General features: G+C 40.0%; 1 protein-coding gene and 1 long non-coding RNA gene across 17 annotated transcripts; both read right to left on the minus strand.

The window, feature by feature from the left end:
- Positions 1–6,912: 6,912 nt before the first annotated feature.
- LOC147913948 (uncharacterized) lies at positions 6,913–11,847 on the minus strand. Its single transcript, XR_015556187.1, has 2 exons — positions 9,094–11,847; positions 6,913–8,706 (listed from the first exon to the last, which is right to left on the minus strand). It is a non-coding gene; the product is annotated as an uncharacterized LOC147913948 (long non-coding RNA).
- Positions 11,848–72,557: 60,710 nt separating this feature from the next.
- Positions 72,558–174,742, minus strand: KTN1 (kinectin 1). Of its 16 annotated transcripts, XM_087448464.1 has the most exons (47): positions 174,611–174,679; positions 173,932–174,014; positions 159,628–159,729; positions 144,576–144,792; positions 141,798–142,349; positions 138,589–138,726; positions 137,006–137,176; positions 135,865–135,995; positions 130,334–130,450; positions 127,963–128,103; positions 125,305–125,411; positions 124,349–124,481; positions 122,871–122,958; positions 119,704–119,870; positions 119,210–119,278; positions 117,766–117,803; positions 116,688–116,778; positions 116,241–116,309; positions 115,692–115,729; positions 115,455–115,536; positions 114,580–114,648; positions 109,490–109,524; positions 108,980–109,070; positions 108,204–108,272; positions 107,536–107,573; positions 106,390–106,480; positions 106,171–106,239; positions 105,023–105,060; positions 104,300–104,390; positions 104,152–104,220; positions 103,645–103,682; positions 101,413–101,503; positions 98,562–98,630; positions 97,198–97,235; positions 95,590–95,680; positions 93,428–93,514; positions 89,927–90,016; positions 86,323–86,403; positions 85,218–85,307; positions 84,996–85,088; positions 84,152–84,223; positions 83,818–83,901; positions 83,567–83,650; positions 81,079–81,162; positions 79,336–79,428; positions 78,133–78,253; positions 72,558–73,031 (listed from the first exon to the last, which is right to left on the minus strand). In XM_087448464.1, exons 5-47 carry the CDS (start codon positions 142,318–142,320, stop codon positions 73,027–73,029), a joined length of 4,074 nt encoding a protein of 1,357 aa, XP_087304590.1. In that variant the 5' UTR covers positions 142,321–142,349; positions 144,576–144,792; positions 159,628–159,729; positions 173,932–174,014; positions 174,611–174,679; the 3' UTR covers positions 72,558–73,026. The 16 variants fall into 16 exon arrangements, with proteins under 16 accessions (XP_087304590.1, XP_087304589.1, XP_087304587.1 ...); XM_087448463.1 differs by lacking the exon at positions 173,932–174,014 and having other exon boundaries at positions 174,611–174,730; XM_087448461.1 differs by lacking the exon at positions 144,576–144,792.
- Positions 174,743–254,184: the final 79,442 nt, after the last annotated feature.

Genomic DNA, 254,184 nt, shown 5'->3' on the forward strand with positions numbered 1-254,184 from the left:
ATTGGGGAGATGTTTTTTAAGGGTGCAAACTTGCAACTAGAAGATAAGTAAGTTCTGGGGATCTTACGCACAGCATAGTGATCATAGTCGACAGTACTGTATTATATAATTCCAAGTTGCTAAGAGACTAGATCTTAACTGCTCTCACCACAAAAAAGAAGTGATAATTACATGACGTGATAAAGGTGTTAGCTAACACTACAGTAATCATATTGCAATACATAAATGCATCAAATCAACATGTTAAACTTATACAATGTTATATGTCAATTATGTCTCAATTAAAAAAAGGAAAGAAATACTAACCCCCCCAAAAAAAACAACCACCTCACAAAGTCAGAAAGACAAGATCAGCCAAAGCCAAAAAGGCACTGAAACTAGCATGTACAGGGAGAGCAGAGAGCTTTTCCCTCCACTCCCCACCCCACACCTGTGTCAAGTGCCCAGTCCTAGATTCCCATTGTCTTCACTTCTGTCAGTATTTACCCAGTGTTTCGCACACGCAGAACTTTTCCTCCATTCCCTCAGTTCCTAAGGACTTTAGACTCATCATTGACTCCTCTCTTTCCCTCATCGCACACAAATAATCCATCAATAAATCCTGTTGGCTTTATTTTAAATATATGTTCCAAATAAAACCATTTCTCACTAACTCACCACTACATCCTAGTCCAAGCCACTATCTCACCTGAACTAATGTAATACCCTCTTAAATAGTGTCCCTGAATCCACTCGTAGCCCTCTTTATTCTTTATTTAAAATAATTCAAAGTAATTATTTTAAAACTCAGGTCAGATTCCTATTACTTCTCTGCTCAAAGTCCTCGAAGGTGCTCAACCCTGAAAGTAAAGTTGAAAGTCTTCACCACAGCTTCATAAGACTTTTCGTCCCGACCTCACTCTCCCCTTTTGCCCTTTCTGCTCCAATCATGCTGGTCTTGTCGCTTGAAGCCTAGAATGCTCTTCTCCCAAATATATTTAAAAAGTGGCTTGCTCCCTCACTTCATTTGGATCTCTGCTTAAACACCACCTCCTCTGAGAGGAGGCCCCTGACCAGTTTATCTAAAAAGGTAATTTCTTGCCTTTCTCTCCTCTTACCTGCTTCATTTTCCTTCAAAATACTTATCACTTGTTTGTTGTCTGTCTCCCACCATTAGCATGTAATTCCAGTGAAGACTGGAATCAATGTCAAACTCCCCCTTTTCGCAGTAACAGTAGAAGTGTCAAAGGGATGAATGGTCCAAGACCACAGGGCCAGGAAACTATGAGTTTTATTACTACCTCGACCTTCTTAAATTTGGGCAAGTGATTGAACCTCTGCCTGTGTTTCCTCCCTGTAGGGCCAATGTGATCAAATGTACTTCACAAAATGAAAAGATAAAGCCCTGTCTTCCTGGCTTCATAATTCAAGGTCTGGCACGGCATCTATTATTATGTCATCCATCCCCAAGATCTAATGAATTATGAAAATATGCTTTGAAGCTTAGAATAGTTTTATTTTTGACCCTTTATTTTCTTTTCCTTTTAATATGTTAACTCACCATTTGCATTTCTTCTCCCGTGAAATACCTATTTGTGTCTTTTGTCCATTCTTCTAAATTTCGTTAGGTGTCTTTCTGATGTTGAAATATAGTTCTTTACTTGTCTATAATATCTTTTTTTGGCCTAAACTTATGAAAAAAACAATTTAATGTAAAACTCTATCTCGGCAATTATTTTCTTTCGGCACTTTGTGTATCTCATGCCCTTGTTTTCTGGATCCCACTGTTTCCGCTGAGAATTCCATTTACTGTCTTATAGTTGTTCCTTTAGAGGTAATGTATCTTTTTCCTCTGGCTACTTTAAAATTTTTTCTTTGTTTCTGATTTTCATCGGTTTTATCATAATGCCTAGGCACGGTTTTCGTTGTATTTATCCTGTTTGGATTTACAGCAAATTTTTGAATTTAGGGCTTAATGTCTTTCATCAGTTTTGGAAAATTCTTGACCATTATCTCTTCAAATATTCTTCTACCCTATTCTGTCCCTGCTTATGGAATTCAGATGTTAGATCTGTTCACCATGTTCCACACATCTCTTATACTTGTTTATGTATTTTCCATCTGTTTTCCTCCACACTCCAGATGGATATTTCTACTCAAGTACTGTACAGCTCACTAATCCTCTCTTTACCTATGTCTTATTTGCTGTTAAACTCATCTACTCAGTTCTTAATTTCAAGTGTAGGGTTTTTTTATTCCTAAAATTTCCATTTGATGCTTTTCTATGTAGATTCTTATTCTCAGTGAAATTCTTCATTTTGTTATCTATTTTCTTGAATAATTAACCAGTTATTTAAAAGTCAATGTGTGATAATTCCTATGTCTGGGTCACTTTTTGGTCTGTTTTTCTAGAGTCTATTTTTTTCTCTTGGTATGATTTATCATTTTTTATTGAATGCTGACTATTGTGCATGAAAACCTGTAAAGTCTCTACATTACATCCCTCCAGAGAAGATACTTCCTATTCTCTGCCAGATGCTATGAAAGCACATAACCTCAACCCAGTGAGGATCCAATCTTGCTCAAGATTTGTTTTCAGTCTTCATTAGGCTTGCTGTATTTCTGGTTCTCCCCCACTCCTAGGGATTAGCCCTCCCAGGGGTCCCAATTGAGAATCTAGGATGTTTCCTAAGCTTCCTCCTTCCTAATGGGCCCTGAACTCAAACTTTTGTCTCCGCAGCACTGCCTAAGATTCCATTCTGTTTCGGCAGCTTTCCGGTTGTTTACCCTACAGATATTAATCAGCAAATGTCTTCAAGAGAAAGCCAGTACAGTATCTGATCCACTTCTCTCCAGGTTCTTGGACCCTTAACTCCTGGTTGTCTTGCAAATCTAGAGTCTAATTTTTGTCTCTCCAGCTTTATGGGATTACTAAAAGCTCAGAAGTCTTCTCTGACACTTAGGAGCCAAACCTTTGCCCAGATTCTCAGCATCTTGCCTATATCTAAATTCATAAAATATCCCAAGGAGAAAGTAGCATGTGAAAAATGGGCTTATTTCAATGAGCCTTTCTTCTTTCCAGAATCTGGCCCTTCATATCATAGCAGGCTTGGCATCTCTCTGATGCTTTCAAACAAATATTCTTTTGTACTTTATCCAGATTTTGTAGGTGTTCCTGACAGGAGCAATGGTCTGGTACAAGTGAAGGGCTTATCATAGCCAGAAACCTAATACATGTGTATGAAAAGTCAATTTTTAAAAACCAAAACAGTTTTCAGTAAAAACATCGTGTTTTCTCTCCAATAAAATAATTTCTTAACGAACATAGGCTGACTGGATATAAATAATCGCATTTTTCATGTAGAACACAGGGAAACTCCTCACTGGCAGATGTATGTGGTGGGGCAGGTTGGAGGGCTGCTATGTAAGAAATGAGCTATATCAGAAAATTGCATCAGAACGACTCATATCTATTGAAACCAAACTACTGCTCCAAAGCTTCCATTGAAGATAGCATCTTCTTTTCTGACGAATTTATGTGGGCTGATTGTCCTGTTCTTGCGTTTAGTTAACAGCCTCATGTTTTGTTTTTCTTCAAAGACATTCCATCTCCAGCTTCGAGAGTAACACCTTTGCTTCCACTCAAGCCCTCTGCCACTTGGATTCGCTGCTTTTCAAATTGCTTGGGTCCTTTTAAAACACATTAAGGTGCAGTGCCTTTCAAAGCCAGGAACAATGTGGCCACCCAACCTCATGGATATGCTTTCTAGGCATCCTGAACCTGAACATGTTTGGTAAGACTAGGGGGTGATGGCTAGCATCAGTACAGGACAGAAGATCAGGCTCTGCCCCCATGGGGCGAGGAGCACAGGGACATTTTTGCTTATATCTCACAGCTCAGTTTCTCCCTGTAGCTTTGCCTGAGATCCCTTCACAAGCTCCGTGATAGGAACTGGAGATGGGGCATCTAGCAGAAACTAGTCTGTGGTGAGTGTTCATTCTTTCATTTACGAATAATCTAATTTTACTGCCTGTTAAATATTCATTGGGCCACAGGTCACCAAAGAGAGAAAACCAGTGTCCCAGATGAGAATCTTGACTGGATATCTGTTAAATAGTGTGGGAGCTATTGAATGATTTGCATACTGGTTCCCTAACAGGTACACCCTTACCATCTCATTCTAGGATAAACTTCTATGGCCTACTCCATCCACTTCAAGGTTAAAACTCTAATGATTAAAACAGAAAATACCCATTACCCACTTGCTCCCCTCTCAACCAAAAACCAGCATTTGGAAATATTGTCTTAGAGCTAAGGAGTCCCGACATGGTCACTTAGCCGAAAAAGGCTGAGTGACTTGCCCAAAGCCACCCCGTAGGTTAGGGGCAGGGCCTAGCCTAGAAGCATTCAAGCCCTCTGGTGAAGTGTCTTTTCCTCTGAACCCAAGTCCACTGACTTATCCAGAAACGGTTACAGGAGACAGAGACTCTCCTTCACTCGGCAATGCTTGTTCAGCACCTGCTGTGTGCCAGCCTCTGTGCCGGAGGTAGGGACACAGGGGGGACTCAGTGGAGCCACACTACAGACAAATAACCTGCCAGCAAGCATTTGCGATGGCAGTAAGTGCTATGAAGGAAATAAAACAGGAAGTATTGAATGGAGTGAAGGAATGGGGCCTCACGTGGCGATCAGGGAAGGTCTCCCTGTGGAGGCAGCATTGAAGCTGAGATGTGAACACAAGAAAGAGCCAGTCAGGCAAATATCTGGGGGGCAAAACATTCCAGACAGAGGATATCAAGTGCAAAATCCTAAGGCAGGAAAGAAGGCACAGCAGGGAGATGTAGCACATACAGGGAGAGGGTTAGGGGATCCTCAGACAGCTAGAAGTCAACAGTGTCGAGTCTTGTAGGCCGTCAACAAGACTCCGTGTGTTCCTCAGTGTCTCTCCACCTGCTCCCTCTCTAAATCCCATATACATGCAGTTGTGGTCAGAATTTATTCCTCAGTGCTCATTAATTAAAAGACAATACCAATGTCCTAGAACGTTGTCACCAGGTAATAGCTTCCAACAATGCTAGAAACACATTTGTTTTCCCAAGCCAAAGCAATTGATCCTCCCGGCAATATTCAAGGGCACTGACAGCAGTTGCATGAGGCCCTGTGATTAATGCAGATTTAGTCGGTTTATCTGATGGATATCAGTGCAGAGCTGTGACAGTGCCCCTGTGGACCCCAACATATTCATTGGTGTACACAACAGAACAATTGTGTGGCTGAGGCCAATCAAGGACTGGACCAGTTCATCCCAGAGGCATTAAACTGTTAGGAATAAGCTGCCTTCTGACCAGCTCAAGTCACAGTGACTATTTATTAATTTTGCCAATGAATAAAGCTTATCCAAATTCATTGGCTCCAATTAGTTGACCCAGATCCCACACTGCATAACTAACACCACATTGCGTTGGAATATTTCTGAACTGACATGTGGCAGGCAGAGAGATTCTAAATGAGTTCATCACCACCAGGGATCTGACAAAAAAAAAATCCAATTAATGCATAACAATGGATTGGCCAAACAGCCACCTGCTGTCTTCCTGCCCAGTACGTTGTCATTCATCTCTGGAAACTGTGTCCAGTTGGTTATGACAAAGAGGTTCTGCAAATACCCTACTGTGTGTAAGAACAGGAAATCTTAACTCCAACACCTTAGCCACCTTCCATTTTGGGTAATTATATTCTGCATGTCAAGAATTTCCTCTACGTTATGCCTTCAGAAACACGACTATATGGGGTCTCAGTGCCCCCAATCTCAAGGCCTCATCCCAGAAGGAACTTTACTCATTGTAGCGTTAATTAGAAAAGTTTTGACACACAAATACACACGTATACACACAATCAGAGCCCAGTATGTTTTTCCCATACACATGACAATTTTATGCCTACCTTTAGAAAAGTATGAGCATATTAAATAAAACAATGCTCAATTGGAAGAAAGAAATGTTTAATTCTGTTCACTATTGGGTATTAATGGAAGAGGTTTATTGGCTCTCTATCACAAGAGAACTTTTTATGACACAAGCTTTGCCTGGAGTGCAGCACAAATAGGGGAATGGCCCCATTTCCTGGGCTTTTTGTGGGGAGGGTGGAGAAAGGGAAGCTGTAACGCTGTGGGGACCAGGCACCTGGAGCCAAGAGCAAATTGAGGAGGTAGAGGTGGCCTAACCAGCTGCTGTTTTAAAGACCTGAGTGGCTCATTTTAAAAAACTATATATATTGTGTGTGTGTATATATATAATGTATTTATGTATAGTATATGTATAGTATATGTATATAGTATATATACACACACACGTATATACATTACACATACATATACATAATATATATATGTACTCAGCGTGGAACAGCCCCTCCCCAGGCACCCCCAAACCCCCTCATCCAGCGGGCTAACACTTTGCATCCTCTCCTGGGCCTTTTTCCCTTTTGGAATAGAGCTTTGACGACTTCCTTCAGTCGCATGACTTTGGAGACGTTGACTCTACCACCCACATCTTATGATGGCTTTGCCATGGGTCCTGATTTCGAGTTCTGAAAATATAGCACTCATGTAGCTCTGGAAGCTCATTGTAGTCAATTTTATCGGCAAAGAAAGATTAGCAGGGCAGGAAGTAGACATGTTGTGTGATTCACATTCTTCATGCCCCCACCTTTCCCCCAAGAGATGTCCAGGTTAATAAAGTTATTGCTTCATCTTTAGAATCCAGGTGCTCCAGCAAGGTAACATTTAAAACACCTGAGCACACTGTATCATCTTAATGATTCCACATCCTATTTGTCTAACAACATGGTAACGCGAATAGTGCAACGCTTTAGTCAAAGCCTCGGAGAGGTTAGTGTGGGGGAAGAGGGAGAATAATAATCAACAAGACAGGTTAGCAGGAGAAAATAATACTGAGTTTAATAACATGTATACATGGGAGAAACCAGGGACACTGCATTTCTCAACACAATAGCAGAAATTCTCGTCTTAAATACCATGTTCAGCCAATGACAAAGGAGGATGTTGGGGGTGGGAGGAGTCAGTTACAGGAGATGACCGCTAAAGCACAGTAAACAAGAGTAAGGATATTATGCAGATTTAAGGCCTCACCTTCCACATTGATAAGTTTCTAGAAATGAGGCCATCCCCCCTCTTCCCAATACAGAGAGGGAGATATCTTTACAAATGGAAATTTCCCTTATAAATGTAAATGTCTGTCTGGCAACTCCTCGCAGGGGCATCCAGAGAATGTGGCCAGAGAGACAGAACTTCTGATAAGATGGGCTTGTTGGTGCCTTTTCTATTGTAACATCTATTTTACATTATATTACAGCCATCAGATAGAAGATCTGTTCCAGGAAGGAATTACTATGTCAAATTATTTAGGCAGTTAGTGGGGGAGGTCAAATGTCCATCAGAGAAAATAATCAAGATAAAGAGATATATTTCCGGGCGGCCAAATCTTGATCTCCCACAGTCCTGCCTTTTTTCAGGGTGGCCAAATCTTGATCTCCCACAGTCCTGCCTTTGAAACTAAAAGTTTCACAGTCTTTTTGAAACTCAAAGATGTTTCATAGTCCAGAAGCTGAGTTAGTAGATATTCATCTCACTGAACACATTTTTTAGTCCTGATAATAGATCAGTTTAATTAAGTTTATTTTAGAAGGTGGTGATGCAGGTGGGCTCCCAAAGTTAGGCTTTATATATTATGGAAGCAAGCAAGCAAGTATTTAATAAGAAGCATTTCTGTGGAAACAAAAGAAAAACAAGGGTAACGGATGGAGCAAATTGTAAACCAGTTTTTGAGTTCAGAGGACAGCCAGTTAAGAAGAATTTTAGATGTCAGCGTTAAAGTATCTTTTGCAGTTTAAAATGTCTGAGGATGTCATCGGGTAATATCTCAAGTTTACGTCAAGTCCATCGGCTTCAGTTTGTGAGGCTTCAGGAAAAAGGGCAGGTTCAGTTTTTAGTGATTCCAAATGAAAATGATGGAAAAAAATCAAAAACGTTAGTTAGGAGATCTGTAGCCGGATATTTTAGGAGACTAGAAGAAATCAGGATCCGGTCCAGTCAAGATATAAAACAGATATAAAACAAAAACCTCAAAAGACAATTAATAAAACTAGGATCTAATATCTGCAAATGTATACTATAGTTTTTAATGAAATATAATTTTTTTCTCTAAAATCATCCTCATTTTTATCAAAGATAGCCAAATTAAAACTAACTAGTTTGTAAAATAAGTCTAGTTCCAATAAAGTTGGCCCAATTATTTACATAAGTACAGCAAGAATAGCAGTTGATCACATAGGCTCTTTTAAATCTGCTTTGCTGGAACTTTTTATAAGGAATCTCAGAGTGAACTTTAAAGGCCTCTCGAGGCCAGGAAAGCCAAGCCAAGGATTTTGTTATCAGACTTTGCCTGCAATACCTACAGATTTGGGTGAATTCTTCTCTTCCGAGGTTTCCCAAAAATATTTCGAGGTTCCTTGTACGTGCCCGATAAGTGACATTTTTTACTTATCTTGGTAAGTGTTGCTTGGAACAAAAGGTACCAGGCCAATATTCCTACGTGGCTTTATTCCATAAAGTCTAATCTTCATTCTTTAAAAGCTGTATGGCTATATCGTGAATATGATGTTCTAGTCACAGCCTTGGTAATATAACCAGTGTTTTCAATTGTGTCCTGTTATAAGGAGAACAGTCTTATTGAACTTATGCAAATAACTATATTGCCATGAAAACAACAATACTCACTTACTAAGAGTTTCTAAATCCTAGAGGGATCAGTTAGAGAGAAAAAGATAGATATTTTAATTTTGCTTACAAAGGTATCATATACTAAATTGCTATAAGTCATAGCTAGCTCAGGAGAAAAGAAAAAAAGGTTTTTCTTAAATCTGAAAAAACAAAACATTAAATATTCAACAACACTTCAAATGAAAAATCATAAAAATTATAATCATCCTTATCAGTTTATTTAGTCTTGTGTAATCTATTCTCGATCCCAATCTTTTTGTTAGCAGCTTCATGAAGTTATCAGTTTCTCTATCAGATTTCTGTAATTTCTTACCCAGTTCAGTTTTATGATCAGGAAGTTTATCAGAAACCTGTACTCCAGTGTAAATGTCAGAGTCTTTTCGATGAATTTTTCTGAAGTTGAAACATATTTTGCAAAAGCATTAGAGCAAAGAAATAAGTCTGTCAACAACAAAATGGCAATTGACAAAGAAATTTGGTTAATTTTAAATTATGACTGATAACCAGGACAGATCAGAATTTCAGTAATGTTACACAATTTTAAAACGCCTATATCAATAACATTTACCCACAAAATACCACCTAAGCAGGTTTATCATTACTTGTCTGACAATGCTTCCCATGTAGTTTCACATACTGAATAAGCCTAATAAGTTTAGTATCTTCCTCCTTATAGGAAGAGAGCAAATTTTTTTGAGAAGTTCCAGGGCCCTTGGAAAATTCCCAAAGGAAAAAAAGTAAAAAAAGAGACTTTAAGATATGAATTTTGGGGAGCTTGTCAAAAATATAAAAAGTCAAAGCAAACAGAGCATTAACAGTCCAAAAAGCCTTAATAGAGAGACCTCGGTCTTTTGAACATAGGAAATTATTTTAACAGGTTTTTTTTTCTGTCTTCTAGGTAGACTTACTCAAAAGTAAAGAAAAATCTTTTATAACCTCTTTATCAAGTTCAAGAAAGTTATCCATATACTAATTAGGAATTTTAACCCTTAGAAACCTTAATTTGTAAGTAAAAACTAAGTAAACAATTATAAACTTTCTTTTATATTAGTATCTTGTGGCTTGGAAAATTTATAAACACTTCATAATTTCTGGATATATGTTACTTTATAGTACAATCTTTTAATAAAACACAAGACATGTTTACCAATAGACCCAAAACACCTTTTAGTTTTCCTGTAATAAAAAAAAGCCAAAGTAGACAAACCTACATTTGCAATCAATGTCTAATATCTTATCTTATTTGGAAATGATCTAGATACTCAATGAATTTTTATCATAAAATTTAGCAAAACTCTAAAGTTTTAAGTCACGAAAAAGAGTTTGGAAGCTGTAACCACCATAACACATAATTATTGTTTAAAGTTTACCCAACATTCATCTTTTTCACAACTATTTAGTTACTTGTTCCCAATAATTATTTAGATTGCCTACAAGACTTCATAAGACTTCAGATAAAATTAGCCATCAAGTTACTATTTTTTAACCAGTTCTGTAATAGAAATAACATCAATTTTTCTACAAAATTTCATGTGAATTTTACCATCTCTTATACTTCTAAACATAGTTTTCATTAAGACTTTTATCAATAGGTCTTGGTCTTCTAATTTTGGACAAGGGAAGCATTCCCAGTCAGACATTTTAAAACATACTCAGGCAAAGTTGATGTAACCTCTTTATATAAAATTAGCTCAAACATTCCAACCTTTATAATCTTATCAACACTTACACTTTTACGTGTTCTCAATTCAATTGTAACCTGAGTCAAGGTCTTAAGGCTAGTCAAATTTTTTCCTTCCTTTTTCTGGCCTTTTCTTAGGTACCAATTAAATAATTATGTGAGAGCTCTCAAAACATTTTTTGTTTTCCCAATTTAGAAGTTTTCCCAATACAAAGGATCCGTCGTCTGGCCATTGACGAGTAGGATCTTCATTTGTATATTTATTCCAATAATGACTCGATCCAATAAGCCTTTTTAAGGAAAGACCCGGAGGTAACTTTTCACGCTTAGAATAAATCTTTACCATGGACGCAAGAGGCGTCCCTGGTGAGGGCGCAGAGGATGTAGCCCCCATGATCCACAGAATTCACTCCCAAAGATATTCAGAGAAAGTAAGATAACAAAAGCCCTTATGGACTGGGCCCTTTATGACAAACTCCCCTGAGAGCTTGGCACAGCCGGACAAAGAGACAGTTCTGAACCCCAGTCTACTCGACTGGCCACCAAGGTGCACTCTGGTAAATGCACCTTCCGTATGGTGGAGACCAAGGAGAATATTCTCACTGGTCACAAAGCCAAGTTCTCAGGACACAGAACAAGACAGAGACTACTCTGGGAGGAAAAGGGATCAAGATCAAAACCAAGAGTACTCTACCAAATTTACTAGAGTCACTAAAAGCACAAGAAACTAGTTTCCCAAATATTTTCTCCTGCCAATCTAAATTTAGAAAGAGAAAAAAATTCTCACCACTTGCTTCCCACTGGACCCCGCAGATAGAGACCCCGGGAGCCTGACGTGCTAAGAAATCTTACCTTTTGCCGGCTTTCGTCAGGCGTTCCCGTATCTCATCATCTGCAGTAGCCCAAGGAGAAGGCAGTTCTTCCAGCCAGAGAAGGCAACTTGCCAGCCAGTGGGGATCCTGGCGACTACGCCAAAACTGTGGGGAGAGAGGGAGAATCCCCCTCTGCCCTTTCCCTTAAGGTTCTTATGGCTGGCCAAATAATTAACAAGACAGGTTAGCAGGAGAAAATAATACCAAGTTTAATAACATGTATACATGGGAGAAACCAGGGACACTGCGTTTCTCAACACAATAGCAGAAATTCTCATCTTAAATACCATGTTCAGCCAATGACAAAGGAGGATGTTGGGGGTGGGGGGCGTCAGTTACAGGAGATGACCGCTAAAGCACAGTAAACCAGAGTAAGGATATTATGCAGATTTAAGGCCTCACCTTCCACATTGATAAGTTTCTAGAAATGAGGTCATCCCCCCTCTTCCCAATACAGAGAGGGAGATATCTTTACAAATGGAAATTTCCCTTATAAATGTAAATGTCTGTCTGGCAACTCCTTGCACGGGCATCCAGAGAATGTGGCCAGAGAGACAGAACTTCTGATAAGATGGGCTTGTTGGTGCCTTTTCTATTGTAACATCTTTTTACATTATATTACAACCATCAGATAGAAGATCTGTTCCAGGAAGGAGTTACTATGTCAAATTCTTTAGGCAGTTAGTGGGGGAGGTCAAATGTCCATCAGAGAAAATAATCAAGATAAAGAGATATATTTCAGGGTGGCCAAATCTTGATCTCCCACATTAGTAAAGATCAATCTCTATCGTGGCTTGGCATTTGGAGTTTTCTTTTTTGTTCCTTTTTCTCTCACACGCTCTCTTTTTAACATCCGTTTCATCTAGCTTCCCTGAAGTTTTGAGTGTACCCTGAAAGATAAAATGGAGTCAGGGAACCCGCAAGAGGAGGCTTTCTCCAGTGCAAAGAGGCTCTCCTGGGCCAATGGGGGCCCGGAGAGAAGCACAGCTTCCCTGGGTCATGATGCAGCCTTGGGAGTCTTAAGGAATGACGTTAGGTGATAAAGAGAAATCTACAGGGAAAACTTCTGTAAACAGAAAAACAAAAAATCCCCATATACCCTGGCAAGTGAGTGCGATAAATCTGAAGCACAAATTGGCACTAGAAGTTCAATAAACAAGCAGACATCATGGGGAAAGAGACACAGACAGGAGATGGGAGCCTGCAGCAGTGCAGAAGCCGCCTGGGGAGGTGGTCCAAGACAGGGGCAAAGGACAGCCTGGAACATGTGGCAGAGATACATGATTGACCCTGGGGCCAGTACAATGTTTTTGTGTGAAATGCAACTTCCCAGGTTTCAAGAGGCCAAACTGCTTTCTTTACTTGGTTATGTAAAGTAACACTAGACTAGGTCTTGCAGTCGGAATTGCACAGAGGGCTCAGGGATAGAAAATGCTAGCTGCGTAAGTAATTATCTGTTACAGAACCTGATTAATGATTATGTTCAGAAGATGTTAGCAATCACGCTCAGGGAAAAGATTACAGGGGCTTCAAAGGGATCCCTCTGGGCCACGTGACCGTGCTGTGGCCTGAGGAGCCTGCTGTAATGCAAGTGCTTGTTGTCATGGTGACAGGATCGCACCGTACAAAAGCCCCCTATTTTGGCACAATGTGCTTTTACTTCAAGACAGGCTTTATAAGTAATCAAATATGAGAAGTAATATCCCATATGATCTTATCTATCCATCGCTCTGTGAGGACCTAAAGTTGCAAAAGTGAATCTATTCCTAGGAAAGGTTTGGAACAGAATGGAAGAAACTGACAGGCCCCTAGAACCCTCATGCCCCCCACCCCCACACACCCCAAGTCTCCCATTTTCCGACATTCAAGTTCTTGCTTGTGTCATTTTCCTTGCACTAAGACATGTCATCATTGGGTTTTTGCTTATGTCTTCTGTTCCATTCATAGTAAAGGAGAGGACATTTTAAATATTTTGTGATGCCTTTGAGATAAGTGTGCACCCAGAATGAGTGATGATTTATGGGGGTCAAGTAATAAAGAACAGGAATTTCATTTATTTTATTGCCTGTTTACCTCCCAGGGGAAGAGACAGCTGGTAAATCATTTTGGTGAGTTAGTAAATTGGGGGGGCCTTCGTTTGCTAGGTCCCCAAAAAATCACATGATGGAAAAGGATCCAGAGGGTCCCTCCTTCGCCCACCCCTCTTCTGAGTGGGATTGCTTGCAGTGGGTATCAGGAAGAAAGTTGTTGATTCTTCCTTTTAGAAACTCTAGTTTAAAAAACAAAAAAATTTGAGCTTGTCTCCATTGTTCCAGTGCCTTTGTGTCCTCTTATTCTCTAAGCACTTCCTTACATCTAAACTAAATCCCTCCTACTTTTCCAAATTTACCTATTCATATAATTATTTCTCTTTTGTTCATGTATAGATTTACCTGGATGCAAGCACAGACGTTCTTAGTACTCCTCAGTTCAAGAACTGGATTTCTTTAGGAGTTCTGGTCAGTTCCTAAAGGAACCTCAGTGAATCTCTATTTTCTCCTCTTTAAAATAGGAAGAACACCCCTCGCCTTCAAACAGCCAGCTGACATGACATGGACATTTCTTTGCTTTTTATATGAAGCTAATCAAAACTAGTTCACTCATGTCCTGAGAGGTCAGCGCTCATGCAAGGCGACATCGTTATTTTTGTGATTAAATAAGGAAGGATAAAAGTTTGTATTATTTTTTCAGAACTATATGGTCCCATAACATTCCATAAATACCCATTGTCTCCCTGTCCTTGTTCTATTTCTTCTGTGATATGACCCTCAAGCTAAGACAATAAGGAGAAATGTTGCTCAGGAAAAGTGGCAACTTCCTGCCTATATCTCTTGCAGGTCATCTGCCAGATGTGTGTGTGTGTGTTTAATGGGCCAACAGAGGGCTTTTAAATTTTTTAAATTAGTTGCCAACACTTTATAAATGGGAAATTTGAATTACGAATCTGGATTTCAGGCTATTCTTTAAAAATGTGAAGATTTAGCAACAATTGCGTGTGTGGCCATAAGTGAAGATATGTAGTGGTTACCCCTTAATGGGGCCTTCACTCTCTGTTTTTCTCTAGTCCTTACCAGTCCCTATTGCATACATGCTGCCACTTAATTCATGTTACCCACCTGGCCCCTTTTTTGCAACTAGTACTTCATTCTAACTTCGGATAAGACTATATACCCAGTTGAAATCAACTTTGAAATCTCAGTTGAAATCAACAGTTGAAATCTCTTTTTCTTTGGCTGTGAAATTTGGGGGCTGCTTATTCTCAAAGGAACGTATCCGGACGGGACTTGAATAATCAGCACTGCCACATGCCCCCTCCCCCCCTGGCTCCTAGCAGAAGGACGAATCTCACAGCATCTCCAATATGGAGGATTAGTATGGGGGGGGCAGGTACTTCCTCTCTTTGAAGTCCTCTCTGACCCCTCTGTCTACCCCAGGCTGAGAATCTATTTCTTAGCAGCTGAGAGAGGACAAGACCCTTGAGTCAATCAAATCTCCTCAGAGCATCCTCCGAGGTCCTCCCCCATCTTTTCTCTCTGTCTTTTGAAAAGCACGTGGCTTGTGGAGGAAGAGCACTAGGCCTGCAGAGGTCTTGGGAAACTAGAGTTGTGAGAACTGATGTAGGAAATTGACCAAATCATTAAAGAGTTTAGGAAGGAGAGGAATCCTACTTCTGACCTTCCAGAAACATCCAGCAGGCCCTCAAGAAACACTGGTTGACTAACAAAAGGCAAGCAACAAGCAGTAAACGCTTGTGCAGGACACAGCCGGGCAAGAGAGTTTCTGCTTCCCAATACAAGTACTTAATATTTGTTGTCTGCCATAGACCAGGCTCCACAATGAGCGTTTCTTGTGATTACTTTCATTTCCTCCTACAATGGCTTAAAGATGCCAGTGATTTTTTTTGCCCTCCTGCTCTACAAACAGAGCTGGTCTTATGATTTGCTGCAGAAGTGACGCTGGGTAGCTTCTGAGACTTCAACACTGGAATGCTCCCTCTTGGAACCTAGCCACTATGCCATGTTGTGAGAACACCAAGCCACATGGAGAGGCCACGTGGAAGACAACCGGGGTGCTCCAGTGACAGCCCCAGATGAGCTTCCATCCGATAGCCAGCACCAACTGGCAGCCAATGAGTGACAGAGGAAATCATCTTGGATGTAGCCCAGTCCAGCCTATAGATGACTGCAGCCCCAGACAACACCACTGGAACAAAAGACCTGCCCAGCTGTTGTTGTTTGAAGCTACTAAATTTGGAGGTAGTTTATAGTAGGTAATCAGAACTCCTTATGATAACAGTATAGGGTGCATGCTGTTATTATCCTATTTCACAGATGGGGAAACTGAGACACAGAGAGGCAAAGTAACTTACCATGTTCCCAATGCTGGTAGAGTCAGGTTTCAAATTCACATCTGTCTGATTCCAAAGCCCATGTTCCTAACCTCCATCTTATACTATCTCAAAGAGCTTGTGATTTACTGGAGAGCCACAAAAAATAAGATTAGAAGACTCAAGCACATGCACAACCCTTCATGGTGAGTCTTGCTAATCACTCAGGAGCTGGGGGGTCAGTATTGTCTCCAACAATGCTGGAAGGAAAGAGAGAAAAAAGGTTTGCCTGCTTAAAAAAAAGAAACAGGGAGTTAACTCCCTCCAGTTCTGATCACACCAAACTTCCCTGCTACTCCAAGACATGGGTCGGCAAACTACGGCTGGGGAGCCAAATCCCAGCCACTGCCTGTGCTGTGTCTGAATGTTTATGTCCCTCCAAATTCATATGCTGAAACCCTAATCCCTGTTGTGATAGTATCTGGAGGTGGGGCCTTCGGGAGGTGATCAGAGTTAGATTAGGTCAGGACAGTGGGGTCTTATAAACAGAGGAAGAGATGCAAGATCTCTCTCCCTCCCTCCCTCACGTAAGGATACAATGAGAAGCCTGCTATCTGCAGACCAGGAAGAGGACCCTCACTGAGAACTGAATCAGCTGGCATCTTGATCTTGGACTTCCCAGCCAGCAGAACTGTGAGAAATAAGCATTTGTTGTTTAAGCCACCCAGTCAATGGTATTTTGTTATAGCAGCCCAAACTGACTAAGACAACCTGTTTTCATAAATAAAGTTTTACGGGAACACGGCCCCATCCTATTTCCTAAGACTACTTTCCCATTATATGGCAGAACTGAGTAGTTGGGACAGAGAGAGTAGCACACACAGAGACTGAAATGAAGTTTGCCAATCCCTACTCTAAAACAATGGTTATCAAACTCTAGCATGTATCAGAATCACTTGGAAGGCTTGTTAAGACGTATTCTGGGGCCCAATGCTCCGAGTTCCTGATTCAGCAGGTCTGGGATGGGGCCTGACAATTTGCCTTTCTGACAAGTTTCCAGGTGTAGTAGGCAACCTTTTCGATGGTGTGCAATCATCCCCACCTCCTGGTGGTCAGGCCTTTGTGTAATTCCCTCCCCTGAATGTAGGCTGGATTTACTGAGATTTGCTTCTAACATATAGATTATGGCAGAAGTGACGGGATGCCAATTCCAACTTTAGGTTATATAAAGACTGCGGCTTCCCTCTTGGCTGATCCGTCACTCTCTCTTAGATTGTCTGCCCTGGGAGAAGCCAGTTGTCAGGTTATGAAACAGCCCTGTGAAGAGACTCATGGGGTGAGAGACTGAGGCCCAATAGAAACAACACGAGTGAGCTAGATTTCTCCCCCGAATGGAGTCAAGCCTTCAGATGGGACCACAGCCTCTGCTGACAGCTTGACTGCAACCTCAGGGGAGATCTGGAGCCTGGGGCTCCCAGCTAAGCCACACCCGTATTCCTGACCCACAGAAACTGTGAGACAATACGTTTTTGTTGTTTTAAGCCACTAAGTTTTTGGGTAATTTGTTAAGAAACAATATGTAACTAACACATCAGTTGATGCTGAGGCTGCTGGTTTAAAGATCATACTTTGAAAACCTTGGCTGTAATGGAACAACTTCTTCTTGAGTCTTCTGACTTGATTACTCAGGGAAATGCTGGTCCTTAACATTTCTGAATTCTAGAATTTTATAGGAGCATCCTTCCATACTCTTTTCAAAAGACAGATGGCAGAAACAAGTTTGACACATCCGGCCCAGTCACCAAAGAGACCCCCCTCATGGAATGATGAACGTAAGGTGCTGTGGGTGGGCTGGTCCTCCCTCCTGCTTCCCATAGCTATCGGAGATTGTCAGGAGATTGGAGTTCTCAATTTCAAGGAAAGACATGGACAATTCCTGCTAATGTTAAAAGGACAGCAAAAATCAGGGTCCCAGAAAAACTGGGAAAGTGAATAAAGTGTTCCTTTGGAAACCCTCATTACCTCTCCCTTACTCCATCCTGGTGAGCAGCCTCAGGGACCCGACCTGTGCCTCATTCTTCCTCTGGACTAAGTTACCGGTGAATCCACTGGAAGCTGCCATATGTACATTTCACATTCAAATGTACATTCCACACTCATACATACATTCCATGTTCATACGTATATTCCACATTCATGGGCACATTCCACGTTCAAATGTACATTCCATATTCAAGTGTTCATTCCACTTTCATGTGTATGTTCCTTGGTCATACGTACATTCCACATTCATATGTACGTTCCACATTCATATGTATGTTCTACATTCATATGTACATTCCACATCTATGTGAATGTTCCACAAGGGCAGAGATCTTCTCCTATTTTGCTCACTGCTATGTACTAGCACCTGAACTTGTGACTAGCTTGTAGAAGGCACTCAGTAAACATTTGTTGAATTTAAGTTTTAATACCTCTGAGTGGGACCCAAGGGTATTGGCCCCCTATGGGCCAGAGCATGCCTCTTCCATTCCCCTCCACTCCTCCTAGCATCAGTCTGCACATCCCTGGGAGTCTGGAAGGATTGGGGGCACCCCCAATCAGCCTAGCCAGGTCCCTCACACTGTGGAGATGCAGGGCTGGCACACGTGCACTGCTCTCGGACCATCCCATACTCCACCACGTTCAAGGAAGAGGAGCACTCTAGTCCACTGCAAGGTAACAGGTATGCAAGACTCTGCAGGCCACCTCAGTAGAGCTCCAAGCCCGAAGTCTCAGACACGGACCATCTCGGTTCAAGAGACACCCAATGGCTGGAAACACAGGGGAGTTCTTTGTGACTGGGGCCAAAGTGTGTGGTGTCCAGAACCAGAAAATATAAAATGGCATTTTTTGTGCATACAGCAACTGGCCTAGGGCCTCATTCTACCAGCTTCAAAGGGAAATAAATCCTGTTTGTTTAACAGGCACGGTGAAAGAATGTCCTGGCACAACGCCTGACACCCAGCGAGCACTTAATAAGTATTTATTGAATGAATGAGAAAGATCTTGAGCCCAGCAATATATTTCTTGGCTGCAAGTGGGGAACGGTAAAAATCAGATTTGTGGAGCCATGTGCCACCTCACCACCCTATGACCACCACACAGAAAAGAGCAGAAAGGGGAGCCAAGAGAGGTGTCAGTAGAGCAGTAGGAAGAAGCCACTTTTACTTTGTGACTTGAGTCAAAACCCTTAACCTCTCTGGGCCATAACTGCTTCCCTTGTAAAACAGAAAGTCTGGGCTTGCTGATCCTGTGCCAAGGTCCTGTGGCTCTGCTCTACTCCAAGGCCCTGTCCCTCCAACTTAATGACATGGTCTGCCTGCAGAAGGAGTGCGGCCTGCTTTCGTCAGGGCAGAAACAAGGAGGAGGAGCCATTGTCATTCAAATCACGGAACTGACCTGTCTCTCAACCTCTGCTCTGGGTGAGGATCCCAGGTACTCACTGTCTGAACAGAGCAGATCTTCTCAGAGCCAGTTTCTAAGAGCTGGGAAGAGGCTGAAGGAGAAGTTTCTGTGAAAATGTGCCTCCTCTTCAGGTCTTTACTGTTCATGCTCACCGCCATGGCAGACCCCTCTCCAAGTTCAGGGGAGGAAAAAGGGCAGCAAGGTTTCTCCCTGTGCATCTCCTCCTTGATCTGCCGCTGCCAGGGAGAGCAGCTAGGACTAGAGGAGTCGCTTTCCTGCGGGGGGAGGAGGTAGAGGAGACGAAGAGGGGGAGCAGGTCCAGGGGAGCGGGTGCTTTTGCCTCTCGCTCTGTGCCTTTCTTTCCAGTTTTGCAGACAGTGAAACAGGTCCTTCTGAAAAGAGCAAAAGGAAGAGGTGGAAAAAGAAGTTTTTAAGTGAAAAAAATTATTAAATTATTTTTTGTGAAAATAAAGCACTTATTTCCAGTATCTGTAGTATTTGTGGTCAACACCAAAAACCTTGTTGAAAAGAAGGCAAACAAATCAAAATCTCTGACAGGAAATTGCAGAGATATTAATAAATGTCATTTGACAAAAGAATTCCATGCTCAAATTAGTTTGAGGGATGATTCATTGCAGGACTTCTCAGAGCCTTTAATGTACACATGAGTGTTGTGACTTGAAAGAGAGACTTTTTCCTCTGGAGAGTAGAGTTTCCAGAAGACATTTTGGGAAACACTGGCTTAGGAGTGATAACTCACTTCTCTTATTTAAAGGCAGACCATGAAAATAAAAGAATATATATCCTCTCTGGTTTCAGAAGGCAAAACAATATCAATGCATGTTTATAAGTCACTCCTTTGGGAGAGTGGAATTTATAATTTAGTTTTAATGTTGAACCTGTTGAGGCAAATAATCCATAACCAATCTATAAATCAAAATTGGGTGAGTTTATTATGAGCCAACTTTGAGCACCATATAGCCTGGGAGAGTCCATTCACAAAAAATGCAGCACTCCAAAGAAGTGGGGTGTACAGAGTGGTTATATACCATCAAAGAGTGTGTATCCCATATGATCACAATGTCCCTTTACAATAGTCATGAGATTGACCTGTCCAGCACAACGATTGATGGACATAGCAGGTATTGGGTCTGCTGTCTCCATGGGGGTGGCGGGTAGCAGGTCTGTTGTCTTGAGCTGAGTGGTCACAGGATGAGCGCAGCAATCAAATCCTAGCCTAGGGAGAAATGCTTATCCTTAAGGAAATGCCAGTGTGGGGAAAGTTGCATCCATATCTTAAGGGCGTTTGTTCTTGTCTTTGGGACACAATTGCTTCAAGTACAATGCATGTTCAGAGGCCACAGGCCCTTTTTGGAAAAACAAGGTCAGGCTGAATTAGTTTTACACCAAATGGCTCCCTCATATGCTCCAATATATCCTATTGTTTGTCATTTATTTATCAAACCTTTGCATAGAAGTTAGAGGACAAAAGATCCCAGCCTGATAGAGTGAAGCACTTGCTAACAATAGCAGCTGTTCCCACATGAAGACGTCTATCTTCAGGGAGACTGAATGACCTGACTCTGGAACAATAACAATAGCCACCCCAGATGGAGTGTTTGCTCTTTGCTGACTCTATGCTAACTATCATTATCTATATAGATACTAGGTAGATGTCTATACAGATATGTTATGTGTGTATGAATTTGTATTTACATTTATATCCATTTTTTTAATTTAATCTTTACACCCCTATGTGAGGAGATACTATCATTATCCCTGTTTTGTAGATAAGAAAACTAAGGCTCCAGAATATTACGTAACCTGCCCAAGGCCACACACAGAGGAGAAGGCTCAGCAGGGACTCACAGGCAGGCATCACTGGTCACCAGCCACCACACTGGCTCTGGAAATCCCTGGACAACAGCTGTGACTCCAGTCAGGACAGGACACTGGAGAAGGGGTTTCGGTGTAGAAAGGTTGTGTTGTACATGACTTACAGCGTCCTTCCAAACAGATATGACTCTGGTTTCCATCAGCCTACATAGACTACTAATAGTAGTATTTATAAAAAATTGATTCCATTTTAAACATGTTAGTGGCTGCTATGTGCCTAGCATTGTAAAGAATGCAACTGGTCAGAGATAGGCAAGTAAAAAATACCAAAGACAGGATCTGCCCTTGAGAAGCTATGGTCCCATGAGAGACAAGATGACGCTTAGGAAGCCATGAGATGACAGAGCCTGCACTGGCTGCATTTCTAGCTAGTGGACCAGGCCTCAGTTGCTGGGATGCCCAGAGGACCCAGGTCTGTGTGGGCTGTAGGGGCCCCACACACAGTGTGGCTGCCTACCTGACACGATTTCACAAGGACCCCATAATGGATGTTGATCATGTTGGCTGCCTAGCTTCTGAAGTTTCTGCCTATGTTTGTGTAAATATTGGTGAGAGGCAGCAAATGCCAGGTACTTGTGCATGGTCACACCTCCAATTGCCAGCTCCTGAGGCTCGTTGCCTGAGGGCTTTCTCTGGCTCCCAGAGCCCACTTTGCAAACGCGGGACATAGGATGAGCAGGGAGTACCGGGGAATGTGCGCTTCACCTCCTACCCAGCAGCCCTCAGCCAACTGTCTGGAGTTGATGGGTAAATATCCTAGCTCCCTTGCCTGTCAGTGGCATAACTCTGAGGCTCACAGTCTACACTGTCTCCCAGAACTCGCCAGCAGGGTTAAACTCTAGTTGTTCACGAGGGTAACTTGCTTGATTACACACCTTTTATGGCTTCATTCCCTCCCTGTCTGATTTTCTCACTCCCCTACCAAGATTTCCTTGGATTTTCCTCCCACTTGCACACAAATCCTTGTTTTGGGATTGCTTCTGGGGGATGCCCACCTGGACTTGGACTCCCAGCCCTTGGCAACCAGGGCATACAACTTCAGTCCATATGACCTCAATGCTCCCACCTGAGACTTTTACCCTGGAGCAAGGAAGAATTAGGGGCAGTCTAGAATTCCTTCTGAAGCCACCAGTGAGGGCCTCCTGTGTCCAGCAAGGTGGTAGCACTGGTACTGGCTGCAGAACCAGCAGGAAGCCTCAGGGGCAAGCAGTGATTTCCTCACGGTACTGTTCCCAGGGCATAACTTTGCAATCCACCCAATGTGTCACGATAAATTTATTTTCTGCTTATGTTATCTTGAGTTGGATTATTCTGTCTGCATCCACGGAGGCAACTAAATATAGGCCTTGATTCTTGCACAATGGTGCCTTGACTTGGTCCCCATAAGGAGCCAAGAATTTTAGAGTTGGAATTTTATTCCTGGAATTTTAGCGTTGGGAAGGACATTTGAGCCCACTTGTATTTTTTCTTCACAGATGAGAAAATTGAGGCCCAGCAACAGTAAGGGACTTCCTTAAGGTCCCCAAGGGAGGTAGAGGCAAGGGACAGTTTTTTTACCATAAGGGGTGAGAGCCAGGCTCTTTGAAGGCACCTGTCTGGGTTTGAGGTCCCAGCTGCTGCTTGTGTGATTTTGGGAAAGTTATTTAAGCTCTCTAAGCCACCACTTTCTCATCAATACAAAGTTATGAGCAAGGTGATCTACATAAAGCATTTAGCAAGGCATCCATTAGGATGCTTTCAGCCCTAGATAACAGAAGTCCCCACTAAAAGTATCATTAAAAAAATACAGAGTTATAATAAGTTCAGAATTGAAGCTGTTCCAAGGCTGGTTGGGCAGTTTTTTACGTCATCAAGGACTCATGCTCTCCATCATTCTGCATCTGCAGTGTGTCTCTCTGATGGATGCAAGATGGCAGAAGATGCTCCAAGCAGTACTACCTTATGCAACAACAACCAGCAGGAGAGCAGCAGGGTAGATTCTCCCCTGAAAGACTCTTTACGTTAAAGAAGAAAACCTACCCCAGAAGCCCCCTTATGTCTCATTGGCCAGGTTTGCATTGCATTCCCTGGCAACAGGAATCCAGGTAGCATGATTGGCTTAGACCAAAGCAACATGCACCTCTTGGTACCAGGGTACAGTGACCTTTCTGGAACACAAAGGGGAGGAGCCAACCGGACAACAGGGCTCTGCCAGCAAGAAGGAGAGGATGGTGTGGAATGACTGATGGGTTAGGAAGCTACAATGCTGACCACAGTTGCTGGGTACACAGAAGGTGCTGGATAAATGCTAACAGTTTTATTGTGATTCACAGTTCTATCTGCTATACAACTGCAACTGTCTCTTTGGTTTAAAGCTATCTGTCCTCAAAAGGCAAAATTATCTAGTAATATAAGTAACACTCTGTCTTAGCGGTCATTTTGTTTGTTTATTTGTTTGTTTTGGCTTTTCTTGAAGACTTTGTTTTTTTAGAGCAGTTTTAGGTTCATGGCAAAATTGAGAGGAGGGTACAGAGATTTCCCTTATACCCTTGTCCTCACACATGCACAGCCTTCCCATTATGAACATCACCCACCAGAGCATACATCTGTTACCAAAGATGAACCTACACAGACACATCATCATCACCCAGAGTCCATAGTTTACATTAGGGCTCACTCTTGGTGTTGTACATTCTGTGGGTTTGGATAAATGTTCATGACATGTATCCACCGTTATAGTTTCATACAGAGTATTTTCACTGCCCTAAAAATTCTCTGTGTTCACCTATTTATTCCTCTCCTCCCCGCAAACCCTTGGCAACTAGTGATCTTTTTCTGTCTCCACAGTTGTGCCTTTTCCAGAGTGTCATAAAGTTGGAGCATACAGTCCCTAGCCTTTTCAGATTGGCTTCTTTCACTTAGTAATATGTTAACAGTCACTTTTTACTTTACTATGTAGGAAAATTTTGTAAAGGGGAAAGTGGCTGTGGAGCTGGGGGAATAGACGGCAGAACAGAGGAAGAAGGGCCTGTGGAACTGGAGAGCACACGCTTCACAGACATCCTGATTTTGCCCAGGGCCTGCTCCGAGCTGGGCTTTCAAGAATGGATTCTACACATGCACAGTTCCTCGTGAAATCCAAATTCCCACTTGTACTAAAGAGGCTTTCAAGCAAAGAGCAAGTCAGCAAAAAAATCCTGTCGGACCCTCTTCCAATAGCTGTGCCTTGACGCACATTTCCAGAGCAGGGCCTGTCTACACGGCTCGTCTACCCCAAAGCAGCAGCATGGCAGACGATCAGGGCGGGACGTGGCCCATCCAGACTTTCCCAGGTTCTGTCACGAATGCAAATATCAGCCCTAAGTGAGCACCTTTCATCTTTCAATTCCTTCACCTGGAAAACGGAGTGTTACCTTACTGCTCACCTCAGCCCCTGAGCTGACGGGATCTTTTCGCCTTAGTTGTCTCTGTTCCCCTGTGACTCCCAACTCAGAGTCTCCCCAGAGAGGGAATCTGAGTGGCCTTACTCACCAGCCAGTCTATGAATGAGGGCATCCCCCTCAGGTGAGGTGTGGCCCTCAACCTGTCAGCGGGGTTCAGGCAGTGCAGGGTCATGCCACACTTGCCTGTGTGACAGGGCCTGTGAGTAGGGGCAGATTCCCCTCTCTGTGAAGGGGATATGGGGGAAGGGGGAGAGGAAGCCAGACCAAAGTATATAGAGGTGTGGGGGGCGGGGGGCATTTATTCAGGGGTGTTCAGTCAGGAGAACCAGAGAAAGGTTCCAAGTTTCCTCTGGCCTTCTCCAAGAGACTCCAGGGGCAGCAAGCATGAATTTAGATCTAAGGGACAGTGTTTTTCAGGGTCCCAGAATCAGCCTGCCTCCTCCCTGCCTGTTCACACTCCTTCCTTTCAGGATATTCTGCTAATCAACAAAGAGAAAACACAATAATGAAGGTGGGATGCTGCAGAGGTCGCAGAAGATCACTGAGGTCTCACCATGGGAGCCCTAGTCTGAGGCTCCTGCCTCCCTGCTGATTTGGCAAATGAAGATCTCCCTGGACTTTTCTCTCCACTTTTATTCCTTAGACTGGAACTCAAACTTCTCTCCCTTGAGCCCTAGAATTATGGAGACAGAAAAGTGCACAACTTCAAAGAGCACGTCTCCTCATTTCAGTGCAGAACCAAGACCCAAGGAAGCTGGCGACGTGCCTATTTGCTGGAACTTGTCTCAGAAGTAAGTGTGTGGCCTGGCTACTGTAGGGGAAGAGGGAGAATGCCCCCACCACCACCCTTTCCCTTCAGGTTCTTATTGCTGGCCAAATAATAAAAAGGCAGGAAAACCAAACAAAGTTTAATGACGTGTATACATGGGAGAGACGCAGGAAAACTGAGCAACTCAGCCATCTGGCCGGGGTTGTCATCTTAAATAGCATCTTCAGGTACGGGCAAAGGAAGGTGTTGGGGGTAGTGGTTTGGGACTTCAAAGCAGAGGAATGCAACTCCATGGAGATGGAAAAGCAAATGTTTGTTAGACAACTGTTTACTGGGCCACCTATGGAGGATGTGGCCTGAGAGACAGAATTTTGATAAGATGGGCTTGTTGGTGCCTTTCTTATCACACCTATTTTATATCATACCATAGTCATCTCGTTATATTAGCTCCTTCCTGGAGTAGGCCTTCTATCTTAAATTCTTTTAGGCAATTTGGGGGAAAGCCAAATGTTCTTCTTGAATCTTCTGAGCCTTTATTGTCTTCAGCTTGAAATAATCCACATACCAGAGTGGCACATCTTGGGGAGACCTGCCCTGAACCCCATCACTATCCATGTATCCTGGTACCTGTGGGACCTCTCCATAGCTGCCCAAAGGGGTCTCAGAGTCACACTGGCCATGTGGGTGACAAGAGTCTTCCCAGACACCGGACATGGGCAGCCTGGAGGGTCCCTGAGCTTCCATGTCCTCACAGCTGGTGTAGATAGGAGCAGCATTAACCTGGCTCCATGAGGAACATCTGGGGGTATTCAGAGAAAGCGAGGAGCGAGCGGCGCACTTCGCTTAGCTAGCCTGCAATCTGAGACATTCAAGCAAGTCACTCTGCCCATCATGTGACGTGATATTGATATTACTTATGAAAGGTTACCAGCCAAAATCACTAGTCATGAAAAATGAATCAAGCCAGGTTAAAAAGTTACAAAAGTGAAGACTTAACCCCCCCAAAGACCAATTCTTGGGCAAAATCTATCCCGAAGCTGAATGACAGAACCCAGACCCTTAGCCCTGGCCCTTCCCCTTGGTTTTCTCTGGAACAGGCAGCCCTGGCTCTTGAGGGAAGCGATCTGGGTACAATAGCTGATTCCTTTGCTTACTAGCTGTGTTGTCACTTCTCCGAGGCTCCCCTCCCTCATCTACGTGATCCGGGATGCTGTGAGAAGTTAATGAGATGATGCCTATGAGGGGCCCAGCTCTGGACCAGCACAGAGTGGGTGCTAATGAAACAGTCATGAACATAGTTATCATCATTGTTTGGCCACGATGTGTCCAGATCTAACCACGACCCTCACCGAGCCTGGCGAGCTATCGCAGCAGATGAGAGCCAGGCTACGGTTGGACAGAGCCACCTGGACTTCACATCCCAGGGCCAGCACAGAGCTAGCACTGGACACCGGTTTGTCTAAAGCAGGGTTTCTCCACCTCGATGCTATTGACATTTTGGACTGGATAATTCTTTGTTGGGGAGGCCTGTCCTGTGCCTTGTAGGATGGCTAACAGGATCCCTGGCCTCTACCCACTGGATGCCAGTAGCATCCTCCCCTATTTGTGTCAACTAAAAATCTTTCTAGGCGGTGCTGAATGTGCCCTGAGGGGCAAAATCATCCCTGGTTGATACCCCTGGTCTGGTGAAATGTCTGTAATGGTTTTCTTAGGCAGGGTCAAAGAAGCCACCCAGAGTTTCCAGTTACAAATCACCTGCCAAGAGTTACCTTTTTCTGGTAAACCACCGAAAAACATTCGTCTCGTCTATTTTATAAGCACTGCTTTCCAAGGGAAGAGAATGAACTGGGGAAATACTTTGGTGAGCCCGCAACATTTGTACTTATTTACTAGGCTGCTTCACGCTAATACATCTGTGACTACTCATTTCTGCTTGATAAAATGGGGGGGGGGTTTCTAAACCTTAGGCACAGACCAGATGTTCACAAGAGCCCCCTGCCCCTGGTTAAGCATTTTGGCTGGGCAGTAGCCTCCATGCCAGCAGATATACACAAGAGCATTTTTCCAAGGGTATTTATCCCTTTCCACTTCAGCATAACCAAGGCATTGTTCCAATTCCAGGGGCTGCATCCCCAGGGGGCCCTTTAAAAAGAAAATAGCTTAAAAAGACAAATGAGTAAAAGATTGAATGGAACCTCTCCTTTTCATGTCACCTTCTGTTGGCCCATGTGACTCCGACTTACTAAATATGTAGGCTCTGTGTCCCCACCCCGCCACCAACCTCCCTGTAAAAATATGTGTACACATGTAGCAGGCTGTGATTGAGACACACCCTGGCCAGGAACATGTTTTACTGGTCCCCCTGGTGGCTCGCTGTTGGCCCCTCAGATAGCCTTCTCCAGGAATCCACTGGGAGAACCATCTGAGCCCCTGCTGTGGCCCAGTGCCTCGAAAATGTGCAGAAACTGGTTCTTTCCAGGTGCCGGGAACTAAAGTGACTCCTCAGGGAATGGAGAGAGGCAACCGGACATCAGCCAGGTGGAGATGTGGAAGAGTGCCCTGAGATCTGGCAGGCAGGACCAGGGGGGAGGGGGTGAGAGAGCCAGGGAGAGGGCAAGGCGGCCAGGGAAGGAGGCTGGGAGAGGGCAATTCCTGAGCACTTGTTATGCACCTCTCCATAAGACCATCCTTCAGACATAACCTCCTGACTTGTCACCACAGAAGGGAGCCATCAGCAATAAACTCAGATGAGCCTAAAGCCAGGCTGTCCTGCTGCAAAGCCCATGTGCATTGCCACACCTGGGGCTCCCAGCCCTGACTGAACAGGTAAATCACCTGAAAAGCTTTAGAAAAATATGATGTCTAGGCCCCAGGCTCCACCAGTTAAGCCAAACTCCTGGCAGTAAAGCTGGCATGTTGTTTTGGGAAAAGCCCCCAGGTGATTTTAGTGAACATCCAGGGGCCAGAACCACTGCCCCACACAGGAACAGAGGAGGAAGGTGTGGACAGAAGGATGACGTTGTCTGTGTCTGGTTACCCACCTCAGAGCTGCACTGTGCTGTAAGGGGTCCTCCCCCCAGACCCTCCACCCCAATCAGTGAGCACTAGGAGAGGTCAGGCAGTTTTAACGTGTGCTAAATAAAATGCCTTGGGAAGATAAGTCCAGAAACCCTGCATGTTGCATGATATATTCCAGTAGAAACAGCTTTCGTATAATGGGCTTTTTCGTATAGTCTGGACCATCATCTCTCTTTACTCCTATAGAGCAGTGATTCTCTGGCAAGGGCAGTCTTGCCCCCCAGGTGATGCTGGTGTGGGAGATCAAAATTGGCCACCCTGAAATATGTCTCTTTACCTTGATTATTTTCTCTGACGGACATTTAACCTCCCCCAAACTGCCTAAAGAAATTAACATAGAAGATCTGTTTCAGGAAAGAGCCACTATCATATGATGGCTGTAATAGAATGTAAAATAGATGTTACAATAGGAAAGGCACCAACAAGCCCATCTTATCAAAAATTCTGTCTCTCCCAGGCCACATTCTCTAGGTGGCCCTGCAAAAAGTTGCCAGACAAACATTTACATTATAAGGGAAATCTCCATTTGTAATCCCTCTCTGTGTTGGGAAGAGTGGGGGATGGCCTTATCTGCAGAAACTCTTAACAGCACGGAAGGAGAGGACTTAAATCTGCGTACCCTTGATTACTGTAATTTCTGTCTCCCTCCCCACCCCCAACATCCTCCTTTGTCTTTAGCTGAAGATAGTATTTAAGATGAGAATCTATACCATTTTGTTGAGAAACTCAGTTTTCCTGGTTTCTCCCATGTATACATGTTATTAAACTTGGTATTATTCTCTCCTGGTAACCTGTCTTTTAATTATTTGGCCAGCCATAAGAACCTTAAGGGAAAGGGCAGAGGGGGATTTTCCCTCTTCCCCGACACTAGGCAATGTCTGAAAGCATCATTGCTTCTCACCACTTGGGCAGATGGGGAGGTGCTACTGGCATCTAGTGGTAGGAGGCTGGTGATGCGGCTGAACATCTTACAATGCACAGGATGGCCCCTTGCCATGAAGTATCATCCAGCCCCAAATGACAATAGTGCTGAAGTTGAAACATCCAGCTGTAAAGAAGCAATAGTTTCCACTAAGTAGACACAAAGCCTTGAATACAGCCCTCCTCCAGGTCAGAAGCCTGTTGCTGCCCAGGCATGTTTCAAAGAATCACAGTCTTAGAGCAGAAAGAGACTTCAGAGATAAGGAGCCCAGCTGAGACCCAGTTGGGTTTTTAGGACAATCCTAGAACAAAGCTACACAATGTTTACCAAACCACATTATAGTGCTTTGCCTGCTTGACTGCTCACCCAGGTCATCCATTTGTAGCAAATTAACTAAAAATGGTATTTCTTACTGCAAATTCTTCTTCTTTGATTTAGCAAATACTTGTTGGTTGTGCAGTGTGTTCAGGGCACAGTGCCTAATATCCCTGCAGAAATTGTTACCCACCCTGGGACAGCCCTCTTTGTGTTCAAGCCCAAAACAAGCTCCAGACGAGATGGAAGGCTCAGAACCCAGCAAGATGGCCCCCAGCTGGGTTTTATTGTTTTCTGACTCATTGGTAACCTGGCAAGCTGGGATCAGGTGTGCAAAGAACTGAAGGAGACCCATCCAAGAATCAGGTCCATGGGGGCTGCACAGGGGGGAGGCTCATCGCAGCCTGAACCCCAGGGCAGACGGCCAGCATTCCTCCCAGGCTGCCGGGAGCTGCCCTCTGCCCTCAGCCCAGCCGTGCTCCCAGCTCTCTCCCACTGGGGCAAAGTGACAGGAGCAGACTACCAGCCACCCAGGGCATATCCCTCCCCCACCCACCTCTTCCCTGAGCTGCCACACTGTTATTGACAAGAATAAGTGCTCTTGTAACTTGCCACAGAAATGGAAACTGCTCAGGAGAAGAAACTGGGAACATTTTGTACTCCAGGGTCACAAAAGATTTAAAAGTCGTTCTCCCTACTGGAGGTCTCATTTACACTGGGCAGAATCAACAACAAAATAAAAACCTGTCGAATGGATTGTGCAATGAAGGGAAATGCTGCGGAGGCAAAACGAGTGGGGCGGGGAGGAAAGGGAGAGGCAGCAGCGGGAAGCCACCGTGGAAGAAGCCGAGGTCCGAGCACTGGGGTGCTGGGCGCTGTGTGGTGCTGGAGGCGGCATGCGAAGGGGCCTCCCCTCCTGCCTGGCTCCCCAAGATGCCCCCAGCGTCTGCGGACCTCTCCTGTCCATGCCAAGGAACACAGCTCCTCGCAGCTCTGCCCACACCACAGGACCCCGGGCACGGCTGTGTGACTGAAACCGACCCGAGACAATTGTCCCTCTCACGAGGGGAGAGCCAGCCAAAGCTGCTCGTATGGCGGGGCCTGTGTCCACAGAGGAAGCTCCCAGTATTTCACCTGAAAGTTGAAATATTCTTGTTCCTCATTCTTCAGAACTCTAGCTGAAAGTTATTTCCCCAGGGAAGCCTCCTCTAATCCCCCAGATTCATTCTTTCACTCAACAAATATTTATTGAATGAATAATATTTATTGAGCGACCCCCAAGGGTTTGGTGCCCTTCGTGTAATCTCTCACAATGAAGCCCTTCTCCTATTTAACAATAATGATGGTAATTAATTAACTACATAATTATTTCTAAGGGTCTGTTCCTGCCGCCAACCCACTGCCTTTCAAGAATATTGAGCTACGTGAGAACGGGAGCCAAATCTGTCCTGCGAGCTGCTACACTCCACCCTCGGGGCCTCCAGTGCCAGGACACGCTGAGCGAATGAGACCAGTGAAGGGGCACACTGTGAGGGCCAGCGCTGTCCCATAGAAATGCTGGCCACAAAGACAAGCCACATGTGTAACTTGAAATGTTCTAGAAGCCACATTTTAAAAGTATAAAGAAACGGATGAAATTAATTTTAGCAATATATTTTATGTAACCCAATATATCTAAAATATTATCACTTCAACATTTAATTAACACGAAATAATTACAAAAGTGATATTTGTATTCTTTTCTTCATGCCAAGTCCTCAGAGTCCAGCATGCATTTCACTCTCACAGCGTAGGTCAGTGGGGACCAGCCTCGCATCGGGGTCTCGGCACCTACATGTGGTTACCACACCAGACTGTGCAAGTCGAGGTTCCACTAGGGCCTCACCAGTGTGCTTGTTTTCTGGTCAAGTAGGAGGGAAATTATGCTCTGCTATACCAAGAGACAATACAGCTGTCATGCTGGTGGTCTCTTGCGGTAGACTACCTGGTTCAAAGCCTGACTCTACCACTTACTCTGTGTGCAACCCTGGGCAGGTTATGTAACCTCTCTGTGCCTCAGTTTTCCCTCCTATAAAGCAGAGTAATAACAGTATCTACATTATGGGAGGTATGTCAGGAACAATGAGGTAAGACCCACAAGGCTCTTAGAACAATGCCTGTTGCATAGTAAGTGCTTGATCATGTTAGCCATTTAGTATTTCACTATATGTTATATCATGTGCAGATATTTATGCTCCACTTCTGCCACAGGAGAGGGGAAGCAGCTCTAGTCACAACGCATTCTGCTGGTAAGACAAAAGAAAAGCCAGGACCCACTGTAGAACTGCGCTCTGAGCATATTCTTCCATAGACACTGCAAGATAAATCTTAGCAAAAGAGATTGATTATGCACATGCACATTGTACAGGCTAGAAAAAACTTTTCAACGCCCACAGAGAAGGGAGTTTAGACTCTGCCATGGCTCACATTATCATTGGTGAGGATGGGAAGTACTGGTTTAAACAAAAACCTTCTGCAACTTTGTACAGGTTGTTTTAATGCATTTCTCTCATCTGTTAGGTTCAAGTTGCGTCGTACAGAACACGCGAGTTATCTCTTTTCTAGTCCAGCACAGAAAGCAAATGACATTTACATGGTGATTTCCCGTCTGGAGCATAAGTCCGTTCATGAAAGCTGAGCACTCAGCGGGTTCCAACTCCGCGGAGATGCCTTCCCCGCTCCCGATTGCTGTCATCATGGCCTCAGAGCAAGTGGACGCCATGTTTGAAACGAGGTAATGATACAGTACCTACCATGCAGCAATGTTGTGAAATTTAATTGAAATAATGTAAGTGACAGTGCTTGACCCAAAGTAGGTACTCGATAAATGTCTCCTTGGGGAAACACAGTCTGATGTCTGTGCCATATTAATGATGCCACGATCTCATTAAAAACATCTTCTTTATATTGAACTAAAAATGTGTCCTAATTCTGCCCTTTGAGACTATACAGAATGAGTTCTAATTCCTCCTCCAAAAAGCCCTCAAATACATGCGGGTGACCTCTCCTGCCCTCCTCACCAATCTTTCTCTCTTCTAGCCAAATACTCCCAATTTCCTCCAACAAGAGTTTGTTATCTTCAAAGTAACTAGGCATCTGGGCTCTAGTGTGTCCCAAGACACGTCTCAGCACCAATAACAGGCCTGTGGCCCTGAGGCTCCCAAACTTGGTCTTGTGGGATATGGATAAAGTTAACCTCACCGTTAGCCTACTGCTTTCTTCATTATATAAAATTCTAGGAACTTCCTTCCCCCCAAACACTGACTGTAGATGCTGTTTGGTTTGAATGAGCCTGTTTTAGGACTAATACACTCTTCAAGGTTGAAATCCAGTTCTAAACCTTTGAAGTGACATTTACTGTGGTCTTGGGAAAGTTCCAGTGGAGGTGAGAAGTGACGGCTGAGGGTGATTCATCGGATACAGCTCAGTTTTCATTTAGGGGCAAACTCACATGCAGTCAGCCAGGCTCAGGCAGCCACCAGCTCGGTCAGCTTGTGATTTCTGCTGTAGATGGAAGCCAGCACTGGATGGTGACCATTTCCTCAACTGCTAGGATGAGCTGTCAGCTTCTGTTCTCTGCTTCAACCTGACATCTTAAGTGGCTGGTTAGAGGAGAGTCGTGTTAACAAAAACACTTCAGAACTAATTATACGCATAGAGGGCCTCTTAGAAACGGCGCTGCCTGTTGAGCATGTTCACAGCACACCTTGCCTGTGTCGCCTCCTCCAGCGCTGAGTCGAAGGCTGTGAGAATACAGCAGACTCTTCAGTATGGTGGCCACCGGCCACCTGTGACCACTGAGCATTTGAAGTCTGGCTGGTTTGAATTGAAATGTGCCATAAGTGCAAAATGATGCACACAGGATTTCAAAGATTTAGTACAAAAAATTGTGAAGTATTTTATTAATACTCTTTTATATTGATTTTAGGTTGAAACGATCATATTTTAGATGTATTATATTAAACTAAATAATTATTAGAATTAATTTCACCTCTTTCTTTTCATTTTTTTTAATGTGGCTACTAGAAAATTTAAAATTACATTTGTAATTAGCATTTGTGTCTTCCATTACATTTCTATTGAAGAGCACTAGTCTGGAAGGCAAGGGGGAAGCTGGAAATCCCACATTTCTCTGGCTCTTCCCCTGGGTTCAGACTCAGGAACAAAGGGGCCTTCGTCAGAAGCTATCACTGCTTTAACTGTGTCTTTATTGGTCGGACTAGAGCAGTGGTCCTCAAACTTCAGTGAACATAAGTGCTATGGACTGAACTGTGTCCCTCCAAAATTCATATGTTGAAGCCCTAACCCACCATGTGACTGTGTTGAAGATAAGGTCTTTGAGGAGGTGATGAAGATTAAATGAGGTCAAAGGGGTGGGGACCTTATCCAATAGAACTCATGCCCTTAGAAGATGAGGAAGAAACCCCAGAGCCCTGTCTCTGCCATGTGAGGACATGTGGAGAAGGAGGCCATCTCTAAGCCAGGAAGAGAGCCCTCACCAAACAATGAACCCTGATGATCTGGGACTTTTCAGACTCCAGAACTGTGAGAAAATACATTTCTGTTGTGTAAGCCCCTGTCTGTGGTCTTTTGTTATGCAGCTTAAGCCAACTAAGACAATAAGCATCACCTGGGAAGCTTGTTAGAAACACAGGTTCCTGGGTCCTATTGTTGAAAGGTGCTGATTCTGTTGATCTGGGATAGGCTTGGAAATCTGCCTTTTTTTTAACAAGCACTTTAGGCGTGCTATCTCCATGAACCATGCTTGGAGGTACCCAGGACTCAAAGAAACATAATTATGTAGACTCCTTTTGGTGCTGTTGCAGCCCAAGTTGGGGGCCATGAACTGAATCCCTAGTTCAACTGCTTCAGCAGAGGTAGCCAAATTAGTGTGATTGTGAGCGTCCCCTTTTGGTAAAGTGTTTTTGAGCATGCAACCGGCCAAACGTATACTTATTGATAAATTACATATGCCCATCTGTAAGTCATATACTGAATATTAGTAAAGTTTATTTTTACATAAAAATAAATAAAGGTAAGAGATTATGCTATTTTCTTCCTGGATCCCAATGGATCATCTTGAGCCTTTTGAAGGCCTCTCACTGAACAAGTTATAACACTTCATGTTTCTTTGCCTTTGCACAGGCTGTTCCCATTCCGCCTTCTCTACACTTAGAAAATGCCTGTCCGCTCCTCAGGATTCAGCTCATAAACCTCATCTGTGCAGTCTTCCTTCTCCTCCACCTCCCACAGGCAAAGACAATGGCTCAGCCCCTCTTTGCAGCACCTCTATTGACTTATCACACTGAGTTGCAAATATTTATTTAAGCTGTCCGCTCCCCGAGGGCTTGGACTGTGCTTATTTATCACTGTTCTGCCTGTGCCTTGAACACAGTTCCTGGCACACAGTATGTCTTGTTTTAAATGTTTGTAAAGAGCAAACCACTGAATGAAAGTGCAGTTAATCACAACTTGAAGCAAGTCCTTGCCCTTCTCGATGGAAGCAGTCACTGCAGTCACGAGACATCATCCGCATAGAGGAGAGCAGTGCAAACGCTGTCTAGAGACTTACTGGGTTCTAAGTTTGGGATTACAAAAGCACATATAATTCACACGGAGCTGAGGGGGAAAGCAGAGTGAACAGCCAGCCACTCACAGCAAACGGAGCAGAGGAGGTTTGGGGGTGTTGCTTTTTTACCGCTCTTTTTAATTATGTAATTGTCTTAAGGTCAGGATCCTTCTGGCAAAGTCATAATGAATAGTTGTGAAGATCTCAGTGCACCTTTGTGGGCAGGACAAAGATGGATGGGGAACAAGAGGGCTTTTTAAAGCACTATAATTTGTGACCTACAGCCAGGTCTGCACTGCACAAGAGATGGAGTCACCTGGTCCAAGCTCCAGAAATTTCCTGGCTAAAAGTATCACCTATTGGAAACATAAACCTGGCTTGGGGTATGTGACAGCATGTGCCTCCTGCTAGGAAGTGTAAACAGCCTTATTATTTAGAAGCTGGTCTTCCCCTTTTCTTTACAGGCATCTCGTTGTCTCTGTCCCCAGGCTGCTCCTGGGGTGAGTCATAACCGGGAGGCCCTGGCTGGAAGAATTCTCCGGGTGCCCTCTCATACGTGCTGGGACCCCGGCTGACGAGATAAATGCTTTGTCACTTCCCTGTTCACACAAAAGCTTTCCCTCTCAGCAGGAACTTGAAAGAAATGAAGTTGTACATAATCGGTCTATCTTCTTAGACCCACTTAAAAGGACTGACCTGTGATATATTGAAAAGTAAAATACATATCTGTTTACGAATCACTTTTCAAGGTGATTAGTAAGCAACATCGGGCAAGTAGAAAGCTTTCCATACTGTTCCCCTGAGAGTTGGGTGGCCAGATCTAGCAAATAAAATATAGGACACCCAGTTAAATTTGCATTTCAGATAGACAATGAATACTTGTTGGTATAAGCATGTTCCAAATATTGCCTGCGCTCTGCTTTTTATCTGGCAACCCCTCCTGGAAGGGAAAGGTTCTGCGTGACTCTCATGGGGAGAATTGCTCTCCGTCCTTTTGGAAGTGTTTCCTGTTAGCTGAGAGACATCTATTAGTAAAAACGTAAGTCTGAGAGTTGAGATAGCCAAGTTCTCTTCTAGTTCACTCTCTCACTACTGATTCATCAATGTTTCATCTCAAGTATCTTTGCACATCTGCTCTGTGCCAGGTGCTGCGTTAATTGCTGGGGAAATAAAGATGCTGGAGAATAGCCTGGTCCTTGACTTCTTGGAGCTTATCAGGGAGCTGTGGGACCCGGAACCTCTCTGCACCTCATTTTGCCACCCATAGAATGACGTGGTTGACCCCCTTGGGACTATGTCTCCCAAAGTGTGTTCTTTGCTAACAGATGTTGCATCAAAGAAATTTCTGATGGTCAAAAATTTAGGAAATATTGAGTTTAACAGAATTAATTGTATTCTACTGTGAACCTTCTCTACATTTTAATGTGCTCATAATCCACGTGATCTCTAAATGAGATCACCTCAATGCCTCACCTCAGAACTCTCCCTTCAAGGAAACTCTCTGGGCGCTTGTGTTCTGTGGAACACACTTTGGGAAACGCTGCCCTAAGCTGATGCCTAAAATCCTTAATGTATCTGGATTCTGCGATTTTGTACTTGCTTTCTTTCCCTTCTCTGCCGAAAATCTCCTTCATCCTTAAAGATCCAGCCCAAATTTTCCCTCCTCTGTGAAGCCTTCCCCACTCCCCCCACCCAGCACACACACACACAGCACAGAGCAGGGACGACACCTATCCGGCTCACTTCTACATCCTGGCACCTAGCACTAGGCCCGGCCCATGTAGTGAGTGTGGCAATAAACCTGTTTTTCACACATGAATGAATGAAGTAACACACACTGCCCACAGAGTTCCTGCATCTTCTATCTTCTCATAGCAATTTTTTTGTTATGATACAATTATTTCTTTAATATCTACTTTATATTTATACTGGGAATATTTTGAGGACAGCAAAGAAACATCATTAGTTTTTCCATCCCTAGTAAATGAGTGCAGTCTCTGCACACAATGTTGCTCTTAATAAACAATAATAAATAACAGTACTGACTGCATCACGCTCTACACCTGGCACTCTCCTGAAGTATTTTATTTAATCCTTACGACAATCTCATGAAGGCTGTCGTGGAGGATCCTAGAGACTGGCTTGGGCAATATCCAGGCTGAAGACTGAGTTTCTAGATTCCTGTGGAGCTCGCTCAGGTTTTGTGTGTAAATCAGGTTTCACTGATTATGAGCACTGCATGAGTTGGGGAAGGTAGAAATGAGGCGGAGGCCACTTCCTGTCCCCTGCAGCTGTTTCAGTCTGGCAGGCAGGGTGCGGAGATGAGACTCTTCCACGGCAGGCAGCATTGTGGTCCTTCTCCAGCCCCCTGGGCAACTGTAGTGTCGGCTCCTGAAAACAACAGTTCCCACGGTGGCTTCAGAGGAACTGGCTCACCTGGGGGGTTGGTTTTGTGATGGGGAATCACTCTGGGAGGTCCAGACAATGATGATGGCTCCTCCAGCCCTGCCAACAATCGTTTAAGTAGATAACTCCCTGTATTAAATCCATTTCTGTTTAAAATACTTGGAAGGGTTTCCATTTCTTGTGCTAAATACAGAAATTGCTATCATGATCTCCACTCTCCAGAAGAGAAAACTCAGGTGTAGAAAGATCAGTTCCCTGAGATCCCAGGCTATTACGTGGCAGAGACAAGATCTGAATTCGAAGGCCAGGTCTCTCTGCTAATCCCTCTCAGCAAGACCACACTGCAGGAGGAGGAGAGGGTAGGGCTGCCATCAGAACTCGAGAAGAAAAAACTGGCCGCTCTTATCAAATACGTGAAACTACTAGCAAAATGTGTGCAAAGATTAAGCTACAAGCTTGTTTCTAAGACCGTTATTTAAAATACAAAATATTCAGAAACAGCCTCAGTGTCCAGTAATAGGAACTGGCTCCACGAGTCACTGCATGTCCACGTGACGCGCTATGACACAGACTGCACACACAATGTGGTGTGAAGCAGTAACAAAACAATGTGATATACAGCTCTATGTGAACAAATCTGAAAACCTAGATGAAATGAAAAAATTTCTAGGAAAAAGTTTATCAAAATTCACCAAAGAAGTGATATAGGAAAAAAATGATTGATAACTTTGATAGAAATTGTAAAATTTGCAAATAATTGTCCCTGAAAAAAAAGACCTGCTGTTGATGTCTCCACGGATGAATTCCCTTAAATTTTCAAGGAACTGATAACTCCAGGGCTCCCCAAACCTGTTCCAGAACATAGGGAAAGAAGTCAAGCTTTCCAATTCTTTTCAAAGGACTCATGCTCTTCATCATTCTGCATCTGCAGGGTGTCTCCCTGATGGATGCAAGATGGTGGAAGACGTCCAAGCACCATTACGTTAGGCAACAAAAACCAATTCCTTTCAAAACCTAATAAAACCTTAATAAGGAGAATCCAACAATACATTAAAGGAGTAATAAAGCAAGCAAGTTTTATTCCAAAAATTCAAAAATAATTCATTATTAAGAAATCTATTCATTTGTGTTCCCACATTGATAAGTCAAAGGAGAAAACCCCATCCCCTCAGGACTAAGTTCTCAGTCTGGCCAGGCAGATAAGCATACCCCCACCACGGCCTTAATAAGGACCAAGGGGTTGAGGTCTGACTCTTCCCAGAGGCATGTTTTCTTTGTAATGTAGTGGCTTTCTAAAGACCAAATATCTTACCTGACAGAAGGGTCCCGGATGGAGGGAATTTCAGGTAATAGTGGCAGACACATGGTACTCAAAAAGGAATGTCTGTCCTAGCTGAGCCTTTCAAAATGTTATAGCTACAGCTTCTACCTATCTGTAAACGCTGTCCTGCATTTGTTGTTGTTGTTGTTCATTTATTAATATTACATCTTGTGCCTGCTTCCAAAATGGAAGTAACTTGAAATAAAAAGAATAAAAATCACCAAAAGTAAACGTCATATGAGGACTGAGTTTCCTAGAAGCCAAGGCAGAAAACAACATATAGCACATCACATACCTCCCACTGCTCAGTAAACACTTCTCAGAAGAAAAAATGTTCTCTCTGGTGTTAAATTCCAAAACACACACACACGCACACAAGCATGCACATCCAGATGCTCCTTCAGAACTATCCTTTAAGAACTAACTTTCAGAACAAAATTATTTGATAAGAATTCTGCAGCAGAGATAAAAGACTGCCCACAAATGGAAGTCTTTTATTGGGAGATACCTCTTTGGGGAGGAGGGTGCTGGCATAGTGCAAAGGCAAAAGCAGAAGGAAGATAAAAAAACTAGCTCAGCTTGGCCATAAATGTGAAAGTAGGCTTAATTAGTTCATATGTGAAAAACCCTGTAGGGCCTGAATAAAGGTTCCGCACAAAGTATTCTTCATTATATTATTCATCAGTGTAAATGTGTGGCTTGTTTTCAGTTCTTCTGTATTGAAGCTAGTGACACATGATGATAAAGTTCCAAGACAACGTTAAATTACCAGCGCCTCTTACTGGAAAGCAGCATTTTTCTATTCAGGGTGGTGTACAGCCGTTTTTCTTATTCATTACTGATGCAACATCAGGCTGTGAACTTCTGCAAGGCTGAAAATAATTCATGCAACCAATTTTCTTTAACAAACTAATCATCTCTCCCCTTCAGGAAGTACAAGATATGGCACACTGGTGATGATTATGAAAAATAATAGTATTTATAAGAACCCATTGGGTTCCAGGCTCTCTTCAGTATAGCTAAGGAAACTTAACTGTGTCTAATGATCTTTCCACTACTATTCTCATGAAGACAGGCAGGGAGGGCCTGCCACATCATTTAAGGGGAGAAGTTCTCAAACATTTTGTTCTCAGAATCCCTTTACACTTTTACCAAAATAATTAAGTACCCCAAAGAGCTATTGTTTAGATGTATTATAAGTATTGATATTTTCCATATTAGAAATTAAAACTGAAAAAATTTTAGGGGCCAGCCCCGCGGCATAGCAGTTAAGTGCACATGCTCTGCTGCTGGTGGCACGGCTTCAGATCCCAGGCGCGCACCAATGCACCGCTTGTCGTGCCATGCTGTGGCGGTGTCCCATATAAAGTGGAGGAAGATGGGCACAGATGTTAGCCCAGGGCTGGTCTTCCTCAGCAAAAAGAGGAGGATTGGCATGGATGTTAGCTCAGGGCTGATCTTCCTCACAAAAAAAAAAAAAAAAATTTAAATATGTATTTGTTAATCCTTTTTTAAAAATCTATTACATTTAACATTTTTATAAAACACAACTATATTTTCCAAAACACAAACATTAGTAAGGAGTGGTATTGTTTTACATTTTTGCAAATCTCTTTAATGCCCAGCTTTATGGAAGATAACTGGCTTCTCCTGTTCGCTTCTGTATTTGATCTGCTCCAATATCACATATCACGTAGCCTCTGGAAACCCCACTGTATGCTCATGAGAGAATGAGAGTGAAAAAGACAAATAACAACTTAGTTTCATTATTAAGACAGTTTTGACCTCACAGACCCCTGAGAGCATCTCCAGGACTACTGGGGTCCCTCAACACATTTTGAGAATTGCTGATTTTGGATAAGACTGACTCCCAAAAAAGCAAAATTAAGGGGCCGGCCCGGTGGCGTAGCAGGTAAGTTTGTGCATTCTGCTTCGGTGGCCCGGGGTTCACCACTTTGGATCCTGGGTGTGGACCTACTCATCGCTCATCGAGCCATGCTGAGGCGGTGTTCCACATAGAAGAGCTACAACTCTACAACTATGATATACAACTGTGTACTGGGACTTTGGGGAGAAAAAAGAAAAAGAGGAAGATTGGCAACAGATGTTAGCACAGGGCCAACCTTCCTCCAAAAAAAACAAAACAAAACAAAATTAAGTTTACTATTTAGTGAAGAAATCACTAGAATTCAAAGCATAAGTTCCGTTCTATATATATATATATATATATATATATATATATATATATATATATATGAGCTAAATAGAAGTGGAAAATGGTGTCTACTTTAAGGGACTTAAAATGTATTTTGTAGTAGAGTAGTGGCATATATTCCATTACTGTTCAAAATATCTGCTGCTCCTCTTACCAGCTTCTCCTAAATGGGTCCTCCCAATAGAGACTCCCCCTATGGGAAGATTGTACTCTTCCCACCCGACTGAGTTCAAGTTGGGCCATCTGACTCACTTTGGCCAATGAAATATGAGTGGAACTGACATGTGCTACTTCTGTGCAGAAGCTTTATGGCCCATTGGCACAATCCCTCCATCCTTCGTCTCCTCTCCCATGAGACACACAATGTCCCAGGAAGGAGCTGCTTCTTCAGCCTCGGTCCTGAAATGAAGGCCACATGGAGCAGAGTGACAGTCAATCCACGAAGTACACGTAACAGAGTGGTAGTCCACTGAGATTTTTGGAGTTGTTTGTTACTGTAGCATGACTTAGCCTACAGTGACTGAAACAGGTGGGACCAGATAAATACAGAAAACTTTACACATTAAAGAAACTACCATAATAACTATTCTCACATATTAAAGAATATAAAGCAAAGACTGATTTATGTCAGCGTCCTCAATTTTTTCAGCAAATATTTAATTAAATGTAACAAGCATTATGGAGTCGGGCCCGATGCTAGACATTGACTATTCAGGGATGAGTAAGATACAGTCTCAGCATGGAAGGAGGTGGTGGGAAGCATGGCGTTGACATTAGACCTAGATTGGAAGCCTAGTTCTGCTATTCACAGCTGCATGACCTTGGGTAAGTTCCTCTGAGACTTACTATTCTCATCTGTAAAATGGGGATAATAATACTTACTTGAGATGATTGTGAGAATTAAATGATATTATTATGTAAAGTACATAGCAGATAGCATGGCGTAGTGTGTATCTTCAATGAAGACTACTTTCCTTCCTCCTTTGTCTCCCCGTCTTCTACCCCCCACTCCCAGATGAGGGTCGTGGGATTCTAAGCTTAGCTCTATCTACTGGGTTTCTCAGTTACTTTTCTAAATTTCAGTCTTTCTAAAAATAAAAAATTGTATATATAAAATACATACACACACACAAATATATTCATTTAATCTGTCACTTTAATACTTATTATATACTATTATTATCCCCACTTTACAAACAAGAAACCTCAAGCAGTGAGAGGTTGAATAACTTCCCCAAAGTCATATGTCACAACATACATATTCACCGCATTTTTTTTAATGGCTGACCATATTCAACAGTATTGATATATTACAATTTACTTAACCATTCCCTTTTTGATGAACATTCTCAAGTTGTGTTTACCATCACAACAAAGAAATATTCTTATACAAACACCTTTTTATACATATGTCACTACACTTGTAGGATAAATTCTTAGAATTGGATTACTATGTCAAAGAGTATAGAAATTTAAATTCTGATAGATACTGTGAAATTGCCTTTCAGAAAGTCCTTGCTGATTTCTACTCCTGCCCTCGGGGACTGAACATGCCCTTTCCCCAGAGCCTCATCTACACTATCCCCCTGAACTCCAGCAGCTTGTGCCTCTCAGATCAGTGTTCACAAACATGTTCCCAGGCACACTCTCACTGGGCACCGTCTAGGAAAGGCTGCTGCACAGACAGCACCCTTCTCTTTCATCCCTGGTGGGTTCATGCCTTCTTTCTCTGCTTTCACACACAGTGCATTTGTGGAGTCTGGCTAGAAATAGGCTTTGTTTTGCCCTGAACTACATAAGAATAATTCATCTACCTGAAAGGTAACTTGTATATTGATCCAGAGACATTGCAGGAGTGTAGCTTTTTCATTGATTATTTGATAATGGGTCATTTCATTTCTATCTACTTCTGACTTCTCTGTGTAACTTGCATAAAAAAACCAGGTGACCCAGAGCACATAATTCATCTCAGTAGAAAGCATTTTGCCTGCCAATTCACATTAGCTCAAACAGCGATCCAGCAAAACTCCGAGTCATTCAGAACAATACATTCCCAAGATGGCTCTTCTCACCTGCCTTATTCTTGTTTAATATTTGGACAAGCAACTAAAGGAGCATTTAGTTTGAAGCAAATTGCATCTCATATTTTCTTGGAATGAGGCAAAAGCAAATCTGAAACATCTGTCAATGGAGTTAGCTCACATTGACAAGAGCACTTGTAATCGCTTCCATTTTGTGGACTTAGCCAATTTACAACTACAGTTGTTGAATTAACAATGAGCAGCTGGGACTTGCAGAGCCTTCAATACCCAGAGCTCCACTGGGGGCTGCTGGCATGATATTTAAATATTTATTGATGATAATTGGGTGACAGACAGGGATGCGCTCAGCCAGAAATAAACTCAATCTACTTGCACAAGCATCCTGGCCAAGACACCTCCTCAGGCCACACAGATGCAGTACTAAGAGAAATGGGAGTGAAAAGAACCTGAAAGATATGTGAAAACTAGGAAATTGAGTTCAATGAATACTTTGTAAGTTAAAGATAAACTCCTTAAACAGCATTATTTTTAACCCAATTGTCAAGAAAGAGAAGAGAATTTGGAATTCAACACTTTGCTTTCCTGGTTTCTGAATTTTCCCTTCTTTTTCAAAATATATTTGAGTGCTGGGGCCGCCCAGTGGCGTAGCGGTTAAGTGCGCACACTCCGCTGCTGGGGACCCAGGTTCAATCCCAGGTGCACACTGATGTACTGCTTGTCAGGCCATGCTGTGGTGGCATCCCACATAAAGTGGAGGAAGAGGGGCACAGATGTTAGCCCAGGGCCGGTCTTCCTCAGCAAAAAGAGGAGGATTGGCATGGATGTTAGCTCAGGGCTTATCTTCCTTACCAAAAAAAAAAAAAAAAAAATATCTGAGTGCTACTGGGCACTACGCATTTGACATTTATAGAGATTAAACAGAGGCCCAAGGCAAGGAATGGAAGAGACGGAAGGTAGAGAAAGAAAAGCAAGGGAGGGAAAAGGAATTGATCAGAAAGAAAACACTGAAAACATTATAATAAAAGATCCTTTTCAACCCATGACCTGCGTCGTTAGCACTTAGAAACATTTAATCATTATGCCCCCCAGGGTGATTCAGCCTGCTGCCTCTACCTGACAAATAGGAAAATTACAGACATAATTTAGCTCTCAGTGTAAATCACCTTATTAGAGCACTTATCAGTCAAGATATGCCAGGGTGTGCTGCCATAACAAAGAACCCCAAAGTTTTAATGACTGAAAACCACAATGGTTTATTTCATGCTCACACTACAAGTCCATTTCAGGCTGCCAGGGCATTCTGCTCATCACAGTCACCAAAGGACACAAGACAATCACTTCCAGAAGGAGAATCTTGCAGTGGCAATTAAATGTTCTGGCCTGAAAATAAGTAGCGCTAATGACTACCACAGAGGCCAGGCTTAAGACAGGTCTGGCTTTGAATCCCTTCTCTGCTTCTCACTAACCATCTGAACTTGAACATGTCACTTAAACTCTTAGGGGCTCAGATTCCTTATCTGAAAAATGGGAATAATACAATTTACTCATGAAATTGCTACGAAGAATAAATGAGATAAATATGTATAACCTAGCACAGACTTGGGGCTAAATAAATGATAGGCTTTTCTTTTTTACCATGCTACCACACTTCCAAAGAGCCCAGTGGGTTCCCACAGATGTGTACTTTTGCTTACTTGCGCCACATTACACAAAATTCTTTAAATATGTATTAAACCACAATACATGTCTCAAGGCTCTCACTGCCACCTACTATGGTTTCTAACAGTTCAATTTTGTACATGAGCAAAGGTTATCTGAAGGTGATTGAAGAATTGAGCCAAAGATGTTTCATAGTCAGGAGGGTACAACATCCTACTTTGTGTCTCTGACTTCCACAGTCCTCCATCTCCTTGATGTGCCCTACCTTTTGTGCTTGGAGGCGAGAAGGGAGAACAAGATACTGCACCCCAGGAGAGCATCTTTGGCAGCAAGCTTTCAGACAGGATCACATAAGTCAAAAGGTTTTACCATCACCGTTCATATGCAGTGATCACTCGTCACAACTCTATTTCCCATAATAACTCAGGAAAATTAAAGAGATCAAAAATGATTCCGGTTATAAGAACCATAATAATGGCTAACATTTATGAAGAACCTACCCTGTGCCAGGTCTTCTTCTGCAACCAGTTGGAGGATTCTATCATTTAATCCTCACACCAGCACTAGGAGGTGCCCTAGTCTGCAGGTGGGAGAACTAGGGCACATGAGGTGAAGAATCTTGCCCAAGGGGTCCTAAACAGTGAGTGGCAGAGTCAGGAGTCAAGCCCAGGTGATTTTACATTGAAGCCCGTGTTTTTAGCATCCTCACGACAGCTCTAATTAATATAGAGTCATTATTTTGAAATCTTGCTTACCAGAAAAGGGGAATGGTGGCTGAGGCAATTGCTCCACGGGTTCAAGGGCTTTCTTCAATCAGACGTGTTGTTTTTACTCCTGTCCGTGATTACACTCAGCATCTCCCTAGTACCAATTAACCAACAGACAAGTTCTTGAACATGTAAAGAAGGAGCAAAAGAAAAGGGGCAGATCAGAGCAGAGAGAACGTGATCAACTGATATTTACTGAGTGAGTGAGGGGCAAAGTCATCATCACTAATTGCAGAAAACTCAAATCGATGCTCTTCCTGTGGTAAACAGCATCCCTGTCATAAATGAAGTTTATTATTTCCACTTTGTCAGCCCTGTAGTGCAAGATAGGCATGCCAGACTCTGAATATTGAACCTCATTGCACCACTGCCTTTTTAGAAACCAAGGAAGATAGTTTTGGGAGCAAAGTGTTTTAGCGAAGTGTCATAGGATGGAGAAAGGAGCGGGAACTCATGCCTATCTCCAGGGAGAAGGGGAGATCCCATGGACGGGGCAGGCAAGCTCCAGGCCTGACAGGGACTATTTCAGTGTTATGGGACCAATACATTGGAGAGAAAATTTAGTACCTATTGTTTTAATACTTACCTAAAGGAAATTTTTTAATTCCATATCTATGAATTTTTAGGGAGGACCAAGTGGTTTGCGCTAACCCCAAGATGTTAGTGTTAATGCTCTGTCAAACAAAACAAACTTTTTGCCAGATGAAGACAACAACATTAAATGTAATTCTGTGTGTTTTAAAAGGCATAACCAATTAGCAATCACTCAGTCATGAACTAACAGAACTAATTTCTCAGAAATATTTGGAAATTAATGGGATGTGATTTATCAGACTAAGCCCATAAGCTATTTCCAAGTCCTTGTTCCTTATTTCGTTCACACAACAAAGTGGGCTGCAACTAACACTTTCTGTGATCACAGTGTGTGATCACTATTGCTAAGTGGAGGCCGCTGGGGTAACAGTGGTGGCCAAGGTAGGTTAGTATCACACACAAGGTCTTGTCAGTCAATGACCCTCAGATCACACACTTCCACCTGCTGTCCACATTTCCTTAGCTGTACTTACTGAGAAAGACTCAGCCCCAGCAAGTTGGTGAATGGCCCATGGAATGTTCTAGCAACGGGGATCAGAAACATATGGGCACCGGAAACTTGTGGAGGTGGTAGAGGTCAATCCAAATTCATAAGCCCTAAAACAACTATGTAGCAGTCACCACAGTTATCAACGACCTTCAAGTCAAATGGAACAGACCAGCTTCACTGCACCAATAGAGTCAACGTAACCCAAAAAGAAGCCCTTTGGTGTTTTGACTATCAAGGAGGCTTGATTCAGAAATGATGGAAGAACCTCTTCTGCTTGAGTCCTGAGCAGACTTGTAGCTCACAAGACCACAAGTGGTCTTCCTCACACCTTTGTGTTTTTCTGGGCTAGGTTAAGGTGGCCAGGTTGGAAATGGGCACTCAACACCAACACCATACACATATCTACGTGCCTGTTATAGGACTTATGTTGTTACTTCCCTCTAGGCAGGAACTAACTCTATCAAATGGCTTGTATAGGAGTCATAGCACCCGTACCATCAATACCCAAAAATGCTTTTGTCAAACCTATGACATGTGTAGTCTTTAATGTGATCATGGTCATGCCAATAAGTACCAAAATATATCAGTTCACATTTCCTACACAGTAGTTTTCACTATTCCATAGAGTGCCAGGGTTTTATGGAGGGGCTCATGGACTGCTGCCAAGAAAGGAAGAGGGAAAAGACAGTCAAGAGGCTGGAGCATCTATCCCATCTCCACAAGAAGGCTTTTGCTTTATCTGTTTAATACATCAGGGCTATGGCTTTTCACTCGAGGAGGGGTCTGTTTCTTTAAAAAGTTTGAAAACCACCATTCTAGGAGATGCCCAAATTATCAGAAAAATAAAATCAGTATTTAGTGTGCCTCATCAAAGAGAAGCAGCTATGTATATAGCAGTGTCCTGGGTTTCCAGAGTAAGGTATTTTCCTTTCTCGACAGAGAGCATTAGTTACCCCTCAGCACTCCAGGAAGAACCCTCAACCCTGAGAGCCTCAATAGCCTAATAGGGCCCCTACTCAACTCCCCTGGAAAAAAAGCCATGTAAGGGAAGGAGAAGAGATATGAACAAAACAAGTAGAAAAACAGTAGAACTATGCCACCATGGAAATGCTATCTTGTTGCCTTGCTTCACGAGAATTTACCCAGCAGTCTTTATAGCAAAGGTCAGACCCAGCTATTGCAAGTTCCACGCAGACTGAAGGAAATTGAGAGACAAAAGAAGCTGAGTAGAGGCCGTGTCTGCATTCAGAAGGCCTGTGGTGACCTATCAACACACAGTCCTGCTGAGTCTATAGAGACAGAGAAACTAGACCCCGGGCTGAATCATCTGTAGTCAATTCCAGATGCACCTCCCGACAAAACAGTAGTCAGACACCCTGGCACCAAAGATACGACAAAGAAAATGCTGGGAAAAGATCTCTGCTTACAGGTCTGTGATCCCAAAAGGACCCTATAGCAAAAAGTCTTTGACTCCAAATGAATCAGACTGTTTTCATCCTGGTTGTCCCTATGACACACACAGCCTGAAGTGAGATGGGACTGTGCTGTCCTGATGCTCATCCATCGAGCAACACATGGTATCCAGGGTAAAAGAGCAGGAAGCTCGTCCTGGGAGAACCCAAATCCCAGGATCTAAAGGAGTCATGTTGACCCTAGAAGCCCCTGTGTGGGGACCCTTCTGTCTATGAGGCCTCCTTACCTAGTCTGTCTCCTGGGGACCAGACAAGGGTAGGGAGTCTCACTAGCCAGGGAAGAGAAGGGGAGACAGAGTTGATGGTGGATGGAGGAAGAGACCCAAAGCTTGGGCAGCAGGGTCTCAGAACTCTCAGCCTGCTTCTGGCTCCTGGACCAGAGCAGCTCCTCCAGGCAGAAACTCTGACACTCCTCTTTGGATGTCCTGGGACATCTCCATGACTTACCTTTACTGAAGTTTCCTGACTTCCGCCTCTAACACTTTTCCACTGATGAGCTCCTTTCTGAGCAGACTTGGATAACTACTGCTTCTGAGGCAATAGCCCTAAGAAACCATATGCCCAAATGGAGCTTCTTTGAAGAGCCCAGGGAGGCTGAGTTTAAGTCACTTTTCCTCCCAGCAGTGACTCCAGGAGAAGCTCCAATCTCAGTTTGCGGGCATAGTTCCCACAGTGTACTCACTGCCTCAGGGCTGTCCACTGGAAGATTTGTGAGGTGGCAAATGACAGAACTACATGGATTGTGCACTGCTGGGTTGCTTGCTCTGATCCTCAAAGACCTTCCTCCATCTTATGCCCAATCTGACCTAGCCTAAGGAACTCTGAAGTCATGAAACTAATCCTTTCTCTCCCCAAATAAGGCAGCTTCTTTTATACTGATACTACCAAGGCAGCCTTCGTTATTAGCTTGGAATGGAGGTTCAGCAGCTTTGCTAAGGGGTGGCTTTGCTCAGGTATTTTCATTAGGATATCTACAGAAGCACTGGGGGATATGTTATGAACCCTAAAGACTTAAACTGGATTTTGAGAGATTCACTAGCTCATGAATTCTTAGGTTATACCATTGTTGCGTGAGAGCCAATAGAAAGGGTCTGAAATATGTGTCTCTAGTGACCACGTGGTTCCTCACAGTGAGACTACTCTACAGGCAGGGGCCAACAGATGGCCAAGTGATGAGCTAAAGGAGGGGGTGTTGTCATAGGAAACAGGACTTCTCACTCAGCATTTTCTTAGTCCAATGGGGAAAAAAGCTCCAGTTCTTATTTCTCTGTTTGCCAGTAAGATTCTCAGCTGTCTAGAATTCATCTGTGAAGAGTCCACAGGAATTTGGCAGTCACATCAGAGCAAGGGAATTTGTTCAGAGTGATTCGAATGGAAAGTTATAGCAGTAACTTTCTAATATCACTAATTCACAACAGAGATTTGCAGTCCTTGGGGGCTGAGCCATCATTTAGCTTATTAGGAAGGAAAGACATCTGGCTCAGTCAGAGGAATCTGGATCATCTCAGTACAATAAGGTTTGAAGGCTGAAAGCATACCTACCAGTGCACAGACAAAGGAGAGAAGATGGGGCCAGCAAGGCAGGACCAGGTAAACAGCAAGGAAATGAAAGACGGTGGAAAATGTCATAGTCTTCGGTTTTGTATTCCCCATCGCAATCAAACTTGCCAAGGAGATACTGGAGATCAGGCTCCCTCAGCAGAGCTCACATCTCCCACACAGCCACTGGGCTCTGCTTCTTGGACAGTCTGGTCTATGAACAGAATCGTCTTCCCTTAAAATCAAATGTTGTAGAACAGTGAGCTAGAGGAAAAGTTCAGAAGGAACTTCACTTTGAACTCTAAAACCCATGCTAGATTATTCTTAGCCTAGATTCCTTAGGCAAGGATTAATGGCTAATGCTTTAGTCGGGAAGTGCAACGCCAGGGCAGTGAAAGTGAGAGACAGGAGGGTGACTCAGGGAAGAATGGGAAGTAAATGCAGGTTGATGTCTTACTGTGCTGTCCACTGCTTCCCAACAAGTCTTAAAGAGTGCAGCCATTGCCCAATGGGTGTACCTGCTTGGCCACACAGGACATCTCTAGTCAGGCTATAAAGAGAAAAAATGTACCTCAGGACCATCCACCGAAGGGAAGAATGGAGAGGGAATTTATCTACCCATCTCTAGTCTCACTGGCCAAAATGTGGCCCATTTAACTTCCCTGCATGTCTGAGTTGCCCCTGCCCCACAGGAAGCCAGATCCTCCACCCTGTGGCATGATGCTCACTCACGTCCAGAAGTGCTGGGAGAGGCAGAGACTCTAGGCATCAGAAACCAGAGCCTTGCCCGAGTCGATCTGCTCTGCAACAGCAGAGACGGAGTAAGCAGCTGCGTCTAGGAGGCAGGTGAGGCCAGGGGAAGGAGGGGACACCTGAGATGGGTCAAATAAAATGACACGATATTTCATTAAAGGAAGTTATTACCCCTTGCTCCTAATTTTCAACATGGCTGTCATCAATTCTGAATCCATCACTGGAATTGGCAAAATCTGGAGGTTAGGAAGCCTGATGTGAAGCAAGGGGCTCCCTGCCCTTCTGCCTCTCTAAGTGACCTTCTGGAAGGGAAGACAAAGAATGCTTTCTTTGCACCCACTCCCTGAGACAGGCTTTCCACTCTCCATCCACAAACATATTGACCAGAGGAAATCAGGTTTGGCCCATTGGGCAACTGTGGGACTCCTCTCTAGTTCTTGGTTTGATGATACATATCAAGAAGCCGAGAAGAATTATGCATCCCCTTTTCCGTATATTGAGGCAGCATAGCATTAGGCTGAGGGTTCTAGGTTGGGCTCTGGAGTCAGACAGCCTAGTGTAACTGGGGCCACCACTTCCCCGTTGTGTAAGCTCCCTCTCTCTGTTCTCTCATATGTAAAATTGGGCATAAAATTAGAAGCTCCTCACAAAGCTGATGCGAGGGTGAAATGAGACATTCCCTGGCGAGTACCCAAACAGTGCCTGGTACCTAGAAGTCATGAGATATTACCTATTATTATTAATAAATAGAAATTCTCTTGCCCATTATTATACTTCATTTTTTGTCCTAGCTGCCAAAAAGTTGGGAGGTAAATTGCACAGCGTTTGACCTCATTTACAAGCTTGTCTCTTCCTCCTGATTTCCTGCTCTATTGTGTTTGCATTGTCCTGCAAATGTCGTTTATAATAAGCTGCATCCTTTACCTCCTTCCCCATCACGCTTTCCTCCTTTAACCAGCCCCATCCCATTCCCATTTTTCAGAATAAAGAAACTGGCAGCCGGCTTCTGTCCTGCACGCCACGCCCTTTCTAGGGTAGGTGCCTGGCTGAGCGCTGACCCTTCAATGTTTCATGTCTGGAAAGGGCTGCTCCCTCCACTAAAAGGTGAACGCAGCAAGGCGGGATCCAGTTGTCCCCATCTGGAGTGCTGGGGGCAGCAGAGCGCTGAGGAGGAGGAGCTGGAGCAAGGGTCCTCCAGAATAGGCAATCACTCCTCAGACGCTGCAGCCTCTGAGGACCAGCTCCTGCCACGCCGGCCCAGCCAGTCGGTACCAGCCAACACTCTCCTGGGGACAGAGGGGTACCTCACCCGGTTTTCTCCTGCCCGAACGTGCCTTCTGTTTCCTAGAACAGTGAGTCTCTCAGGTACAGGACAGTTCACTACTCGAGATTTAAAACTCAAAGCCTTGGGATACAAACAGAACTGCGGCTTCCTCGAGGCTTCCTCAAGCTACAGATTTCATAACTTCCTTAGGTCCCCAAAGGTCGCGCTCACCTGCGCGATTCCTTCGCGACTACCGAGAGGCCCCCGGCCTTGCGGGGAGAGGCCGCGCGAGGCGCGGGCGGGGGAGGCCGGGGCTCCCTGCGCGCTGCAGCTCCTCGCCCGCCGCTGTCGAGTCTGAGCACCGGCGGCGGGGGAGCATCCGGGCGGCTGGCGGCGACGGCGGCCGACCGGAGCCTCCACGGGCTTCTCCTGCGAGCACCTTGGGCCCCGTGCCGGGCCTTCGCTGTCAGCTCATCGGCTGGGGCCCCTGAGTGCCGACGGGGAGGGAGCCCTGGAAAGGTGGAGGAAGCGCCCCTGCAGATCGCCCGGAGCCCTCCTTGTCTGTGTCAGGAATCCCAGATGGATCAGGAGGACTGGGCTAAAACACAGGGCCTGTCCTCACAGGCCTGGGAAACCTTTTCATCCAAAACGAAGCAAACAAAGCCAAGTCCGACGCCGTCCGCTCTTGGTAACACCACAACAATGCCTGGCGTTTGTTCAGACCCCAGCTAAACCCCACAGACTAGGTACAGCCATTTAAATTTCAGAGCCTGACTCAGACTGTCAAGCTATCACATTAATTTTATATAAATCAATTTAATTTCTGTATCTGAGCCCCCATTCTGCTGATGGTAGCAAACTTAATCTTGTCAAATTTAAATAAATGTCCTTGCACTGCGTGTCTTCCCAGCCCCACTGTGGGCCTCTCTTTGCCCCTCCTTGCCCTTCCAGGGGGTACAAGACCTTTGTGTATTCTCTTTGCACTAAGATGGGACACCAGGGCTCCATGAGGTTGCCTCAGAGCCCCCTGGCTGTCCCCCAGTCACCTGTCACCTCTCCACCTCTGTGGGACACTGTGGTGCCCTGTGGGACTGCACCCTGGGGAGGGAAGCACAAGTCATCCATGCTCTGGGGTCTCCCAGACTTCTCTGGGGTTTCTGTCCACATCCCCCCCACCTGGGGCTTGGCTCTGACAGTATGATCCTCTCTCTGAAATACTCCTGGCATCAGATTCAATTTATCTCCTAACTCAAAAAACAAAACCAAAGAAACTTCTCCAAAGCCAAGAAAAAGCTTGTATTTGGCAGGAAAGACTGTCCTTACATAATTACTCATTCTTCCCAAATCTATTGTTGGATAGGTTACGCTTCTTCAGGGTTTTTGATCTTTAGAACTTGTGGGAGAAGAGGGAGAATCCCCCTCTGCCCTTTCCCTTAAGGTTCTTATGGCTGGCCAAATAATTAACAAGACAGGTTAGCTGGAGAAAATAATACCAAGTTTAATAACATGTATACATGGGAGAAAGCAGGGACACGAGTTTCTCAACACAATTGCAGAGATTCTCGTCTTAAATACCATCTTCAGCTAAAGACAAAAGAGGATGTTGGGAGTGGGAGGAGTCAGTTACAGGAGATTACCACTAAAGCACAGTAAACCAGACTAAGGATATTATGCAGATTTAAGGCCTCACCTTCCACACTGATAAGTTTCTAGAAATGAGGTAATCCCCCCTCTTCCCAATACAGAGAGGGAGATACCTTTACAAATGGAGATTTCCCTTATAAATGTAAATGTCTGTCTGGCAACTCCTTGCAGGGCCATCTAGAGAATGTGGCCAGAGAGATAGAATTTCTGATAAGATGGGCTTGTTGATGCCTTTCCTATTGTAACACCTATTTTACATTATATTACAGCCATCAGATAGTAACTCCTTCCTGGAACAGATCTTCTATGTCAAATTCTTTAGGCAGTTAGTGGGGGAGGTCAAATGTCCGTCAGAGAAAACAATCAAGGTAAAGAGATATATTTCAGGGTGGCCAAATCTTGATCTCCCACAAACTCAAATAACAATAACACTAATAGTAACAATAGTAATAATGATAATAATTTTTTAAATAGCAACAACTTTTCTCCTCTTGGCAAGGAACTACAGGCTTCACTGCCCATGGTGTAGTCCAAGGAGCCACAGGATCCATGTGACCCATTTATGAGCCTCCCTTGTTCTAGGCATCTGCCCTGGGTATGGAGCTAGAAAGAGCAAAGAAAGGAAATGCTGTGTTTTTCAAATAAGCAAACTTTTAGAACCCAAAGGAAGTAAAAATGTCTTCCCCAAACCAGTGCTATACAAGCACTTGTCCAACAAAAGCAGAAGTGCCCCCTCATCAAAGGCTGTGGCTCTCCTGCAATTGTCCCAAAGGGAAACACCAGCTAATAGCGGTGGCCTTCCAACCACCATGTCTGGATTATTTTCCCTCTCTTTGTGAGATCCCTCTAACTGAAAAATAAAGGGAATAAAATTAAGAGAGAAGATCAGAAAAGGAGCAAGTAAGGATCACAGGAATATTTACCAGCCCATAAAATTTGGAGACTTTTAGAAAAACATAGATTATTTTTCTGAAATACACATGCATAAAAAATTAATGTTTTATTTCATTTTATTCCTAATTTCATTTTAATTTTCCTTTATTACACAAATTATGATTTCTTACATTAATATAATACTATTACAGTCCATATTCAAATTTACTCAGTTGTCCTAATAGGGTCCTTTAGAGTCTGATTTTCCCCCACTATCCAGGATCCCATCCAGGGTCACACATTGCATTTAGTTGAAATGTCTTGTTAATCTCCTTTAATCTGGGATAGTTCCCAGACATTTTATCTTTTATGACATTGAATTTTTTAAGAATCCAGGCCACTTGTTTCACAGAATGTCCCCAAATTTGGATTTGTTTGATTGTTTCTTCTTGATGAGATTCAGGCTCAACATTTTTGGCAAGAATCCCACACAGGCGGTAGTCTCCTCATGTGTCGAAGTCGGCCATGATGTCGACTTGTCCATTATTGGTGATGCTGTTTGCCAGATTTCTCCATCATAAAAGTACCTTTTTCCCTTTGTAATTAGTAAGTAATCTGGAGGTTGACAGTCTGAGACTGTGTGAATATGCTCTTCCCCAACAACCCTTCACCCCATGGTTTTAGCATCCATTAATCATTCTTACCTGAATTAATTATTACTATGGTGGTTGAAAAATGATGGTTTTACAGTTCTATCACTCTTCTGTATTTATTAATTGGCATTCTTCTACAAAGAAGGGCTTTTCCTCCCTCCCCCCCCACCTCCCATTTTATTTAGTATAAATGTAGACTGGTAGATTCTTTTTTAATGCAATGTATTATTATCCATTACTATCATTATTAATTTTGATGCTCAAGTTGTCCCAAATTTGGCTAGGGGAGCCTTGTTAAGCAAGTCCCGTGTCCTTTTGACATGTCCCCTTAGATTTTGAACACATTATAATGATATTGAAAATGAAAGACAGAGACTGAAGGAAATGTGGAAGAAGGAAGGAGAACCATGAAAGACTGGGTGAGACAATAGTTATAGTGACAGTGGTGACGTTTTTCAACTAAAACAGAGATCTCATCTTCAGCCAGAGTTTCCCATTATCCACCACTGGGGTTCAGACATTTTCAGGAGCCATAGGGACAGGTCTGACAACAGGCTATGTGCATGGGAAGTCTCTCAAGAAGAATTCAAGATTTGTCCCCTGGTGAGTTCAAAAATTTTATGTCTGGCAAACAGCCTGTTTTCAGAAGGGTGCAGAAAGGTAGGCCTCACCCTAAGGGGAGGGGGAATCCAGCACAACTGATTGGCCCCTGGTTGTCAAAGGAGAATAGAGGTTCTCAAGATCAAAGTGTGGGGGCTACTATGTGAACCCACCCCCAGCCAGTCCTGAATGTGACAGAGAGGCAACGGAGATGACTGTAAGCTCTATCACGTCGGGAAGCTCAAACACTGCCTAGAGGCCCCTCTAGCAGGTGGTAACACGAAGGAAGAGAGCCCTCTTCCCTTTGGCGACAGAGCCGCGTGTAGCTTTGGTTCCAGGGAAGCCACAGCAGGATCTACTATGGCTGGGGCATCATCTGCACCTGGCAGAACAGAGCAGATGCCACAGGTGGAGACTTCTTCACGAGTGTCTGGGACTGAACCCAGACATACGGCACGTGGAACAGAAGATGAAATATTTGGATAATTCTGCAGGAACAGCAGAGGCAAGAGCCAGACTAATATGGGTTACAAAATAAATAGCGCTGTACTTGGATGGTAAACCCAGAAATTATAATTACCCCTGATACAAAGGCTCAGTGAGATTCTGCTATGGCTCAAGGTCAACCAGCTAGTAAGTGGTATTCACAGGGCTTGAACTTCTAGTCCAACTTTCCACCTAGCAGAAGGATATGAAGAATTCTAGAAGAATGGAAAGAGAAGAGAACAAGTCACTACAGGAAGAAAAATGGGCGTAAGAATGACCTAGAAATAGCCATACAATGGTCTGTATACAATACAAACGGGCCAGCCCGAGAGAGCACCATTAAAGGGATGGGAAGAGGCAGAAACACGCCTTACTAGCTGCCTCAGCGGCCAGCAAACATGGTCTGCAGCTGAACGAAGTGGAGAGAATGGAGGAGAAACCGACCCTCAACGAAACCAGAGCTGACAACAATGGAGACAGGAGGCAAGAAGCCAGAGAACAATGAGCAAGAGTCCATGCTTAGTCTTAAGTGTCTTCCCTTGAGTCGTTGGGCGATACCCACTATTCAAAAGGATTCGTGATAAACTAAGATGCCGTCGTGGAAACAGTTCACCCAAAGTACAAGATCGAACCTTGCCGAGAATGGCAGCCAGTCCCTAATACAAACCTTTGCTTTTCTATTTAAATCCCTGAGCATCATTTACAAGAAAAACACCCTCGCCTTCCAAGACTCAGCTGGCTTCTCCGCATGGTCTGCTGCCTCCCCCTGGCGACCGCACACGTGGCGTGCACGGAGAGCGCCCGGAGCGCCGGCGCGCTAACGGGCCGGCGGGGAGGAATCCTGCTCTCGGGCTTGCGCGGCTGCGCGCCCCTGAGCGCCCCCCGGCGTAGCCGCTGCGATGCGGGCCGCGCCGACCTGCCGCCCGGCGCCTCTCGCTGGCCGTGCTCGGGAGCCTGTTGACCACAGCCGGGCAGGGACGGCGGCGTCGCAGTCGCGCCCGCCCCTGCAGCCCGGCGCCGCCGGGCCTCGCTGCGTCGTTTCTGGCCGGCGGCTGGACGTCGGCCGCCGTCTCCGCGCGTGGCAGCAGCGCGGTGGGGCCCGAGGAGTCCCGCGTGCACTGCCGAGCCTCGAGCCGGGAGGCGGCGCCTGCGCGACGCGGGGTGCTCGCTGCCGCCCCGCGCTGGGAGCGGCGTCTCGGAGGAGGGCCTCCCGCGTCCCGAGACGCCCGTTTATGGTTTCCGAACCTGCTGCGATGCCTTTCTTCCTTGCCTCTAACTGGGAAACATGTTGCTATAACTACTTAAATCTACTTTATTTTCTTCAGTTTTCCTTCTCTCTCAGTTCTCGCTCCCTTTTTGGCCTGGCTCCTGGCCTGTCGCACAGTTCACTTCTGCAGGAGGGGAACCGTGGCGCGGCAAGAGGCCCCTGCCGCCTCCGGCAGCTGCCGTCTCCAGCCTAGGGCCCCGCGCAAACCCACGGAAGGCCTTTCCGGGCGCTCCCGCGGCTGCTGTGACAGTCTGTCTGTCCCGCCGGGCGCCCAGGGGCGACCAGAAGAGCACGCTCAGGCCAGGCCTCGTTCAGAACGGATTCTCTTCCTCCAGGCCTTGATCCCCTGCCGGAGAAGGAGGAGCCAGTGGTCACGAAGAAGGGCAGAAGGATCCGTAGGGAGCCCTTTAAGACTCTAAATCAGACTTATTATCTACTGAGCAAGCTTATGAAGCACGCGCGCGCGCGCACAGACACACACACACACACACACACAGGCTCAGGGCAATGACGGGCTCGTGAGACCTGCTTGGGGATGGTGGGAAGTAATGCCAGTAGTCGGCTACTAAAAATAGCTCGGGCACCTGGACCAAGCAGACTCCAGAATGAAGAGCAAACAGCTTGTTCCTGAGCAAACGCCTTTGACAGACAGGAGCCACCAGCAGCCCTCATGACAGGCGTTGGCCACCGTCTCTGCTTCATGGAGGATTCAAGAATCAAAGGTCCCTTGAGGTCTCATGAGACGACAAATGGGGAGAAAGTAAAAAGGGGAATCAGGGACTGCAGAAACTGAGTGATCCTGACGCCTCCTTCCTACTGCTGAAAGCGAGAGCCCCCTTGCCGCCTCCAGGATGCGCAGTAGGAGGATACTTTCCAAAATTCGTACTCTGGGATGCGAGACATCAGCCACACAACCGAGCCTGGGCATGCTTCTCTGCAGTGAGGGCAGCGATTTTGTACTCGGGTCCCTGAAAAGGCAAGCAGAAGACTCCATGGCAGTCTCAGTTCCTTCAAAACCTCCAGGCAGCCCCACGAGCCCACGCCCGCAGTCTCTCAGACCCGTGAGAAACCAAGGGTCCGTCCTGCAGACCCACCCCCAGGAGCCAGGGACACTTGGGAATCAGAGACCATCATATCTGCACTCAACACATGTCTATGAGACTGAACTAACGGGTTCCATTCATAGGTATTGAGAAACCCTAAGATGCCTCCACACGTTAGCCGATGATGGATTACGGATGGAGGACCAAGAGGTGACACCTTGTGCTCTGGGAGACACTCACTGAGCACCTTCTAAGTGTCAGGCATGGTGTCATATGCTTGACCCCTGTTTATCGTTCAGTCCTCACAATGATCCTATGAAGAAGGTGCTAGAATCCCTGCTTAACAGGTGCGAAGATTGGGGCTCTAAAGTTTAGATCACTTACCCATGGTCTCACAGCTTGAAGGACAGAATAAGGATTTGCAACCAAAGCCTGGTTACTTGGAAGTGATCTGATTACAATGCTGACATCCTAAGAGGCAGCAAACGTTGCTGTTGGTGAGAATTGTCGGCTAAAAAGAGGGCATACCCAGTCAGGACAAGCTGGGCCAGGCAGCAGTTGACAGGCAGGCTGAGGCACCTGGGAGCCCAGGCTGGACAAAAAATCTTGACTGCAGTTGTCAGGTGGGGCACCATCCTATTCCAGAACTTTCTGAAGCCAGCCAAAAGAACCAGACAAAACACATTCACCCAAGAGAACCAAGCTAAGAGTGTAGGCTCTACGTCGCACTCCCCGGGCAAAAGCTGGATTGGGCCTCTCGGTAGCTGTGTGATCTTGGACGAGTCAATGAATCTCTCTGAGTCTCACGTTTCTCATCTGTACAATTAGACAGTAGTAGAGTCGACTTCCTTTAGTGTGAGAGTTGAATGACATGATATACTTCAGCACAGCGGCTGGAACACAGCAATCATTCAATAAATGTTCACGATGATTATTACTATCATTACAGTTGACAATCAGAATTAGACACAACAAAAGATAAATAATCTACAGTGGGGTGGACTCTGATGCATATTAACTTCCAGTCTCTCCTTGCCAGGAATTGATGGAGTTTTCGCCAGGTGTGGCCGAGGACAGGTCTCCTTTCTTTGGTTTTGCATTTGATGCAGACTCTGTTCTGTGTGACACAGGCCCTGCTCCTTTCCCTCCTCACCCTGTGCTGGGGCACTGGGCAGCAGACGCCCACATGAGCAGTAGAGCACTCACAGGGGCTGTGATGGTCGTCTGGGGGTAGCACCCTGGGGTCCGAACAGCAGCACTTCGCCGTGTGCCTCGCTCCTGTGCTGGAACCAGCGTCCTCAATACTAAATGCAAGAATAACTAATATTTGCTCCAAGTCCACGTATAACTGTAGATATAGGCTCTCTCTACTGCAATTTGAAGGGAAAGGTACTTTCTGGCTTGACCACCACTTGTGGCTGCATATGTGCAAGGCAATGCAATGTATGCCTCAGGGTTCTCAGAGAAACAGAACCAGCAGGGCGTGTGTGTGTGTGTGGCGAGAGAGAGAAAGATTTATTGTAAGGAATTGGCTCACATGATTATGGAGGCTGACAAGTCTCAAGATCTGCAGGGTGAGCCAGCAAGCTGGAGACCCAGGAGAACCGATGGTATAGTTCTTGTCTCTAGCAGGCTTGAGACCCAGGAAGAGCTGATATTTCAATGCAATTCTGAAGGCAGGAAAAGCCAGTGTCCCAGCTCAAAGGCAGTCAGGCAGGAGGGGTTCCCTCTTACTCTGGGGAGTGTCAGTCTTTTTGTTATAGTCAGGCCTTCACCTGATTAGATGTGGCCCACCCACATTGGGGACGGCAATCTGCTTTTCTTAGTCTGCTGATTCAAATATTAATCTCATCCAAAAACACCCTCACAGACACACTCAGAATAATGTTTGCTCAAATATCTGTGCACCCCCTGGTCCAATCAAGTTGACAAAAAATTAACCATCCCATGAGGTTTCTCCTCTGTAAGGTATAGCTGTGTCTCTCCCTGGTTCCTCCATCTTCTGCCCATGACTTAGTCACGATAAAGAGCTCAGACTCTGCTCTTTCTGGCGGCAAGTGACCTTTCCGTCTGAGTATAAGCTAAGAAGCGCCTACTGCACACAGAGGCAGACTCGTCACCTCGAACGCCCTGAGCAGCACTGTCAGAGCTGCAGCGGAGAAACGAGGAGTAGCCGTCTTGGGGGCCAGACTGGTTTGAATCCTGGTTCTACCTCTTTCTGGTCGGTGGAGCTTGGAAGTGTTAATCTCTTCAATCCTCAGGTTCCTCATCCTTAAAATGGGCGTAATAGTATCCCACTCTTGCAGGGAACCAAGAAGATTAAGGCAATATGTGTAAAATACTTGACCCTCCCAGGCGGGCCATCAGTGGGGCTTCTGTCATTGTCCCCAAGTAACCTCATAACAGGCCCCGGTTGCAGCAGCTCGAGTGTGGTTTCTGCCCCGCCGTTTCCCCCGCCTAACCACGCCGGAGCCTCCACCGCCTGGAGGCCGACGGCCCGCGCACGTGCCTCCTGTGTGCTTCTCGCTGCCGCGCTTCGCTGTTTCAGAAACCTGTTAGGCACAGCCCTCCTGAGACTCTCCTGTGCCCCAGAACGGCTCACAATTCTTCACATTAAAAATGAGTGTCCTCAACTCTTCCTTTCTGAGCCCAAGCTCCTGCAACATGTTAAAACAATAATCAAAGCAGCATAACCAGTTGACACACATCTTGAATAAAAGCAGGCTCCTTAATCCCATTCCTCGTGAGCGCATTAAATTACTTTCAGTCCCACTTCAAACAGAGTCCTTCTTCCCAGGGGCCGAGATGAGGCAGTGTTTAGCATCCTACAGTCACGCTGGGAGCTCCCTGCTCGTTCCTCCCGGACTCCCCGCCCACCACCCTCCCTCTCCTCTCTCTCAACAACCTCCCGCCCCAGGAGTGATGACAATGACAACTGATAGCACGTGGGGAACACTTACAATGTCCCAGGCACTGTTACAGTAATTCACACGCACTAAGTCATTTACTTGCCGCCGCAAGCCTAGGAGTGCGTATTAGTGTTAGCCCAATGTTTCAGAGGAGGCGCCTAAGGCAGCAACACGTCTGAGGAACCCGACCAGAAAACCAGCAGACGCCCACGCCCACCTCGCACTGAGGAGCTCTCGGCCATCCTTGAGCCCTTCCCCCTCCCTCTTTCCCCAAGCCCGTCGCAGGCGCTGTGCCTTCTGCCTCCTCCATAACTGCTGAGCCACCCCCTTCTCACATCTGCGTGGGCCTGCGTTAGCTCAGGCTCTCATCGCCTCCTGCCCGTGTTCTCCCGACTACAGTCTCTGCCGCTCTCACTGCCACTCATGTCTCCTCCCCTGCACCGTCCCCCACACGACCTCAGTGCTCAGTCGGTCCTTCACTCATTTAACAAGCTCTAAGCCACTCTTATGTACCAGGCCCCCTACCAGCTTTTGGGGTCACCAAAATGGGAAGATACTCCCTCACCCCAAGGAGCTCACAGTATTGGGAAGATCAGACAGACAAATCAAAAATAATCAATACTCAGTGATAATCGAATGGAAGACTGCAACACCAGAGGGAATTCAGAGGAATGACTACTAGATTCTGCCCAGTGTAGTGTAACAGTTAGGAGTGATTTTGGCTGCAAATTACTTTAGTGGTTTAAACAAAATTGGTTTTCATTTTTTTGCGTTTTTTTACAAACTCAGAAGTCTGGAGGTGAGAAGCTGCGGGGGTGGGTCAGGGTTTCAATGATGTCAGGGTCTACTCTCCTGCAGTCCCTTTGGCTTGCCCTTCATGGCCACAAGATGGCTGCTACATCTTCCACAATGTGTCTGCGTTCAAGGCAGCAAAAAGAGGAAAAGCAAAAGGACTAGGCCAGCTCGTGTGTTCCTTTTCCTTTTCTTTCTTTTTTTTTTTTTTTCAATCAAGAGAGCTTTTGCTTCCCCAGAAGCCTCTCCTGTAGACTTCGACTTATAGTTCAGATCCCGGATCTGGGTTACATGCCACCCTTAGCTGCAAGTGAGTATTTGGCTTTTCAGCCCCCAGTGGGAGGCAGCAAAGGAGAAGGAGGTGGGGCATGGCTTTTGGGTCACATAGTCAGGAAGGTTTCATAGCAAACATGATGCTTGCTGTGATCTGAATGTGTCCCCCAATTCATCTGTTTAAACCTACACCCCAAGGTGATGGTATTAGGAGGTGGGGCCTTTGGGAGGTGATTAAGTCCTGAGGGAGGAGCCCTCATGAAGGGGATTGGTGCCTCATAAAAGAGGCCCGAGGGAGCTCCCTGCCCCTTCCTCCATGAGGACACAGCAAGAAGTCTGCAACCCAGGAGTGGGCCTCACGCCACCATGCTGGCACCCCGATCTCAGACTTACAGCCTCCAGAACTGTGAGAAATAAATTCCTGTTGTTTATAAGCCACCCAGCCTCTGGTATTTTGTTATAGCAGCCGGAGCTAAGACATACTGAAGCCAAGTCTTAACTCCTTACTCACAATACATAAATGAATGTCATGACTGATGCGCTGGTTCTCACTCAGAAATGCTTTATGAATGAAATTCTGTGTACAGGACCATCATGCCACCATTTTCAAGTACCTGCTCGGCAACGGGAGGGGGGACCATCCAAACAAAGGTGGGAGCACACCTAACATTTCCATCACCCGCTCCTCCACCTCCTGCCCCGCCCTCCTCACTCTGCCACCCGCACCCTGCACCCCCGTCTTGCCTGGACCTCCCACCTCAGGCCTTCGCTGAGGCGTCGTGTCCTCCTGAGAGCTGTCCCTGACCTGACTCAGTGCCTCTCCCACTGAATTTTCCATGATCTGAAACCCCCGTGGGCTCTTGAGATCTGTGGAGACACCATCACATCTCTGATTCTCTGCTGTGTCTCAGCCTCAGACCTTCTGCCTGGTTCCTAGAAGACGTACGATAAAAACCTATTGAATGAATGAAAGTCACACATCCTCCATAAACACACTGTAGCATACCCATATCTTTAGGGAAGGGCCTTTATTCCTAGCCAAAAAGCAAGCCAGAAAGCAAACAAACAAAAACCACCCTGGAAGGGAAGCCAAGAAGGAATGGGCTTAAACTTGATATGGCCCAATATCAAGATGCTACTTCCTGTTGAGATCTGTAGCTAACCCTAACATTGGAACCCAAATTAGAAAGAATAAGAAAGACAAACCAGTCAATTGGGCTGAGAGATGGTGCTCAAAGAACCTAAATTGGCTTCCTGGCAACAAGGGCCAGTCCCCTGCCACAGACACCCCTTAGCACACGTGCCAGCCCTTCTCAAGTGTCTGAGAGGGCTGATCTAGCTCACCACGGGTGGAAGAGGTCGGCAATACTGAGGACCCACGCGTGCCAGGCACTTCCCACGTCATCTCGTTTTTCTCACCACAGCCCTCTGGCTATGCCGTGTGTGGGAACTTGCTAAAGGACTGTAATACTCAGTGGTAACTAATAAACCTCAGTGGCCGACCTTAAGAAAAGATTGTCTCACCCACACAGCATGCTGTGGGTCAGGCGCCCTCCTGCACAGCTCTCCTCCAAGCACGGACTCTGGGATCTGAGCTCCTGGGTGTGGCTCTGCCAACCTGAGTCCTTCATTCCCAGCCATGGAGATCTCTCGCCTGCACTTCCCTCGAGGGCAAGAACATCTCTAGTCCAACTTGCTGCTGAACCCCCTCAACTCACAGCCGTCTGGTGGTACCTTCCGCTTTCGTCTGCTGAGGACTTTTCACCCTCCAGATGGTCCTTTTGGACAGAGTCCAAGACAATCCCACTGGCTTCCTCCCTCCCATAGCTCATGTCTGTCCATGGCAGACATCCACATAATGGATTTGTTCTGAAAACTGTGGGTACTGCAGGCCGTCCAGCACGGCCCCTCCCCCTAACCTACCATCAAAGCAGCCGTCTCTCAGCCTTTGGATTTTCCAGGAGGGGTCGTTACCAGTCCACGTTGTTTTCCAAATACAGAGGATGCATTACAAGCTCTCGAGATGGTCCCACTGAAGGCTCTCCCTCTTGAGGGAGATGGCGGATCCCCGTGTCACCCCCTTGGTGGGGTTAGGACTCACAGCACGATAATAGCAATCTCTGAAAATTTCCCTTGTCCTCAGCTGATTCTAACTCTGAAACCATTATGCCGTCAGCGTGGATGCAGGAATTCACAGCAGCACTACGGTTTCCCCATCTCCATTTTCAGGGCCCTGCATATTTTGCAGTCCCACCCTGCTTTGCAATTGGTCTCTATGTACATAAGCTTCCACTTTAATATACTATCACACAGATCTGGAGGTCTCTGCCAAACATCTGTGAGGGATATGGGGTAACAGAATTTAATATATTCACAAAAGAGATGTAGATATGACAGACCATAGAGAAAGGAATAAAATCAATAGATATTATAAATGAAAAAAAAGACTGTCAATAGGCTAAAGCCTCTATGAGGGCAAGTGACAGGAGCAGTGTGGTTTAGGGGCTGAGGGATCTGGAATAACAGGAGGTCGTATCAGAGGGCAGAATAGTGGGGAATAACAACAAGGTTCAAGGTGCGGTCACAGGAGTGAAAGAGACGAAGGTCTCTGGAGCTGCGGTGGCCTGAATAATACCCCCCAAAAGACAGTCCTGATCCCTGGAACCCGTGAATATGTTATGTTACGTGGAAAGAGGAACATGCAGATGTGATTCAGTTACGGATCTTGAGATGGGGAGAGCATCCTAGATTACCCAGGTGATCCCGGATAAGAAAGAGGCGAGAAGGCGGCCAAAGGAGGGCTCAGAAGATGTGACAACAGAGGCAAGATGTTAGAGTGACACAAGGAATGCAGGAGGCCTCAGAAGCTAGAAAAGGCAAAGGAATGGATGCTGCTCTAGAGCCTCCAGAAGGAACCAATCCTGCTAACACCTTGACTTTAGTCCAGTGAAATTGATTCTGGACGTCTGGCTCCCAAAACTGTAAGAGAATAAATCTGTGTTGTTTTAAGCCACTTAATTTGTGGTAATTTGTTACAGCAGCCATAAGAAACTCTACAGGAGTCAAGGTCCGAGAATTGAGAGCCTAGAACCCTGGGTGGAGATCACATGGAAGTTCAAATCACCTGTGACGGCCCAGAGAGGAAAGTCACCAACGAGGAGGAGTGCCGAGGAGGGCGTGGCTGACGGCAGAGAGGAGAGGCAGTATTTCTCGATAGCGTGAGATTCAAGGGAGCAGATATTTCTTAAAGAATGGAGGAGGGGTATCAGTCTTCTGAGGGAAAGGGTTTCCAGAGGGAGAAATGGGAAGTTTCAGGTGAGAAGAAAGCAAGGAGATTGAGTCAGTAGTGAGACAGCACAGGGCAGCATGAGGATGAGAACCTGGGATTTGATGGGGAAATTTTAATATAACTTGAACAGGAAAATTTGAACAAAAATTGAGAAAGGGAAGTTTAATATAAAGAGTGATTAACTATACCAGGGATGACCTTTAATGAGGTCAAGTGACTCTAGAGAATACCTTGGGCTGAGAGAGCACCTGGAAGAGGACAGACGTGGAGGGGCGTGGAGGGCAGGCCTCACTGGAGGTGTGGGTGCCGCTCCGTGACGGCAGAGAAGGCCACTGGGCTGGCCCCAGCCAGAGCTGGTCTACGCCACTGAACAGGCAGGAACACCCATCCAGAGCGCAGAAGACACGAAATCGCAGCCAGGAGTGGTTCTATCAGTGTCCTATTGCTGCTGTAACAAATTACTACCAACCTAGTGGTTTAAAACAACACAAATTTATTCTCTTACAGTCCTGGAGGGCAGAAATCCAACATGAATCCCACTGGTATAAAAATCAAGGTGTTGACAGGACTGGGTTCCTTCTGGAGGTTCTAGGAGAGAATCCTTTTCCTTGCCTTGTCAGTTTCTGGAAAGTCTAGTCCTCGTGTGACCAAATACTCCACTTGGGCCTTGGAAAGCTCTATCAAGACTCCAGAGAAGAGACTCTCACAGCAATAACCTTCCAAAGTAAATCAGTAGCAAAATGAACCATGCATCTACCACACAGCATGATACCTGGAAAAGAGCACTCAATAAATGTTTGTAATTATTATGATTTCCATTATTTGTGTATTATTATTATCATTCATAAAATGCCCCCAAGTAAATGACTAATTAGTTGCTGTATAGGGGCATCAGCCATAATCCAGTTAAAAAGTTGAGTGAGATAAGCTAAGTGTGTATTCTAGGGTGCTGGGTGACATATTCTAAGGTGATGAAATGGTTCAGTCACTCCTAAGCCACTCTGAGAGTGACTGGAGAGTGGGGACAGTTGTCTGTTAAGGCTACTCACAATATTAACACCAGTTGCTCAGTACATATGAGAAAGTTTTATATTTTCTATGCAAGTGGGGTGGGAAATGCAGTTAGTTTATTCAAAATAGGTCAAGTTATGGCCAAAAAGTTACCAAGACTGGTTGTCAGAAAAAAGCTCTGTTGCATCTGACTGGACATGTTTGTCTAACAGAAGACCAAGTCTGTAGAGACTGTCCCCTAAGGGAGCATCAAGGCAAAGACTCTGAATCTCCACACCTGAGTCTCTGTACTGTCTTCACACTGCTGAGTGCAGAAATCAGCCTGTTCTTGTCACAAAACGGAGAAAAACTTGTGTTTTTCTCATCTCATTTTATTCCAACTGATTCTTCCTTCAAGGAAATAAAAATCATATCATTGGTCAGTGAGAGAATAGCATTCCTGCATATTCAGGCTTGGGGGGGAGCACGTAAAGAAATTCACCAAAGAGGAAAAAAGCTAAGCTTAAGACAACCTTGTTTTTAAAAAATACTCCTCATGTGGCATAACCAGGAAATATCAAGAAACACGAAGAAAACCACCAATCAGCACTTTACTTTTTTTAGGCTTATTTGGGGAGAATTCAGTTTTCAAGGTGGCGGGCACACGCTGCAATCTCTCTCTTCCTCCCCAAATTTGTAAAAATTATAGAAATGATATAAAATAATTAGTAAATATTTAGCAATGTTTGAAAACAAGAACTCTTATTTGACAAGAACCCGTGAAGAAACTGCAAAAGAAGAAAAGCAAATTGAAAACCATAACGCATGATTTTTGTGGTCCCCAAGCCCGCGACATCAGCATCATTTGGAACTTCTTCAAAATGCAAATTCCTGAGCCCCACCCCAGACCTAATGAACCAGAAGCACAATTTGGGAACCGTGGGAATGTATCAATAAACAAATCTGAATTTAACAAACAGAAAATATCCATTCTTTTCGATTGCTTGGGCTATTTACAAATATTGAGCATACACTTGGCAACAAAGGAATTGTTGAGGAACACGCACTGTTGCATTTGGGTTAGAATTTACTAGAGCCACATTTCTGTTTTACTTGCACAGCTAGCAAGGAGAAAAATGAGATGCACAAGGCTGAAGAGCCTGCACGTTTTACGTGGTGATGGAATTATCAACACAACGCATCAACGTAAGTGAACTTCCATTTCCTATGACTATAATCTATGGGTTAAATCAACAACCCACATTTTAGACATTTTGACATGAATCCTGCATTCAGCAGATACATAGAAACTTTGTACTTGGCATTGAATGAAATCCCAACACCTCTGTATTGAGTAGCTCAGGAAGAACCTGTTCCTAACTCGGGAACTCATACCTGCTTGCTTCTTCATTGCAAAAGCAGGGGATGGTGCTCTGGGTGAAGGAGCGTGAGACCTCCCCACCTGTTCGACTGCTTCCTGGTTCCTGAGATCACCAGAAGAGAAACGTCCCCAACTCTTTCTCATTTTCCAACTGAAGAGGGCAATAATCAGAAGTAGTTTGAATTTTCAAACTACTAGTTTGAATTTTCAAACTACTTCACATAATAAAATCATTTCCTGCCGAAGCTTAGCATTCTTGCTGATAACCTTTTATTCTAAACTGAGACTACATTTTTTTTCTTTTTTGGTTTATAATTTTTCTTTCTTCTGAAGTCTCCACAAATTCAGGAAATTGGTGTCATGCAGGTCATGTTCACTGACCCAAATGCAATATTAGAAAACAGCATATAAAAATCCATGATGTGAAAAACACAAACACGCACTCCAAAAAGTCTCTCAGCTTAAAGGAATTCAAAATGAAAGTTACATAAAATATTTATAAATTGGTGACAACTTAAATGTCCCTTAGCAGAGGAATGTACAAAATACCCACAATTAAAAATGAATAAAAGCTGCATGTATAGATTTTAAAACTAATATTGAACAAATAAAGCAAACGGTAGAACGATTTACATAATGTTTGAAAACATGCAAAACACTACCACATGTTGTTTCTGGATACATGCATGTGTATTAACTGTATAACAACATAAAATTAAATAACACACATCACCTTCAGCACAGTGGCTACCTCTGGAGAGGGAGGGATGGGATCAGGGAGGGATATGTAAGATGCTTCAACTGTGCCTAATGTTTTCTTTCTTTTATTTAAAAAAACTCAATATGACAAAATGTTAATATTTGATATTGAGTGGGGTACATAGGTTTTCTTCTGTTTTTTCCATGATTTTCTTTATGGTTGAAATATTTATGATTCTTTTAAAAATTAAAACCTGAAAGACAAAATCACTATCAAAATCTGTGGGATACAAAGAAGTCCAGAGGAAAACTTACAGCCTCAAATAAATTTATTAGAAAACAAGAAGAATTGAAAGCACATGAATTAGATTTAAAGACAAGAAGTTGGTGGAGCCAGCCCTGATGGCCTGGTGGCCACAGCTCAGCGCGCTCACTGCTGCAGCTACTCAGATTCATTTCCCGTTGTGGACCATACCACTGGGGGCGGCTCACACAGAAGAACTAGAAGGACTTACAACCAGCATATCTAACTATGTTATGGGGCTTTGGGGAGGAAAAAAAGAGGAAGTCTGAAACCCTATCAATGAACTTTTTGCACTCTGATACATTAAAATTCATTAGTTCATCTTGCTCTTTGAATGGATATTTTACCTAGGCATGATTTTGTAATATTGTGCATTGGTCACTTGGAAAATATTGGTTCTCTGAGTTATCCAGATCTTCCAAATGTTGACACATTTCATTATACATACCAAAAAAATCACACTCATTAATATCGCTACCGATCTCATCAGAAAAGATATTCTTAAGTGACTCTGATATTGTTTTTACTGGGAGTGAGCAGTGGTGAAAATACAGTAACTCCTAACACAGTTTGGAGCTACTGCTTTGATTCTTGCTGAAGCACCATCGGCGAGAAAGGCAAATAACATCCTAGTATTGTGAAAGGATAGTTTGGACACTGCAGACTCCTGGAAAGGGCCTCAGAGATGCCCAAGGGCTCCGCAGACCACATTTTTGAGAACCACTGAGGTTGACGACCCTTTGGAAAGTATAATCAGGAGAAAATGAGAAGGCACATTAACATTGGGAACAAAAATCAGGGTAAAAGAAACTACACAGTAATTTTGTAAATTATAGGACTATATATATAATTATGCACACATATATATATGAATATATATATGAATGAATCTGAATAACGGAATCAAGCCAGAAAGCTTAAGTTGGAAGTTGGAATCCTGGTTCCTCTACTTAGTAGCTGAGACCTTGGACAATTTAATTATCCTCTCTGTGCCTGTTTCCTTCTCTATAAAATGGAGATGATGATAAAAGCACTCCCTCAATAAATTCTGATGAGGATTAAATAAGTTAATGTAAGTAAAGTGCTTTAAAAATCTCTGGCATGTGATACGTTGTAAAAGTGGTATGTGTTAGCTGTCTTATAGAATGCCATCAATGAATATGAAATGGCCCAATTTTCGAGGAAAGCATAAATGACAAAACTTGAGTCAAGAAGAAAAAGAAAAATCTATCAACCAGTTGGCAGAACAGCCTGGACTTGGTCTCGTTTTCCCATCTGTGGTCTTCAACCACACTCTGTGGCACTGCCCCCCTCACTTAAGCACATCCTAAGCAGACCTCATAGCTGTCCTGTAACTTCAGTTAATCTGAGTCCAGTCCAGCTCAGTTTAATAACCCATGTCCAACCTCCCCGCTGCTCAGGCTTGACTACTGCCCTTAGTGGCAGCAACAAGGAGTCTGTTCTTGAACTCCTCCTTTGCCCTCCCTTCTCCGGGGACGCCGATGATGGATGGGGTCAAAGGACAAACATCTCTTTACTCCACTGAGGGTGCAACTGCAGCTGTGTTCTGTGGTCACTGCTTCTCCTATACATGTTAGCTGGGGCAGGTCCACGTGTGGCAGGTGCCTGTCAGCAGTTTGCAATGGGATGCAAGACATGGAAAATCTGGCCTTGGCTCAAACTCTCTGTGGGCAATACAGCTACCGCCCACAGGTGCACCCCCTACGACCTCTTGCTGCCGGGGTGAACACTTGCAAGGCGCTCAGGCCTGGATGCTTTACACAGTCACTGACCTCCAGGTACAGCCTGCTTCACAAGCATCCCCCCACTCCTCCCTTCCACGTCTCTCCATTCTCTTTCGGGGGATCAACAAGTCTGCTCCCAACTACACTGGTCCTTCTTCACTCCCTGCAGGCTCTCCCCGGTCTGAGAAACAGTCTTGGGGCTTCCTGCCTCAACTGGCTGCAGTGGTGGCAAGGGAAGCCACTAGAGACTGAGGACACAGGACTCCCTCTCTTTTGATGCTCCCTTCTTCTCCCAGTGACCTGCTTAGATGCACTGGGCAAAGGTGGACAGCTGGGGATGGATGAGCCCAGTAGGCTAGTCTGGCCTTGCATCATCCAGGGCAACTAAGGACCTGGGAACACTGAACCTAGAGGGGAATGGACTCGAGATCACGAAGCAATCATGGCATATCTGAAGAATAACCGAATGGCAGTGAGATAAGCTTCTGTGTGATTCTGGAGTAAGGAAGTAGGACAAATTGATGTAAGGAACAGGAATATAACTTTTAATATAATAATTTAGTAACCATCAACAATTCTAACTGTCCCAAATTGAAACAGGCAATGTTGTGAACTTCCTGCCACTTCAAAGGCAAAAAGATGAATGTGTCTTTATCTGGTTGGGATGTTGAGGGAGGGGCACAAATCAAAAATTATTTTTTTTTTTTAAGATTCAAACATACAAGGAGGTTGAAAAATACTACAATTACACAATTGTTCCGAGAAACTAAGCTCTAAAGGGAGAGGAGAGTAGCAAGAAGAGGTTATAAGGTAGAAGGTGGAGTTCCTGTTTGCTTTCAGGTGGCAGAGACATGAGTATCTTTACAGGCAATAATAGCAAAGGAAAAAGAGAGAGATGACAATGATACAATATCTGGCACTCAGATTAATATCCCAGCGGTTTGCTGAAGCAGCCAGGTAAGGCCTGGGACGGCCCAAGCCCCCAGGCCGGTCATCACCGGCCACGGGCAGCCTCATCAGTTTTTCTCAATATGCTTTAGAAATACTATTTGGTGCATGTGCTGTGAGGTGAAAAGGCTGGGAGGCACCACTTTAGATAATCCTCAAGCTATAAAAATAAATTTCATCCATTCATTCATTTAAATATTTGAGCACAATTAAGTGTCAGGCACTTTCTCAGGGTTGGGGATAAAGCAAAGAAGAAAAGAGAGAATTCCTGTCCTCATGGAACTTACTTTCTGGGGGGCATGGGGAGTAAATAAGTATATACAGTAGAAGACTATAAATGTTACAGAAAAAACGGGGGGGGGGGGTGATAGCGAGGCAGGGGGATACTGGATGGTCAAGGAAGACCTGATGAGAAAGGTGACATTTAAGCAAATTTCAAGATGGTGAGGGAGCAAGCCAAGAGAATAGAACGTGGGAAGGCCCCACGGTAGGAGCACGACTGAAACAGCAAGGAGGCCCCGTATGGCCTACCAGATACTTTAATACTCAATGGCACAAGATGTTTGTCAGTGGTTATGGAGTATCCTAAGGGCTCAGTGTTTTCATCCAATTATTTAGGGAAAAAAAACTTTCTTCAACAACAAAAAAGATAACACGTGTAAACTGTGTAACAGTGCCTGACAAGAAGGAAACTAAAAGTTAATTATTATTACATAAAGTAGAGCTCCTCTACCTGAAATGGGGCTGGTAAGTCCGAAACCCAAAATACTTGCCTCATCCTTTCTGCAACCCACAGCACTTCTGGACACAGGTTACACTGCACAGAACCACAGGGAAGACCCAGGGCTCCAGATAGAGAAGCTATATGAGCAACAATACCTATCTTACCTTGTGCAAAGGTGGCAATTAATAGTTGTGTTCTAAATTATGTTGATTTGTAATGTTAATGAAATCTGTTCAAACTCAATGAAAATTAGAACAAGTTTGAATAAGCATCCCTTTATTTGCTGACACCATTACAAAATCCGATTACATTAGCAACAAAAAAGTGTTTTCTTGAGTTGATATCGGAGGCAGTTACTCCCCAAAATGTTAAGTAAAACAGTGTACAACATCAGTATTAAAATGTTAAATTTTACATTATCTTTACCACTTTTGATCTTCTGAATAATTTTACTGTGCAAAATAAAAGATTACATGTTTATTTTATCTTCAGGAATGTAAAGGTCTAATTATTCAAACAGTTTTATTATAAAACTAAACTCTGAAGGTGTCTACAGAGTTGGCTTTTTTTCTCTTTAAATCAGTAGTCTAACAAGGATTAGAAAAGACAAAACTCTGTTCAGTGTTTCTGACAAAGTAGAAAGGGTGAAAACATAAATAAGGCTTTAATTTGGCAAAATATAATACAATGCCTTCTGTTATCCTTGAATGAACAGTTTCCCAATTACTTCACTCTGTAAAAGATCAGAAAGAAAGATATTCATTTTAAAACAAAGAAACAAGGGCAATCAGAAGACATCTGTCAAACACCAAAAGTACATATTCCATTTGATCTAGCATGGCCCTTTCAACGAGGACCAAAGCAAATAATACTAATGATAATCAAAAACAAGAGAAAAATCTCAGGATTCAGAAGAAGCTTTCAGGTGAATTTTAAAATATGTGAGCCAAAACCTCAGCCCAAACTGAGAATAATGTAGGAATTTTAAAATCCTATTATAAAACACTTAAGAGAACAACACTGGGAATCCATTTTTTATTAGTTCTACTCAAGAGAATGTAAAGCTAATAAGGTGAGTGAGTAGCATTGAAAAGAGATTGAAATTTACAACTTGCCACACATGAATTTAAGTTTTAGACAGAGATTTTCTGAGGTCATATGAAGCTTTCCAAGTCAAATAAAATAACTAAAGAAATTAAACTTCAAAAGCCATTTGAGAGACTAAAAAGACTTAACCAAATGCAACATGTGAATTTTGATTGGATCCTGGTTGGGGAAAATTAGCTAAAAAGATCTTTTGGGTGTAACTGGAAAAACCTGAATCCAGGTTTAATACTGGATAATATTATAGAATTACTGCTTTATTGTTTTGGATGTGATAATGGTACTATGGATTTCTAAGTGAATGTCTTTGCTCTTAGGACATGCACACTGAAGTGCTTAGGGATAAAACGTCATGATAGCTGAAAAGTTACTTTCAAATGGTTTGACATCAACAAAATACGTATATGCATACACAGAGATGAAGCAGGTAAAGGTGGGTGCGTTGTATTATTCTTTCAACTTTTCCTTATGTGTGAAATTCTTCAAAATAAAAACTTGAGTGGAAAAGAAGCAATTAGTTAGAAAGCAAAGTTATCATTGGCTATCACGTTCTCTAATTAAAATAAGATTAACAGCTGATCAGAAAGTTTACATAACCCACTGGTACATTAAACTATGAAGCGCTATGTAAACACATTACAGAAAATGAAAACCTGGGGGCCGGCCTGGTGGTGCAAGCAGTTAAGTGTGCGCGCTCCGCTGCGGCGGCCCGGGGTTCGCCGGTTCGGATCCCGGGCGCGCACCAACGCACCCAGGCACTTGTTAAGCCATGCTGTGGTGGCGTCCCATGTAAAGTAGAGGAAGATGGGCACAGATGTTAGCCCAGGGCCAGTCTTCCTCAGCAAAAAGAGGAGGATAGGCATCGGATGCTAGCTCAGGGCTGGTCTTCCTCACACACACAAAAAAAGAAAATGAAAACCTGATCCACATGACAGTCAAGTGTAAAGTGTAGAAATAAAAGCTAGTTTTTATCTGGAACATTAACTCTTATAACTTCAATAGCACTACAAAAGAATCTTCTTCTTTCAGAAACAAGAGATAACTGCACCATAAGAGACTACTCATCAAAGGGAGGAGGGAGAGTACATACATACAAACACATCCACAACACTGCACCTCTATTTTTTTCTGGATAACAGCAAGAGCCTCTCCAACTCACTACTGACAAACCAAATACCAACTTTAGGAAAAAGGCAGAACTGACTGAAGAAACTATAAGAGGCCAGCAACAAGGGATGAGACAGAATGAGGAGAAAAGAAAGCAGTGACAAAAAGGATCAGAGAGGAGAGTACCTGGATTAGGGAGAAGAAAAGTCCTGACTAAGAGCACAGGTGCTGGACCCAGACCACCTTGATTTAACTCCCAGTTCAACCAGTTACTAGCTAGTGAACTCGGGCAAGTTAAACCTCTTTGGGTCTGTTCTAAAACAGGAATAAAAAAATTATTAAGAATAACAATACCTACCTACCTACCTACCTAGTGCACCGGGTTGCTGTGAAGATTAAATAAACGACCACATATTAGAAGCATGCTCATGCTTAGAGGCATACTCATGAAGTGTCAGCTATTAAAATCATCATCCTCCCTACACAGGATCCTGCAAACTAGCTCCAAGGTAAGGGAACCTGGCTGTTACGATCTGAAGGTTTGTGTCCCCTCAAAATTCCTATGTTAAGATTCTATACCCCAATGTAATGGTATTTGGAAGTGGGGCCTTTGGAAGACTCCACTGTCCTGAATGGGATTAGTGCCCTTATAAAGGGGACCTCAGAGAGCTCCCTCACCCCTTCTGCTGTGTGAGAACAGTGGGAAGACGGCCGTCTTTAAACCAGGAAGCAGGTCTCACCAGACAGAGTCTGCTGGGCCCTGACCTTGGAGCCCAGCCTCCAGAACTCTGAGAAATAAATGTCTGTTGTTTAAGCCCCCCAGTCTATGGGACTTTTGTTATAACGGCCGAAACAGACTGAGACACTGGGGTAATGAAGTTTTCTGACATGGTCACATATATGGAACATAAGGAGAAGCAGATATCTGGGAACAAAGAATTATCCCATAAAATACTAATGTTGCCAGTCCAAAGCCACAAAAAATTACCTTAATTAAAAAAAAAAGGGCGGGGGGAGGAGGGGATGACAGCTTTCGTTTTTTGAGGGGGAAGAGGGTTAGGAGATGGATAGGAAGACTTCCAAAAGAAAAGAAAGGTTAAGGTTTTACAAATTAAAGATGTAAGATAAACACCCCTACCCTTAGAGCTCAGAGCAATGCTAAGTACTATGTACTAGGATTTAGAAAACTAAATTATTGTACACCATCTCTCTCATTTTTGTCTTTTAAAAACAGCTTTTCCCTTACTGAATATCTTACAGAGTTATCTTAAACAATTCATATGTACTTGTAATATATACTAAAAAGAAGTAACTTTCCTGACATCAGATATTAACCTATTACCTACATTCTGATGATTAAGAAATTAAATTTCCAATTTAATCATCCAGTAGTAGTTTTAAAAGAGTTCACAAGAGGGAGAATATATTGAGCAAAAATGATGGCTCAAGTTAAAAACCTGAGGGTAACACAAACACTGAGAGGGCATAAAGAGGAGCTGCAGGAACCCACAGATCCGTGGGAGGGTTATCACTGTCGGCACTGACAGAGTTCTGGAGGGACGAGCGCTCAGGCGTCTGGTGGACTTCTGTCTTCACACCATCCATTCTACCCCTCACGATATACTGCTGACGCTCACCACCGTGTCACTTGCCAAATTTGGACTAATGTTCATCAGCTTACAAAAGAATGCTGAGTGATCACTTAGGGGAGCTGCCTGCCAAACAACAGTCCAGTTTGAGCTGTGTTGCCAGGCTATATGTATTTTAACAAATTACTACAATTTGATAAATCAGAAAGAAAAAAATATGAAAAATAAAAGTGTTGTTACCAATGATCAGTATATGTCTCAAATCTACTATGATTAAGGCAAATGTGGAAACAGCAAACATAAAAATGATTCATAAGACTTAACATGAGCAGACCACATGTTTGAGAAGAAAAAGCATTAAAGGACACCTCTGAGATGCTGGACAAATACTACTGATGAGGTCTAAAGGCAAGCAGTAATAGGCGACCTCATAATCTTTTAAGCTCTCAGAAAGAAAGCCCTTCCCTTATAACACAAAGGCCTATGGACCGACTTCACCATACTTAACATATTTCATAAGTATTTCAGTAGCTTATAATGCAAAAGGAAGGCCTGTATTAGATCTAGCAATTAGAAAATCACTAATCACCTCAGCAAAAAATGGTTTCACTAGAATTGCAGGAAGAGAAGTGCTTCCAGGGTAGTAGAGCCCTTAACAGCAAGTAAAGAAGTAGATACTGTGAGAAGAGTTTCTTATTTCAAGATTCTTTGTCAAACCGTCAAGTAAAAAAATTAGAACGGTAACCTGAAGGAAGTACAAAGTTAAAATAAGACATTTGAGCATGTTTTCAAGACTGAACAGAAGGAGTGTGTGAAAGAAGATAGTAGGGCTGAAAACATGGGAGCAGATCTTCCCCATGAAGCAGGAAGCAAGGCTATTTTCTAAGCTGGGGAAGGGAGATAACGTGGCAGAAGTTTAACTCCAGGCAACTGAGAGGTGAGCTTACCAAAGACAGAAGATTAAAGTATAATTATTTTTGCTGACAGGTTAAAAGAATAAGCTGGGTTTATGTGGAAAGTCTTCTTAGAAGTAACTGGTCTGAAACAGCATTTTAAAGGCGAGTGTATGCTAAGGCAGGCCAGAGGACGATCGCTCTATGAAGGTGAGATAGAATGCCCCATAACCCAAATGGCGACCTGCTCGAATTCTTCCAGGACCCCTAACCATCCTGAGGCCTTCGTACAGCCCAAAGAGGCTGAAATATGAGTTCTGAAAGGACTCTTCAGCAATGAGTTGTCCCTTTGTGCTGCACAGGCCACTCCACTGATCTCTAGGACACCATGATTATTTTAGAACAAACAGCTTCAAAAGAAGAATATCTGAAGTATTCAGTGCATATCAGAATATCCTAATTACCCAAAGCAGTATTCTTAAAACAAGTAAAACCCAGGAATTAATCAATCAATGTGCATTCACCAGCTGAAATACAAGTCATTTTTAAATGCCAACAAATCTGACCTTTCCCAGGTAATACGAGCAATAAAATTTCATAATATGGTTTGGTTAATAATAGATTTATTTATCTTCAATTAAGACTCTCACTTCAAGAGTTAAAAATAGATTTGACTACCTATAAGCAAACTTAAATAAAGCTTCCAATTTAAAGAAATTGTGATGACTTGATTTTCAGTTTAGCATCTTACCTGAGTAAAAACATTACAGTCACTTTATTTTACCAAGTCGTTTAAAAAAAAAAACAGATCCTTCACCAGAACTAAGATCAGGATAAACTAAAGAGGCAGATGCAATGAACAAAACCTAAGTAAACAAGTTACAAGAGAGTCTGCTTCATAAAAAGGTCAATAAAAGGTATTTTTTCCCCCTCCAAGCTACAAGACCAAAATACGTACAAGATGGAACTAAAACTCCAAGAAAGCTAAAGCTATCACCTGGAGGTCGTGAGAGAGACAGAGGGAACATGTCCACCAGGGCAAGGAGAGCTCCTGTATCTACGGCAAACGCACACCACACGTGCATCAGCACACGCTGTGTCAATTCCCACAGGCAGACAGTCATACTTGAGTTCTCCTCACCTGCTACCTGGTGGTGTTCCTTCTCCTTCGTGAGCTGCTGGTTTACTGCCTGAAGCAACTGCTGCAACTGTGTCACGGTCTGATTTAGACTTACAGACACTGTCTCCTTCTCAGAAGACTCCTAAAAAGAAGAAGAAAGTGACGAAGACCTCCAAACACAAGGAAAGGGCATTTGCAGCCAAAAAGAGAAAAAAAATTTTTTTTTTGCGAGGAACATCAGCCCTGAGCTAACATCTGCCAATCCCCTTCTTTTTGCTGAGGAAGACTGGCCCTGGGCTAACATCGTGCCCATCTTCCTCCACTTTATATGGGACGCTGCCACAGCATGGCGCGACAAGTGGTGCATCGGTGCGCGCCTGGGATCCGAACCGGCAAACCCCAGGCAGCTGCAGCAGAGCACGCACACTTAACCACTTGCACCACTGGGCCGGCCCCTGAGAAAATATATTATTGTTATTTTAAACACAAACATGAAAAAGCTGAAAAATTGCATGAAAATCGACGACAAAAACCACGTAGAGAAATAGTGTTTGCTACCTAGTGGTGCGAATTAGTCTGCACCAAAGAAAGCTATGTTATAAATGTTGTCACGAGGCAACAAAGGGAAAAATCTACAATCTATGAATATTAGATATAAATTCATTTCTCCTTTCAGAAAAAAAATGTGCTGGGCACCAAATGAGAGCACATTCATAGCAGTAAAAATAACAGCCTATATTGAGCTCTAAGTGCTAGGCACTGTTGTAAGTGCTACCCACTATTCTAAGTGTTTATATAGTAACTCATTTTTTCCTTTCAACAATCCTACAAGATAGGTACTATTATCATTGCCTTTTACAGATGTGGCAACTAAAGCACAGAGAGGTTAAGGAATTTGTCCAAAGTCACACAGCTACTAAGTAGTAGGGCCAGGATTCGAAGATAGGCTAACAGAGTCTACGCTTAAGCAGTATACCATAATCTCTCTCAAAACAAACCTTTAAATGAACATAATTTCTCACTAAGCTAAAATGAAAACAAACATTAATAAAAACATTGCATTTCAGATAGGATATCTCAAAGAAAAGATGACTTTCAGTCAAATGCAACATAACTGATGGAAGCACATTATAAAGGCATTTTTTAAGTCAGAGATGAATCTTGTTTCTTCACATAATTTACAAGGTAATTAGCCTAGAGATGTGGGGTAAAGAAAATGCCTACCATTTCTGGGGAAACATCACTATTCTCAATAACAGTCGTGTCTCCAGCAGCTTTTACTATCTTTGACTGGATAAGATCCAGTGACTGCTGAGCCTGTAAGGAAAGCACATGGCAGCCTCTAAATACGACAACTCGTCAATACGCACACACAAGACAGAAATGAGTGATGTTTCTTACATATTTTATACAGGATTAAAGCTCTTCTCAAAATACAATGTAAAGCCAATCCATTCAATTTTTTCTCCAAAATGAAAATAGCTTCCTCTTCCACCAGATTATAAAGACACACTGTTTTAAAAAGTTCAAACAATACAGAAAATGTATAAAGAAATTAAAAACAGAAATAACCACAGTTGATGCTTAGGTTAACGTTAGTCTAGATCAGGGGTCAGCCAAATCTGGCCACAGCCTGTTTCTGTACAGCTCACAAGCTAAGAATGGTTTTTTCATTTTTAAAGAGTTATGTTAAACAAACAAACAAAGAGTATGTGAGAGAAGCCATTATGTGGCCCACAATGCAACAGTGCGTGGGTTTTTTGACCCCTGGTCTAGATTCCTTTTCTTAATATATATATGCTAACAGAAAATTGGAAAAAAATTTTATATAAATGGCCTTTTAACATACATGCTGTTTTATACCTGTCTGTTTTACAAAGTATTTTAACTTTTTTCATGTCAATAAATATTTATGTGCATTTCCAATCAAGTGTTGCATGGTACTTCTATTATACAGATATGGGGCAGTCCACTGTCACCTACTGTTCCCATTTTAGCCATCATAAATAACATGGCATTATCCATATCTTCGAGCACCTATTTAATGTCCTTAAAGTACCTCCTGAGAAACTAAATTGCTAGGCTAAAACTGCATGTTTTATATTTTGATCCAGAGGTCAAAAATTAAAATCACATATCAAAATAAACTAAATTGCTCAGCCTTGACAATGTATCACGGATCTAAGTTTGAGCTCTAAAACAAACTTCCCAAGTTCACATTTTATCTACTAGTAATGATAACACCAAAATAATTTGAAGCAATTCTGGATTCCTAGACTTTTGCATAAACAATTTTAAACTATAATCATACAGAACTAACAAAAATCTTTCAACTTTTAAAAAAGCGATGTATTTGTTTTGCTAATGACTGTATCTCCTAAAACACACTCATAACTCTAAAGCAGCTGTGATATAAGCATATGTGAATTACACTATTAAAATATCTCAAAACAGAATTACAAATAACGTGTCAACCTAATGCAAAGAATAAGAAATGTAATCCTAAAAATTGCCCATTTATACATAAGATTAAGAAAAATGTATGTCTACAAAGAAATAAATGAACAAATTTCTGAAACATCAGATGTCTATATATCTTTTAGATCCATAAAGATCAAAAGAAACATGCTTTGTAAATGACTACATAAGCAAATACCAATAAAAAAATATATGGATGTAACCAAATTTTTAAAAAAGAATAACTTCAATTGAATTTAATCTATACTTTATAAAGCAATCAATTATATAAATGTGATGAAATGATAAAGCAAATTAAGAATAACGTGAAAACAACCCAAGAAAGGTTTAATTGCAAAAATGTAACTATATAGGAAACAGATTAAATTTATTAACCAATGACTATAATGATGCAAAAGAACACATCCAGAATTAGCACTATATTTGCTGAAAATTCAAGGCACAACACAGCATGATTATATGGCATCTTCAGGACAAGCAGTGTCTTACCTTATGCAAGTCACCAGCTACCTTCTGTCTTTCACTTTGTTCAGTTCTAAGTTTTGTGAGCGTTTCATTTAACTGTGTCTTTAACTGTAAAAATAAAGGAACACCACAATTAATTTGCACCTTCTTTGATTATGCTGAGACCTCTAGGATTGAAGAATAGATGAGAAACAATGGGATCACTAACAGTTATTATGCACAGTAGATTAGCCAATATGCTGCACCAGATATAAAGAAAAGCTAAGCAGTAGAGGTTCCCATCTGTAAAGCTAAACATAAGAAAAGCTATGGAAACGAACTCGAGTTTAGAGTAGAAAACTGCGAATGTGAAACAAAAACCATCAAATTCCAGTAAAGTGCCTTTTAAAAGTATTACTATACACTATTCATAGAGTAATTCATTCATATTTAAATTATTCCAAATTAAAAGGCAACTAATCAGAAATTTTACTAATTAGTTTTTAAAGGCTTTCTTGACCTATATAGTTCAGTTAAGAAGAGTCAATTGTGTAATATTCTAAAACACACTGAACGGAAAATTACAAATCCAGTAAAATGAAAACTTCAAAAATTTAATCTTTAAGATGTCACTAAAGAGATCAGTGCAAGACAACACTGACTTAATTATACCAACAAGAAATGTCTTAAGATATACTTCTCAATAACCAACTTCTCAAAACAGTTATAAAGCTCTATACAACTCTAGTGCCAATATATAATGCCTCTACTCTTGATAATTGTTCTGATTAAATATGAATAAGGAAAATGAACTACACTGACAAAAAATAACTTTCTTATTAAACTCATCAAGTTGATTTTTGCCTCCCACCCATAGGCATAACATTCCAAACAGTTCTGGAGACCCAAAGGGGAATATAACACACCGACACTTCGAACTGGAGGGAGAATTAGTGGGACACATTCCATTTGGGAATTTTATTTTGGGAACTCAACTTAAATACTCAAATCCTTCAGTTTTTGCTCCTTTACCTAACTCTGATTTAATATGTCAAGAGGTTATTCCTTTAGCCCAAGAACACACAAAGTGTGTACAGGCAAACAAAATTATGTTAATTTATCTTAAAATGTGACCACAGTTATCCTGATCAAACAAACAGAAAGACTAAAATAAAGATTACAAACTCAAGGCAAAAAAACAAAAACAAAAACCACTCAAAACGGCCTCTTGCCAGGAGCCAAGGGGCAAAAAAGAAGCTGAAGGGAGACTCAACCATAATCTTGTGGGTTTGATGTTACTGTTGGAGGCAGCCACCAGGCACTGAAGTTAAAAGTAAAATCTCCAACAACCATAGCTCGAAATGATTTTTTTAAAATACATTCTAGAGTAAGGCTTATAGCTGTAGTGTATCACAGTCCTGATCTGTGCAATGTACAGCAAACATACGTATAAACCTAGTCTTACACTGCAGTGGGAATGAGTCAATGAAGGTAAAATGAAGGTAAATAAAACAAAAATTTTACTTCAAAGACAAAGAGCGGTGTGTGGGTGGGTGTGTAGGGCTCTACGTGTACATTTCCAGTCCTCTGAAAACTGATTCCCATAAACTACCACCCTAACACAGAAAACCAACCACAAATGAATGAGTTATGAGGTTTTCTTTGGCACATACAGCATTACTTAATAAGGAAATTCCAAATCTGGCGGGGTTAACTAGGGGTAAGGAGAAAACTTACTGTAATCTTCCCAGAGTTTATTCAGGTACTTTAAGAAAATCTAATCACATGCTATAACAATTTTTAAGTCATGGAAAGACATAATGATTGTTGTTTGAAACATACGACAAGATAGTCATATCTATCTAACAACTAAGCCTGTCACAATTAGTATAAATTTCTAGAAAATTTAAGAATGGGAATACAGTGTGCTCTATGCCTTTATAAGATATTTAGCTAATTTTACTCATCTTCAAGTCTATAGTTTTAGGATTACTGTGCTCTAAATGTTACGTTAATGATAAAGAATTTCACAAGCTTTTTGTTTTCTACAATCTATAGAAAGACCAGTTCAAAGAAGAAGCTGGATTAGCTTATTGCCCTTGAATAAAGAGTATGTATCTTTAATCTTCAATAATCTCCTTCCAGGTTAGAAACAAGAGGTCTCGTTAATTATGGTAACTCTGAGAAGAGAATCTTCACAACTCAACCAATCTTTACTGTGTGTTTCATTTCTTTATTCACTGAAAATAATACTATTCAAAAAATGCGGTTTTATAAAACACAGAAAATTTTTTTGAAAAAGAGTTGCAAGCCAAACATGCCATTGTTAGGAGCTAAGAAAAGAAGGATCATCATAGGAGTCAAGAAAAGAAAGCCCATCTTAGGAGTCATCAGAATATGAAGATTATCTTAAACTTACAAAACGCCAAGCTAAAGATGTTAGCAAGGAGAACAAGTCTGGATGGTCTCTCCACATGTCAACACAAGTGTTTTCAGAGCCTACTTAATACCCAGTGGAGAACAAGCTTCTTACCAAATTTAGCTCTTCATTCTGTCTTACTGCTTCAGAATATGAATCATCAAGTTTTTTCTGCAATTCAGTCAACAGATCTTTCAGCTGCAATGAAGTTTAGAGTTTAAGATTGATCTCCTTATGATATCCCATGTTTTGTATGCTACTCGGAAGCTCTGCCACAAACAACTTATACTGAAACATTTTATCACTCTGTTAACAAAGTTAATTTAAATTGAGAAGCAAGGTTGAAAAAATTCTATTGTAAGTACCTCTCTGACTTCTGTAACATAGGTAGATCGTTCAATTTCTGCCTTCTCTAGTTCCATTTCCAAATGCTCTCGTTCTCTTCTCAGCTAGCAATGCAACAAAGAAGGAAAAGTTAACAAACCATTTAAGATTTCCTTTCATGATGCTTCCCCACAATGAAAAGTTAGGACACTTACAAATATAAAACTATTTCATCTCCAACACTACCCAAGATATTCTTAAAAGCATAACCCCTGCATCATTAAATAAAAGAAACTTTAAAACACAGATCTTAAGACAACCCTTAATGCTAAAAATGAGTCAATAGGTTACAAGTCAAACGATAAAATAACATACATTTTCAATATCTTTATTTTCTCTTCTTAATCGCTCTAGCTCTTGTTCCAAAGGTGTGAATGACAATTGCATCTGAAATGTGAAACAATTATATGACCAAGTTAGCCACCAAGAACATACAGACTTCTATCTTATAGAATTTTAATCAGACACTTCAGAGGTTTTAAAATGCATCTCATTTAAAGCCATACTGAATTTTAACAGACCTTAAAAATGAGAGTCACATTTAACTGGATTTAAATTGTGGTCAAAACCTATCCTATTTGCATGATATTAGGCCCAGCTAAAAGTGCTTAAATTTTTTAACAATTAATCTTCAAACGTATTAACACAGAGTACCATCAGCATCCCTAAATTCTGCACAAGTTGGCCCAGGAAAACAAGTGAATAACAGATGGCACCCTTTACCATACCCAAGTAAACAGGAGAAAAATTAAGGTTCCACAAGAACATTCAGGTTCCATGAACAGAAGGAAGATTTATTAACTTTTTCTTGACTACTGTATCATGGCTCACTTATCAATGCTGTAGAACTTACTCAGAACCCCAAATGCTCTGCCTTTAATGTTATCACACAGTAAGTAGTTCTATAACTTTCAAAGCACTTTACATCATTACCCTTTAGTCGTACTCTAAACCAGTGATAATCAAACTTGAGTGGGCATCAGAATCACTTGGGGAGCTCTTTAAAACACAGATTGCTGGCCCTACAGTTTCAGATTCAGTAAGTCCGGGGTGGGGCCCAAGAATGTGTACTTCTAACAAGTTCCCAGGTGATGCTGATGCTACTGGTCCAGAGCCCACATTTGAGTATCACTGCTCTAAGTTCATCTTTTTCAAATACCTGTTTAATAGTCTTTTGTGATTCATCGACCTTAACTTTCCATTTATTTTCTTCTTGCTCCACACTTCTCTGTAGCTTCTGTAAAATTCCTTCCTATGGACAAAAGTACAGTTGTTTTGAAAAATTCATGTTCTAATGCCAAGATAAACTATTTAAACCACTAAGGAATAAATTAATGATTTAAAAATAAAACCAAAACGTAGATTAAAAATCATTTCCTACTGTTTCTGCTAGGACGGATTTATATTTTTCACACTCTAGCTGTAACAATGTGTGCATTTCATCAGCTTCTTTCAACTTGTGCTCTAGAACCTGCAAAGAATGAAATAAAGAAAAATTCTCTAGTTTTACCAGCACGTTTTGTGCTTCAGATTTGTTTCAGTACTTAATAGTATGACAAATGGTTTCTAACTGTTTTATAATGAAACACTACATTTCAACCTTCTTAAGTAGCAATGAGGTTCAAGGACCTTTTTGGTCATTTGGTTTTTGCTAATAAAACTCCCTGAGTCTGCTTATTACAAAATATATTACACAACTTTATAATAAAGGGGCTTGTCTCTCTTAAGTAGGATGGTAAAATCAAAGCAGGCCCACATGTGAAGTAAGGTCACAATGCCTATGCTACACACATGGGAAAGGGGGCTTTATTCATGCCACTTGAGATTCAAAAACCTTAATCTCTCAAATTTCAGTAGCCAAGGATAAAAATGCACCTAGGTTCTGAACACTCCTAATGATGTATTTGGAGATGCTTTAGCAAACCAGTCAGTTTCTGCCTACCTACCTCAACTGATCTTTACTTTTTAAACCCAGGCTAAAAAGAGAGTAAGAGGTAGTTAAACATTCAGTTTTAGAAATGATTAAGATACAGAGTTAAAGAAATGGCAAACATTAGCTTTGTACACAGATCAAATTCAAGGAAGACTTACAGCATTTCCACCAAAATTTACACAAAAAGAAATCACCTTACTCTTTCTCAAAAGATCATTATTCTACTCATAACATATCCTTTATCTTTCCCAAGCTCATAAAGACAAATTCTGCTTTACTTCTTTTTAAAATATAGGTTAAAATAGAGTAGAGGGCCGGACCCGTGGCTTAGCGGTAAGTGCGCGCGCTCCGCTGCTGGCGGCCCGGGTTCGGATCCCGGGCGCGCACCGATGCACCGCTTCTCCGGCCATGCTGAGGCCGCGTCCCACATACAGCAACTAGAAGGATGTGCAGCTATGACTTACAACTATCTACTGGGGCTTTGGGGGGAAAATAAATAAATAAAATTTAAAAAAAAAAAAAATAGAGTAGATACTTCACTTCTTGAACTAACCTTAACCTCCTCTGCACTTGAAGTTTCAGCCACACATTCTTTTGCCTTCTTTTCAAATCCACGCAACCATTCACTATAACTCTGTGGAGAAGAAAAGTCAAAATAACCAATTTCCAAAAATATCTAAATGAAATAAGTAAAAAATTTTAAATAACCAAATTAGATGATTATAAAAGAAACTTACACAGACAAAACCACCACCCCTTTGGAAATTTCAAAGAAGAATATAACTGTTGCATAAGTTGTACATAACCCAGCCTTGAAAATAAACACTAAAAATATACCTATGTACAACCATTAAAATCAAAACTTATTTACCCTGACCAAGGATATTTGCAACTGAATTCTGAACTTATAGATAGAAGACCTGGGCTCAAATCCAGCCTCTACCACTTAACTAGTGCCAGGACTAATAGATTCAACCTTTAAAATGCAGAAAACATAGAATGAATACTTTTTCAAAACTTTTTTTCAGGTAAACCAGTTCTCAAAAACTATCTTAAGTATATAACTGAAGTTCAACTGAAGATACTCTATCCAAAGGATTTTAAATTCTATGAAGGTGCTCCAGGGGTTCTGAAAATACTTCGAAATAAATATGTATTATGAAGTGTCTTTAAAATCATAATGAAAAATGATAAGAATATACAAACATTTACTTGTTTAAAACCAACAAAAACTCTATCTGTGCTGACAGGCTAGCTGATGCAAACACAAAGCATATTATTTATAGTTTTAGTCATTACTCTAAATTATTCTAGATTTTTGATGCTTATTGTCTGAATTTTAAACTCTGATAAAGAATATTTTTTAGATTCTTTAAATCAAATTTCTTCTTATTCCTCTTTTAAGTCTTTGGTTTAGTCTAACCCAAGAAAAAAGAACACACATGAAATTTCTATTGACTGCTCTAATTTAAGGCTTTCCTTATGTGGCTGAATCAGGATTCTCTATATTCTATTAAAGAAGAATAAAATATAAAATTGGATGCTGAGATCACCCCCATGGTACAATACCACAGTACAAGACCCCATAGTACAAATCAGTCAAAAAAGCCTCTGCATTAAAAAAAAAATTACATTCTCATATTATAAATTTGAATCAAGACTAAATGTATACTATTAAAATCCTATTTAGTTTCAAATACTGAGCTTCAATATAAATTAAAGTCAGCTGAGAAACTGATTTAGTTGCTTAAAGTTTGTAAACCTCCCTCCAGGTCATATAGTTTAGATCTCTCCTACGCTGATTTGCTTAGCAAAAAAGCAACAGAAAACAGTAAAAAAAATTTACTTCACGTATAAATTCTCTTTTATATCTACTGACTATATTAACTTATTTTAACATTAAATTTAATTTATTATTGCTTTATCTTAAGATAAATAGATTATCCTTCATATTTTTAAAAACCTGAAATGCTAGACCCTAAGTAGTACACAGAAAGTTTAATACATTTCTTAAATATACAGACAACATGCAGAAATATTCAACTTTTAACAAGTGAGTGAACAAAAGCCAAATACCATCATCCATGTCTCATGGTGATTTACAAATATTTATAATGTCAAAAAGATTTGCTTGTTAAGGATGGGTAACATTGCTGTTAAGAATGAATTGGTTACATTAAAAAAAATTTTTAATGCTGGTGATCTTACACAATCTTTAAAGAATAGAAATAATAAATCATTAACTCTCTTGGTTCATAAAATACTGCCAAATAAACAAACCCTGACATTTTATTTCCATTAAGTAATAAAATATAAAGTAGGAATAAATAAAGAAATAAAAACAGGTTATGGCCACAAAGGAAAAAATATGAAATATATGAATAGCAACGCCTTCTCTAGGTTCCTAGAACTGACAATGTATCCATACGTTTGCCCAGCACAAGTTACTTCATCACTTCAACCCACAGTGGTAGATATCTACTAAATTGATCACCCTGAATGTATCCTCAACAATTACTATGGAAACAAAAGAATGTTTGCTTCTTGGGCATGTTAAATGTAGACTACATGTAGATATAATCTAAGAGAGCAAAACTCAGACTACACATAGAACAGGCTGTTAAGTTTATTTACACCCCCCCCCCACCCCGCCCCCAGTGCCCACAGAAAGAAGAGCCTTGTAGAAATAGTTAATTCCAAGTTTGGGTAGGAAATGTACATATTAAATCAGGAAAACCTGGTCACATCACAAAGTAAAGAAACTACCCAAGTTTAGCAGTGTTGTGCCAAAAGGATTTGGTAGCCATCCTAAATAACCTCCAACGGGCCAAAGAAAGACAAGCCGACATTACAGACCTCCTGATGGAAGTACACAACACTGCCCAGGGAGTAGCCTCGCCGCCACCCGATCCTACCCCAACCCCAAGTACTAAGCCTGAATCTAATCAGGCCTCTACTGACTACCAATTTATGGGATACACAAAGCACAGAAGAACATACTAACGCTACAGGGATGCAGTCACCTAAATCCAGACTGGGAAACCACATATGAAACCACCACCTCAAAAAAAAAGAGGGGGGAAGGTTTGCTGACAAAAAGGGAACTCGTGGAATAAAAAAGATCTAAGAGATATCTTAAACCAATTACATGTTGATCTTATTATAGTTTGTTTTAGTCAGGACCCAAATAAGTAGGTTTTATTCCATTAAAATAGACAATTTATATGACAACTGGACAAATACAAGTATTGACTAGATGTATGAAACTAAGGATTTTTTTAAATGTAGTAATAGTTTTTTTAAAGGAATTCTTATCTCTTAAAAATAGGTACTGAAATATTTACAGATGAAATATTCTGATGTTTGACTTCCTTCAAAATAATCTAGGAAGTGCACGGTAGGAGGTAAAAAAAGATGGTATATCAATGCATGCCATATATTGATAATTGCTGAAGTGGGATATTGGGTACACTGGGCTCAATATGCTATTCCATTTTTGAGTATGTATACAATTTTCCATTAAATTAAAAAAAACACCCATGCCACCATTTTAGGAAACTACAAATACACTCACTGGCTTTCTCTGCCCTCAAATATGCACTGTATTAATTCTCTGAATCAAAGCAACTTTTCTCTTCCACTTAAAACACATACAACCTTAAGTAAAGCAAGTTGTTGTGTATCATCTTCAAGACCTCTGCTTGAAGAAGTTAACAGATGACCAAAATCTTAAGTTTTGAAATGAAAGGAGCCTGGTTCATATTATTAAATATATTTAATTAAAAAATAAAGTGTCCTAAAACTAAGAAGCAATCACTTTAAGTTCTACTTTGAATAAAGCCATTAGGAACATTATCGGTTTATTAACCATTGAGAAATATTTCTTTCTCAAACACGATGTTTATGATGTTCTAAATAACATGTCTTCTACGTAAATTTTGTAGAATATAACAAAAGTAACAGTTGAATAAGCATAAATGAGTTTTGAAGCAAGTTATCGATCTTAACCACTCAAAAGCACCCTAGGTTAAAAATGGAAAGGATAAGGAATCGGTGCACTACTGAAACCAAGTGCAGACTGCAAATGCTGCCTATTCACAACTTCCTTGAATAATGATACAGATGTCATGTTTACAAAAATGATAAATTAATCTTACCAAATTTGAAGAAACAGACACCTTGGGAAATAATTTTTTGAGAACTTCTTTAGCTTCCAACTCAACAGCTTCCACATGTTGTTGTCTTTCCTAAAGCAGAAGATGAACTACATCAAACTTACAAGATTACAGAATTAAAGAAAACTACAGTCTTAAGCTCTAAGGGAGGAAAAAGTCATAGTATTTTAAAAATTCATTTTAATACTGACGAATGTTAAAATTTCCCATTTTAAAATATCAAAATGCATTCATAAGAAAAAATCTGCAAAATCTCTAAAGCATCCTAAATAACAAATACTGTCTTATATTAATCAAGCCAAGGCAATATCTGACAATATGAACATTGTCCTTGCCATTAGAAATCAAGTGATTTGCTCCTCCAGAAACAATTCAAAAAAGAAACAAACAAAAACAGAAAACACTTCCTACAGCTAAAGCAAACTACATGCAAAAAATAGGCATCTGGGCAACACAACTGAGGCTTACTGGCTGGCAAATCTCTCTACAAAAAATGCATCACTGATGGACTACAATGCCAAGGAATTAAAATGGCCACTTTCATATTTCCAGCTTCAAGGTCAGGTGAAGCTACTAATGCTAAACAAAGCAAAAAAAAAAAAATATATCATCAAAATTTGATGAGTGGTAAACATGGGAGAAGGAGGAAAGAGAAAGGACAGCCTGATGGCATATTACCTCCCCAACGCCAAGCATCAATAAGACTAATTCTGACACTTGTGTATGGACTCTGTCAGCTGTAAATTTAAAGGTATTACAAATGCATGTCTAAATTTGGTTATTTTAACTCCAAATCTAATGGATATCAATTATTAACTCAAAACCATGGTTTGTCAAAATTAGGGTAATGACTTGATCACACACAAAATAAAAATCTAATATTCAAACTAGCTCTACAAGATAAAAAAAATGACACCTATAAAAATGCACATCTAAACTAGGCCAAGAAAATCATCTCAAAACAACACCTGTAAAGTTCAACAAGTGACAAGAAGGCAAGCAAGCTAGCAAGATCTCAACCCTGTCTCCCCCATCATTTAAATGTGATCTTTGAAATCTATCACAGACTTAAGATGCACATACTTCAATTTAAGAAAATCTAATAACACGAAAATCTAAAGTTATACAATAAAAAGCTAGAGATTAATCATTCTGTTCACACTTCAGGACTAGTGGCAGGATTTAAAAAATAGACTTTTTTTTTTTTTTCCTGAGGAAGACTCGCCCTGAGCTAACACCCACTGACAATCTTCCTCTTTTTGTATGTGGGTCACCACCACAGCATGGCCACTGACAGATGAGTGGTGTAGGTACGTGCCGGGAACCAAACCCAGGCCACCGAAGCAGAGAGTGCTGAACTTAACCACTAGGCCACTGGGGCTGGCCCAAAAATAGATGTTTTAATGCAGTATTTTCAGTAATTCAATAAAGTCCACTATTTTCCAGGAATACACCCACATAACTGCATAAAATAAGGAATACTCATTCAAGGAAAGTGGTTAACTGGTAATTCAGAGACAATTAAGAGGTTAACTTTTATCATCTGACCATAGAAGGGGTAGAGAAATCTTTAAAAAGATTTTTAAAAATCAGTTAGGAAAAGAGACACTGGAACAGCAGCTTTTTTGAAAACTGCCCAAGGGAAAAAGAATCTCACAAAAGGAAGTAAGCTTCTAACTTGTAACCAAGAGGCACAAAGATGAGAAGTTACTTTTATTCTATACTAACAATTTTAGCTAAATTTTTCATTTGACATAGGTAATTTGGTGGTGGATAGTAATTTCCATTCCAATTCAAGACCTGGAAAAGATCTAATAGTGAAAATTGATTATAATATCCTTACTATCTTTATCTAAGTGTAATATATATGAAGTACCTTTCATATGAACCTGTCATTCATAGTAGCTCCTCAAGAATATTTACTCCTTACAGCACAACTTGTGGTCCTGGGTCAACAAACATCACTTTCTACCTACGCTGAGGACTGTCTCAATTCCATTAAAACAGAGAGAGACTGTAAATTCTATTCTCTGTAGATCACTAGCTATGCAAGAAGCCATCACGCACTTGGTGATGAGTTTTGAAATATCAATAAATTCTTATACTCATGTTTTGGAATCATAATATGCAAGAATACTTTTGACAAATGGCATATACCTTCTTGCAGGAATGGCACGATATTAAGAGATTAGCACTTCCTAAATACCCAGACTCATTAACAAAATAAAAGCTAAAAGGTAGCTCTTAACAGTGAAAAACAAAGTTATAGAAACTATACCAGAACCCCTACTGCTAACAGAACTGACTGCAATCACTTACAACGACACAATAATGCCCAACCTGGCCTCAATTTCGCTGGTCCCAGTATCTGCCAGCTGTCTCAAATTCAGGTTTTTGTGACAATTAGGGCCAGGTGAATAGGTATGTAAGTAAATACAAATCCACTACACTCAAGGAAATGTAACTACAAACATATACAAGATCAAAAAATTTATAAAAACTCTATTTTGCACAAAAAAAAAAAAAGTCCTTCAAATGTCACTAAGACTTGCATTTAAAATTCCATAGATTACTATTGGACACAAAATGCTATAGAATGCGGAATACAATGCTGAATTAATGAACTTTATTTACCCATCTGCAAAATTCAGCACTCCAGCTCCACATTTATTCTCAGCAGGAATTGTCAAAATGTTTGGCTGAATTGGCACAGTCACTTCTCTTGATCATTAAAAATAACTTCTCAATTACAATTCGTAAGAAATCTTTAAACCCATGGAACAACTTGAACTCAGGGAGAATATCCTTTATGGTTTGAAGGTACAAGGGGATCTGTTTCAGGAGTACTTTACATACTCGCGTCACGAGAACTATCCCTTATGCTAATATTCCATACTAAACATGACACATGCACCATTACTGTCCAGCTGCCTCAAAACCTGAAGTTTAATTTTAATTCCACCTCTTCTAAGGAACCATCTCCAAGAACACATCCAGAATTGATCCTTTCCCTGGACTTTTTAAAACTTATTTTCCACCTTGTCTGAGTTATCTTGGTGTGCCCCAAAGAACCTAGGAGAGTTCACCGTGCATTCTAGGTACACCCTACGTATTCAAATGTGTTTGTTAATTCAGCTAGATTGTTTGGCTCCAGGTTTTCATCCAAGTTCTCCTAACCACCCCAAGAGGCACGCTCTGGCTGACAAGAGCTTACACAGACAGCACAGGCCTCCTGAGCCTCTTCAGCTTCAAGCAGTCATCACCAAAGCTCAAACGATCAGGTAATCACAATAAACCAGCATGCCCAAAATTAAAGCTTCCAAGAGTAGATGAAAAAAGCAGAGATGATAGAAATGACAAATGTGGATGATAAGGAGATTTTATATTTAAATTGCAGTAAAATTCAATGCTTTAGTCGGATTCTAAGACAAGCTGCAGATTTTCTCTGTTCAGTGGACTATTTCTAGGAGTTAGCTTTACAACCTTGGAAGTCTTGTTCACTTTGTCCTGCAGCATTTTTTCAGTTGATGCCAATGCTTCCATTGCTTCCCAGTTTTTCTCCCGAAGGTCCTAATCATTTTTAGAAAAAATGATTTCAGTTTATCCATATTGAAAGATTTTTGCTTTTTACTTCATCAGTATTTTGCACTGCATTTAAATGCTGGTTACTGCAAAATTATTTCAATGGGAAAATATGTATATTAGCAAAAAAATAAAAAGCAATGTTTAGAAGTTTGAATGAGAAAGTAAAGATGCCCACTTCCCGTGTTTTAGTATATACACCAAATATGTCAGCTTTCAAGTAATTACTGTGCACATGTAACAAAGAGGAAAGCATTCAAAAGTAAATACACAAACCAAGATTACAAATATGATTTCCAGTACACGGATTTTTAGAGGATTGAGGACACAGCAAATACACAAGCACTGCAAACGCTTTACACGTGATTTTTAAACAAGGCCTAGGATCATTTGTGGAACTCTTCCCCTGCAGCATAGCATTTTTTCTCTAAATAGGTTTTATTGAATTAACACATTTCAAGTCTATCTAGGAATGACATGGTAACTCACTGTGCTTCTCTACCTGTCTTGGCATGGTCAAATGTATGCCACAAAGCAACCTGACAGGAATTGTAGGAGCTACTTGATTGAGGCAAACAGGGAGGCTGGAAAGCCATAAAACACATTCTCTTGGAAGAGAAACAGAGGTCACTGGAAACTGAGCTCTGAAAAGATCTATTTTAACAGTATTTCACTAGCAAATACGAATAAGGACAATCGGCTGTATTTCAATCTTTCTTCAGATTTAGAAATCTAAACAGATTAAAAACAAAAAATGAAAAGCCAATAATCACCACTTATTGAATGCTTACTTATGCGCCAAACAGTGTACTTGGCACTTCACATAAATTCTCATTAATCTTCACAACAACCCCAAGAAGTATCTATTCCCATTTTATCGATGGAAAACCCATAGCTCAAGCAGGTTAAGATATTTGGCCAAGTATACACAGCAAATGAAGTGGCAGAATGGATGGACTGACGCCGCAATCTGCTGGTCTCCAGCCTCCCGGCTCCCTTCACACACTTCAGTGCCTCCAGCACTGCTGCTGCCACATTAGACTGGCACTACTACGTCCTCCTTGTCTGAGAATCCTGATAATAAAGCCGGTACCATGTTAGCAGCATACTGGCAAGTTCACCTCAGGTTTTGTGGCCAAGTGCAATGCTGTTAGTAATGTTACACAAACACACAAAGGGCAATTCACATACCTAATTTTGACAAACTCAGGGGTGCAGGAACATGTCAACTTGTTAAATTAACAAATTAACGCAAACTTCAAAAAATTTAACTTTCATTAAAAAACACATATCAATTTACTATCAATATCCCCTTAGATATCAATAATATTTTTAACCCTGCTCAAGTCAGCAATCATACTCGGGTGTCAAAAATTCCTTATCTAGCAAGAATGTCTGGATTCTATTTACAAGTGTCACCTTCTGGTCAGAGAGAATTTAAGAAATTCACCTAAATTCACTATTTGTCTATTCACTAAAAGTACTAGAATTTATATTTCTTAGAGCACTATCCCTACCCATTCTAGCATAAATGTATTCAGGTTCTTAGCCCTCTATCACGCTTAATTAAGAAAATTTGAACCACCTCTCAGTTAAAAAAGGGAGGTTCCAGAAGGCTTTGAAAGACATTTAATTATTGAAAATACTGGGTTTGAATACCGGCAGACTTTTAGTTTACAAAACGGCTAACGCAATCACAATACGAGGAAATACCTTTGATTTTAAAATACTGAGCTGAAAGAATAATTTTTCCAAATAAAAGTTCAACAGAAAGTCAATTGTATTTTAGTAAAGAAATCTGAAGCTGTAATAATTATAGCTTCAATATTTAAAATGATACTTAGAAGTGTACAAATTGGTCCTTTCATTCATTAAAAAAATCTGCTCTCCAATAAAATGATTACCCCAATAAACCTCCCCCAAAAGCTACACACAAAATAGTACTTTCTTACAAAGATTAAGAAGAAATCTAAAGCAAAAGCAGATTAAAAAAAAATTCTGAACCATGATACTTCAGTGAAGTAATAAAAAGAAAAGCTTTATTCTGATAAAGACTTGCTTACATTGTTTTTCTTCCTCTGGTGTTCAACAGCATCCATCAAAGAATCTAACTCTTTCTGGAGACGAGTTATTTCTTTCTCTCTTTCTGAAATTCTAAATCAGAACATGAATACATACAGCAATATTTTAGGTAAACAGTAAATATAATATGTTATAACAAAATAAAAACAGTAAGTAGATGACGCTTTGAAAAATGCATTAACTTAATAGGCAAACTCTTTAAGCTTAGCTACTATTACCATAGAAAGCCTATCTATGAATTCTTATTTTCAGAAATGACTTTTTAAATAAATTTTCACAATATGACATGCTGACATTTGAGCTAAAGATAAATCTTCCTGTAAGAAACAGTTCATGAATACATGAACAGCGGTAGTTGTAGTTATTTCTATTTTTATCTGAGGCAGTAAAGTAGCTATTTTCAGAAGAGTGAAAACTGATGTAAAAGCACTCCCTTAAATGTATTATTTTTTTTCCAGAAGGTAATGAAATCAGTTATGACTCTCTTCAAGTGGCTAACCCAAAACAACAGTATGATATTAATGTGAGGTGGGTGTCCTCTTATGATTTTCATAACAGTCTCAGGATGCATGTTCTTCTGGTTCTGTCTAATGAGCTAGTTATTTCCCAGAAATGCAGAAAGCAATGGCGGCAAAGATTCACAATTCGATTCTGTTATAGTTGAGAGTGGCTTAGGTAGAAAGTTAAATTACAAACAGCTCTCCCCTAAGAATCAGGCTCTAGACAAGGAGTTGGCAAACTAGGGCTCTGGGCCAGACCCACAGTCAGTTTTCATACGGCCCTCGAGCCCAGAGCTGATTTTATGCTTCTAAAGGATTGTTAAAACAAAACATTAAAAAAAAAAAGTATGAAACAGAGACCTATGTGCCCACAAAGCCTAAAATATTCACTATCAGGCCATTTACAGAAAAAGTTTCTTGACCCTTGCTACATAGTCCAACTCAAGACTCAATTTAACAGTAAATAATTCTGAACTAGTAAACCACCAACTCTATAAACAAGATGGAAGAACATTTAGATTACTTGCATCACCTAATATACTTAACGTAGTTGACATTTAACATCTTGAAACATACCCACTTATCTGAAATGACCTTAAAGGCAGCCTCTTAGAGAAAAATAAACAGGCCAACAATATAATAAAAATGTGTCAGTAAAAAAAAAGTCTCCTTAAAAGAGAGCAACCATAAAGATTATGACATTTTTTAAAAATGCAGATGCTAAACCAAAATTTGCATCATTCAATTCCACAACACAAAAAGGATAATTGAGATAATTTAAGGTAAATCAGTAAAGCCTTCAAAGTATAGTTTAATTTGATTAGATGTTTTCTGAAGGCCTGAAAAATCAAAATTTCCCTCCACAAAATATTCAAAGAAATCCAAATACCATGAAATACCACGAAAAGGTACATTAGCTCAATCAAAGGCACAGCTAACCTCTACTGACGGGAAGTTCAAGAAATCTAACAAGAACTGTAAAAATTAGGTTGTCCATTTGCAGTTACATTAAATTGCTTCTCTGAGAGCTGTTTAACACATAAAAACTGTTAACCACTTCCCAAACTGTGAATCCAAATTATTACTTACATTTTTAATAGTTCTTCATGAGGGGGAAAAGAAGATGCCTATTAAAAATGAGTTAAATGTTATTTCAAAATAAAGTTTTCCACGAGACTTCAAAAAATTAAAACTCTTCTCAGATATAAATTAAGACAACACCAAAGGTAAAAAATACCATATATTCTATATGCCTGTCACCAAGTAATTCTAATAAAAACATACAAATTTATAAAATATACTGAGTGCTAAATCAAAATCTTCATTGTCACTACATACTTAAACTCTTCATTTAGCAAGTATTTATCAATTTCCTACTATGTGCAAAGCACTGAATTAATACCTTAAATTTTCATACTGTATAATTCATATCTGACTACATTAAGCTTTCAAAAGTCAAAAAAATATCATAAATGCAGTCAAAAGAAAAACTAGGAAAAGTTAGTTAACTTGCATACGACAAAAAGCGAATTTTACATATGTAAAGGTACACAGCCCTTTACATATGGTCTTTAGTCCTTGATGACTACGATTTCCCAAACTAAACTAGTAAAGCTTCTTGTCGACAAGGACTCATATTCTCTTGCCTCTCAAAATACTTCCTAGTCTATCCATATACATTCATAAAATAAACTAATTTAAAGAATATTTTGGTAACATTTTTTTAAAAAACACATTTTTATTTTATATTTACCAAGCAGAATTATACTTTAAAAAGTATTTTAAATAATGGTAAACTACTCACATTTCTTAGTTTCTCTTCAATTACTGATGTTTTGTTTGGGGAAAGGGCAGGTAGAATATACAGATATGTTTAAACTGACCTCTATAGGATTTTTCTATATGAGGAAGATTCACCCTGAGCTAACATCTGTTGGCAATCTTCCTTTTATTTTTTTTTTTGCTTGAGGAAGATTAGCCCTGAGCTAACACCTGTGCCAGTCTTCCTCTATTTTGTATGTGGGATGCCTCCACAGCATGGCTGATAAGTGGAGTAGGTCTGCGCCCGGGATTCAAATAATCCACAAACCCAGGCTGCCAAAGCAGAGCACGCAGAACTTTTAACCACTTGGCCATGGGGCCAGCCCCTAAAGGATTTTAATTGACTTGCGAAGAAAATCATTCTAGGGGATCTGAAAACATAGAAAAAAGACACATAACAGAGCTGGAATACAGACACTGATGTTATTTGTGTACACTTTATAAATTATAGATTATTTTATCTTGGAAATGGCATAACAAATTGCTTTGTTTTCTGGAAATTTGATAAACATTTATAAATAAAACAACATATACTTTATTCTCAGTGAAAAGGCAAAATGGTAAGAATACTTACAGACAGTCACAGGTTATCTACCACATAAACAAAAGGCAAGCCATCTACTAGTACCCACCTGTTGGTAGTTTTGTTGCTTAAGTTGCTCAATTTGAGATTTAAACAACTTGTTTTCATCTTCTATCTCCTATTTAAACAAAAATTAAACATGAATACCTGGACAGAGTTTATTTTCCATATAAACTTGTGCAACATATCACACAAGCCAGGAAAATTCTAAAATATAATAATTTTAAAAGGGTGGAGGGGCCGGCTCCATGATGTAGTGGTTAAGTTCGGAGCGCTGTGCTTTGGCAGCCAGAGTTCACGGGTTCGGATCCCGGCTGCAGACCATACCACTCATCAGCCACGCTGAGGAGGCAACCCACATACAAAATAGAGGAAGACTGGCACAGATGTTAGCTCAGAGCTAATATTCCTCAAGCAAAGAAAGAGGAAGACTGGCAACAGACGTTAGCTCAGGGCCAGTCCTCCTCACAAAAAAGGGGGGTAGGCAGTGTAATAAACCCTACATTAAAACACATTACAAAATTAAAATCATTAAATTATTCAGTACTAGCCTGGGAGTGGGTACATCTCAATGAAAGAAAATAGGATCCAGAAACAGACCCAGATAGCTATAAGAATTTAGTATAGAGTGACATTTGAAATGAGTAGGGCAAGTTCTAGTGGTATTTTTGGCTGGATATTTCTCTGTTGTGGGTGGCTATCCCACATACTGCAGGATGTTTAACAGTACCCATAGCCTCCATCCACTAGAGGCAGTAGCACCCCTCCACCAGCTGTGACAACCAAAAATGTCTCCAGATACTGCAAGATGTCCCCCGGTGGGCAGAACCACTGCAGTGAAGTGATAATGGATTATTTAATAATATGGCTAGCCTTCCTTTTTTTTTCTTTTTTCTTTTTTTTTGTGAGGAAGATCAGCCCTGAGCTAACAACCATGCCTATCCTCCTCTTTTTGCTGAGGAAGATTGGCCCTAGGCTAACATCTGTGCCCATTTTCCTCCACTTTATATGGGACGCCACCACAGCATGGCCTGACAAGCAGTGCATTGGTGCGTGCCCAGGATCTGAACCTGGGCTACCAGCATCAGAGTGCGCACACTTAACCACTACACCACAGGGCCAGCCCCATAGCCTTCTTTTTTTAAAGGCTGAAATGTTATTCTCATAACTTACTCAAATAAATAACATATGAATTAAACATCTAAACAAAAAAATAAATTATAAACATTAGAAGAAAATGTGAAAATATTTTCATGATCACAAAGTAGGAGGTATCTTTCAAGACTTAAAACTCCAAAATTACTTATATGTGAGTACATAAAAGTTTTAAACTTCCAAAAGAGGGGAAAAAACACAAAGTCAAAAGAAAAACTTAAGAAAAGGAATCACCTCACATATGACAAAAGGCTCATTTCCCTTATTACGTAAAGAGGACCAACCTTATAAATTAGTAAGAAAAACTCAACCCAGAGGAACAAATGTGGGAAAAATTAAAGGCTAATTCATTCACAAATGAAATCCAATTTATATACAATCAAATGCAAATTAAAACAATCCAACCATCTTTCAAGCATAATATCAAATGTTTCATCTGTGTCAGTGTTAGAGGATGAAAAGGAAATGGTCCCCTGTTGGCAAGAATGTAAATTGGTAAAGACAATTTTGGAGGGCAATTTAGCATTACTGAACAAAATTAAAAATGAATGTACATAGGAGGGAGAGGGGATGTGACAGAACCAAGCCCTGGAGCACAAAATGTGACCAAGAGTAGTCTGAAACAGCACAGGCCTCTAAAATTTGCTACCACTTCAAATCAACGTTCTCTAAGTACTTTCAATATTAACTACATGAAAGTTAGGAGATACTGATTTTCTATTTTCTCTCTTTCAAAAGAGGGGAAAAAAGTCTGCATGAACCTTTGACCCAAAATTTCACTTCTAGGAATCTTAAATACAGATATATTAGCAAAACTATTGAAAATATGTGTGCAAGGATATTCACTGTAGAATTGCTGTAACAGGAAATACAACTCTAAATAATCTAGGTATCCATAAACTAGGATTGGTTATGTAAATGATGATACAACCATACAACAGAATACCATGAAGCTATTTTAAAAGTTAAAGACAGAGGCTGGCCCCATGGCCTAGTGGTTAAGTTCAGCACGCTCTGCATCATCAGCCCAGGTTCAGATCCTGGGCGCAGACCTACACTGCTCGTCTGCAGCCATGCTGTGGCAGCGACCCACATACAAAATAGAGGAAGACTGGCAGAGATGTTAGCTCAGGGCAAATCTTCCTCAGAAAAAATTTAAAAAAAGTTAAAGATAGAAACGTGCTTATGTGGAAAGATCTCAAAAACATTATTAATTGGTCCGGGGGGAGAGCAAAATACAAAAGTGTGTATGGTTAAATATAGTATGTTTGAAAAAACAATTAAGGGGCCTGCCCAGTCATGCAGCAGTTAAGTTTGCGCATTCTGCTTCGGCTGCACAGGGTTCACTGGTTCGGATTCTGGGCACGGACCTACTCACAACTCATCAAGCCAGGCTGAGGCGGCGTCCCACACAGAAGAACTAGGAGGACCTACAACTAGGATAATACAACTATGTACTGGGGCTTCAGGGAGAAAAAAGAAAAAGAGAAAGATTGGCAGATGTCAGCTCAGGGCCAATCTCCCTCAAAAAAAAGATTACGTATACACACACACATTTTATGCATGGGCAATTTCTCAAAAGATATATAAACACTTGACAGCAGTTGTCTCTGAAGAATGAGACCCAGTATATGGGTGGGAGAGAGAGTCAATCTGGATTCTATTTTTTTTTTGTAGTAGTTAAAATTGTTTTAAAACATGCAAAAACAATAATTCACACAATAATTTTAAGTAATCATATTCACCTGTAACAACTTTGTTTTGCTAGAAAGATCACTCTCCCTCTCTTTTAGCATAGTTTCTACTCTCTTCATTTCATTTTCCTTTTCTTTCAACCTAGAATTTTTACAAAGACCATATGTTTAGTTATATAACTAAAAAAGGACAACCAGACTGCAATATCCCTAAGGAAACAAAGATAGCAGAAACAATGCCTATCAGCTCTTTCTCCCCAAATTACACCAACTTATAAATTTGTTTTAAAAGACAGTACTTCCAGAATCATTCAACTCAAAATCAATTACATCCCAAGACTGCTACCGTTTATTTCATACTTAACATTTCTTAAGCAAGTATGGCTTTATCTAGGAGGAAAATCTAAAATAAAAGCCATATTAATTGACACTGGAACTTACAATATGCCCAACCCTTTGTGCTGAATAGATGCTACATATAATTTAATATGGTTCTCCCTTACCTAACATAGACGTCTTACTATATCTAGTCCAAGTGAATCCCAATTGCCCTTGTCATCCTAAGCAACAGACCTCTAGCATAACACTTAGCACTATTAAAATGATCTGTTTAACTATCCATTTCCTCAGGGCAGGAACCCATTTTAGCCATTTCAGTATTCCCAGTGCCAGAGGGCATATAAGAGGATCTCAAATATTTGCTGAGTTGAATACTGTTTTTATCCCACCTTAATCTAGAAAGAATTTCAAGATGTTTATAGGTCTACATGAAAAATAACAAAAGAGCATACGTGAAGAGTGGGATTAAAAAATGAAAAAAGAACAGCAAACCTTAAATACATTTTGCTAAGTGAAAGAAGCCAATCTAAAAAGGCTACATACTATATAATTCCAACTATACAACATTCTGGAAAAGGCAAAATTATGGAGACAGTAAAAAGATCAGTGGTTGTCAGGGATTTGGGGGAGGGGGCGGTTGGAGGGAGGGATGAATAGGTGGAACACAGGAGATTTTTAGGACAGTGAAACTAACTTTTATGATACTGTAATAATGGAAATATGTCACTATCCATTCATCAAAACCCATAAAATGTACAACACAAAGAGTGAGCCCTAATGGAAACTATGGACTTTAGTTAATAACAATATATTGATATTGGTTCATCAGTGGTAACAAACGTACCATACTAATGCAAGATGTAATAATGGAAATGGGAGAAGGGGGTACATAGGAACTCTACTATTCTCTCAATTTTTCCTGTAAACCTAAAACTGCTCCCCACCCAAAAAATTCTATTAATTAAAAAAAGAAGAATATGAGGTAGAAATAAATCTAAATCACATACTTTAATGATCTATATAATTACTACAGATAGGCCACAAACGTGTCTTTAAGCTTTCTATTAGCAAATAAGACAAAAGGACCTTGACAGTTACACAATGTCCATAAGATAAACAATTAGTAGTACAAATGAGCAATCTTAGTGCCAAGAACAGAGACATCACTTTTGTCTTCATAAAGACAACGACCTAATAAATATCCTCAATATCTTACTTTTAAAAACACAGTTTCAAAGGGCCACTTCTTAAACATCAATAAAGACTGATGGCATCACATCAAAGCAAAATCTCTTAAAAGTAATTCTACAGGAGCCAAAGAGATGAAGTCCACATACTGTTCTCACCACTGTAGAATGATATAGCTTAAGAGAAAAGACTTTATAGGATAAAAAATTGCTCTAGAATGAACATCTACAAAGACTGATATCTCCTATGGGTAGGATCAGATTATCAGATTCAGTATTTTTACTATTCAGCATAGCATAACTGATATGACAACATTCACTATTTTCCCCAATAAGCAAATTGCTTTTACAGCAAGATTCAATATTCATCATCAAGATTACAGCTAAGATTATCTTCTGGTTAATTCAGAGATGTTTTTCTTTCAAATACTAAAAGGATTTAATTTTGAAATAAATTTAACGTCTCTTTACAATAATTGCATACTTTAAAAAATAAATAAATAAAACCAGTTTATATTAGCAGAAAGAATATTTCAGAAAATGGGTTGGAAGAGTTTAGAAAGCATAAAGTCTCCAAGTAACTGAAAGCACTTAAAGGGCCTCTGTTTTATTACACTAAACAGAGACTTAGCTTATTTGTCTCTGTATAATTCCTACTTAACAAGAAAGTTAATTATTTAGAAGAAACTCATCATAATATTCAAGCACATTCTGGAAAATAATAAGTTCCTCTTTAAAATGCTAGCTAAAAACTTACACAGTCTCCAGTTCTTCAAATCGTGATGCAGAACATGCCTAAAACACAGATTCACAGTTTTAATTTTAACACCAAATGATCAGGAACTACAACGTATATACAGAGAATTATTCACCAATAAAATAAAAACATAATTATATATGGTAAATTTAAGATTGGGCCATTTATAAAAGAAAGACAGAATTTTCTTTAACTTAATTTTTAATATCCATTTCTTAGAGGATTACAGATCAATATACCAATTAAACACAGACACAGGATGAGCTTAAGAGTCCATCTGAAAAAGTAAAGATAGGAAATGCTTTTCAGCTTAGGCTGACAAATCAGACAGTAATAGACCTGACAGGGATAAAAGTTAACTTATTCTATCAACAACAACACCACAATATGGTACAATAATAATTTTTATAGAAAAGAAACTCAAAGAACATATTAACTTCTTTACTTTCTGGTCAAATAAAGATTTCCCCTTTTTTATGTAATATACTGGTACTGTTTATACTATACCTCTTTCAAGTTATATTGTGCTACCTCCTGAACATGAGCTTTTAAAGATTCATTTTCTTCTTGAAGATCCTGAAAAAAATATATAGGTGTGAATTAAACTGATATTCAAGTATAAAACAGGTGTTTACTTTTGTTTTTAACTTCTCACCTGTAACCATTTCCCTCTACTGGTTAAGTCTTTCTCCTTCTCTTCTAAAACAGTCTTCATGGCATTCATCTGTTCCTCCTTTCCTTTTAATCTGACAATAAGTTAATAAGAACTATCAATGACAATGTTACATGACCATTCAAAGCACAAATACTGAAAGCTGGAAAAGTGTATTTTAGGTGGTACTCACAACCCAAACTGATTAAAACAAACTAAAATATAAATATTTTAAGTATAAAGGCATACAAGATTTTGGAGATATAAAAATTAAGAAGTATAGGATGAGTAAAGAAAACAGTTCCATCTATCACTGAAGATCCAGATATTGAATAAATTAAAGGAACTCTCCTCTCATGCCATATCACCCTGTTTAAGGCAATACCAGCAAATTCAGACAGCTTATCACAACTGGTTTGGGTATGAAATACATAGTCAGTTTCACAGTGGCCATTAAAATGGTCAAAGAGCAACAGCTCAGTTTAAGTTCATATTCAGATTATAAATCATGAAAAATAAAACTTCCATTCTATCCCCCTTCCCATAAAAAAACCTATAGTTAAATCCTAATGAAAACCTTAAAAACCCTTGGCCTTTTTGTGACATAATTTGATTTTCTCTAAAATATTACTTGAAACCACATAAAAAGAAACTATGATTTTCATTATATTGTACTTAACTTGTGGAAAAGAGATATTAAAAGTAAATGAGAGAAACGGTACTTACAAGTTCTGAAGCTCTTGAACTTGAGAAGTGACAGATAACTGAAATACAAAGAAAAAAGCAGGAAAAAAAGCAATTCATAATCCTTTCAATTTACCTTATTAAGCTTTATGATAAACTTTCAAATGTGTACACTTCAAATTACAAAGATCCTAGTTGAATTATTCATGCCAAAATGAGATGTGTTTTGATTTCACCTTCTCTTGACTCTAATGACAGTAAGAAATTAAAAAGATAAGAGGAGGGGAGTGGCAAGGAATATAGTTATGAATAGTAAGTCTAAATAACGTGATCCTTTTAAAATTGTGAAAATTCAAATATTAACTGTCCACATACCTCCCTACCACATCAGAGCTCTTTTCCTTTCCAGTCTTCAAGGCCAACTATTCTACATTGTCCTTCTTTAATTGCCTTTTCTTATCATACACAGTTCAATAGTACCTTTTATCCCCCACTGTCTTCTCATAGTCCCTTCAGTTTGTGGCTCAGATGTCAGTTCCTTAAGAGGAGACTCCTGAACTCTCAGTCTATATTAGAAGAGTCTGATCTTCTCATCACACCCTGTCTCCTTCCACACATTATCTCCAACCACTAACGCAACACTGTGACAAGTACGAGGAACTCTATGTATACTGCTGAACGAATCTGCTGGACGAATGAGTCACGTCCTCCATGCAATCTCACCGTTTTTTCAATTACACCTTATCAGATTAAATTCACCAAAACCCATCTATTTCCAGTAACCACATCTACCTCTGAAATCCCCCAATGAAATTCTCACTTTGTTCTACAGGAAAAGGTTGAGCAATATATACTCTATAACAAAACATTTTGGTCCATGCAGTTTAAAAAAAAAAAAAAGGTTAACAAAAGATCTACCAAAGTGTTTTGTTTTTTTTAAGTCGGCAAACTAAAATAAAACATTAATACAGGAAACTTTCTAGAAAAGAATCTTTAACAGTTAAAAGATACATTGATTAAAATATCAAGAACACTTTCTCAAATCAGGCAAAAAAATAAAAAGCACATAACCCAATACACTTACAGCACACTACTAAAAGTTTTTTTCTGAGTAACAAGAAAAAAACCAAACAGCTCATAAATACACATACACTAACAAATCTGTCATGCTATGGCTCTGGGATTTTTACCTGTTGAGCCTTTTCAAGCTGGATATTTCCTATTTCTTCTTTTAGAGCCTCTATTTCCTGTTTCAAATCCTTGACAATGACAAAACAGACAAGATTGGACAATGGAAACACAGAAATTGACATAAAATGCAATGTACAGACAAACACATGAAATTAAATGATATTCACTAAAGCTGGTAAACAAAAAAACAAAACACACAGTTTTCTCTCTCCGAATACCTGAATAGTTTTCTCCTTATTTGCAACTTTGAGAAGTTCAGCTTCCAGAAGCTCTTCCACAGACTTGATCTTTCCATCTTTTTCATGGATCCTTAGATAAAGAAATGCAGTATTAAACTTGAACAGAAATCATCAAGACCCACCAACTAAGATATAAAAATAGCACCAAATCATGAATAGGCTCACCAAATCAACTCTTCTCATTTGGTAAAATGCCAATATATCATATCTTGCAGACAGAAAGGGAAAAAAACTTAAAGCTCTTCCTAAATGAGAATTAATCAGTAACTACCAGATGGCTGAAGCCTATGCACACAAGAAGCAGCTGGTGACATGCTTCAAAAGTACACAGGGAGGCGGCCGGCCCTGTGGCTTAGCGGTTAAGTGCGCACACTCCGCTACTGGTGGCCCAGGTTCGGATCCCGGGCGCGCACCGACGCACCGCTTCTCCAGCCATGCTGAGGCGGTGTCCCACATACAGCAACTAGAAGGATGTGCAACTATGACATACAACTATCTACTGGGGCCTTGGGGAGAAAAAGGGAAAAAAAGGAGGAGGATTGGCATGGATGTTAGCTCAGGGCTGATCTTCCTCACAAAAAAAAAAAAAAAAAAAAAAGAACCTTAAGGTAAAGGGCAGAGGGGGATTCTCCCTCTGCCCTGACAACCCTGAGGTGGGTCCGTAAAAGTACACGGGGAATATAAGATTTGTAACCTGAAGGACACTAGGGAGAATCGAGTTCCTCCCAACAATATTGGCTTCTAGGGCTCTGACAGCTGTGGCAGAACTTATACACAATTACGGCATCAAACTTTCAGACACCTCAAGAAGAGGATACAGGCAAGGAACTGATCTCTCTAGCCAACCTAACCTGTCCTTCAATAGTTCCTACTGCAGAAACAGAAAATTAACAATTTGATGCCATAAGAAAAATAAATGGAATCAATTACAGAAATAGATTATTTAACAATCACATTGCACTGGGAAAGCACAGCAGAGTTCCTTTATTCCATCAATGAAAAATCCTAGAGTGAAGGTTAAACTAACATACATCAGCTGCCTCAATTACACAATAAAACAAGATTTAAGAGCACTAAGAAAATGGACCAAAAGAGAAACACTATTTTAATAATGTCATCACTTACACTGTCTTAAGTTCTTCAACCAGAGATGCAAAAGAAACCTGGAAATAGGAACATATCCTACTTAGTAATTTGCTCAAAACATAAATCAGTCAGAAATAGAAACGTATGTTATCCTTAAATTTTCCACTACACCAAAATCCAAATGGGAAAAGTAAACTCAGAAATTAATTCTTCCTAGTTTTTTTAATGTCATAATTATGAAAATAAAAAAGCACTTTGAAAGTAAGCAGCTTTAAAGCTACTTATGGTAAATGTAAGCCAAAAAAAAAAATCAATAGATAGATGTTAAAATTATTGAATTAATAATTCTAACCAGATAAAGAAAAAATACAACTAGGAAACTGCCTAATTTCAGGCAGCCTTTTACTATTATTTAGAGTCTTACTTTCTATTTGTATACTCAAAACCTTTCATCACTGTAGTAAGAAGCAACGACATCCTATCTACAGTACTCTACCCAGTAGCTGGCATATGGTCAGCATTCAGTCAATTGCAGCCTCTATTACTGATAGTCAAGTCAATAATCATTCACAGATTAAAACTATAATTGACAAATTTCACGTTGCAGAAGGGAGGAACAGACAAACGACAGACTTGCTATGTTTGAATGTAACAGGTTTGTCCATTGTTTAGAAGAGAACAATTGCAGGATCTACTAAATACATTACCTGATCATTCTGCTTAGCCTTTAAGTCTTGAACTTCTTTCGTCAGAGATGAATTTTCTGTTCTTATTGCCTTTTCCAAAGACATATAAGCACAACATACTTTTATTTTCTGAAAAAACAGCTAGCTTCAAAATACACTAGCTTCTCATTTTTCTTTTAGCTGCTTCCTTTCCACTCTGGAAGATTCAGAAATCTCACTTGTTCCCCACGTCTATAATTTTATAACTTTTAGAGCTAGCCAAATGGATTTTTAATTCAATTATTTCCACAAGTATCTCTATTTATGTTTCCACAACATCAAAACCACATAGTATACCACTGGTCATGTCACTTCTCTCCCTAAGCTCAAAGACATCTTTTAACTTATTTCTTCCACCAACTCCTATCCTAATCAAGTTAGTTAAGGCTAAAGATCATCATAAAAGAGAACTGCAGTCTCTCCTTTCTCTGGCCTCCAATACTATTTCACGAATTTACAAAGTCTGCTAGTTACCATTTGGCTATAATCCGGGCAGGGGTGGAAGTGAGGAAGCAGGTATTACAAACCATAACAACAGTATCTAATTCATTAAGGCAGTGAAGGCTACAATCAACTATGTATTTTTGTATTTCTAATAAAATCTTAACTATAATGAAAAAAGTTATATAACTTCATAAAATGTAGGTAACTAACATTAAAGTTTAAAAGCTATGGGAAAAATCTTACACAAATTACAGTGAAACCCCTTCATGTTCACTGAATAACCACAAAGAAAATAAATCTACAAAATGCTTTACATTCAGTTCCTCCTCCTTAGTGGCCACCTGAATAAGTCCAGTTTCAAGTAATTCTTCCACAGTCTTCAACTTCTCATCTTTTTCTTGAATGCTGAAATTGTAAATGTAAAACATATGTATGAACTATACTTCAAGGTACATGATATCACTCCTAAATATTTTACATGGATCAACTCCTGCATCCATCATTCCTTATAAACTTTTCATTCTAGAAAAGTTTCTGAGGATTTTTGATCATGGTCTAAGGGTACCTTCCTTTTTACCAATAAGTAAAATGCGCTAAATTAACACATGCTTACATGCTAGCCTAAACAAATAAATCAGTGCCACACGATACCCACAAACCTACCGTAACCGCAAACCAAATCAATCAATAGTATACCACTCTCTTCCACTATGAAGTGCAAAGAGAATTTTCAGAATCTAGATTAATATAGTCAATAATTCTATTATCTCAAATTTGGTAGAAATGGGTCATTAAAATATAAAAAGAAAATTTTAAACTCTTACCATTTTTCCATTTGTTCCACAACATCTTTATTAGGCTAAAATAAAAATCACCAAAAAATAAAGTTTAATTTTACCAAGTTTGCACGAGATGAAACTAGTTTAGAAATAGAATTCTATGAAAATTGTTCAGTTTTAATTAGATCCAACATTTAGGAAGATGATCCATATCTGAAGACTGCTAATAATTAAAGAATCCCTTAATTCAGAAAACACAAGACAGAAGAGAAGCAGCTACACAAAAGACAGAAAAAGATGAAGTATAAGATGGGCTGGCAAAATGAATTATTACCTTATGAATAATTTTTTAATTGCTATAAAAGACAATCTTAAGGAAAAGAGGAGAATTTGCCTTACTTCCTTTACATTAATTCAATTCTTCAAATATAAAAAATCCAAGGCTCTAAAGCCTTACAGACCAGGAAACATGCTTTGTTCTTTCTTTTTATAAATCGATTTTTTTTTTAACTTTTAAAACTAAGGTATAACATTTATATAGTCAAGTGCATAAACCCTGTGTACAACTTACTGAATTTTTAACATGAAGATATTATGTAACCACCACCCAGACCAATATATATGGGATATTTTGAAACTGATTGTAAATTGCAGAAGCAACACATGAACACATTCTCCTTGTAAGGCATTAAAATATGACATGTAAGCTGACCCATGTCTTTGATCCTTCCCTTCAACCGCCCCCTACATACACAAAAGTCCCCAGTGTTATCATTTACTGTGTGTCCAAAAGCGGGGTTTACCCGTCAGAATTCCCAAACCTTCAGACAGCTAAGCAGCCTGAAAAAACAGCTTTGAGGTCTTTTTCTTTGAACATTCTCTTCCACTCATCTCCAATATCACAATATCCTAATTCTTCTCCCTGCCTCTAGTCCATAAGAATGATTTTGTGAGGAGTACAGGAAAAATTTCCCATTGGGAAAAAATTTTCCTACCATCAGAAAGGAGATAAGAGCTGTCAAAAGTATACTAAATTAGGTTTATAAACTGAAAAATAAATCATGCAATGTTCATAAATCTTTCATCAAGATGGCTTTTATCCATCTCTATTTTTTTTTTTTTTTAATTTTTTTTATTTATTTTTTCCCCCAAAGCCCCAGTAGATAGTTGTATGTCATAGCTGCACTTCCTTCTAGTTGCTGTATGTGGGACACGGCCTCAGCATGGCCGGAGAAGCAGTGCGTCGGTGCATGCCCGGGATCTGAACCCGGGCCGCCAGCAGCGGAGCGCACGCACTTAACCACCAAACCACGGGGCCGGCCCTATCCATCTCTATTTTTGATAAAGACTCAACACAAAATTTGTAACTATGTATGCAATGGACTTATTGTGGTGATCATTTTACAACATAACATGTCGCATCATTATGCTGTACATCTGAAACTACTATAATGTTATATGTCAATAAAAGTAAAACGATAACACTGTTAAGTCCAAGTTATCTGCATCTTAGTCATTTAGTTGTAGTATTCCTTTAGACCTACCTACTTCTCCCCGACAAATTCAAACACCTCATTTGTCACCAGAGTGATCTGTCTAAAATTCTAGACAGAACGCGTGTTCATTCTTGCAGTACTCTTCAGTGGTTTCCCCACAAGCTAGATCAAGTTCATGGTCCTTAATATAGCGTAAAAGCCCTTCACAATTAGGCTCTGGTGAATCTTTCCCTACTCCTTACATTTCATAATTTGCACTTCTGCAATACGCCAACATGCTCTGAATATGTCAATTTTGCCACACACTGCCATGACTTCTAACACTGTATCCCCTCAGCTTGGATTGCCCCTTAGCTGTTGGGCAAATTCATGGCCATTTTTCAAAATCAGGTTTAGCTAAGCCCTCTCAGTGGCACCTCTTCACCTTCACTCTCCTTCTGATAGAATTATCTCTTCCTCTAAATCTGTACACACAATTCAAGAACTTTATTCATCACACTTCTCTGTGCTACACATCTATCTTCACACTAAGCCATATCCTTGAGGGCAGGAACCAAGTCTCATTCATCTCTGTAGCCTCAGCATGTAGCATAGTACCTAGCATATACTCAAATTAGTAAATATTTAATGAACTCTATTTCCTTCAACAAGGTTACAGTTTAACAAGTACTCTTGGTCCATTGCTCACTGAATATTCAATTGCACAAAACTGACCCAGCTTACTATCTATCCAACATCTTTACTATATACATTATTAGTCTAATCCAATCCAATTTTTTTCTCCCAAGATAATTTTCAAAACTACATCTTATACAATAATGAATTCTTCTACAATAAAAGGCAACCAGACAGCAGGGCAAAGAGAAAAAACTTCCTACTTCTGTAGCTTTTACATAATAATCTTGATCATGGAATCTTAAAAATCTACCAGAATAAGAAAAAGAAGTCATACTGCTTCTTTGCTAAAAAGTCAAGATGTTCAAAAAAAAAATAGGATACCTCAGAACTCTTCCCCTAAGGAAGTATTATTTTATTCTGAATAAATGAGATCTTAGTACCTGACTTATTTACATCATCTATCCCCAGGGCTACCTCCAAATGGAGCCTGCCCTCCTTTAAAAGCTACCTTACCTGGTATCTGTGGCCTTTCTGCTTCCTACACCTGAAGAAACAACAACTTGGCACCATGATTGGTTTCTGCTTCAGTAAGCTCAATCTTTTCCTCCAGGATAAAAATCCAGGGGGCAAAAGGACTGGATTTCTTTACATAACTCAACTGTTCATCTCTCAACTGCCATTTGGAATACTGACTGCCAGGCAGGAAGAGGTTAAAGAAAGGCAGAAATGAAAGAAGTTAAAACTATACTAATCTTTCTCTCTTCTTTCACTAGCAATAGCAATAACAATGACCAGAGAAAAAGCCAGAGAGATGGTTCTTTGGTCTGCCAAGATGAGAAAGATAAGTCACAACTACAAGCACAAACATAACATCACAGTCATATGATTTCTACTATTAAAAAAAAAAAAAAGAGCTTTCAGAACAAGAAAAAAAATTCTAAGACCTACCAAAGAGTAAATCTTAAATTAGCACCAAATGAGTTTCTCCTCTTATTAAATAATTCTTTTAAATAAATTTAAAAAATGAGGCTATGAAATTTTGTTCCGTGGACTGTTCTTCAGAAAACCAGTCTTGATAAAAAAAATCCAGCTCATGCTAAAATTTATTATTTTAACAAAATAACTAAAAGTACACAGAAACCTTATAGTTAGAAGGCTGACTCAATAAGGTAGGAATTAGAGGATTTTTTTTTTTCTATTATCTCCACACATGTGATAGGGAATTTTACATAAGATATTAGAATGGCAATTCTTAGGGCATCATGTTATCTTTAAGGAAAATAAAAATTTAAGGCTAGTGGTTTTACTCGTCTAATGATGGAGAATACCATTTTTAGTACAGAACAAAAGTTAAAAGATTTTTAAAGACTCAGGTTTTCTGTTTAAACCTAAGTAAGAGTTACACCTTTAATACTGGAATTTTAGGACAGTTTCACAAGTTTCTACGCATTTGTTTTACCTCCCATGAAGTTAATTTTAGAAAGTTTAAAACTTTATATGTTGAAAATAGGTATTCCAGAATCTCTGATAACCAACTCACAAAAACTACATTCTGTTTTTCTGGGTAAGGATTAATACAACCAAAAAATATTGATCATATTTTATCTAATTCAAGTCATCAATGTTGTATCTCACAATTGGTAAAATTAAAAATGCTGCCCACTAAACCCTAACCAGAGACTGTAAGAGACAGCCAGACTTTAGAGATGACAAACTGAGGGGGAGAAAAGTCTTACAATTGATGAAATGTCATACCTTTTATAAAATATACCACAACAGAGAGAAATAAGAATAAGATTTAAGAACAAGACTTCAATACCATTTTAGGATTATAGTGACATGAAGTCACGTCCCCACACTAAATATCACCCGTTCAGCATTTTCTCCTCTATTACCTTTAGTTTGCTAGGTTAAAGCATATACAAAGTAGTAAAGATTATGCAAAGCACTTAATATCGTTAAGTAGATTATTTCTCAACAAGTAAACATATGTTAACAAAATACTTCCAAAGTATTTGGCATATCTACTTACACCAATTCAATACCTGCAAAAATGTGAATTTTAAAATAAAAAAGAAAGCATGCATCTAGCTAAAGGAAGTGGTATCACTTGCAGTAACTTACATTTCAGCTTCTAATAAAACTACGTTCCAAAAATTTAAGAGTTTTAGAGAAACATGCAAAGCTTCCATTCATTCTAATGTGTCCTCTAATATCAAGAGTTTCTAGAATATTTTTAAAAACTGGAATTCGAAGAGTTGTGCAGGAGAGAAGAGTATGAAGGCAACTCTTAGGATTTAGCTGCGGAATGGACATCGCCTGGGGCTCTCATCTAAGGAGCCATGCTTATTCAGGCTGCTATAGTTTTGACGGCTTGCTATAAACATAGAAAAAAGAATGACGGCAGTAGGGGGTGGAGATGAAATGGAAAAAATACAAATTCTAAGGGAAAGGAATTAAGGTTTAAGAAACCTGCTGCACGTAAAGCATGGAGCTAAGCACTATACATAAACTTCCCCATGTAAACTTAACGAGCTGATGATGTAAAGAAAATCTCAGTGTGAAAGACTTGGAATGAGGTCTCAGAAAGGGTGAGCAATTTGATCAACATCACTCTGCTTTCAAGCGCTGGTAGTAGGTTTCACACCCATTCTCTTTTTAAGAAACCATGCTGCTTACAGAAAAAAAGTAAGGTTCCAAAAGTCTAAGGACTTTTATCCTGAGAGCCAAATATATCAAAATGCCTTAAAGAAATCTTTTTTATATATCCTATTACACTTTTTTTTGGGGGGGGGGGAGTGCTTATAAACAGGTTAGCATTAGCTTCCTCTCAGGGAAGAAAAATTATATTTTCCTTAATTTAGATACTTGATAAGCACAGGATGAATAGAAATGCAATTAAAAGACATATCTACACTAAAGCAAAATTGCTCAAAATCAAAGAGTTGGTTACTATTTAAGAAGAAGCAAATCTTGTTATACATTGGATATTTCTACCTTGTAATTCACAAAAAGCGTTACCTGTTCAGAAATAAGAGTCTGTAGCTTCTGAACTTCTAATTGTAATGCTTTGTTTTGGTCATGTAGAATCTGGAAGAAAGAATATCAATTTACTGTTTTAAGAAAAGGTAACAAAGCAGTCATTTGAAAGGTTTTTGAAAAAATCAAACCCATCTTATTGTTTTAAGTAGTCATGAAGTGACAAGTGAATTATATATTGACATAAGAAGGCAAATCTCATGTGGCTCCACCTTCTAGTCTCAATGAACTTATTTCCAGAGTATAGGAATACAGTAGTAGTATAAAGTACATGTACAATGATCTCTAAAACCATAGTTTCTACTGAGCCCCCTAATTCATTCATGTGGTTTATCCCCAAACAGTGTGAACACTGTGCTTGGAACTGTTTCATGTGTATTTCAAAGAGTTGAGCAGTTTGTGCCAATGGATTCTGGGAAACCCTGCTTTCATAAGTGAGTACTTACAGGGTTCCTATTAAATAAATGCAAAAAAGAAACAAATGCAAATCTTACTGCACACGGAGGTGAACCATGGCAATCAAAATGCTTTATAATACTCAAGCTGGCTGGCTATGACCAGAAACTAGCACTGCATTAATAACAGAGGTAGAGAAAACCATCACAAACTACCAAATGAAAACTGTAGCGAGAAAGTTAGGGCAAAACAAATTTCAAAAGTCTATTATAAGAACAGGTATGTTAAGATAATCTAGGCAAAAAAGTCTATGATAAAATTCATTGTTTATATAAGCCCTCAAACTACAGAAACATTGTTTCAGAGAGATTGCATGTAAAAAGTAGTATTTCTAGATTCACTTCAACTAAAAACTATACAAGGCTATTCAGATAGCGGAGTTGACAAACTTAATCACACACCTTAAATTCTTCCATTTTGTTTGAAATTCCACATTGTAGCTGCTCTTCAAGCAATCTTATTTTATCTTCCTTAATATGAATACTATGAGAAAAAAACATCAATTAAAATACTTCATATATTCAGAAAGTTTACATAAATCATGTGCACAACTATCAGTTACAAGCAGCAATATTTTCTGCAATTATACTTGAACATAAACGTATGAATGGCTCTATGTACAGCAATACTTTAATCACCTTTTTTGCATCTTCTCCAGTTCATGTGCAGCAGCAGCCTGTGTTTGCAATGAGATGAGAATCATCATTTCTCAGGAAGCACTCAAAACTATTCTTTCACTTATTTTTACATATATTAAAAAGTTACATTCTCATATATATGAAGTAAACAAAGTTAAAGCAATAGCATACATTTCTGTAATACTTTTTGCTGTCCAATGTTTTGTACTTCTCACTGATCAACTTTTATCCTAATAAAAGATATATCTTTTTTTGATTAAATGGCAGAAGGCTAAAACAAATCAGCACAACTCATTTCTCTGGCATCTCAAAAGTGATCAATTCAGTGGATCAAACATTAATTTCAACATGAAAATAATACCACCTAGGTGGGTTGTGAGAGTCATGGTCAAATAGAAGAGGCTTTTAACAACACACCACACAGCCGAACACAAGTAACCATTATATTTACTATCTACATGAGTAAAATTAGGGCTTGCAATACCAATGTAAATAAGTATAGACAAACTGAAATCCTGAGATAAATGCTCAAAAGTAATAAAGATCTACCTGTTCATTTGCCAAGGCCTGTAATTTCTGCACTTCAGCTTTTAATAAGAAATTCATATTCTGCATATCCTAGAACAAGAAGGAAAAACAGTGTTAGGAACATTTAATATAATTGACTTTGAAGTTTGTAAAGCAACTCTTCTACCTAAGAAAAGATCTCAAAGACAATGTCTCAAATTATAATTTCTTAAATCAGGACGAGAAACCATCAATTCCTATTATTTAGCATATTTCCCAAATTATTGTGAACTATGTCATGTGACACAACCATTTTGAACTTTTCCTCTTAGAGAGCTAAAGACGATTTTGTAATTTAGAAAAGAGACAGACGCTTTTCAAACGAATTCTAGAGCATTTTCCATTCTTCATAGACACTTGCACTGATTACAAGATCAAGGTAATTCAATGCCTGTAAAATACTGCAGCCATTTATAAAAATTACTGTACCTTAAGTTCCTCCTCTTTACTTGTTAAATGATCATGTTCATTTGCTAAAGAATCTTCAGTCTGTTTTATCTGCTTATCTTTTTCTGCAATCCTTGAACAAAAAATACATTTGTACATTCAATGAACACTTAGAAGCCAAGTCACAAACCAAAGGATTAAAAGCCTTGAATATGATCATCTTTACCTAAGTAGTTTCTCATGTAACTGAATCTTCCATTTCTATAGCCCCTTTCAGTTTAGTAGTAACTGTCATATGCATTACTACAACTCCTTAAAATATATACCCCTATTTTAAAACTTGAGGTCAAATAAGTAATTTGTTTAAGCTCACAAGCCTGGCAATGTCAAAATCAGATTTCAGGTCTTCTGAATTCAAGTGATCCATGTCTATGCAAATTATACAGCACACAAAAAAAACAGAACTTTGTTTGGGGCAAAGCACCATATAGTTACATACAGAGTAGGTACAACTACTTATTAGACACAAAAACTAACTTCCTTCCACTAATTTCATTTTATTTACTTATTTACTTATTTACTTATTTATTTATTTTTGTGAGGAAGATCAACCCTGAGCTAACATCCATGCCAATCCTCCTCCTTTTTTTTTCCCCCCAAAGCCCCAGCAGATAGTTGTATGTCATAGCTGCACAGCCTTCTAGTTGCTGTATGTGGGACGCGGCCTCAGCATGGCCAGAGAAGCTGTGCGTCGGTGTGCGCCCGGGATCCGAACCCAGGCCACCAGTAGCGGAGCGTGAGCACCTAACCGCCAAGCCACGGGGCCGGCCCCTTCCACTAATTTCAAATCACAATGATCTCTTCCAGATAATTACCAAAATCCAAATGAAAAAAGTTTCCCCAACTCTTTCTGTGACGAAGACATAAAAACACAGACTGTATAATGGTTAGGAACTCAACTTACTGAAGGGGGAAAAAAGAGCAAAAGTTGCTCCAAATCTGGTTGAGAATATTCTCTGAACAAGTTAGAATATAAAGTTAATCCCAAGTGTTCAATCTAACAAGTATCAGTTAGTGGTGACTAAGCAATTATAAGAGAAGTGTAGAAAGGCAGGCTTACACTTTATGTAATTCTTCTGCTAGAACTGAAGCAGAGGTCTAAGAAAGAAAAACAGGGTCAACATAAACGCATTTAAGAGAAAGTTTAAAAGTTGTACAAAAATCATTACAACAGAGCTTTAAAAATTAAAAGAAATTAATGTATATGAAGTTGTTAAGGCAGTATCTGGTTCATGATGAGTGTTCAATAAATAGTAACTATTATTCTGAAAGCAAAGTTTGATCACCAACAGCCAACATTAGGGAATTACACATCATAAGACATTTCAAATAAAACAAGGTGACAGGCCTAGAAACCAAGTAACTGACAAGCAACAAATACACAGGAAAAATAGCCACACAGGCCATTTTCATCCCAGTGCTTCTTTTCCTTAGTAACAACTTCCAATAATGAAATGTACACTTCATAATTAAGTTAACAATTAAGTCGTTGGGTAACACCTCCTTTTTAAAAGGTACTTATAGCATTCTCTAAGTATTTAATTATCAATAAATTTCTAGAGCTACTTCTCAGCTAATAACTTAAGATCTCAATTCAACTTGAGTTGACAATTTACATATATATACACATACACACAAACACCCTTTCCTATGTTAAATCATTCTCAATTAATTTTAGACTATAGTTCTACAAAGAAAGCAATTATGAAAAAAACATTTGCAATCTCAAAGTTTTGGAAGTTTGAATTTGCCTGAACCTTAAGAATAAGTTTTTCATGTTAAAACTACTTTTTACACAGAAAAGTGAGTTCTAGGCTAATACTTCTTCTACAAAAAGTAAGAATTTTAAAGTTGAAGAATTGAAATTCACAGTATGTATATTATAGAAATAAGTACTTGGAAGTTTCTTCTTTTTTCTTAATGTTGTATTATTGATATTCTAAAGGTTATCTATTTATATCTATCTATATCTATCTATCATGTTACATAACAATGTTGCCAAGGAATAACAGGTCAACCCCACTTGCAAAACTTTGAAGGTTTCCCCATTCACTAAATGGAAGTATAAATTTTAAAATGATCCTTTTGCATATATATAATCTGAGAGCTATGGTTCACATATTGCCATCACCTGAGAGTATATACTGTTTTCCCTTACGGCTAGTCAATATTTAGTGAATACCTTTAATACATAAACCATTCTTCTTGACACCACTTGGCCAATTCCTCCTGTTTTGTGACAGGATTGTGGATATTTTTTACCCCTATGGTAAAAACTCTCTAACCCACCTCCCCATTAGTTGGATTTGGATTTCTTTCTTAGTGTTTTCCCACAGCACTGTACATACTTTTCAGAATGCTTTGCACTCAGGATCATCACTGTTGATTCACTGACTAGTCTCCCAACTACTAATCCAGTGGTTGGCACTCAATAGGCACTCAGATGATTTTTTGCATGGCTAGGAAGCTATTAATAATGATAAGCAATAAGAAAGTACCATTACCTGGGCTGCTATCTGTGAATGGAATTGTTGAATTTGAGCTTTCAAAGCTTCGTTCTGCTCCAAAATATCCTTTCATAAACAGCGACCAAAAACAAGAGGGGGACAAAAGTGCGCTATTAACAAATATAGCAATGTATATGAACAAAATGAGTTACAGGTACATCTGTTTACCTTTAAAAAGGCATTCTTAGATTCCAAAAGGCACACTTTTATCCCACACTGACTAGGCATTCTATTCCAATAGTTAATCCATAAGCTAGACATTAGGACTATGTTGTGCTGTTCCTCATCTAATACAGAAAGCATGAGACTGTAGGTGAGGACAACTTCAAGCACATATCCAATGCACCATACTGTGACTACTGCTGAAAGATTAAGGTATAATTATTCATCACCACCCCAGAATTAGCATAAGATAGACTATGCTTTCTCTTCTACAGGCATATCCAACCAGTGCCCATCTTGATTTTTTAAAAAGAGGGGAAATTAGGTACCTGAACCTGCATCTGCAGAGACTCCTCTTTGTTCACCCTTTTTTGCTCTGATTCCATTAACTGCAGTAGTCTTTGCTCCAACTGTTGTTTTGATACCAAGGTATCCGTAAGCTTACTGTGCAGACTCTGTACTTCATTTTCTTTGGCCACAAATTTGCTCTGTAAATCTGTAACAAAACACTGCATTTTACACAGGACTCTTCCTTTGCCTGGTTGCTGCTACTCATCTCTAGTGGAGGCATTACCTCCTCCAGAAAACCCCCCTTGAATCTCTCCTCTGCTTCCTCTCCCACATACGGCTCCCCTGAGCAGCCAGCCCATGCTTACCTTTATCACAGCACCTGACACACTGTACTAATCTGTCTCCTTTCCCAGAGAGTGTGCTTTCTGAGATCAGAGATTGCCTTTTCTCTACATCCAGAGCTGTGCCGAAGACTTGGCACACAGTACACACTCAAATGTGTTAACTAAATGGTACATGGATGCTTAAAACTGTTACATCATTTCTTGGAAACATTCTTTATTTCCCCAAAGATACTTTAGTAAGTTATCTAGTGAATTTCTTATAAATTCCCTCTACTCTCCTACCTGGAAAACAGAAAGATGCTGAAGGCTAACAAACATCCTGGTGTAAGAGAAAGTAAAACTTTTCTGTCTGCTTCTCTTCTTAGCAATGACCCCAAAACAACAAAGCAAATGAGAAACATAAACTATCTTTGATGCAATCAGAAAATAAACGTAACTCCAAATCACAAGAAATTAAAATAAAATGGAGAGATGATCACTAACTTGGCAGAGTCGAGGAAGTCCAAAACGGCGCGGGGGGGGGGGGGGGGGTATGGACCACCATCACCAAGGATAGAGAGGCAAATATACAGAAAAAGAGGAAAATGTGCAAGTCTGTGTGTGCACGCACGTGTGTATTATCTATGTTTTAAGAAAAGATGTTCGGGCCGGCCCCATGGCTTAGCGGTTGAGTGCACACACTCCGCTGCTGGCGGCCCGGGTTCGGATCCCGGGTGCGCACCGACGCACCGCTTCTCCGGCCATGCTGAGGCCACATCCCACATACAGCAACTACAAGGTTGTGCAGCTATGACATACAACTATCTACTGGGGCTTTGGGGGGAAAAAATAAATAAATAGAATCTTTTAAAAAAGAAAAGATGTTCCTTCTATAATACGACACTAATAGAATTGAACACAACTCAAAAAAGAACTCCTGAAAATTAAACTATATGTTTATATATGGTAATATCCAGGATTAGAACTCAGAAGAGCGTAATACTTTTTATCAGCAACAATAAAAGTTAAAACACTGAATTAATGCCTTCAAAATTCTGTTGGAAAAATTATTTCCAACCTAGAATTCTCCATCCAGTCAAACTACCAATCAAGCATGAAGGTAGAAAGAATAAAAACATTTTCAGATAAGCAAAGCCTCAACAAATGTACTTCAAGGCACACTCTTGCGAAGCTACTAAAAGATACGCTATAAATGAAGGAGGAAAGCAAAAAAGATGGCAGTGACATAGGATCCGGAAAACAGGGTAGAGAGACTAAAGAAAATCTCAGGAAGACAGCTATGGAGACAACGTAGAAAGCAACAAGTACTGGAGCAGGAAAACTGAGGACTTCAGAAGGATATCCCCAGGAAAAATGAACAGATTCTCTAGCATCTAACAGGTTGAGAGGCTGGGGGAAGGAAGAGAGTTAAGGGGAGTTTAACCATAGGTAAAACTTTAAACAATAAACTAAAGATCAAGCAAGTTAAAAACATAAAGCAATAATTAAAGAACATTGTTCACAAAAAGAATTGCAGTTTTAATATTTATCTTGGCTCAGCATTGAGTTACACAGTCATAATGATGTAAACAATGAATATTGATATAATCAAAGAGTATGCAAAACCACATCAGAAGAATGAGGGGAGCTGGGAGGAACAGTATGGGAGTATTCAGCCCTCATTTCCTGTAATAGAGAGATAACAGATGCCTATCAGGAAACAGCAGTGTAAGTATAAAAATTATGCTTATTTAGAAATATTACAAAAACACTAAAAGCAAAAGTGACTGTTCTGGTCAGAGTGAGCTTTTACTGTTTATAGTTATACAGTTGATGGACAGTTACATATAGTTTATAGTTACAATTCTTTTGGCAAAATTCATGTGTGCTTTGTGGATGAAATATAAAATATTAATTTTAAAAGTAAGCTAATGTATCTTAACTTTATATATAAAGAAAAAGGGCTTCAAATATTTTGGGTCTATTTAGATATTGAACCAAAGGGAAATACCTAGAGGGGGTAAAAGAAATCAGAGGAAACCAATACAGAGCAACACTCTGTATGATCTCTCCTAGGGTGTGGAAATGTATTCTACTAGCTCATCACCTCTTCCGTGGGAGCAAGAGAGTAGTGGAGACAGTAATAATACACACAATACAAGCTCCATTATCTCCCAGATGGATTCATCACATTAAGAATAAGTAGTGAAAGTTAGTACTAAGTAGCAGTTTTAAGTAAATGACTTGGAAGGGTAATACTCGCACTGTTTTTCTCTTCACAATATAGGAAGTGAGTCTTTCCTTAGAAACAAAAAATAGAACGAAGAGGGGCCAGCTCAGTGGCATAGCGGTTAAGTGCGCGCGCTCAGCTTCAGCAGCCCAGGGTTCACAGGTTCAGATCCCAGGCACACACCAACACACCGTTTGTCAAGCCATGCCATGGCGGTGTCCCATATAAAGTAGAGGAAGATGGGCATGAATGTTAGCCCAGGGCAATCTTCCTCAGCAAAAAAGAGAGGGGTTGGCATCGGATGTTAGCTCAGGGCTGGATCTTCCTCACTAACTAAATAACTAACTAAATAAATTAATTAAATAAAATAAATAAATAAAACGAAGAGTTGATAACTATAGAAAGGAAACACACACAACCAGGTTCCCACTACCCTATTATGGACAATAATTTTATCTGCAACTTAACATTTCGAGAGGGCTAGGAGAGAGCTTATTTTTAAAAACCTAAGAGATGTTAAAGAAATAGATACTCTGTAAGTGTAAAAGCTATTTTTATTGAATGCCAAATTATACTTTCTTCACATATGGAGAAGGGGGAAATCCTACCCAGAATTATATACTAAATTTATGTGAATACCTCGTCCTCTTACCTTGCTGTGCTGCCTCATGCTCTGCTGTTCTCTTCCTGATATAGCTCTGAACTTCTTCCCACCTTCTTTCAGCTTCTTGTAGTTGAACCTGGAGAAAGGATAATTCAGCAAAAACACAGGATTTCAAGTAAAAGAAAAAAAAAAGCGGCATCCTCTACCTTTTACTGTTGTGTCATAAAACTGCTTATTCCAACAACCAGTCTCCTATATTTTAATAAGATAGGCAGATATGCCCAGCCTGATAATGCACACAGATATTATCAGCCACAGCCATTCTACCCTCCAATATACAAGATTTACAGATTGGAGATTATTTCAGAAACTCAATATTTGTACTGGTGGATCAATGTAGCCACTACTATGTATATATCTAATCCACTCAGCTATGATCTGTTTTCCATCAATCTTCCTTCAGCTGACAGGCTTTCAAAAGACAGGATGGTATCTTTATTGCTAAATCTCCTAAACACCTACAATTCATATTTTGAGGTACAGCACAACATTTCAATTATGACTATAATCTTTAGTGTCCTTTATCTACTTATCCAAATCCATAGAGAACAAACTTCTATATTTATAAATGCCAGCCATAAACACACCAGCAAGACAAATAGTAAATAAAAGAAAGGACAATTATATCAATCTCCCACAGGGACCCAAGAAAACTTCAAGAAAACAAAAATCACGCTATTTTCCATATTCAATTATTCTCAAAGCCCTTTTAACCCCTACTACTCTGGAACTGGTATCAAGGTATGATTATATCAATGACCTAGACAGGAATCTGTCTAATACATTTAACTTACACAACCTGAACTACACCTTCAACAAATCCTCTCCCCAGTAAAAGGAGGAACACACAATTCTACTCATCATTCTACTCAATGTGCATATGCTATAAAGTACAAGAGAAATGAATCTACTCTCTCAATTAGCCTGAGAAATCCCATGCATCTTTTCTCAGTACGAGCATCTCATGGTACCAAGTGCCATTCCGGTGTCTTCACAAACAATGTGTGATTTTTGCACACTATGGCTCAAGTGAGAGCAACTGGAGCAGTCCTTGGTCTTGTGCTCAAGCAAAGGAAAAGCATCTATTCCAATAATGGAAGAAAGATAGGCTCTACTGAACTTACTGAGAAATCCAAGTCATGGATGATAAGTGATGCTGAAGGTAATTTTAACCACATGATTTTTGCCTTACACATGTAGACTCGAATCTCTATTTATTAGCTGAAATTCTGTTTATACCTGTCAATCAGTTAATTTCATTTTTCGTATCTTCAAACAGTCTTTAACTTCAAACTCAAGCCCATATTCAATTCTTTCATTAGCGCACAGACTTCTATATAGGCCAGGCACTAAGACCACAGGTCCCATTAAGCCTCAAACCTCATTTCTCACACTTATATACAAATTTAGGTCACTAAATATCTACATTATTTATGAAATGATAAATACAGGTGGAAATTCGTCACCTTCAACTGAGTAACTGCTTGCTCAGCATTCTTCTTGTGGACTTCCTCCTGCTGCAGCTTTCCTGTTTTCTCAGTCAGCTCATTCACCAACCTAGCATAATCCTGGCGCAGTTTATTTAGTTCAGCAGACTGCCTAAAAACAGCAACTGGGTTAGGAACTCTCCATTATCACAAACACATAAAGAGTAGATAAACAAAATATATTTTCTATTAGTTTTGCTGAGTTAGTAACTCCACTTACAGCCAACTGAAAAGGAGTGCTATTATAGTGACTATGTACTAATAACGAAGTTTGGTTGAGTATAATCTCTGAATCATTCTGATAATTACACCAATTCTAAAACCACTATAAAACAACCAAGAAAAATGGATGACCACCCACTCATAAGCATGAATCAACAGTATCACCCTCAAATTGGTGTCTGAAATTTTATTAAAATCAACCAGTCAGTGTTTACTCTATGTAAGCATGCTACCAGTCTTCTCTAGGGCACTGTTTCTCAAAGTATGGCCCAAAGCCAACTACGTCACTATCACAAGGAATGTGTCTTAATATGCAGATTCCTGGGCTCCACAACAGAGCCACTGAATCATAATCTTTTAGTGGTAGGACTCAAGAATATGCTTTTTAACTAACACGCCAGATGCTCTTGAGAATAATTAAGTTTGAGAACTACTATTAAAGGGAATAGATGGCTTAAAACTTGTAAATTCAGTCTCATAAATTTGTAGACTATGCCACTGGTGGCACTAGTATTTATCATAAAGTTCAGCTGAAGAGGTTCTTCACACAGCAAGAGAATTGTTTTTCAAAATTAACTCATTTTAGAAAAATGTATAAAACAAAAGTCTAACCAATCACTATCAAACACCACTTTGATGATTCATGAAAATACTCTGCCATTTAATGAAAATTCTCTGCCATTCAATTAAAAATAAAGCATTTGGAAACATACTTGCTTTCCAGTTGGTTTGTAGTGTTGCTGACAGCATCTCTCAGTATGCCATTTTCCTGCTTCAAGTGAGCTATCTCTGACTCCATCTGCTCACGAATTTGCTGAAACTAAAATTATTTTACACACACACGTAAGATTTAGAAAATGATTGCTAAAGCTAAAAGTTTCTTTTAAAAGAAACTTTATGATAAGAATGTAAAAAGCATCAATAGAACGAAGTTTCAACCACCTTTCTCAAATAAATATAAACAAATTAAAGGATAAACTACATTTTGATAGTGATGAATGCAAAGTAAATACAAGCTGCCACAGTATTCAAGAACACAAGTAGATGCTAGGTGCTATCATATTTGAAATGCAAAATAAATACACAGAGATGTTGTTTTAGAACTAAAAGATGATTTAGAACTTCTTTCCTATCCAAAGGACTCATAGAATTAAGACTGTCTTGATCCCAGAATATGTCAATTTTATGTTAGCAATATTTTTAATGAAAGATTTTAGTAATCAAAAGTTTAAAAACTGACAATACATTCAATACATATATAGTAAGTTACAAATTGAGCCATAACCCAATAGATGGCAAATTCATTACACAAAAATGTACTTGCTAAAATATTCTGACCTCTAATTTTTTCTTTCAGAATTACAGAATCAAAAGATAACCCCAAGTCTTATATTCCTATAAGGATATGTCTTACTTTAGTATGTGAAATAATCTTAATAATTTTTAGTAAATCTATGCAATTAAGAGAAATTAAAGTATATGTTTCTATTTTTCAGAGAACTTACCATATGAAATCTATATCCTGGCCTCTATAAGCAATCAAGTAAAAAAAAAAATGATGAATCACTTCAACACCTTTCACCCTCAAAAGATGTTGCTACAAGTACTTAACTAATTTTCAAATTAATAGTAAGTAGGAATTAAGAAGAAAAGATCACTTGAGGCTAGGAAAATCAGGTCTTCAATAACCTTATTAACAGGAAAGAATACTTCAAATAGCTGGGGGTTGGGAATATGGAGGATTGGGCCAAATGAAAACATAGAAGCTTGAGGGTAAGAACCTGACAATAGATTCATTCACTTCTTTTTTGCTACTAGTGGCATTTCCATGGAAAACACTGAGACTTTAACAGTAGTGAAGAACAACTTAAAATTTTTCAGCAGACTAGCAATGTGATTAAAGTAATATTTTATAAACAATCTGGTACTAATTACATGTTAGAATGGAAATGAGAGACCTATTAAGGTGCTATAATTATGATACTATGAAACAATAAACTAAGGTGATGTCTAAGAATTGAATGCACGAGTAACTAGAAATAAAGCATCTTTAAGATTTCAGAACAAACTGTAGACTGGGCAAGGGAGAGAGAAACCAAAGGGTTCAAGCCTAAAGATTATAATGCCTCAAAATATTAGAAGATAAAAACAACCTGACCAAAACGAAAGCAAGAGTTTGATTTTAGACATATGTTAAATGTGAGGTGATGACACGAGCTTCCACATTGAAGCATCAGCCAGCAGTGGAAATAATTTCAAAACATCACCCGTCTAGAAGTTCAATTAGGCGGAATATTATAAGCCCACTTGACAAGCAGACCCAAACCATGCTCTTCAATAGCCTTTTTATCTCCAAAATAAAAAAAAGAAAGAAAACAACAACAAAATCACTGGTCCAGACCTAAGTGGAATCATGAAAATGGATGATACGTGTAAAAGACGGACAGTAAGAACTGAAGTTTCTAAAATGTTGAAAGGAGACAGGTAAAAGTAAAAACGAGAGACAGAAGGTCACTTCAGCCAAAACCTTAGGAGTTATCCTTCATTATCACTTCTCTCTTCCTCTCTCTTCTGCTCTATTACCAAGTGCCCTATCTCTCAAAGTCTTCCCCTCACTGTCAACATCTGATCTCAGGCCCTCCTTCTCTCACGTGGATTCCTGCAAAGCCTTCTAACTATCCTTTGTTCCACTCTCCACAGTGCTACCAGAGTACTAATGAAAAATATTGGTTGCTCAAACTCCTTCACTGGCTCCCCAGGTTTCACGTATACAAGGCCCTTTAAGATAGGGCCTCTATTTACTTCTCTAGATCTTCTCTTCTTCATTCCAGCCCTGATTCCCAAATATGACAACTCTCATTGATTTCTTACAAACTGTTATCACTAGACAACCTGTATCGGAAACACAAGCAAACTCACTAAAAAGCTCAATCCTGGGCCCCAAAACAGACTCACTGAACCATCATTTCTAGAAATGGGACTAAGGAATCACACCACATAATAACTCTTATACCCAGTGCCCATTCCTTCACTCCCTTACCTGACAAAGCCTAATTGTTTCAAAAGATTCAACACAGTCCACATATCATTTCTAACAAGTCTTCCCTATCAGTCCTTCTCTTCCCCACCTCTCATCTCCATTGTTCCAAAGCACCCAACGCTTACCTCTATGTTAATGGAGTTTTTACTTGTCAGCTTCCAGCCTCCCCACCTCTTCCCCACCTAGAAAAGTTGCTTACTTAAGGACAGGGAGCCAGTTTAGCCATTGTACCATGGCCCAGCACACAGTCTTGCACATATTAGGCACTTAAAAGTTTGCTAATTAAATGAATGCAAACATTTCATTTTGTTTTCAAAGAATTAAAATATACCTTCATCTGCATCTGTTGAGTCTCCTGATAACTGACATGTATTTTGTTTTGAAATACGTTATGTTCCTTTTCTAATGTTCCGATCCGATCTTTCATCCTTGCTATGACGACACTGCTCCTTTCTTTCTCTGTCATCATTTCCTAGAAGAGTAGACCAGAACAGGAATTATGAAAAACTTGTTATTAAAAAAAAAAACAGCACTGGGGCCTGCCCAATGGCATAGCAGTTAAGTTCGCATGCTCTGCTTCGGCAGCCCGGGATTCGCAGGTTCAGATCCCGGGCATGGACCGATGCACTGCTTGTCAACCCACGCTGTGGCGGCGTCCCATAAAAAGTAGAGGAAGATGGGCAAGGATGTTAGCCCAGGGCCAATCTTCCTCAGCAAAAAAAGAAAAGGACTGGCAACAGACATTATCTCAGGGCTAATCTTCCTCACCGAAAAAAAAAAAAAAGTACTATAAGACTGTAATAATAAAACATTTTTAACATCAGCAAAAATGTCAGTAAACCAATCATGAATTCTGAAGTAAGTATTTGCTTAAAAAGCAAGATCAAACACAGTGTCTTCTGCATCTTACCTGCTCTTTCCACCTTCATAAACACTTTGCTGTTCTGTTTACTCATATTTCAAATGCACTTCCTGGTCTAAGAGTTACAGAGTTGAACTTGGAATAAATCCTACTTTCTAATTATTCTAAGAAAGAACACTGTCAAAGCAAAATCGTTAGTTGTCTATTACACACAGGCACTAGCTCTCTTTCAGGGTACAGAAAAAGGCCTAAAAAAGAATAGACTGGAAGACAAAAAAAAGAAGTCTCTTTCCTAGGGGAAGAGATAAGGATAAGATATATTTACAGCAGAATGGAAATTTGGAATAAAGGAAAGTAAAAATCAGACCTTTACTTTTTTTAAAAAATCATAGCAGAGTTTTATTATCTTCCCAAATCAAATCTTAAAAGAGTGAGTTCATTTTGTGTCGCAAGCATTATGAACTCCTAGAAAAAATATCAATGATCAAAGTACAAGAAAGCCAAGCAACTGCAAAGTTTTCTACAGGTATGATCAGTCCATGCCCCTTGCTCTAGGAAACTGTTTGGCAAAATTTAAGATTTTTATGTAATTGATGGTTGCCCATATGAGTTGGTTCATTTACATTTGCGAATTGTGATACTGATGTCTACAATACATTTAGGAAAAAAGCATACACATCTGAAGTGTACAGCTCGATGAATAACCACAAAGTAACCTTTTGTAATTTTTAAAACACAGTCAGAAATTTTTAAGGTATGGCCACATAAAACTATACTAAAGTTTCTAAACTTAAGAAAACATACTTATTTTAGCAACAATTTTGACTAATCTTAATCCAACCAAGTTTTTCCATTGACTTTTTTTATTTACATCAAATTCACATAAAGGTTTTGATTTTATATTCACATGAGGCCATTCTCATAATGTCATCAAGTAGCGATGTGAACGATGCAGAAATAAAGCTCATTTAATCTACTGTATTTACTTCCCAAAAGGAGAAACAAGCACTTCAGGGGGAATAAGACCACATTTTCTAGAGGATTTCAATTATGTTCTCAGTCTACATAATTTTTTTTTTTGGAGATATAATTGACACAGAACATTAGTTTCAAGTGTACAACACAGTGATTCAATGTTTGCCTATATTGCAAAATGATCACCGCAATAAGTCTAATTAACATCCATCACCACACAGTTACAAATTTCTTTTTCTTGGGATGAGAACTTTTAAGATCTACTCTCTTAGCAACTTTCAAATATACAACACAGTATTATTAATTATAGTCACCATGCTATACATTACATCCCCAGGACTTATTTATTTTATAACTGGAAGTTTATATGATTTGACATGATTTTTTAAATGTCTTTTTTTTTTTTTTTTTTTACTTCCCAGAGTAAAATTTCTGGGGTTTGAAGCACTCATTGATTAAAAATTATAAAGATTTATCAAAACCTTCATAAATAAATTACTTATGCAAGAGTTTCATATTTATCCTATAAACTGGATTAAAACAAGATCACACCGAGTTTTCTGCTTCTATAAAGAATAATTCTAAGTCAGATCCAATTGAAACATTCTCCCAAAATCCAAACGCTTGTTATTCTAAAATCAGGATATCTATCAGCACTGTTATTTTAAATTCATAATTCAACTGTAGACTATAATAACATGAAAGAGCAAAAGCCCACCACCACCAAAATTCTAAAAGAAAATGACTTTTACTGGCTATAAATTTATTACACAAAAAATTAAATCAGGAATTATGGACAATTTCCAAAGTCCTTCATTGCCTCTGATTCAGAAAGTATATCCCTTCAATACAAGACTTTCTTCACCTGGGTTAACTGCTTACACCGATCCTTCATAGCAGCAGCCTCTTCCTTCACAGCAGCAAGCAACTTGTCTTTTTCTTGAAGCTGATGTACAAGTGCAGTCAATTCTCCTTTACTTGACTACCATTGAGAAATCAACACAGAATTAGTAATAGTTACATGGGCTTATGAAAATGAAGTCTCTAATATCAAGTGTTCTTAGGCCAATGCAGAGTTCACTATTACATATGAAGTAGAACGACTGCCAAAAATACTGGTCAGTGAAATATCACTCAGAAAAGTCATGTATCAGTATATATTCTGATGCATATGATAGGATACATATCAATCAAGAAACAAATTTTTACAAAGAATTATAGTACTTCCAGCTTTAATCCCAGAGTCAAAACAGCAATCTCCCCTTCTCCTCCTAAAAGATCAAGAGGAGTACAAAATCAAAATGCAAACTGAACCAAAAGGAAACACTTACATGCAAAGTGAAAGCATAACATCAGGAAAGACTGCCGAAAGTAGTGGAGATCAAACAGAGGTGCTCAAGAACCCTGCCAGAATGTACCCCAGACCACAGAGGTGCCCATGGGTGCATCGTTCTCTAAAGTTAACAGGCATATCCTGAAAAGTAAAACCAACAATCCTTCTTCTGACATCAGGAACGAGCAAAGACAGAAGGTAAGAATTTTCTTGGAAGTAGGTCTCAAGAAGCAGAAGTAGGAATGAAGAAGAAATCATACTGACAAACTTTACTCAAAGAAAGCAGCTAGCAAGTGAGGCAGAGTCGAGAGAGATTCTCTACAGTGAGACTCTTTATAGTCAAGTCTTTTATCTGGGAAGAAAGGCTGAAAGAACTCATTTGCACACATAGCCCAAGGAGAACACCAGTTAGCCTGGGCCCTTCATTATCAATCTCCAGGCACAGACATGAGCCAAGAGGAACACCCTTCATTCGAAGAAGAGTACTGATCAAAGAGAAACTGTTGTGGGACTATGCAAGATACAAGAAAAAAGGAAGGAAAATAATAAGAAAAAACAAATGGAAAGTGAAGAAAAACGACCAGAGAAAGATCCTCAAAGAGCAGACAAAAATCATGATTAAAAAATATCACCATGTACAACTATGACATACAACTATCTACTGGGGCTTTGGGGAGGGAAAAAAAAAAAGGCAAAAAGGAGGAAGATAGGCAACAGATGTTAGCTCAGGGCCAATCTTCCTAAAAAATAAACCATGATTTTTAAAAATCTAATATAGCAGTCATTTCTGGAAAAATAAAAGCCAAGAACAGAGCTCACAAGAAAGAGCTTCAGAGAAAAGATAAGACCACAGAATGTGATGAAATATGAGCTGGCAAAACCCAGAGTAGAAGTAAAAGTAACACCATCTCAGAAATACAACCCAATCAGAAGCAGCAGCCAGAAAAAGACATGCTGCTGAAAATACAGTGAGAGACATAGAGTCCAGCGTGGAGAGAATTAAATAAAAAGAAGTAGAAATAAACCAAAAGCTTTATTTTTTTTAGAACTAAAATATGAGAGATAAACACAACAGGCAAAGATCCAACATATGCTTAATTGATACCCATTATTTTAAGGGACACTGAATCTCATGATTCAAAAGACATGCTTTATCCAAAAGAATATTGATAGAGGAGTCAATGCCCCAGCTATATTATAGTAAAATTACTGCTGAACTTCAAAGCTGAATCCCCCGGTGTCTGTACAGTGGGGTGGACACTGGAAAAGTCCAATAAATAATAAACACTTGGTTAATGGCCCCAAAAATGTTTTTATTGTGAGAGTGTAGTTTGATAAAAATATATGAAAAGCGTGCAAAATTCAGGCTGGTCTCGGACCTCTATCCAGCGACATGAATGTAGACAACAGCAATACCCCACCAAATTATCATTCAAGTATAAAGACAATTAAGAAGCATTTTAACTTGCCAGAATTTAGGAAATAAGATTTCCAAGAGCCCTGCTTGAAAAAATTCCAAGGAAAACAACTTCAGCCAACCAAGAGATGAATACAGAAGCTATAGCAAAAGAGCTAGTATTAAGCTTTGAACCCACCGTTAAACTGTAGAATTATGACTAAACAAAATGAAAATTATAGTCACAAAATAAACATTAAATATGATAAGAATCTGATAAATGTTATAATAAACAAAAGTTGAGAAAGAAGAGAGAAGGTAGGGAAAAATTTAAGTTATATAACATGGGGCCAAAATAGTTAATAAAGTTGAAAAATCACATAATTGAGGCAAGCATATTTAAAGACCAATACTAAGAAATTAATAATCAACTAAAACAATCAAATAAATCTTAAACATTTTCTCACTAGTAATCAGATAAACAGTCAACATTTTTGAGCAATTACTATATGCTAGGAACTCCAAGCGCTTACTATGTATTATCTAATTCTCAAAAGGTGATTATCATTCCCTTTTTAGGGATGGGGAAATCGAGGCCTTAAGGTTAAGTAACTTATCTAAGGCCACAAAGCTCAAAGTGGCAGAGCCCAGATTTGAATCCAGGAAACCTGACTCTAGAGCCCAGAATCTTAACCTACACTCTAACTATAAAATACCCGTATCTCATAGCTTAAACACAAAGGGATGTGCACACACACACACACACAACATAACATCTCCTCTCTAACTCTGCAACCCCTTTAGCTTTTACTCTATTTTGCCCTTCTCATCTAAGCTTATGCAAAGTGGACACTGTCACCTTTCCTATTCATTTGTCATTTATTTATAGTCTAGTACTCCAATGAAACTACTTTTACTAAGGATGTCAAATCCAGTTTTTCAATCCTGATCCCTTTCTCTCTCTAAAGCATGTCATTGTTGACTCCCCCCCCCCACCCCTGAACTCTCTATCCTCCCTAAGCATCTGTGATTCCACTGTCTCCTGGTGTTTCCCCACCTTCTGCTCCTCCTTCAGTATTCTTTGTGGTGGATTTCCTTGCTCTTTAAATGCTGGTGATTCTCAGGGTTCATTCTTGAACGTCTTAGCACGCCTCACATCCTCTCTGGTCTAATATACGTCCACCATACATATTGGTGATAGTGGATTACTTTCCTAAATCACTCCCATTGCAATCTTCTTTCAACTCCAGAGAAACATACATTCAACTATGAAATGATTATACCCACTTAAATGATTCAAAGGATGCCTAAAACAACTTCCTAAAATTTTTCACAATGCTCGACTCTCTCTTCCCCTGCAAAGTATTCACAAATACCACTGTCACCACAATCTATCCAGTTACTTAAAAGCAAAAACAAGGCTTCATTCTAGACTCCTCTTCGGCCACCATGGCTAACTGGTTAGCAAGTCCTCTAACTCCTCTATCTCTAGTCTATGCCTGTGCTAGTGCTCCTGCATTTATTTTTCCCCTTTCTCTGGAGTGGTCTTTATTAGGTGTGGGATTCATTTACATCTGGAACCTTGAAATTTATTCAAGGTTATTAAAGGTCTGACCAAGACTCAGTTTCGGTAACAAGAAAAGGGAGAAATTGAACTTCCCTAGTCTTTCCCAGAATACAGAGGACCTACAAAGGCACTGAGTCCTTGCAGATGAGAATAGAACCACTCCTTGAGAAATCTAGAAGATTTTAATTCAAAGCCAAAAGGTTCCAAGGAAAAGTTTCAAAACACTCACTCTATTTCAAAACACTACCTTTAACAGTCCCCAACTTCCTCCTTGGTCTGCCTAAAAGAGCTAGCAGGGGGACTGTGATTTACCACCCAGTCACTGGAGTTCAAAGCTCTCTTAGACAATAAAATGACTACTCTTGCCCCCATAAGCCACCACCAACATCCTTAGTCAGAAGAGAAATACTTAAAGCAATTATTTTTAATTTTAACAAGCAATAATTTCCAACAGTTAGGTAATAACACAGTAACTTCAGCTGGAGGCTTTTCCCTGCTAGGAGCTTTTCCCAATTCCCACAAATAGCTAAAACTCTTTTATGATATATACTTACCCAATTAAAACAAAGTAAATCAAAGGACAAATTCTTCAACCAAAAATTTCAGGAAAATTCCTTGCAACAGAATAATCTGACTTTGTATCCAAAGTCACATAGAGTTATCACACACACTCTGATTACCCTCAAACACCCTGTTTACTCTAGGTCATTGCTGGCGCCACATGAAGACTGTCCAACAAGCATACTACGTTGTAAAATGCCATAGATTTGTAAAAGATGTTGTCAATAGGTACCTGGTGGTATGAACAGACTTATAATGCTATGATAAATGCTATGACAAAACAATCCAGACAGTTATGAGAAAGAATAACAGGGAGAACAATTTAGAATGGGAATTCAGACAAGCCTGATGATATTTAAGTGGACATATTAAAGAAGAATTAACCAAGGGGGATTGGCGGGGAGGACGAGGGTTTGGGACAGTCCAGACAGATTAAGAAATGGTTTAGTATGCTCTAGAGAAACCAGAAAGACCTAGTATGGGTGACTGCAGTGAGGGGATGGGGAAAATGCTATGAGATAAGGCTGTAAAGACAGAGGTATTGGCCTACTAAGAAAGCTGGATTATGTTCTAAATGCAAAAAGAAAGGCACCAAAGGGTTTTTAAAGCAGTGAGTAATATAACCTGATTTACCTCTGTAAAGGTCACCTTGCAGATGTGTGGAAAAAATAGATTAGAGGGCTAAGAAGGAAAGCAGAAACATCAACTAGGACACAACCAAAGGTAATGAGGTGAGGGGTGATGGCTTGGACTAGGGTAGTCTTTATTTTAAGAAAAACAGAAGCCACTAAAGGTTTTAAAGCAGATAAGTGGTTAGGTGGGTGGGTGCATGTGTGTTTGGAAAAAGAACAGTTAAGTCCACCATCTAATATTGAATACTAGACACGATGTCATCTTATCTCACACAAGTAACACTTGAAAACTTGTCACCTTTCCCAGTATGACACAGTACACATGATAATATAGTGAACATGACTCATGAGAAATTAAATATTAATTCCATGGATTGTTTTTGTTTTTTTTACAAATTTTAGTCAGTCATAGCAGTGATTCTATCATCCAAATCATTTATTTTAGAGGGGTAATACTGCACACGCTTACACACACACACACACACACTAAACAACAACAGATTCCCAGGTTCTTCAAATGGTGCTATCTTCAGTCACAAAAACATTCCATATATGTTATCCAGAAATCACCTGACCTTGCCTTCACCACTTGCAATCAAAGCAAAGCAAGGCACACCTTAGCCAAGTGCCAAATGACTATAGTATCATATAAATCATCTTACTCAATATAAGCAAGTCACTTTTGTCAAAACCTCAGACGACTCAGACATCTCACTAAATAAGTGTATCGATTGGTACAGATACATGAAATAACTTCTGAAGGCATTCCAGAACTCTTAAATGTGACTATGTGCTTTGAGGTGTGAAGAATGGGAATAGATAATAATTTATGACTCTAGCAGAAGTCTTGCTTGGTGAACTTCTAATCACTGCTCCCAAATATGCCTATAATCAAAAATATGCTTACTTTCTTTAAAGCATCCTGTATCACACCAGACTTCTCCTTTAGCAGGTCTACAACACAAAGGGCCTCATTTTCAGAAAACATCATAGTCTTCAAGGACAGAAGAAAATCTTTAAATTTCACTTCAGCATTTTCTTTAAAAAAAAAAAAGAAGTTGGCATTTAAAAGACAAGTAATAACTTCAGCAAAGGTAAGCATCAAGAATTCTTGATCCAGAAAGTCAATAACCAAGAGAAAAGAGATTTACATTTCAAGTCAAACAACAATAAATGCTCCAGTCAAGAGAGAAAAAAAAGTTTATCATCGTTAATATAATATGGAATAATTACATTAACTAAAAATTTGCTCAAGCTACAGAATACTAAAGTGCCAGTATGCCCTCACTTAAAAAAAAAATCATTCAAATGTCTAGTATATGCTAGTATCTATCCTAGATATATTCACAAACATTCTCATTTAACCTTAATACTCGTGACATATAAACCAAATTTTACAGATGAGAAAATAAGCTCGAAGATAATTGTAGACAGAAAGCTGATTTTACAAAGACCAAATATATACAAGTAATTCTGACATTTAAAAAAATCCATGCACCAAACCTCTCCTGATTCACCCCAATTCAACTGCTCTGGGGCTCTTATATTAGCACCAACTTCCCCTTCTTAAAAGCAACTGCCACCCAGCAGACCCAAAGGGGCCCAGGGCTGTTAATACTTCAGCTACATTATAAATTTAAAAAGGCAACTGTGTGCATGTGTAGGGACAAGGAGTACATGGGAACTCTCTCTACTTTCCACTTAATTTTGCTGTAAACCTAAAAGTGCTCTAAAAAAAATAAAAGTCAATTAAAAATAATAATAAAAGGTGGTTGTGAATTAACACAGAAACATCGCAGGAGGCAATAGTAGAAGGGAAAAGATCACCACATATCAAAATAGCCGCGGGACCTAGGCAAGTCAAATTCCAGTGTCCAACTCTACAAAGCTGAGGAGATCGGACTAGAAAACTACCAATAAATCTTTCACCACGAGGATTCTATTAGTTTTCTGCAATCCATTATTTCTATGAGAAAATGCACCTGACTCCATCAGAACTCAAAAATGTGTTTCTTCAATACAACAGGTTGTTGCATTCTGCATGTTACCTTTGTCTGTTTCAGTCTTCAATTTTTTAGCCCCCGTTTTCTGGATTCCTTCTACTTGGTCAGGTTTAATCAGATCAATAACCTCTCTCTTATCCACCACAGGATTTGAGTCAGCATTATCCATCAAAGGAATATAAGTAGCTGCTTGAATAAGGGGTTCATCCACCAAGACTGCAATTTAAATTCAACAAAATTTTAATTAGGGTTTTTTATAACAGAGTAATTAAACAACATGTAAGCACACTTTAATGATAAATGTAGTTATTTTCAAATCTCTAATACCAGCTCAATTTGGCTTTAAACTCCAATTTTATCATTTAACAAATCAAAACACTCTTCTAATTAAGCAGTACCAGTTCAATGTTATTTTATAGTAAATTAAATCATCTAAAAGTGTGTAGCCTATCTTCAAATAGTATCTGAAAATTTCTTATTATAATCCTTTACATTTCAGTTAGTTCTCATTTTTATCCTGTTTTAACTAAGAATCCATTCACGTTTAATTAGTGCTTAAGGAAAACTATTAATTTTTAGTTATGTTGGCATGTTTCTGAATTCTTATTGCAATCGATAATTTTTAATTCAGTTCCTTTCACTTGCTAGGTACAAAAATCAGTGATTGTTCCTTGCAAATATCATCTCATTTCTAACAGTTATGCCTCTAATTTCCAGGCCACATCTTACAACACTGGTTAAAATTTCCAGAACAACATTAAAAGTGGAGTAAGGAAGCCTCCTTACCTTGTTCCTAATCTTAATGAGAAGAACTCTAAGAGTCTGAACATTAAAGTCTGATGTCTGTTGGTTAGAGATACAAACTTCCACACCCACCTGGGAATCTCTCTATATTCCTTTTATAAAAACCTTTTCAGCATGTATAGTTCTTTTATTTAAAATTTACAATAAATATTTAATCTTATCAAATATTTCTGGGTAATATTTTTCTATACCTGATTGCTTGATATGTCATAATTTTATTACAAAAAATAGAACTTCATCTTTTCCTTTTCCAATTTTACTATTTTCTAGCACTAGTTGATACCACAACCCAATACTACTTGAAAATCACTGTTGAATCTATATAATTTTCATAGCTAAGTCTTCCCCGGACAATTCTGAACATATAAAAATTGCTCCATCACTTTTAATTGGATACTTCCCATACATACATGCAATTAAAAATTGTTTAGGAAATAATTAGGAATGCAGGATAATGACAGATCTAGCTAATGTCCTCAAGCACACAATCTTTAAGTGATATTAAGAAGTACAAATATTTCAGGAATATTTTTCTTCTATAGAGACTGTATGCTATTTACATTATTTTCAAAACTCAGTTAAGAATATTTATAAATGCTTTGTCCTTTTTAAATTTCAGATAAATCTCTTCATCCCAAACTTATAGCCTGCCCATCTGTCAGAGCACCATGGGGCTCAAGAGAACTCTGGACTCGCATCAGTATTATGGTTGTCCAAGTACACATCAGGCTGGGAATTAAAGAGCACATGAGGTCTTCAGGGTCCTTGTCCTAGTGTACTTCTCTAGAATTAGTATTTATAAAATACATAGCTACGCATTTCACCGTTTTCCGTCTTTTGCTTCTTTGACGAAACTTTCTTCTTTCCTGATCCACTTTCTTGTTTAGTCTCTTGATGCAGAGGCAATGATTCTTGCTTTTTTGAAGGTGCCATAAGAGTTTCCACCTTTTTATCCTGATCATCTTTATTAAAAATAAAAAAATCATCATAGCAAACAATGAACACACCAGAAAAGATTCAATTATTAATGAATAATTCCCAGACTGCTTTACCACTCAAATTTTAAACTCTGATATACAACTCTCTCACTAATAACTTATCATTCTAGCTTTCTTACTCTGCTACACCTGCTCTTTAACTTCAAGACTTCTAGTCCTTGCTCCTTCTTTTATATCCTATTTCTCAGCCACTCCTAGCCCTACTCAGCCTACAGGCATGGTCAAATCTCTATCATCTTAAAAAACAAAACCCTTCCCACCACTGTAATTCCTAGCCTCCCACACCCATTTCCTTCTTACATTGACAAAAGAATAGACTGTACTTCCTTTTCTACCAGTCATTTCTCAACTAATTGCAATCTGATTTTTATCTCCTCCACTACATCCATGAAAAGATTTACTGAGGTCCCTAGTGTCCCAAACGCCATACTCTACCAGTAATATCCTTTAACCTTTAACTTCTATTCAGCATTTCATACTATTGGTCTCTATCTCCTTAAAATTCTCTCAACTCCATCATGCTAAGTGAAATAAGCCAGCCACAAAGGGGCAAATACTGTACGATTCCACTTATATGACGTACCCAGAGTAGTCGAATTCATAGCAACAGAAAGTAGAATGCTGGTTGCCAGGGGCAGGGGGGAAGGAGGCAAGGGGAATTAGTGTTTAATGGGTACAGAGTTTCAGGAGGGAAGATGAAAAAGTTCTTGAGATGGCTGGTGGTGATGCCTGCACAAGAATGTGAATGTACATAATACACTTAAAAATGGTTAAGATGGTAAATTTTATGTATATTTTACCACAATAAAATAAAATTTAAAATTCTCTATCAGCTCCCATAATTCTTTTCTTACACTTGGAATGCAGCCTCCTTTGTGAGCTGCTCCTACTGAACACCTCACATGCTGATATTCCTCAGAGTTGTGTCTTCAATTTAAATACTTCCGTTGGACGATCTTATCTACACCCATGACTTCAACTACTATCTTCATGCTTAAGGCTTCTGAATCTATATTCTAGCCTTAGGTCTCCATACTTACATATCCTACTACAGCCTGAACTGCATCCTATGTAAGTAGCCCCCATAGGTACCCAAAACACAGACTGAAAGCATTCTCCTCGACATACACATCCACTCTCTCTCCAGTTTTCCGTATCTTAGTGCTACCAACTACCTACCAATCAGGGGTTGGCACACTTTTTCTACAAAGGGCCAAATAGTAAATACTTTAGGCTTTGACAGACTCATAACTATTCATCTGCTGCTGCAGTGTGAAAGCCAGCCACAGATGTATGTTAACAAATGAGTGTGGCTGCATTCAAAAAAGCTTTATTTATGGACACAGAGGTCTGAATTTCATATAATTTCCACATTTAACAAAATATTATTATTCTTTTGATTTTTTTCAAACCATAAAATGTAAAAGTCATTCTTGGCTCATGGAGAAAACAGGAAGCAGGCCACATTTGGCTCATAGGCTGATGTCTGCCAACCCCGACCTAACTTAGAACTTGGGAAATCAGCCATGATCCTGCCTTCTCTTTTATCTGCCATACCCTATCCAATAAGGTTAGTCATGTCATTTTTTACTTTGTAGACCTCTCTACTTTCTATTTCTTCTGTCACTACCGTAGTTCAGTCCTCCAACTTAACTTGGGAAAAAATAACCTCTTAACTAGTCCGCCTACATCAAATACTACACCATAAAACTTGTCCTCCGAAGTTCTGCCAAAGACATCTTCTAAAATATAAATCTGACCATGTAAATTAACCTGCCTGAAAATCGTCAACAATGGCTAAACTATACCATCCCAGCTCCTCAGCACTGTATACAAAAACCACAATGATCAAGCGACTGCAGATCTTTCCAGCTTTGCTTCCTAACAGTACTCCCTACCTCTCTCTTCATGTTTCAGCAATGCACCGTACCCTTATGCCTTTACACGATATTCTGCTAATGTGAATGAGACCCCACTACTTGCTTAGTGAAGTGATTCATCCCGGAAGACGCAGCTCCGACACTGCCTCCTCTGTAAAGCTTTTCAGCCCTGGGCCTCCTAAGTAGTAGTTGTTTTGGCCACTGTCCTTCTTCCATACTTTGTACATCTCTTACATAAGTTGCATTTTATTATTGGCTTACATGTCCTTCTCCCCCACTATGAAGTGTTTACTCCTATTTCTCTAGTATCATAGCTGGCAAACAAATATTTAAAATCCAAGATAACTAATTTAACACTGCACAAGATACCTGAACAACTTAATGGTACACACAAGTCCTTTCATACAGAGTAAACTGCAGTTTCACACATCACCACGCCATTTCTCATGTCCTTTCCATTTGCACCAATTAACCCCCTCTTTGGAATACCCTAGCCCATCCTTCCCCAGCCACCCAAAAAAACCAGCTAGTACCTATTCATCCTTTAAGATTAATTTCAAGCATTACATGCTCTATGTGGCCCACCTTACAACTCCTACACTAGTTTAGACATACCTAGATCATTATACTAAACTTTTTGTATTATAGTAATCTATTTTACGTTTGTGGCTACACCTAGCACATGACTACCTTGAAAATGCACTATTCATCTCTGCAGTCTTAGTACCTAATATAACAACTAGAATAAAACAGATGGTAGCTGTTCGCAAAATGAATCAATCAAGGGTGAAAAACGATATCTGATATATCTTTTCATCTTTGACTTCTACCACACTGATTAGAAAGTACTGGTTGAAATAAGTGTAAAAGTTTCTAACTGCTTAGTGGTTTTAGTCAAATAGTTGGGTTTTATACATTTCTATTAAAGGTTTTTTCCATACCTGTTACATAAAGCTTAGTTTTAAATGCTGTTTTGTGTTCAATACTAATTACCCCTATCAGCAATTAAAGTTAATGAAAGCAAACACACAGTGAAAATGATAATGATCTCAGACTCAGTATTTAACATTTTGTATGCACACCTATCTGAATTTCAAGCTCTAAAGTTTTTAAAACAAACACAATCATATGATAAAGCTGAACAGATTATAATACCGCTTCCATTCTTAGACTTCTTCTGCCCTGATTTCTTCTTTGAGGCAGCTGCTTCAGAGGGTGGGCTGGGCTGTTTAGTAACTGGGACAGGCTCTACTTTTTTGCCTGGAATCTTCGACACATCACTTTCTTTGGCGACCTGCTCTTCTAGTATAGGCTTGTGTTTCTTTTCCTTTTTCTTTCTTTCTCTAACACTACTTGAAGTTTCTACCACATTCAGTGGAGCAGGTACAACTTGCTCATCTTCTACAGCCAAGGCATCAGATAATTTAAAGTCCCGGGGTACACTCTCAGAATCGGATTCATGGAGATTCCCATTCTGGATTTCCTTCTTTTTATTCTTTTTCTTTTCTGCTTTCTTTTTATCTGTTTTGGTAGGAATAAGCTTTTGTTCTCTTTTCTGTTTTGCAAGAACTTCATCATATAATGTTTCTTTCATGAAAAGCCAGAAGAAGAGGAAAATTACTGTAATAACTACTGAAGGAATAAGGACAATAAAATATGTTGACTCATAAAACTCCATGGTGCTTTTTGTTAATGTGACCTTTAAACCTAAATGTGAAAGAAAAAAAAAAACCTGAGTCAGTCTTATAAAAATTAAACACACAAAACCTCTGCTCTTTCAAGTGGTGTTTCAGATCTAACCTGATCTACAAATCTAAGCAAGTTAGTTGTTTAAATCATATACCTGATTACTTTGCCATTTACAATTCAAATATAGTAGAAAAGAAAAATATGTAGTAACTAGAAAAGTTACTACATGTGTTACACAGAAGAGGTGTAACACATCCTACTATTTTTAAATCATGTGAAAAGATAGGAGGAAAAAAACTTAGACATCCATTACTTTTTTCCTCAAATATCCACTTTTGACACTTTCTTTTTTCCTTCTACTGTACAATGTTGATGAACACTACTATATGTGGAAATAAAGAGGCATTAACTATTACCAACACACTGGATATTCATTAATGGCAAAGAAAATAGAGGTGGTTCATTCCCTCATTTAAAGATTTAAGCCCCTTCACAAATTTCTAGCACCTTTATTCCAGTGACTAACAGCCTCATGATTTGGTGGGATACATCAAGGATATGAAAATAAAGTCGAAACCAAAATGTTAGGATGTATCATTTGGCATTAAAATAAATTACAAATTAGATGCTTTTCTTGATTTTTCTCAAGGCAGCCCTTACTGCAAACAAGTTATATTGCAATAACAAAGCTGGCCATCACCATGCTTTCCAAATGCTAAAAGAGGCTTTGCCTCATCAATAGCATATCAGCCTTACTCTTAGATTAACCCAATAACTACAGAAACTAAGGGTGTGATTTGACTACCCGATTTGCCTTGAATATAGGCATTATATCCCTCATCTGAAGGGTAGTCTCAGCTAAAATTAAACCTCAAAGTAAGAACGATTCTGATGTTTAGATTCGAGATATCAATATTCCTATAAACACGTATAAGCCACATAAAAGTGGCTTGTATTCTTATAACTCATCTCAAATTCGTTGTGGAAAAAAGCAAAGTGTGTAATGCAGATGAAATCAACCCCCAGGACTTGCTTAAGATAAAGCTAAACAAAGTTAAGTCAACTTTTGCACTTTAATATACAAATAAATCTGAGAATTTTAAAAGTTTTTAAATTATCGGTCTGAAGTCTTAAAAACAGGTAATGATTAAAGAAACCAAATTCCCCCTAAACAGAGGAATCATTATTCTAAGAATTATTCTAGAACTTAGAAAACTTCTGCTTTAAAGTTGGATAAATCTGAGTTTATTGAATATAAGACTTCACCAGAACAATTTTAATAGGACTCATGAATTTTCCAAAACAAAATAAAGCTATTCACAGCTGTCTGTGTTAACTGCCAAGATAGACAGACTTAGGAATCTTATATTGATAACATAATAAACTTAAGCTTATTAAACTTAACTTTGTATTTTGACTAATTTATATATCACTTTAAAATGTGGCTCATACTTTATTCAAGTTATACCAGCAATAACCTAAGTCTGAAAATAGCGAGAAATGGGACCTGTGAACAAAGTTGTTTATCATGCACACTATTAACCTTTGTGACTGAAACAGTACTTGATAACATTTCCCACTTCTATAAGCAGTTTTTTAAATGGTATTAACACAACCTTGGACTTACTAAGACAAGATTTTAACAAGTTGAAGGGGAAAAGATGCTAACAAAATACTAAAAGAAACTTTATACTTCCTTGATAATTCATGAACTATCCAGGTTTTTAATTAATTAGACATATTTTACTGTGCCTATGTGTTACTGGTCAACCAGGAATGCTTTTAAACAGCAGAGACCAAGTTTTACTTTTGTTTTTTGCTTGTTTTAACATTAACATCCATAGGCTACACAGCCTGTTCAGCTCGGAAGTTGAGAGAAAAAAAAGGACAAAACAATGAGTTAGAACTCTTCGGATTTTTGCTTTAGGGAAGAAAAGAGGCTAAGGCACTTCGTAGCAGCCACAGACGCTGAAAAAACGTCAAGTCAAAGTTAGAGAGGGCTTGACGAACAGCAAGCTGCAGCCATATGCAGCCTCGGTCCTCCAGGGTCCTGATGATTTTCTAGCTCCCTTTTCCAGGTCCCATATAAGCCTGGAGAAATCATGGTTCCCATCTTTGGATTTTCATGAGATCCCCTTCTCACAATTCAATTCCCCTTCATTTGAGCTCTCTTTCTGCATCTGCAGGAGTCTAACCAGAAGACCAAGACAAATTTAAAGTCAAGAAAACGTTTGGGGGGCACACCTGGTGACACAAGCGGTTAAGTGGGCACGCTCCGCTGCGGCAGCCCAGGGTTCGCCGGTTCAGATCCCAGGCGCGCACTGACGCACTGCCTGGCAAGCCATGCTGTGGCGGCGTCCCATATAAAGTGGAGGAAGATAGGCACAGATGTTAGCCCAGGACCGGTCTTCCTCAGCAAAAAAAGAGGAGGATAGGTGTCGGATGTTGGCTCAGGGCTGGTCTTCCTCACAAAAAAAAAAAAAAAGAAAGAAAATGTTTGCACTCCTTTAACCCAATAATCCTGATTCTTTATCCCAAGAAATTTGCAAGGAAAAACATATATAAAGATTTTCAGAGCAACATTACATAGAATACGAAAAACTGAAAGAGACAGAAAATATCCAACATCAGAATGGGTTAACTTAGCAAATATCAACTCAATAAAATATTGCAGGCCAGCCCGGTGGCTTAGCGGTTAAGCGCGCGTGCTCCACTACTGGCGGCCCGGGTTCGGATCCCAGGCGCGCACCGGCGCACCGCTTCTCCAGCCATGCTGAGGCCGTGTCCCACATACAGCAACTAGAAGGATGTGCAACTACGACATACAGCTATCTACTGGGATTTTGGGGGAGTAAAAAAGGAGGAGGATTGGCAATAGATGTTAGCTCAGAACCGGTCTTCCTCAGTAAAAAGAAGAGGATTAGCACGGATGTTAGCTCAGGGCTGATTTCCCTCACAAAAAAAATAAATAAATAAATAAAATAAAATATTGCTACTACAACTCTAAGTACTAAGACTTTTTGTTAAATTCAATACCGCTAAATAGTCAAAATCATAATTTTACTTGTATGATCAAAGCATTTTATGTTTAACAGGTTATTAAGATGAAGGTACAAATTAAGAAGTTGTACTTGGGCCGGCCCCGTGGCTTAGCGGTTAAGTGCGTGCTCTCCGCTGCCGGCGGCCCGGGTTCGGATCCCGGGTGCGCACCGAGGCACCACTCCTCCAGCCATGCTGAGGCCGTGTCCCACATACAGCAACTAGCGAAGGATGTGCAGCTATGACAGACAACTATGTACTGGGGCTTTGGGGGAAAAATAAATAAATAAAATCTTTAAAAAAAAAAAAAAAAAAAAAAAAAAAGAAGTTGTACCAAAATTATGGGTACAGTCTCACTTGCCTTACTATTTTAGTTTTAAACTTTTGTTAGTTTAAGAGAAATTCATAAAATGTTCAATTCCTTATTTTAAAAAATGGCAAAATGAATAAGTGCTACAATATGAATTAATATACCAGTTTCACATTATACCCATGAGTGTAACAGTAATATAAGGAGGGAAAAAAGGCAGCAAAAGGGGACTAGAAATGAAATCCAGGGAAGAAAACAGGGGGAAGGGCAAAGACAGGCAGAAATATTTAAAAAAGGCGGGGAGGGCAAGGGAAAAATAAAAGGAAGGGGAAGGAGACAAAGTCAATTTAGCTCAAGGTGATAGCAATCAGGTCATGAAAATTTTCTAAGTCCACAGGCTGCAATTCACTGTATGTTCGCTGAGTTGATAAAACATGGAGACAAGTAAAGGCTCAGGTATTGAGATGACAGTTAGCAAAACCAAGGTTAATGATCTCTCCCATATTATCACATTCCCTCTGTAATGACCTTTTAACCTAATCACACCTTGACCTTAATAGATTCCACTATGAATGTAATTAACAGCCAGTGGTGGTACAGATTTCTCTGTCAAAGGAACCAGGAGTAAGATACCCATAGGATCATAAGAAATCAAGCCCAAACTATTCTCAACCTACATTCTATACCAGTGGCTTTTATCTTTTACTCAGACATAAATCCTTCAAGAAACTGATGAAAGATACCAACCCTCAAAACAAACAATAAAGTGTACACACTCACTAAGGCGTACACATAATTTCAGGTTTCTGGACTCCCTGAAGGGTATGGATGGATCCCAGGTTAAAAATCCTGCTCTAGAATAAGAGATGAGTTTTCATCCCTGCCCTACCCCTAAAGAACTCAAAATTAAAGGAAAAAACGTTAACAGAACGGAAAAACAATATTAAGTTCTATGTTTCATCTGAGTATGTATTATGTTAATAGTTTTAAGATTCTATTTACTTGTCTTCCTATAACTTACATTTGTTCTTACAAAAATTGAACTATATCACTGAGTTAAATTTTGTACACTTCTCAGAAGGCTCAACAACCTGTTTATATTAATATAACAAATAATGTGAAACTTAAATTTTAAACGATATAAAAATAAAATCAAGAGCAATTCTTACAATTTCAATCGAATTGCTTAATCAAAAAGGATAAAACTATATACATAACAATAAACCCACTATTTATAACGGTAAAGCAATGAAATTATGTAAGTGTGGAACATTTACAGAAACATCATACATTTAAACATCACATCATTTAAAATAACTAAAAGTGGGCCAGCCTGGTGGCATAGCAGTTAAGTTCGCGCAATCCACTTCAGCAGCCCAGGGTTCCCAGGTTCAGATCCCAGGTGCGGACCTACGCACTGCTCATCAAGCCATGCTGTGGCAGCATCCCATATACAAAGTAGAGGAAGACTGGGCACTGATGTTAGCCCAGGGCCAGTCTTCCTCAGCAAAAAGAGGATTGGCAACGTATGTTAGCTCAGGGCTAATCTTCCTCACCAAAAAAAAAAAAAAAAAAAAGTGTGGGGCCGGCCCCGTGGCTTAGCAGTTAAGTGTGCACGCTCCGCTACTGGCAGCCAGGGTTCGATCCTGGGCACGCACTGACACACCGCTTGTCCGGCCATGCTGAGGCGGCGTCCCACATACAGCAAGTAGAAGGATGTGCAACTATGACATACAACTATCTACTGGGGCTTTGGGGAGAAAAAGGGAAAAAAAGGAGGAGGATTGGCAATAGATGTTAGCTCAGGGCCGGTCTTCCTCAGCAAAAAGAGGAGGATTGGCATGGATGTTAGCTCAGGGCTAATCTTCCTCACAAAAAAAAAAAAAAAAAAAGATTTAAACACATCCACAGTGTGATATTGTGACTTATAAGAAATATACATTTGGTCTTCAACTCTGTTCCTGGCATAGATCTCCTAAGAACCTTGGAATGTCCTGTGATAAGAGCAATAAAGGTATCTTTAAAAAAAAAAAAGTGTAATGTAGCAAAATACATTACATAACAAAAAGCTAAAAATTATTTATGTTCAGCACAATTATATACATACATAGTCTGAGACTACAGGAAAATGAGAATCATTACATTTTTTAGAGAGTGAAATTATAAATACATTTAATGTATAGCTAATTATTCAACTTTATAAAATTCTTCTACATTAAAACAAAAATTTAAGTAACCACCCCAAATGTACAATATTACACTTTTAAAAGTTTCCATAAATATAAAAGAATTGCTTATATATTACAGGGAGGGAAAACTGAAGCAATCTGATCAGTATACTATTGAATTTCAAGTAAAAGTAAGAATTTTGAATTCTATTTTCTAACTACCATGGTGTTTCAGTTACTCTTGCTTCTGCCATTATTTTCTTCAAACTAAAAGATTATTTAAACAAATGACACCAAAAAAACTCATTTTATAAATTCTTCTGTTCTTCACCTGATAAAATTATGTCAATTGGGGTAACTCAAAAGAACCATTAGGAAAAATATAACAAAAATTCAAGACTAAAATCTCCATTGAAAGTCAGCTTTTTTCCACTGACATACACCAAACAAGTAAGCAGGCACATTTGTATAGAACAACCACTTGAGGGAAAGGTATTTTTCAACCCAGGAACACTTAATTTCATAAAAGTTCCTGTATAAATCAATAATGTCTGGACAATTAAACAAACAGACCTTTAAAAGATATACAGGCTCTCAGAGCAGCCTACGAGAGCTTCATTTAATGTACAATACAGTTAAACTATTACTACAAGTAGCTGTAAAGACTCAGCTGAAAGCTCCTATTACAGGTTCTTTGTAAAAATAGTGTTCACAAGTAAAAAAGTCTATCTGTAACCTCATCACACTGAATCTAAATAGTTTGCATTCCAAACATGCCACTATTCTACCATGTTTCCCTTCCTTTAAATTCACATCTATGTTGTTTTTCAAATGTACAAGGTAACCTTTTTAAGAAAAATGGTTTATTTATGGGAAGTATTCTAAAGTGACAAAAAGTCTATTACTGGTGGACAAGTATCATTTAATCAGATTTCCATTCCACAACAGAAGTATCTATAATATTTTCTGAACTCTTTTTGCTAAAATTAAGATTAGGCATTGTGTTGTTGCTAACCATCAAATAAAGTATGCATGTTATATTCCAGATATATCCCAAGCAAAAATAAATTTTTGCAATATAATAAAGCACTAAATTTTTTTTGACCAAAGCAGTAGAGTGGTGGTGATCACAACCTGATCGAAATGAATTCAAAAGTGAGAAGAACTCCAGCACATGTGGACAACTCTTTGGAGAAGATTTCCTGTGAAGGGATGAGAGAAATGAAATGGAAGCTGGAGGGGAATACGAGGTTGACAGTTTGGTTTTTAAAGATAGGAGAAATTACAGCACGGTAATATGCTGACAAAGATGATCCAGTAGAAAGGGAAAGATTGATGATGCAGCAGAGTGAAGGGCAATGTTTTCAAATGGCAAGAGGGAACAGAACTTGGTGTACAAGTAGAGAGACTGGCCTTAGATGGAAGCACAAACATCTACAGAAACATAAGGAAGACAGGCCCAGGCAGAGAGGTAGACATGGTGTAGACATTGTGAAAACTCTCTTCCTAATGCTATTTTCTTAATGAAATGGGAAACAATGTTATTAGTTCAGAGTGAGGGTGAAAAAGGTGGTGTTGGAGGTGCTACAAAACACATTATAATTATCATATTCTTAATTTTTTATTCTTTATAAATTGTGTTCATTTTGATTCTCCAATTAAATTTAAATATTTGAATGGAGAATACAGGATGCTTAGCAGTGCTGTACAAATAGATTTGCTGACTTTAAATGAATTTATGATCTAGCTGAGGTTAGTATCTATAAACTAGAGCATAAAAACCTAACCTGAGCCTCAATGTGGTCCTACTCTTCCAGTTCAAGTACCATGCCTAGAGCTAGTTCTCATTCTCCTAAATCCTAAAGCACTTATTCTCTATGTGCACATTCATAGAACTCTACGAGATAGAAGACAATCTCAAAAATTACAGAGAGGCAGCAATATACTGCAGTGCGATAAAGATAAAAGAATAGACAATAACAGAACTCAAAATCTAAAACAGATCCAAATAGATTAAAAAATTTAGTTTATCGTAAATTATTTCAAATCAGTAGAGGGAAGGCTGGATCATTCAAATCAAATAAAGACATCTAGATTAAAGTTTTAAACATAAGAAAACATATAAAGTACTTGAAAACACAAGAAAATAAATAGACTCACCTTATTTTATACAGTTGTATATGTTTAAAAGTTTACAAGTGTATTACATCTGCAAATAAGAATTTTTAAAAACTTGATTCTCCAAATCAGTAAGAAAAAGACACCAATGAGAAAAACAGACAAAGCACTAATCATTTCCCAAAACGGCTATAAAATATAAAAACTTATTTAAATTTCCATTGTGTAGTCAGTCATTACACCAAAAGTATAACGGCCCCAGAGTCCACAATATAATTATAAAATTATCTTTTAAAACAAAGGAAAGAGGATCCAAAGTAACCAAAAGACAAGATAATCTAGTAAATCAAACTAGATGTGAGTCGCCTGACATGGGAACTCCATTTACAATAGCTTTTCTAAAATTAACTTCACAGACTACACTGAAATCTCAAAGCTGTGGTGCAATATCTCCTTTTAAACTGCAATACATAGTTATTTTTATGACTCACATCTTACTAACACACCCCTTAAGTTCTTTCAGCAATACCCATTCTCAAGTACCGCTACCCCAATCTGAAACAAATCCAACTAATGCCAGAGATGAGTAATAAAATTTAATTTCTCCATTAGGTATCATATCACAACACATGAAACTTCTATTTTTTTACCCAAACTTACTTTTTTTCCTTTAATATAAGAATAGATAAATCAGTTTGAACAGCTTCTCCAAGAAATTAAAAAGGATCTACATAGCTGGTAGCTGCTGAAAGTTACACCAATATCTTTCATACTTTTGCTTACGCATCAAGCCCAAACTAGCTCACTTTCTTAGGAAAAGACATTGCTCATTTAAAAACACCCCCACAGGAGATAATCTGGTTAAAAGTTTATTCTGTAAAGAAATCTAACATGATAATTTAATTAAACAAATTAAAAGCTTTAATACCAAAAACTTAACACATTTTAAATCCTCAGTATTTAAAATCAATACAGAAAATCTTTTCCAAAGAACATAAATTATCAAAACTGTTCAAAGATTAACATTAGAACACAAAATTCATACCAATAACGTAACTGTAAAACAGCTATACCATATACAGAAGACGTTCTCCTCCTAAAATCTACAATCTTGACCTAACTTTCCTTTCTCACAAAATTTCTGAGTTGGAAAGAGCCATCTAAACCAACCAGCCACCCAGAGACTGGACCCAGCTCAATGGTCAGTGAGCCTATGCTTGAAAACCAGGGATGAGCACTTCCCATAAGCCCCTTTCATATCTTTAGAAAAATGTTAGAACATTCTTCCTAGTTTTGATCCAAAAATGTTATCTCCTTGTAACTTCTCCCTGTGGCCCTCTATCTGCCCTAACCTCACCAAATCTGTCCAATCCTACTACCATAAGGTAGTCTTAATAACTGATGTCTAGTATCAACTAAATTTACTAGCAAACAGAAAAGCTACTTAGAATCTGTCCTCCTTTAGGAAAGTTTGACTAGGATGTTAAACATAATATACTAATAAAATAACCTATAGGTGCATCACCTGAGGTCACTCAACAATGAAAGTACTAAAATGATAAAACGTTACATTTATTCTTGCCTATTTCCAGAAAAGACTTAATACTTTAAAACATCATTTCACAAACTCAACATGAAATGTAAATAACAAGAAAAGAAAGTCAAATACTATCCAAAAAGACTCTAGGGAACTATTGAAGAAGCTTAAGCTTCACTTATGAAACAAGAATTTTCAAAACTTGCCCAAGAACAGTCAAATAAACACAATAGAAGTGGCCCCGAATACATACGAAAAATTTAGTATATAATCAACAGGTCATTTCAAATTAATAAGTAAAAAATATAGATTATTTAATAAGTAGCACTGGCACAAACGACAGCCATTTTGGCAGGAAGTTAAGCCCCTACTTGAATTACATATGGATCAGGGTTTTAAAGGTTAAAAAATTAAACCAAGGGGCCTGGCCCGGTAGCCGAGTGGTTGAAGTTCCGCACACTCCACTTCAGCAGCCTGGGTTCACGGGTTCAGATCCCAGGCACAGACCTACTCCACTCATCAGCCATGCTGTGGCGGTGTCCCACATATAAAATGGAGGAAGACTGGCACAGATGTTAACTCAGGGGTAGTCTTCCTCAGGCGAAAAAAAAGAGGAAGGAAGATTGGCAACAGATGTTAGCTCAGGGCAAATCTTCCTCAGCAAAAAAAATAAATAAATAAAAAATTAAACCATGAAAGAACTAGAAGACACAATGTATTGCTTTGCATTTTAAAAATAATCCTCTTTCATAAAAGGCTTTTCTATGTCTCATGTAAAACCCAGAGCCATAAAGGAAAAGACTGGGAAATCTGACTAGAAAACATTATAAAGATTTTATGGCAAAAAATAAGTAACAAACTAAAAAAAATAACAAAGGTCTGCTTGCCTTAACTTGCAAATATCACTTAAAATGTGGGAAAAAGATGAACCCAAGAGAAAAATGGTTAAAGGACATGCTTAAAGGTTCCCAGAAGAAAAAGATATCCAATAAACATATTTTTTTTAAACGCAACCTCAGTCACATTAAAGAAATGCAAATTAAAACAATATGCTACCTCTTTTCCACTTAGGTTCACAGGGCTGAAAGATGTGGGAATGACGGAATACAAATGCGCACGAGGAAATTTTGGAGGTGATACATATGTTCACTATCTTGATTGCAGTGATAGTTTCACGGGTGTACACATGTCAAAATTTATCATACTGTACACTTTAAACATGTGCAGTTTATTCTATGTCATTATATCTCAATAAAACTGTCTAAAAAAAAATTAGGCATTGGCCAAGGAGTATGAAAACCAGTATTCTCACACAGTGTTAGTTTGATTATAACTAGTGAAATCTCCTTAGACAGAAATTTGGAAAAATCTTAAAGTACAAAAATACTGCATACTCTTCAGAGAAAAATAGTTTATTTTACAGATATTGTCACACAAATACAAAGATATACTCAAGCATGTTCACTGTTAGCAATGTAACTTTATGAAACTACAAAGAACATATGTCCAGCATTAGGGAAATAACTAAATAAGCTTGCAGTAGCGCTCCACATGGAATATAGGAAGACATTCAAAAACTATTGCAAATGAACCAAACACACATAAAAAGCAAGTTGCAGAACAGTATAGAGAGAAAATTCTGTTTTATGTGACAGAGTCATGCTTTTACATGCTTTAAAACTCCTGGAAGGACACAGTATAAACCATTAACTCTATGGTGACTTCTGAGGACCTTTCTGATAACTTTTCACTTTATATCCTTCAGAATGTCTACGTTTTCCCACCATGCACAATATTCCTTTTATAATTTAAATTTATTAAATTTTTAAATTATAAATTAAATCATGACTTAAAAACTAATTTGAGGAATTCATTTTTAGCAATATGAGTGAAAACTCTTCCAACTGAATATAACAAAACTTGTTTTGCTTTAAAATGGGCAAGTTTTGGGGCCGGCCCAGTGGCGTAGTGGTTAAGTGCATGCGCTCCACTTCCATGGCCCGGGGTTGGCAGGTTCGGATCCCGGGCACACACTGACACACCACTTGTCAAGCCATGCTATGGTGGCATCCCATATAAAGCAGAGGAAGATGGGCACGGATGTTAGCCCAGGGGCAGCCTTCCTCAGCAAAAAAAAAAAAAAAAAGGAGGATTGGCATCAGATGTTAGCTCAGGGCTGATCTTCCTCACAAAGAAATAAATAAAATGGGCAAGTTTTCTGGAAATTAAGGGAAATCCTGGGGCAGGGGAAATATCAAATAGGAACTGAAAGTGTTAACAGCCATTTAAGGCTAAGACAGAAGGCTCTGGGCTGCAAGTTGGGGAAGTGGAAATGAGACAGGTACATAAAACTGAGATTTTTAAAAAGCAATTAGATACAAACAGGGATTATATGCCCAAGAATTCCAGATAGTGAGAGACTATAAAAAATATTTTTTCAGCTATTAGAAGGATAAAAGAAATCTGACACCTGGAAAAAGAATAAAACACTCACATAAAAGACCAGAGAGATTAGAAAGAAATAAAGAGGGGCAGGCCCAGTGGCGCAGGCGGTTAAGTGCGCGCGCTGTGCTGCGCTGGGCCGGGGTTCCCCGGTTCGGATCCCGGCGCGCACCGACGCACTGCTTGTCAGGTCATGCTGTGGCAGGCATCGCATATAAAGTAGAGGAAGATGGGCATGGATGTTAGCACAGGGCCGGTCTTCCTCAGCAAAAAGAGGAGGATTGGCAGATGTTAGCTCAGGGCCGATCTTCCTCACAACAAAATAAAAAAGTAAAAATAAAAAAAGAAAGAAGTAAAGAAACTGTAAATTGTGTTAGCATTCACACACCTATGTGAATACACAGACATGTCAACATTAAAAACTAAATGGACTGATAATGATGCACAGTTGAAGAATTATCAAAGATAGATCTGATAAAAACTGGCAATGCAGCACAAAAGAATATGTTAGAGAAAATATGAAAAAAAACTAATAGACATGAAGGAGAGATGAGAAGGTCCCATAGTTAAATGGGAATTCAAGGAGAGAAAAGAACCAAGAAAGGTAGTATTTGATGAGATAATGGCCGAAAATTTTCAAAAACTGTTCAAAGATATAAACCTTCCAATTCCAGAAGGGCAACAAAATTTGGACAGAATTTAAAAAAAGGAATTATACATAAACATATGTGTAGTAAAACTGTATATAACAAAAGATGCAAAGCAGGTCTTAAAAGCAACATAGAAAAACTTACCTATAAAGGAATAAAATTAGACATTATTTAAAGTCTAATTTTTTATAAATAATTGTTTTCTCAGCCATAGAAGCCAAAGGTTAATGGAATAAAATCTCCACAGAAACAATGACCATGAACATAGAATTCCAGATCCAGCTAAACACTGGAATACTCAGTTTTCAGAAGCAGTAAGTCTGTCAGCTATGTGTAACAAACACAACTGATTCTTAACTTAACAAACAATCAAAAATGCTTTATCTGAAATTTAATAATCCAGATCGTAGTTTTTGTAAATGAGCAATACCTCTTCCTGCCAGAATATGACTGAGAATATTACAAAACTCTTTCAACAGGGATTACAGCTCACCTTTTTCCCAATAAACTTTTCAGGAAGCCAGTGGAAAAAGTACTAGCAAAGAATTTTCTCTTTCTGGCCCTTCAATTACAGTGTTCAGAGCTTCCACGGACAAAGCCATAAAAAATTAGGACAAAACTTGACAGGACTTTACAATCAAGTACACCAATTAAATCATAGTAAAAGCCTGATTATTTCTTCCAAGACCGTACAATCTATTCCGCAGTCTACATTTCAATTTCTACACTTCTACAGCCTACATGTCAATTTTTATGTTAATATCATTCCACAATCAAATTCCCACCTCTAAGAGAAAGCAAAAAGACATACAAAAGTCTAAATACATAAAAAGTCTACACAAACAACAAAATTGTGAACAAATAGCAAAATCTTACACACAAACTGCAAGTACATACAAATTAAGGAACTAACATAGGGCAAGGAAACTGCTTATATTATTTTCATTTTCATATTTTTCTGGAACATTACTTCTGTTAATAAATTTATTATTAACCCGTGGTAAAGTTAAAGAATCTTTAAAAATTAAGAAATATTGGGGGCTGGCCCAGTGGCATAGTGGTTAGTTCACGGGCTCTGCTTCAGCGGCCCTGGGTTCACAGGTTCGGATCCCAGGTAGGGACCTATGCACTGCTTATCAAGCCATGCTATGGCAGGCATCCCACATGCAAAGCAGAGAAAGATGGGCACGGATGTTAGCCCAGGGCCAATTTTCCTCAGTAAAAAGAGGAGGACTGGCAACGGATGTTAGCTCAGAGCTAATCTTCCTCATCAAAGAAAAAAGAAAAGAAATATTCCCATTCAGTGAAATTAAGCAACATTTGCTTTTATATTCACAATCTTATACCGTTCTGTGAAATTGTACCTTGAGAACTATGGTTTTAAAAAACGTTCACTGAAGATTTTTTTTATTTATTATTCAAGGTTTACTTTATACCATTGAAAGTTTAACATACCAAATGAGTGACTCTCCTACTGATCCGTATGTTCTCTCCCACCTACTATCTGTGAGCCCAACACAGCACTCAACGAATACCACTGTCAAATTTTAATTGACTAAAAGGCAACCAGCACAAATATAGGAAAAAAAAAAAAAAGGTCTACTTCATAATATAACTTCAAAATATAAATAACTTTATACATGTAGCATCCCTTTCTTTGGATTTTCTTTCAAAATAAACCTTCATAAATACAGTATACATCAATCCTATTTGTGTCCATCAGTACTCTGAAACACAAAATCAAGGACTTTTTATCACGACATGGACTTTAATATAATGTTCTTAAAGCTGCAAAAGGAAAATATAACAGAAAATTTTTTAAAAGTTCAGATAAAATTACCATGAATTGGAAACAAGTACAACTTCTGTATTTTAACAAATATTTAAACCTACACAACAGCCAAAAAAAAAAGTTTTGTTTGCTGTTGACTCTATTCTTTTGACATCACTCCCAATAAGCAACCTAAGCAAAAAACAGTGAGAGAAGTTATCTTGCTAAGAACAACCTCCAAGAAAAAAAGTAAGTGTCTGGGATTTCACCAACTGAATTCCCACATTCTTTAAGTTGGTTTATAAATTATCTAGTTAACATACTGAAACACTGTAGACAGGGACCTTCAAAATTTGTGACTGCAAAGACTCCCTTCCAGACAACAGAAATACGACTTAAGAGGTTCAAAGGTGATCAGTTATGAGAAATCTAAAATACAGCCACAAGAAAACAATGCCATTCATAATAGCACCAAAAAACAATAAAATACTTAGGAATAAATGTAACCAAGGAAGTGAAAGATCTGTACAGTGAAAATTATAAGACACTGATGAAAGAAACTGAAGAAGACACAAATAAATGGAAAGATATCACGTGTTCACAGATGGGAAGAATTAATATTGTTAAAATGCCCATATTACCCAAAGCCATACAGCTATAGATTCAACGCAGTCTCTATCAAAATTCCAATGGCATATTTTTTACGGAAATACAAAAAACAATCCTAAAATTCGTATTGAAGCACAAAAGACTCCAAATAGCCAAAGTGATCAGAGCTGGAAGCATCATCACACTTCTGATTTCAAACTAAACTACAAAGCTATAGTACGTATATCAAAGTATAGTATAGTATATCAAAACAGTACAGTAGTGGCATAGAAATAGACACATAAACCAATGGAACACAATCAAGAGTCCAGAAATGAACCCCACATATATGGTCAACTAATAATTGACAAGGGAGTTAAGAATACCCAATGGATAAAGGATAGTCTCTTCAACAAAAGGTGTTGGCAAAACTGGATATTCACATGCAAACGAATGAAACTGGACCCCTATCTTACAACACTCACAAAAATTAACTCGAAATGGATTAAAGACTTAAATGTTAAGACCTGAACCGTACAACTCATAGAAGAAAACATAGGGAAAAAGTTCCTTGACATTGGTCTTGGCAAGGATTTTTTGGATATGGCACCAAAAGCACAGCAACAAAAGCAAAAATAAACAAATGGGTCTACGTGAAACTTAAAAAGCTTCTGCACAGTAAAAGAAACAACAAAATGAAAAGGTAACCCATGGAACGGGAGAAAATATTTGCAAACCATATATCGGATAAGGAGTTAATATCCAAAATATATAAGGAACTCATACAATTCAATAGCAAAAAAACCAATAATCCAATTAAAAAATGGGCTGGACGTCATTCCAAAAGACATACAAATGGCCAACAGGTACATGAAAAGGCGCTCAATATCACTAATCATCAGGAAAATGAAAATCAAAACCACAATGAGATATCACCTCATAACTGTCAGACTGGCTATTATCAAAAAGACAAGAGATAACAAATGCTGGCAAGGATGTGGAGAAAAAGGAACTCCTGCGCACTGTTGGTGGAAACATAAATTGGTACAGCCACTGTGTAAAACAGTATGGAGATTCCTCAAAAAATTAAAAACAGAACTACCATATAATCCAGCAATCCCACTTCTGTGTATATATCCAATGGAAATGAAATCACTATCTCATAGAGATATCTGCACCCCCATGTTCACTGCAGCATTATTTACAACAGCCAAGACATGGAAACAACCTAAGTGTTAGTCAACAGATGAATGGATAAAGAAAATGTAGTATGTATATGTACAGTGGAATATTATTCAGCCACAAAAAAAGAAGGAAATCCTGCCACTTGCGACAACATGGATGGACCTTGAGGCATTATGCTAAGTGAAATAAGTCAGATAAAGAAAGACAAACACCAGATGATCTTTTCCACCATATATGGAAGATTAAAAAACCAAACTCATAGATACAGAGAGTAGATCAACGGCTGCAAAGGGGAGGCAGGGGGAATTCATGAAGGTGGTCAAAGATACAAACTTCCAATTATAAGATGAATAAATTCTGGAGATGTAATGTACAGCATGGTGACTACAGTTAACAATAGTGTATTATATACTTGGAAGTTGCTAATACAATAAATCTTAACAGTTCTCATCACACACAAAAAAAGAGTAACTATGCAAGGTGATGGATGTGTTAACTAACCTTATTGTGGTAACCATTTTGCAATATACCAAATCGTCACATTGTACACCTTAAATTTACACAACGTTACATGTCAATTATATCTCTATAAGGCCGGAAAAAAATAAAATGCAGCCACAAGTAGAGGCCCCTATCCTATGGCCATTTGCTCTGGACACTGCTTAGAAACCACCTTTACACAACAACCTCAAGAACCATGCAACTATAGATACTGCCTTCAAGAGACAGTACACAGCTGCCACAATCCTACATTTCAAGATCCATGAAAGGCTTCTGTTCTCCCCACTATTAGAAGATGCCTGAAGAGTTAAAAAAAAAAAAAAAAAAAAGTAAAAGCTGTCATGTACTTAAAATAGCAGAGAGTAGGCAAACTAAAAGTGGTGAATTTACTGTGGGTAAATCCAGACAACATGGCTAACTGAAAAACTTAGGAGCATCAAAAGTTATTTACTCTAAACAAGTCATTCCAATGCCTCTCTTTTTTCTATATATATAAAAGGCTTACTAAATCAGGAAAACCCCAAACATATTATAGGAATGTCTGACTTGGACAGAACACTTGATAAAGTAGACAAGCTATCCTTTGAGACAAGATAGATAAGTACCAAACATGGCTGAATAGTAGGAGAAATCAGGGAATAATTTAAAAGGTTCAATGATCATATCCCAAAGCTGCCAATTAATGGTTTAGAAAGTATCTTAATCCTGTATCAAAGGCTCTGTTCTTTGCCTGACCTTACTAAGATTTTAATCAATTACTAGGATAATGATAAGACAAGCTTGCCAGCTTGTAATGATGTGTTGAACACAAGGATATCTCGAAAGAGGAGAACAAAGGACAAACCAACTAAATAATGTTTCATAAAATAAGATTTTTATTTTATCCTTTGTTACTAAACTCTTTCAGTTCCCTAGCTGGAACAGCAGGAATTCCAATAGCGAGTCAGATAAGTAGGCATACTATGCTACCTCAGTCTACTGACTTACCTCACATAATGAATTGTCCAGTTAACCGGTTTTCAGCAAAATGGCACTTGAAAAGTACTACTTTTCAAACAATGGCCTTTTTTGGTGTTAGTGATTGTTCACCTAAAACATACACACAATAAATATTCTATAAAGAATGAAATTTCAACATTATAATTTCAGCCAAAGACACACTCAATGATTTATTCAACACAATGGTTTCCAGTTGGAATACATCAGATGTATTGATGCAATGCACACGTTTGGAGGAACCCAGAACATTTTGCTTTGTGTACATATGCCAAGCAAGAGGGATGCAGAGCTAGAACCTCCTACCTCTCTTCAGTCTTTTCTGCCTGTGTTCTATTTCCACACTGCTTAAGGGACTCGTGTTTGGCCTTTACTTCCCGCTAAAGGTACTTACCTGTGCCACAATTTGACTTTTAAGTGCAGACTAAATGCAAGATAACTCTGAGCTTCGAAAGGTTCAAACTAGTGAAGAAGATGGTACAAAAAGAACAGACTGTCCAAATAATGACACTCCACCAACCACCACCAAGTTTTCTCTTCCTTTGACAAGTAGAATATGCCTTCATTTTATACTACATTTTAATGTTCAAAGTGTATTTATTTATTTTCAAATTGTTGTTTATACTTAAATAAACTCTTCATTGCTAGATTATATTTTTTTTAAATGTACCCTTTATTTATTTATTTATTTATTTTTTTTTTTTGTGAGATCAGCCCTGTGCTAACATCTGCCAATTCTCCTCTTTTTTTGCTGAGGAAGACTGGCCCTGTGCTAACATCCATACCCATCTTCCTCCACTTTATATGGGACGCCACCACAGCATGGCTTGCCAGGCAGTGCATCGGTGCACGCCCGGGATCCGAACCGGCGAACCCCGGGCCACCGCAGCAGAGTGCACGCACTTAACCGCTTGTGCTACCGGGCTGGCCCCTAGATTATATTCTCTTATGTGGAAAATTGGTTGGTTGAGATGGAACACAGCATAATTTCCCATGAAAATTAATGGAAATACGTTTTCATGTAACAGCTTTTCACTTAGCAGCAGGCTTTTCAAGAACAAATTGAAATCATAAAAGAAAGGATAGGTACATTTGGTTCCTGAGTTTGAGACAACAAGCAAGAGTTCAGATAGCAAGGGATACCAGTCGCACCTCAAAAAAGAAAACATTATTCAGTCTGAGTTGGACTAGCAAAGGATACCTGTACTCCCAAAAAGACTAAAGAAACATAGGATAAGAGAGATCAGCAAGCAGGAACAAGAATCACACTTCAAGGCTTAAGGAATTTAATTTTATAATCATAACAAATTAGTGTGATACTAAAATCAGATTTGTTCTATAGAGTTGAATAAAACCCAACAAGAGGTCAGATTTGAGCAAAGGAAGGGAACAGATGACTAAACTAGAGCACTCAGAATACAGTGAGCTAAGCTTCAAAAAACAAATAAGATTATAATAGGTAGAAATGAAGATGAAGACTTCCAATAAGGATGCTTGTATTCTAAACATTTAAAATGATAGGTGAAATATAAAAGATTATCAAAAAAAAGATAGCTGAACTGAAAACTAAGATAAACATCTCCCTGAGTCAGAAACAATAAAAATTCAAAATAGTAATCTATACCTAAAATGGAGTGTAGGGAAGAAAGAAAGGGGAAGATGGCTGGATACTGGCTCTATAGTAGGCAAAAGGTCAGAAGTTCAGCTCCTACAGGGAACAGCAAGGGAACAGAAACAGGTTTGCTTCTCGACGCCAAGGGCTGGGGATAGGAATAGTATTTGTACAGCTCAGGCGGATGGGAAGGAGGAGGAAAAGTGAAAAGGAGGGGAGCAGAGGAGAAAGAAGATGTATGAAAAATAATCAGCCTGCAAACCTATTACCTAGAGCTATAACTTCTGCTCTGAGCCTGGAGAGGAAAGTGGACAAAATACCCAGTCTCACAGCAAATTTAAAATTAACAATAAGACCTTAATATCAAATATCAAGCCAGTATTCACATTTCCCCAACTGCTTTGTAAATATTTTTTGTTATTCTGTGTTATTTATTTCTTGTCTCTTTTCATTTATCACCCCTTTTTATTCTTCAGTTTCTTGCAATTCTTAGGATTTGGGGTTGGAAAAACCAGATAGTTGGTCCTGTCGAGATTCCCAGTATGAATTTTGTTGATGGTATCCTCATAGTGTTTAAGAAGTTTTTTTTGTCTTTTCTACTTCCTATAAATTGGTAGTTAAATTTAACAGCTAGATCAGATGCAGAATTAAGAGTTTAGCGCAAGAGTAAGGCACAGACAGCGCGGCATACTTCTAAAAAGATGTACCTAATGTCTGGATGTCTTTCTCTTTGTGACATTAGCAGAGCAAGATTGGTGATCTTTGCCTAAACGTTATTCATTAGGGGAAGCAAGATGATGATACTCTAAGTCTATCACTCTTTATTAGGTAGAATACATCTATAGAAAGAAACTTCTCTCATGACCTATTTGATTACTCTGAGATACAAATCATAAGAAAAATAGGATAAATGCTTACTTCTATTTATTTAGCAGTTGTCAAAATGAGTTGCTCCAACAGCAGCTAATCAGGGTTTTTTTTTTAACGTTTTACTATCATTACAAACTCACAGATTAAACATATTTGATTTATTTCAATTCATTAGTTATTATCTTTATTGATTTCAAATTGTCCCCTTTTTGGCCAATGAGATCTCACTCAAGATAGCTCCTGGGCTGTTCTGACACTACCCTCATAGTTTTTGGTCGCTCTATTGCTTTCTGATAAGATGCTCTAGGCTGTGGCAAACAGACTCTAGGGTGCCCCCCCAGTCCCTGCCTCCTGGTGTTCTCACCCTTGTGCAATCTCCTCCCATTAAGTGTGAGTGGAACCTGTGACTTGCTTCTAATCAATAAAATATGGCAAAGGTGACAGGATATAAGTGATCACATGTACATGATTATGTTACATAAGACTGTAACCCTTGTTACTAGGACACTCTCTTACTGGCTTTGAAGAAGCAAGCTGCCACGCTGTAAGCTGCCTAAGGAAAGGGTCACGCGTCAAGTTGTTAAGAACTTTCTGTTGGGCCACCTTCAAGGAACTGAAGGCTGCCAACAACCATGTGAACTTAGAAGCAGATCTTTCCCCAGCTGAGCCTCAGATGAGACCCCAGCCCTAGTCAACACCATAATAGCAGCTTTGTGAAACCCTGTACAAGAGGACCCAGCTAAGCAGTGCCCAGACTCCTAATGCACGGAAACCGTGGTATAATAAACGTGTGTTGTTTTAAGCCCCTAAGCTTGTGGTAATATTGTTACACAGAAATAGATAATTAATATGCAGGCTCATCCCATACATTTCCTGCCTTAAGGTTGAAAATGCCCATTTTGAGCTCTAGTGACTTTTATTGTGAAAAGGTATTTAAAGACCACAATGTGGGCACCAGGATTGCTTTTCGCTACTGGGTTGGTCATTGTTTCTAGGCCTTTTTAGTCAACAGGGCCAGAAAATGCAAATATTTTTAATAAGCTAAATTTCTGCATGAATGCATACAGATGCTTCTACCCAAATTTAGTACCATGGCGTTTTTACTTAATTTCACTGACCTTAAAACCACATCTGCTTTCAACCATGCCAAAAATCTCAGTTTTCAACAATACCAACATAATCACTCATTTCCTTCAGTTCACAATACATATATTACACAGTATTGGAATAACAACATACATATTACCACCAAGATTATGATTATAGTAGTTCAAGAATTGTTTTCCTTTTTTGTTATCCTTCCTCCACTCTCTGCCCAAGGTATATGCCAACGGGGATAAACAGTCAAGTTATCGTGTTTTAAAGTCACTTGGCATAGTTTCACTCTGGTGTCCACCAAGTGAATACACATAAGATTCATTTGTTTTATTTTATTTATGATTTTTAGGGATTTTTTTAAATTTTTTTTAATAATTATGTAAAATATTTACATGGCTCCAAAGTCAAGTCTAAAGAAAAAGAAAAATTCAAAGCACAGATTGTACCCCTGTGCTCTTCTATACTGTGCTTCTCTCCCCTATAAGTAACCAGCATTTTTTAGATTTCACTCAATACTCTTCTACTTTTAATATGAGCAATATATATACACACATTTTCATCTCCCTTAGTATATGATTGCATATTATAAATACTTCTCTCCACTTTGGTTTTTTTACTGTTCCATAACAGACCTAGTTTGCAACTAGAGGCACAATGGGCCAGGTAGAAAAAGTTGAAAAACAAATAAATAATTCTCGGGGCGGGGAGGGGGGGAATGATCACTGAGGGAGAAAAGGTAAAAACAAACAAAAAAAAAAGCTGAAAATAAGCTTAAAAAATAATCCAAAACACAAGAAGAAATTTGATGAGAAAAAAAAAAATCAACAGACACGTGAATTCACACCTGATGATACTAGTTTTATGAACAGTCTGACAAAGACTTTTAAATTTGAACACGTTGAAGATGTCAGAGCGATAAGGGAGTCTTTTTATAAAGTAGCAAAAAGGTTATAAAACAAAAACAGAAGTGAAACAGACAAGCGTACATGAAAAAGCAATTCCAAATCTAAGAAATGAAAATTGTAGATACTGGCATATAGATTCAATAGACCGAATAAACCCTAGAATGGACAAAGTAAAAGAAAAATTGGTAAATTGCTACACAGTACTGAATTCACCTAGTAGGAGGCATAGAAAAATAAAGAGAAAAAAATTGAAAGAGCGATTAAGATACACAAAGGATAAACTTAAGGGACTTCAACATAGGTTTATCAAGAGAAGAAAAGTGAGAATAGAATAACAGAAGCAATATTTAAAGAGCTGAGAATTTCCAAAACTGAAGAGAGATCTATCCTCGGATTATATGTATACTGAGTACTAACTGGGTATACAGAAGTTCATCCACGCTCATAGTGCACACTGTGGTGAAACTGCAAACTACCAAGCACAAAGAGCTGCTGCTTTAAGGAAATAATTAACCAGACTGTTTCACAACAAATGTCCATAACAACTTAAGAAAACCACATGCAAACAGTGGCATCACTTTGAGAAGTTTACAAATCTCCTAGAATGTCATGCGGGGTGGGGGGGGAGTGGAGACTTCAAAGTTTACTGAATAACTCTATCCATATTTTAACATTCTTACATAATTACATTCTTATGACTCTAAAAGCAAGGTGTGGACAGTGCATAAAAGTAATAACTCAAAGAATCATTTCAAAGCATCTACTAAATTCCCACATTTCAGTCCTTAAAAAAAACAAACTGAAATGCTAAACAGTGGAATTATGGAGAAAAGAAAACAGCAGCATAAAAGGGAAGAAAAAAAAATCAATTCCAGATAAAGAATTGTGAAAAAACTTTTTAAGTTTATAAAATTTTTTAAGACAACATGCAAGAATATCTTTATAACCTTGAGATAGGGAAGAGTTTCTTAAACAAGACACAAAGTATAAATCATAACATGAAAATACTGATAAATTCAACTAAATTAAAATTTTTAACTTTTATTAACAAAGACCATAAGAAAGTGAGAAGACAAGCCACAAAGTGGAAGAAGACATCTGTAATACACAATCAGCAAAGAATGAGTATTCAGAACATATAAAGAACTGCTATCAATCAAAAAGAAAAACCACCCAACAGAAAGGAACAGCTATTCAAGAAAAAGGAAAAAATGGCTAGCAAACATTTGGAAAGATGTTTCCTCTCTGTAAGCAGAAATGCCAAACCTACAAGATATCAATTCATACCAAATAGGCTGTCTGACTTTATTATGTGCCAATATCAAGTATAGGGAAGAACGTGGAGCATCACATGTATACACTAGTGAGGGGAATAACCTGGTACAATTACGTTGGAAAACAATTTGGCACTACCTAGTAAAGCTGAAAACATACGTCTCCTACAACTCAGCAATTTCACACCCAACTAGATATAAGATCTAAAACAATTTATTCAAACTGCAAATCTCAACTCATTTGTGGGTACCAAAAATCAACTTAGTGGGCCTTGGTTAGCATTCTCCTTTTTAATGAAATGGACTAACATCACACAGGTTGTTTTTTTTCAAGAAACTTTTTTGTTATATATGTGTACATCTGACAATGTATTGAGTCTCATAATGTAAAATTTATTTCTTACCATAAGTGGTAATGAAAAAGTTTTAAAAAACACTATCCTAAAGACACATATGTGTGCAAGTGCACCAAGAGACCAGACCTATGCAAGGTGGTCATAGCAGCACTGTTTATAATAGCAAAAGAAAACTGGAAACAACCCAAATGCCCATCAACAGGTAATAACTAATCAGAAAATATTCATACAATGAAATCCCGTGCAAGAGTGAAAGTGAATGAATTAGAGCTATATACAACATGGTGGAAGAATATCAGGACCATAAAATTGAGGGGGAAAAGTTGCAAATAAACTCTTAAAGAAGAATCCCATTTATAGAGTTCAAAAACAAATAGAAAAAAAATAGTTTACGGATACAAACAGGTGTGGCAAAACTAAAACAAAAAAGCAAATGTAACAGATAGTGATTACTTCTAGGGGGAGGAGTACATAAAGAAATTACAAGTTAGGATAATATTCTTGAACCGGGTACTAAGTACACAGCTGTTCACTGTGTCTTTATTCTTTATCTTACACATATTTTATATGTAGCTAATTTCAAAAGGAAAAAGTTGTTAAATAAAGCCGAGTGAAAGGTACACAGGTATTTGATACACAGATATTCATGTTATATTTAATCTTTAAACCGTATAGATACATTCTATATTCTCTTGTACACCTGATCATTTGATATTTGTTTTTAACCTTTGACAAAAGAATAAAAAGACAATTAAGTAGGAAGAGGTAAATGTAAATTAAAAACAGACAAGCAAACAGGTATACATTTCCCTGCTTCTTAAATTTATACAATTATGACAGTGCTGAATATCTCTAGAAAGTTATACTTTGGAACAAATTTTTCCAAAAAGAAAATAAAAGCAAATATTTTAAAATAAGAAACTTCTAAAATTTTTACAGAAAATATCCAGGGTTTCTTGACTTAGCACAAAGCTACCTTAAGAAATCAGAAAGACTAGAGCAAACAAGAGGAGTAACTAAAACTTCTCTTTACACCAAAAGTAGTATGTTATTTTAGATGCTGCTGGGACTTTTTGCTTAAATGAAGGTTACATAAAACTGAAAGGATATGAAATATAATTACTCACCTATTTATGCCAGGTAAACAATGCTAGAAGAGTAGACCAGAATACATCCTTACTCATTTTATAATTAATTTATATTATAAAGGATTTCTTTTCTCCCCTATGCCCAAGAGACAAAGTAATTGCATGGGCTATATTTTATGCATGACTCCAAGGCTAATCTTAAATATATATTTTATTTGAAAAGTGTTCCAAAAACTTCAAGCTCAGAAATACTTCCTTCAAGTTAAAACTCAGTGTGAACCTCCTCCCCCCCAAAAAAAACCAAGAGCAAAAGAAATAAGCTACTTTTACAAAGGATCCAATTTAAACTTAAAATTACAGTTAATATCTAGGTCAAATTGGAAGCCATTTAAGAAATTATTCCCATTCACCCAGCAACTAGTGTACCAACCACAAGGATTACACATCACAGTACCTGACAACTGCACCCAGAAATGAGAGTACCAAATGATATGAGACAAGCTTGAGAAATTCACTTCACAGAAATCATGTTGTTCAGCCAATCTCAGACATGCAGGTTACAAAAATTATGTAAAATAATTATGGAGCATATTTCAAATAAACATGTCTTCCCAATAAACTAAGCAAATACAGGTCAGAAGCACATAAATGAATTCAACCTGTGTGGACATTAAAGATTTAAGGAAACATCCTGAAGGTTAGCAACACAGCATTCAGAACACTGGGGAGCTGTCAATGTACAGCTTAGTTTGTTCAAATTTATTTCAAAGATAATTAGATCTAAACACATGCAATCACTGGGCCAGCCCCGTGGCTTAGCGGTTAAGTGCACGCGCTCCGCTACTGGTGGCCCGGGTTCGGACCCTGGCGCGCACCGACGCACCGCTTCTCCGGCCATGCTGAGGCCGCATCCCACATACAGCAACTAGAAGGATGTGCAACTATGACATACAACTATCTACTGGGGCTTTGGGGGGCGGGGGGAAGGAGGAGGATTGGCAATAGATGTTAGCTCAGAGCTGGTCTTCCTCAGCAAAAAGAGGAGGATTAGCACGGATGTTCGCTCAGGGCTGATCTTCCTCACAAAAAAAAAAAAAAAAAAAACACATGCAATCACTAAATTATTTATTTATGTACATATTTCACTCAGAACACTTATGTTACTGACCAACAAGATTAAGTGGTACCAAGCACAGAAGTATCTTTGCTGAAATTTGTGCATTAAATTTTATTTTCCATTCCAACCCCAAGAGTAAACCTGAAACCCTTATTCTTCAAGTCTCACTTTACATGGCATTCCATGTAAATCAATTAGCTGAGCTACTGGAAAAGGAGGACGGCACAAATGACAAGTAAAGCAAAAGGTTCAATGAGTCCCAATCACTTTCAAACATCAGGCAATTCATTCATTCATCAAATTGAGCACTACCTAAGCGCCAGAAATATACTCCACAGCAGTGAACAAGACAAAATTCCCACCTCATAGTGCTTATGTTCTTATAGGTGAGACAGATACCAAGCATATAAATAAATAAGCATGTATTATAATGTTAAGTGACTGATAGCACAATGAAGAAAATCAAGGCTGAGACGAAGAACAGAGAGGATATGCATTTTAAGTAGGGTGACCAGGGTTGGCCTTTCTGAGATAACCATTGAGCAAAGCCTACACGATCACATGGCAGTAATTCATAATGCACATACATAGGAATCAAGACTGAAAAAATTTATTGGAAACTAAGAGAATCATAGTCTACCTATTGTTTCCTATATATATCATTTTACAGCATTTGGTTTTAAGTAGCTTCTACTATTTTCTCCACTTGGAAGACTTTTAGTCCTCAAATTAAATCACTAACTTTAAGAGTTAATCCTCTAACTCCAGTGGAAAAAAATCTTTATAACCTTAATGTAGCTTTCTAACACCTAACATCAGAATTGCACACAGACAGTGCTTTATTTTTTTCAGAAAGCATTCTTACAAAACAGCTCAATGAGTGAGAATGGACTCTAGAGTTAGAATACCTCAGTTCAAATTCAGGTTCCCACTCCTATTTGCTCTATGTCTTTGGACAAATTATTTATCCCCCCTCCCTAGTTTCCACCAAATAGTACCTATCTCGTACGGTTGCTGACAGGATTAAATATAATACTGTACATAAAGTGTTTATAGAGCCTTACAGCAAATAAGCACTCTGTTAGCTGTCACCAATGCAGCAACTCCGTACTAAGATAATATAAGCAAGGCAATGTGTCTCAGGCAGGTTAAGATAGGTAAGTTCACACATACAGTAAGTGGTACTAACAAAGTCAAATTCAAACCCAAGCTCTTCAGACCCTCTAACATCCACACTCTTTCCACTACACCACACGATATAAAGTTAGCAATAAGAAACTTGCATAAAACCTTAGAGTTAATAAGGTCTAAGACCTGTAGGTCTCCTAACTACTGACCTCCAGCTTATTACACCAGACCAGACTGTTTCCGCGGCAACTTAAATGTCTCATGTGCAAAAATAAATAATAATTGTCCCACATTTTCCAGTGAGAATATAGCATAACATCAGGTCTCTTGATAGACAATGTAATTAATGAAAATCATATAAGTTCTGATAACTAACTGTAGAGGTTACTCAGAGTTAAAATAAAGAAATGTGGAATGACTTTCTCCTCCAGTAACAGTAGGTAGCTAGGATCCTACGGCCCCTATGAAACCTATTCAGTATGGAAGCTATCTTAAAGGACCTCTCACTGGATTAAACGACATTTCTCCCCTTGGTGAAAATACATGGCCAGTGTCTACAGAAAGCTAAATGCTTCTGGCTAGGCGTCTACTCTCCTGTATACTCGCTTATTTCTATAAATCTCTATTAAATATGAGAATAAAGACAAAAGCTGTTATTTCTATGAAAACTAAGTTAAATCCTTTGAAAGGTCTGGATAAAGGATTTGAAAAATCCAGAAAGATTTTGAACTTGGAAAGTTTCCCAGTGCCTACATTTTCATTCCACTTTAAAGAAACCAATACTAGAAATCACAGACAATGCTTTTAGGGTATAATTTATAGGGAAAAAAAAAATCAAGAAACCCCTACTCGAAGAGATTGATCCAAACAAAAGACAGGTAAATAAAAGTAAATGTTTTAAGTTAAAATAAAACACTAAAAGTGCACAGATATTCTGAGTTCTTACTTTAACCAACTCTGAACTACCTAAACAATGGTCCTAAACAATGGTCCTAATCACATGGGGCGGGTAAAAAGATCTCCACCACATTCTAACATCACTCCTCCCACCAAGGAGTTCCCAAAGGCTCCCTGCCACTTTCTTCTGCTCTCTGTTCCTAGGAAAGGAGCAAACTGAAAACTACATGTGTCCAAGAATGAGGTATCCATTACAGTAAGGAACTGCAGAATAAGAATTTAATTAATTTGTAATGAACAAATCTTTAATAAATCTTTATTGAGCACCTATGTGCCAAGCATTGCCCTAAACCCTTAGGATCCATCAATAAACAAAACAGACAAAAAGCCTTGCCCTCATAGAGGTTATAGTGTGTGTTTGGGGACAGAGAGAGGAGATGATAAACACAATCAACAAGGAAATTATAGTTTGTCAGAAGGTGACAAGTGCTATGGAGAAAAGAGAACAGGATACGAGGATCATAAGTAAGGGAGTACAGCTTCAAATAAAATAGTCAGGCAGACCTCTTTGAAAAACATTTGAAGAGTAAAGACTTGAAGGAGACAAGCGAGTCAGCCATGCAGATATCTTAGGGAAAAAGTGGTCCAAGGAGGGGCAACAGCCCGTGTAAAGGCAGCCTGTGGGGCTGGAGGGAAATAAGCAGGAGCAGAGTAGGAGCTACCTTAAGAAAAGTAAGGGGCGAGTATGGGTACCCACATTCTGTAAGGCCTTGTAGCCCCTAAGGACTTCGGCTTTTTCTCTGCACATGGGAAGTCACTGCAGGGTTCTGAAGAGATGAGTGATATGATCTGGCTGCTGTGTTGAAAAAGACTGTAGGGAGACTGTAGGGTAGAAGCAGGGAGACCAGTTAGGAGGCTAATTGCAGAAATGTAGGCAAGAGATAAGAATGGCTTAGACCAGCCTAGTGAGCAGTAGAGGTGGTAAGAAGTGACTTGATTCTGGATATATTTTCAAGACAAGATAAAGCCAAGAATGCCAAGTGTGAAAGAGATAAGTCAGGGATGACTCCAACATTTTTTCTGCCTAAATGTTGCATGGAGCTACCATCAAATGAGATGAATCAGACGGCACTTGAGGCAGCTTTAAAGAAGAACATGGAAGTTTAGTTTGACTTAACTACTTCACAACCAAGTGGAAACGGAGAACAGGCTGTTTAGAATGCAGGAGGGTAGTCTGAGCTGGAGATATAAGCATATGGGTATTCCAAGCCATGACACTGGATGACATCAGCAGGGAAATTAAAGAGAAAAGTGAACCAAAGACTGAGCACTTGAACTTCAAGAGTAAGGACAAATCATAAAAACAGAATGAGCAAAGCAGCTGGTGAAGAGAGAAACCCAAAAAGGAATGTCCTGGAAGGAGGTGAGTATAAATAATTAAGTTCCACTTAGTGTACAAATCACTTTGCTGAAACCAGATTTAAGTTAAGGCTAAAAGTTCTTAATCAGCCTGCAGGAGTTAAGGAAATATGTAAAATACTAAATCGTATTTTTAAAAGGAGTTGAACATTTCTTATGCATCAGAAATACTATATTTCCTATTAGAGTTTCTACTTAAACCATTCTTAGTACTAAAAGTATATTTTGCCTACTTTATCTTTTTAACACAAAACCAATCAAAAGCCTATACCATTAAAAAGAGAAAGAAAGCTTAAAAGGTTTACGCTGCCATCATCTCTCTCAAACACCGAAAAAACTCAAGAGCTCGGCACACAAACGGTTATAAACTGTCCTTACTTTTCTTTTTCTAGAACTCAGACACAGATGGTTAAGTTAATCAAACTCCTTAGTTCATGGCACTTCAAGTTTTTCCCCTTTCTGTTTAATGTTCTGTTTACAGAAAAAATAGCTTATATTCTTATCTAAACCAACGTCTTCCCTGTGATTTGCATATAAACTACATTTTTAAGATCAGAACACCCAAAGTCATGTTCACAAAAACTGAAAGAGGAAGCAATGAAACTCAACTCTATGCTTAAGAGTAATCATTAATGTCACTTCTAAAGAAACAACTACTTGCTTCCAGCCTCTAAATATACTGTGGATCTACCTTCAAAATAAGAAAAACATAAACAGTACACAGCACAAGCAGCTAATAAGACATTATCCTCAAATATTTGAATGTTCTTGTAAAGCACGGTCTTTCTACATTTCCTCATTGCATATTAGGTCAGATTCCTGAGAAACCCAAAACCTTCCTGAAATCATTACGTTAACAATTTTTTTTTTTTTTTTACAAAGTATTGTGAGATCTTTTAGATTAAAACTTCCTTTGCCATAAAAAAAATAATAAGGATGCAATTAAAAATACATCTTCCACACATTTCAGGTAAAATTCAAGTGAAGAACTTACCAAAAGTTAACAATCTTAACAGGGGTCCTTTAGAACTTAAGCCTCAAAAAAGCCTTCACTTCTTAGGCCCTTCAGAAAAGCCATATTGACAGTTATTAAGCATCTAATTATTAAATTGTTCTCCCTACTAAAAGCACATTAAAGCCTATAAACTAGGAGGAGGCTTGGGATGAGAGACCCAACAAAACACTTGCATCAAGCAGAAGAGACTACTGATATTAAGGAAAGATACAGAAAAGACTAAAGTGGAAACAAAATCATAAATTAATGGCTCATCATAATGTTGGCCCTGAGTCATCAAAAAAGGGTTAAACAATACCCAGTATCCTTTATAATTTTAAAGTGATTAATACATTTAAGAAAAATTTTCAGGGCCGGCCCCCTGGCTTAGCAGTTAAGTGCACGCCCTCCGCTACTGGCGGCCCGGGTTCGGCTCCCGGGCGCGCACCAACACACCGCTTATCCAGCCATGCTGAGGCCGCATCCCACATACAGCAACTAGAAGGATGTGCAGCTATGACATACAACTATCTACTGGGGCTTTGGGGGAGAAAAAAAAAGAGGAGGAGGATTGGTGATAGATGTTAGGTCAGAGCCAGTCTTCCTCAGCAAAATGAGAAGGATTAGCATGGATGTTAACTCAGAGCTGATCTTCCTCACAAAAAAATAAATAAAACTGTTTAAAAAAAATTTTTTTTCATTAGGCTTTGTAATATTTTAACTTTCAGTATGAGTATGAAGCTCAGACAGGTAAATAGAACACCTCATTCTCTAAGCACACCTGACAGAGATACACACTGTTATGACTGCTGATGCTGCAAAATTAAGAGAACTTTCTACCTCAGTGTTGGGGTAGGAGGGGTGACTTTTTCTTAGAACCTACAAATAAGCCAACCTTGTTACTTCTTGTTAGATCCATGAACTCAAGAGGGGAGAGGGAGCCTTGTCTATCAGAGAATACATTAAATATGAAAGTCTATAGCACGGTATGTCTACCCAAAATACAGATAAACTCAAGAGTACTTCAGTGTTATTCTTAGGACAATCATCCCAGTCTCATCAGCAATGGTTTTACCCAAACTGGAAACTGCTGCCATGTGCCTGCTAGGTGGTGTAGGGAGAACAAGTGCCACCTAATTTAGCAAGTATTCAAACTTTTAAGGCAATTCTTACACAATTCAGAGTGTTTTGTTTGCCCCAAGGTGTTTATCTTTAGCAGGCTATGGGTATCTACATTTCTCAAGGCTTTCCTCAAAGCACCTGAAAAAAACTTACAACTTTGAACAGTTAACTTCAACTGTAAGTTTTAAGCGGTGCTTATTCAGACCCCTGCTAGGGATCCTTTTCCCCTACACGCCCCACTACGAATGTAGATTCCTCCCTCCTCCCAGAAGAAACGGCTAGGATTAAACAGCCTGCTCTTTAACCTAAGCAAGGCGTAGCTGGCGAGGCTGGGATGTGCTCCGGTCTGGGGCTGCCCACCTCTGGTGCACACGTGCTCCTTCGCCACCAACGTGCGGGGTTGCACACCCCATACCTGGTGTCGGATTGCAGCACGACTGCCCTCGGCTGCCAGCTTGGTTCTCTGCCGAGATCCCAACGCCAGAAGGGGGAGGGGGCCTGGGAAGGAAGACACACCCCTCAGGAGAGGAAAGGGTAACTTCCCCGGGTCGAGGGCGGGCCACAGATCTTCCCAAACTCGCCCTTCGCGCGGCTTTCCCATCCCCAACTGCCCGCCGCCGCGACCAAGGGACACGCACAGGGCGGGGGCGCCCGGAAGGGGGCGAGGCCGGTCCCGGGGGGTCCGGACGGGCGGCGCGGACTGAAATTCCAGCATGGCGCACGCATGGCCCAGCGCGCCAGGGCCGCCGCGGGGCCCGCGCCCTCCGTCCGCCCGCCCGCCCTGCCGGGGGCCCCCCGAGCCGGCTAAAAATAGGCGCCTCAGTCACCGCGGGGCCCTCTCCGGCCACCCTCGCCCTCGGGAGACGGCCCCGGCGCCGCGGCAGAGTGGGGTCGGGCCCTGGGCGGCCGGCGAGGCCGAGCGCCCCTCCGAGCCCGCCCGCCGCGCCGGCCCGGCGCCCGAGGCCTAGCCGGCGGGCGGTGTCCGGGCCCCGGGCCGCGCCCCCGCCGACCGGCCCTCCGCCCCCGGGCCCCCGCGGCCGGCGCCGCCCTCCCCGCGGCCGGCGCCCGGCCCGGCGCGGCCTGCTTGCCCTTACTTGGCGCGGCCGGGGAGGGAGACCGGGAAGACGCGGCGGCGCCGGCACTACCACCCGGGCCGCCGCTCCGAGGCGCCGCCGCCGCCGCCGCCGCCGCTCAGGTGCCGTCGCGCCGCCCGGCAGGAAACGGGCGGCTTCGGGGCGGGGCGGCCCGGCACGTCCCGGCGTCGGGGCGGCGAGCCCGGAGACCGGCCCCTTAAAGGGACAGGCGGCGGCCCGCGCGCTCCGGTCAGCCCCGGCGTCCTGCGGGCTCAGGAGGCGGGGGCTTGCTGCCGAGATCAAGTCCGGCCGCTGGGTGGAGGTGGGAGCTCGGGCGGGAGGCCCAGCGGAATTCCCGTCGTTCATGAGTCCTGCTCTCTCTCCTCCCAAAGCTGGCTTCGTCTTGCAGGGCCTTCCCACTGAAGCACCACCTGCCCACGCACACTGGATGTTTTTATTTTTTTAACCTTAAGTAAATGGTACTAAATTTCACCTTGCCAATTCCCGATTTCGCCCCAGAAATCACTGGAAAACGGAATCTTCCGTTACTCTGTCTCCAGAGTTTCTCTGTGAATTTTCCTTCGGGCAACCCTGGCTTCAAATGGAAAGAGGAATTAAAAACCGACCCAAATAAGTTGTGTGCAAATATTATGAAGCTGTTGTGTCCGCCAGCTGGTGGCCGTTCATTAGGCCAGGGTAAAAATAACTAGAAATTGCAGCAGAAAGGAGACGTTGGCCAGAATTCCTGCTTACTGGTTTGCTCTTTGCTAAAAGGATGGCAGCGATCTTCCTGGTCCACTGGCAAATGAGATGTGTTGATTATCATTACTTATTGCTTATCCATCTCCCACAAAATGCCAGGCACTGCTCAGAACGTACACAAAACACTCCAAGCTCTCCTCAAACGTTATGAGAGCTCAGAATGATTCAAATGCTTTTAGAGTGTGGATAGAGACACATGAAGTAGGTCTCATCACGAACACCTCCCTCTACATCCTGATAAACGGGGAACAGGAGCAATCTTTAAGGAGTGAACATCAGGACAGTTCCTACACCAACAGAGAATTTCTTTTATATGCGCTGCCTAAAAGCATACTCCACACTTGTATTCTAATTACTTTTGTCTCAGCTTTGTAGAGCACTTCCAAAGTACAAGTGAAAACTGAACACTGGTAGCCTCAAAAGTTGAGGATTCTGCCGGTCTTCAGCCACTATGCTCTCAAAGGTGTGTTCTGTCTTATTTTAACAGAAGCATCCTCTTTTCTCCTTTTTCAGTAGGGTTCTCTGCCCCTTTAGCGGCTCCAATGCTCTCAGAGCAATCTATCTCTAAACCAGTGGCTTCTCTTGAGCATGTATGTGCTGGAGGATCCAGCTTTATTGAAGAGCTAAGCTTTTAGTCTCAATACAAAGGGGGAAATGTATCACTTCTATAAGGGAGTTTAAGGATTCTTGATTAGCTTACAAAAAACTGTCTAATTTCCTCTGGTTAGTACTGAAGCAGGTTTTAAGTTAGAATAAAAGTTTCTATCATTTTCCTGACTTCAGTAAAACCACAGTGTCATTTTAGAGAGTAATATTTAGGTACGCTTGTAAGTAAGACAATAAGTGGCGTTTAGGGACATGTTTTCTCTAAATATCCTGTTGCTTATAGTCAGGGCTCTCTTATTTGTGTTCCATAATTTGAAACAAAGAAGCATAAATGTATCAGCTATTTCAGCTTTTCTGGGTGATTGAACTTTGACTTTTTGAAAGGGAAGTGGTTGGATGGCTCATTCTTTATAAGATTTCTCTTTATTCACATCAAAACAAAAAGATTTACTAGAAATGTTATGCATGGCAAGCCCTGTTAGGAATTAAGACCAACCCTCTAAGTTTTGAAGTATAATATTGTTAAGTATAATTAACACATATAATTATCCTAAGATACAATTAACCTTGGTTGCTGTTTACTACCCCCCAATGTCACTGAAACCAGCAATTAACTTGCTAAAAAGGATTAGCACTCCCAGCATCTGAGGTACCTCTAGTTGTAACACCTAAGAAATTACATTTTATTGAAAACTGTAAAGTATAACGCTGTTACCTAAAGAGTACTCATCTCTTTTTTTGTTTTTGTTTTTTTAATTTAAAAAAGTGCAATTTACTGGAGATTGCCTCCTGACTTTTACTGGGTAACAATTCTCCTTTTTGGAGAATTTTGGAAAAGCTTTAAAGACACAGCGTACACATCTCTCCAGCAGACAGAGAAGGCTGGCTATTCCTGTTTTGTCTAGGGAAGACTTCCTGGAGTGGTGAGTTATGCAGAGGTTTGAGTAATACGTGCACAACAGATTACATCTCCTACTCCCCTGGATCAGGCTGGCAGAGATGAAAGCATAATGGAAGCAGTTCACAGAACTGAAAGTAAAGGGAAGTGCCCAGATCCACCTTCTCCACCCAAGGAATGGAATGGGGAAGCAGTTCACTGAAACACCTGCAGCTGCAGATCTAGACGTAATCAACTCTTCTAGCAAAGTATCTGACACGTAACGGTGCTTAATAGAGTTCTGCATGGTGCCCCTCTGACATGTGGTCTCTTCAAGCAAATGGCATTCAAGTGCTTTCATGACACATTAAAAGTGACCACAAATTATTTGCCACTCTGCATAGAGAGGTGGAATCTCTCTGCCCTCCTCTTGAATCTCGGAGAGCCCTGTGACTGCTGTGACCAACAGAACCAACCAAAAGTAACACTCCCAAGTTCTGGGCCCAGGCTGTAAGAGACAGGCAGTTCTACTTCCTGCCTCTTAGAACCACTGCTCTTAGAGCCCTGAGGTGCCAGGTGAGAAATCCCACTACCTCGCTGGAGAGACCATGAGGAGAGGCCCTGAGACTACATGGGGAGGAAGATGGACCCAGCTGGGCGCAGCCTTCCAACTGTCCCCACAAAGCTGCCAGGTATATGAATGAAGCCTTCTAGAACCCCAGACCATCCACATCACAAGCTAAATACCACCAACTGACCCCAGTCAGTGCCACATGGAGCAGAAGAATCACCCAGCCAAGCCCTGCTTGAATTTCTGACCACAGAGAATTGTGAGCCTAACGATATAATTTTTGCGGTTTTGTTGGATGGTTTGTTATGCAGTAATTAACAGAACAGCTTTCTTCCACTTCTAAATAGCTGCAAGAAATCTTTGAGTCTTGTTTATGCAGAAGGGAGTTTCCACTTTGCCCATACAATCCCACCACGTCACTGGGGCTCTTAAGGGAAATTTGGGCAGGAATGGGTAGAGAGGTAAAGCTACTTTGTAGCATAATTTAGTATTATTGAAACTACTTGCCTGTCTCCCATCTTCAAAAGTGGTCCAATGATTGGGAACTGGTGGTTTAACTGAGGAAAGAGGAACCAGTATTTATTGTGCATATGCACTATCCGGGTGTTTAATGTACATTAGCTCACATAACTGTCAAAACAACTCTGTAGTATAGTACTAGGCTTACACTGAATAACTAACTAGCTCAAGGACACAGAACTCAAAAACCAGCACCTGAACCCAGATCTGTTTGATTCCAATTCCCACATCTGTGCTTCTGCGCTAGGTTGACCGCCAAGCTATAAACCTTTAGGTATACAAACAATTAAAACATGAATTTTCATTTATATATAAGTTTCACTTACTCATGATAGCTTTTTGTCATTAGCATAAATAATGAGCAGATATATAACAATAAATTAAATCAGCAATATTAAATTGGCTGCCAGCCAGCATCATGTAAACTCTTCTTTTATTTTTTTTTTTGTGAGGAGGATCAGCCCTGAGCTAACATCTGTGCCAATCCTCCTCTTTTTGCTGAGGAAGGCTGGCACTGAGCTAACATCCATGCCAATCTTCCTCCACTTTATGTGGGACGCCACCACAGCATGGCCTGACAAGCAGTGGGTCAGTGCGCACCCGGGATCTGAACCTGGGCCGCCAGCAGTAGAGCGCATGCACTTAACCACTACGCCACAAGGGCAGCCCTCTTTGATTCTTGGTTCCATGATTTTATACACTTCCTTACAAGGATTTTTGTTAAATATTGAATTTGCAGTCACAGAACCTGGTTTTGCTCCCCACCTCTGCTCCTTTCTAGCAGTGTGACTTTGGACAAGTCACTTCACTTCTCAGAGCTTTAGTTTCCTCTCTGATTAACCGAGGATAAGAGTACTTAGCTCTAAGAATTAGTGTGAGAGTTAAATGAGATCATGTATTTTAAAGTATTTTTAGGGGCCAGCCCAGTGGCGCAAGCGGTTAAGTTGCACCCACTCTGCTGCGGCAGCCCGGGGTTCACCGGTTCCAATCCCCAGCACGCACTGACACACTGCTTGTTGAGCCATGCTGTGGCGGCGTCTCATATAAAGTAGAGGAAGATGGGCACGGATGTTAGCTCAGGGCCAATCTTCCTCAGCAAAAAAAAAAAAAATTTTAAACTGTAAAATCGTGTGTAACTATATTGTTATAACTAACCATCTTATTACAGGTTCTTACTCTATATAAATATTAAATAAGGCATATTTAACCTAAATTATATCTGAATAATAACTACCATCTTAGCTACTTTTCATATACTGTATATAATCCTAACAACATTTGAGTGAGATATAATTATGCCCATTTTACAGTTGAGAAAGCAGGCTCAGAAAATCAAATAACTTGCATGAGGTCAAATGGCTAGTAAGTGGCAGAGCTGAGACTGAAGCTCCAAAATCCAAGCTTTTCCACTCTGCCCGACTGCCCCCCACATGCCAGCAGGCTAGTTTATAACCCGCTTATACAGCATAAAAAAGGGAGAGTTGAGGGGCTGGCTCAGTGGCATAGTGGTTAAGTTCACGCACTCCACTTAGTTGGCCCAGGGTTCATAGGTTCGGATCCTGAGCGTGGACCTACACACTGCTCATCAAGCCATGCTGTGGCAGGTGGCCCACATATAAAGTAGAGGAAGATGGGCACGGATGTTAGCCCAGGGCCAATCTTCCTCACCAAAAAGAGGAGGATTGGCAACAGATGTTAGCTCAGGGCTAATCTCCCTCACCAAAAAGGAAAGGGGGGGGGTGGGGGCCCTTGACATCTTTCCTCTCACTTCAGGCTAAACCACTCTTAGCCCCACCAGATAGATAGAAATCGTTCTTATCTCTAAAAACTTTGCATATAATTCAACATCCTTCCTCAACAACTACTTCAGTGTTTAATATTTACTGTCCATTACTGTTGTGTAATTCTTCTATTGTTCTAACCTCAATCTTGGACACATTTCTAATTGCACGGTCATTGCAAATTAAAAAAAAACTTGGCAAATAGGGCCGGCCCAGTGGCTTAGCGGTTAAGTGCGTGCACTCTGCTGCTGGCGGCTCGGGTTCGGCTCCCGGGCGCGCACCGACGCACTGCTTCTCCGGCCATGCTGAGGCCACGTCCCACATACTAGAAGGATGTGCAGCAGTGACATACAACTATCTACTGGGGCTTTGCGGGGGATAAATAAATAAATAAATAAACTTGGCAAATAAAATAAATAGAAGTACAAAAATATATATCACTTGTAGTCACATCCGGAGATAATCACAGGTAACATTTTAAAATTTCTTCCACTTTTCAAAATCTATGCACATTTTTACTATCATTATGATTGTAAATACCAAATGAAGTAACATATGCAAAAATTTTAGATGATGTCCTGTTTCTTAGCATCTATTCTTTCTGACTTTAAGATTAACTCATGAAGTTGGCAGGACAATTACATATTTAAACAAACAGAACAAAGAAATGTGATTAGTTATCCTTGATTGGATCCTCATGCAAAAAATGTTATGAAAGATATTTTGTGTACAAATTGGGGCTATTCAAATATGGACTGGGTATGGATAATATTAAAGGACAATTGTTACTTTTCTTGGGTGCAATAATATATGGGGTTGCAACATGTAATGTAGAATATCCTTTTTTTCAGAAACACCTATTGAAGTATTTAGGAGTATAAAATCACAATATCTATAACATACTTTCAAATGATTCAGCAAAAATATATATGGACAAAGGTAATATGAAAAAAATGTCAATAACTGTTGAGTCTGAGAGATAGGTGTACAGGGGTACATTGCACTGTTTTTCAACTTTTCTGTATGTTTGAAATTTTTCACAATAGAATGCTGAGGAAAAAATCCAAAAGAAATGTATAGTTATTGTAGAAAAGTTGCAGAAAACAGAAAAATGTAAGGACAAAAATCAGTATGGTTTTAAACCTTTTCTTGTGTCTTTTGTGATGGTCACATTTCTTGTAAATACTTGAAGAGTTTACTAAAATCAACCTTGCAGTCTTCCTTTCTCTCATCCAGTTGTTCCCAGGTCTTCTTTTCCAGCTCTCTCCTCATCTCTGGGGTCCTCTCTGAACAGTCTTCATGGCTCTTTTTAATAGTGGATGCTGCACGTTTACTAATAAGAGACCTAAATAGTGCCCAGGGTAAAAGAAGACTAATTCGTAGTTCTTTAGTCCTCATAGGACAAGTTTTGTTTGTTTGGCAGGTTAGATAAGTTGATTGTTGTTAGCTGTTCAGAGAGGCCCAAATAAAAAATGTGGTCAACATGCGGGCTGCTTAGTGTCACGTGAGGAAAAACAACCCTCTCTTCCACCACTGCTGCCTCCACAAGTTTCCCCTCCTCAGCCACATTGCAGGAATGAGCCGTGGCCTGAGGGATCAGGCACAAGAACGTGGATACTTCAGCGTGAACCACCACCACTGCTGCCTAAATAATTCTCAAGAATATGACTTGGTGAGGGCAGATCAGCAGCAACAACTCAAACCAAGTTAGCAATATTTGCAACATGCACACATCATGTTCGGTGTTTGAATATAAAACATGCATTTAAAAAATTTTTGTCCTCCAGAATGGTGCTGGCTTTTTAAACCACACTTCCATTTGTTGGCTCACATTCAGCTCCTCATGATAACTCTTAGATCCCAGCCAGTCCTTACCCAGTGTTTTCCCTCCCCATAGTATGACAACCCTGTAATTAACCTTTCCCAGGCTTCGTTCCCTTTATTTCTGACCACATCTCCAATTTACCAATTTCCTTTGATCTGGGTCAATAATTTTTAAAAGCCACCTTTTGGTACTTCCATAAATTGTTTTGGAAATTTTATATTTATGAGAAGAGGTAAACAGATTGCAAGCTCCGTTACAAATCATTATTCTGTGAAGGCTGTAGAATAATTCCTCTGGATGCCAACTCTCATGACACAGCACTCTGGACGTCAGCCCTCTTCGCCTCCTCAGGGACCTCACTCCATCAGCAAGGCCCTTTCTGTCTGTATCTTCCACTTGCCCTCTTTATCAGCCATTGGTGCATTCAGAGCTCTCTCCACTTAAATGAAGGCGAAAAACGTTTCTTCAAACTGCAGACCACTCCGTCTACCCCATCCACTGCAAAGCCAGGTTTTTGGTTGGTTGGTTGGTTGGTTGGTTGGTTGATTAGTTAAGAGGCAACTTAATTGACTATATTCTCACTACCCATTCACTCATTCTTTATACTACAGTATCCTGCTTCGGCACCCACAACAAGATTTTGAAACACTTCTCGTCAAAGTCACCCGTGAACTCCCTGCTGCTACCTCCTCTCTGTCACAACACCACTGATGCCTTCTTTTTATTTTTTTTTTAAAGATTTTATTTATTTATTTTTCCCCCCAAAGCCCCAGTAGATAGTTGTGTGTCATAGCTGCACATCCTTCTAGTTGCTGTATGTGGGATGCGGTCTCAGCATGGCTGGAGAAGCAGCGCGTCGGCGCGAGCCCGGGATCCGAACCCGGGTCGCCAGCAGTGGAGCGCGCACACCCAACCACCAAGCCACGGGGCCGGCCCTGATGCCTTCTTGAAATGCTTCTCTTTCTTTAACTTCAGTGACCTCACCCACACAGCTCTTCTGCCCCTCTTTTCCTTATCTCTAGCCTGAAGTGCCTTCTCTGTCTGTCACTTTTGTGTTGATGTTCCCCAGGGTTCCAGCCTTGTCCCTTTGTTTTCTCACTTCCCAGTCGCACCTGGTCTTATATTACAATCTGTGTTCCCAACTGAAGGCCCAGTTGCTGCATTTTGCAAGCCCTGCCACTAAGTAAAAGGCATCTGTATTAGTCAGCACTCTCCAGAGAACTGGAACCAGTAGGATGTATATACATTGAGAGAGAGGGCGAGATTTATTTTAAGGAAGTGGTGATTACCTAATTCACGTGATTGTAGAGGCTGGCAAGTCCAAACTTTTGCAGGTGGGCAGGCAAGCTGGAGACCCAGGGAAAAGTCAGTGTTGCCGTTCAAGTCCCAAGGCCGTCGACTGGCAGAATTCCCTCCTCTTCTGAGGAGGTCAGGTTTTCTCTATTAAAGCCTTCTACTGACTGGATGAGACTCATTATTATGAAGGCTTGTTATTATTACGGAGGATAATCTGCTTTACCCAAAGTCTGCTGATTTAAATGTTAATGTCATCTGAATACTTTCACAGAAACATCTAGAATAATGTTTAGCCAAATATCTGGGTACTGTGGCCTAGTCAAGTTGACACATAAAATTAACCATCACAGTATCTTGGGATTCTGGAGGCAGCTTATACCATATTTGGGTGTGCCACTTTAGCTTATTTACTGAGTAACCTATTAGGCTGCTAATTTTGAATGGGGCCCAGAACAAGCAAGAGCGCTGTAGCAAGCCCGCAGCTGTGCACCCTATCATCAATTAAGACTTGTGACCCAGCAGATACAACAATGCTGGAGGTATCTGTAGAAGATGAGAAAACTGTGTAAAGCCTTTGGCAAGTCTCAATAGGAGAATCACAGTGCAGACTTCCAGGTTTTTTCATATACTGATGCCATCGTGCCTTAATCGAGATCAGGTACCTGACCATGGTACACTAAGTGACCAGGTGCCCTGAGCTGCCCATTATGAATTGGGTGTAATCTGACCCATCAACCCATAAATTTGGGTGTGGGAAAGGATGTTTATCATAAAAAAGATAAGGTTTATGCAAGATCTAGCTTCAGCACGTTCTGAAGGCACGAGTGAATTTACAGGTGGCTCACACTTCCACGCCTTCTACTCCAATGCCACCTCTCCTTCACTCACACCTATGGTCTCGTAAGAAATTCCACTTGATCAAGGAAGGAAAAATTTGAGCCTGGTTTAGAGATGCAACTACACAACCTGTGGGCACCACCTGAAAGTAAACTGCTGCAGAATCACAACCCCATTTGGGGGTTGCCCTGAAGGTATATGAGGAGAATAAACCTTCCCAGTGGGCAGAAAGTCAAGCCATACATCTGGTATACACTTTTCCTGGAAAGAGAGATCCCCATGTATTTAGGTCTACACACATTCATGGGCTGGAGGTCAGGGACTTAGAAGGTATAAGTTTGGAGAACTGATAAGAAAGAGGTTTGGGAAAGAGGCATGTGGATGTGCCCACTTAATAATGGACATAGAATGTAAGAATATTCTTTCCCATGTGAATGCTCATCTAGGGCATAAGATTGCAGTTCTGTATAATCACGTGGGCAAAATGAGCCACGATGGGTATACCAACCTCTTGCCTCGGCCAACCTGCAATCTGTTCAGTGAGATCATGAATAAAGTGGCCATAGTAGCAGAGATGGAGGTTATGCAGGAGTTCAAGCACATGGACTTCTCATCAAGACTGATTTAGCTACCACCAATACTAGGTGCCCAGCCTACCAACAGCAGAAACCTACACTGAACAGCACAATACCCTGGGGGGAACAGCAGCCATCAGATGGAAGGTGATTTTATGAAATACCGTCCATCATGAAGAGAGCAGTGATTGGTCCTCACTGGAATAATGACTCATTCCAGATATTGATTTGCCTTCCCTGCATGCAAAGCTCCTGCCATCACCACCATCTGTGTACTTACTAAATGCCTATTCACTGTCACAGAATCCCACACAATATTGTTTTGACAAAGGAACTCATTTCACAGCAAAAAGAGTGAGGCAATGAGCTAAGACCCAAAGGATTCACTAGAAGTAGTTAACATTATAGAATGGTTAGAACGGCTATCAAAGATGCAGTTTTCGGGCCGGCCAGGTGGTGCAAGCAGTTAAGTGTGCGCGCTTCACTGCGGCAGCCTGGGGTCCGCCGGTTCGGATCCTGGCTGCGCACTGACACACTGCTTGGCAAGCCATGCTGTGGCGGCGTCCCATATAAAGTGGAGATAGATGGGCATAGATGTTAGCCCAGGGCCAGTCTTCCTCAGCATAAAAAAAAAGAGGAGGATTGGCAGATGTTAGCACAGGGCTGATCTCCTCACACACAAAAAAAAAGACCCAGTTTTGATGATAAATGAGAGACAGAGAGAATGCCTTGCGACATTAGGGTGGTCTTCTACATGATGCTTACATACTCCAAATCAGCTACCAATATAGATGGCTCCTTTTTTTGCCCCACTGGCAGAGGATATAGGTGCAGAAACCAAGGGGAAGAAGTGAGAGTGGCTCTTCTCATTATTATACCTAATCATCTGCTTACAAAATTTTGCTTCTGATATCTGCAAGTTTAGAGGTTTGGTTCCCAAAGGAGGAAGGCTTCTACCAGGAGACACAACATGGTTTTATTTGAACTGAAAGTTGAGGTTTCCATCTGGCTGTTTTGTGTTTTCTCAAGTCACTGAACAAGAAGAGGGATACACTCTCCTGATTGGAGTGATGGATCTGTACTACCAAGGGGATCTGACCTCTGCTTAGTTCTCTCATAACTAGGATGACCAACTTGTACCAATTTGTCTGAGATTTTCCCAGTTTTATCACTCAAAGTCTCACATCCCAGGAAATCCAGGGTCAACCAGGCCACCCAACTAACCTCCCTGAGACAATGAAGGCATTCAGTAAATTTGCTTTCGAGTGGATCTTGTTTATGTCAGACTAAAAGGAAAGCCCTGGATGTCGCACAATTAGCTCATTTATACTCTACTCACATTTCCCATATTTTCTAGGGCACAGATGTAATACTTCAATCTTTATCTTTTTTGTGAATTCTCATTCAACTAATTTTTTCAGCACTGTGGAAAATTTATGTTAGATCTGGAAGAGATCATAGAAATCATCTAATCCAAATCCAAATATTTTATGTTTATTTGCAATACTCTGTTATTTAAACTTCATTATTTTTGTTTTAGTTTATGATTTGTCATGTTCACAAGCATTCATTTCCTTAACTGACCAAAAATTACACTTGCACATTTAATCCAGTGAGTAATTTATTTTTTGCTTGTATAATGCTTATGAGCTCTGACTTTCAAAATCTAGAAAAAGTTCAGTGTTCTTTAGCATCTCATCAAAAAACACTACTCAATGAGGGCTTGTTGATGAGGGACCCTGGTCTTCTAAGTATTGAATATCAGTCTGATTTTCTATTGTGTCTAGATAATGACATCAGTGATTGTCAAAAGGTCTCTTTCCAGATGGACTTGGCTTACAGCACCAATCACAGAGTACAACTCAAGATTAAGATTTATTTCATTCCAGGTCAGAAATAAGTGAGATAAAACCCTGCCACAAATGTCCATTGATGCTACTCTCAACCGAATAATGGAATAAATAGATTGCTAGTCTTGTGTTATGGTCTTATGAATCAGATCTTCTAATTTTTCAAAGACAACAATTAAGAAGAGCAGAATTTGGGCCGGCCCCGTGGCTTAGCGGTTAAGTGTACGCGCTCCGCTGCTGGCGGCCCGGGTTCCGATCCCAGGTGCGCACCGACACACCGCTTCTCCCGCCATGCTGGGGCCGCGTCCCACATACAGCAACTAGGGGGCTGTGCAACTATGACATACAACTATCTACTGGGGCTTTGGGGGAAAAAAGAAAGAAAGAAGATCAGAATTTGCAGAAACAATGAACTGTGAATTTAAATACTAACCAAGAAATATTCATCTTGCTTAGAAACTCATGCCAGGGTTTGTCATGACACCTCCTGTGTAATTGCCAGGAGAGAAAGGAGATTTCTACTGTCAGCTAATGGCCAAAGAAAGAAAAAATTTTTTACCACTATTTTCTTCTTTGACTTTAAAATTCATTCTTTTATAACTTTATTTACTTCTCCTGAGCACATTGGGACTGTTATGGGAGATCCGAATTCCCATCGGTTCAGGCGATTGAACAGGAACCCGGATTACAGAAGCACAAGGGCCAAGAGCAACCACTCCTCCTAGCTCCCAGCTGACGATAGAGGGTGTGATGTCAAGACTAGTAAAGGCCAGATCCGAGCATTAAGGCTCCACTGAGAAGTTCTGTCAATACCTTTGTCAAAAGTTATTTAGTACGGAGAAAAGAGAAATAACAGATATCTCTGAAAGAGAAAAGAATGTTTCAGTGAAAAGGAAGAGTTCAAATCAACAGCTGAAGCATTACACAAAGCTTCAGATTTGAACGATCGTAAACCTTTTTCTAGTTTCTTTTCATAAATCTTGGAGTTAATCGTGTCCCAACAGTGGTAGGAGTCTACTGTAGGTGGTAAAAACTTCTCAAATGGCTTCAGAGCAGAAATCAAATCCAGGTTAGAGCTGTAAGATCCTTCATGAAGAAGTCAGGGAGATTTAAGGTGGTGTCTCATAGATCCTTGAAGATAGACAGAAGGCCTTCTAAAGATTTTAAGAGTGTATCTTGGAGACTTTTCTCTGTTTAAACAGCGGGACTTCTAAAAATCTAAGGCCATTGTCCCACAGCAGCTTCACAGGGAGTCCAAGGTAGATAAAAGCTTATTTCAAAGAGATTTGTGGGCTTGGCTTTTATATAATGGAATGGATTATAAATTGACACTCAGGAAGTATACAAAGTTTTTAAAGTAATTATATCAGCATGATCTGAAAAAGACAGAGACATATGGTACCTGTTATACCTTTACCAGCGTTTCTCAAAGTATAGTTCACTAATTACCTGTGATCCACATCAGACCTCCTGGTCTGAATTTTTGATGGGGAGGGAAAGAGGGAGGCATATCCAGGAACCAATATTTTTAATAGATAATACTTATGAATGTTCGAGTTTGATATCCACCTCAAACAGACCTACTTACCCATCCCTACTGTATTACTCCATGCAGCACTGCCTTCCATTCCCTCATGTTGGAATAGCACTGCCTTCGCTTCCTCACGGAATATCCCTGGTTTAAATTGCCTGTGTTCTGTCCTTTCGGTAAATAGCGGTGGCTCAATTGGGCAGGGGAAATGTGATGCCTGTCTTACATTATACACACACAAAGGTTAATTGGAAATAGATTGCAGCCCTAAATATAAAAAGTAAAATAATGCTTTTAGAAGAAAACAGAGGAGAATATCTTCATAATCTTGAGGTAGACAAAAATTCATTAAAGACAAAAAGTATAAGCATAAAAGATTAAAAATTGCACTTCATTAAAATTAAGAACTTCTTTTCATCAAAACACACCATTAAGAGAGTGAAATGTAAGGTAGAGCCCAGGAGAAGGTATTTGCCATATATATATCCAATGAAGTAATTGTATCCAGGATATGTAAAGAACTCCTACAACTGTAAAAGAAAAAAACATACATCTTATTTTCTTAATGGGCCAAAGACTTGAATAGGCACTTACAAATGAGGTTATCCAAATGGCCAATAAACATATAGAAATGAGTCAAATATCACTAATCATCAGAAAATTGCAAATTAAAACCACATTGAATGGCAAATAAGAATAAAAGGAGTTCAACGTAATTAAGTCATTAGGGAATTGCAAATTTAAAACACAATTAGAGGGCTGGCCCCGTGGCTTAGCGGTTAAGTGCGTGCGCTCCGCTACTGGTGGCCCGGGTTCGGATCCCGGGCGCGCACCAACGCACCGCTTCTCCAGCCATGCTGAGGCCGTGTCCCACATACAGCAACTAGAAGGATGTGCAGCTATGACATACAACTATCTACTGGGGCTTTGGGGGAAAAAAAGGAGGAGGACTGGCAATAGATGTTAGCTCAGAGCCGGTCTTCCTCAGCAAAAAGAGGAGGATTAGCATGGATGTTAGCTCAGGGCTGATCTTCCTCACAAAATAAATAAATAAATAAATAAATAAAACCCAATTAGATCCCACTATACACCTACTAAAATTGCTAAAATTAAAAATTCCATCACTACTCAGGGCTGGCCAGGATGCTGAGCAGCTGAAACTCGTGCACAGTGCTGATGAGCATGCAATGTGGTGCAGCTACTTTGGAAAACAGCTTGGCAGTTTCTTGTGAAAGTAAGTGGACACTTACCACGTGTATTAGTTTGCTAGGGCTCCCGTAATAAAATACCACAGACTGATTGGCTTAAACAACAGAAATTAATTTTCTCACAGCTCTGGAGGCTAGAAGTCCAAGGTCAAGGTGTTGGCAGGCTTGGTTTCTTCTGGGCCTCTCTCTTTGGCTTGCAGACGGCTGCCTTCTCCCTGCATCCTCACATGGCCTTTCTTCTGTGCACTTGTGCCCTTAGTGTCTCTCATGTGTCCTGATCTAATAAGGACACCAGTCAGATTGGATTAGGGTTCACTCTAATGACCCCATTTTAACTTAACTACATCATCATGAACTTACACAATAAACATATGTGTGGTCAAAAGAACAAACAAAAATGAAAAAAAAAAAAAGAATAGTGACTACCACTATGCCTCCACCAGAATAACTAAAAGACTGACAACACTAAGTGTTGGCAAGGATGTGGAACAACTGAAAGAACTGCCTTACATTGATGGTGGGAGTGTAAATTGGTACAAACACTTTGAGAAACTTGTAGCAATTTAAAGCTAAAGATATGTGTACTCTACGACCCAGAAATTCTACTCCAGTAGATATACCCAACAGAAATGAGTGTGTGTATCCACCAAAAGACATGCACAAGAAGGTTCATTGGAAAAACTGGAAATAACCTATATGTCCATCAACAGTAGACTGGATTAAAAAATAATGCTGTGTATTTATATAATGAAATACTATGCAGCAATAAAAAACCAAACTACTGCTACATGCAACCACAGAGATGAATCTCATAGACATGACATTGAGTAAAAGAAGCCTGACATAAGAGAGTACATACTATATCATTCCATTTATATGAAGTTCAAGAACAGGTGAAACTAATTTATAGTGATACTGGTCAGAATAGCATATGATTAGAAGACTTAATATTGTTAAAATGTTCATACTACCCAAAGACATCTACAGAGTCAATGCTATCCCCATCAAAATCCCAATGGCGTTTTTCGCTGATATAGAAAGAACAATACTAAAATGCATATGGAACCACAAAAGACCCAAAGTAGTGAAAGTGATCCTTAGAAAGAACAAAGATGGAGGTATTACACTTAGTGATTTCAAATTATATTACAAACCTACAGTAATTAAAATAGTATAGTACTGGCATAAAGACAAATGTATAGACCAACGAAATAGAATTGAAGGCCTGGAAATAAACCCACACATATATGGTCAATTGATCTTTGACAAGAGCGCCAGGAATACACAATGGGGAAAGGATAGTCTCTTCAATAAATGGTGCTGGGAAAATTTGATATCCACATGCAAAAAAAATGAAATTGGACCCCTACCTTACAGCATATTATAGCATAATCAAAATGGATTAAAGACTTAAATGTAAGACCTGATACTGTAAAACTCCTAAAAAAAAAACATAGGGAAAAAGCTCCTTGACACTAGTCTTGGTAATGATTTCTTGGATACGACACCAAAAGTATAGTCAACAAAAGCAAAAATAGACAGGTGGGAATACATCAAACTAAAAGCTTCTGCACAGCAAAGGAAACAATCAACAGACTGAAAAGGCAGCCTACAGAATGGGAGAAAATATTTGCAAACTACACATCTGATAAGTGGTTAATTTTTAAACATCCATTTTTAAGTCTCATTTGAGGCTTACAATGAAAAGTCACAGGCCCATAAAATGTCTTCCCCTCGCAAGTTGTACAAGTGCATCCGGGACAACTTGGAGCCCACAGAGCATGGACTCAAGATTACTCTGACTGCTCAGGATTGTGTTCCTGCTGGATGGAATCTCCTGGCACCCAGGGGGCCCAGAGCTCTGACCCTGGCTGAGATACAAGAACTAAAAGCACAGTGAGAAAGGAGAAAAATAACAGAGGGAGCCCTTGACTTTGAGGTGTGAAATAAAGGGGAGCCAACAGTACTCTGCTTCTGCACACAAGCACCTCAGCGCATCCCAGAATTGCCGTTTCAAACATTAAACAGGAACCTTTGTTCAGAGATGGGTTCGACGTGCCCATTAGATCTCAGCTTGAAGCCTCTTCTGCCTGTTCCTCCCTCGGCAGAAGTCTCATAATGCATGGCCCTGGGCCCACCCACAGCCCTGTATCGTGCTTCTTTATCATATTGAAGAATGATGCTGAACAACAGTGATACTACCCAAGAGCGTGAGTGTGGTTGGAAAGATTAAGGAAAGGTTCGTATCTGGTTTGTGGCTTTAGTCACTGCTTGCCTCTCTGCCTCTCAAGCTGCCCATTTCAATTCAAATTAAGCAGTGTTTCTCAGACTGTGTGTGCCAACACGCTGTATGTGCGACTGCTGCCTTCCATCCATCACAGCCTAACTTACCCTACTCCAAGTTCCAGGTCAGCATTTCCTGATTGCATTCCTTGTCCCCATCATGCTTCGAGCTGCCCTACTTCTAGCTATTCATCACCCAGCAATTGTTGCTGTTAGCTGTCTTTCTCACATGACCAGCCCTACAAAATGTGCCAGACGGGAATGCCAGTGGGCTGGCTGCAAGCCAGGATGTTGCCCAGTATTTGTCAGTGATCTTAAGTATCATAAATAAATGCCACTGGAGAAATCTGTGCTGAAGCTAAATGCAATACCCAAGGACATCGAAGGCCTAGCTCTTTCTCTGCGAAGTTAGAAAGCGTCCTTGATTCCATGCTCGGGCTGCAATATGGACTAGCGCTTAAGCATACAGGTTTTTAATGCAGACTGCAGAGATCTGCCACAAACTTGTGAAGATACTTTAGCTCTGCTCAGTTACATAGCTCTTAGGGTCATTGTGAGAACTGAATGCGTTAATTTATGTAAAGCAATTAGAACAACGCCTGCCCCATTAAGAGTCCTATAAGTGTTTGCTATTGCTATTTTTCTGCTTGCTCTGCTTAGTGTGCTTGGGTTGACCACTTCAGATCATTTGTTTATTCCTTCAATCAGTATTTACTGCGTGTCTATGATTTTCCAGGCACTGTGGACAGTGATCCATTTCTGTTATGGTAAGCCTTAGCATGGTCATCTGGAAACCCCTTTGCACTCACTGCTGTGGTACTATGGAAGCAATAAGACTCCAGAGAAAAAGAACTATGACCAGTGCACCTAGGCAGGCAGATCCCTAGGCATCCTCTCTTGTTCCCATGCTCCGAGAACAGCCAAGGAAGAATAGAGGCAGACAGAGGACTTGGAAGACACAGTGTCAACTTGACCAGATGCTTGCCCCCTCCCTCAACTCCCCAATCACGCTAGAACTTTGACAGTTCCAGCTTTGGAGGGAAGACAGGGGTAGATGAAGAGGGAGGTGTAGAAGAATCCAGCAAATGGCTAAGGTTACCTTTCTAGCCAATGGGGCCAGATGAAGCTTCAAAATAGAATTAAATTGATTTAGAGAAAATTACCAGGGTAAAGCATGTGAAATTGCTGATACTTGATAATTTTTGGCTTACAAACATCAATTTCATATGGTTCAATCTATAAAATGTTTAATATTTCTTGAGCCCTCTGAGTTTGTAAAAAAACAGTCATACCTGCCACACCTGTTCGTTGTTTTAGAAAAGCTCAAGGTATAAGAAATCTTCATCATGCCACTCAGGCCTTAAATTGAAAAATGAAGACAAATTTAAGCTACCTGTGTTGGGAATTTGATAAATGAGATCTCAGAAGCCCAGACAACAACTGACTCGTGGAAGGCTTACTTATGCTACCCTATAAACCAACATCAGCTGGTTGGATTTTCTTTCTTTAGTCCACTTTCTAACTGGGTCCTGTAATACTCCTTCACAAAATAGGTTTATTAAAAAGCTCAGGAAGGTTTGGGGTCTCCAGAACTTCTCAAGAATCAAGGTACATGGTGGGCTGTATTCCTTGCCAATTTTTTATCCTTATGAAATCTTTAGGTACTATATCCTTATCTGGTTGGAGCTAGAGTATAGATTACACATTTTTTAAAGGGTGACTCTCTGCATTACCAGGACTATAGACATTCCATCTAAAATGAATGCCGAAATGTCTCACTCTCCTTAAAAACAGGTGTGTACCCAATGTCCTAGCAAATTCTCCACTAGAAATTTACCTGAAGCATATAGTTAAAGATAGACATAAAGATTTAGGTACAAAGGTTGTATCAGTGCGAGAATAACTGACATACTCAAACTAGGGTAATTCCAACAGGGTTAATTTACAAAGGTGTGGAGGAGTTGTAGGAAAACAATAAGGAATGGGGCAGGTGCCCAGGGCTAGCAGCAGCAGCAGAGCTGTCACAACCCCTAGACGCAGAAGAAAAGGATAAGAGAAGGACTCGTTATGAGAACTGGGAAGGGAGGATTGTCTAGGGTTGGCCACCTTGAGAATAATGACCGTCAGTGAAAGAGCACAACCAGCTCTAGGAGACCTCACGAGGACGGAGCAGGAGACTGATGCCCTGGTCTCACTCCTGTCCTCTCCTCCAGTCTCCTGCTGGGCTCTATGGAGGCTGAACCCGACTGGAAGCCAGAGGGCAAAGGAAGCAGTTCATGAACTCCCTAAAGGAGAGTAGAGCTGAGAGATGGGTGGAGAAGAGTAGGGAGTGGGTCTGGAGGAATAAACAAGAGCTATCTGGTATAAAGACGTTCATTGCAGCACTGTTTATAATAACATAAGTCTGGAAATAACCTAAATGGCCCAAACTGGGAGGAAATTTTAACAATTTAAGGTATATACACCAAGTGAATGCTATGCAACCATTACAAATACGATGGAGAAAAGCTCACAAAATGACCTGTATAATGTGATTTACCTTTTGTTTTAAAAAATTATATGTGGATATAGATATGCATTTTTATGTGTATAAATACACATACAATACACGCACACACATTCATAGAAAAATAAAGGCTTAAAGTATGTACACCAAGATGTAAATGGGAGTTATTACAGGGAGAGTAGGGTTACAGGTAATTTTACCTAGGTTGTTTTTTTTTTTCTTTGAGCAGGGAAAGTTTAATATAAAGAATTATTAACTAGAGTGGGGGTTGGAGAAACGAGGAGTCAGTAGGAAACAAGAACTCTAAAGAATATAGGACGGGCAGACACCGGGAGCAGCCACAACCCGTAGGTCTGAGATAGAAGGCCCAAGGAACCCTCCACTTCAACCCCCTCACCCCCTGAGGCTGAGATCCAGGCCTGTTTGCAGCGAGTGTGGCCACAGGATGGCAGGAAAGTTGCTGTGCTGTTGAAACTTGCTCAAATCCTCCCTTTAGGGTGCTGGGGAAAGCTATTCACAGGGAGGTGTCTCACCGGAAGCATTCTGCTGCAAAGTGCCCAGAGGTCGGGTCGGGGTATTGGGAGAAGCTGCTGGCCACAGGAGCCTGCCAAGGCAGTGCACTGGAACCGGGGAGAGAAATCCCTTCCATCTAAGTGAAACTCCACCTCCCTGTACCGATAAAGTTTAACAGGTGTCACCTGGCAAAGGAAAAAATATATAAAGGGCCCATCTCCATTTATGCAGGGCAGAAAATGAAGTATGAATTTGAAGGTGAAAAGCAATAAATTGATAACTGGCATACACTCCAAAACCTACCAGCTAGGGGTACTGCATATGAACACACAGATATGCATGTGGTTTTGTAACCTTCTATTTTCTTGCAATAGATGCTGTGGGCGTCTTTCCATGTCAATAAATATAGATCTACATCAACATTTTTCATTGTTGAATGGTATATGCACTTTGTTTTATATTACTGATTCCCTTTAGGTGAACATTTAAATTGTATCTTACTTTTATTATTATGAACAATGCTGTGTTGAATTACTTTAAATGATTATTTTCTCATAAAAAATTGCTAGAAGTTGAATTGTTGTGTTAACAGTTCATTCATAAGGGTACCTGTTTGGTGCATTATTTATTTGATTTAGCAAAAAGAAGCATTTTTTATTTTATGCATTTCTCAAGAACGCATAAAAAAAATGCCGCTTAAGACATTTGATATAGAATCCAAGTCAAATAAGGTCAGATACCAATGTGGTTCTGGGAAGAATTTCTCTGAGAGCCATGTAGCCTGGCCAAGGAAGCTAAATGAGCAAGATGGCACCTACTCTGGCTTTTCATTAAAATAGCATATAGGATTTTTTAAAATCAATAAACTTTATATTTTAGAGCAGTTTTAGGTTCACAGCAAAATTGAACAAAAGTACAGGGAGTTCCCATATGCTCCGTGTCCCTACACACAAACAACCTCCTCCACTATCAACATCCCTCACCAGAGTGGTACATTTATTACAATCAATGTACCTACATTGACATGTCATTATCACTCAAAGTTCACAGTTTACATTAGGGTTCACTCTTGGTATTGTACATTCTATGGGTTTTGACAAATGTATAATGACATGTATTCACCAATGTAGTATCATACAGAGTAGTTTCACTGCCCTAAAAATACTCTGTGTTCTATCTATTCATCCCTCTCTCCCCTTAACCCTTGGCAACCACTAATCTTTTTCTTGTCTCTATAATTTTGCCTTTTCGAGGATGTCATATAGTTAGAATCACACAATAGGTAGCCTTTTCAGATCAGTTTCTTTCACTTAGTAATATGCATTCAAGTTTCCTCTGTGTCTTTTCATGGCATGAGAGCTCATTTCTTTTTAGCAGTCAATATTCCATTGTTTGAATGTACCAGTTTATTTATCCACTCACCTGTTAAAGAACATCTTCGTTGCTTCCAAGTTTAGGCAATCACAAATAAGGCTGCTACAAACATCCATGAGCAGGTTTTTGTGTGGATGTAAGTTGTCAATTCATTTTGGTAAATACCAAGGAGTTCTACTGCTAGATCTTATGGTAAGACTATGTTTAGTTTTGTAAGAAACTGCCAAACTGTCTTCCAAAGTGGCTGAGCCATTCTGCATTCCCACCAGCAACGAATGAGAGTTCCTGTTGCTCCACATCCTCATCAGCATTTGGTGCTGTCAGTGTTTTGGATTTTGGCCATTCCATAGGTGTGTAGTGATATCTCATTATTGTTTTAATTTGCAATTCCCTAATGACATATGATGTTAAACATCTTTTCATGTCCTTACTTGCCATCTGTATATCTTCATTGGTGAGATGTCTGTTAGGATCTTTTGCCCACTTATTAATAAGGTTTTTTTTTTTCTTATTGTTGAGTTTTAAGAGTTCTTCATATATTTTGGATAACAGGCCTTTATCAGATGTATCTTTGGCAAATATTTTCTCCTGGTCTATGGCTTGTCTTCTCATGTTCTTGACAGTGTCTTTCATAAAGCAGATGTTAATTTTATTGAAATACAGCTTATCAATTATTTCTTTCATGGATCGTGCCTTTGGTGTTGTATCTAAAGTCATAATCACCCATTATCATCTATGTTTTCTATGTTATCTTCTAGGAGTTTCAGAGTTTTGCATTTTACATTTGGGAATGATCCATTTTGAGTTAATTTTTGTAAAGGATGAAAGGTCTGTGTCTAGATTCATTTTTTCGCATATAGATTTCTAGTTGTTCCAGCACCATTTGTTGAAAAGACTATCTTTGATCCATTGTATTGCCTTTGCTCCTTTGTTAGAGATTAGTTGATTATATTTATGTGGCTCTATTTCTAGGCTTTCTATTCTATTCCATTAATCTATTTTCTATTATTTTTCCAACACACATTGTCTTGATTACTGTAGCTTTATCATAAGTCTTAAAGTTGGATGGTGTTGATCCTCCAACTATGTTCTTCTCCTTCAATGTTTTGTTGCCTATTCTGGGTCTTTGGCTCTCCACACAAACTTTAGAATCAGCTTGTCAATATCCACAAAATAACTTGCTGGGATTTTGATTTGGATTGCATTGAATCTACAGATCATGTTGGAAAGAACTGAGAGCTTGACAATATTGAGTCTTCCTATCCATGAACATGGAATGCCTCTCCATGTATTTAGTTCTTCTTTAATATTTTTCATCAGACTTTTGTAATTTTGCTCATATAGATCCTGTATATATTTTGTTAGATTTATACCTAAGTATTTCATTTTGGGGGGTATGTGATTTCATTTGGGGGCTTGTGTACGTGATAATGTGTTTTCAATTTCAAATTACACTGTTCATTGCTCAGATATAGGAAAGTGATTGATTTTTGTATATTAACCTTGTATCCAGCCACTTTGCTATAATCGCTTATTTTTGTTCCAGGAGTTTTTTGTTAATTAAAATTTCCAGCAGAATAAAACAGGGTTGTTTTACTCCTATTCTCCAGAAAACCCTTCTCCCAACCTTATTAATTATACTTTGGGATCATCTGGATAACCCTAATCAATCTTCAAGTCTCATTAAATATCTCCTCTTTATAGAATCCTTCCCTAGTCCCTAGATCAGTTTTAGAAACCCCTCTTTATGTTCTTATAGATCCTTGTTCTTCCCTTATCATAATACTAATGCTTTACTTTGATTACTCATTAAAATTCTGCCTGCCTGACTGGAATGTAAAGTTTGTTGAGGTCAAGGACCTTGGGTACCCTATTCATCACTGAGATATAGTATAGACTCTCAATAAACGTTTGTTGAATGAATGAATGATTGTACTCCCCTTCTAATCACCACTAAAAATCTGAAGGATATGTATTATCCTATATTTATCACACAGTGTTGAATCAAGAAACTGAAACCACTTGGAGTATTTAAAGCAGAGGGAATTTACCATAGCGAATGGATAACACAGGAGATGGAAGAGGCTAAGAAGACTATCAGGGAATAGAAGTTACCCAGATGTTAGCAACAGCAGGAAGGTCTTAGGACCCTCAGGTTGGAGGGACAATAGAAAGAATTGATATTACCAGAACCCAGGGGCCACAATTCTGTAGGTCAGAAGTCCAAGAACAGTATGACTCAGCTGAATCCTCTGTTTAGAGTCTCACAAGGCTGAAATCAAGGGGTTGGCAGGACTGCATTCGCTTGCAGAGGCTCTGGGGATAAATCTGCTTCCGTGCTCTTTCAGGTGGTTGAAACAATCCAGCTTCATGCAGGTGTAGGACTGAGGTCCCCGTTTCCTTGCTGGGTGTCAAACAGGGGTTATTCTTAACCTCTAGAGGCTGCCGACATTCCTTGTCTCATGGCCCTCTTCCTCCATCTTCAAAGCCAGCAATGGTAGATCAAGTCTTTCTCTTACGCTTCAAATCTTTCAGATCTCCCATTCTGCCTTGTCTCTCCTGTCCCCAGCCAGAGAAAGTTCTCTATTTTTAAGGGCTCATGTGATTAGAGTGAGTCCACTTGGACAATCTAGGATAATCTCTCCATCTCAAGGTCCGTCACCTTAATCACACCTACAAAGTCTCTTTCGCCATGTAACATTTAACATTTTTGCAGGTTCTGGGGATTAGAGCATGGGCATCTTTAGAGGATCATTATTATTCTTACCACAGCCTCCCATTGGCCAAACTCAGCTAGAATCTAATTGATACAGGGCCTGGAAAACAGGCCTGCAGAGCAGAAGAATGAGGAATAGATCTAGGGGCAAGCAGATTTAGGATCACCACATTTTAAGATAACATTTTTTCTTCTCAAACTAAGACTCGTTTAACAGATAATTGGTCTGCTTTGTAAGTGCAGTCAAAAATAATGAATTAATCCCATTTACTGTAGAAAACAAAACAAAAAAACAGTGATAACACATCCTGCAATGAAATTAATTAAAATATAATGCAATTGTCAGTTGGCTTCCATTATCCATCCAGCCCTGCTTCTCAAATGGGGGCCAGTTAAAATAGGAAGGTTAGGGCTAGGTCAGGCAGGGAAACGGCAGACGATTCTAGTCTTAAAGTGCAGAGGTTGAGAATAAATCCCTGAGTCTACAGTATATTCTTGGCCCAATCCCTCTGGATTAGGCCATTAAGATAATTAGCAACTAACCCAGAGATTTCTGGAATCTTTGCTATTATTCCAGGAGACTTAGCCAGCCACAGTACCCAGAATTGTTTCCAGCAATATTTGTGTCAATAAACTGCCACCAGGTGATATCAAAGTTCAGCAGGGGCCAGGATAGATTAAAATGGCACAGTCGTACTCCTACAACTCTCAGCTACCTTGTCGTGCATTGCTTGCCCTCAATCATTATATGATCCACGCAATAACCAGACTGTGCATTTTATATAGCTTAAATTTTTGGACTCTCTCCTGTCCCCAAGGTACAGAGCGGGTATTTACAGTGTTGCAAAACTCAAATGTTCACTTTTGGTAAACATTCTCCAACATTTTCTTGTTTCTTATTAACAACTCTGTATGGCAACAATGCTTAAAAGGATACTTCAACTTTGAACTTTGTGAATGCAACAGAAGAACTGTTGACAACGATGATGCTAACACGTGGAATGAGAGCACTATCCTCAAGCATAATTGCACACTACACATTACCAATGTGACAGGGAGGAGTTCTGCTACAAACACCCGATTCCTCTCCCAGTCAAAATGCTTAGCAAGGTTCATATGACTGAGAATAGTCTCTGCTCTGGTTCGCCTTTTCATTTTGTGCTGTCCAAATTCTACCGTACCTCTTCTGTCTTGTCCCACTCAGGTCTGCAATAGGCTATCACTTTCTTATGTCTTTGGGTTTTTGGAGAAATTCTCAGTCTTTGTTTTATGCGGTGGTTTAAAATTCACCTTAAGGACAGTGCTGGAAGAAACTTGTTCCCTCCAATGCACCCTAAAAATGCAGACCTCTATTACCAAGTCCCCAGGAACGATGCTTCTCTCTATTCTCCTGGCTCAGGAGCTTTCTCTTCTCTCTAGTGTGAATTCTTTGTTTTCTCTCTGCAGCATAAGAATATGCTCGCAGTTCTGTTCTTTCGTGTTCTTGTATAGCCAGCCACCAAAGGTTTAACTTCTCCTTTGGTGGAAAGAGAAATTTTCAGATTGATGTCTAAGCTGAAAACCAATGCCACTTAGGGCAGGGACTTGTGTTATGTGATCTTTAAAGTTTAACACTTTGACATTTTTCCTGGCTGCTAAAGCTTGAGTTATTTTTTTAATTTTATTTTTAAATTTACATACAGTAAAATGTATTCTCTTTGGTGTACAGTTCTATGAGTTTTGACAAATAAATAGTGTGTATAACCACCACCACAATCAAGATTCAGAACAGTCCCACCATCCCAAAAGACTCCTTTAGGCTCCCCCTTTGTAATCAACCCCTTCCAACCCCTAGCAACCACCGATCTGTTCTCTGTCCCTATAGTTTTGCCTTTCCAAGAATGTTATATAAATGAAATCGTACAGTGTATGTATAGCCTTTTGAGTCTGGTTTCTTTCACTAAGCATAATGCATTGGAGATTTGTTCATGTGGTTGTATATATCAATACTTCATTGTTTTTTATCGCTGAGTAATATTCTATTGTATGTGGTATTAGTTTCCTATGGCTGCTATAATGAAATAACAAATTACCACAAACTTGGTGGCTTAAAGCAACAGAAATGTACTCTCTCACAGTTCTGGAGGCCAGAAGTCCAAAATCAGTATCACTGGGCAAAAATCCAAGTGTTGACTGGGCCTCTGGAGGCTTTAGGGGAGAATCCTTTCCCTGCCTCTTCCAGCCTCTGGTGGCTGCCGGCATTCCTTGGCTTATAGCCACATCACTCCAATCTCTGCCTTTGTGATCACAGTTCCTCCTCTTGTGCCTGTCTGGAGTCAGTTCTCTCTTTGCTTTCCTCTTATAAGGATACACGTGAATCTCCTCATCTCAAGATCTTTAATCCATCTGCAGTCCTTTTTTTGCCATGTAAAGGTAACCTTCACAGGTCCCAGGTATTAGGACATGGATATCCTCCAGAGTGGTATGTTCTAAGAAATGCATCGTTAGGTGATTTTGATGTCATGCAAACATCATAGAGTGTACTTACACAAACCTGGATGGTACAGTCTTCTACTATACCATAGTATGCTACTATACTATGTATGGTACTAGTCTTACGGGACCACCATCATAAATGCATTCCGTCATTATGTGGCGCATGACTGTATTCAGCCTTCCACATACAGATACGCCACAGATTATTTATCTATTTACCCATTGAAAGACATTTAGATTGTTTCCAGTTTGGATCAATTGTGAATAAAGCTGCTACAAATATCTGTATGAAGGTTTTTCGGGGAACATGTTTTCATTTCTCGTGGGTAAATACCCAAGAGTGGGATTGCTGAGTCAAATAGTAGTATATGTTCAACTTTATGAGAAAGTATCAAACTGTTTCCAGAGTGATTGTACCATTTTGCATTCCCACCAGCAGTATATGAGAGTTTCAATTCCTCCACATCCTTGTCAACACTTGGTATTGTCATTTGTTCTGATTTTAGCCATTCTAGGAGGTATGTAGTGGTATTTCCTTGTGGTTTTAATTTGCATTTCCCTAATGACAGTGATGTTGAGCATTTTTTCATGTGTTGAAATTTTAATGTTGCATCATTTCATGCCCTCTCTCAGTTGGCTACATTTTCACTTAGCTCTCTAAATATGCTTTAGTAATGATTTAGAAATAATTAACCACTTTCTAGGCAAAAATCTTACAATTATTAACTTCTCATGAAATTAGAGCTATTGAGTAACTTTTTTTTTTTTTTTTTTTTAAAGATTTTATTTATTCATTTTTTTCCCCCCAAAGCCCCAGCAGATAGTTGTATGTCATAGGTTCACATCCTTCTAGTTGCTGTACGTGGGACTCGGCCTCGCACTGGACGGAGAAGGGGTGCCTTGGGGCGCGCCCGGGATCCGAACCCGGGCCGCCAGCATCAGAGCGCGCACACTTAACCGCTAAGCCACGGAGCCGGCCCTTGAGTAACTTTCAATGTAGAAGAATTCTAACTATCAAAATGAGTCAACACAATATTTATAAAATATACCCAGGGTGCATGGTTAGTATGAGATGATTAGTAAATGTGGTAAACAGTATGTCTACAATAGACATGTGTTCTTCATTTTTATGAACCTGTTTGGATTGATAATCTATATGCACTGTAATAATTCAGGGAATGTTCCCTTTGAAAATGTGGTGTAACATGATACATCTACCTCAAGAAGTCCATATAATTAGGTCTTCAGGGCATGCATGGACATGAAATCTAACATATAACTTTGCTTAGGAACAAGACTATTAACCATGAAAATACTTCCTCTGAAACTGCCAGAAACTCCGAATATCATCAGGGTCTGCTGAGGCACCTGGATAATAATAAGAGCCATTTGAATAAAAATTCATCTTCTGTCAAAAGCCAAAACTTTCATAGACTAGTTCATGCATAAAGTATGCCTTCATGCTTTGAATAGCTTCAGGATAAATTTCCTATGCCAAAGAAATAAGAGAGACAACACAACTACTTCAGGAGGCTTGGAAGACAGGGGAAGTGAAGATCTTAGTATAAAAGACTCAAGTGTAGAATTTTATTCTTTTTAAAAAATCAGAATATTTTAGTTAGTAAAAATAGTAGCAGAAGTGGCGTTCCATTACCCTTGTGACATATGTTAATAAAAATAATAATTATGGTAACCATCTGTTATTACATGTTTACACTATTCTCTGCCAGACACTATTCTAAATACTTGAAATAAATTAACTCATTACCCCTAAGAGTAGGTACTCTTACTACCCCCATTTTACAGATGAGGAAACTGAGAGACAAAGAGATTAAGTAACTTGCCCAAAGGCCCAGTGGAGGATCAGTAGTCAAAGGGAGGCAGACAGGCTCCACCACATCAGGTGACAGCTACCACCCAGGAGTTGTTCCAGTGGCTCCTGGGCGTGGATGATGGCCAGCCTGGCCTGGGGAGCTTTTTGAAATTATGATTCCCAGGCCCCAGGGCCCTGGTCAATCGGTCTGGAATCTGCACTGCTTTGGTAGTTTCCCCAGGTGAGTCTCAGCATTAGCTGGGTTACCAACATCAGGCTGGTTTCCCATTGGTGATTTGACAATGCCTATGTGCTGGTTCTCAACCACCCTATAGAGACTCATAGATTTCCCAAGGATCATTATCAAGTTCCTCCTCGTGGTGATGCGAGGTTAAGACACCACATATTCCAGATCTTACACATGTACTTTGTTGGAGGTAGGCTCCGATTTCTTTTCAAAGTTTCAAATACAATGAGTAAAAGTCAGGATTTCTCATTTCTGAGCTCATCTTTCATTAAAATTTATTTTAATTGCTATCCATATTATATATCTATATTTATTCCTATGGTAAGACTTATAATCTCATTATTTATTCTCTTGGTTTCCCCCAAATGCTGGTGATGACCAAATTTATATTTCTACCCCAGACTTTGAACTCCTGGCCTGAATATCAAATGGCATACTGGATGTTTCTTCCCAGAAGAGCCTCTGATTGAGCATGTCTGAAACTGATCTCCACACACCACACCCCACCAAACCTGCTGCTTCTCCTAAATTCCCTTTCTTGGCCATTGGCCCCAACACCCACTCAGGAACGCAAGCCAGATACTGGGAGTCACTTAGACTCTATTCTCTCCCCTACTGCCCATGACCCAACAGTCACCTACTTGCTGTCTCTCATAGCTTCCTCATTCCCGCTGCCCCTGCATCAATCTACGTCCCCAACACCCCTTGCCTGGACATCACAACGGTCTTCCAGCTCCATGTCTCTGGACTACACTACTGCCAGAGGGCTGCTTTCTTTTCTTTCTTTCTTTTTGTTGAAGAAAGTGTACACTTTTAGATCCAAACTTAACGTTTTTAAAAATGTCATATGTCAACTATACAGCTGAGTATAGAGAATAATATAACAAACAACTGTGTTCTGACTACTAGTTTTATCAAAATTTAACATTGTCATATCTGCCATTTTATTTAAAGAAATGAAGATATATGGATAGATACAGATATTTAAGCCCATCTTGACTAGCCTGGCCCTCATCCCCAAGTCTCTCCTTCCCCAGCACACTCTCATGAATTTGCTATTGTCAATCTCATGTATGTTTTATGCTTTCTCTAGATATTTATGAATCGATAAACAATTTAAAGCGTTGCTTTGTAGGTTTTTAAACTTGACTAAAGTGACGTCATATTGTATATACCCTCTGCAACTTGCTTTCTTCATTCAATTTTCTTTTTTCTTCCTGTGGACACGTTCCCCTAATTCATTCATTTTAACTACCATACGGTATTCCGTTATGTGACTATACCATGATTTGTTTATTTATTCCCTGTTGAAGGACGCTTAGGATTTTTTGCTAAGGCAAACAGTACAGCATTGCTCTCTTTGAGCAGATGTTCCAGAGTTTCTCTAGGCTGTATTCTCAAGAGTGGCATGACCTTCCTGGTCTCCCGCCAGGGAGACATAGAGTTTCCTGTCTTCCTTTCTCTAATCTACACAGTAATTTTGATGAAATACAAATCTGATCCTGTCACTCCCTCGCCCAAGTCCCAAACCTGCCATGCCATTCCTCAGTAAGACGTTCTGTGCTCTGGCCCCGCCTCCTTCGCCAGCCTCCCCTCGCACTCCCCACACCAGCCCCACCCACGCTCCGCTCCCTCAGAATCGCCCCCCCGCTTCCCGCGCTGGGCCACAAGCTGTGGTCGATGTGCATCTTGTCTCCTACCACTTTGCACACTCTTCTTTCTCTCCAGGACTGCCCCCAGACCCCTTCATCCTTCTTACCAGGAAACACCTGATTGTTTTTCAAGGGTCACCTACTCACTGAAACCTTTCCTCACCTGCCAGAGGTCACTGGTTTGAATCCCAGCTCCACCACTTACTTTCTTGGACAAATCTTGAAACTTCTCTGAGTTCAGTTTTCTCATCTACAAACTGAAGATAATAATAACGCCTACCTCATTTGCCTATCATGAGGGTTAAATTTGTTTACTGATATTGACTTTGATTATTGAATTTGATCCTTGATATAGAGCATTTCGTTCAGTACTTGACAATAAGTGTTAGCTCTTGTTCATTTATCTATTATTTCATTAGAATTATTTCTTTTTGTTGCTGTTAGTTATTTCTTTGCATATTTACCTCCCTCTACTAGCAGGCTAGGACCATATCTACTTCACCTTTATGTCACCAGCACAGGGACTGGCATAGAGAAGGCACATCATAAATGCTAAGTGAATACATGGATGATTCTTTGGGCTCTCAGAGCTGCTGGTTAAAAAAAAAAATGTTTAATACTTTGTCGTAGATGGTATCATATTTCCATAGAAAAATGCAACCTCTGGTGACACAATTTTTGTTTCCCTTTTACCATCAAAGCTTTCTTACAATAGCTTCCTGCCTCATTTCTTTAGGTTGGTAATGATGTACAGAAGCCGATCGGTAAATAGTACTAAAAAATTTATTTTGCCACTTGGTTGTTGCCTAGGCAAAGAAGTTGCTTTAAAAAAAAAACCAAAAGCATCGTGGTTGATTTGGTTTCCTTGCTTGCTTACAATCTTGTTGAGGCATGAATTAATACAGAGAATTTCAATGAAAAGGCAGGGACACTCTCTGAAATGTGAAGATCTATGATGTGGGTTCACCAGTAGAAGATGCAAATGAAATTGCTTCTGACCTGGAAGGGAGAGTGACTGGAAAAGAGGAATGGGGACAGGGAGATGACATTCTTTTAGCCTTCTTTCCTCTGTCTCAGTCTTCTTCAGCACTTGGAAACCAGGGACCACACCTCAGGACGGGGTCCTGCAGGGCTCCTCAAACATGCTGGGCCACCAGCCACACTGGCTTCTCCCTGTGGTTTCTGCTCGGCCACCCTGCCCTGGCCAGGCTGCTTGTCTTCCTGCAGTATAGCGGCCTTCTCTCAACCCCTGGGCAGTGGAGGCCCAGAGACTGCTGCCGGCTGCCTGCCTCAACCTGGTGTCTGCCCTCTGCATCCGCCCTCAACCCCCAGCAGCAGTCCTGCCTCGGAGGACAGCTGTCCCGAAGCAGAACGCCGCTCTGACTTCCGAAATACAAATCTAACTGGATGTCCTGTATTTTTATTTGGTAACTGTGGTCACCCTAAACAGAGGGAGATCTCTTAATCCCAGAAATGGTAAATCCTACCCCAACCCCAGGGTGGCCCCAGTTCTAAATCTGTTGTGATCTTCTTACTCTCCTTGGTTAATGATTGGTCTGATGATGGTTTATTACCTAGTGACGATTAATGAAATGAAAAGCCTTATGAGAAGAAAAGCCTCATGAGAAAGCCCTATGCTCTTCACTCTTCTTCCTGCTTTGAAAACAAAAATCAGAGGTACAATAGTCATCTTTTCACTAGGAGGCAACAAGCACGAGGAAAAAGAATCGTCCAGTCCAGTGGTCCTCAAAGTGTGGTCCAAGGACCCCAGGGGGTCCCTCATGCCCTTTCAGGGAGTTCTTGAGGTCATCTCTTCTCCAGCTGCATATCTGTGTGAGGCCAGATTTCCTTCATACACTTCAACTGGATGACCATGGCCCAACAGATTGACTGCAGAAGGAGATATGAGAATCTAGTTGTTCTTTATTAAGCCGGAGATTAAAGAGATTTACAAGACAATGCTAATCTTCTTGCCGACTTTCTTTTTGTTTTGAAAGTACAGTTATTTTTCACAAAAATATGTTAATATGCAATGGGCTTATTATTATTTTCAAATGAATTCATAAATAATGTTTTAAGTTTATAAGTTCTCTAACATGGTAAATATCAATAGATATAACCTACACAAACAAAAACTCTTTGGGGAGGCCCTCAATAATTTTTAAGAATGTAAGGAGGTTCTGGGCCCAAAAGTTTGAGGCCCACTGACCTAGACAATGGTCCTGACAACTTAAGATGCTAAACCGATGTCAGTAGCCACAGCTTCTGGACTTCTTGTAATGAGAAAAATTAACGCCTATTTATTTGACTCCTCTGATAAGATTTTCTATTACTGGCAGCAGATCACAACCTCAAATGATTTTTGAGTAGTCATTGATGAGGCATTATTTAAAACTGATCAACTGAAAAGATAGTTTTAATCACACATGGTTGTTAACTAGTAATAAAATGAAGTAATAAAATGATAAGGTCATAACCATGTGAAATATTATTTATAGAAAGAACAGGGTAAATAGAAATCTTTCAAAGGCACACAAGGGTAACTTTAGAAAATTTGCCTCGTGATTTTTGCTGATAGTCTCCCTACCTCTAGAGAGTTATCTCCTGAATAAATATTCAGTACTTGTATTAAATACAGAATAATTACGAACAAGATATGCATTCTGTAGTCCCTACCTAAGGAGTTTACCTTGAAGACTTTTAAGACCTTCTTTAGATTCTTTGATATTGAGTCTTCTTAATTACAAAGTATTATAGTATCTTTGTGCTCATTTTTCCATTGCATTTGACTTCCTGATCTCCTTATTTATGACACATAATAATTACCTTATTCTTGTAAAATACCTGTGACTTCTCTTAAGCTCTTATCCTTTGCACCTGCACTTTTGTTCCCTGAGCATCCATTCACATAATATTAGCAATGAGGCTTGTGTTACCCAAACGGTTATAGGAAATATTCTCAATCCTTCCTCGTTTTAAGAACAAAGGCATAACTTCCTGTCAGCTCAACAACAGGAAAAAAAAGGCAAATATCTTTGGTGCTCTTTCAGTCAGCAATATTAGAGCTAAAATAAGATATAAATTTGGTTCCGATTTTCATGGAAACTACTAATTAGGGTATTTGGGCATGGAGGGAAGAAACAAGTCTTGCATTCAGAGTTGCTATGCTTTTAAAACATATCTAACAGTATGAAATTCTGCTTTAAGCCACTAAACAGATGAAAGTAACACACTGTCGATCTGTTTTTAAAGCTCCATGTTTGTTCGGGAAGAAGCATACAACTACTGCATTCAAATCCTTTAGATGCTTACAGGCAAAATGTGCCAAATCTGGCACTAAATGAAAAATTGTCAATGAGCTTTTTCTATTCAGAGTGCCCTGTAGCTTTCAAGAACTAGTTTAAAAAGAAGAGTCAACTACTGTCTTCACTTTTGCATCCTAAAATAATTTTCATAGACAACTCACACATCGACCCATATACTCATAATAAATCTTGGGAAAGCTGGGTTTTTAAAAAATTCATTCATTTTTTTAAATTGTGGGAAAATACACATAGCATAAAATGTACTATCTTAACCATTTTGGAGGGTACAGTTCAGTAGTGTTAAGTATATTCATATTGTTGTGCAACCCATCTCCAGAATTGTTTCATCTTGCAAAACTGACACTTTATACCTATTGAACAAGAACTCCCCATTTTACCCTTCCCCCAAGCTCCTGGCAACCACCATTCTGCTTGCTGTGAGTCTGACTATTCTAGATACCTCATATAAGTGAAATCATACCTTATTTATCATTTCGTGATTGATTTATTTCACTGAGCATAATGTCCTCAAGGTTCACCCATGTGTCAGAATTTCTTTCCTTTTTAAGAACTTCAATCTTCTATTGTATTATTGTAAAGACCTATGTTAGGCATTTTGATATAAATGAGAAGAGAAAAATTCATTGTTTTGAAATGAAGAGAGTTTTTCTTAATCAACATCATCTAAACTGTGTATCTGTATACAGTCACACATACACAGATGGTGTGTATATCAACATTATAATTGCCACTATAGGATAATGAAGTAAAGAGATATTCAGAGGCAACTTCTAATACTTCAAATAATGGGAGGATTTACTATTTGGAGAGGAGCGACACTAAACACCTGTGGCATCTCGACATAGACAGGTCCCATCGCCTCCCCAAAGGGCAGTAAAAGAGTGTGCTTTTTCTGTCCATATGTGGCCAACAGAGAATGGAGGTCCACTAGGTAGCCCTAGCTCTCCCTAGGAACTTCCTTTTTTATAAAGTTTATATGATGGGTGGGTGGCCCCAGGGTTCCAACACAGCTATCAAGGGACACCTATGTTTTCGGGATGATGCCAAAACTTAACAGAGATTCATAACTTTGTGTATATTAGCCCATTAGCATGTTCAGGATGTGAAAAAGAAAATTCATCAGTTGTTCAGTTATGAATTATTAGATTAGATTCTATAAAATTGACAATATTTTACTGTTTTGATCTATAAAAACAGCCATTTCACATCGTCCAACCTAATAAAATCCTACTTCTTTTTTTCTTCATCTATCAGAGAATTAATGTAAATGCATTCTTCTTTTAAAACAAAAAGCATAACTAAGCAATTAAGAGAGCAAGCAGCAGCTTCAGAAAGCTCTGCCTCTGAACCCTGACTGTCTCTTTGTGGATGTGTGCACTTGGGTGGTTTCTTAACGTTTCTGGGCATCCTTGACTGGAAAATGCAGGTAGGAACACCACTCTCAGAGAGTTGCTGTGAGGTGGAAATGAGCGAAGATGCTGAAAGTGCTTAGCAGAGAGCCTGGCACATCGTGAGCTCTCAATTAAAGTGAGCTCTCACTATTATCACAACTAAAAACTGGAAAGGTTCACAGATGATGGCTTCTGTAAGGGAAAGTAATTTCAAATATGATGGTTGGACTCAATTCCCCTACTCCTAGTCGAGAGACCCTGAAATCATAGCACAGCACGGCAAGGACTACGATCCTCGTGGCTAATTTTCAGGGCGGATCCTAGCACTTGCTGCTCTCCTTTCTGGAGTGCGTGTCCTCCAAAGATGGCGCGCTGGAATGGCCTGTCAGTGCTGATTTTATAGATTCTGTGAGAGAACGCCATGGAACGTGAGGACTAAATGACTCTCAGTTGTGAATTTCCAGCTTTCTGCCTCTCTGGAAATGAGCTGGCTTCCGATTGCTCCATTGACTGTGTACCAGCCAATGCAAAATGTTGTAATTTAAAAAGTAAGCATATCCCAGAGGATCCTCATGCAGGGTGCATGTCAGTGTGTAAGGAAGAATCTGTGAGGCCAGTCACAGGAACAGTATAGAATACGTAACCTATTCCTCATGGCTCAAAGGCCTCAAGCCTTCTCAAAGGTCAGAGCTTGTCAAACAAGGGAATGAAGAGGCACAGCAGCAGTGGATGGTGTGCAGTTAGCTGTTTCATTTGCATTATGGGGCATGGGTATGTTTTCTCCCTGAGGCCCTCTGTGGCACTCACACTGATATATGCCAGGATTAGGAGGCTGTGTGCCACGGTGAGTTGGGGGATGGGTCTCAGCACTTACTAGCTGAGTGACCTTGCGTGAGTTATTTGACCTTTCTCTGCCTCTACTTCCTTAGCTGTAGATTGGAGATGATAATGGAACCTGTCTCATTATTGGTTGTTGGTGAGATGAAATGAATACATACAAAACACTTAGAAAAGTGCCTGACAAACAGTAAGCACATTATAAGTGTGAACTACTATTGTTATTTTTTTTCACTTACACTTTTAATATGGAGATAGTCAGATCCAGCTGTATATAATGTAATTTTCTAATCTTCTTTTGTGGTAAACTATATATAACGTAAAATTGACTATCTTAACCATTTTTAAGTGTATAGTTCTGTGGCATTAACTATATTCACGTTGTTGTGTGGCCGTCACGTCCATCCACCTTCAAAACTTGTTCATCATCCCAAACTGAAACTCTGTCCCCATTAAGCAATAACTCCTCATTCTTCCCTTTCCCCAGCCCCTGGAAACCACTATTCTGCTTTTTGTCTCTATGAATTTGACTACTCTAGGTACCTCCTATAAGCGAATCATACAGTATTTGTCCTTTTGTGACTGGCTTATTTCACTTAGCATAATGTCATCCATGTTGTAGCATGTGTCAGAGTTTCATTCCTTTTTAAGGCTGAATAATATTCTATTGTATGTATTTACTACATTTTCTTTATCCATGCATCCTTCAATAGACATTTGGGATAATTACACCTTTTGGCTATTGGGAATACTGCTGCTATGAACATTGATGTACACATATCTGTTTGAGTCCCTGTTGTCAATTTTTTGGGATATAAGCCCAGAAGTCTAATTCCTGGGTCATATGGTAAATTCTATGTTTAACTTTTGAGAAACCGCCGTACTGTTTTCCATAGTGGCCATGCAATTTTACATTCCCACGAACAACGTATGAGGGTTCCAATTTCTCCACATCCTTGGAACAATTATATTTTCTTCTTCTTTTAAATTTTTGTAACAGCCATCCTAATGGGTGTGAAGTGGTATCTCATTGTAGTTTTGATTTGCATTTCCCTAATGATTAGTGATGTTGAGCATCTTTTCACGTGCTTATTGGCCATTTGAATAATCTTCTTTGGTGTAACGTAATTTTTAGATATACATTTCCTAATTATTAACCCTAAATAATATTAATGAGACTTAATCAATTTATTAGCATGTAATGAGTGTCTTCTACTATGCCTCATACACCGTATGTATGCCTAGCATAGACAAGTAGCAAGCCCAGTAAGGTGCGTGTTTTATTTTTCCCTCAGCCAGTTAGGATAGCTGAGGTGACCATAGGAAGGAAGTCTCCTGAGTGGAGGAAGTAAGATGGGGAATCTTCTTAGGTAGAATCTTCTTTCAGGTAGAGACTGAAAGTTGTTCTCTTCCTCCTGAAACTCCTCCAGCTGCCATAGCACTTGCAGAAGGCAATTGATGGCCAGCATTCAGGGGCATTTCCTGGCAGCTGTAGCAAGGATTTTGCAGAATTAGAATCACATATATTACAACAAGAGCCATAAAAATACAGTTCTTGGATACTCTGTACTTTAAATCTGCACTCTGAGCAATTTCAGACAGGAGAACAAAGGATTCCTTGCAATGAGGGTTTCTGCTCTGACACTAAGAAGTGATGCGATCACCACTTGGTACAGGATAGGTCTGAAGACAGGAACAGGAAGAACTGAAGACAAGAAGACAAGAGAATGGTCCAGAACCCAGGCAGACACATTCCCCTTAGCCACAGCTGCCTTAAGGCCTCACCAACATCTGAAGGATACAGGACCCCAGAGTCATTTACTCACGAATTCATTCATCAAACACAGACACACAGCCTACTACATGCTGAATGCTGCTTTAGGCTCACAGTGGTGAACAAAGCAAAGTCTCTGTGATCTTAGCTCTTATGTTGTTGGAAGAGGTAGAAAATAAATGATCAAAAACACAATGTTTGAGCTGGAGATAAGTACTATGCAGAAAATAAAAACATTAAAGAGGCACATTTGATTGTACCTGTAAATTGTTATAACTCTCTACATAGTATATCGTTATATCTAAGCTTTATCTGTACATAGTTCATTCCATTGTGTGGATTCAATCATCTCAACTAATCTTCCTCTTATCTTTCAAAGCTCTAAGTAAAGAATATTTACAAATATTATTGAAGAGAGTTATCTGAACCCGGAGCACCAGCCTATGCCAAGCGTGTGTGAGCCAAGCAAGGAACTCTCTCAGAATGGAGCCTGATATGAAAAATAATCAAGCAGAAGATGCACTGTTAAGTGAAAAAGGAACAAGTTGAAAATAAAAGAGTCAGGAGAATAAGACAAGCCACAGACTGGGAGGAAATATTGCAAAAGACACATCTGATAAAGAACTGTTATCCAAAATATATAAAGAACTCTTAAAACTCAACAATAAGAAAACAAACAGCCTGATTGAAAAATGGGCGAAAGACCTTAACAGACACCTCACCAAAGAAGATATGCAGATGGCAAGTAAGCACATGAAAAGATGCTCAACGTCATGTCATCAGAGAAATGCAAATTAAAACAACGAGATAGCACTACTGTGTTAATCTCTCCTCTTGTGTGTCTCTTTTACTCCCACACCACTGCCACACTCACAACACTTCTGACATCACATATGTGGGGGTTTTCCCCCACCAAGCATTCTCTGCGACACCAGTTGGGCATTTTACAATTTAACTCAATTCTGACACTATCTACCTGGAGACAGCATCAGATCCTACAGGTTAAGGGCTCAGTCCCACAAGACTGTCCCCACTTCAGATGCCAATCACAAGTCCAGGTTGTTACCTGTGCTTCTGACCAATCAGTTATAAATCAGAGGTTCCCATCAAACCCTTTTCTGGTTCAATTAATTTTCTAGAGTGGCTCACAGAATTTGGGGAAAGAGTTTACTTACTGTTTACCAGTTTATTATAAAAGGATATGATAAAAGATACAGACAAACATCCAGTTGAGAGAGATTCATACAGCAAGGTATGTGGGAGGGGTGCAGAGCTTCCATGCCCTCTCCAGGCACCACTCTCCCAGCACCCAGACTTCACCAACCTGTAAACTCTCTGAACTTCATATTTTTGGAATTTTATGGAGGCTTCATCATGTAGGCATAATCAATCATTAACTCCATTTCCAGCCCTTCTCCTCTCTCTGGAGAATGGGAGGTGGGGCTGAAAATTCCAAGCTTCTAATCATGGCTTGGTCTTTCTGGTGACCAGCTCTCATCCAGGAGCCCACCCAGAGTCACCTCAGAACAAAAGACACTGCTATCACCCAGAAATTCCAAGGGATTTAGGAGCTCTGTGTCAGGAACCAGGGTCAAAGACCAAATATTAGAACAAAAGATTCTTCTAGTGCTCTTATTGCTTAGGAAATTACAAAGGTTTTAGGAGCTCTGTGCCAGGAACTGGGGGCAGAAACCAATATACATATTTGCTATTATCTCACAACTACACACCTATTAGAATGGCCAAAATCCAAAACACTGACAACATCAAATACTGGCGAGGATGTGGAGCAACAGGAACACTCCTTCACTGCTCGTGGGAATGCAAAATGTTTCAACCACTTTGGGAGACAGTTTGAGAGTTTCTTATAAAACTAAACATACTCTTACCCTAAGATCCAGCAATTGCACTCCTTGGTATTTACCCAAATGAATTGAAAACTTATGTCCACACAAAAACTTGCACATGCATATTTATAGCAGCTTTATTCATAATTGCCAAAACTTGGAAGCAACCAAGATGGATAAATAAACCTGTATATCCAGACAATGGAATATTATTGAATGTTAAAAAGAAATGAGGGGCCGGCCCCGTGGCTTGGCGGTTAAGTGTGCGCACTCCGCTGCTGGCGACCCGGGTTCGGATCCCAGCACGTACCGACGCACCGCTTCTCCGGCCATGCTGAGGCCACATCCCACATACAGCAACTAGAAGGATGTGCAGCTATGACAGACAACTATCTACTGGGGCTTTGGGGGAAAAATAAATAAATAAAAATTATAAAAAAAAAAAAAAAAAAAGAAATGAGCTATCAAGCCATGAAAATATATGGAGGAAACTTAAATGCATATTACTAAGTGAAAGAAGCCAATCTGAAAAGACTGCATACTCCATAACTCCAACCATATGACATCCTGAAAAAGGCTAAACTGTGGAGACAGTAAAAAGATCTGTGGGACCAGGGGGAGAGAGGGATGAATAGTCAGAACATAGAGGATTTTTAAGGAAGTAAAACTATTCTGTATGATACTACATTGATGAATACGTATCATTATACATTTGTCAAAACCTGTAGAATGTACAACACCAAGAGTGAACCCTAGTGTAAACTGTGGACTTTGGGTGATTATGTTTTGTCAATGTAGGTTCATTAATTGTAACAAATGTTCCACTCTAGTGGGGGATGTTGGTAGTCCGGGAGGTTGAGCATGTGTGGGGACAGGGGGTATATGGGAACTCTCTGTACTTTCCACTCAATTTTGCTGTGAACCTAAAACTGTTCTAAAAATTAAAGTTTATTAATTAAACAACAACAACAACACAGTGCCTGAATTCCTGGCCAGTATAAGTAGAACATTTGAGATCTTCAGATAAAAGCACTCCTGAATATACTGATGAGGAACTCAGAAAGAGACGCAAATAATAGTGTGTTTGATTGATTAGTAATGATGATCAAACAATAATTAACATCCATTGCCACTCTGTACACCAGGCACTGCTCTAAAAGCTTGACATTAAGTCCTCGCCAACAACCGGATGCAGCAGATAACTCACACGTCAATCGTCTAAAGTAAAATTCCATTTAAAATTATGTACTGAGATGGAGTAGCACACCGTGTTAGTGACCATGCAGGGAAACAGACACTGCCGGACCCAGTTGGCACCACCTTCTCAGAAGGCTGTTGGACACTATCTGACCAAACTTTCACACCCTTTGTTTCATCAATTCTAGTTCTGAGAATGTTATCTTACAGATATACTCACACTTAGTTACAAAGGATATATGTATAAGGATATTCACTGTAGTACTGTTTATAGTAGACAAAAGTATACACAACTATCAGAATGGCTAAGATAAAAACAACTGACAATACCAAATGCAGGCAAGCATATGTATATTGCTGGTGGGAAAACAAAATGGTATAGTCACTTTAGAAAACAGATTGGCAATTGCTTATTAAGTCAAACATAAACTTACCATACAACCCAGTAATCCCACTCCTAGGTGTTTACCCAAGAGAAATAAAAACTTATGTTCACACAAAAGCCAGTATGCAATAATAGCAGATTTATCTATAATTTCTCCAAACTGGAAACAACCCAGTGTCTTATGACTGGTGCATGGATAGACAAACCATGATATACCCGTACAATGGAATACAACTCAATAATAAAAAGGAACCAACCACCAATACACCCAACACCATGGATGAATCTCCATTGCATTGTGCTCAGTGAAAGAAACCCAACTCAGAAGGCCATATCCTGTATGATTCCATTCCTATGACACTTGGAAAAGGCAAAATATTGGGACAGAAAGCAGATTAGTGGTTGCCAGGGGCTGAGGATGAGTGAAGGGGACTGTCCACAAAGGTGCGCTAGGGAGCTTTTGGAGTGATGGAGCTGTTCTCATCTTGATTATGGTTATATGACTATATATGTCTACCAAAATTCATAGAGTTGTACACATAAAAGAGTGAACTTCACTGCATGTATACCTCTCAACTTGACTTGAAAAAAAATACTGGAAATATCAATATCATCAGTGAGGGGTTATGTAAATTATGGTACAGCCCTAAATAAAATACTGTGGTCATTCTAAAGAAGAGGGAGTTCTGAGGAGGAGTCAAGATGGCGGCGTAAGCAGACTCGGAACTCACCTCCTCCTGTGGACACAGCCAATTTACAACTACTCGTGGAAAAATTACCCCTGAGACAGAACTGAAAACTGGATAAGAGGAACTCCTGCAACAACAGACAATCCTAACTGAGGTGGAAGAGGCAGAGACTCCCTTCTGGAGAGGAAAAACGCCGCCTTCACAAGCTGCCAGCTTCACGGCCGCTGGGAGCAGCTCACAGGTACTCAGCCTCCCTGGAGGCGCGGGGCCCTGAGCCGGGAGCGCCCCCGCTGTGGGCATTTTGTAGACCCAGCACAATCGAGACCAGCGGCATAATATCTGACTGTGCCTGCTACTAAAACACTGGGGAGCACCCCCAGAAAACCCGGTTCACAAAGAAACTAAAACCAGCTCTTAAAGGGCCCGCACGCAAAGTCACCCGTTTCAGGAAGCACCCTAAAATCACCAGAAAGAAAGGTGTACAGTGCTTTGGTGACAAGAGACTCTCCTAATAGGCCCTGAGTGCATCTCGGTGAGGGGTGAGACCTCTCCAGGGACTGGGACATTGGCGGCGGCCATTGTTGTGGCCTGGTGTGGGCGTGCTGACATAGACGCCATTGGAGTTCTCCCTGAGGCCAGCTAGCCCAGGGTCTGCTCCACCCGCTAGAGCACCGATTTAATCCAGCTCAGCCAGGGCAGGCAGCCCACCCTAGAGACTGGACCCACCCAACAACAAGCCCTCAGGCAACTTGTGGGCCTGCATAGATTGGTGACTGGATTCTCTGCAGCCTGGCAACTGAGCCGACTTGAGCAGGGCAGGGTGTGCACAAGGAGCGGGTGGAGAGTGTGGGGCAGTGGCAGAGTGTGTGGGGCTCCCACCGTGGAGAGACTGGGTCTGCTTGGGGAGGTCGGGGCGCTCACACGGGCCAGGACTGTGTTGACTGTGTGTGTGGACCTGTGGGCAGCAGGGCTTCTCAGCCGCAGAAGACTTGTACTTCTCAAAGACCCACATAGGAGGTTTGCTCCACCTTCCAAAACCTGAAACAATTGGGTGCTCCTGCGCCTGAGGCCAGCCCCACCCAGCTGCAATCCTCAGAGAGCTGACAAGAGACCTAATAGGCTAGAGGCTTACAGCAATTGTAAGGCCCTGAGCCTAACAACCTGCCACGGTGGGGGCCTACTCACTTAAAAGAAATACTGCAACACAAATGTGGTATTAGAACTTGCAGCCAACTGTGCTGGGGCTCCCCACAGCTGATAAAGAGACTGAAGGGCCCACAACAACTACAAGCAGCTGAGCATTACAACAGCTGGCCAGGAGCATAACTCAGCCTCCCTGGGCGCCTACAGGGAGAGCAAACAGGCCACAGCAGAAGGATACACGTAGCCCACATAGGGGTCAACCCTGGAACATTGAGAACTGAGGGAAGCACACTGGAAGCCTCCTAAGCCATACTTACATAAGGTCACCGATCCAAGAGCAGGAGACGTAGCTGACCTACCTAATACGTAGACACAAGCACAGGGAAAGAGGCAAAATGAAGAGGCAAAAGAATACATTCCAAGTAAGGGAACAGGACAAAACCCCAGAAAAGGAACTTAGTGAAACAGAAATGAGCAACCTACCCGACAGAGAGTTCAAACTAAGAGTGTTAAGGGTGCTCACTGATCTGGGGAGAAGAATAGATGGACTCAGTGAGAATGTCAACAAAGAAATGAAAGATATAAAAAAGAACCAATCAGAAATGAAGAATACAATACTGGAAATGAAAAATTCATTAGAGGGACTCAAAAGCAGAGTACAGGATACAGAAGAACGGATCTGTGAGCTGGACGAAAGACTAGAAGAAATTACCCGAGGTGAACAGGTAAAAGAGAAAAGAATTAAAAAGACTGAGGACAGTCTAAGGGACCTCTGGGACAACATCAAGCGCACTAATATCCGTGTTATAGGTGTCCCGGAAGGAGAAGAGCGAGACAAGGGGTCAGAGAATCTATTTCAAGAAATAATAGATGAAAACTTCCCTAACCTAAGGAAGGAAACAGATATCCAGGTACAGGAAGCACAGAGAGCCCCAAACAAGATAAACCCAAAGAGGCCCACACCAAGACACATCATAATCAAAATGTCCAGAATTAAAGATAAAGAGAGAATCCTAAAAGCCGCAAGAGAATGTCAAGTTACGTACAAAGGAAACCCCATAAGGCTATCAGCTGACTTCTCTGCAGAAATCTTACAGGCTAGAAGAGAATGGCATGATATATTTAAAGTGCTAAAAGGAAAAAACTTACAGCCAAGAATACTGTACCCAGCAAGGTTATCATTCAAAATGGAAGGAGAGATCAAAATTGTCCCAGATAAGCAAAAATTAAAGGAGTTTGTCACCAAGAAACCAGTGCTACAAGAAATGTTAAAGAGACTGATTTAAGGGGAAAAGAAAAGACCACAAATAGGAAAAATTATCTATTTCCATGATTAGAATGTAATGGATACAAATGCACAACAAAGAGGTTAGATATGATATCAAAAACATGAGGGAGGAGGGGAGTTAAAGAGTACAGCTTTCAGACAGAGGTCAAACTAAAGTGACCATCAATTCTGTATAGAAGAAGAAAGGAACAGAGAAGGACTACTAAAACACTGAGGAAAAAAAAAGTTAAAAAATGGCAGTAAGTACATACTTATCAATAGCTACTTTAAACATCAATGGACTAAATGCTCCAATTAAAAGGCATAGTGTGGCTGACTGGATAAAAAAACAAGACCCATATATATGCTGCATACAAGAGACACACTTCAGACCTAAAGACACTCACAAACTGAAAGTGAAGGGATGGAAAAAGATACTCCACGCAAATGGCAATGAAAAGAAAGCTGGGGTAGCAGTACTCATATCAGACAAAATAGACTTTAAAACAAAAACTGTAAAAAGAGACAAAGAAGGGCATTACATAATGATCAAGGGAACAATCCAACAAGAGGATATAACACTTGTAAATATCTACGCACCCAATGTAGGTGCACCTAAATATATAAAGCAATTATTAACAGACATAAAAACAGAAATAGACAGTAACAATAATAGTAGGGGACTTGAACACTCCACTTACACCAACGGATAGATCATCCAAACAGAAGATCAATAAGGAAACATTGGCCTTAAATGACACACTAGAACAGATGGACCTAGTAGATATATACAGAGCATTCCATCCAAAAACCGAAGAATACACGTTCTTTTCAAAGGCACATGGAACATTCTCCAGGATTGATCACATATTAGGCCACAAAACAAGTCTCCATAAATTTAAGAAGATTGAAATAATACCAAGCATCTTTTCTGATCACAACGGTATGAAACTAGAAATCAACTATAGGAAGAAAATCAGAAAAGCCACAAATACGTGGAGATTAAACAAAATGCTACTGAACAACGACTGGATTAACGAAGAAATCAAAGAAGAAATCAAAAAATACCTGGAGACAAATGAAAATGAAAATACAACATGCCAGAATTTATGGGATACAGCAAAAGCAGTTCTAAGAGGGAAGTTTATAGCGATACAGGCCTATCTCAACAAACAAGAAAAATCTCAAATAAACAATCTAACAATGCACCTGAAGGAACTGGAAAAAGAAGAACAAACAAAGCCCAAAATCAGTAGAAGAAGGGAAATAATAAAAATCAGAGCAGAAATAAATGAAATAGAGACCAAAAAAACAATAGAAAAAATTAATAAAACCAAGAGCTGGTTCTTTGAAAAGATCAACAAAATTGACAAACCTTTAGCTAGAGTCACCAAGAAAAAAGAGAGAAGGCACAAATAAGTAAAATCAGAAATGAAAGAGGAGAGGTTACAACAGACACCTCAGAAATACAAAAGATTATAAGAGAATACTATGAAAAGCTATATGCCAACCAATTCGACAATCTGGAAGAAATGGATAAATTCTTAGAATCATACAACCTTCCAAAACTGGATCAAGAAGAAGTAGAGAATTTGAATAGACCAATCACCAGTAAGGAGATCGAAACAGTAATCAGAAACCTCCCCAAAAATAAAAGTCCAGGACCAGATGGCTTCCCTGGTGAATTCTACCAAACATTCAAAGAAGACTTAATACCTATCCTTCTCAAACTCTTCCAAAAAATTGAGGAGGGGGAAGCTCCTAACTCATTCTACGAAGCTGACATTACCCTGATACCAAAACCAGACAAGGACAACACAAAAAAAGAAAATTACAGGCCAATATCACTGATGAACATCGATGCAAAAATCCTCAACAAAATACTAGCAAATCGCATACAACAATACATTAAAAAGATTATACACCATGATCAAGTGGGATTTATTCCAGGGATGCAGGGATGGTTTAACATTCGCAAATCAATCAACGTAATACACCACATTAATAAAATGAAGAATAAAAATCACATGATCATCTCAATAGATGCAGAGAAAGCATTTGACAAGATACAGCATCCATTTATGATAAAAACTCTGAATAAAATGGGGATAGAAGGAAAGTACCTCAACATAATAAAGACCATATATGAGAAACCCACAGCTAACATCATCCTCAATGGTGAAAAACTGAAAGCTATCCCTCTAAGAACAGGAACCAGACAAGGATGCCCACTGTCACCACTCCTATTTAACATAGTACTGGAAGTCCTAGCCAGAGCAATCAGGCAAGAGAAAGAAATGAAAGGGATCCAAATTGGAAAGGAAGAAGTGAAACTGTCACTATTTGCAGATGACATGATTTTATATATAGAAAACCCCAAAGAATCCACCAGAAAACTTTTAGAAGTAGTAAAGAATATGGTAAAGTTGCAGGATACAAAATCAACATACAAAAATCAGTTGCATTTCTGTACACTAACAACGAAGTAGCAGAAAGAGAAATTAAGAATACCATCCCATTTACAATTGCAACAAAAAGAATAAAATACCTAGGAATAAACTTAACCAAAGAGGTGAAAGATCTGTACACTGAAAACTATAAAACATTTCTGAAAGAAATTGAAGAAGACACAAAGAAATGGAAAGATATTCCGTGCTCTTGGATTGGAAGAATTAACATAGTTAAGATGTCCATACTTCCTAAAGCCATCTATAGATTCAATGCAATCCCTATCAAAGTTCCAACAAGATTTTTCACAGAAATAGAACAAAGAATCCTAAAATTTATATGGAACAACAAAAGACCCGAATAGCTAAAGGAATCCTGAGAAAAAGAACAAAGCTGGAGGTATCACACTCCTGATTTCAAAATATACTACAAAGCTGTAGTAACCAAAACAGCATGGTACTGGCACAAAAACAGACACACAGATCAATGGAATAGAATCGAAAGCCCAGAAATAAACCCACACATCTATGGACAGCTAATCTTTGACAAAGGAGCCAAGAACATACAATGGGGAAAAGAAAGTCTCTTCAACAAATGGTGTTGGGAAAACTGGATAGCCATATGCAAAAAAATGAAAGTAGACCCTTACCTTACACCATACACAAAAATTAACTCCAAATGGATTAAAGACTTGAATGTAAGACCTGAAACTGTGAAACTTCTAGAAGAAAACATAGGCAGTACGCTCTTCGACATCAGTCTTAGCAACATCTTCTCAAACACCATGTCTGACCGGGCAAGAGAAACAATAGAAAAAATAAACAAATGGGACTACATCAAACTAAAAAGCTTCTGCACAGCAAAGGAAACCATCAACAAAACGAAAAGACAACCTAACAATTGGGAGAAGATATTTGCAAACCATACTTCTGATAAGGGCTTAATCTCCAAAATATATAAAGAACTCATGCATCTTACCAACAAAAAAACTACCAACCCAATTAAAAAATGGGCAAAGGACCTGAACAGACATTTCTCCAAAGAAGATATACAGATGGCCAACAGACACATGAGAAGATGTTCAAAATCATTAACTATCAGGGAAATGCAAATCAAAACTACAATGAGATCTCACCTGACGCCCGTCAGAATGGCTATAATTAACAAGACAGGAAACAACAAGTGTTGGAGAGGATGTGGAGAGAAGGGAACTCTCATACACTGCTGGTGGGAGTGCAAACTGGTGCAGCCACTAAGGAAAACAGCATGGAGATTCCTCAAAAAATCAAGGATAGAACTACCATGTGATCCAGCCATCCCACTGCTGGGTATTTATCCAAAGAACTTGAAAACACCAATTTGTAAAGGTACATGCACCCATGTGTTCATTGCAGTGTTATTCACAATAGCCAAGACTTGGAAGCAACCTAAGTGCCCATCAAGGGACGAATGGATAAAGAAGCTGTGGTATATATACACAATGGAATACTACTCAGCCATAAGAAACGATGAAATCCAGCCATTTGTGACATCATGGATGGACATTGAGGGTACAATGCAAAGTGAAATAAGTCAGAGGGAGGTCAAATACCATATGATTTCCTTCATTAAGTAGTAGATAATAACAACAATAAACAAACACATAGGGACAGAGATTGGATTGGTGGTTACCAGAGGGGAAGGGGGGAGGGAGGAGGGTGAAAGGGATAATTCGGTACATGTGTGTGGTGATGGGTTGTAATTAGTATTTTGGTGGTGAACATGATGTAATCTATGCAGAAATAGAAGTACAATGATGTACATCTGAAATTTTTACAATGTTATAAACCAATGTTACTGCAATAAACAAAAAATTAAACAAAAAAAAAAAAGAGGGAGTTCTACACATATACATAAATAATTATCATCAAGATGTATAGATAGAAATTTTTAAAAGCATGGTCCAGTAGACAGTGTGTAGTATGTCACCGATGGTTTAAAGAAAGGGAAATACTAAGTATTTGTTTGCATATACGTGGGATACCTCTGAAAAGATATACAGGAAAGTACACACAAAAATTGCCTTTAAGGAGGAGGACTGGACGACTATAGGTCAGTGGGCAGAGAGAGACTTACTTTTCAATCTATAGACTAATTTTCAATTTAAATTTTTAGCTATGTGCATGTATCACTGTGCACCACCAGCTGTGTGCAGGTGCAGCCTGATAGGCCTCCTCTTGGCTGCATTGAGTATCTCTTTCTCGTTGTCCTGGGGCCTGTCTGGGGCACACTCCACAGGCTGCCTGGAGGAGTCCTCTCAGCCATGCTGGCGTGCTTAATTCTGGAAATGTGAGGGAGTGATCACCTCCCTAGACGCATGGGAGCCGGTGGGTAATCCGTGTCTCAGGTGGACACTTCTGAGGCAGATTCTATGTAGTTCCTTAGAGGGTCTCCAGCGGGACTGAGCTCCGGTTGCCCAAAGTGGGAACCAGTTCAATAACTCACCACTGCCTTGGTTCTGCCTCCTTCCCTGTGTCACTCTTTGCAGTTCCCCCACCCCAGCTGCCTGGAATTCTTCCACATAAACGACTTTGCACGTGAAATAAGTAAATAAATAATATGCATGGTAGAATTCCATGTTTGTTTTTAGATTGATTATAAGTCATTAATGTTTGCATGTATAGAGAGAAGAAACTTAACAGACCAGGCGGTCTTGCCATGTGGTTCAGATGGAAGGCTCTGATGGCAGAGTGGCTGGTTTGAATCCCAGCTCTGCCATCTTTTCACTGTGATCATGAGCAAGTTAACCCCTCTAGGGTTCCGTTTCTTTATCTGTAAAATGGGAAGGGCAATAGTATTTCCCTCATATGGTTGTCTGAGGGTTAGACCCGACACTGCGTGTTAATCAGCTAGAGCTGAATAAACAAACACTTAAATAAATAAGCAAACAAACAGATGTTAATATTACTTTCCATTCTCTTAACAACAATCTTCATTAAGGGGATTATATATTTCTGCAATATAGAAATTTTATATCATGAATATGTATTTCTTTTATAATTAAAAAAAGTGAAAGCAGAGGGGCTATGCGGAGTGTTCTCTTGGATTTGGGTCTTCCCTCTGTTCTAACCTTTGCTGCTCAAAAAATGGTCTGAAGAGGAGCCGCAGCTTTTCCTGGGAGCTTGTTAGAAATGCAGAATTTACAACCCAGCCCAGACATCCTAATCAGAGTCTGCTTGTGAACAGGCCCCCAGGTGATTTGATGCTCGGCAACAGCAACCTTCGAGGAGCCCTCTCTGCAGCCCTATGACCACAAAAAGTCAAACCAGGATTTTCCTACATGAAATCCACATTATCTTAAAAAATATTTGAGATGGAATAATACCTTATTTAGTTCTATTTTTTTAACATTAGGGCTGGGTTTAGAGCCCCATATTTGTCTTCAAATAAAATGTCAAACTCAAATAATAACTTTGAAATTAGAAACATTATCATTGTTTAGATCTATATATTTTTAACTCTCTTTCAATATTGTCTTTCCAAACTTTTATTTTTCCGAATGAATTGACCTTTAAGAAATTCTAAAATGTATTTTGTTTGGTGATCATTTTAAGATCATTGTATAGAACTTCTCAGAATTTAAAGGTTCTTAAAAGTCAATAATCATCTCAATAAAATTTTTATTTCCTTGTTACATAAAATCGTGTTTAGTACAGAATGTATGATGAGGAACTATTTTTGTTTTCATAATGTATTTGAATGTGTACGTGTGTTTTTATGTGGGTATATGGTATAGACGTTACGAAAAAGTCTTGCAAAATACGTGTTTTAAACTTGGCCCCCCAAATTCTTTGATATTTCTCCCATTGAATGAGAGGTCTATGTCTCCTTCCCCTCAAATCTGAGCAAGGTTGTGACTGTTTTGACCAAGAGAGTACGGTGGAAGGGACACTATGTGGATTCCAAAGTTAATTCATACAATGTCATGGAGCTTGTGCCTGGTTCTCTTGGAATGTTCACTCTCTGGAAGTTTGCTCTTGGGAAAACTCTTCTCAGAACCCGACTGCCACGCTGTGAGAAGCCCAATCACGTGCACATGGGGAGGCCGAATTTAGGTGCTGGACTCTGGACAAGAATCCCAGCCAGGCCCAGTGTTCAGGTCAGCCCAGCACAATCAGCAGACCTGTGAGTGTAGAAGCTACCAGAAGATTCCAGGCACAGCTAGTGAGTCACCAGCAGTTCTCTTCCCAGCCGAGTCCCCTGACACCACAGAGCAGAGACAAGTCCCTCCGTGGTCCCCTGTCTGAATTCTTGACACAGAATCTGGGCACATCATAAAATGTTTTATGCCACTAAGTCTGGGGTGGTGTGTTACACAGCAATGGATAATTATGCACAAAATAAACAACTAAACCATAGGTGATTGAATGCCAAAGTAGTAATAATGGGTTTTATAAGTTTTTAATTTATATTTCCAATTTCTCTGTAATGACTATATGTTATATACAGGCCAAACAATGTTTTGCAAAGAATCTCAAGAATAAATACAAAAATACTCTTTAGGCCTCCTCTCTCTAAGACTGGTTTCCTGGTCCTCATCCAAGTTCTCTAACCAAGAGAAACTCTGAAACCCCAAACTAAGAATGGAAAAGAGCTAAAATCAATCTGTGAATTACATAAATGATCATGAAATTATTATTCTTGCCCACATTAAATTTATCTTCTTTTAAGAACCCAAATGATAAAATTTATTTCTTCACAAATTTTGAAAAGTACCTAACGGTTGTTGAGATGGGTGACTTCTACTACTTACGCAGCAAGAAGAGAATTACAAAGGTATATTTGGCATAGGAAATACCACCAATTAATTATACAAACAAGTTGAAACAAGCTCGAATTATGCGAAGAGGGTGTACAAGCTTGTAAACTGACTTTAATTGCTATCCAAACTATCCAAAGGGGGAATTAGTGTAGCAGGTTTGGAGCAAGAGCTTAGTAGATTTTTTTATATTTAAAAATAACTTACACTTGTTAAGTACTTAACAACTTAAAGAGCACTTTCACATATGCTATCACATTTAAGACTCACAGCAACTCCAGGTGCATGTATTATAAGCGACATTTTAGAGACTTTAGAAAGTGGGAGTCGCCCAAGGTCATATAGCAAGTAAATGGCAGAAGACATCATCAGACTCTAGTAATAATCTGACTCGAAGGAGGAAAGTGCTTTTCATCAGATTCTCATGTAAGTGCATTCTTCTTTCCACAGCATCTCCAGATGCAAGAATTCACCCAAATTGAAGGACACATTTCCTGTGCCTCAGATGTGTAGGCTGAAATTAAAACCCCATGTATTGTATGTCAGTCAGGGTCTCAGTCACAAGCATATGAAACTACTTTGGCTGATTTAAACAAGAAAGGAAATCTATTGAAAGATATTGGGCATCTCATGGAAACTTTGGGTGGCCGTGAACCAGACCAAGCTCTCTACTGAGTGGTTGAGGGATGACAGCACTGGTGCTGCTCCTGGGCGCAGCCACTGCAACTTGCACCCTCATCCCACTGACACTGGACACTGGGCACTGTTGCCAGAGACCTCCTGTGTGCCTCCAGACAGCTGCCGGACAGCATTCTGCCAGGCTCCCTCTTCACACCACTATTTTCATCTCGATGTCTAGGGCGTGCGCCCTGGAGGATTGCTGCTATGCCTCCATCGTGGCTCCAAGAGAGGCTCAGAAAGTGCATTTCTGGTATTTTCAGTTTCTAGAGGGAAAGCCTGACTCTGCCTCGCAAGGTTGTGGATTCCCCTGTCACAGAAGGCTCATAGGATCGACAGACAAAAAGAATCGATGGCCTCTGCCTCTGATGAGGACCTCTGGCCCCCTCAGCAGGAATTTGAAGTTGGTATGGATTTTGCACCTAAGCAAACCTGCTGACACCTTGTTTGTGCCAATGGGATCAGATAAATTAATGGCTAAGTGATTTCATCTTCACTAGACAAATAATAACATATCACTTTTTAAACATCTACCATCTGTCAGGCATCATCAGGGGCAGGTTTGCCACAAAGCTAATGAAGGATAACCTCAGGGCTCTCACTGACAAAGGCCCTTTCCAAGGTCTTGCACTTAATTTTGTTTTTGGAATTTGGTACTTTTTTCCTTAAAAGGGGGCTGCAAATGATATAAGCTTCTACCTTACAAAGCCTGGATCCACCTCCAAGCACTCTATTAGGTACTTTATATACATTAGCTCTAATTTTCACAACTACATAAGGTAGGTAATAAAGGGTAAACCTTAACTTATAAGCAATTGTGATCAACTGCACACACGCCTACACCCGCATTCTCTCTTTCTTATTTTTTTTTTTTTGCTGAGGAAGGTTGGCCCTGAGCTAACATCTGTGCCCATCTTCCTCTACTTTATATGGGACACCACCACATCACGGCTTGATAAGCAGTGAATCAGTGCATGCCCGGGATCAGAACCTGCAAACCCCAGGCCACCAAAGCAGAGCACACGCATTTAACTGCTTGTGCCACCAGGCTAGCCCATCCACATTCTCTTTTTTTTTTTAATTTTATCTATTTATTTATTTTCCCCCAAAGCCCCAGCAGATAGTTGCATGTTGCATGTCACAGCCACACATCCTTCTAGTTGCTGCACGTGGGACGCGGCCCCAGCGTGGCCGGAGAAGCAGCGTGTTGGTGTGCGCCTGGGATCCAAACCCAGGCCGCCAGCAGCGGAGCACGCACACTCAACCGCCAAGCCACGGGGCCGGCCCCACATTCTCTTTTTTAAAAAGAGTGTTTCCGTTGTTTGCTGAGGCTGCCCAGCTCACTTATATTTCCCAGCCTCTCTTGCAGTTATGTGAATCAGTTAACCCTTGCTACATAACAAATAACCCTAAAATTTGGTGGCCTAAACCAATGTGGCATACGTGGAGATGCACCATTCAAATTGTACTTCAAGTGAGGATTCCCTGCTTGACAGCAAGAGGTAGAGTTAGCTGATAGCTCTCAAACTGAGGTCATTCTCATCTCACATAGCATGTAGCCAATGACTGAGCAAGACCATGGCCAAAGGTCCAACCATTTCCATCCAATGCAGAGCTTCTCTAATGGGCAATCTTTGCTTTAGAACTCCTCATTGGGCTGATAGAGACTTGTCAGGAACACTGTGCTCTGATGGCCCCCCTAGCCAAACCCTGCTTTCTTCTCTTTTCCTTTCACAGGTATTTTGTATTCCTGACTCCATCTCAGCAACTGCTTCCCAGAGAACCCAAATTGCAACAACCAACCATTTATTTAGTCCATAATTCTTGGGGCATCAGTTTGGGCTGGGCTCAGCTGGAATGGCTCATCTCTGCTCCATATGGTCTCTCATCCTTCAGCAGCTGCTGGACTTGTTCACATGGACTTGCTCACTTGTTCACATGGCAGCTGGAAAGAACTCCAAGAGAGAAAGTAGAAGGCCCCTTAAAGCCTAGGCTCTGAACTGCCACAATACCACCTCTGCCACAGTCTTCTAGCAAAAATAAATCACAAGTCCAAGCCAGATTCAAGAGGAAGAGAAACAAACTCTACCTCTCAATCACAGGAGCTGCACGATCACATCAAAAAGAGCTTAGATACAAAGCAGAGGGAAGGATTGTGGTCAATGTGCAAACTGCCACATCAGGTGTAGTCAAGTGATTAAGTTGTCACCAACAGAATGTTAGCAGAAGTGAAATGTGTATTTATGAGCCTGGGTCTTCAGACACAGAGCTCTGCCTCCTCCACATTCTCTTCCCCCTTCCCTTCATCTGACTTTATTATGCACATGATATCAACGCAGAGCAACACTTTAGAAAGAACCTGGGTTCTTGAATAACAAGGGAGAAGAGCTGCTCTGCTGAATAGGGTCATTTACATCCTAACTGTTAGGAGGGAGAGAGTGAGAGAGAGAGAGAGAGAGAACTTCTTTTTTCTTCAGATCACTGCATTTGGGACTCTCTGTTATAGTATCTTGTCATTACCTTAATTAATGCATATGAAAATTGATATAGGCACTGAAATCTGGAGAAAGTAAAAATGTTTAAGAGCAGTTTTAGAGAACCTTGCTGTGTGTTGTGCAATGTAATCCCTTATTTTTTCCTGAGCAATTTCCAGTCAAGTTCTTCATTGCTTTTCATTGTGGATTTTGGCTTATTTTTTCCCAGAAATGTCAATATACTGAGCTGAATCTTAAGAAAGCATGGGGCAATCAACAAGGACTACTTGCATGTGGATTACAGAGTTATTACTTCATTTTCAGACAGGGACACTGAATTATATAGCAAATGACTGTTGAAAACAGTATTCCAATCCTGACTTATCAGATCCCAAACCCATTTCCCACCTAAACAGTTATTAGGTTTATTTTCCCTTGTGAGTATAGTAGAGGTTTTATTCTCTGCATTGTCATCTTTAGAGTGGGTAGAGAAACCTCCCGTTCTATCCAGTGGCAGGTGGTGGTCCATAGGGATGCATTACAGAAATGTGGCCAGGACTCCAAAACTAATCTCTTCAGAGAAAGAGAAGCAAGAGAGTTCAGCCAAGTCATCCTCTTGCCGAAATTACTCTTTAGATGAAATTATGACTCATTTGGAATCTTTATTAATTAATTTGATGAGGGAGCAGCCAGGCTGAAGCCATCTACACAGAATGATAAAGATGACTCATGCATCAGCCAGAAATCAGAAGAGGAATAGAAGCAGGTTTAAAATTGGCAAAATGCTGCAGCACTCTCAGTCTTTTGCCAGGGGCTTTGTTTCTGGCCAAAACTGTAACACACTTAACAGTATTTGCATATGCCTTTGAGCAATATATGTGTATATATGTGCACACACAAAGGATTACATGGAAAATATAACATTTTATAACTGTACTACTAGCTCAAGATTTAGTATCTTATAATTTTCTGCAATTGAGTAGGAAGAGAAAAAAGTCTAATGCCTGGCACTAAATTTTGCTTTCTAGTTCCAAATAACAGTTTTAAATCTCAGAGCTAAAACATCAACAGATTCAAAAAGAAATTTATATACATAATTAACTATATAACTGATTACACTTGCCTGAATATACACTTGATTAGTGTTCCTTGAGTACAAGTTTCCAAGCAATAATACATTTGGTGAATTGAAACAGAAATAAATAATGATAAGAAATTTACTGACAGCTAAATTAAAATAAGATTTTGCAAACATCTTTAAGTAACTCAAAACTATATTCATGGAAGTAATTGCTTTGCATATTTCATGTAAAACATTCCAAGTAATAATGCTGCCAGAATTATTTCCCATAGGCAAATACTGAAAGTTAGTTGCTCTTAACCAAAACTTGAAGCTGGGAGAAGCCTCGAACAATATCTAATCCAGCTCGTCATGTTAAAGGTGAAGAAATTGAAACCCAGAGAGGATGATTAGTGAGCTCAAGATTATTATTATTTTTTTTGCCAACTGTTATAATCCATCCCTCTATCCTTAGTGCTTTTATTTAGGTATTTTCTTGGTCAAGTACTAAAATAAAGAGGAGAAATGAACTCTAGAGGCAAAAATGATCTCAGAATAATAGATAAAACTATTTCCCTCTTTCATTAAAGAGTATTTAATACAACATTCTTTCCACATACAAGTTTTTATCTCTGCCTGGCACATAGTGGATTCTCAATATTATTTGAATGAGTAAATTCTTCCAGGCTAAAGAAAAAGACAAAGAGAAGCACATTCACCAGGCATGTGGGTTCATTATGGAAAGTCTTTCTCTCCACTTCACCTGGCCGGTACCCCCCTCCCTCATGTGTCAGTCTAAACGTCACTTCCCTAAGAAAGCCTTCGCAGCCCCCAATCTCCAATCACAAAACCAGGATAATTGTAGCTGTACTTGTTCTTCACAGCCTCCATCAGAATTGCATCTTTAATTACGTATATATATATGCATTGAATGTGTCTCTTTCCCACTAACTCAAAAGTTTCTTATCAAAGATTTTGTCCTTCTTCACCACTGTATCTCTGATACCTAGCACCAGTATTACCCCATAATAAGTTCTCTATAAACATCTCCTGAATGTATAAATAAATGAATGAGTGAATGAAGAAATGAAGAAGGAAACGATACTGTGGCAAAATCACATTTGGCTAGCCAGACCTACAGGAAAATATATAATTTGTCTTTCCTTGAGTTGTTTAAAAGGAACTAGGAAAGGAAATAAAGAAGCCAGTCATGACAGACATCTGAAACTCAGCTTCGAGATCAGAGGCAAATACAGACAAATTGTAGCAAGGAAATAAAGTGGTTCTAAAGAAACATACTCAGGGAAAAATGGCTCTGGCAGAATGTTTAAAAATATACCTGTGTTTCCCACAACAAACAGGAGCAGATTACCTTTCAGTAAGCCCAACAATGCTGGGGCAGCAGTAGTATCTTGCACATGAACATCACTGGATGAATGAAAAGATAGTCTTATGTGGGCTTTTCTTCATCCTTCTGTGTTGGCAACTGTTATGTAAAGATCAAGGAGAGGGTTGAGTAGTCTTACCAAAATTTTAAAATGAGATTCAAAAGCTTTAAGACAAACTGTTGTTGAAAAACCTCCATAGCTACTCAATTGACTTATTGGACAACCAACAAAAACGAACTCAAGCTCCTGGCTGTGTCTATCATGGTAAGTGAGGCGAGAAGTTAGAACCAGCTTTTCAAAATGAAGCCAAAGCTTCAAAAGCAAAAAAGGAGATCTAAACCAAAAATTAAAGGCTGTGACATTAAACAAAGAAAAACAACTGGCTATGCTTTCACGAAATACAAAGATAAATGAAAGGAAGTGGCCTCCAGCGGTTTATATACACTGTTTAACACACATCTTGAAGCAGAAGCATCAAGCTCCGGAGAGGAAACACGTACAAATGAAGCTTTTATCATCAAAGCCCAAAGCAGGCTCATTACAGTAAGGTCTCTAGACACAAGGATAAAAGAATCTCCAGAGAAGCAGGGTCTGGGGACTCCATATGTCATCAAAATGAGTACATCAGAGGAGACATGAAAAAACAAAGATACCGATGGCAGTGAGAACCTCTGAGGAAGGTAATAGAATGGAAAAAGTCTGGCTCTCGTGCTGAAGGTACTTGCTATGGTGAAATTAAGAGAGAAGAGAAAGGAAAACACAAACAGAACTGGTGACGAGGTAAAACAAAGCATAATGTAGATGAATACTCACTATGGCTGTTTTCTGGTTTGGATGATTCCTCCAGTGCCCCTGGCTTAAATTTTATGAAACCCTCTCGAATAAAGATCTTGATTTAGAAACATTACATTTTCTTCATAGTAGAGAGTCTATTTGTGTGTTCTTCCCAATGCTTTGTAAACCATCAAGCATTTACTGACATACTATAGACAGCCAAAAAGATCATCTTCTAAAAAGGTAATTTACCTTTTCTTAAGATTCACACTTAGAAGCCCTATTCCTAATACTTTGATTCAGAAAATAGAACGGTATCCAAAGGTAAACCGATAGTTTCACTAGGAGAAATGGTTTCGGAATGTTAAATGCTAAGGCTGGAACAATAGTGGTGTAGACCAGTGCTTCTCGAACTATCTGTCGTAAGGGACCAGGTTTTTTCCTAATCTGTTGCAGATTGATACTTTGGCAAAATACAATAAAAATGAATTACTTTACTAAAAAATGAAATTAAAGAACAGAGACATACTAATCATGAGAGAAACATCAGACAAATCTCAATTAAGGGACATTCTACAAAATATATAACCAGTACCCCTCAAAACTGTCAAGACCATCAAAAACAAGAGGAGCCTAAGGAGACACGACAACTAAATGTAATGTGGTGTCCTGGATGGGATCCTGGAATAAAAAAAGGACATTAGGTAAAAACTAAGGAAACCTGAATAAAATATGAACACTATTAATGATAATGTATCAATGTTGGTTCATTAATTATAAAAAATGTACCATACTAATGTAAGATGTTACTAATAGGGGAAACTGGGTATGGGGTATATGGGAATGCACCACACCACTTCACAATGTTTCTGTAAATCTAAAATTTAAAAAAAACAAACACATACAAAGTACAAACCCCCCAAATTTTAAATTATTACATTCAACAGACATAAAATTATTCTGTCAAATCTCTAAACACTATAAAAAGTTTCTAAATTCTTACTCTCAATTTCTGTACTTGTCTCATTATAGACTGGTAAGGAACAGTTCATGGACCGGCACTAGCCCAGGGACCACGCTTTGAGTAGCACTGGTCTAGACTGAAGTATCGTGGTAAAGTTTTCATTGGGTTTACAGCCAATGAGAAAAAGTAGGATAATGAATTGAGTTTTCCATAAAGCTACTTTAGTTGATGTAAAAGACCATCTCATATTCTGAGATTATCTCCCTTCCACATATTTAGGCGTGTGTGTGTGTGTGTGTATGTGTGTGTGAGTGTGTAAACCAATGTAGAGAGTAGGTGGTAGTTGGTTTTGTTTGGATGCTTTTGCCTACAAATTCTTGAAGAGTGGCTTAAACAGTAAAAATATTTATCATTTTTCACACAAGAAGCCTGCACTTTTAAAGGGGTTCCAAGGTTGAGAAATTCAGGTGTTGTGGTTCCAACAAGCTTCCTTTCTTCTTCACACTGGGCCCTCCTCAGTGTGTTGCCTTGTCCTCTTGAGCTGGCTTTCCTCATGGTCCCAAGATGGATGCCACGGTTTCAGTTGTCCCATGAATATGCAAAAAAGAAAGTTTGCCAGTGGTGATTTACCGTGAAATTAAAGAAGCATAAGCTTTGGAACTCTTCTCTTTCACAGGCTTTTTCTTTTCTTTTTTTTCTTTTTTATAATTTTATTTATTTATTTCCCCCCCAAAGCCCCAGTAGATAGTTGTATGTCATAGTTGCACATCCTTCCAGTTGCTGTATGTGGGACGCGGCCTCAGCATGGCCAGAGAAGCCATAGGTCGGTGCGTGCCTGGGATCCGAACCCGGGCCGCCAGCAGCAGAGCATGCGCACTTAACTGCTAAGCCACAGGGCCGGCCCTCACAGGCTTTTTCTAAGGCTCTGGAGAAGACCTTAGCAACCCATTCACCTGGTTGTGTGTTTTTGTAAACTGTAGAAAATCAAGACAATTTTATACCTTTTTTCTTAAAAAAGGCCCCCAAATTGTACAAACTTTAAGCCCCACAACCTGGATCCTGCCCTGAAGAGCACTTTTTCTTCATGTATCTCCTTTTAAGAGTAGAAAAGCCTTTCCCAGAGCTCCTGCATCATGTCTCACTGGCTGAAACGAAGTCCAGGCGCACTCCTAAACAGATCACTGGCAAGGGGTTGGGATTGCATCATTGGCTTACACTAATCAAGATTCACCCCCTGCTGCACGGGAGGAGCCCAGTTTAACCTGAATCCCCTGGCTACTATGTACCTGAACAAAAGTGGAATTCTGACAATAAGGAGGAAGAGCGTGAGATTTTAATATGCTACTGGTGGTGTCTGTCACAGAGAGGTTTTTTCCTTAATTTTTATTTGCAAAACCAAAAGTTGGTAACCCCATGTTCATCCCCCAATTTTTTTTTAAACTTTACTGGTCAGTGAAATTTAAAAATCTGGGAACTTTTAAGAAAATCAATGAAAAGAATGAGCATAATTAATAACTTTTAAAGAAGGCTTTAAAAGTTATTAATTATGTCTTAGGTCTGGTTACCTAGAAGTAGAGCCTGAGATGGGACTGGCGCGTCATTTACTGAGCAGTGCTCCTGGGAGAAAGCTGCAAGGCAGAAGGGTAAACAGGATAGGACAGGATAAAAAGCTAAGCAGAGCCATAGTTTCAGCTGGAGTCTAGCTTCACCCTGATCCCAGGGGGAGTTTGGAATGTGTCTTGCATCACAGAGTTAGTCCCCTCTTAAGGCAAAGGGCTTTGTTCCCATACCAGTCAGTTCTTGGTTGGGTGAGGGGGAGTGACTAACGGCCTCCGTGGCAGCGCTAGGTGAGGTGGTTCTCTCTGGACAAGAGCAATTCTCTGGAGAAGGGTGCAGCCATGAATGGTTTGCAGCCAACACACAGCTCTGGGGGATGGGTCAGACAGCCCAGTAAAGAGGATCCGGGTGGGACTCCAGCAATGTCTAATACATATCTTTCTATCCAGCGGTTTTCTGGTGATCTATTTCAGAGAAAAAAGTGATGAAACAGTTTGTTCACATATATACCTAGTATACTGAACAAGCTGGACTCATGAGCTGTAATCATAAAGCAACTTAATTTTGCCTTTCATCATCCCTTCAAATGTATTACACGGAGCTAGTTCTTCCTACACCTCTGAATGAAACTCAAGCAGTCTCATGACTTTTCTGATCACTTTTAGGGGAAAAAATCCCTACCACGACTTGAAATATGAAAATAACCTTTAGTCAAAGTGGAATGTTTGGGCTCATACATTCCCCTCTTGTCCTGCTTACTAACCATGGTTTCTAACTCCTTAGGCAGGATGGGGAGTGGGTAGGAGAAAAAGGTAAGTAAGGCAGGAAACTTCTCCTTGACTAACCTAAGATGACCTTGAAGACTTTGCTCCTGGCATATGTTTCAAGCTGACTCTTTCTTTTGTGGATAACTTCCATCGTTTCTTCAGAGACTTCACAATCAGAGATCTTTTACTTGCAGTTTCCTTGATGTGAGCAATCGTATCTCAAGTCTGTCTGGTCTGTCTGTCCGTCTTACTCCTTCTATGGCCCTTGGAAACTTGGTGATTTCTTCAGAGTCTCTGCCTGGCCCTGATCACCCCTCCAGGAAGCTCTATCAGACAGCATGTGGGTAAGTGCCCACACCTCTCTCTCTTACATCTGGGTCTTGGGAAATATTTAAGACAGTCTTGGCCCCGCCAGACTTTTATTTGCATGTCAGCAGCTAGCCAGCCCCACTCTTATCCTTTAGATTTCTGGAACAGGGCATGTTGCACTGCGCTTGAGTGAGGGCCATCCACCCACTAGCTCTACTTTTGGGTGGCAGGTGGGGAACCCACATCATAGCTCTCTCAAATCCTTTTTCTCTGAACCTGTCTACACTCTCGGGGTGGGTGAAGGGTTTAAGAGCCTTAACTCTGTGCAGTCTTCCACTATTAAAATTTAAATTAATCAAAATTAAATAAAATTGAAAATTCAGCCACAGTAGCCATAAACCAAGTGCTCAATAGCTACATGTTGCTAGTAGCTACTATATTGGAAAGCACAGATATAGAACATTTCCATCATTGTAGAAAGTTCTATCGATTCTTGAACACCTACTTTAAAGTTTCTGCATGGTGATCTGTCTTAGAACTTTTGGTATCTGAAACTTATCATACCTTAAAGCCTCAAGCAAAACCTAATAAACCGTTACACATACATTTAAAAATGTGAGAGGTGTTAATATAATTAAATATGATTTTCCTATGAATCTCATTTCATGCATGATAATCATTACATTCCTAAAATTGTAAATATGTTACAAGAAATACTTCAATTAGTTTGCTTCAGCTTACATTCAATTAATGTGGTATAACTTAGAGAGCGTATTTTCATATCATTTAACGGTGCTTATATTTGTTGAGTTTGTATTTTTTGAAATTACTCTTTGGTATATTTTATGTCCAATTCACAAAAATGAAACAATACTTTAAAAGTGGGTCACTGAAGTGTAAATATAGTCATGAAAGCAATAATATAAACACTATAATTGAGAACAACAACACAAATGGAAAAAGTGACCAGGCATCTAGAGCGAACATAGAATGCGAGTCTTTTCATGCTGGAACAAGTAAATCTGTGGAGATACTGATTTCCCACAAGTAACCAAAGATGAAAAGTTTGAAGAGGAAAGATGATGAATCTTTGAAATCGAGTGTTATTCATTCATCAATCTATTCTCTTCTAGTTCTCAGCTTGTTGTCTGCTTCAGTGTTTTCAAATAGTAGCAGGAATCCTTTGTAATATTCAAACAAAGCATCATGACGACTCAGATGAACCAATCATCTGTTCTACTCCAAAACAGACAGAAAATGGTGTTCTCCAAATGAAAGTGATGAAATTTGCTGCTAGACTGAAACAATGCCTATCACTCATTCTTATGGGTCTTATTAAAAGTAGGTACATGTCATGGTATTGCTGAACAATAGTTGCAAAGCAAATGATAAGCATCATAATCAGACAGAAGACAGAAAAACCCATTGGCAAAATCCTTCAATGAAGGACTGTTGCAGAATCTAACAACAGCTGCACACGAGGTGGAACAGCGGTTCTCGTCAGTTGTGCGCACCAGTGCTGCACAGGAGGAGGAAGCAGCTGACGAGCGTCAGGGCGTAGATCAGCTCTTGGCATACTGTGACATAGATGTGAGGGAGGAGTTCTGGATGACTCTGTTCTCCTTATCCCTGAAACTCTGTGCTAATCATTCGCTTGGTTACCCAAGGTTCGTGAGTCATAACCTTAACAGGAAAAAGTGTGCTGTGCTCAGCACTGACAAAGCACCAGGCAGGGATGTAACAAGAATGATAGTCAAACAAAAGAGGCTGCGCCTGAATGCCAATCCACACTGTACTTTGTTCAGAGAAAACAGTAGGCAGTGCGCACACACACACACACACACACACACACACACACACCCCCATCCTGTGGGTTCTGTTTCTTTGGAGAACCCTGAGTAATACAAGCCCCTTTGGTGACCTCTGGGAAGGCAGAGCCCACGCCCTGTGGTATGACGTTTGTCCAGGTCCAGAAGTGACAGGAGGATACAGAACTCCCAGGCTCCTGGGTGGTTGGCCTGCATGCTGGATGGCAGCATGAGGAATGACCCAGCACACCCAGTGGGAGGCTAGTCAGGCCTGAGAAACAGAACCCCCCGGGCTCCAGTGGAGTGGGGTGGCTTTGGTTGTCTCTAAGGTGGCATAAGTGGTGAAGGGTTCAGGATGTGGCATCCAAGGGAATCTCAGAGGTACGCAGAGTATGTCTGCAACTGATCTGAAGCTAACTGCAGGCACCAATACCCTAGATTTTGAATGTTGAGGGTAAAATATCAGCATGTCTTCAGAAGACTGAATTGTGTACAATTGACTCAATCACTAAGACCTTAAATTTTCACTAACTCTTGATGATTCTTCAGACATCTGAGAGATAAATCAGGGATGTATTATTTGGCGTATTTTAAATCACATTCAAAAGCTGCAACAGTGAATCAACCACTTCCAGAATCTACGGTGACCAAAGAACGAATTAAGAATCCATTGATGGGCCGGCTCCGTGGCTTAGCAGTTAAGTGCGCGCGCTCTGATGCTGGCGGCCCGGGTTCGGATCCCGGGAGCGCCCCGAGGCACCACTTCTCCGTCCAACGCGAGGCCGAGTCCCACGTACAGCAACTAGAAGGATGTGAACCTATGACATACAACTATCTACTGGGGCTTTGGGGGGAAAAAACTGAATAAATAAAATCTTAAAAAAAAAAAAAAAAAAAGAATCCATTGACCCTCTCTCCTAACCCAACGCGGTCAAGCTTCACCGTCCGAGTGAGGTCTGCTGCAGTCTTGGCGTCTGACGGAGCCCTGACAATGCTCTTCCATTTCCGCACATCAGACTGCCCCAAACTTAGCGGCTTAAAACAATAACAGTCATTTATTTGCTTGTAATTCTGCAATTTGGACAGGGCTTGGCTGAAACAACTTGTCTCTGAGCCAGTGGTGTGGGCCAGGATGGTTGGACTGGGGGCTGGACTCTCTGAGACGGCCTTATTCACACGGCCGCAGTTGGTTCTGGCTCTTGGCTGGAGGCACAGCTGGGGCTGTCCCTGGGACCCCTCAGTTCTCCTCCACATGGCCAGCTTGAACTTTCTCAGAGCATAATGGCTGGGTTCCAAGAAGGAGCGTTTCAAAGGGGCAAAACCAGAAGCTGCAAGGCTTCTTAAGACCTAGGGCCACATTCTTCTGTACAAAGCAAGTCATAGGCCCAGATTTAGTGTGGTAGGCAGTATTCCAAGATGCCACCATGATCTCTGCCCTCTGGTATTGCTCCCATGATGATGTAACATAGCAAAAGGGATTTTGTTACATAGCAAAAGGGATTTGAAGATATAATTAAGATTAATAATCAATTGACCTGAAGATAGAGTTAATGATCTATCTTATCCAGGTGGGCCTGACCTAACTACATGAACCCTTTAAAAGCAGAGAGTTTTCTCTGGCTGATAACAGAAAGGCAAGTCAGCACGAGGGAGAGTCAGTGAGAGGGAAGTTCTCCATTGCTAAGATGGAGAACACATGACAAGGACCTGAGCATAGCCTTTAGGAGCTAAGAGTGGTCCCTGGACAACAGTTGGCAAGACAATGGGGACTTCACTCCTACAACCAGAAGGATGTGAATTCTGGCAACAATCCAAGGGAGCTTGAAAGTGGATCTTTCCATAGTCAACCTTCAAGATAAAGACACAGCTGGCCAACACCTTGATTTCAGCCTTGTGAGACCCTGAGCAGAGGACCCAGCTAAAATGTGCTGGACTAGTGACACAAGGAAACCGTGAGATAATAAATGCGTGTTGTTTTAAGCCAAAGTTTATGATAATTTGTTACACAGCAAGAGAAAGCTAATACATAGGGGATAGAGGATAGAGCAGATTCCACCTCCTGATGAGAAAGGTAACAAAGGCTTACTGCTAATGGCTGTAGGTTGGAGGATGTTGTTGTTTGAAAATATGGGGTCCACATCAATCCAAATAATAGCTAGAATTATCTGAAAGAAAAACCAATACCTGCTGCTGTTCTTAGACACCTATGGTTGTGAGTTCAGGTTTTCTAACTGAGTAGAAATCAATAGTAAGAAAAGAAACCAACATAACATACAGCTCAATGTCTCCATTATCAAGCTGGCTTGACGAAGATTGCATACAACGTCACTCCTCTTACAAATCTGAAATGATCATCATAAATTTTTTTGTGTGTGTGTGAGGAGATCAGCCCTGTGCTAACATCTGCCAATCCTCCTCTTTTTTTGCTGAGGAAGACCGGCCCTGGGCTAACATCCGTGCCCATCTTCCTCCACTTTATATGGGATGCTGCCACAGCATGGCTTGCCAAGCGGTGCATTGGTGCGCACCTGGGATCCGAACTGGCGAACCCCAGGCCGCCGCAGCGGAGCACGTGCGCTTAACCACTTGCGCCACCGGGCCGGCCCCGATCATCACGAATTTTGAATACTACTTTTTATTAGTGAGCAACCTTTAAATTTTTTTCACCTAAAAAGCCCACGAGTGGGCTGATAAGGAGTCCAATGATGCCTAATGTGTGAGAAAGTCTGCCTTGTGTGTGTCTGTGAAATAATCATGGAGAAAATGGTCTCATCTGGCATTATGAGTTATAAGATTTAAATACCAACTCACTGTTGAGGGTCCTTAAAGCAAGAAGCATACTAACAGCTAAGATATTTCACAGAGACTTGATACAGGTTCACAGGAAGGTTATAAGTACATTAAAGGCAATTAGAGACACAGCCATCACATGTCCCAGTTTATTCTCCCAGAGATCCCAAAGGGTATTTATATATCAAAATCTAAAAACCCTTCCCCCAAATAAATAAGGTCAATAGATAATCAATAGAAATTAAAATAAAAAATTCAAAGATCTATTTATCCCTATACTACACAGAAAATTGCCTTTGGGGATGGGGTTATGATAATAATAACGGTCAGCGTGCATTGAGTGTTTACTGAGTTCTAAGCAGCATGCTAAGCACCTAATTTCTTTCTAACCTTATTACTACTGTCTTAGTCTTTGTCCGTTCAGGCTGCTTTCATAGAAATTCTGTAGACTGCTTAGGTTACAAACGAGAAATTTAGTTCTCACAGTTCTGGAGGCTGGAAGTCTGAGATGTGGGTGCCAGCATGGCCGAGTTCTGGTGAAAGGCTTCTTCCAGGTCGCAGGCTGCCAACTTCTAGTTGCATCAGGAGAGCAGAGAGAAGCAAGCTCTCTCTGGACTCTTAGGAGGGCACTAATCCCATCCATGAGGGTTCCACCCTCATGACTTCATCTCATCCTAACTACCGTGAAATACCATCCCACTGGGGCATAAGGAGGAGGAGAGGGGAGGAGGGTTTCAACATACGAATATTGGGGGGACACAAACATTCAGTCTGTAATAAGCACACTGCAAGATAGGAATCACTGTTCCTGGTTAACAGATGGGAAAATTGAGCAAAAACAGTTGAATAAATTGCCCCAATACCTGATAGTTTTATAGGTCCAAATCGAGTGTGTCTAATTCCAAAGCCATTCCTTTAGCATAATGCCACACAGGAAAGTGTCTGTGGACTGTTGGAAACAGAGGGTCTCAAGGAGAGGCTGGGAGCAATGCCCCCGGGAATTCCCCCGCAAGGGAAGTAAAAGATAAACTCAGAGAAGGGAGAAAACAGACAAATCAAGAAGAATTCTGCAACTGTGATCCACGGACACCTAGCACAAAGATCACTTGTTTGATGAGGAAAGAAAAGGAAGAAGAGTTTGCATTGAATGTTTGTTGGAACCTGTCTTCAAAATCATCTGGATAATTTTGATTTCTTTATGAGAATCCCATTGAAGTTACCAATTCCCTGTGTTTAAAGGAATACTCAGGGTTGGGTTTGTTTTTTTTTTTTTTCTTTTTTTAGTTAATTTTGGTAAATTACATTTTTTCTAGGCATTTGTTCTTCTTATTTATTTTAAAATTTATTGTCATGAAGTTGTTCTCTTAATTTCCTTCTAATCTCTGCTACTCCTTGTGTTATGTCCCAGTTATTCCCAACATAGTGTTTTTGTGTCCTTTCTTTTTTTTTTTAACTAATCTTCCAGAGGTATGTTAATTTGTTTAGTTATTTTGCTTTTTGATCCTTTGTTACCTTTGTTCTCTATTTCATTAATGTCTACTTTATTATTTTCACACTTCTACTACTCCTGGGTTTATTCTGTTGTTACTTTTATAACTTTTTAATTAGTTGCTTAGCTCATTAATTGTCAGTCTTTTGGCTTTTCTAACTTATCCATTTAAGGCTATATTTCTCTCTATGCATTGCTATAGCTGAATCTCCAAAATTTTTATATCCAGCATTTGTTTTTATTTCTTAGTTTTATGCATTTTAAATTTTCCATTATGATTTCTTCTTTGACCTATGAATTATTTAGAAGCTTATTTTAAAATTTGCTAGCATATAGGATTTTCATGGTCATCTTTTTACAAATTGATTTGAATTTTTTAACTGCATTGTGGTCAGAAATTGTGGTTACTGTTCTTTAAAATGTATTGACACTTGAACTGTGGACTATTAAGTAATCAAATTTCATAACGTTCTGTGTGGCATGAAAAGAATATGCATCCTCCAGTTGTTATATGGGCTTCTATATATGTCCGTTAGACCGAGCTTGTTAATTGTCTTATTCAAAATTTATTTATCCTTACTGATATCTTCATCTACTTAACCTATTCATTCCTGGGTAAGTGAGCTAAAATCTCCCACTATAATGGGGGATTTATCTATTTCTTTTTGTAGTTCTATCAATTTTTGATTCATATAATGTGAAGCTATATTATTAAGTGCATTCAAATTTAGAATTGTTATATACATCCTTCTAGTTCATTTGTCTGTGTGTGTAATATATATTATATATACATGCATGTACATATATGTGCATATACTTATATACACACACACACAAATACACACATATGCTTGCAGAAGCCAGCTTCCAGGATAGCCCCTATGTTCCCTACATTCTGGTATTCACATCCGTGTGTAGTCCCTTCCCACATTGTACCAGGGTTGGTCTGTGTGACCAATAGAATACAGCAGAAGTGATGGTATATCACTTCTGAAATTGAATAGTAAAAGAATGTGGCTTCCATTTTGGGTGCTCTCTTGTGCTTGCTCTCACTTTCTCTCTCTCTCTCTCATCGCGTTCTCTGGGGGGAACAAGCTCCATGTGTTAACAGCCCTGTGGAGAGGCCCATGTGGTGGGGAACTGAAGCCTCCAGTCAGTAGTCAACAAGGATCTGAGACCCCCCAGAAACCATGATAGTGGGCTTGGGAGGGGATTCTCCAGCCCCACTTGAGCCTTGAGATGACCACAACCTCATGAAAGACCCTGATCTAGAACTTCCCAGGTAAACCACTCCTCAATTCCTAATCACATCTTTAATGAATCAGGGAAATACTACAATTCCCAACAACCACCATGAAGAATATTTGACAAACAGTTTCAAATTTGAGCAGAAATGATGGTGAACACTGGGAGCCTTGGACCTCAGGCAGGGTATATGTATTTCTGAGAATAGGTAACAGTTCCTAAGTGTCTTTGATTACAGCACCAAGACTGATGGACATGGGGAATCCGTGGGAGAGGCAGTAGGTGCCCCTAGGGAGACACCAATTCTGCACTGTAAAGTGCAGAGAATGAGAGACCCTGACAGCAATAACTTGTATTGTCTATAACCTGGTCTAGTAGCTGAGAGAGTTTAAGGGATTTTGCAGATGTAGTTTAAGGGATTTTACTATACACCACACTAACCTCCTGAATGCCAAACATGAAGAGTACGTGAACGCTTAGGAAAGAGTAAGTAGTAGTTATAGAAAGCTGAAAGTTTCCCAACTTCACTCTTCACCTCCTCCCCAATAATCTCCCCTTGTTGACATCAGAAATAAACTATTCAGGCACTATGCACATATACTGCAGGAAGAAAGAAAAGTGTAAAGACATGTAACTGAACTATGGACAAAGGATATACACAAAAGAGGAATTATCCAAGAAAACAGAGGAAGAGTTCAAAAAATAATAGGGGTAAAAGGCAAGCCAGCAGAGCTCAGGGAAAAGAATGCTGGAATAGAAATAGAAAGTCATTACCAAAAACACTACATGAGAAATAAAAGTGGAAAAACACACTCAAAAACATAGTAAAGGACATAAATGACAGGCTTTTTCAAAGCCCCAGAAAGAGATGGAAAGTGGCAATGATACAAAAAAAATGACAGATGATAGATATAGAAGTCACAGTAGCTGTAACAGACACATAATTGATGTTCCTGAAGGATAGAAGCAAACAAATGAATTATTAATTTTTTTACAAAAAAATGATAGAAGAACATTATTTCAAAATAAAGATTTGAAGCTTCAGGACAAAAACCAATAACATGACCCAGGAAAAATTGAGGCAGAATGCCCAAAATCAAACTATATCCTAATGAAGGAAAAACGACCAATCTAGACAAAGAAAAGTAAAAGTTACATACAAAGCAAAAAAGGAAAAGTTACACACAACAGAGAAAAATCTGGTAGCCCTCAGACTTTGCCACAAAAATCATCTATTCCAGAAGACAGTAGAATAATGCCTAGAGAGTTCTATAGGAAAGTGTGACCTAGGAATTTATATTCAGCAAATTTGCTCTTCATATGTAAAGGCAAAAGACAAACTCCAGCATGAGAGAACTCAAATAAAACAGCACCTATGAGCTCTTCTTGAAAAAGAAAGAAAAAAAAAACTCTTTGATGATAAAATCCAGTCATCTGCGGAGGCGTAGAAGCAAAACAAAGGACTCAGAAATGGAGGAGCCTGCTGAAAGGCTGGTGGTGGGTATAGGCTCTGGCGACAGACAGCTGGGCGTGAATCCCATCTCCGCACGACCTTGAACAAGCTATTGAAGCTCTCTACACTGTCTCTTCATTGTAAAATGGGGACAATAGTCAAACTTAAGTCTTAAGATTTTCTAAGACTTCATTTGGCCTCTGTATGTAATGCGCTTAAAACAGTGCCTGGTACAGAAAAAGAGCTAAGAGCTGTATATGCGTAAGCTAGTATTTCATTTTAGGAACAAGGGCAAACAACCGTGAGGGCTGCTGCTGCAAGTCAGAGTTGAGGGTACCTCACAGGATTGCTGGGAAGGCTGCAAACACAACCTCAACAGCTTCATGGCAAAGAACATCCAAAATAACGCTACAAGACTGGTCTAGTGAGGGCACGCCTGTTGCCACTGCCAAGCACCGGGATCTGCAGCTCACGACCCCACACCCCCGGCCCTGGACACTGAGGCCACCACCAGCACTGCCGCCCTGGTGCTCCTGAACCTTGACCCTGCTGCAATGGCCACCAGACAGGGCACCTGATTGGTGGGCCTCCCTCACAGGTCCACACCCAAGGTGCAAGGGAAACTGGGAAGCAAGCATCTGCACTCAGCTCTGTAGTGGCAGGTGGGCTCTGCCTCCGACCCAGATTCACGTGGAGGGGAATTTCCCAAGCACAACAAGAGGATTTGGATGCTGGGCAACCTAACAGAATGACATGTCTCCGCTACAGTAACATAAGGCAACACAACTTACAGAGATTAGGAGCACGGCCCCTACACACAGAAGGCCAAGCACAAATGCTCTGCAACTGTGGCCAAGTGAATGAAGCTTCAGAGCCGCAGCATCATCTGTAAATGGAGGTAATAATAGTACCACTCTCATAGTGCTGTCGTGAGGGTTAAATGAGTTAATTCATTAAAGGAGTTAATTCAAGTGCTCAGTAAATGCTAGATATTAAAGTAATTCTTCTTACATTCCACTCCTTCACTGCTCAATACCAACACATGCTTTTCTTCACATACTTATAATCCCAAAAGTGCTCTCACCTGATAAAATTAAATTATCCTTATGCAAACAAAAATATACTCACCCCTTCTTTAAAGTCTCAAAGCCTAAACAGTGTCTATAACCAGCTTTAAGTCCAGGATATCTGGGAGATGTCTGCTTCTCTTTTGATAGTCTGTAATACAGAGATTAAAATTTAAAGTGAACTACCACCAATCTGCCCCCCATATGACCATGCAAGGACAGCAGAAGGAAGAAGAGGGAATGAAGAAGACATCAGCACATTCATGACGCAGCAGAGAAGAAAACACATGTTGCTGAGATTGTTCTTATGTCTGCAATGTTGTAGAGATACAATAGTGGTGGTTTTTTTGTGTGCATGTGAGGAAGATCACCCCTGAGCTAACATCCATGCCAATCCTCCTCTTTTTGCTGAGGAAGACTGGCCCTGGGCTAACATCCGTGCCCGTCTTCCTCCACTTTATATGGGACACTGCCACAGCATGGCTTGACAAGCAGTGCGTCAGTGCACGCCGGGGATCCGAACCCCAGGCCGCCAGCAGCGGAGTGTGCCCACTTAACCACTACACCATGAGGCTGGCCCCATAGTGAGTATTTATGGCTTATTTTTCCACCACCCATTCCATGGGGAAGAGGGAGAATCCCCCTCTGCCCTTTCCCCCAAGGTTCTTATGGCTGGCCAAATAATTAGAAAACTGGTTAGCAGGAGAAAATAATACCAAGTTTAATAACCTGCATACATGGGAGAAACCAGGGAAACTGAGTTTCTCAACACAATAGTGGCAATTCTCATCTTAAATACCATCTTCAGCTAAAGACAACGGAGGATGTTGGGGGTGGGGGGAGTCAGTTATGGGAGATTACCAGAAAAGCACAGTAAACAAGAGCAACGTTATTATGCAGATTTAAAGCCTCACCTTCCACATTGATAAGTTTCTAGAGATGAAGTCACCCCCCGCTCTTCCTGATGCCAGCCCTGATATCTGTTCCCCTGCATTGAACCCAGCATATACAGGGTTAAAACCAAAAAGCACTCATTCCCCCTTCCCTGCTTCTCTAAGTCACTTTCACATGTAGATATGGGTTGTTTTATCCTTTGTGTCCCTGAATTCCACAAGACAAATGGAGGTAATAAATTGTTAAAAGCCCAGGTAGCTACAAACGGAAACTCTGGCTAATTACCAGTTCTTGAGGTTTGTTACAGGGAGACTGAGATCTCAAAATTATCGAGAAGCTGAAGCTCCCCAACTCCTGGTTCCTGGCACCAAATCCACCATTTATCACAGGAACAGACAAACAGAGGACACCTGCAGCTTCCCTAACTCAGCTAAATGCAGGCTGATGGAAGGACACCAAACTGCAAAGCCACAGCTCCCCCTCCCCCCCTAGAACATTGTAAACTTTGTAATTGTTAATTGGCAGCAGCTGCCATCCACTCCCCAAGGCCAAATTTCAGGTGATGCGAGAAGATTGATTGATGGAGCCCTAAATCTCCTGCTGTAGATAGAGATAATAGCCGGCTTGGCACCAGAGGGCTGGGATCCCTCCTCCAACAAATAATCACAATCACAAAGGATACATTCTTTCCCACAGACTCTCCTTTAAAAACCCCAACTCCTAATGCCTCAGGAGGACTGTGGGTTTTGGGGCATGAGCCCACTGCAGCCTCATTTTGCTGGCAAAATTAAACCATTTCTCTTTTCCTCGATCCCTGGTCATTGTGTTCATTGATTCGGCTACAGTGACAGAGTCCCAGCTTTTCCATCTATGTTCCCAGTACAGAGAGGGAGATACTTTTACACATGGAGATTTCCCTTATAAATGTAAATGTTTGTCTGGCAAGTCTTTTCAGGGCCACCTAGAGAATGTGGCTGGGGAGAGACAGAATTTTGATAAGGGGGGCTTGTTGGTACCTTTCCTACTGTAACATCTATTTTACATTATATTACAGCCATCATATGATAGTGCCTTCTTCCTGGAACAGGTCTTCTATGTTAATTCTTTAGGCAGTTTGGGGGAGGTCAAATGTCCGTCAGAGAAAATAATCAAGGTAAAGAGATATATTTCAGGGTGGCCAATTTTTGATCTCCCACACTTTCCAACAGCATCTCAGCTGGGCAGGACTTTTTACCTGATGAAGTGAACCAAACCTTAATTTCTGCAGGATCTGAGCCTTTTGTGATCCAGTTTCTATCCAGTTACTGTGCTATTCCACTCACTTTTACCATTGGCAGTGGCGGTGGCAGTAGAGAAGGCAGCCCAGCGGTCCCCTTGAGTCCCACCCATGTTCCTTCTCCCCCTCAGTGTGAGCCATGTTCCTGATTGGGCTCTCTGGAAGAAGATACTGAGGTGGACTTTGGGCTGCAAGGTGTTTGTTAGGGATCACACCTGTGACATAAGGGGAGAAGAAGCAGAATTGAGCAGAAGAATCGAACTGTGGTGCAAGCCTGGCAGAGCCTCAGCCAGACTGGCAGGGAGCAGCACTGACCGTCACTGTGGCCCATGTCGCTCAGTCACTGGCTACCCCAGGAAGGGTGTGGCCCAGCTGAGGCAGCTCTCTGCAGCTGAGAAGAACTGATAGCTGGAAGTGCTGACTGCACTGCCTGTAGCTGGGCGGCAAGTCCTTCCTTCAAAGGGATCTGGGTGGCTCATTTCCATGTTTTCCACAGGCAACAATCCCATTTCCCCTTAGGAGCCAGGCACAATCACCCCATCAACATTGTAAACACTTTTTTTATCTGCTCATCCAATGGCATGTGGAAACTTCACTTTCCAATCCTGTAGAACCAAAGTGGTGTCTGCTGGTGGAAGCATCCCTTCCCTGGATGTGGAGCAAAGCACAGAACTTTGAAGATGGGTGATAAAAATTTTGCAAGTGGGTCATTGAGCGTAGTGGTCAGGAGTGCCTACTTCACCCCCTTTATCATTTGGAGCATACAGCTCAAAATATTGTAGTTTTTAGGAAAACAGAGATTGATGTATTTATGTTACAGACGTGCTCCTAGAAAAAGAAATCTCTATGTAAGTCCAATTGTGGCAAATTGAATTGTATTTTAAATGCATTCAGAGAGCTCATAATGTAAAGGAAATTGCTCTGCAAAAAGAAAATTATTTTTATTAATCAAATAGTCAATTTTTCACCCTTTAACTTCCTTTTCCCACCTGCTCTCCACCTCCAGCAAAATTAGTATATTTTATCAATTAACTTGTTTTATATTGAGTTTTAAAAGTAATACACATCTGCGCTGTTAGCAACAATTTAATACCCCATAATGTTTCCTAGAAATAGTGGTTTCTTATTCCTAATGAGATAACTAGGGTTTATGAAATTATCCCAGCAGGAGGTAATAGAAATGTGAATATAAAACCTTTCTATTAACAAATGAGGAAAGTTAAATAAATGAAATGGTCCTAAGCACTTATTCTCATTAAGAAAAATTCAGAATAGCCTAAAGAATTACCTGGAGATACGTGCATGACTATAGTTCAGTACCATGGAAGATGGAATGTTTCAAGGCTTCTAGGAGTAAAATGAGTAAATGTTTCTAAATCATTGTGATTTGATTTTAATTTTAATATGTTGTGGTTCTTAACAGACTCTTTAAATTCCTCTTAATTTTAACAAGACTTTATAAGTCTTTGCATAGTACTACATAACGAACGTTCTGTAGTACTGTTCGTTAATTCAGCACTTTCTGTGTCAGACCAAGGGGTTATAAAATACTGTGCTTCCCCCAAGGAGCTCACAATCTCATGGTATACAGAAAAGTAAATCAAAAATTACCGTTGTGTCCTAACAGAGGTAGGCACAGATTCCCTAAAAGAGAGGCAGGAAAAGTGGCACATGGCCATGTCACTCAAGCTAAGAAGTAAAATGTAATGAGCCGAGAACATGCTTCATTTGCTCTTTCCTGATCTTTCAGTTGTAAGAATGCTCCTTCAGCTTGCCCCATGGGAAGATAAGGATCAGCCTTCTTCCACCACTAGCACATGCACTGCCCCTCCCATTCTGCCACTCCTCTGAGAGACTCCTCTCATAATTTTGGTTAGATCGATTTCAATATTTACATTACAGTTACAACATAAATGCTATTCGTAGTTGAGCCCGTTTGGCAAATCATGATAACTTTTCCTTTCTTTCATTAATTAATTATCTTTTTCTTTTCATTTGCTGGGTTTCTAGCCACAAACTCTCTGTTTAGGTCTCTAAATTTCCACTCCAAATTTTTGATATATTGAATTTTGTATTGATTTTATCTTCTCCATCTGTCCTGGAGTCTTATAACCTGCTCCAAATCCAACCTGGTTGCCCTCCACACTGGACTGCAGCAGGCCACGGGCTAGGATTTCCCTTCACTCAAATGCTGAGGATTACCTTTTCTCCTTCCTGCGTTTACTATCCTGTTTCCTTGTCTCTTAGTTGACTCCTTCATGTTGGGAGGCACATCTCCCTATACCTCGAGATACAGTGCTGGTGGGAATGCAAATGGTACCTCTATAGAGAGAAATTTGACAATATCTAGCCAAATTACAAATATGTTTAACCTTTGGCCCAGTAATTCCACTTCTAAGAATCTGTACCAAACCTACATCGGCAGAAAGACAAAATGACATCTGCATGAAACTCTTCATTGAAGTACTATTTGTAGTAGCAAAAAACTGGACTCAGTCTATATGTCCATCTGCAGAACACTGATAAATGAAGCACTACTCAGCTAAAAGAAATGAAGAAGATCTGGATGTACTGCTGTGGAGTGATCCTCAGGACATATTGTTAAGTGAAGATATCAGGTTATGAAACGTTGACAATATTGCTACTTTTTGTTCCTGGAAATGCTCTATATCTTGATCTGGGTGGTAACTACTTGGGGCGTATAAATATGTAAAACTTCATTGAGCTGTGCATTTAAGACTAGTGCATATTACCATATGTATGTTAAATCTCAGTTTAAAAATTTAAAAAATAGATGGGAGCAGATTGAGTAAAGAGTGGGAGAGGGGGAAATGGAAACTGTGAGACCTCGGGCCACGAAGAGGAAGCACTACCTGGAACAGAATGTAATGTTGAGGGAGAGTTTTTCTCTCCCTCCTTTCTTCTATCTTTTCTTCCTTTCTTCTTTCCTTCCTTTTCATAATGGGAAAGACTTAAGCATATGTAAAAGCTGATGGCTGATGAGAAAGACCAGTTGAAAAGTAAGATTGACTTTATATAAGAAAAAGAAAATATAATCAATAGTGCAAGGTTGGGCCGGCCCCGTGGCTTAGCGGTTAAGTGCACGCACTCCACTGCTGGGGGCCCGGGTTCGGATCCCAGGCGCGCACTGACGCACCGCTTCTCCGGCCATGCTGAGGCCGCATCCCACATACAGCAACTAGAAGGATGTGCAGCTATGACATACAACTATCTACTGGGGTTTTGGGGGGAGAAAATAAATAAATAAAATTATAAAAAAAAAAAATAGTGCAAGGTCCTTGGAAAGTTGGGAGGGTGTGGGAATCAAAGTGCAAATAGAGAGGGATTGTTCTTCCATGGAGGAGAAACATTTCCACCATCCCAGCAGGGGAGAAGGAGGCTAGAATGGGGCAGCGATGGGAGGTCTGTAGGATTGGGAACCCCAGGCACAACTGTGCTCTGCAAAGGAGCTAGGTAGGTGGTGGGGCATGCAGTGGGAGTGGAGGGAGGTGGCTGTAGAATCCAGAAGGTAGAAAGGGTTTGAAATAGTATCAGAGGGAGTGGGAGAGTAAGAAGTGAGCTGAACAGGACATGTAGCAGGGTTGTCAGATACTAAGGGCCTGTTTGAAGTTAATGATTGTGTAGCTTTCTCCAGTGGGGTCAGAGGAACAGCAGGTTGGATCCATCCACTGTTGGGTTCTGCCACATTGGTATAACTAAGAGATAAGGGGGTTTAGAAAACTGGCCAAGCACTTTACTAAAATGATGAATCATTCAGTCCAAGGTGGGTAAACACGGAAGTAAGGAAAGCAGAGGGCCGGTTGATTAGAGGTAAAAAGAAGTCTCAAAGGATTGGTGCTCCAATGAGGGTGAAAAGTGGTTTAATGGTTGAAAGCTGTGAATCAATATTTCCCAAAGTGTGTTCTGAAGAATATTACCAGATAAATGGCTCCTGCGCTAACAATGTATCATTAAGATTCTGAGACATCTTACATCACAGAAACCTGTTTACTGGGTTTAACCAAGCGCTCCCTGAACACTTGAATTACTAAATCTTTTTTAGTGTAACATCTATTAACATTTTTCTAAACTAGTGTTCTTCTAAACATCATTTAGCAACTCTGCTTTGTATGTCACATGTTGAAACTCTTACCTCAATAGGATGAAGTGAATGATTATCACAGCATGTGATCATTATTTTTATATCTGCTTTAATGTATTTCAATATGAAAAGATTATCTTCCTATTAAAAGCATGTATAAGGGGACCAGCCCTGTGGCGTGTGGTGTAGTGGTTAAGTTTGGTGTGCTCCACTTCAGCGGCCTGGGTTTCTGGGTTCGGATCCCGGATGTGGACCTATACCACTCATCAGCCATGCTGAGGTGGAGACCCACATATAAAGTGGAGGAAGATTGGCACAGATATTAGCTCAGGGCTAACCTACCTCAGCAAAAAAAAAAAAAAAAAAAAGCATGTATAAGAGTACAACATATTTTTAAAAGGTTAAAGGGGGTGTAGTTCATAGGGTTAATACTGCTGGGTTTACATTATTCTGCTATGAAGGTAAATAAAAGAAAACACTATTGTGCTGGATAATTAGAGTCTGGATTTAACCACTAGGATGATTATCGTTGTCTGCATTAATATACCTCATTTTGACCATTAAGCAGCATTCTGTTAAAACTAATTACATCCCAGCTGAAGAAAAGACATTGTATAATAAAGGTTCAGATGTTAATTTGATATTACATCAAATGTGTATTTCTATTCTTTAAACCTCATAATGACATTTCTACCATATATAGTAAGAAGAATAAAGAATAGCCATTAAAATTTGATAAATAGAAAAGGTCTCCATTTTCTTTCACTTCATTTCTCAGACATTTGAGAACAATAAAAATGTAGATATTTGATGTAAACGGAATTAACGTTTTTGCTGCCCATCCCTAAGGGAGGACTATACTTGCCCGCCTCCTTACCATTAGTCTTGGCCAGTGAAATGTGAGTGGAAGTGACATGAGTTATAAGCAGAAGCTTGAAGAGCCAGTTCATGGTTCACCATGACCTGGTTCCTTCTGCCACAAGACCAGCAATGCTCCAGACAGAGGCTGCTCTGTCAGCCTGACTCCCTGGATAAAGGTGACACAGAGCAGAGCTTCAGCAGATCCTAAAAAGACACACGGCATGAGGAAGAAATTCCAAGATTTGAGGGTCATTTGTTACCACAGCATAAACCAGTTTAAACCAATTGATACAGAAATCACATTCTCCACACTCTATTCATTTCCCCAACTGGCAACTGTTAATGAACAGAAATAGAAGTAATCACCAGAAGCATCAAAGTCCCTCCAGAGAATGTCTAGAACAGTGGTGGCAAATTGGCTTTCTCTGTCCCGTCAACTCTGATGGACTCATAACGACAGCTGGAATCAACTCTGTAGAGGATTCTGAGCCATGTTCTTGCCCACCAGGGAAAAGTGCCATATTTATTAGTATGTATTCCAGTAGAAGAAGGTATAATAAGCTGTCCATCCCTGGCCTATGAGGCACAACCTATGCTCACTATAATTTTTGGTTTTTCTCATCTGTGCAGGAGACATTATTTTTTTTAATGCATCCAGAAATAAACAGAAGCTAGTTTACTAAAATATTTAGATCAATAAATAATTTCATTTTATTTACTGATGGAGGGAGAAAAAAAAATGTTTCTATGAGAGCTGATTACAGAGAACCGTCCTTGTTAGAAACAGCTTAAGTGGACTTTTTAGTTATTAGGATGGCCCACTAGCCCAAGTCTGGATGGTTTGCAGAGAGAGGAAAACAGTTAAATGCACAGTAATTTTTGGAGTTGTTGCTGAATGAACCAGGAAGAAGCTGGGAGAGGTCCAAGAAGAGGGTCAGAAGGGGTCCAGCAACATGGCAGGAGGCCGGGGGAAAAGATGACTCCAGGAGGCTCCCCAGAGGATGGAATGGCTGAGCGACTTCGAAAACTGAGAGAGTTCAATACTCAGTTGCCAGTGTTTTGCCCTTCTATCCTGTAACATAACCCCCCGACCCTAACACACACACACACACACACACACACTCCATTGCCCAAATCTTCAGTAAAGTCTGCAGCACACACACAGCCGTGAATAGTGGCACCCTGGGGACTGAGAGTTTGTAAGGAGTGCAGTAAGTAGATACTATATGCAAAAGGAGCAGGGCCTTCAGGAGGCAGAACACAGAGTGGAGACCAAGAAAGCAGTAGAAGCAGAGACCAGTGGCAGAGGGGGCACAGGCTTCTTCCATGTGCCCTGCCAGCGAGAATTTTCAGAGCAATCTGGAAAGTCCGTGGGCTACTTACTGCATAAAGGATGGGGATTTGAGAAAATTTTTACTAAATCATATTTGAAAAATTGATTTTAAAATCATAAAAAACTTTTACTAAATCAGATGAGCAGAGCAAGCCGGGGAAGTTAGAAACATCTAGTGGCTCACAACTGGCTCACACAGTTGTGATGTCAATTGGGTGTCTCTGGTCCAGACTGTCCGTGGGTAGTATACAAGTCATGCGTAACTGAAGGAAAGTAGCTCCCTGCACCGTCCCTGAAAAAGAGCAGCCCCTGCAACTGTCCAGGCTGCTCTGTCCTTGGCTGATGCTCGCTATCCCCTGTGCAGCGATAACGAGTTTGCTGCTTTGC

This window comes from Ceratotherium simum, chromosome 24, assembly GCF_057802395.1.
Source record: "Ceratotherium simum simum isolate JZ-2026a chromosome 24, ASM5780239v1, whole genome shotgun sequence".
NCBI lineage: Eukaryota > Metazoa > Chordata > Mammalia > Perissodactyla > Rhinocerotidae > Ceratotherium > Ceratotherium simum.

Coding starts and splice junctions, on each gene's coding strand:
- KTN1 (XM_087448469.1), bottom strand. CDS start 142,320: ATGGAGTTTTATGAGTCAACATATTTTATTGTCCTTATTCCTTCAGTA. Junction 98,631..101,412: donor GCAAAACAAAGTTGTTACAG/GTGAATATGATT, acceptor TTGTTTAAATAG/GAGATAGAAGATGAAAACAA. Junction 78,254..79,335: donor GTGATGTTTCCCCAGAAATG/GTAGGCATTTTC, acceptor TCTTCTTTTTAG/GAGTCTTCTGAGAAGGAGAC.